This window comes from Gorilla gorilla, chromosome 15, assembly GCF_029281585.2.
Source record: "Gorilla gorilla gorilla isolate KB3781 chromosome 15, NHGRI_mGorGor1-v2.1_pri, whole genome shotgun sequence".
NCBI classification, from domain to species: domain Eukaryota; kingdom Metazoa; phylum Chordata; class Mammalia; order Primates; family Hominidae; genus Gorilla; species Gorilla gorilla.
In genome coordinates, this window is record NC_073239.2 from 111,049,253 (window position 1) to 111,337,610 (window position 288,358).

A 288,358-nucleotide genomic window follows, 5' to 3' on the forward strand; every position below is an offset into this window, starting at 1 on the left:
TGTCTCTTAATTGGGTCAATGAAGCATGGTTTATTGCTTCATTGCAACTTAATTGTTTATTGCAACTTAATTCCAGCCATAGGAATTAAGCTTCTCAAGATATTCTTTCAATACGTGATTCTTTTCCCCCACCTCCCCCTTTCTTTGATGCCTTGGGGAATCTGAAAAAAGCTGTGAAACTTCTCCCCACAAAATGTACACATTCCCCAAATAACACCCTCATTGTCAGGGCTCTCATTAGAACATCAGAAGACCCTCATTGGAATGAAAGGTACAACCCCCCGCATTAACTAGAAATCCAAGCCCTTCCAAAAGGAAAGCACTTGGGTCTGACCTGGGTCTGGGAGGATGGACGAGCCTGCATCCCAGCTGAAGCCCAGTAAATGGTCCTGCAAGGCAGGTCACCCTGGAGCACCCATTATTCTAGGTGTGAGTCCTGACCTCCTCCCTCGTCCCCCTCATGAAGATGAGGCCTCCCGGTTCCCAGAGGACCTGTTTCCATTCTGGCACTGAGCCCCTCACCCCCACCTCGGTTCTGTGGCTCTCACCCCCACCTTGGTTTTGTGGCTCTCACGTGGTTCTTTATCTCTAAACCCTCAGCTTCGACCTTTGTAGCAGGCAGAATTCTAAGAATGGTGCCCAATAACCTCCCTAGAATAATCCCCTCCTCTCTGGGTGTTGGTGGAGCTTCTGAGCATGTTGAGCTATCACTCCCGTGATTTTGTTACATTAACGGCAAAAAGGAGATTATCGGCCGGGCAAGGTGGCTCATGCCTGCAATCTCAGCACTTTGGGAGACCAGAGGGATTCCTTGAACCCAGGGGTTTGGGACCAGCCTGGGCAACATGATGAAACTTCATCTCTACAAAAAAACACAAACATTTAGCCAGGCATGGCGGTGCACACTTGTCCCAACTACTCAGGAGGCAGACGTGGGAGGATCACTTGAGCCCAGGAGGTTGAGGCTGCAGTGAGCCACAATTGTGCCACTGCACTCCAGCCTGGGCAAACAGAATGCAACCCTGTCTTAAAAAAAGAAAAGAAAAGAAAAGAAATTATCCAGGTGACTCTGATCCAATTACATGAACCCTTTGAAAGCAGAGAGTTTTCTCTGCTCACAGAGGAAAAGGAAGTCAGAGATTTGAAGCATGCAGGGGATTTGATGTCTGTCTCTGGCTTTGTGGATAGGGATGCCATGAGCCAGGGAACACAGGTGGCTATTAAGTGCTAAAAGCTGTCTCCAGCTGCCAGCCCACAAGAAAATGGGGACCTTTGTCCTACAATGGCAAATAACTGAATTCTTTCAATAATCTGAAGGAGCTTGGAAGCCAATTCTTACCAGAGCCTCCAGATGAAAGCTCAGACTGGCTGAAACCTTCCATTTCTGCCTTGTGGGGCCATAAGCAGAGAACTCAGAACTTCTGACCTGCAGAACTATAAGATAGTAGTGGGTGTCACTTAAAGCCAACTAAGTTTGTGGTAGTTTGTTACACAGTAGTAGAAAATGTATGCAGCCTGGATACCCTGTCTCCCTTCACTGGGCTGAGGCTTGTTCACCCACGAGCTGGCTGAACTGACTCTGGTAGCCCCAGGATTCCTGACACTCCTGGCCCCAGATGGCCCCTGGGAGACCAGGTTCTACTCCTGTGGGATGCCAGAAGAATCTGCCTGCCCTCAGGCCTGCAGTGTTAGGGAAGCCAGGCACATCCACAGCTAACTGGGCTGTGGCACACAGTGGCTCAGCAGGCTGAACAGGGATGCAGAGAATTCTCATTGCAGGGATCTAGAATGGCTTCCTGTCGAGGCTGGTGTCTTCACCAGAGAGGCAGAGGCTGCTAGTAGTCACCCAATGCCTGTTCTTTCCTTCTGGATGATATGAGAGAGCCCTGGCTTTGGCTAGGCACACGATCCCTAGGGAAGAACTGCATTCCCAAACCCTCTTGCAGTTAGATGCACTCATCTGGGTATGCAGTTAAAGGGATTGGATGGGCCCACCTTTGCCCCTTTGTCCTTTCCCATGGGCTCTGCTGCAGGTGAGAGAGTGAGCATCTTACATCCATAGTTGAGAACAACACCTTACAGAAGGCAGAGCAACAAGACTGCAGGAGCCTGGGTCTCCCAGAGCAGAGTCACCACCCTGGCTGATATTTCTAGATGAAAGAGAAGAAACTTCTCTTGTGTAAGCCAAGAGGGTCTCTTACTGCAAACAAACATACATTCTATTGCACACAGTAGGGAATCTTTTGATTGCAAGCAATGGAAGAATTAACCCAATAAAGAGAGTTGCTTCCATCTCTGTTCCATTTCAAAACACCATTAAAATAACAGTCAAGGATTAAAGAAAAGCATAAGCCCACAAGGACAAGAGAAGAAAAAAGGAGATGACTCCACAGAAGTCGCACCTGCTTTCTCTAAACCCACCAATTAAAGCCTGAACCCCGCAAAAGAAACCTGCTTGGGTAACGCCCTGGACCCCCATAAAGGCCCACAGCCAGAAATGACATGGACAAGTGGTTCCACTTAGCATCCCCAAGAAAGCTGGACATTAAGTTGTCAGTAAAGAGAGCAGAAAGAGTCAGCTTCGCCGTATAGGACCCTGAAGGCTCAGCCACTAGCGCAGCATGGGCTTTGGAGGTGGGCATGAAGGTAGATTGAGAGCAGGAGGGCTGGCTGGAAGTCTGCTTAAGAAGCAGGAAAACCCCAGGATTCCCCCTCCAGTAGACCACTGGAGAGTTATCTTTGGAGAGGTTGAGTCTCTGGACTAGGGGCCACCAACAGGACTAAGGGCAGGAGCTTCACACTAAAAATGAAAGTTTCCATACTAAGTGTTAAGTCTCTCAATCTTCTTTATCAATAGACACCTAGACACTAGAACACCTAGGCTATGACATTCAGGATGGAAGTGCAGTGAATTCTTGCACTTTTATGTTGCCTTGGCCTCCTTTCTGAATCTAACTTGGACTTTCTCACACCAGAAGTAGGGTTTGGTCACCCTTGACACAGTTTCCAATTCTTTGCTGCCTTCCAGTCTCTTAAGATGGTCGATCCATATATCTGCCTTATAAACTGCCTTGTGGTGACCACCTCCTTATGGGACACCTAGATACCACCTACTTGATTCACCTCTCAGTCACAGTGTGACTCCACAGAAGTCACGCCTGCGTGCTCTAAACCCACCAGTTAGAACCCCAAAGGGAAACCTGCTTGGGTAATGCCCTGGACCCTCATAAAAGCCCACATGTCCCTCGCCCCCTCTCTCTCGCTCTCACCTGCTGTTTGAGCACGTGTGTCCTGGAGGGCGCCCTGTTCCCATTGGCCCTGGATGGCACTCTGCCCTCTTCTCTCTGGGACCTGTAAGCAATAAACTGTTTCTGTTATTTCATGCATTTTGTTGAGTTGCCTCCTCTGAGTCTCATCTGACCAATACACATAAACCTGACTCCCCTCCTAGAGTGTGACTATCTTGGGAGGAATAAACTGGACACAAGTCAGACAAGAGCCACAAGAGCCTGTGCCAGTATAAACAAGTTTCCTGTGACGAGACTGCCTGGTCATAAGTTGAACATTTAGGCCTTAGGCTGTCCTCCAGGATAAAGAATAAAGAAGTTTCCTGTGCTTTTACATTGTAAACATCCAAGACCAAATTTCTAGAGCCCCATCAGCACAGGGCTAGGGTTTATAGCCACTCTCCAGAGAGAGTGAGAGAGAATGAGAGGCCAAATGAGAGGGGGAAAAAAAGCAAAAAATGTGTGTGTGGGTTTAGGGGGAGATTCTTCCCAGGCATTTTATCAGCCCAGGAAAAGAAATGCTCACATTCTGACATTCTGGGAAGAAACTGGCCGTTGAAAGCCTGGGTCGGATCACAGTACAGTCCTCGGGTTGATGAGAACAGCCCCTGTGGCCAAGCCTGACATTGGATATCTACAAAGGCTCAGATATGACGGGGAAGCAGGTGTGAGCCCCTCATGTCTCTGACCCTCTCCCTCCTATCACCCCCAGCTGCAGCCCATCCAGGAGCACTCACCCTCTGACAGCTGTGAAGCTTCAACACTGGCTTCCCCACCCACCAGGAGACTCAAGGGACCCAAGGGAGACTGGAGTGGCTGCTCTGAGTTTGTGGAAAACAGTGGGCACAGGAAGGAGTTATGAGCTGCGAGGACTGCAATGAGCCCAAGTGGGAGATGGCTGGAGTGCTGTGACTTCCAAAGCACCTGGACTGGGGGAGGGAGGAAAAGAGCTTCTATGTCCTGCCACTCTGCCCTCTGTTCTCCTGAGTCCCCATACCAACCTCTGGGTCACCTATGGGACACCCTAAATAGCCACAGGGCGGTCCTAAAAGTGCTGGAACAAGAAGATCAACAAGAAGATCAAAACAAATAACACTTATATACACACACCATGGTCAAGTCACTGCTCATGTCTCATTACATAAAATCCTCACACCATTCCAAGAAAGGTGACGCTCCTGGTCCTATTTTATAGACGTTGTTAGAAGAACTTGTAAGAAGTTGATCCAGAGAACCCCACTCCTGCTGCTATTAAAGATGGGCATCTTTCCGTGGCTGAAAATGATCAACTTTGCAGGTTATTCCCAGTAGATCTGCAGCCTGAATCTGGTTGCCTGCCCACTAACTCTCTCCAGCTGCCTCCTTGAGCAACCAGCCTGCACTCACGGAGGTAAATTTACTTTTACAATGAATCAAACAGTTTCAGATTGATGAAGAGGTCCGGGGTGGGAGTAGGGGTAGAGTAGTTCAATAATTTTAACCATTTTGGGACCAGCCTCAGCCAAACTCTCTTGAGTGTCTTTGGTAACAGGGATTTACTAGTGGAAAAGATAACTGAGAAGAAACATTTAAAATTGAAATTGAGCCAGGCTTTCCCTTGACAAATTGCAAAGACCTAGGGATCAATCACTGGTTTGAGTGATTTACCCCATTGCCCCATGCCTTGGCACATGGCACTGCCCAGGGTAGCCCAGCTGGGACCAGCCCCAAAGTTGAGCTGTATCCTCTTCTAAGATTCGGACAGGTCAGGGGCTACCTGTGGTGCTGAGCAGGTGAATCATTGCACAGAGATTGCAAAGCCACCTGTCTGAGCTTTATCCCAAGGGAAGGAGATGGATAAGACCTGAACACTGCCAGATTTCAGGAGCAATATGATAGAGTGCTGTGGCTATCTTAGGCTCAGGCCTATGGGCTCCTGAGTGGGGACAGAGAAGAGAGTGGGAAGCAGCCTTAGCTGAGACACCAAGATGAGATGTTATGGTTTGGCTGTGACCCCACCCAAATCTCATCTTGAATTGTAGCTCCCGTAATCCCCATGTGTTGTAGGAGGAACCCAGTGGGAGGTAACCAAATCATGGGGGCTGTGCTGTGCTGTTCTCATGATAGTGAATAAGTCTCACGAGATCAGATGGTTTTATAAAAGGCAGTTCCCCTGCACATGCTCTCTTGCCTGCTGCCATGTAAGATGAACCTTTGTTCCTCCTTAGCCTTCTGCCATGATTGTGAGGCCTCCCCAGCCATGTGCAACTGTGAGTCTATTAAGACCTCCTTTTTTTTTAAATAAATTACCCAGTCTTGGCTATGTCTTTATTAGCAGCGTGAGAACAGACTAATAAACAAGGATGTCAGTGCAAGTGGCTTATTTGGGAGGTGATCCCAGGAAACACCAACAGGGGAATGGGGAGGTAAGCAATAGAAGGGACAGCAGCCCAGAAAGGGTCGATTAATGAGTGACTTTGCAATGCAGGCTACTGAGGCTCAGTCCCGCTGGGCACCACTGGAGACAATGTGGAACAGGCAAGAGTTGTCCCACCTGTAGGGGGTTAATCGCCCGACTCCCATCCATCATTGGCTGAGGTCTATTCTGGATCAACGCGTGGACACTTTCAGCCTGTCTTGTGGGCCTCATGGGTGGGACCGTGGGGCAGGGGGTCAAAGGTGCTGGATGTAGGGAGCAGTAGGCAGGGACTAGAAGAGAGAGTGTAGCGGGTAGGGGCAACAGTACAGACAGGACAAATGATATTCATGCTGGGAAATGTGTATGTCTTTTCTTCTGGCTAGGCCTTTCCCTGGGGGTTGAGTCAATCCAAGCAGGAGTCAAGCTGGACTTGGGTTTTGTAGTTGCCCTATGCTATGGTTTGAATGTTTGTCCCAACTCATGCCGATATTTAATTGCCATTGTAACAGTATTAAGAAAGAGGGCCTTTAAGAGGTAAGCCACAAGGGCTCCACCCGCATGGGTGAGATCAATGCCACTATAGAAGGGTGAGTTTGGCCCTCTTTTTCTCTTTCTCATCTTCCTGCTTTCCATCATGTGATGATGCAGCAGGAAGGCCCTCAAACATACTGGTACCTTGATATTGCACATCCCAGCTTCCAGAACTGTGAGCCAATACATTTCTATTAGTTATAAATTAACCAGTCTGTGGTTTTCTCTTACAGTGGCACAGACTAAGACACTGTGGTTGCTGTGCGTGTGCCACTGGCTTCAGATCAGTGTTACCCTGTGCTTAGGGTGGAGGTTGGCTTGCAGAGGAGTTTGCTCAGTGTCTTTAAGCTTCTGCACTGTGCCTGAGCCTTGGATATGGTCTCTGCACATCTGCCCCATCCCCAGTGGTAGACATCTGTTTGCTTGTTATTTGCTAGCCTGGTTGGATGGGAGAAGTTGGATTCTCTCTGATCCTCATCCAGCCTCAGTCTAGGCAGGCCCTGTGTGTTTGGGGCTTAGGGGTGGCATTTTCTCAAGATCCCTGCCCCTCTCCTAAGGGTAGCAGGTCTCCTGGTCTGGGCTCAGGATGGTTTCTTGCTCTTCCCCAAGGGCGGAGGGTTTTACTTTTTCTTCTCCTTCTGCAATTGTCTTTGCATGAGCTTTGGAAGCTACAGGGTTGGCTGTCTTTCCCCCGCAGCTTAAGGTTTTTGTGCCCTTCTTCTAGAAGAGAAGGAAGGTGGGGGGTATTTGATGCCCTTCTTGCTCCCTTCCTCCAGTCTTGCCCCTTCCAGGGAAGCTTTCTTCAGGACCCTGCAGGGACCCAGTCCGCAGGGAAAAAGGTCTGCATGTTGGTAGGATCCATGCTGTCTCTGTGGCTTCTGAAGGTTCTATGCACTCACGTGAGTCTTAGTTGGCCTTTAGCAATCACTTAAGACTTTTAGCTGATTCCTTACTCGCTTGTGCAATGGACCGCAGGGGGCACAGTGATCCAGAGTCCTGTCTCTCCCTGGAGGCACCTGACTGTCCTGAGTTCAGGCCATCTGGTGCCCCTGCAACCTCAGCTGTCCTAGGGGTTCAAGGAAAGTAATGATTTTGTAGACTGGCCTTTTTTTTTTTTTTTTTTTTTGAGAAAGGGTCTTGCTCTGTTGCCCAAGCTGGAGTGCAGTGTGCAATCTCGGCTCATGGCAACCTCCACCTCCCTGGCTCAAGAGATCCTCCCATCTCAGCCTCCCAAGTAGCTGGGACCCAGGCATGTGCCAATGCACCCGGCTAATTTCTGTATATTTTGTATAGATGGAATTTTGCCATGTTGCCCAGGCCGGAACTCCTGGACTCAAGTGATCCACCCCCCTTGGCCGCCCAAAGTTCTGGGATTACAGGTATGAACCACTGTACCTGGCCAGCTCTTCCTTCTTGATAGGTTACCAAGTGGTCTATAAGATGCCTTGTGTGCACCCAGAAGGCTGCCTTAAGACCATCTGTTAGAGTGTGGGCGGAAATTTTAGAACTTGTATTTCTACTTATACCTCATTCTTTGAAACACCTCCAGGGAATGAGGCTTCTCTGGCAGGAAGTGAGACTTCACCCTAGCAGTGAATGGAGCATCAGGGGACACCCAAAAATGCCCGTCACCAGGGTAGGAGCTGTGAATACCCACGAAGTTCCTCCTTGGGGAACAAGCGAATCAAAATAAGTCTAACTTACAAATGTAGTCATCTCCCATCCCATGTTATTTCTCTTTTTTTAAAAAAAGATTATTTTATTTTTAAATTATTTATTATTTTTCAGTTTTCCAGAGGCTGAAGCTAAGAAATTCTCTCCTGTCCTTTAGGTCTTAGGCAAAGCGTCTCTGTTTCAGAGGCCTTCTTTGACCATCTCATCTAAGGAGGGCCTCTGTTATTCTCACATGATGACATTCATCGCACAGCCTGGCCTAATGGTGGTGGGAGCCAAGGGTTAGGAGAATGAAGGGAAAAGGTTCAGTCCCTGCCATATCTGGGTCTCCAGACGGGGAGGCTGGAGCTGTCTCATGGGTTATGGGCAGCAGCCCTCAGTGGTGACGGCTTCTGAGGGGCCAGGAACATGGCAGGAAGGAGCAAGATGCTGAGACCTCCAGACGAGACAGAAGTAGACAGATGCCCCTTCTGCTCTGTTCTCTGTGTAGTTGATGCTGCTACCTTGGAGGAGAGGAGAGGCAGCCTTCTCGGTCACCCCTTCATACCTGAGCCCTTGGGGAAAAGGGCTCAGGTTTTGTCCTGGACACTTGGCCTCTCTTTCCTGGGTTCAGCTGTGCAGGCAGTCCTTGGGAGGAAGATGGAGACCAGGGTGCTCCCCTTGTGGGGCCTGGGCTGCCGCTGTCCTCTGAGTGGCTCAGAGCCTAGGTCTCTGTCCCACAAAATACAGGGGAGTTTCAGGAGCAGCAGACATGCATGTGCCTCAGCATAAGGAATCTAAAACGTATGGGGGCAGAAGGACAGCTGGGGGTCATCCAGACCAGACTTGCCTCCCTGTAAAACCTCCACGCTTGGGAGTTCCCTCCTGCCTCTGTTGCTCTCCATGGCTGCCTAGAGGTCCCCTTCCTCTTGCTGGCTTCTCGGAGGTATTGCCTTCCACTCACACTGCCATGGAAATGCCTAGTTACATCTCCCTCTCCAGTTCTCTCACTGAGCAGCTGGGACTTCCTTCCTCCTGGGACACCTTTCCCTTTTTGCCTGCCTCCTCCTCTGTCAGACTTCCATTCGCCTTTCAAGGCCCAAGCCTTTTGCCTCCTCTTCCAGGAAGCCTCCCCAGATGTGAGAATATATCTCTGCCTCCTCTGTGCTCCCTGCTTGTGGCTGGAGTCCATCACTGCGCTGAACATAATGCTCTGTGTCACTTTTGTTTGGGTAAGTGCCCAGTTTCTCCTGACATCATAGTCTCCTGGGGGTCTGTGTGGACCCCTCCCATCCACTGTAGCACCCATCACATGAACAAAGACTGGAGTCTTATGTGACTGATATAGTTTGGATGTTTGTACCCTCCAAGTCTCATGTTAAAATGTGATTCCCCAGTGTTGGAAGTGGGGCCTGGGGCAGGTGTTTGGGTCATAGGGGTGGATCCCTCATGAATGACTCCGTGTCCTCCCCACAGTAAGGAGTGTTTTCACTCTATTCGTTCACAAGAGAGCTGGCTACTTAAAAGAGCCTGGCATCTCTCTTGCTCCCTTTCTTGCCACGTGACACACCTGCTCCTCCTTCCCCTTGTGCAACTGTAAGCTTCCTGAGGCTTTCACCAGAAGTAGATGCCGGCACCATGCTTCTTGTACAGTCTGCAGAACTGTGGGCCCAATAGACCTCTTTTCTTTATAAATGACCCAGCTTCAGGTATTCCTTTATTGCTACCCCAAACAGACTAACACAGTGAGGGTGTGGTCAGGGTTCCAGGTCTTCACGCTTGAACTCAGCCTCTCCTTCAATTTTCCAGCCACATTTTGGTGACCATTCCTGACTCAGCCTCCTCCCCTCAAAGTGCCTAGAGCCTGCATGTAACACTGGACACATTGTCTTTTCCTGCTGGCTTGCTTATCAGCCTTCTGACAAGACTTTGAGGTTGGGCAAGGGAAGGATGGTGTCCTGCTCATTCTGGGTATCTAGTGCCATTAATGAAGAACAGAGGGCTCTACAGTCAGTGGTTCCTGAAGTGCCCTGGCTACCCCTCACCCCTGCCTCTCAACAGGAGCCTGTGACAATGCCAACATTGAATAAGGGGGAAACTGAGGCCCAGAAAAGGCCCACGAATGGCCCTGGGTCACACGGCCCATCCCCGTAAGGCTGAGACCAATCAAAGCCTTCTGCCTACCGATTATCTGCGTGGCCAACCACCTCCCTTTGCCCCTCCATGACAGGGCAGTCTAGGAGAGAGGGAGAACTGGAAACCTCCAGCTCAGAACTCCAACCAGAGCTGCAAGAAGCAAGACAGGGAGATGCATCTGCATGTGACCTTTATTCCTCATGTTTCTCTGACTTGAGTGGGGGTTTTGGAGGTTCACCTTGGGGTACATTTTCTCTTGCCTCATCTTCTTTAGCCTCGGGTTCAGCTGGGAGAGAAGAAGAAGGTGAATTCCCCAAGCAGGCCCCCAACACTGACCCAACAGAGGCCAGGAGGATGTTGGATGATGTGGAGAGTCCAGCTGCCCCTGTGGAGGAGACAGAGAATGAGCACAGGGATCGGACAGTGGCCCAGAAATCCCACCCGGATCCCTCCTCCAGGTCCTGAAAATCCCAGGGCTCTGCCATGGGTAGAAGCTGCTAGAGGCAACTAAAAGACAGCTCAGGGGTGAATTCACGGAAACTGAGAGACAGAGGGAGTCATCCACAGACAGACCCTAAGAGCTACAGAGCCCCTCACTTTACACAGGAGGCCACTGAGGCCCAGAGAGGACAGGGGACCTTGCCCAGGTCACCCAGGTGTCAGAACCCAGGCATTGCTCTTGGCCTAGGTTCCTTTCCTCTTCTCCCTACCCAGCACCCCATCACCCCTCCACTCCCACCCCAAACCTCACTCAGAAGGAGCCGGAAGAGGGGACAGTGAGGGAGAGACTGAAGACCCAGGAAGCTGAGGGTGACGGAACTGCAGGGTGAGAAGAGCTTCCCTCGGGCTCAGCCTCAGGGCTGGATCTTCTCGCAGCTCTGGTGGTCCTGTCTAGGACACTTACCCACGGACTGCAGAGTAGCCACCAGGCTCCCCGCAGAAATACCACCCCCGTTGGCAATGGCTGCTGCGGACATCATCTTGGCTGCTATGGAGGACGCGGCGATTCCTGCCCCAGTGAAGCCCATGGCACTGAGCACCACGGGCACAGCCCCCACTGCCAGGGCTGTGGGGAGAGAGAAGCTGAGTGCAGAGGTGGGCTCAGGAGAAGGGACCCTTCCCCCCGCCCCCCGCTTAGGAATTCCTTGACAGTTTCCGAAGACTGTCAGCTTGAGCAATAGAGAGATGGCAGCTTAGTGGTCTTCCGGTGAAGAAAAGGTGGAGTGTGGGGCCAGGTGAAGCAAAGATGTCACAGAAGGACCAGCCATAGCCCTGGTTTGTCTCTAACTTGCTGTGTGATGCTGAGGAAGTCAATACCCTTCATTGGGTCTCAAATTTGTGTGTGTATGTGTGTGTGTATGTGTGTGTGTCCACGCATAAATGTGAAATAAGCCATGTGGAGTTTAGCTGCAAACCCTCTTTCAAACGATCTTCCTCCTATGCTTATTCGACATAAGGACTAGAAGAGAAGCTGGGTCAGGAATGGGAGTGAGCTTTTCCCTGGAGTATTTTGATGCTGCTCTCGGCCCCTGTGGCTCACTCAGGCTACTCGGGCAGCTTCGGAAGTGGAGGGTGAGAAGATGAGAGCCAGCCCAGCGCCTCATCTCTGCGTTCTCCCAGCACCCCGGGGACCAGGCTAGGTGAGGGCCTGGAGACAGGCGATCCGGGTAACTTACCTCCTCCCACTGCAGCAGCAGCTGCCCGTTCTAGAGAGAGAGTGCCAGGGGAAGGCAGAGGGAGAGGGGAAAGGGGAGAAAGAGGAGCGAGAGGGGCAGAAAGGGAGGGAGTGGGAGGGAAGAAGGCAGGGGGAGGGAAGCAAGGAGCGGAGGGAGGAAGGGAAGGGGAGGGAGGAAGGGAGGGAGAGGGAGTCAGTAGGTCAGCTGGTTGATGAAGTCAGGGAATGAAGCTATTCCCTGTCCCTTCCTGGGCTGGGGTCGGGGAAGCCTGCCCCCAGCCCAGCCCGCCAGCCCCCTGGGGAAGCAACACTCACTCATCATGGTGAGGCCGTCCGGGTCTCAACTTGGCCCAGGAAATGACAGCGTTCTTGGGGTGTTACTTCCCCCTCCATCCAGTAGGGACGCGCCCACTCTGCCCTAGAGAGACGCAGGCCCCGCCCCCCGCCCCACCCCGCTCGCCCGGGAGCCTTCGCGACTCCCCGGCTCTCCTGTCCCGGCTTGATGGATCTACCGAAGAGAAAAGCGCTGGAAAGAACCTGGAAGCCATAGCAAGTGAGCCCTGCTTCCAAATTGCTGTAGCACCGCCCCCCACTCCAACCCCGCCAATAACAGAAGAGCTGTTTGCTGCAAAAACCAAAACCAAAAACAACACAACAATAACAAAGAAACAAACAAAATGCAAGGAGAAAAATGATGTTTAATTTAATAAACGATGTTTAACTTCCAGAGAGACACTAATATAAATACATTCTGGCAGTTTGCTCCCAGCCTATGTCTCCCCTGAATATGTAAACACCCCCTCCACCACTGGCCAATTTCCCATCACACTCTGCCTTGCAAATTACTTACTTTAGTTAATCAACCATTTAGATTTCCCCAGGCTGCTTAATATCCTTCAACAAGATTTTTAAAAAGTCAAGTTTATTAAGGTGTAGGTGATTTACACAAAGTAAAAATTCACCCTTTTAGTGTACACTTCTGTGAGTCTGGGAGGCTTTGACAGCTCTGATTCAGACCATTTTTTTTACATGCCCCGCCCCCTCCTCCATCAATTCTCTCATGCGCTTTTGGAGTCACCCCCGCCCTGCTCCTGGCAACCATCCCCGCCCGTTTGCCTTTTCCAGAACTTCAATATGATATTTGTCATTAAATATTCCATCCCCGTGGAACCCCCGTGGAACCCGTGGGTTCAACGTATCAGCCCTCCCTTTTAAGGGTTTAAAGTCTAATTTTTGCTCTGATAAGTTATTTTAGCATGAAGTGCTAACATTATTGGGCACAAGTGTTTTCTGTATATTCCTGGAGGTGGAACTGCTGGGTCAGAAACTGCATTTTTTACAGCACCTGATACCTGTGTTGTTATGTTGGCATCCAAAACTATTGTCATCAGTTTACATTTTCCCAGAAGTATGTGAGAGAATCTATTTTTTTTCTACTCCTCACTAGCAATTAGCTTTGTCGTTAAGAAACAATAACACAAAAACCCTTTGTTGATTTAATAGGTGACTTATTTTAATATACTTTTCTCTTCACCACTAGTGAGACTAAACTATTTTTAAGTTTATTAGCTTCACGTACTCCTTATTTTGTGAGTTATCTTCTCATATTCTTGGATCCTTGTTCTACTGAAGTATTTTTTTCCTTATTGGTATATAGGAATTAATGATATATTAATTATCTTCATCCATTCTCATAGATGTTGCAAATTTTTATTTATACTTCATTCCTGCCTTTTTGGTTTTTTTTTAATAGAAAAGTGTTTAATATTTATGCAAACTTACCAATATTTTACTTTATTATTTTTGTCTTTAGTAAAGGCCATTTCTACTAGCTATTCAATACACTGTCACTTGTATTTTCTTTAGATTCTTCTGGGGTTTGCTATTTAAGATTTACTTTAATCCATCTGGAATTTAGATTGGTACATATAGTGTTTTATGTATCCATATATGTCTTAGCCAGTTGTTCCACTACCATTATTAAATCATCTTACATTGCACCTTCGGTTTGATATTCCATCTTTATATTCAAAACTCATTAGCTGGTATATATACCAGTATATCTGTTTGGATATTTTCTGTTCTGTTCCAAAAAGCTATCTCTTCTGGCAACAGTATCACACTGTTTCAATCTTATAAATTTATTATCTGATTTAAAATCTGACTGTGCATAGCAGTATTGTTAATCCAGGGCTACACATTTTTTGTGAAGATTAAAAATACTTTGTAATGCTCTCTACTATCCTGAAATGAAATTCATAGATAACATCCTCTATTATAGTTACACACAAGGTATTGCCCAAACAAAAGAGAAATACAAGAAAATTACTTGTAATAAAATAGTGTATATTTCAGTATGTACATGCTCAAGCACTATTACACCAAAAGGTATAATGAAAGAATGAGTTGTTTGCAACCATATAAGTTTGGATTTAAGATGATACAATATTCAATGGTAAATTCTTAATTTTTTTTTTCTTGAGATGGAGTCTTGCTCTGTCGCCCAGGCTGAAGTGCAGTGGCGCGATCTCGGCTCACTGTAACCTCCGCCTCCCAGGTTCAAGCGATTCTCCTGCCTCAGCCTCCCGAGTAGCTGGGATTACAGGTGCACATCACCATGCCCAGCTAATTTTTGTATTTTTAGTAGAGACGGAGTTTCACCATGTTGGCCAGGCTGGTTTCGGACTCCTGACCTCATCATCCGCCCTCCTCAGCCTCCCAAAGTGCTGGGATTACAGGCGTGAGCCACCGTGCCCGGCCAATGCTTACTTTTTTATATTTGATGTTTCAAAACAAGGACCTAAGAAACATATCTATATATTTGTATACATATATCTACATCTAATCACCCTGAATGAGGGAGCTGCAAATACAGGCTGAAGTACATTGCTGCCGGTGACATGATTTTCTGAAATGGTGAATAACTCTTGGTAAAGTTCAGAACAAATCAAAGTACGATTTCTCCCTGATTTACAAGATAACAAAATTCCTAAAAATTCAATCTATATTAAAACTATGCCCAAAACACGTAAAACATGTTTAAGTTCTAGGCCTAAATAATTATGAGCTTTTTGCTTGTATGAAGAGATCTTTGACATTTATACAGGGTAACTTTTAGCTGTGCAGGATTGTCTTACCTATTTCATTTGTCAGGCCCTTGTCCCCATTCAAGAGCTAAATACAAGCATCCTCTCGCCAATTGCTGACTAATAAAAGCACACCATCAAATTTCCAAAATGCCCCCTAGGGGGCAGTACCATCCTGTTAAAAACTACTGCCTTAGCCTACTGCCTTAGTATTAATAGTTAAAAACTACTGCCTGCTAAAAACTACTGCCTTTGTTAAAAACCTAGAAGTGTTTATAATTACTTATGGAGAAAATAAAACAAAATAAACAAAACCAATGGCATTAACATTTTTGGCATTAGTTTTAGGACTAATTTGTGCATATTGAGTATATAACGTGTGTATAAGAACTTGGCGTATGGGGCAGATTACTTATAATTCCAATTTTAATGATATACTTCCATAAGAGACTTAATCTTATGATTATAAAGTTGAAAGATATTCTACTTTAAAAACAATTTTGTTAACAAATATTGTTTAAGAAAACTTAACACTCAAAATTATGTTTATTTTATTAAATTTATAAAGTTCATCTATGTTCATGGGAAGTCTTTGCTTGTTAGAGACATATGTAGTGTTTAAAAAGAAAATTGACAATGTTTATATATTTATACACACACACACACACACACACACACACATGCACACACAAAAGGAAACTAGATTATGTTAATATACATGTAACCTAAAATACTTTGGAGAATTTGCTCAACTAAATTGTAAAAGTCCCCTTAGATGTATAAATAGAATATTAGGATTTTAATTAAAGCTAAGAACTTAAGGATTACTAGATTTTTAATTTATTTCAGTAAATTGAATATTAATCTAAAAACCCAAATAGCCTTTAGTGTTTATCAAAGCTGCTTTCAAGGATAACCCAAAATTTCAGTGTGTACCAGCCGCCTTTTTTTCTTTTTCTTTTTTTTTTTTTTTTGGAGGGGACAGAGTCTTACTCTGTTGCCCAGAGTGGAGTGCAGTGGCACTATCTTGGCTCACTGCAACCTCCGCCTCCCGGGTTCAAGTAATTCTCCTGCCTTAGCCTCCTGAGTAGCTGGGATTACAGGCGTGTGCCACCATGCCCAGCTAATTTTTGTATTTTTAGTAGAGACAAGGTTTTACCATGTTGGCCAGGCTGGTCTCAAACTCCTAACCTCAAGTGATCTGCCCACCTTGGCTTCCCAAAATGCTGGGATTATAGGCGTGAGCCACCGAGCCCGGCCACCAGCTGCCTTCTACCACACCCTGAGTAGTGCCAACTGGACCTTTTCTGACTTCCTGGAATATGCAAATAAAGACTGTAAGCCTCAAGCAAACGCAAAAAAAGTACTTAAACCTAAAGGAAAACATTATTAATTATCTGAGCACAATAAAATTAAGAATCTCTGTTCAACAAAAGGCACCATGACAAGAATAAAAAGTCGTGCCACATAGTGGGAGAAAATACTTGCCATACACACAACTGACAAATAATTGATATTCCGAATATATCAATGTCACCTTGATACCAAAACCGGACAAAGGCATTAAAAAAGAACTACAGAAAAATATCCCTTACAAACATACATGCAAATATCCTGAACAAAATACTAGCAAATCAAATCTATAAATATATAAAAGAGACTTATGTCATGACCTCATGAGGTTAATATAAGGTGAGTTCAACATTTGAAAATCAATTAATTTACCCCATATACAGAATAAGGGGAAAATATTGTATGTGCATATCAATACATGCTTTGATTAAAAATTCTGAGCAATTTAGGAATAAAGGGAACTTCCTCAACCTTCTAAAGTTTTCTATAGAAAAAAGCAACAAATATCATGCTTAGTGCTGCTGTATTGAATGCATTCCACTTCAGATTGGAAGCAGGCAAGGACGTCCACTTTCACCACTTTGATTTAATATCATGATAGAAGCCTTAACCAGTGTAATGAAGAAGGGAAGAAAGAAGAAAAAATAAGAAAGGTATCAAAATTGGAAAGAAAGATGTAAAACTTTATTCATGTGCAACATTGTTGTTTATGTAGAAAGTACTAAGGAATCTACAAACAACTGCTAGACCTAAGTGAATTTAACAATATTGCAAATACCAATTGCATTTATAAATATCAGCCACACAAGTTAAAACGAAACATCAATAGCATCCAACTGTTTTCAAATGACACAATAGCATCCAAACTGAAATATTTAGGAATAAATTATGAAAACACATGCAGGACATATAGATTGAAACTACAAATATTGCTGAGAGAAATTCAAGCGGACCTAAAAAAAAGATAAATTACATTCATGGATTGGGAGACTGAACTTTAAGATGTATTAAGTTGTTAATACATCACAAACTGGTCTGTAGATTCAAAGCAATCTCAATAGAAATTCCAGCAGGGTTTAATTTTTTGTGTGAAATTGACATGATGTTTCTAAAATATATATGGAAATGCAAACGACATAGAATACGCTTTTTTGTTTTTTTTAATGAAAAGATAAAGTTGGAAGATTAACACTAGAGTACTTAATTTCAAGACAGTATAAAGCTACATAATTAAGACAGTGTGATGTTGGTGTGAGGTTAGGCAGAGAGATAGATGGGACAGAATAGAAATCCCATAAGTAAACCTAAACATATATGGTCAACTGAGTTTCAACAAAGGTACTAAGGTAATTCAATAGGGATGGTAATTGTTTCAATTGATCCTGGAATTACTGAAGATCCATGTGACAGGCTAAATAATTAGCCCAAAGATATCAGGTCCTAATCCCTGGAACCTGTGAATGTTACCTGTATTAGTCTGTTCTTACCATGCTAATAAAGTCATACTCGAGACTGGGTGATTTATAAAGAAAAAGAGGTTTAATGGACTCACAGTTCCACATGGCTGGGGAGGCCTCACAATCATGGCAGAAGGTGAAGGAGGAGCAAAAGCATGTCTTATATGGTGGCAGTCAAGAGAGCATGTGAAGGGGAACTGCCTTTTATAAAATCATCAGATCTCATAAGACTTATTCACGATCACGAGAACAGCATGGGAAAACATCCCCCCATGATTCAATTACCTCCTGCTGTGTCCCTCCCATGACGTGTGGGGATCATGGGAGCTACTTTTCAAGATGAGATTTGGGTGGGGACACAGCCAAACCATATCATTACCTGCAAAGTGTCTTTGTGGATGTGATTAAGTTAAGGATCTTGAGACTGTGAGATATCCTGGATTATCTGTATGGAACCTAAATTCAATCACAAGTATCATTATAAGAAGGAAGCAGAGGAATATCTGACACATAGAAGAGAAGAAGATGATGTGATCACGTGGGCCGAGATTGTCGTGATGCAGCCACAAGCCAAGGATTGCTGGCAGCCACCAGATGCTAGAAGAGGCAGGAAACAGATTCTTCTCTAGAGCCTCCAGAGGCAGCACAACCCTGCTGACACCTTAAATGTGGTCCAGTGATACTGATTTCAGACTTCCGGTCTCCGGAACTGTGAGATAATAGATTTGTTGTTTTAAACTACCAAGTTTATGGTAATTTGTTATAGTACACACAGAAAATTATATAATCCAAATGGAAAACAATCAACCTCCAACTTTACTTCATACCATGCATATATTTGATAAAGGATTCGTAAAAAATGCCTATAGCACAATTTGAAAAAGACAAACTCACCCAATTTAAAAAGGGGCAAAAGGTTTGAGCAAATGCTTCACAAAGCAAAATACATGAGTAGACAGTAACCACACAAAAAAGACTCTCAACGTCTTTCGTCATTTGGGAAATGTAAAATGATGCCACCATGGAGCACCAGTTTGCACCCGCTAGAATGGCTAAAATTTAAAAGGCTCACTTCACCAAGTGTTGACAAGGATATGGAGCAACTATCACATATTCCTGTTGGGAGTTTAAAATGGTACTACCACTTTGGAAAACCGTTGGCTGTTCTTATAAAGTTAAAGATATTCCTATCCATTAATTCCCCTGCTTGGCATTTACACAAGAGCAATGAAAACATGTCCACACAAAGACTTGTACACAATGTTCAAAACAGCTTTGTTCATAAAAGCCCCTAACTGAAAATAACCAAAAAGTACATTAGCAAGGGAATTATACACACAATACGTGTTCATTAGAATATTTAGAAAACATAAATATGCAAAGTTAAAAAAATCAAAGCCCCTGGTTTCCTAACACTAACCCTGTTAATGTTTATGGTGCAGAGAGCTTTTAGAGTTTCTCCCCATTTTGCCTGCATTTAATGTAGTCCTTAGGCTGGCCTCTAGCCAAGTCTCCCTGTACCCCTCTGAAAATTCCACTGGGGTTCTGAGCCAACCTTCCAGCTTAAAATACAGTGACTGGGTTTGCCTGGGATGTGCCATCCTTCATGAGCTGTGGCAGGGCCTGGGCAGCAGGCCAAGAGTTCTGGGATCGTGGGTCCCTGTCCTCTCTGTCTCTGCCAGCCTTGCAGACTTCCTATAGCCTACCTAGCTGGGCCCGCGGCAGCTGAGTTGCAATCTGAGGACTGGAGTTTGAGAGAATGCGCTTCTTGCTTTGGAGTGCCCTCTCGTGGCGATATCTCAAACTGCAAGTGCAGTTGCTAGTGGGCTGGATAACGCACCCACAGCGCCTGGGTTGGCTGGGCTGGAGCTTTGTTTTCAGGACTGGAGCAGGCTTGTCCTGAACCTCAAACTGAAAGGGCTGTTCAAAATGCTAATACTTATTTACAGTTTCTACACATCAATCACTGTTGAGACCCAAAGCCGAGTTACTGAAGCTTGCATCATGAGCCTTTCCATGAGAATTGTGTGAAATACCGTAGATGCTGGGTGTAAGGTGACCCACAATATTCCATCATGCCCCATTTTCCCACTTTTGGAATCTATAAAAGATGCCGTCACTGGAAACTTAATCCCAAGGCCCAAAGCCTTATTTACGCAGATTAGAATAGCTTCTGTTCAAGTGTTTGTGATGTCGCCGTGTAAGCCCTCATCGTGATGCTTTAAAAGTCATCGTTAAGTCGTGTTACCTGCTGTCTGGCCCTGGCACAGTGAGGCTACACTCCCACAAATAATGACGAAACTCCCTCCTCCCAGTTCTGCCAGGTGATCCCAAAGTGCATCTGAAACCAGCACAGATTGAGGGAGTCTCACAGTCCTCTGTTACCAAAAAATTGAGAGCCTCCCCCGCCCCCCCCAGAAAATGAAATACTTTGCAAGTGCCCAAGTAGGAAGGGACTCTTTCCCAAGGGATATATTTCTGGGGGGATCTTCCTCTCAGTCTTCACTCAGTTAGGTCCTCCTGCAGTTTGTTTCACATGTTTATTTGTATATCTAGGTTTTCCTCTTTTTTTTTTTTGACGGAGTCTTCCACTGTCACCTGGGCTGGAATGCAGTGGGACCATCTCAGCTCACTGCAAGCTCCGCCTCTCGGGTTCAAGCAATTCTCCTGCCTTAGCCTTCCAAGCAGCTGGGATTACAGGCATGCGTCACCATGCCCGGCTAATTTTTGTATTTTTTTTTTTTTTTTTTTTTTTAAGTAGAGACGGGGTTTCACTATGTTGGCCAGGCTGGTCTCAAACTCCTAACCTCATGATCTGCCCGCCTCGGCTTCCCAAAGTGCTGGGATTACAGGCGTGAGCCACCGTGCCGGCCTATTCTCTAGGTTTTGAATGCACACATGGGAGCATTTAAAACTACTGTCAGAAAGGACTCCTTTAACTTGATTTCCTCAAGGGATTGTGTGCAGCTAGGAAAGCATGTAGGGCCAAGCTGCTTGTGTTTCTTGAAAACAATAGAAGAGATTTTTCTGGAAAGAACACCCCAAGCCCTGAGTCCAGCTTTTAGGATTAGGGCTCATGGCTCCATCACCGTGGATTTGAAACATCGATTAGCAGAGCCATTAGAGTTCAGCTGCTGGGGGAGGCCAAGGAAGGGGCTTCTGGGCCAGACCAGAGCTTTCGATTCATCTGCAAGACTGTGGGGAAAAGGCTAATTGCAAACCTGTGCTAAGAGCGGGCCACATGTTTTCACATTTAATGCTCACCACAGCCTCATAAAGTTGGTATTTTTAAACCCACAAAATGGAGCACTTACCTCCTTGCAATTATCATACCTCTCTCTGGGTAATTACTTGAATGGAGTGTTGTCGAGCATGATGCAGTCCATTTCCCAGCATTGCAGGGAAATTTTGAAACACAGGTCAAGTGCCCTCACCTTCGAGTTATATCAAGAAGCTTGCTTAATAGAAAAGCCAGCGTAATGAGAATACCGCTCCTTAAATGTGCAGACGATGCCTCTGAGACAGTCTGCAAGATCCCCTCAGCTGGTCCCTTTGCAACTTGGAGGATGGAGCTACTCCAGGGTTCCCCGATCCACTTACTGATCTCAGTCCTGGGTTTACAGGGCATACTCTGCAGCCTGGGGCAGGCTGAAGACCCTCCAGGCCTCCTGGTGCCACTTTGGATATCTGACAACCAAGCAGGGCTCTCCACTTCTCAGCTGCCTTTGGCCCACAGCTGACTTGAGGGTCCATGCCAAGAAGCTTCGGTGACTGAGGAAGGGTTGTGGTGGGGGTGAGCAGGGCTGACAGGGGGAAGCGCTGGTCTCTCCCTGATCTTCTCCATTGTCTTCTCTGACCCATTCCCTTCACACCACTGGGAAGGGGCTCCCTGCCGCTCAGCCCTTTGCCCTCTGCCCCCTCTCCTCTCCATTCCACATTCTCCTTCTCCTACTGCAGCAGGGTGACATTTCTACTGAGGGAACGGAGGCCCCAGTCACCTCTCAAGGCCACGAAGGACTTTGTGGCTGAGCTGAATTTGAACTCAGAGCTCCAGGATCCAGACCACACATTCTTCTCCCATACCACATTTCCGTTAGCATATTGCAGTACTTCTCATGCAAATCACGTGGGGTCTTGTTAAAATGCAGATTCGGATCCAATAGGTCTGAGGTGGGGCCTGAGATTCTGCATTGCCAGCAAGCTCTCAAGTAATGCTGACACTGCTGGTCCGTGGACCAAACTTTATGTAGCAAGCACATAGCATTTTCAAAAAAAAAAAAAACCCTCATATATTTTTTATTTGTTTTGATCCTTGCCACAATCCAGCAAGGCTGTCAGGTTGGGAGCTAATGCCCTGGGTGGAGGGGAGAGGAGACTGAAGTCTAGAAAGTTGCCATGACATATATGCGTTTCCCTGGGTAGCAAGCAGCATCAGGGAAATGGAGCCCCCGCTTCAGATTAGGAACCTCTTGCCTGGGGCGTCATGCTGCTCTCCTGCAAAGATGCAAAGGGCCTCCGGCCTGCCAGCGTGGCCTTCCGGTGGCTGGAAACCACCCTATGTGTTTAATGTCACCCACATACCTGCCTCTGAGAGCAGCCTTGAAATTGTGGTGACTGTCCTATTATTCTGAGGTCCCATTGTTCCTGCCCTAGTGAGGTGCCCCAGTAAAGCAAAAGACTTTGGAAAAGTTGCTTGTGTCCGTGGGTAGAAAGCACACACATCCCAGAGGGCAAAGCTCGCTGTTTTCTTGTGCAGGATCAAGTGTGCTTTGTAGGCTGTCCTTGGCAGTGAAAATGGGCCGTATAAATTTTACATTGAAATAATAGAGGCTGCTGCAATCTGCCAGAAGGTCTACAAAGTTGGAGATGATGAACTTGTCGGTGAACTGTGGGCTGTGCCAAGGGCTCCTGGAGAATTCAAGATAGCAGGGACATTGAGTCAGCAAGGACACGTGCTTTCATCTGTGTTTAAGCTTGCTGGCATTTGACAAAGGACTAACATGCTCGGGGTTTCGGGTCTTGGGTATGAAAAGAAGAATGAAATGCGGTCCGGTTAATGAGCAACAGCGTTAGCTCTGGTGAATCTGAGAATGTCCAGGGTGGAGGGGTGCAGCTGAGAGTCTGAACACCCCGCTCCTCTGCTGAACAACTAGGGAAGCAGAGGCCCATAGCCAGGAACATTTGGCCGAAGCCACTCGTTTATTATGGGCAGTGTTGGGGCCAGGGTGTGGGCTTCTGAATTGCAGTCTCAAGTTCATCACCTGGCTTCACCTCTGAGCCTTCTCCTGGACCAGCTCTTGCTGACTTTTCTTAAGCAGGTCAGAGGGTCTCTGGATTTAAAACAGATGGCGGCCAGGCGCAGTGGCTCGCGCCTGTAATCCCAGCACTTTGGGAGGCCGAGGCGGGTGGATCACGAGGTCAGGAGATTGAGACCACGGTGAAACCCCGTCTCTACTAAAAATACAAAACATTAGCCAGGCACAGTGGCGGGCGCCTGTAGTCCCAGCTACTCGGGAGGCTGAGGCAGGAGAATGGCGTGAACCCGGGAAGCGGAGCTTGCAGTGAGCTGAGATCGCGCCACTGCACTCCAGCCTGGGTGACAGAGCGAGACTCTGTCTCAAAAAAAAAAAAAAAAAAAAAAAAGGAAAGAAAAACAGATGGCAGCAGGGCAGCACACTGGAGCGCCTTGGAGAGAAAGTCTCATTCAGGGGGTGCACGTGGAAGAACATCAGAAAAAGACACATTCCTACAGGTTGTCACCCTGTGCAGGGCCGTTTCCTTGGGCCACTATTCGATTTGACCCAAGGAAAGAGCATTCCAATCTGCATTTCAATCTGCCTTGCACTATTTGTCTCCCCCTCTCAATAAATGCTTGTCAATCAAATGAGGAAGATGAGCTATGTTCACAGGTCATATTCTCGCTCCGGGTTCTCATTTTCTTTGTCGACAAAACTGATTTGATGCTTCTCTCTGCAAGTCAGGTCCTGTGCCAGGCATTGGCTATCTTTAAATTGGAATATTCATTTTCTTATTGTTGAGCTTTACATATTTTAAATATAAATCTTTTGTCAGATGCATGAGTTTCTTTTTTCTTTTTTTTATTTTTAAGATGGAGTCTCACTCTGTTGCCCAGGCTGGAGCACAATGATGTGATCTCGGCTCACTGCAACCTCTGCCTCCCGGGTTCAAGCGATTCTCCCGTCTCAGCCTCCTGAGTAGCTGCGACTACAACATGCACCACCACGCCCAGCTAATTTTTGTATTTTTAGTAGAGACGGGATTTTACCATGTTGGCCAGGCTGGTCTCGAACTCCTAATCTCAGGTGATCCACCCTCCTCAGCCTCCCAAAGTGCTGAGATTACAGGCGTGAGCCACTGCGCCCGGCCAGATGCATATAATTCAAATATTTCTTCCCAGTCTAAAGCTGCCCCCAACATCCTCGCCCAGGCTGCGGTGGCACGATAATAACTCTCTGCATCCTGAAACTCCTGGGCTCAAGCAATCCTCCTGCTTCAGTCTCCCAAGAAGCTGGGACTACAGGTGCACACCAACATATTTTTATTATTTTTTATTTGTAGAGACAAGGTCTCACTATGTTGCCCAAGTTGGTCTCAAACTCCTGGCCTCGAGCTTTCCTTTTGTGTAGGCCTCCCAAAGTGGTGGGATTACGGATGTGAGCCACTGTGCCTGGCCCTTAACATTCTCTTAACAGTGACTTTCATGAGCAAAAGTTCTTAATTTTGGTAAAATCCAATTTTTAATTTTATGGATAGTGCTTTTGGTGCCATGTCTGAGAACTCATTGCTAAATTCAAGGTCATGTAGATGTTCTCTGGCCTTTTCTTCTGTTATATAATTGTACATGATAAATTTAGATGGATTTTGTGTTTTGTGCAAGGAATGAGGTTTAGGTTCCCTCTTCTGCCTATGAATGTTTGATTGTATAGTAAGTCCTCAATACTGTTGCTAGGTCTTGGAAACCACGGCTTTAAGTGAAATGGCAAAACAACGTATAAGGAAACCAATTTTACCATAAGCTAATGGATATAAAGAAGAATTAAATTCCTATGGCATATTTCTCATCACAAAAACATCACCGAGCTTCTAAATAAAGACCAAAACACTTCTAACATTAAACATGGAAATAAATGTGAGTTATGTGTACAGTCAAGAAAGATTAATAAAAATAAGCAGAATTATTTTAATGCAGGCCAGTGGTTGGCTGGAGCCTATCCCAGCAGCTCAGGATGCTAAGCAGGGACCCACCTTGGACAGGATGCCATTCTGTCATGGGGTGCACTCACACACAGACACACACACACACACACACACACACACACACACACACACACTGGCATGGGGACATTATAGACACACCAATTCACCCAATGTGCACATCTTGGGATGTAGGAGGAAACTGGAGTACCTGGAGAAAACCCAGGCAGACGTGAGGAGAATGTGCGAACTCTACAGTGGCCCCAGCTGGAAGTCCATTTGAGGATCTGCTGCATGTACACAATTGGGTGTAAAGACAATGTTTTTTCCATTTAATTGCTTTTGCAACTTTGTAAAAAACTAATAAGCCTTATCTGTGTGGGTCTATTTCAGTATCTCCATTCTTTTCCATAGATCGATCTGTGTGTCTATCTCTTTGCTAATGCCACACTGACTTCATTACTATAGCTTTACAGTAAGTCTTAAAATTAGTGTTTGATTCCTACAACTTTATTTTTTTAAAATTTTATTAGCTCTTCTCATTCCTTTGCCCTTCCATACACACTTTATAAATAGTTTGTCTATATCTCAGAAAGAATCCTGCTAGGACTTCGATTGGTACTATATTAAATCTATGAATTTATTTAGAGAGTATTGGAGTCTTTACTCTGTTGAGTCTTCTAATCTATGAAAATGCTATGTCCCTGTACTTATTTAAATCTTCGATTTCCTTAATCAGCATTTTGTGGTTTTCAGCTTAGAGATCTGTTACTTTTTTTTTAGATTTATACCTAAGTATTTCAGTTTTTGAAGCTATTGTGACTACTATTATTTTAAGTTTTTGTTTCCATCTGTATATTGCTAGTGTATAGAAATACAATGCATTTTTATGTATTGACCTTGTATGCTATGACCTTTTAAAACTTATTTATTAGTTTGGGGAGTGTTGGTTGGTTTTTTGTTTTTTTGACTTTCTACATAGATAAAAATACTTCATATTTTTCACATGTAATATTTGCCTCATAGCTATCTCTATCAGGGGACCCTAAATAACAGTACCTTAAAAAAACATAGTAGTCTATTCTTACTTGGCTCTTCTCTGTGCCATTTTGGGGGCACATACACGTTCTATCCCCAGCGTATTGCCTCCACCTGCAGGTTTGAGTTGGCTCTGCACTTATGCCTGCATTCCACTGGGGACAGGAAGAAGAGGGTAGGCCCTGGAAATTCTGCTCACATCTAACTACAAAGGATGCGGGGAAATTGGGTCTTTATTCTGGACAGCCATTGTCTGTCTCTAGCCTCCTCCTTAAAATAGGAAGGGGCAACAACTACCAGTCTGCACCACAACAATGAAGTTAAATAAATGTCTCATTTCTTTATTTTTAAAATCAAATTAGATATGGCTTGGAGCTGCCATTGTCAAGGGTTGGGACTGGCTGTCAGTCATCACAGGACTTTCTCCAACGCACCCCACTCTGTCCAGGACAACATGGGGACCAACTGGTCTCATGCACTCTGTTGCTCAGTGTCACTAACAAGGGTGGATCCTTCATTCTCTGAGGAGCACTGTGGCTCTGAGGAGGGACTGAAGGTGCCCCTCCCTGAAGGCTCAGCCACAGGGGCATATGCTTCTTCTGTGAAGTCTGTTGCCTTCATAGTGTGGCCTCCACGGCATCTTCCCAGCTACCCCTCATCCAGGGCCCAGGGCTTTAGGGCACTACATGGCAATAGGGCTAATTTCTCACCCTTGAAGAACACTCCAAATCTTGGTAAAATTGACACTTAATAATAATCTTAAAAATACATATTTATGGCCGGGTGCAGTGGCTCACGCCTATAATCCCAGCACTTTGGGAGGCCGAGGTGGGTGGATCACGAGGTCAGAAGTTCGAGACCAGCATGACCAACATGGTGAAACCCTGTCTCTACTAAAAACACAAAAATTAGCCGGGCGTGGTGGCAGGCACCTGTAATCCCAGCTACTCAGAAGGTTGAGGCAGGAGAATCGCTTGAACCCGGGAGGCGGAGGTTGTAGTGAGCCCAGACTGTGCCACTGCACTCCAGCCTGGGCGATAGACAGAGACTCTGTCTCAAAAAAAAAAAAAAAAATATATATATATATATATATTTAAAATAGTCTTATAAAAATATATCCAGAGGAGCCTCAAGGAACCTGAACAACCTATGACATTTGACAAAAAAAGCCCGAAACATGGTTAGGTTTAATATTCAGAAAGTAGGTGTCTCAATTAGGGTCTTGGCAAGAAACAGATGGCAGAGTCAATCTGGGACATTTCAGGAGAATTTAGTGAAGGGAACATTTACACAGGCGAGGATAGGTGTGGGGGAGCCACAAAGGCAGTGAATACTTTGGGGCTGGCAACCTCGGGGAGCCTGGGGGAGTGAGGGGGTGGGGCTGGTCACATAAGGATTTGGAGAGGGAGCTGTGAGGAGGGGGCTTCAGGCCCTCAGCAGCCCACAGAGAAGGCACTGGAAAAACACAATACCCTGACAGCATGCTCCTGCCTCCTCCTGTCCCCTGTCAGTGTTCCTCCTTCCTCCTTAGCTGAAGCCAACAGGAAGTCAAAGGTCAGGGGGCCTTCTGATGCAATCCCTGGAAGTCAACCCCTGTGGACAGAGATGGCACAGAGTGGGTTGGGAGGGACCTGTGGAGGCATCCAACACAGTGGGCAAGGGAGGACAAGGATAGGGGTTAATAATGGCCAACACGTTCACGGGGCTGGCTCTGTGCCAGGAATTATTCTAAGGCCCTTTCATAGGATAACTCATCTAATTCTCTCAGGGCCACAAGCAAAGGACACATAGAGTGAGGCATTCCAGGGAACCTTTTTTTTATGAGCTAGAGTCTCACTGTCACCCAGGCTAAAGTACGGTGGTACAATCACAGCTCACTACAGCCTCAGTCTCCTGGGCTCAAGTGATCCTCTCACCTCAGTCTCCTGAGTCACTGGGACTACAGGTGCATACCACCATGCCTGGTTATTTTCTCTCTCTCTGTCTCTCACTCTCTCTCTCTATATATGTATATATAATTTATATATATCTTAAAAACATAGTGAGACCCTGTCTTTAAATATATATATTTAAATATATATATATCTAAATATATATATTTTAATATATAATAAATATATATATCTAAATATATATATTTTAATATATAATAAATATATATATTTATATATTTTATATAATAAATATATATTTTATATATTTTATATAATATATATATTTATATATTTTATATAATAAATATATGTTTACATATTTTATATAATAAATATATTTATATATTTTATATAATAAATATATTTATATATTTTATATAATAAATATATTTATATATTTTATATAATAAATATATTTATATATTTTATATAATAAATATATTTATATATTTTATATAATAAATATATTTATATATTTTATATAATAAATATATTTATATATTTTATATAATAAATATATTTATATATTTTATATAATAAATATATTTATATATTTTATATAATAAATATATTTATATATTTTATATATTTAATATATATTTATATATTTTATATATTTAATATATATTTATATATTTTATATATTTAATATATATTTATATATTTTATATATTTAATATATATTTATATATTTTATATAATAAATATATATTTTTATATTTTATATGATATATATTTTTATATTTTATATAATAAATATATATTTTTATATTTTATATAATAAATATATATATTTTTATATTTTATATAATAAATATATATATTTTTATATTTTATATAATAATATATATTTTATATAATAAATATATATTTTTTATATAATAAATATATATTTTATATAATAAATATATATATTTTATATATTTTATATAATAAATATATATATTTTATATATTTTATATAATAAATATATATATTTTATATATTTTATATAATAAATATATATATTTTATATAATAAATATATATTTTATATATTTTATATAATAAATATATATATTTTATATATTTTATATAATAAATATATATATTTTATATATTTTATATAATAAATATATATATTTTATATATTTTATATAATAAATATATATATTTTATATATTTTATATAATAAATATATATATTTTATATAATAAATATATATATTTTATATATTTTATATATAATAAATATATATTTTAATATATAATAAAATATATATATTAAATATATATATTTAAAAACATAGTGAGACCCTGTCTTTAAATATATGTTTACATATATGTATATATAATATATATAATTATATATTATATATAAATATATATAAGATTATATATAAATATATATAAGATTATATATAAATATATATAAGATTATATATAAATATATATGAGATTATATATAAATATATATGAGATTATATATAAATATATATGAGATTATATATAAATATATATGAGATTATATATAAATATATATGAGATTATATATAAATATATATGAGATTATATATAAATATATATGAGATTATATATAAATATATATGAGATTATATATAAATATATATGAGATTATATATAAATATATATGAGATTATATATAAATATATATGAGATTATATATAAATATATATGAGATTATATATATAAATATATATGAGATTATATATAAATATATATGAGATTATATATACATATATATGAGATTATATATACATATATATGAGATTATATATATAAATATATATGAGATTATATATATAATCTTTAAATATATATGTTTACATATATGTATAATTATATGTTGCCCAGGCTGGTCTTGAACTCCTGGGCTCAAGTGATCTCCCCAAGTGCTGACATTACAGGTGTGATCCACCACGCCTGGCCCAGAGAACTTCTGATTGAAAAGATGAGAAAGGGCTTCCCGAGGGGAGGTGGTTTTGAGCTGGGCCCAATGGAGGGAGTGGCTTGAAGAGTAAATACTTGAAAGGCCCAGCAAACAATATCCCTGGATTAAAATGACCATTCATCTCACGAACCAACAATGGCGAGTAGCATTTTGTGTGTGCTAGAAGGGAGCAACTGTGCGAGGTAGCTAGGAGGGGTTTGCATGTTCAGGCAGGATTGGGGTAAACAGGAAGTCAGTGCCATTCTGCAACTGCTGCAGCCAGCTGGCTGTCTGTAATTATGACCTTACGGAAGTCCGGGCCAGCAGAAGGAGGACTTACTGCTCATTAACACCAAGGATGGCCATCACTATTAAGCTCCCTGGGTGCCACTGCGTTTATGCCCATTACCTCTAATAATCACCGGAATTTTGCAAGGTAGGCATTATTGTCTCTTTTTTATAGATGAGGAAACTGAGGCCCAGAGAGATTAAGTAACTTGTCCAAGGTCACACAGCTAATAGTTGGCAAAGCTGGGACGCAATTCCAAATGCAGTGAGCTTCCTATTATACTATATTCCCCTCTACATTTAAAAAGGAGACATAAAACACAGAAAAGTGTAGAAGACCAGAATAGACCATGTGCAGAAAGATGGGTGATATGGTTTGGCTGTCTCCACCTAAATCTCATCTTGAGTTGTAATCCCCATAATCCCCGTGTGTTGAGGGAAGGACCTGGTGGGAGGTGATTGGATCATGGGGGTGGTTTCCCCCATGCTGTTCTCATGATAGCAAGTGAGTTCTCATGAGAGCTGGTGGTTTTGTTTTGTTTTTTTTAAATTATGCTTTAAGTTCTGGGATATGTGTGCAGAACGTGCAGGTTTGTTACATAGGTATACATGTGCCATGGTGGTTTGCTGCACCCATCAACCTGTCATCTACATTAGGTATTTCTCCTAATGCTATCCCTCCCCTAGCCCCCCACCCTGCAACAGGCTCTGGTGTGTGATGTTCCCCTCCCTGTGTCCATGTGTTCTCATTGTTCAACTCCCACTTATGAGTGAGAACATGTGGTGTTTGGTTTCCTGTTCCTGTATTAGTTTGCTGAGAATGATGGTTTCCAGCTTCATCCATGTCCCTGCAAAGGACGTGAACTTATCCTTTTTATGGTTGCATACTATTCCATGTTGTATATGTGCCACATTTTGTTTATCCAGTCTATCATTGATGGGCATTAGGGTCGGTTCCAAGTCTTTGCTATTGTGATTAGTGCTGCAATGAACATATGTGTGCATGTGTCTTTAGAGCAGAATGATTTATAATCCTTTGGGTATATACCCAGTAATGAGATTGCTGAGTCAAATGGTATTTCTGGTTCTAGATCCTGGAGGAATTGCCACACTGTCTTCCACAATGGTTGAACTAATTTACACTCCCACCAACAGTGTAAAAGCGTTCCTATTTCTCCACATCCTCTCCAGCATCTGTTGTTTCCTGACTTTTTAATGATTGCCATTCTATCTGGCATGGGGTGGTATCTCATTGTGGTTTTGATTTGCATTTCTCTAACCACCAGTGATGATGATCTTTTCTTCATAGGTTTTTTGGCCGCATAAATGTCTTCTTTCGAGAAGTGTCTGTTCACATCCTTTGCCCACTTTTTGATGGGGTTGTTTTTTTCTTGTAAATTTGTTTAAGTTCCTTGTAGATTCTGGATATTAGCCCTTTGTCAGATGGATAGATTGCAAAAATTTTCTCCTATTCTGTAGGTTGCCCTGTTCACTCTGATGATAGTTTCTTTTGCTGTACAGAAGCTCTTTAGTTTAATTAGATCCGATTTGTCTATTTTGGCTTTTGTGGTCATTGCTTTTGGTGTTTTAATATGAAGTCCTTGCCCATGCCTATGTCCTGAACGGTATTGCCTAGGTTTTCTTCTAGGGTTTTTATGGTTTTAGGTCTTATGTTTAAGTCTTTAATCCATCTTGAGTTAATATTTGTATAAGGTGTAAGGAAGGGATCCAGTTTCAGTTTTCTGCATATGGCTAGTCAGTTTTCCCAACACTATTTATTAAATAGGGAATCCTTTCCCCATTGTTTCTGTCAGGATTGTCAAAAATCAGATGGCTGTAGATGTGTGACATTATTTCTGAGGCCTCTGTTCTGTTCCATTGGTCTATATATCTGTTTTGGTACCAGTACCATGCTGATTTGGTTACTGTAGCCTTGTAGCATAGTTTGAATTCAGGTAGCATGATGCCTCCAGCTTTGTTCTTTTTGCTTAGGATTGTCTTGGCTATACAGGCTCTTTTTTAGTTCCATATGAAATTTAAAGTAGTTTTTTTCTAATTCTGTGAAGAAAGTCAATGGTAGCTTGATGGGGATAACATTGAATCTATAAATTACTTTGGGCAATATGACCATTTTCACAATATTGATTCTTCCTATCCATGAGCATGGAATGTTTTTCTATTTGTTTGTGTCCTCTCTTATTTCCTTGAGCAGTGGTTTTTAGTTCTCCTTGAAGAGGTCTTTCATATCCCTTGTAAGTTGTGTTCCTAGGTATTTAATTCTGTTCGTAGCAATTGTGAATGGGAGTTCACTCATGATTTGGCTCTCTGTTTGTCTATTATTGGTGTATAGGAGTACTTGTGATTTTTGCACAATGATTTTGTCTTCTGAGACTTTGCTGAAGTTGCTTATCAGCTTAAGGAGATTTTGTGCTGAGATGATGGGGTTTTCTCAACATACAATCATGTCATCTGCAAACAGAGACAATTTGACTTCCTCTCTTCCTATTTCAATACCCTTTATTTCTTTCTCTTTCCTGATTGCCCTGGCCAGAACTTCCAATACTATGTTGAATAGGTGTGGTGAGAGAGGGCATCCTTGTCTTGTGCTGGTTTTCAAAGGGAATGCTTCCAGCTTTTGCCCATTCAGCATGATATTGGCTGTGGATTTGTCATTAATAGCTATCATTCTTTTGAGATACGTTCCATCAATACCTAGTTTATTGAGAGTTTTTTTTTCTGCATCTATTGAGACAATCATGTGGTTTTGTCATTGGTTCTGTTTATGTGGTGGATTATGTTTATTGCTTTGTGTATGTTGAACCAGCCTTGCATCCCAGGGATGAAGTGGACTTGATCCTGGTAGATAAGCTTTTTGATGCGCTGCCGGATTTGGTTTGCCAGTATTTTATTGAGGATTTTCGCATTGATGTTCATCAGAGATATCGGCCTGAAATTTTCTTTTTTCGTTGTGTCTCTGCCAGGTTTTGGTATCAGGATGATGCTGGCCTCATAAAATGAGTTAGGGAGGAGTCCCTCTTTTTTATTATTTGGAATAGTTTCAGAAGGAATGGTATCAGCTCCTCTTTGTACCTCTGGTAGAATTTGGCTGTGAATCTGTCTGGTCCTGGGCTTTTTTTTGGTTGGTAGGCTATTAATTACTGCCTCAATTTCAGAACTTGTTATTGGTCTATTCAGGGATTCAACTACTTCCTGGTTTAGTCTTGGGAGGGTGTATGTGTCCAGGAATTTATCTATTTCTTCTAGATTTTCTAGTTTATTTGTGTAGAGATGTTTATAGTATTCTGTGATGGTAGTTTGTATTTCTGTGGGATCAATGGTTATATCCACTTTATCATTTTTTATTGTGTCTATTTGATTCTCTCTTTTCTTCTTTATTATTCTGGCTAGCGGTCTATTTTGTTAATCTTTTCAAAAAACCAGCTCCCAGATTCATTGATTTTTTGAAGGGCTTTTCGTGTCTCTATCTCCTTTAGTTCTGCTCTGATCTTACTTATTTTTTGTCATCTGCTAGCTTTTGGATTTGTTTGCTCTTGCTTCTCTACTTCTTCTAATTGCGATATTAGGGTTTCGATTTTAGATCTTTCCTGCTTTCTTCTGTGGGCATTTAGTGCTATAAATTTCCTTCTAAACACTGCTTTAGCTGTGTCCCAGAGATTCTGGTACATTGTGTCTTTATTCTCATTGGTTTCAAAGAACTTAGTTATTTCTGCCTTAATTTCAATATGTACCCAGTAGTCATTCAAGAGCAGGTTGTTCAGTTTCCATGTAGTTGTGAGGTTTTGAGTGCATTTCTTAATCCTGACTTCTAATGTGATTGCACTGTGGTCTGAGAGACTGTTTGTTACAATTTCCATTCTTTTGCATTTGCTGAGGAGTGTTTTACTTCCAATGATGTGGTCAATTTTAGAATAAGTGTGATGTGGTGCTGAGAAGAATGTATATTCTGTTGATTTGGGGTAGAGAGTTCTGTAGATGCCTATTAGGTCCGCTTGGCCCATAGCTGAGTTCAAGTCCTGAATATCTTTGTTAATTTTCTATCCGTTGATCTTCTAATATTGACAGTGGGGGTGTTAAAGTCTCCCACTGTTATTGTGTGGGAACCTAAGTCTCTTTGTAGGTCTCTAAGAACTTGCTTTATGAATCTGGGTGCTCCTGTTTTGGGTGCATATATATATTTAGGATAGTTAGCACTTCTTGTTGCATTGATCCCTTTACCATCATGTAATGCCCTTCTTTTCTTTTTTGATCTTTGCTGGTTTAAAGTCTGTTTTATCAGAGACTAGGATTGCAACCCCTGCTTTTTTTTTTTTTTTTGCTTTCCATTTGCTTGGTAAAGATTCCTCCATCCCTTTATTTTGAGCCTATGTGTGTCTTTGCACGTGAGATGGGTCTCCTGAATACAGCACACCAATGGGTCTTGACTCTTTATCCAATTTGCCAGTCTGTGTCTTTTAATTGGGGCATTTAGCCCATTTAAATTTAAGGTTAATATTGTTATGTGTGAATTTGATCCTGTCATTATGATGCTAGCTGGTTAATTTGCCTGTTAGTTGATGCAGTTTCTTCATAGTGTCAATGGTCTTTACAATTTGCTGTGTTTCTGCAGTGGCTGGTACTGGTTTTTCCTTTCCATATTTAGTGCTTCTTTCAGGAGCTCTTGTAAGGCAGGCCTGGTGGTGACAAAATCTCAGCATTTGCTTGTCTGTAAAGGATTTTATTTCTCCTTCACTTATGAAGGTTATTTTGGCTGGATATGAAATTGTGGGTTGAAAATTCTTTTCTTTAAGAATGTTGAATATTGGCCCCCACTCTCTTCTTGCATGTAGGGTTTCTGCCAAGAGATCCGTTGTTAGTCTGATGGGCTTCCCTTTGTCTCTGACTGCTTCCCTTTCTCTCTGACTGCCTTTAACAGTTTTTCCTTCATTTCAGCTTTGGTGAATCTGATGATTATGTGTCTTGGGGTTGCTCTTCTCAAAGAATATCTTTGTGGTGTTCTCTATATTTCCTGAATTTGAATGTTGGCCTGTCTTGCTAGGTTGAGGAAGTTCTCCTGGGTAACATTCTGAAGAGTGTTTTCCAACTTGGTTCCATTCTCCCCATCACTTTCAGGTACACCAAACAAACATAGGTTTGTTCTTTTCGCATAGTCCCATATTTCTTGGAGGTTTGTTTGTTCCCTTTCATTCTTTTTTCTCTAATCTACTGTTCACTCTTTATTTCATTAAGTTGATCTTCAATCCCTGATATCCTTTCTTCCGCTTGATTGATTCAGCTCCTTCAGGGTGGGTTCTGCTGAGCTAGACCACTTGGTTCCCTGGCTTCAGCCTCCTTTTCAGGCGAGTGAATGGTTCTGTCTCGCTGGCATTCCAGGCACCACTGTGGTATGAAAAAAAGCTCCTGCAGCTAGATCGGTGTCTGCCCAAATGGCTGCCCACTTTTGTGCTTGAAACCCAGGGCCCTAGTGGTGTGGGCACCCGAGGGAATCTCCTGGTCTGCGGGTTGCGAAGACCGTGGGAAAAGCATGGTATCTGGGCTGGAGTGCACCATTCCTAAAGGCACAGTCCCTCAGACTTCCCTTGGCTAGGGGAGGGAGTTCCCTGACTCCTTGTGCTTCCCGGGTGAAGCAATGCCCCAACCTGCTTCAGCTCACCCTCCGTGGGCTGCACCCACTGTCTAACCAGTCCCAATAAGATGAGCCAGGTACCTCAGTTGGAAATGCAGAAATCACCTGCCTTTTGCATTGATCTCACTGGGAGCTGCAGACCAGAGCTGTTCCCATTCCTTTTTTTTTTTTTTGAGACAGAGTCTCACTGTGTCACCCAGGCTGGTGTGCAGTGGCATGATCTCAGCTCACTGCAACCTGTTCCTCCCAGGTTCAAGTGATTCTCTGGCCTCAGGTTCCTGAGTAGCCAGGATTACAGGTGCCTGCCACCACACCTGGCTAACTTTTGTATTTTTAGTAGAGATAGGGCTTTGCCATGTTGGCCAGGCTGGTCTTGAACTCCTGACCTCAGGTGATCCACCCACCTTGGCCTCCCAATGTGCTGGGATTACAGGGGTGAGCTACTGTGCCTGGCCTCTGATGGTTTTATAAGGCAGTTTTCCCTGCTCTTGCTAACTCTCTCCTACTGCCATGTGAAGAAGGTCTTTGCTTTCCCTTTGCCTTCTGCCATGATTGTAAGTTTCCTGAGGCCTCCTCAGCCATGCAGAACTGTGAGTCAATTAAACCTCTTTTCTTTATAAATTACCCAGTCTCAGCAGTTCTTTATAGCAGTATGAAAACAGACTTATACAATGGGGGACCCAGGGTGGCGGAGGAGAGGAGGGGTAGGATTATCCAAGATAGTTCTAGGAGGAAAGCAGGTACACATTGTACTTTGAAGGACAAGGTTAATTCCTGTTAGTGGATAGTGAGAAAAGAGCATGGGCAGTGGGGGAATAGTTTCAGCAAACGTATGCAGGCAGGAGTGAACATAGTTTATAGCGCAAGGCAGAGGAAACTATCCTGGTTAGAGTAGGTGGGCTACTTTGGGGAGGGACTTTGCAATAAAACCTCTGGGGGCAAGACTTTGGACTGGCTTCAGTAGGACTTAGGCATCAGCTCAAGTTCTTGAGCAGGAAAGTGACATGATGAATGTGGTGACTAAGGAAGATTAAAATGCAAGGTACACTGTTCAGTGCCACGGACAGGACTTGAACAATGTACATGACACAGCTATATAGATTAGGTCTTCATAACAAGGGGCTCTCCAACACAGTCATTGTCCAAGTCTCTCCTTTGGCACTAGGTATTAAAACAAAAGGCTGTCATTCAAAATGTAGCTAACACAAAAGGTAGTTTTTTTTTTTTTTACCTTTTTTGGCTTAGTGAGTTTAACTGACACTGTATTACTTTTCTGGAAAACTACTGCCCACAATTAAAACCTATGAGCATTTGTGTGTCCACCACAAAGCTTGTGTAAGGTGCTATGCTATTTTGTCAGTGTTGATGGTGGGTCCCTCTAACAGAGCTCTGCCATCTGCTCCCTAACTTGCCTGAATCCCTCAGCAGGTGCTAGAAAGGTCTGAGGAGCCTTAGGACATGAATGTCTAGAATTGGCCTGGGTGCCGGGTTCCATGTAGACCTGTAGTAGATGAACTCCTCTTCAGAGACAAGCCGAGAGCCTGGAAGCCGGGTTTCACTTGTTTTTTTATAAAATTGGCAAATCAAACTTTGACTGGTGAGGTGGCTCACGCCAGTAATCCCAGCACTTTAAGAGGCCAAGGGGGGTGGATCACTTGAGGTCAGGAGTTGGAGACCAGCCTGGCCAACATCATGAAACCCCATCTCTACTAAAAATACAAAAATTAGCTGGGCATGGTAGTGCACACCTATAGTCCCAGCTACTCAGGGGGCTGAGACAGGAGAATTGCTTGAATTCAGGAAGTGGAGGTTGCAGTGAGCTTAGATGGCACCACTGCCCTCCAGCCTGCATGACAGAGTGAGACTCTGTCTCAAAAAAAAAAAAAGAAAAGAAAAAACCTTAAACACACGTAAGTGAACTTACCCCCAGGGCTCAATGAATAAGGGAGTGGGAGAAAGGTGAATCCAGCTGCTCAGGTGCTAAGTGGTCATCTGGAATGGCTGAATAGGTGACAGTGCAAGCCAGTGGTTCCTCCATGTCCACCCTGCGAAAGGCTCTGTACCAGGTATGGGAAGATGCAAAGCAGGCTGGGCCCAAGTCCCTGCTCTCAAGTGGGGAAGCCACAGCTACAGCTCCTCAGATGTCACCTCTTCTAGGACCCTTCTATCCCATTCAGGTGCCTCACTGGGACCCCACAGGCTCACCTGTTGATACTGAGCACGTTGCTTGCTGCACTGGATGGTCATTTGTTGACTTCTGTCTTCCTATGCTCCTTCTATTGCATCACTGCTGGGATCTATGTTTTACACAATTGACTGTCCGGTGAAATAGGGGAAGTGAATTTAAATCTAGGTGAGAGGGCGAATGAAAAATTTTGAGGTGCACTTGAAAAAAGCCAAACTCATACAAATGGAGAGTAGAAGAATGGTTACCAGGGGTCAGGGGGTTGGAGAAATAGGGAAATGTTAGTCAAAGGGTACAAACTTGTAGTTAGTTCCAAGATGAGTAAGTTCTGGAGACTTAATATACAGCACAGTGACTATAGTTCATGTATACCTGAAATTTGCTAAGGGAGTTGACATGGTTTGGCTGTGTTCCCACCCAAATCTCATATTGAATTGTTGTTCCCATAATCCCCACATGTCATGGGAGTGACCCTGTGGGAGGTAATTGAATCATCAGGGTGGTTACCTCCATGCTGTTCTCTTGATAGTGAGTGAGTTCTCGTGAGATCTGATGGTTTTATAAGGGGCTTTTCCCCACCTTCACTCTGCAGTTATCCTTGCTGCTGCCATGTGAAGAAAGATGTATTTGCTTCCTCTTTTGCCATGATTGTAAGTTTCCTGAGGCCTCCCCAGCCTGCAGGACTGTGAGTCAATTAAACCTCTCTCTTTTATAAATTATCCAGTCTTGGGTATGTCCTTACAGCAGCATGAGAATAGACTAATACAGTAAATTTGTACCAGGAGTGGGGTCCTACTGTAAAGGTACTTGAAAATGTGGGAGCGACTTTGGAACTGCATAACAGGCAGAGGTTGGAACAGTCTGGAGGGCTCAGAATAAGATAGGAAAATGTGGGAGAGTTTGGAACTTCCTAGAGACTTGTTGAATGGCTTCAACCAAAATGTTGATAGTGATATGGACAATAATGTCCAGGCTGAGGTGGTCTCAGATGGAGATGGGAAACTTGTTGGAACTCGAGTAAAGGTCACTCTTGCTATGCAAAAAGACTGGTGGCATTTTGCCCCTACCCCAGAGATTTGTGAAACTTTGAACTTGACAGAGATGATTTAGGCTATCTGGTGCAAGAAATTTCTACATGGCAAAGCATTCAAGATGAAGCAGAGCATAAAAGTTTGGAAAATTTGCAGCCTGACAATGTGGTAGAAAAGAAAAACCCATTTTCTGGGGAGAAATTCAAGCCTGCTACAGAAATTTGCAAAAGTAATGAGGAGTCCAACGTTAATCACCAAGACAATGGGGAAAATGTCTCCAGGGCATGTCAGAGACCTTCATGGAAGCCCATCTCATCACAAGTCTGGAGGCCTAGAAGGGAAAGGTGCTTTCATGGACCAGGCCCAGGGCCCCACTTCTCTGTGCAGCCTCAGGACATGGTGCCCTGCATCACAGCTGCTTCAGCTCCAGCCATGGCTAAAAGCGGCCAAGGTACAGCTCCAGCCATTGCTTCAGAGGGTGCAAGCCTTAAGCCTTGGCAGCCTTCACATGGTGTTGGTTCTGGGGGGCACAGAAGACAGGAATTAAGGTTTGGGAACCTCTGCCTAGATTTCTGAGGATGTATGGAAATGCCTGAATGTCCAGGCAGAAGTTTGCTGCAGGGACAGAGCCCTCATGGAGAACCCCTGCTAGGGCAGTGTGGAAGGGAAATGTGAGATTGGAGGCCCCACAGAGAGTCCCCACTGGGACACTGCCTAGTGGAGCTGTGAGAAGAGGGCCACTGTACTCCAGACCCCAGAATGGTAGATCCACTGACAGCTTGCACCATGTGCCTTGAAAAGCCACAGGCACTCAATGCCAACCTGTGAAAGCAGCTTGGAGCGGGTGGGTGCACCCTGCAAAGCCACAGGGGCAGAGCTGCCTAAGGCCGTGGGAGCCCACCTATTGCATCAGTGTGACCTGGAGGTGAGACATGGAGTCAAAAGAAATATTTTCAAACTTTAAGGTTTAATGACTGTCCTATTAAATTACAGACCTGGGTGGAGCCTGTGGTCCTTTTGTTTTGGCCGATTTCTCCCATTTGGAATGGCTGTATTTACCTAATGCCTTTACCCCCATTGTATCTAGGAAGTAACTAACTTGCTTTTGATTTTACAGGCTCATAGGAGGAAGGGACTTTCCTTGTCTGAGATGAGACTTTGGACTTGGACTTTTGAGTTAATGCTGGAATGAGTTAAGACTGGGGGACTGTTGGGAAGGCATGATTGTGTTTAGAAATGTGAGAACATGAGATTTGGGAGGGGCTGGGGTGGAATGACAATGGTTTGGCTGTGTCACCACCCAAATCTCAACGTGTAGTTCTCATAATCCCCATATGTTGTGTGAGGAGCTCGGTGAAAGGTAATTGAATCATGGGGCTGGTTACCTCCATGCTGTTCTCATTACAGTGCATTCTCATGAGATCTTATAAGGGGCTTTTCCCCACTCCCCTTTGCTCTGCACTTCTCCATGCTGCTACCATATAGGAATAGATCTTATAGATACCTTAATTAGCTTGATTGTGTAATCATTTCACAATGTATATATATTTATCAAAAATCACATGGTCCATACAATTTTTATTTGTCAGTTATATCTCAATAAAGCTGGAGGAAAATAATTTGGAGTTACCTTGGGACCATTTGCTTTCCTAAGAGAAGTGATTCACAAAACATTCTCCAGCAGCTCAGAAGGAAGCCACCTAGAGTGTTTCTGGACTCCAGGGTGGTTGTGGCACTCTGGGAAACTACAGCCACCAACAGGTGCATGGATGCCCAGCTGTCTGGACCAGCTGGACAGTGGGTCAGAACTACTAGGAGGAAACGCCAATCACTTCTTACCCTCTCACTCCTCAGGGAGGAGAATGCCACCATAATCCCAATGGCCTTGGTGCTCCTTGGGCTGGGAGTGGGGAGTGGCTTAGGATGACGGTGACGGCCACTGTGTAATATTGCCCCTCACTCTACTGGTCAGTGTACATTATGGCACCAAGTCTTAGGTGCTCATACTTGACCAGGTGACAACACGGTATTTGACAAGGAAAAAGACAAAAGATGATAGACTGCCACCTGGTTTAAGTGTGGTCATTGGTGGGCTTCTGTGTATTGTCACACGAAGAATCATATTTAGCTCCTTCTTCCATACTTCCATATGCTCTCAGTTCTTCCTTGCCCTCTCTGTTCTTTCACCTTATTCTAGAAGACACTCTTTAGATGGCTGGACAATAATAGACTAACTGTATGGGTGATGAAAAATGAAATCTCACATTCCATTCTCCAATGTTAAGTTCACTCTATTATGTTGGCGTAATGAGTTGACACAAGAAAGAGAGTGCTCACACACTCATACCAGGCAGTAGTGGTTACTTAGCAACAAACTGGAAACTGTGTTAAGTAGGTCTTGTTTGTGTCCAGGTTCATGTGCTATAAAGAGCTGGAGTCACTGTTGAATGTGGATGGACATTTTGTGCATGCATTGAGTTCTCCAGGTTCTATTGCAATGTAGTTGCCTAACAAAGAGTTTGAAAGGCTGTAGTATTCCTGAAACTGTTTCATGGTTCTAGAGCTAATTTTAAGAGGAACTAATCTTATCTGCTTATACTTGTCATTAATATACTCTTCGAGTTAGAACAATTTTCCTGGAGTAGCATAGAATAGCTATTCTTAAGATCTGTCTTAGTTTCTAAATTCATCAATCCCTCCTATTTTCTGTTGCTTCAGTGATCTTAGTGAACATGCTTTATTTCCATTTTACCTCCTGCAGTAGAGGCTCAGAGAGGAGAAGAACAGGTCCAAGGTCACACAGCTAGTGAGGGGCAGGACTAGGATTAAGCCTGAAATCCGCCCACTCTGTTATGTCTATGGTATTTGTAGGAGGTTTCTGGTTTGAGACTTAAACCATGAGAGTGTGTCTCCTAAAAGATGGCAGCAAGGGTGTTCTTGGGTGTCTGTGATGTATGTTATCACTCTCCCAAACTTCAGCATCAAATGATCACTGTTCTGGCAGCCTTTCTCTCTGGATCAAGATGTAGGAGGGAATAAAGCCAGACTAGTCTCCACTGTATACCCTGCCTGCTGTGTCACTGGTGTCTTATTAGTATGTGCTGAATAAATGAATGAATGAATGAATGGTTCTAATCCCATTCACCGCCAAGATTTAAGCTTGCCATGAAAACTGAAGCAGAACATATGGTTTCTGTTACCCAATACTCAGGAGATTTTTTTTCTGCAAATGACACTACTTTTGCATGTTACTAGAGAATTATAAGTTCTCATTGTTCAAATTATTGTTCTCAATAATTATTGTGGTGACACAGGGAGAGAAACAGAGCTGCCCCCTCTTATGAAACTGAGCCAGTGTGAGTCAGGAAGGAGCATCAGCGGGTATTGTGGTGAAACAGGTGGCAGCGGACTGCCAATAGTTCTGTTTGCCAAGACAAACGCTATCCTAGGGCATGACTTTAATGATCTCTGCATAGTCTTGCTGAGAAATTGTGTAGAAGCATTTGTACATTGGCTCACTCCGTTTCATCCTGAATGTGAGCCGTTCTGACATAAGCTGACTTCTGAGGCATTTTGAGTTTTTGGGGCCATGGCATCTATTTATAAGCTGGGTCTCCAAATATAAAGGAACAGAAGCCCTGCGTCGCCTCTCTCTCCAAGCCACATCCTGGGGCAGCGCCCTCCTCGTGTGCATCCTGTCTCTCCAGTTGTACCCAGATGTGAGATTAGAGAAATCTGTGCTAGTCGACCATCATTCACTCTCTAATCATCTATTCATTAAATATTTCTTCTTTTCAAAAATCTCTCTCATAATAAATAGTCATCAATTTCTTGCCAAGTGTGAGACACTAATGGGAGAAGTAAAAATGAGAAAGTCATTTTTCACAGTGAAGAAGCCCCACTCATGGGACACAGTGTCTTTGTCTCCGGGGCCAATTGTCTTGAAGATTTACTGGCAAAAGAGGGGCCTTTACCACTCAGCAATGCAAACAACTTAATATTGAATATTAGACATCACCATCCTTAAGTATTTTTTTATTTTTTGAGACAGAGTCTTGCTCTGTCACCCAGGCTAGGGTGCCGTGGCACAATCTCAGCTCACTGCAAACTCTGCCTCCTGGGTTTAAGAGATTCTCCAGCCTCAGCTTCCTGAATCGCTAGGACTACAGGCATGCATCACCATGCCTGGCTAATTTATTTTTATTTTCATTTGTGATATCCAAAAATATTTATTCATTTTTAAAAAAATTTTCCCCATAGGTTATGGGGGTACAGGTGGTGTTTGGTTACATAAGTTCTTTAGTGGTGATTTGTGAGAGTTTGGTTCACCCATCACCTGAGTGGCACTGCACCTTTTTTGTCATCTTTTATCCCTTGCACCCCTCCCACTCCTCCCCACAAGTTCCCAAAGTCCATTGTATCATTCTTATGCCTTTGAGTCCTCATAGCTTAGCTCCCACGTATCAGTGAGAACATACGATGTTTGGTTTTCCATCCCCGAGTCACTTCATTTAGAATAATAGTCTCCAATCTCATCCAGGTTGCTGCGAACGCCATTAATTCACTCCTTTTTATGGCTGTGTAGTATTCCATTGTATTTATATATACTACAGTTTCTTTACCCACTCATCAATTGATGGGGGTTGGTTCCACGATTTTGCAATTGCTGCTATAAACATGTGTGTGCAAGTATCTTTTTCATATAGTGACTTCTTTTTCTCTGGGTAGATACCCAGTAGTGGGACTGCTGGATCAAATGGTAGCTCTACTTTTAGTTCTTTAAGGAATCTCCACACTGTTTTCCATGGTGGCTGTACTAGTTTATATTCTCACCAGCAGTGTAGAAGTGTTCGCTGCTCACCGCATCCATGCCAACATCTACTGTTTTTTTATTTTGTGATTATGGCCATTCTTGCAGGAGTAAGGTGATATCACATTGTGGTTTTGATTTGCATTTCCCTGATCATTAGTGATGTTGAGCATTTTTTCGTGTTTCTTGGCCATTTGTAAATCTTCTTTTGGGAATTGTCTATTCATGTCCTTAGCCCACTTTTTGATGGAATTCTTTTTTGTATTTTTAGTAGAGATAGGGTTTCAACATGTTGGCCACGCTGGTCTTGAACTCTTGACTTCAAGTGATCTGCCTGCCTCAGCCTTCCAAAGTGCTGGGATTACAGATGTGAGCCACTGCACCCAGCCACCATCCTTAATTCTTTCCACTGTGATGCCTTCCTTGTGTTTTGGGCATCTTCTTTCCCTCACAGGGAAAGACTTTTATCTCTGCCTCCTGATGACTCAGGGAATATCTTGATGGCCAAAGATTCATTCATGCAACCTCCTTGAACAGCAAACAGTTACCTTAGGTGTGATTCCCTGCCCTTCCAGTCTTTTATAAGGGAAAGGAGTTAATGGTATTAAGATTTAATTTATTCATGGATTTAAGTTATATCACACACTTTCTCCTCCCTTCCCACTCCTGCCCTGACCCTTAGAAGTAATTTCTGAGTAACTACAACCAGTTTTGGTTTTAAGCCACATATATTTGCATTATATGCAGCTGTACTTAACAGTTTGTATGTGTAGTTTCTTGTCTTAGAACATAAGCTCATCTAGGCAAGGGTTGTACCTCATTTAGATGCCTTTTGTTCTGTCTTAGTTCCAAGCATGGTGCTAAGTGTGTAGAGCAAAGCTTTAGGAATGTTTTTGCTAGATCGAAACAGGGTTTGCATTGGGGTTGAATAAAGGGTTCATTTCCTTTATGCAACAGAGGAGAGCATGCAGGACAGGAACTAAAAACAGCCTTCAACTCTGCTTGTTGAAGAAACTGATGAATAAAGCTGGGATAAACTGCTCAGAGAAATAACAAGTGGGTGGCATGGCCAGGTTCTACCCCAACTAGGAGTAGTAAGGCCAGAGGCAACTGGGCAGCGCTATTCCCCTTCATAGTTTTGAAATTCAAATTCCAAAGCAAACAAAATATTGTACTGGCCTAAGAAACCCAGAACCCCATCCTCAGAAACCAAGGGGTGAGGGAAGTTTTCTCTTCCTTGGAATGAACAATAATATTAGCAAACCCTTTGCTATAGTTCGGCTGTTTGTCCCCTCCAAAACGCATGTTGAAATTTGGTCCACAATGTTGGAGGTGGGGCCTAATGGGAGGTATTTGTTCAGTGGGGTGGATCACTCACAAATGGCTTGGTGCCATGCATGTGGTAATGAGTTCTTACTGTATTAGTTCCTGTCAAAGCTGGTCGTTCAAAAGAGCCTGGCATCTTTCCTCTCTCTCTTGCTTCCTCTCATGTGATCTCTGCACACATGGGCTCCCCTTTGCCTTCTGCCATGAGTGGGAGCAGCCTGAGGCCCTCACCAAAAGCAGATGCATGTGCCATGCTTCTTGTACAGCCTGCAGAACTGTGAGCCAGATAGACCTCTTTCCTTTATAAATCACCCAGCCTCAGTTATTCCTTTATAGCAACACAGATGGACCAAGACATCCTTAGGATAACACTTTCTATGCTGCAAATGCTGTCCTCAACATTTGACTTGTACTGACTCATTTAATCCTCATCAACTCTACGAGAGTCAGTTATTTACTCCTTTTCACTTCTTTTAAAACTGTTTATTTGCTTGCTCTGTAAGGGTGGAAACATTTTCCAGAATAATGAAAGAAAGAAGAAGAAATTAGCTTTTTGGAGACAGGCACTGTGTTCCCAACTTGTGACCCCAGGGTTGGCTACATAATTTGTGGGGCCCAGTGCAAAATAAAAATGTGAGGTTCCTTGCTCAAAAAGCAAAAAAAAAAAAAAAAAATCATTAGAGATACTAAAATAGAAAGCATTTTCCTTTCTTCCCTGGTCTCTCTCTCTCAGCTTTTCATGTATATTTTATATATTATTTAATGCTGTAAGTAAAGAAAACTTATTAGCATGAATTTCAGCATTCATCTTTATGTTATGCAATGCCATTTTTAAATGCAAACATGAATGCATTAAACTTGTTTATGGAACCACGGAATTTTGTAGTTTGCATGTGCCTATGTACTTTATTTTTACCAGGACAGTGTTTGAAATGCTGCCAAAAACAAGCTAATCTGTTTTCCTTTCACTTCTTGATATGTGCACGTTTCATCAGCACTCTTTGCCTTCCTGCTGAGGGGAGTAGGGAGGACTGAAAGGAACAGGAGCTCTGGGGCCCTTCTCTCCCCTTTCCTTCTAAGTCATCTTCAGTGGGTGTGGTTGGCCAATGCAGGGAAGCAGCACCAGTAAGGAAGGATGTGATGGGGCATCTTGCCATGGTGTGGGTTAGAATACCATTGCCTTCTTTCTGTATTTGAAGCAAGTCTCCTAGTTTGAATAGAAATTTCGGGCTCTGGGCAGAACACAGTTACCTTGGACTCACTTTGAGCCTCTCTGAACTGCCATGCCTGTGGGTCCCCAGAACTCCATGTTCATGGAGCATCGTGAACACTCTGTGTAACTGGCAGCAAGGAAGGGTGAACACGACTTGTACCTCCTTCCTCTGCTCACAGACATGTTCTAGCGTCCCATAGGACTTCACTTGCAAAACACAAGTTCAAAGATAAAATTGTTGAGAATTTCAAGATGGCCACAACAGGAAACCAAGCTCAGGGCCCCTCTGAGCTCCGGACCCTGTACAACTGCCCAGGTCATTTACCTATGCAGCTGGCCTGGCCATAGGAAGTACTCAATAAATACTTGGTCAATGAATAAACAAATGTTACTTCTTAAGCACAGGCCTCGTTAACCAAAGCTCAATCTACTAATGGTAGACAACACATATATTAATCCCTCAGTTAATTCTGTTTAAAAAAACTCCGAGCCAAGAGTTTTAATCTTTTCCTTTTATTTATTTATTTATTTTTGAGACATAGTTTCACTCTGTTGCTCAGGCTGGAGAGCAGTGGCAGGATCTCAGCTCACTGCAACCTCCTCCTGGGTTCAAGTGATTCTAGTGCCTCAGTCTTCCCAGTAGCCGCGATTACAGGTGCACACCACCACATCCAGCTAATTTTTGTATTCTTAGTAGAGACAGGGTTTCACTATGTTGGGCAGGGTGGTCTCGAACTCCTGACCTCAAGTGATCTGCCTGCCTCAGCCTCCCAAAGTGCTGGGATAACAGGTGTGAGCCATCGAGCCTGGCCTAATCTTCTTTTCTTATATGAGATTGGTTAATCAGCTGCAATTCTGAGTAGATTTGAGTTTCATCAATTCCATTTTTTTGCTAGACAGAAGGGGATGGGAACTGATGAGGCATGAAGAATTCATGTTTGGAGGAGCAGATTCCTGCAAGGGAAATATTAATTCTTGTTGCATATGATATTTGATATATCAATAACCAGTAAGGTTCAGAAGAGCTTGCATGAATGACAATGCTGAGGAAGCAGTACTTCAAAAGTTTGAGGGTCTGGTGGGTTGTATCTGCATGCCCTGGGCTTTCCTAGGGGGATCTAGTACTAATGCCAAGGGGACTGAATGCCATTTACAGGGGCTGAAATGCAGTTCTCTCAAAAAAGGTAAGTGGGGAAGAAATCAAGTAACAGATGCCTGGAGTCCTAATTGCATTTCATCTCTCTACTAAATGAAGTGAATTGTTGATTAAGAAATTCAGATTTACACTGCATTTATTCATTCAACCAGCATTTGTCATCTGCCTACTGTATGCCAGGCACTGCTTTAGGTGCTGGGGCTTTGAAGCAAAATTCAGCCAAGTCCTTGTCCTCCAGAAGCCCTCAGTATATCCTGAGATGAGAACTGAAATGATGATTGGGTTGGGATGAGAGAGGTGTGTATCCCTGCCATCTCCTAGTGCCTTTGGTAAAATGACCACAGACATCCAGAGCATTTGAATGTTGGAGGAAGTCATTTTACTCTACAGAGGTTGATGAAGCTGCAATTGTCATGGCAACAGATTAAACGGAGCTGAAACTCTCGGGTGTGAGTGCCCCAGCTGTGAGCACTGCCTCCTCCTCCTCTGCCTAAGTTCTAGCCTGACTGATTCTCGCTTACTGCAGAAACCATTTTCCTGGATGTGGGATTTGCCTGGCAAGGGGCTGCTGGGAAGGGGAGAGGGTAGTAGAGATACTACAGGTTCACATAGAATAATAAGCAGAAAGCCTAACATTTATTGGACTCCCCTGCCCCAAGGTGCCAGGCCCTGTGCTATGCTTGTGGCCTTATCTCATCTGATCCTCACAGTAGCTGCATGGGTGGGAGTCCTTTTTCCTCCACTATACAGATGAGGAAACTGAGGCTTAGATGGGCTACAGATAGATTGTCCTGTCAGAACCCAAAGCCAGCACTTTTAATGACAGATTACAGTGGCTCTGAAACGCAGGTCCAGTGTATGTGGAAGGTGCAGGGTGGAATGGCTAAAATGCAGATTCTTAAGCCCAGCTGTGGACCTACTAATCACAATGTCTGGGGGTGAGGCCTAGGAATCAGAACACCAAGAGGTCCTGGAGGGTTCCTCGTCCAAGTGAGGACTAGAGGGCGGGAGCCACTTGTTCCAGGTTCCAGGGCTAACCAGTTAGGATTAGGATCCAGGCCTTCTATGCCAGCTCAGTGGGCTTAGAACAGGTGCTGTGGGGTTTTCTCAGGGAACCAGAACAGGATATGGTGGGTCCAACCACTGAAAGTTATCCTTCATTTATGATCACAAGGCTCTATTGAACTGGTGCTCCAATCAAGAAAAAGAAAAGAGAAAATCCCTAAATGGTGCTTATCATACTTTCCTTCCAGCATTTGTCGGCAAGGCCAACCCACTTCCCAGCCTAGTCACCAGGGCAACCATCACCCCCACCTTGACAGACAAGTGCAAATGCAGCTTCTTGCACCCACATCCAGGGCCACGGGACCCAGCCCTATAATCAGTCTCCCGCTGCCTCTGCAGGCAGCCAGCAGCGACAGTCACACACACTCCCTGCACTCCGAGCCCATCACCCCATCACGGTTCTGCAGGCATCCCCTCCCCACGCTCACACAGCGCATTCTGCTTCCCTCGCCCACTGCCTCCCAGGAGACAAATGTGCAATCTGCTCCTGGCGCGTATCATCACCTCTGGAGGGAGGAATCTGCCCTCGAGTCAAGGCACAGCCCAACACACACAGCCCACACATGAGAAAAAAACACCCCTTCCCGGGGAAGGGGAGTGGTGGCAGCGAACCCCCTCTCCCCTTCCAGAGACAGCTGAGGGGGCGGCGGAGTTTAGGAAGAGTTTGCAAAGTGACGAGCACATGAGCGGCTGGCTGAGGCAGCTGATGGGGAGGCTAGCGGCGGGGCGGGTTGGGAGTGGGGGAAGGTGGGCGGCCACGGCCTGTTGCTAATGAAGCAGCTCGGGCTGCCATGCGAGATCAGAGCCCCTTACCTGGCTGCAGACACCTGGAGTCCCACCCAGCAGGAAGTGAGGCTGGGCTCCCTCTTCAAGGTCCCTCTTAGAGCAGTTTCATGAGACCAGGCTGCCGGGGACATGGACCCTCTGTCAGGACTTCAAACAAACAAAGCCAGCTCCTTGGGTCCAGGGTGCCTACCCAAGTGCCTGCCTGCTATACTGTGCTCACCTGAGCTCCCTCCTCAACTGCTGGAGCCCACCTGTGCTTCTGACCAGCTTTACCGTGGCCTCTGTTCCAGATGCCTCAGCTGTTCCCCTCACTGACTCCTTTCCCCCTTCTCACCTGTCTTGCACACATCCTGGGCATCTCAGAGTCTCTGGGTTTCCCCTGTCTCCTAGGCTCAGAGCCATTTGCCCAGACTGCAGGGATCAGGGCTGCTGTCTTCATGACCCTCCTTCCTCAGGTGCCTGCAGCCTGAGGCCGACCCCTTCAAAGGCTCCTCCATCCACTTCCTGGCTGGAGGCAGCCCTCCTCCTGAGGGGTTGAGCCCCAGAGGCTGCTGAGCCAGGTGAGACCATTCCAGTGCAAGGGAGTTAATCCCTAAGAAGCCAACTCTGACCAACGGGAGGTGGCAGGAAGCCTGACAGGCCTCCTTCCCATGGGCAGTTCCCAGGCCTGCCTCGAGATGTCCTGTGTGGCCGGGTATCTGGCAGTGCCTATTGGTAAACTGAGGCCTGGTGGGCAGCACAGTGCCCTGTATTTGCTTCCCTTCCTGCCCCATCTCACTGCCCTCTCCCTCACCCCAGCTGCCCTGTGATTGTACCCCCCCCCCGCACCCCCCCCTCCGAACCCCAGGCAGCATTAACACCTAAGCTTCACTGCAGACTGCTTTCTAGGTAAGCCAGCTACGTTGGCACTCAGATTTAAATAAAACAGAATTCTTGCTCTGTCTTATCTAGCCTAATTCCCTTATTTGACAGAGGGAGCTGAGGCTCAGAGAAGTTAAGTGGAGGAGCTATGTCTGTTCATTACTGTAACAAATAGTTAACAAGCATCTGTTATGTGCCAGGCATGATTCTAGGCACTGGCAATGCAGTGGTGAATAAAATGGACAAAAATCCCTGCCTTTATGGAACATAGCATTCTATTAGAGGAGAAAAAGACCATAGACAAGGTGAATAAGTAAAATATTCAGAATGGTAGAGTGATCATTGCTGGTGGTGGCGATGCTGGGTGTCGTGGGCTGAATTGTGTCCCTCTCAAAATTCATATGTTGAGGCTCTAACCCTTAGTATCTCAGATTGTGACTATATATGGAGATAGGGCCTTTAAAGAGGTAATTAAGTTAAAATGGGCCCTAATCCAATAGGACTGTGTCTTCATAAGAAATTTGGACACAAAACCAGGGAGGTCTATACCCAGAGAAAAGACCATGTGAGGCCCTGGCAGGAAGGCAGCCACAGGGGTCAAGCCATCCTGCAGATGCCTTCATCTTGGACTTCCAGCTTTCAGAACTGTGAGAAAATACATTTCTGTTGTTTAAGCCACCTAGTAAGTGGTATTTTGTTTTGGCAGCCCTAGCAAACTAATACAGTGGGATTTTAATTTCATGAAAGGCATCCCAAGTTGGCCTCATCGAGAAGATGACATTTGAGTAAAACCCTAAAGGAGGTGATGGAATGAGCTATTTGAAAATCTAAGGGAAAAACATTCTAGGCAGAGGGACTAGGCTCAATGGCTCTGATCTGGATCATACCTTGAGTGTTGGAGGAATAGCAAGGGAGCCAGTATGCATGAAGGAAGCAGAATGGGTGAGGGAGAAAAGGGAGGACATGAGATCAGAGGGTGAGGGCACGTGGAAGGACATTCTCCACATGAGATGGAGAGAATTGCAGGGTTTGGGGTGGGAAGGAGGAATTTTGTCTCCAGGGGACATTTAGCAATCTCTAGAAACATTTTTTATCATCACAGTGGTGGGAAAGAGGGTGGAGTAGCAGTATGACACTAAATGGGTAGAGGATACCGTTCAATGCACAGGACAGTGTTTTCCTCCCCTCCCCAGCAATTACCGGGCCCACAGTGTCTGTGGTGTCAAGGTTAAGAAACCCTGGTTTCAAGCTCATGGTGACTAGGTCTGACTTTTGTGTTAATAGGTTCACGTTGGCTATGTTGGGGACAACTTTAGAAGAGGAAAGGCAGAAGCAGAGGCACCCTTGATCCAGGTGAGAAATAATGGTGGCTCGGACCAGGGTGGTAGATGGCCTCCTAATATTCCAGTTTATTGCTCCCCACCTCCTCCCTCTTTCTCTTCTCACTTTCTCAATAAACATGAACAGGACCCTTACTACGTGCTAACCATTGTATCAGGTGCTGGGTAGATTCCAACAAGTATGGCCCACTAGGAGCCTGGTCTAGTTCACTTAAGATCCAAGCTGAAGAGAACTGCAGAGAACAGGCACTGACTTGGGAGCAGACTATGTGACGTCCACTTGGAGCTGCAGATGGAGCTCTGGGGCAGTTGTCAGCAAATGCCATCTACTCAGACATTAATGAAAGCACAGAATGGGCACTGGGTGGCTGATATTTCCATCTAGCCAGCTCCACAAGCCAAAAACTTGGAAGTCATCTTTACTGCCTCTGCCTCCCTGAACTCCACGCACCATCCCCCCACCCACCCGTCTAATCCATCCCAGTTACCTGTAAAACTTCTCTTGAATCTGTTCACATCTCTCCACCTCTATACTAATGACTCTAGTCCAAGCTACGATCATTTTCCACCTGGTCCCTGTTGTCACTGTGTGGCCTGCAATCTTTATTAGTCAGGATATATAGCCAATGCTGCAGAAACAGAAAGCATGGCCTCTCAGTGGCTTAACACAAAGAAGGTTTATTTCTCACTTACGCAAAAGTAGGTGGGGTGATGCTCCTCCAACAGTCTAACTACCTGTATTTTTTCCATAGCAATTATCATAGTTTGTAATGATATATTTAATTGTATGCTTATTGGATTAGATTGCTTTTCATTGTTCTCACCAGGATGTATGCTACCTGATAGTAAGGCCTACACCTAGAACAATGCCTATAATATAGCAATAATCCTTGAAATCTTTTTGAATGAATGAATGAATGGATAAATGAAGTGGCTAAGCTATAACTGGAAAACATTTAATTGCCCTGATCTAAAAAATTATAAAATATTATTTCATGCATAAAAATTATATATAATACATACGGATATTTTAAGCATAACAATAAAATAAACACTCATGTTACATCAATTCAAAAGGTAACACATTACCTATGCCCTCTGTGTGTCCCTCCCTGATCACGTCTTAATCCTAGAGCTAAACAATAGATTGCATTTTGTGTGTACCATTCCTCTTCTTTTTTTGGTCATTTTAACCAAGTATAGATATTATATATTATTGTTTCAGAATATTGTGTCAATGGTGTCATATGTAGATAAACTTTGGCAATTTGCATTTGTCGTTCAACATGTTTCTGAGATTTGTCTTCACTGAATTATGTAGTTGTGGTATATTTTCAATGACAGTTTTCCATTGATTGAGTAAAATGCAATTAGTGAAAGTATTTAAATGTCCGTAAATGTTTGAGTTGTTTCCAGGCCTTTGCTATTGCAATATGTACTGCTATGAAATTTCTTGTGCATAGCTCTTCGTGCAAATGTGCAAGAGTTTCTCTAGTGTTTTACAAGTTAATGCCAAATTATTTTCCAAAGTGGGTGCACCAGTTTACACTCCACAAGCAGTATATAAGTCTGCCTCTTGACATTTGTGAAACATTTGATGTGATCAGATGTTTAAAATTTTGCCTGTTTGATGGGTGTGTAAATTTGCCTTTCCACTTTTATTAGCGAGGGTTGAGCTTAATTATTATTAAGGTTATGTTAATTATTCTTAATTAAGGATTATTGAGATTGAGCTCCTTTTCATATTGGTGATTCTTCTGTAAAATCACTGCCTGTTTATATATTTTGCCCATTTTTCTATTTAGTTGTCTTCTGATTTTTTTGAAGGTCTTGATTCTGGACAGTAATTCTTCTACGATTAATTGGTTGTCAATATGTTTTCCCAGTTTGTAGTTTGTCTTGTCATGGTCTTTGTGGTATTTTTTGATAAATACAAGTTCTTAATTTTAAAGTAGTTAGAGTTTTTTCTTTTTTCGAGATAGGGTCTGACTCTGTCACCCAGGCTGGAGTTAAAGTAGTTTGATTTATCAATCTTTTATTTTATGGCTTATGCTTTTAAGAAAATTTTCCCTATTCAGATGTCATAAAATGACTCTCATATTTTCTTCCAAAAGTTTGAAAGATTTGCCTTTCATATTTCAGCTTTTTATTCACCTAAAATTGTTTTTTTGTGTGTGATATAATTGTATTAGTTTCCTATGGCTGCTATAACTAATTACCACCAACCTAGCAGCTTAAAACAACATAAATTTATTATCTTACAGTTATGGAAGCTAGAAGTCTGAAATAGTTTTCCACTGGGCTAAAATCAAGATGTCAGCAGAGCTGCATTCCTAGGGGAGAATTTTTAAGTTTTTTTTTTTTTCCAAGTTCTATAGGGTGCTGGCTTATAGCCCCATTTCATATTGAAAGCCAGCAGTCAGCCAGGTGTGGTAGCTCATGCCTGTAATCCCAGCACTTTGGGAGGCTGAGGTTGTCTTTGAGTCAAGGAGTTCCAGATCAGCCTGGGCAACATGGTGAGATCTCGTTCCAACAACGACAACAACAAAAATTAGCTGGCACACAGCTGTAGTCCTAGTTACTCAGGAGGCTGAGGCAGGAGGATCACTTGAACCTGGAAGGTCAAGGGTGGAGTGAGATTCTATCTCAAAAAAAAAAAAAAAGTGGCTGGTTGCATCCTTGCATGGCATCACTCTGACACTGAACTTCTGCTTCTCTTTTTCATGTAGAAGGTCCCTTGTGATTACACTGAGACCACGGAGGTAAACCAGGATAATCTCCCTACTTCAATATCCTTAAATTAGTTGCATCAAAATCCTTTAGGCCATGTAAGGTAACATGCCCATATGTTCAGGGAATTAGGATGTGGACATCTTTGGGGAAACATTATTTTGCTTCCCATTATAATCAATTGATTCAGCACAACTTCTTGACTCTGTTCTGAACCTGGGTTCAGAGGGACACTGGTCTGGTGACAATGATAATAGTAACAACAAACACTTGTGCCAAGAATGTTTCTAAGCATTGTATGCATATTATCTCATTTAATTTTCACAACACTTTGTACTAAGTGCTATTATTCCTAGCTTAGCGATGAGTGAAGTGAGGAACAGAGAGGTGAAATACTTTGCTGAAGATAGGAAGCAGCAGAGTTTGACTCAACCCCAAGTACCTGAGCTTCGAAGTCCATGTGCTTAGTTAGCATCATGCTATTTTTTTTTAAATTTTATTTTTTGACAGGGTCTCATTCTGTCGCTCAGGCAAGAGTGTAGTGATGCAATCTTGACCTCCTGGGCTCCAGTGATCCTCCTGTCTCAGCCTCCCAAGTAGCTGTGACTACAGGTGTGCACCACCATACCTAGCTAATTTTGTTATTTTTTGTAGAGACGCTAGGTTGCCAGGGCTGGTCTCGAGCCCCTGGGCTCAAGCGATCCTCCCACCTCAGCCTCCCTAGTAGCTGTGACTACAGGTGTGTGCTACCACGCTCGGCTAATTTTTGTATTTTTTGTAGAGACAGGGTTTCATCATGTTGCCCAGGCTGGTCTCGAACTCCTGAGCTCAAGCAATCCACTTGCCTCAGCCTCCTAAAGTGTTGAGATTACAGGCGTGAGACACTGCGCCCGGCCTACCATGCTATTTTTAAATGAATAAACAAAGTGGATAAATCTAGTTTCCGTTAGCTGTGTGTTCATGACTAAGTCACATAAATTCTCTGAGCCTCAATTTCATTATTTGTAAAATTAGAATAGTGACGCAGCTTTTCTGCATTCCACAGGGATGATTTGAGGGCACGTTGAGACAACATGCATGAAAGCAGTTCAGATAAGGAAAACAGAGATCCAAGAGTCATTCTGCCACATGTCACTGGCAGAGCCAGGACAGGGACTCAGGTTTCCTGGCAGCCAGGCTGGGCAGGCTACTTCCACCACAGAGTGGTAATTAGAGCAGTTACAAATTCCAGTCATGAAATTGAACATTTTCCCTTCATCACCCTCCTGCCCTGGAACGGCCAACATTAAAGCTGTATCTGTATATTCAATCAATTGTTCATTAAGAACGCCCTCCAGTTTTAGAAGATACTGTTACAAAATCCAAATGTGAGATAATACTTCTTAGCTGGAACAGGGTAAAGTTGACAGGTAATATTTTGTATCATTTACAAATCAAAAGGCAGAGAATTTCAGAAATTGACAGAAAGGGGAGGCTGTAAGATATTTGCTTAAGAAAACCACCTCCTCATGTGTTTGCCTCTTTTCCATCCTCATGCTATGTTTCTGTCCTCTTCTACTTCCCTTCACTTTTCCTTAGTAAAGCAGGGATTAGAAAACCTGAATTTTAGCTGTGGGCATCATTACTGACCATTTTGCTTTGAATTTCAAAGGCAAAATTGAAGAACAAAAGAGCCAAGAGTGGGAGATTCACTCTACCAGATCTTAGGATGTGTAATTAAGCCACAGCAATAAAATCAGCACAGCACTAGCATAGGAACAGATCTAGATCAATAGAATAGCCACAAGAGCTCAGAGACAGATGTGTGTGTCTCTAGGGACTTGGCATACGATACAGATGCCATCATGCATCTGAGGGGAAAAGATGGATTGTTTGGTGGGTGCTGCTGGGAAAACTGGCTCACTAAATAGAGTTAATAATACTGTATTCCTGCCCAAACTGTATGCAATGTGAACCCCAGGTGGATTAAGACCTGTGACAGGTAAAAGTATGAAGCCAAATAGGGGAAAATGTAGGAGAATATTTTGCGACTAACAGGTGGGAGAAGATTCTTAAACAAGACCCCAAGACCACACTCCACAAGGCTAAAATTTGATGCATTAGGCTAAATGAAAATTAAGGATTTCTCCTCCATTGCAGCATAGCAAAGACCAAGCAAACAGGATGCATGAAAGATTGAGAGAAATATTTGCAGTGTTCTTCTAAAACTGACAAAAGATTAATATTTAGAACATATAAGAAACTCAACTGCTTCAATTCATTCAGAAAAAATAATAAAATCCAGCAGAAAATAGGTAAAGGATATAAATAGATAATTCACAGAAGGAAAACAATCTCGATGGTTCTTAAGTATATGGAAAAATGGTTAACACCACCAATCAAAAAAAATACAAATCGAAATTAAAATGTGATACTACTTTACTGATTTCAGATTGACATAAATTAGGACATTGGATAATACCAAATGTTAGCATATAAAATGGGAAACGGGTACCTTCCTACCTTCATGTGCCATTGGTGGGTGTGAATGGCAAAGCCATCCGGAGGCCAACATGACAGAGTGAAACCAAACACTGTGGACTTCATGACCCAGCGACTCAATTTCTTATGTTCTGTAAGGGACACGTCTAACATCCATTCCAGCATGGTCTGTGGTAGTAAAGAACTGCTGGCGACCTAACTGTCCGTTATTTGAGGAATTGATAAGTAGAATATGATAGACACACAAATCAAATATTATTATTAGTCATTATTAATGAACTCTTGTTGTATAGTGTCACATGGATAGATCTCTAAGACACTGAGAGAAAAACAAGGAACAGAATGAGTTCTCATCACAATGCCGTTCATATATGTTAAAAACAGACACAAACCATGTATCTTTTGAGGCTGTATACGGTGCATGAACTGGGACATACCTTAATAGAGGAGAGGGTGCATATGGCGGGTAGAAGAATGGGTGTGGAGAAGGAACGAGTGAAAAATAAAAACAAAAAAGAAAAGGGCCTTGCTGACTGACAAGCTGAACAGTACGAACTTGTCCCCAAGGTCCAAAAAAATCTCCCCAATCCCCCTTCCATCTCGTCCCATTCTTAACAGAACCAAGTGCAAGGGACTCAGCGTGGCTGTCCAGAGCAGGGCTTTTCTTCATCAAGGACCTAGGTCCTCTTCCTTCCACCCACCTCGCCACGCCCTCGGTGCCCGAGCCCCGAGCTCTACTTCGACGGCACTTCTCAAACACAACCAAACACACCCAGGCTTCAACCCCAGACCGGCTTGCTTTTATTATTTCTCTTGGGAAAGCCTTATCGGTCGCTAAGATTCAGTTTAAGTGACTCTTCTCTGGGAGGCCTTTTCCGAATGCTGCCCTTGACCAAAAGCCAGCCCCTCCAGGGCTGTATTCCCACAGCCCCCTCCCCCGTCAGCCGGGCACCCAGCGTCCTAACTGCTTATTTTGGGCACTCAGCGCTCCCCTCAGGGCTGGAGTTGTGCTAGGGGGGTCTCTGGGTTCGCGGCCCGCCAGCTGGGGTGGGCGGTCCTGGGAATAACTGGACAGTTAAGTCAGCAGGTGCAGCCGCAGCCCAGCCAGCTCCCTCTCCTCTGCTTCCGCTCTCATTGGCTCAGCCTCCCCGCCCCCAGCCCCCGCCCCCCAGCCCCCCTCCCCAGCGCCCGCCCCCAGCGCCCGCCCTCAGCCGGCTGCGGGAGGCAAAAGGCTCTGCGCACGCGCCGTGGGGTGGGGCACCCTTGGTTGGGGGCGGAGGGGGGTTTAGGAGGACGGCGAGGAGCGGGTGCAGAGGGGTGGCTGGGCCACCGCGTCGTTGCGCGGCAGTTGCGTCCGGCCTCTTGCGCGCGGCGCCCGGGAGGGGGCGGGGCCGAGGCGGGCAAGGTGGCGGGCCCCCGCCCCTGGCCCCGCCCCCGCAGCCCGCCCGCGAGCCTCGCCCCGCCTCCTCGCCGGCCCGCCCCGCCCCCTCGCCGGCCCGCCCCGCCCCCTCGCCGGGCCGTGCTCTTGCTCCCGCCGCCCGGCAGCCTCACGCTGGGCTCCAGCGGCCAAGAGCGGGAGAAAGTCCTGCTGGTGGGCGGCCGCGGGGCTGAGGGCGTCCGGCATCCCGGGGCCGCTCCGGCCCGGGCGGCGAGAGTGCCCGGCGGTCCATGCATCCGCCGCCGCCCGCCGCCGCGATGGATTTCAGTCAGAACAGCCTGTTCGGTTACATGGAGGACCTGCAGGAGCTCACCATCATCGAGAGGCCGGTCCGCCGGAGCCTCAAGGTGCGCCCCGGGGAGAGGACCTGCCCTCACGGCGTCCGGCCGCCTGTCCCGCGCGGTCCCGCGCTGATCTCTGCCCCACCCCACCACCCTCCCCTCCTCCGGGCTGCCGGGACCCTCTCAGTCGGGCCGGCCCCTCCTCCTCCACCCCTCTTGCCGTGTCGCTCTAAGCCAGTTCCCTCTCGGACCCTTCCTCAGAGCGGACCGGGTCCTCTCTAGTCTGGACCCCCATCCCCAAGGGACGGGTCCCTGCCCCAGCCCCGGACCGGCGCCAGCCCCGCGGCCCTTGCCCCTCCTGAGGCGTCCGAATCCCCCCGGCCCACCCCCAGGAACGGCCGAGCCCCAGCCCTCGGGGCAGCCCCAGCGTCCTCCGTCGCGGACCCCCTTCCTTCCGCCCCCCCCCCCCCCACAGGAGCTGCCCCTCGAGGCCGCAGCCCACTTCTCCCCGGTCCTCTCCTGGGCTCCCCAACCTCTGGTCCGCTGACGCCGCCCGGGTTCTGGCCCCAGGCCCACCCATGGGTCCACACATTCCCGACTCCTCCCCCCACCTCTCCCGGAGACACCACCCCGCGTCCCGTCCCCTCACCCCCAGCCCAAGTCAGATCAAGCTCGGGTCCTTCTGCCCTCGAGGCAGCCCGGCCTCCCCTCGCTTCCCAGCCAGCACTCTTTCTCAGTGTCGTCCTGGTCCCCGTCTACAAGCCCTCGCGACCCTTTGCCGCCATCCTGAGTCACCGCGCATCCTTTCCTCCCAACCCCTCCAGGACTCTAGCTGGGACCCAGCTCCCCAATCCCCTTGAGGGGGTCAAGCTTCAGCTTGCTCCCCCCACCCGTACTGGCTCTCCCACCCCGCAGAGTCATCTTCCTCCCGGCGGCTCCAACCTTTAGCGCCAGCAAACCTAGTTTACGGACCGGACCCCTTTCCCCTGGCCATTGCTTAATTAGCTGCCTTAGCTCCTCTCACTCCCACCTGCCGCAATATCTCAAATCTCTGGTTTTCTTCCAGCCCCGGAGTTTATTTCCTTCCCTCCCCCACTCCAGATCTTGTCCTTTTCATGCCTACTCGGCTGCAGTCTTCATCCATCTCCCTTTTAGCATTTCTTGGGGTGGAAAATGCTGGAGAAATAGCCTTGAAGTATTAGAGATAAAAAGTGTGTGTATTCGTTTTATAACATGCGTATGAAATGGATTTCAGCCAAGGTTCTGAAGCCACGATGTGATTTTCAAGCTGCAATCCAGGAGCTAGAAGGATAAAAACAGAAAAATACAGCCCCCTCCCCAAACTCGACCACCCAATTAGAGACCTCCGTGATTGATGTCGCCTGGTATCCTCAGCTCCTTGATTAGTTTTCATTGTTAATGCTTAATTGTGAAACTTTTTCATTCGTTTATCCTCATAGAGGGTCACTGGGAGGTTGGGGGGCAAGACTGAACCAGTGTTTGTGGTGCATAAATGTGTATTTTACCCTTGACAGACACCGGAAGAAATAGAAAGATTGACAGTCGATGAAGACCTCAGTGATATTGAAAGGGCTGTTTATCTGCTCAGGTATTTCCTAGTCTTTCTGTGAAATTGCTCTTTTTTTTTTCCCTGTGGCAGCAGAGATGAATGCTTTCTAAAATGTATGTTCGCGTTATGTTCAGATTTACTTAGCCACTTGAACAGAGTACTTTTGTGTGCATAGTACTTAACTATATTATAAATTAGATTTGGCTATGGACTTATGACTTTGAGAATTTAAATAAAATACCTAATTTATAGAATGTTGCTTGGAGGAGCAAGAGCAGATGGTTGGAGTTGAACCTCATCCTTTTTTTCTTTCCTGGCTTTGGTTTTTCTCGCGTAAGATTCAGTAAGTTTACATGAGACTTGAGTATACAGTGATTAGTTTTAAGTTCATTGTAGAGTAGGAACATTATATGGGATCTACTATACGGAAAAAAATCCACAAATATGGTAGTTCATTTTGCTGTTCAGGATATCCTGTTTGTATTACTTTTGCCGTGCAAGCTTTATGATTTTGTCTGAGGGGTTTTAGAAACTTGGTTGAGCCTACTGTCATTTCAATTTCAAACCATCTCACGGCTCTACAGAATTGCTTAAGGCAAATGGTTATTGCAAATATTTACAAGAATTTTCTGAACTATTTAAAACATTGTCTTGTAGATTGAGCATCTTAAAAACGAATACAGTGAACATTAATGATGTTTTAATTAATTGATTAAAATCCTTTAGAAACAAATTTCCTACAGCATTTTGCATATATTTAAAATTGTTCATTAGCTTACACAACATATTTTTCCCTTTTGGCAAATTAGTCACTCTTTTTTTTTCCAGAATCAGGTTTTGAAAACTGATGTAATTTACCTCCTAGGATATTTGTCATCCTTGTTTCCTTAGTTCAGCGCCAGTTTCAGGTACTGGCAAGTTTCTTGTTCTCTTTTCTTGTTTACAGATCATGTTCCAGTCCCATGTTACTCATTGAATGATCCTGTAAAAAAAAAAAAAATCCCTCTCCAGGTCTTCAATTTTCTTAATTACTTTTTTAGTCTACTAAAAGTGGCATCATGAGTTTCTGTTGTAACTTTAGTCAGAATATCAGCATATTTACCATGTAGACCATTCCCTCTGATAATTGTATCATTTAGAAATGTTTCTGCATCTAGACTTTATGTTGATGTTATTTTCCCCCCTCTTTGGGGTATCTGTGGTAGCATGCTCTAATCATTTCTACCTATTTACTTCAAAGAAAACTTCTATTTATGTATGAATTCAACGGTATGTGTTTTGGGTGTTTACTTACAGAATAATCCAACTTTTAACCCATTTTCATATTGTGTTATATTTGGAATACTTTATTCCTTAATAATTAACATGTTTATTATGGTGAACAATAGTTGTCAACATTTGCCTTTTCCCACAGTTCTTTTACTCAAAGTAGGTAGAAAATTGATGAAAGTGTGGATAAATGTGTTTTAATCTACAACAGTTAATGATTTGAAATAAACTCCTGTTTATTCCTACTGAATTCTTTTCTTTAGTATAAACACTGGCTTAGAATTAGGAAATGGAGAGTCTTGCTCTATTTACTTGTGATAGAAGACACCGTATTCTAGATATCAGTGATAAGGCTTCTTTTTTAGGAAAGCTTATTCGTTTTCTATTTTGCTTTTATTGTTTGTTAGCAAACCAGGTTGTCTGAGTTGTCTTTATTTCTCAGACTCAACATAAGTTTCGCTCAGTTCTGGAATTTACAAATCCCTTAAAGAGACAGATGGGCCCTCTCATTCTTGGACAAGAGAATTTTAAAAGAGATTCAATATCTCCTTTAGTTTCTTGTGGCTCACCTACCTTGAAGGAGGTTTGCAAGGTGACTCACAAGGGGAACACTGGTTTGGTTGTGTATGGGTTCTCCAACTGAGTTCTTCTTTTGTATCCCTACCATCTTACCACCTCCTGGGGGAATGTGGGATTTCACCTTAGTCCAGCTTTGGGAGGGATGATGCCAAGAATGCCTGAAAGGGTCTTTCTTCCCTGGGATTCAGGGGAGGGGACAGGATTGTTTCATAGAGATGTTCTGAACTTTGCCTCTGTTTAGGCCTTCTCATCTTCTCTCATGTATTGAGCCTGCTATTGTAGATGTAATTTATTCCTTTTTTTCTAGTTTGTACTTTGCTGAGTCCTTTTTTCCGTCTGTCATTGATTTTCAGGTTTATTTTTGAGCACTTTACCTTTTCCTCTGCATTGAATATTATATAAATGTATAATATATAACATGTTATATATATATTTTCTCTCTGCTTTTATGTGTCAGGTTTGTTTCTTTAGTTCTTTTATTTTGTGTATTGAAACTATTTTGGAGTATTATGTTAAATTAGAATTCAAAGTCAGATGTGTAAGCATCAGTAAGCAATGCTTTATATTAGTGGGGTTCTGATAGCATTTAGATTGAATCCAGTATCTGAAAAAAGCATTTTATATATAGAGTACTGTCCTCGAATAAAAAACAAATTATACTGTTCATTGTCTTACCCTGAAATATGACATTGTCATTTATTAATGACATTTTCACAATTAAGTTTAGAATATTACAGTCTTCAAAGATTTGACACAGATGAATTTGTGGTTTTGCACACGTACGATACTGATATACCCATCTGTGGCATTTAGCACTGAAGCAAAACAACTTTCCTAATAGTCACAGCTTGTGTCTTAGTCAAAATCATATCATATCTTTTTCCTGTTTTTTCTCTTCTTTGTGATTTTGCATATATTTTTGGAATGTACTTAAAACGTGAGTGATTTTATTGTAGAAGAATCCTAAGTATGTATACTGTGCTTTCATTAGGTAAATCTTTACTTGTATATTTCTGATTGCCTACCAGATAAAGTGTAGATAAAGGCTGGCATTCAGAATACTCCATAGGTGACTCTATCTTAGCTGTGCAATGTGATGTCCCACCAGTCCCTCACTTTTAAAAATGGCTTTATTGAGATATAATTCATAGTCCTTGTAGTTCACCCATTTAAACTGTATAGTTAAGTGAGTTTTAGTATATTCACAGAATTGTGCAACTGTCACTGCAATCAATTTTAGAACATTTTCATCACCCCCAAAAGAAACCTTGTACTATTAGCAGTTACTCCTCAATACCAACCCTCTCAGCCTTTGGGAACCACTATTCTGCTTTCTGTATCTATGGATTTGCCTATTCTGGACATTCCTAAACATGGAATCATACAGTATATGGCCTTTTGTGACTGACTTCTTTCACTTAGCTTAACGTGTTCAAGGTTCACCCATGTTGTAGCAGGTATCAGTAGTTTATTCCTTTTTATTGCAGTGTAGCATTCTACTGTATGGATATAGTGCTTTTGTTTAGCCATTCATCAGTTGATGGATATTGGGTTGTTTCCACTTAATTCTTCACTTTTTGATTCAGTCATGCTGGCCTTTTCACTGTTACTCAGTTTCATTGTGTTTATCCTTAACTTTTGCTTTTCCTCATCCTGGAGTACTCTTTCAATATATCCCTATCCAACATACACCATCTCTAGGATCCCGCTGTAATCTTACATCTTTCATAAAGTCTTCTCTAACTGCTTAAACCACATGGATCCCAGGCTTCTTTGAGCTCCGTTATCACTTAGTGGCGCTTTCTTCAATTGGCCATTAATCACTGATTTACATTCCTTAACTGTGTGTGCATGTTTTCTTCAGTACATTGTAAGGTCCTGGAGGACAAGCTTTTAGAGGACAAGGGCAAGCTTTCTTGTTGTTGTTCTTTCTTGTTCTTCGCTGTGATATAAATATGTGCCTCTTAATGAAATAAAGAGTATTTAAGATGACCATACTGCCAGATGAATTAAGGAACTTCTGATATTTTTGATTTTAGGTATTATGAGTCATATCTTGTTCCACAATTTATTATCTATGTGACAGTGGTGAAGTTAGTTATGGTTTTCGAGCCCTGCTTTTCATTTGTAAAGTGGAAATAATCATTCCCTTTTCCCAGTGTGGTTGAAGCACCTGGCACATAATAGGCATCCCATTACTGTTAATTCCCTTCTGTCTCCTTTTCCCTTTCCCTACTTCCTTGCTGCTTAGGTGCTCAAGTTACATTTAAAACTTTAAAAGAGAATAATGGTATTAATTTTGCCTTCCAATAATTTAATAAACAGACAAAGTATACCAACTGAAGTTTGTGATAGATATCCATTAATTTCATTTGCTAATAGTATTTATCAGAAATTAGAATCTTCACAAATCATAATTAAGCATTTTTAACTGAGTAATAGTAAGGTCAGCCTGTTGATTTATATTTTCTTACCAAATGACCCTAAGTAATATTTGCTATTATGCATTAAATGTATTGATTGGTTAATGTACTGAGACTAGCTTTTATGTTGCTTACTTTTAAAGTCACTTGTGACTTTAAAAATATTTTTCACTTTGTGCTGTGACTTTTAAAGCATTTTGAACTTTGCTTTCCCAGGACAGTCAGATAAAGAGCTTTGCTTTTTTTTTTTTTTTTTTTTTCTTTTTTCTTTTTTAAAGACAGGGTCTCACTCTGTCTCCCAGGCTGGAGTGCAGTGGCTATTCACAGGCACGGTCACAGTGCTCTAACTCCTGGGCTAAAATGATCCTCCCACCTCAGCTTTCTGAATAGCTGGGACTACAGAAGGCACACACCACCTCCACAGCCACTGCCCCCGATCATGAAGTGCATCTTTAATTGGAACTTTTTTTTTTTTAACTTTCTCTTCCTATTTTTTAAAGAGTAAGTGCTCCCCCTAGTGATATGAAAGAGTGAGATTTCTGCAGTCAAATCAGTGGAAATAAACAAGTGTTGTACCATGTGAGAACTCTGGCGTACTTCTTCTTGGGTTCAAGACTAGGATAGGGTAGCAATGAGGCAGTAAGGAAGAACTCCAGTGATTAAAGCTTTGCTACCCACCTAGCTTTTGGTTGTTTTTCTTTTAAAATACCTATCTTATTTGCTATCCCAAAGTGGAAAGTTGTGTGAAAAACTCCTTTGAATGCCCTCCTTTTTATGACGTGTGTCCCCACATTTACTTTCATTATTGTCTTGATTTCTGTTTTTGATGCTTGCTTCCTTTAAGTATTGTTTTAGTGAGGCATGGTTTGTGTGTGTGTGTATGTGTGTGTGAGAGAGAGAAAGAGAGAGGAAGAGAGAGAGATCACATTTGTGTTGTGCATGCATGTGTATATGTGTATATAGGTGGTCTTGAGTGACCAGTATTGCTTGCTCAGTTTTCTTTAGTGATACACAGGAGAGGACTTTTGCATTCTTCACAATTAAGATAGATAGTTGGTTAGTTAATACAAACAATTGGCTAGAATCATAAAATCATAAATGTTACATATTTTCAACATCACATTTTAATGTAAACTATAAATATATTTTCATTTGCCAATCTTTTGATGTGAAGTCATGATCTTTTCTTTGAGTACGGGTCTGCTGATTAAAGTTTGAAATTCTCCTTCTTTCATAAATCACCCCATAATGCATTTACAATATCAAGTTCAGTTTTCTTTAAAGTTGAACAAGAATTTAAATTTGCTTGTGAAGCAGTCTGAAAGCATGGCTCTAGGTTTTTATGATTTTCTACTTGTGTTTTAAAAGTTTTGTTCTTCCATACTTTAATAGCAATTTTCTTTGACAACTTATGTTTATTGAATTTAGTTTTTCTAAAACTTTTAACTTAATTTGATAGAAACAAATATATGTGTTCATATATTTAGGTAATATTTAATTAAATTATGTAATTGCAACAGCAAGTGAAATTTGAAATAAACTAGTTTGAGAATATACTTAGCTGACTCTTAATTACATCTCAACTAGTGAGAGAGGAATTCTGTGGGCTTTCCAGAGAGTAGCCTATTAGCGACGAGCTTTCAGCTTGCAGTTGCAAGGGAGTAGAGAGAGTATTGCTTAATCAGGTCTTTTAACATCTTGTCACATCTCAAACACCTTTGTTTGAGAGAGATACATACCATCTCCTTTCCAAGTGTGCTCTGTGATGATCTTGCTTCATTCTTGATATTCCTCTCCTGTCTCTCTGTTGTATTTGTTCCCATGGTCTGGTTTGTTCTTTGTTTGCCTTTATAGATTTAAAAAAGTAATGAATTTGGAATATCAGTTAAAGAAGTACTTTCATAAGCTTATATTTTATTTTTTAACGCGAACTTTGAATGTATGCAGAAATGTGCACAAATCATAATACAGCTTGTTGAATTTTCACAAGTGAACACACCCATGTACCCAGTATCCAGATTAAAGCATAGAACATTATCATGTTAGCTTAGTAGCTTCCTTTGTATTCCTGTCCCAGTGCCCTGTACTTCCTGCAAAGGGTAGCTACTCTACTGACTTCTAACACTATACATTGATTTACCTGATTTTGCACTTTATATAGTAGGAAGCACTCTGTGTACCTTTTGTGTATAGCTGCTTTTGCTCAATATTTTAAAAAAGAGATTTATCCATATTGTTGCATGGAGCAACAGGTTGTTCATTCTCATTGCTGTATACTATTCCATTATGTGAATATACCACAATTTATTCATTCCACTGCTGATGGACATTTGGCTTAGTTTTCAGTTTGGGGCTTTTATGAATAATGCTGTCATAATCATTCATGTACAAGTCTCTTGGTGAATACATGTGTGCATTTCTTTTAGGTATCATTATAGAAGCAGAATTGTTGGTCATAGCATATGCCTATGTCCAGCTTAAAAGATATTGCTAAACAGTTTTCCAGTGTGCTTTGACCAGTTTGTACTTCTGCCAGCAGTGTTTGAGTGGTCCCAGACTATATATTTTTAGGAAACAAAAGTGACAAACTTCTACTACATAATTTCTAGCATATCAATAATGAACTTCCTAGTTAATAGCCTTTAGATGTTTCGTTTCTCTGTGCGTGACTTACGCCATCTAACTTTTTTTCTTTCCCTACAAGAAGGGGAGTTCTATAAGGTTTTACTTGGCTACACTGTTGGTTAGAAGACTCTCAGTTATTAGATTGTCTCTTAGGAGATGAGGCATGTTGTGTGATTAGTTTTTCTTAGAAAAAGAGAAACAAAGTGGATATTGGAGTCTACCTACTTATGGGAGTACTATTCTCAGTCCCTGTGCTTTTAATGATTCTAAGATGTCCTCATTAAAAAAATTGCCCACGTTGTCATCCTCTGTGAAGATGATGTACAAATGACTTGCCTTTCTACATGGAAATTGCAGGCATCTTCATTTGTATTTTTTAGGACAGAGGGATCACTGTTTAATATATTAAGAGCAGTATATAATGGATTCCAGCTGTATGCCTTCCATTATTGCTAAGGCCAAATTACTGAAGTCTTTGGCAAACCTTGAATTCCCTGTTTTGGAAAAGTACTAGGTCTCTGAATATAAAGGGTTTGGAGATTGTTTCCCATCTCTGTTTCCTTGTCTTTTGTTATGAGAACAACCATGGGAGGCATCTGTGTCTTTTTTCCTACTTACCGAACACTCAGAAAGGTTTCTCTGTGACATCTGTAGAAAGCAGAATGCTCTCATGGGATCTATATGAAAAGCTTGAAAATAAAAAGTGAAATATTTTCATCAATGTAAAAGTGACCCATATAATGTCATTGAAAAGACCTCTGAAAGCGTAATAACATAATGTGATGTGAGAGAATTGAGCAAAGTTTTCATCTTGTAAGCATAGTGTTTTATTACTTTAAAAAAGCCTATACAATTCTGTAGTACAAAATAATTTCATAATATAGAATAATAAAATACATTAAAATTAATCTATAAAATAAGATAATATATAAAGCAATATAAAATAAATGAGTATACATATTTGAATAAAGAATGTCAAGTTATGTAACTATCAATGTAATCATATTATAACATATGTATATCATAAATGTATATGCATGTGTGTGTATATGTTTATTTTCATGAGCAATTAATTCATCCCAACACTCCCTCTTGAGAAGTAGCTAAGTGAGACACAGGGACACAGGAAGATTGAGTTCTATCATAAATTAAAACTAATTAGTTCCCAGTAAAAAGTGGGAGTTGTACTGCTTGGTTCCCAGTCTTGTAATGTTGAATTGTGCAGTAGTTTCTTAGTATTGACATTAAGAATTAAAGGGTTCACCATACCAAGTGGTAAAATTCATAGCTTTCTTTTTTTTTTGAGACACGGTCTTGCTGTGTTGCCCAGGCTGGAGTGCAGTGGTGCGATCATGGCTCACAATAACCTTGAACTTCTGGGCTCAAGTGTTCCTCCTGCCTCAACCTCCTGAGTAGCTGAGACTACGGGCACTAGCCACCATACCTAGCTAATTAAGTATTTTTGTAGAGTTAGGGGTCTTGCTGTATTGCCCAGTCTTGTCTCGAACTCCTGGCCTCAAGTGATCCACCTGCCTCAACCCCGCAAGGTGCTGGGATTATAGGTATGAGTCACCAGGCCTGTCTTCCTTCTTAAAATTAAGATTGCATGAAGGGAATTAAAGCACTGAATAAGGTCCAATGAACTTTGAAATCTGTACATCTTTCAGTTTGATACTTTGGGTATTATAGTGTCTTTCATTGACTATGTTGGCTATCAAATGTGGAAAGCATAGAGAAAGTGTTTAGGCTTAGTTCTTCATAGTCATCACTTGGCTTATCCTTATACTGGTATAATATTGGTATACGGTAATCATGTTAGTAATAATTACAAAATCTATTATACCCTTAGAATGTAATTTTCCCTCCAATCAGAAATGTTAATAATGGAAAAGATTTGTAATGCAACTAATAGTTGCTTTACAGTAAATCTTATGAATTTAGGTTAAAACATATATCTGAGTACTTATGTGCTAGGCATCTCCTGGGGAATGAAGGTCATTATACTAGCAGATACTTGTATTCAAGGAGATAGTTTAAGGAAGCAAATGCATTTTTCTTAAATTTCAGTAGAATAGAGGTTATCCCCAATTAACAGGTACTGGGAGTCAGTGTGCTGTATTGGAAATAGTTTAAGACAGACCCAGATTTATTCTTGGAGGCTGAGTCTTGCTCATTTACTTACTGAGAGACCTTGGGTAAGTTGCTTATCTTCTGTGAGCCCAAGTCCCCTAATCTAAAATGGGAATAAATAGGCTGGGCATAGTGGCTTTCATGCCTGTAATCCCAGCAGTTTGAGAGGTCAAGGCAGGAGGATCAGTTGAGCCCAGGAATTCGAGACTAGCCTGGGCAATATAGCGAGACGCTGTCTCTACAAAAAAATTTAAAAAATTATCCAGGAATGGTGGCTTGTGCCTGTTTTTTGGCTACCTGGGAGGCTGAGGTGGGAAGATCACTTGCGCTCAGGAGTTTGAGGCTGCAGTAAGCCACGAGTGTGCCACTGAACTCCAGCCTGGGCAACAGTGTGAGACCCTGTCTCAAAACAAACAAACAAACAAAAAAAAGAAAATAATAATATCTTCATTGCAGGATTGTTGAGAAGATTAGAGGAAATGTATGTATAGGGCACAGTGCTTGGTACAGAGTAGTGTTCAGTAAAGGATAGTTGTTGCTGCCCTTTTAAATCATCTGTTTGGGATTAGGAACATATTTTACTTTGGATATATAGGAAACATCCCATTTAGAAACTTCTTGTGTTACAAAGTTTCCTCTCTAGATCAGTTTTCTAGATTGGGCACCAAATTCCCCCATCTCCATTTTTGGAAAATAACTTTATTGAAGTATAATTTAAATAAACTAAGTTTATAGTTTGATGAGTTTTGACAAATGGGCACACCTGTATAACTAGCACAAAATATAGAACATTTTCATCACCCCTACAAAAGCCACTGGTATCTCTTTGCAGTTAACGCCATACCCTAACCCTAAGCAACCATTAATCTGCTTTTTGTCACTGTGGAATAATTTTGCCTGTTCTGGAATTTAGACATAGTTTTTTATATCTCTTGGATAAATGCCTAAGAATGTTTGTTGGGTCATATGCTGACTATATATTTCTTTCATTTTTTGAAGCTTTTTGAGGTATAATTCACATCCAATAAATCACACTTATTTAAACCATGTAATTTAATGAATTTTGACATATGTATACACAATTCAGTTATTGAACATATCCGTCACTCCCAAAAGCTACTTGTGTGCTTAGATTATCTCTCTCTCTCTCCTGTGAGCCCCTTCCATTCCAGGCAACCACTGATGTGCTTTCCGTTACTATAAATTAGTTTCCAATTTCTAGAATTTTATAGAAATGGATCATACAGTTTACTCTTTTGTCTGGCTTCTTTCAATCTAATTATTTTGTAGTTTATCTTTGATGTTGCCTATATCGTTAATTTACTGCTTTTTATTATTGATAATGATTCTGTTTAATGGGTATAACACATCTTGTTTATCCATTCATCAGTTGATGGACATTTGGGTAATTTTCAGTTTTCAGCTATTACAAACTTAGTGACTATACACATTCATTTATAAATCTTTATGTAGACATGTGCTTTCCTTCCTCTCTGGTAAACATCGAATTGCTGGACCATATAGTAAATATATGTTTATACCTTTAAGAAACTGCTAAACTGTTTCTAAGGTGATGGTACCATTTTACATTTCCACCAGCAGTATATGAGCGTTTGAGTTGCTCCTTATACTCTATAACATTTGATATGATCAGTCTTTTTAATTTTAAGTCATTCTAGTGGTGTGTAGTGTTATTTCATTGTGTTTATAATTTGTTCTATTGATTACAGGGAGTATTGAAGTCTCCAACTGTAATTGCAGGTTTGTCTAGTCCTCCTTTAAAATATATAATTTTTTACTAGTAGTTTAGTATTTTGAAACTGTGTGGTGAAATGCACATAAAATTAGGATTATTATGTTTTCTTGAATTGACCCCTTTATCATTATGTAATGTTTATTCTTTGAAATATACTTTGTTAGGCCGGGCGCGGTGGCTCACACCTGTAATCCCAGCACTTTGGGAGTCCGAGGTGGGCAGATCATAAGGCAGGAGTTTGAGACCAGCCTGGCCAACATGGTGAAACTCTGTCTCTACTAAAAATACAAAAATTACCTGGGTGTGTTGGTGGGCACCTGTAATCCCAGCTACTCGGGAGGCTGAGGCAAGAGAATTGCCCGGGAGGCGGAGGTTGCAGTGAGCCAAGATCGCACCACTGTACTCCAGCCTGGATGACAGAGCAAGACTCTGTCTCGGAAAAAAAAGAAAAAAAAATACGTTGTTTTGAAATCTACTTTAATATTCACATATTCATTCCAACTTTCTTTTGGTTAGTGTTTACAAAGTATATCTTTTTCTGTCCTTTTAATTAATTTTTTAAATTTCAGAATAATTTTAAATTTTCACAAACATTGCAAAGTTAGTATAGAAAGTTCTTATATATCTTCCACCAGTGTCCCCTAATGCTAACATGTTATTAATACATAATCATGGTACATCTTTCAAAAATTCAGAAATTAACATTGATACATCACTCTAAACTAAACTTCAGACTTTATTTGGATTTCACTAGTTTTTTCACTTTTTTTTTTTTCTGTTTCAAGATCAACTCCAGGAAACTGCATTGTATTTAGTTGTCATGTCTCCTTAGTCTTCTCTTGGCTGTGACACTTTCTTAACTTTTCCTTATTTTTCATGATCTTGATAGTTTTGAAGAATACTGGTCAGGTATTTCATAGACTGTCCCTCAAGTTGGGTTTGTGTGATGTTATTTCTCATCATTAGATTGGGGTTTTGTGCTTTTAGGAAGAGTACTATGGTGGTGAAATGCCTTTCTTATTTCATCATATCAGGGGGTTCATGCTATCACCATGGATTTATCATCAGTTATGTTAATTTAGGTCATTCAGTTAAGGAAATACCTGCCAGGTTTCTCCACTGTGGGAGTGGTGAGAGATGACTTCCAGCCTTTCCTCATCTTAGGAGAAAGGATTCTATCTCTTACCATTAACTATAATGTGGTTGTACTTTTTTTTATAGATACCATTAGGTTAAGTTTCCTCTATTCCTAATTTGCTAAGTTTTATCATGAATGGGTATTGAATCTTGTAGAATTTTTTTTCTGTATCTATTGATATGGTATATGGCTTTTCTTATTTTGTCTTTTAGTATAGTGAAGTACGTTGATTAATTTTTGAATGATGAACCAACCTCTCATTCTTGGAATAAATCCTACTTGTTCATTATGTATTAGTCTTTTTATATGTTTCTAGACTCTATTTGCTAATATTTTGTGGAGGATTTTGTCATTTATATTAATGAGAGGATTAATCTTTAGTTTTCTTATAATGTCTTATTTTGATTGTATTTTATGAAGATGACCCTACAATCAAAATGCCTTGTATTCTGTTACACTGCTTAGTTTCTTCATTATTACTACATAAATAGCATATGGACCTAGTCTTTGGACAACATATTGAAATCTTGACAGGGATATGTATATCTTGCCTAAAATATATATATGTGTGTATACACACACACACACACTTATATAGAGAAACATTTATATCTTGATATAGTACCTAAATTATTTGCTGTTGAATTACATATGTTGTAATTAATAATTATATTTTCTTAGACATTTGTGTAGTTGAAATTTGCTAAGAGAGTAGATCTTAAGTATTCTCACCACAAAAAGTCAGTATGTGAGGTGATGGACATGTTGATTAGCTTTACTGTAGTAATCATTTTATAATGTATACATATAGCAAAACATCATAATCACTTTGTAGCCTGTAAATACATAATTTATTTTTTCTCAATTTACAATTAAAAAGGGTTAAAAAATCCCATCACATTGTATATCTTGAATATGCAGCATTTTTGTCAGTTATGCCTCAATAAAACTCAAAAAATTATTTTAGAATAACTAGAGGACTGATAATTCATATATTGTTGAATGATAAGTATGTCTAAAACAATTACCATAAGAGAAATCAGGGAGAAAATTGACTTTTTTTCTCTTAGAGAAGAAAATATACATATGTAAAATTTATTTAAATGAATAGTTATTTAGGAACCCATGAGAGAGATTATAGGATCAATAGTTTTTAAAAATTTGCTCTTGCTTTGTGGAGATGACATTTTGACCCTGATAGTAACTAGCTGGTTGACCTAAGTTCCATAATCTCTGTAGATGTTGGTTTCTTCATTGTCACAATGTGAAGGAGATGTATTTTATTTCCAAGACCCCCTTTTAGTTTGAACATTTCATTGTATTCTATCTTATCCTGTCCTTATTATTAGAGAAAAGAAATAATTATTTCACGTAGCTTTTACAGATTGATTTTGGATTGACTGATGAGTTTTTAAATATTATAATTGATTTGTTTGTATTACATTTCTTCTGATTCAGTGCCCCATTTACAGTGATAATCAGTCAAATGAACAGACAGGAGCCACTGCGTATTATTTGGGACTCTCTTTCTGGGTCAGATTATATACTCTGGATTTCAGTCATCATTTCCATGGCATGATTTCCAAATGTGGCTGTAGCCTTGGCCTTTCCTTCTCAACTTTGGATCATTTCTGTTTGCTGGGCACCTCCACCAGGGTGTCTCCACCAGAATGTCTTGCTGGCTTTTCAGACTCAATGTGCTTGAAGCTGCATTCATCACTTTTTATCTAAATATGCCTCTGCTTGTTATTGAAGCCTGACCGTCTTTCTATATCATACCGGAGGGAAACCTGGGAGTAATTTTATACTCTTTTTCTCTCAGTACTCTTGACAGTCTTTATTGTCTGACACATTATGTGCTAGGCATAAAGCATTATTGGATTGTGTTGGAGAATCCAGAACCAGTGCCTGGCACCCAGCAGTTCCTGAATGATTGAACATGTCACTTTACCTATTTAGGTTAGGTAATTGGGTCTCTTCACCTTCCTGTAATACTTGTCACCGCTTCTTCCTGTAGGTGCCAGGGATTTGGCCTGCTTTTATCTTTTTTTTTTTTTGAGATAGGGTCTTGCTATATTGCCCAGCTGGTCTCAAACTCCTGGCCTCAAGCAGTCCTCCTGACTTAGCCTCTCTAGTAGCTGGGATTACAGGCAGTGTGCCACCACACCTGGTTTGTTTGTTTGTTTATTTTTAATAGCTGTCGGCTACTATTCTGTTTTCTGAGTTTGTCTTACTGGCTGGGTTGGCAGTATGTTGTCTTTTCCCCTGCTATGTCTTAACATATCTATATATTTTCAAAAAGTATTTTAGGCTGGGCATGGTGGCTCACGCCTGTAATCCCGGCACTCTGGGAGGCAGAGGTGTGTGGATCACTTGAGGTCCAGAGTTTGAGGCCAGCCTGGCCAATATAGTGAAACCCTGTCTTTACTAAAAAATTAGCCAGGTGTGGTGGCGTGTGCCTGTAGCCCCAGCTACTCAGGAGGCTGAGGCAGGAGAATTGCTTGACCCCGGGAGGCAGAGGTTGCAGTGAGCCAAGATTGTGTCATTGCACTTAAGCCTGGGCGATGCAGGGAGACTGTGTCTCAAAATAAATAAATAAATAAATAAAAAAATAGAAAGTATTTTAAAGGAATTTTTACTGCTATTTGTTAATGAGGAAATAGAAAGGCTGGTTAAAAAAATTAACAGGAGGGAGCTTACAATGTTCCCAGAACTCTTCCAAGTTTATGTAGTTATTCCTGAACTAATGTTTTGCATACCTTTCAACATTCCTGCTTTAGCTCATATATTTAGGACAGACTTTGATAATATTCCCTTTTACTCTATGCAAAATACTGTAGAGCAGTGATTTCCAACTTTTTTTTTTTTTTACTATGACCTTATCATGTAAGGAATACATTTCAAATTGTGACCCTACATATACAGACACGTTTGTGTGCATGTGTATTAATATATATAACTGAAACTAAAATTTAACAATTATTCTTCCATGTATAATACAATAAAACATATCAAAGTTAATATCAAATGTAATCTTTATATTGCACTATAATATGGAACAAATCCAAGATAAACAATACAAAAAACCAAGGATTTATTAATGCCACAGGTGTACTTGCACCTTAATAAGTTCTTTTCACTCCAGAACAATTGGGAGTCATACACATCTTGTTATACTGTTTTGAAATGTGCTGTGGGGTGTGAGGAGAAAGGGAAGGTTGAAATAATTCTAAACTGTATCCTAAGGAATCAGAGGGCTGTTTGTACCCTTGTTGGTATAAAGAGGGAGGGGAAAAATAAGCTCATCTGTTTTTTTCAGGCAAATTTTGAGCCTTTATTTATTTTTTCATTTAAGTTGACATGTAATAATTGTATGTATTTATGGGATACAGAGCATATTTCAATACATGTATGCAGTATGTAATGATCAAATCAGGGTACTTAGCATTCATCACCTTGAACATTTATCATTCCTTTGTGTTGTGAACATTCAGAATTCTCTCTTCTAGCTTTTTGAAAATATACACTAAATTGTTGTTAGTCGTATTCACCTTACAGTGGTACAGAACAGCAGAACTTATTCCTCCTATCTTGCTGTATAAATTGTTGAAGAGCCACTCAAAAGGCAATGTTCTCTATATCATTGGTGATAAAGGTTTAATCTAAAGAGGAGTTTATCTCTTCGCAAGGAACATGAAACTTTTGTATACTGTTTTGACATGGCATTGATAATAAAGGATACATAGTGGACTTTATTAGTAAAATACCTTATTGTAACATAAATATTAAATCATGAACATAACTCTTACAAAATTATCAACTTAGAAATCCTTTTAGGCTGGCATTTCAGCCAGTTCTTTTTTTTTTTTTTTATGATGGGACTATGACTGAGAAATCATAGGTTGGAATACTGGCTCTAATCTTTACTAGTCACATGACTTTGGGTGAATCCCATATTTTTTTTCTGAGCATCAGTAAGGATAGAAATATACTGCTCATATATTGTGATGATTAATGTGATTATGTATGTAAAGTGCCTTGTATAGCACATAGTAGGCCCTTAAATGTTGACTTTTCTGTTACTCTTTCTTTGGTCCTACTAAAAAATATTATTTGTTTCTCTATGGTCTTAAGCATGAAGACTATAATCAGGTTTGAATGGATTTCTACATAAACCTTTTAAGGCAATGTTTTAAAGATTTAACATTATTAAGAATTTCATTTTACAGGACTAGCATATGGAAATATGCTATATTTGAAAAATTACTGATGTTAGGGATTGGTATTCAATATCTTCTGCTTAAGCTTCTTGTGTCCCTCTATCAGTCATCTTTGCCTTACAAGAAGGTTTTGTCTTTCTTGGAAGGTTAATTCTCTAAGGTAATCATTTAGTTTATTTTGTTCTATTCATTAAAACAAACTGTTTAATAATTTAATTTGAGTAAGGAAATAATTAACTATCAACTATGTGAAGTTTAGTTTTTATTGTGAACTCAAAGCAAGGCTTTGTGGCATCTGCTTTATTGTTATAAATTCAAGCACAGTATCAGCAGCTTATGAGTTATATTTTGGATTTTAAGTGAGAGCTGCTAGGAGTAGGATCACTGGCTCTCTGTAACTACAAACATTTGATATCCTGCACATAGTTGAACAGTAGCAAAGCTGGAGTTCTTAGATATAGTACTGACTGATTATGTCACGTCATCATTTTTGGATAGCATCTGCTCATCTCCTCTCTCTTGTCTAAGTGGTTTAGGATTAAACAAATTATGAGGGTGTCCAGGCTAGGAAAAGAGGACTTTGTGCTATGTAGTCAAAATTTTTAGTGTGTGAATCTATCTTCCTTATTAGATTTTAAGTTTTTAGAGGTAGGAGCAAGGTACAAGAATAGAGGAAGATAATATTGTTAGTACCTGGATTTATTCTAACATGTGGCTTATTCTTTGTGGAGAAGGGCAAGGATTTCATAAACTAGCACAGGTAGCCTCATTTTGAGAGATCAAAGATGTTTCTGAAAATGCTTTAGGCAATATCATAAACTAAGAATTTCTGGTTCCTTTCTTGATTGCAACAAATTGGTTATCATTTTGTGTTTTTGTCTAGCATCATTGATCATTGAGGACAAACTTTATTTTTTAACCATATGTTTTTTAAAAGCATTAAGCAGCATAGTTACACAGTTTTCTCTAGCAGTGCTGCATAGCTTAGGAGCAGGAGTGGGATAGGAAAAGCTGATAGATGTGTTTGGTATTGTCTGGATGCACAGTTTGGACAGGAGTCAGTGTAGTATAGTGGTTGGTATGAGTTTTGGAGTAGTACAGGCTGCATAACTTTAGGCAAGTACCTTAATTTTTCTAAGCTCTAATTTCCCCATCTACAACATGGGATAATAATAATATCTACCTACCTTATAAAATTAGTATGATAATTAAATAAGATGAGTGCAAGTAAGGTGCTTATTTATTAGCACAATGCCTGGCTTATAGTATATTAGATGCTATTTTTATTTTGTTGTGATTAGAAGGAGGTTATTAAAGTAAGGTTATTGGCGAGAATCTAATTGAAATAATAGGGAGGTTCAGGCTGGCAAGGAGGAAAGTGAAACTAGGAAGAATGTTAGGTACTGGAGAATAAGAAGGTTAATAGGTTAGAAATGTGATGAGGGTGAAACGTAGGCTTAGCAATAGAAAAGCAGAAAAATAAGAGTTAATGGCCAATAAGTGAGATCACAGCTTGAGATTCTAGAGATGGAATATTTCCGGATAATATCCAGCCTTTGACAAAAGGAATGGGTTGCTGATATGAAGTGAAGATGAATTCATTTTAACAAATACTTATGAAGCCTTTACTGTGTGCTGCTTTGCTAGGCATTGGGGAATGTCACATTTGGGTAAAACATCCTTGGATTACAGGAAATCAGAAACCAGCTGTTGGTCACTCACCTGAATGAAAAAGTTTACCATGACAATGGCAGAAGCTGGGACAACAAGAAAGATTATAAAACTTATTGTATCTAAGAATACTTCAGTGGATTGACTTGTTTTTCATTGGCTTAAGATTTTACTATAAATGGCTCTTTAAAATAGGTGCATCTCCCAGTAGGGATAAAATAATTAGTAACATTAATTTAGAGTTTAAAAGATAGGTGTCCTAAATTCATTTATTTAACTAGTCTTGTTTTTTTCAGCTTTCCTTTTTAGCCACTAGTGTACAGATTAGATGATTAACCCAATTCTTTTTAGTTTTAGAGGAATGGTTTGTTGAGTGGGCTTGTGTTCATTTTGTTTCTGAGTAAGTATCCTAGAAAAGGAGCATGTCCCAAAGAATAGCACAATTGGGGCAAAAAGGAGCAGCTCAAGTTGTAACCATGATGATTGTTTCCTGTGCCGGCTTTTCAATAGGAAGTTGTAGATTTTAAAATCTGGGAAGCTGGGAAGCTTACTTTGAAACAAAAAGAATAATGTTGATTAAATATTTAAAAATTACATGTGTGATATAAAGCAGCAAGAAAGTGGAATCCTGTATGCCAGTTTTTTTGGGTTTCTTCTAGTCAGTGATGGTAGCATAGATCCACACATACTTGTTTTTTTTTGTTTTCTTTTGTTTGTTTTTTTCTTAAGAGATAGAGTCTGGCTGTGCTGGTCAGGCTGGACTTGAATGCCTGGGCCTGAGCTGGAGTGATCTTCCTCTCTTAGTCTCTTGACTAGCTGGGACTACAGGCGCAGTACCCCACACCGGGTAATACTTGGTTTATTTATACTGATTATGACTAAAGTCAGCAGAACAAAACAACATGTTCACAGCCCCAAGAAATTCCCAGGCATGTAAGGTAAGAACTCCCATTTTAATGCAAGCCAAGTCTAGTCAGTGACCCTTTTGTCTGATACACAACCTTTTCACAAACTCCTTATACTTTTCTCTAATGTACATTTAAGTAGACTTACATGTTATTCCATCTCTGCTATTTTTTTTCCATATTACTTTTAACATCATTATGAAGAGCCCAGTAGCCAGGACTAACAGAAGTTGTGAACATAGGCAGTCTACTGTCAGATGGACCTTCCACTTCATTTGGGCAAACTGCTACTGTGCACTTGGCTCATTTCACTCACATCTAAAAAATGTTAAGATTCTGCAGTTTCCTTTTCCTCTTTTTTTGTTTTTGACTGTCCTTCTACCATAGTGACTCTCACTGTGTGATCCCCAGTAGTATCACCTGGAAACTTCTTAGAAACTTCTTAGAAATCAAGTTCCCAGGCCTAAACAAGACCAACTGAACCAGAATCTCTGGGGGTGGGACCCAGTTTTAACAAGCCCTGTACAAGTTGATTCCGACACATGCTGAAGTTTGAGAACCACTGCTCTAGCATGTTGTAGTTACCAACCTGTATACATTTTTTCGATGTCACTGACTTAATATATTTCTGCTAAGCTCAACATATATGTTGAACTGTGGCCAGTAATTAATGTCGGTGGTTTCATGTGGCTCAACTAATATTTGCTTTGTCTAAACCAGGATTTCTTAGACATATTTTGTTGAGATATTGACATTCTTTGTTGTAGGCAGCTATCTTGTGCATTGTAGGATGTTTAGTGGCATCTCTGGCTTCTACCTACTAGATTACAGTAGTATTTCCTAAATGATGATTAAAAAAAAATGTCCCTAGACCATGAGTAGAGGGGAGGGGAAGGGGGAGATCACTCCTGGTTGAGAACCACTAGCTAACCCAGTTTCTTTTCCTTCAAACTCATAATACGCAATGTACTACCCATAATGTATCAGTTTTTCTCCCTGGGTAGGAAAAGGGCCAGATGTAAATTAATTATAGAAATTAAAGATTATGGTGATTATAATTTTTTATAATTTTACAAAATTTATATTTCTTTTTATGTTTTTTCATGTCCTATTTATAGTGAGCAATATCACCCTATAGACTAGTATTATTTGCTTTCCTTGTATCTTATTGCTGTGAAAGTCTAATGATAATTTGCTTTTCTTTTTGTTCCTAAGTAACTTGCTTATTTTGCTTGGATGCCCAAAGGGTTTTTCTTTTTCTTTAAGATTCAACAGTAAATCTCAGTATTGGTTATACTGGATTGATTTTCTCAGGTTTGTGGTATGTGCTTTTGAATCTTTTTTTTTTTTTTTTGACTTAAAAAAAATTCCTTCCCTTGCTTTGGTTTTGGTTTTCTTCTTCAGGAACTCCTATTGAAAGTTGTTAGATCTTCTTTGTCTATCTTATATATTACTTTCTCTCAAGCCTGTATTACTTTCTTTCAAAGTTTTTTTTTTTTTTTTTTTTTTTGGAGACAGAGTTTCATTCTGTCATCCAGGCTGGAGTGCAGTGGCACGATCTTGGCTCACTGCAACCTCCACCCGCCGGGTTCAAGTGATTCCCCTGCCTCAGCCTCCCAAGTGGCTGGGATTACAGGTGTTCGCCACCACACCCAGCTAATTTTTGTATTTTTAGTAGAGACTGGGTTTCACCATGTTGGTCAAGCTGGTCTTGAACTCCTGACCTCAGGTGATCTGCCTGCGTCGGCCTCCCAAAGTGCTGGGATTACAGGCATGAGCCACTGTGCCTGGCCTCAAATCTTTTTTATTTAAAAATTTTTCTTCTTTTCACCTTTTATTTCTCTTGAAGTATTATTGTGTTTATTCATCTTTTTCTTCTTTCTAGTTTAGTCTTTTTTGAAATATTTTCTTCTAATTCTTTCCTGAGTTCTATCACTTCATTTCTGAGTTTTCATAATTACGATTCATGTGTTTTTTCATATCTTACACATTAAAAATTTCTTTGCTTGTGGAGAAATAGTAGGTTATAGTTACCTGTAGTTTGAGTATGTCTTTCATGGTCTTTGGGAATATTAGTCTGCTCCTTATTCTCTCTTTAAAAATTAACTATCCGTGTAATTTAATCATGATCCTTATTTTTCATTTTTATGTGAAATTAGTTTTCATAAACCTTAGGAGGTGTGGTTCAGGATAGCTTTTCTGATTTCAGGGCTCTAGAGCTCCTTTTTTTGTTGTTTTGTATAGTGTTCGAATTAGGATACCTTACTTTGTGAGGTTTCTCGGTTCTGTTTCTCTCCTATACTTTTATGTGGACCTTCTCGTTGTTCCTCTGCTGCTCAATTTGGATTCCGTTTCCCAGAATTTTTCTTCATCTTGGGTCTTTGTTCTAGAAGTTTTGAAAGTTCATGGGGATAAGACTGCTTGGTCCTCTCAGATGTTACTATGGACTTGAATTCATCAGCTGTTGGAGGATACAAAACCATTTGCAGTTTTAGCTGCCGTTCACACGTGGCATGCATTTTTGGTTTGTGTGGGAAATCTTATCACGTAGTTATGGTGTAGATGTTATGCATGGTTTATTTTATTTATTTTGTTTAATTTTATTATTTTTGTCCTATTTGCTCTGTTTTTAATGAGGGATTCAGGAAATTTTAAAAAATGATGTGTTCACTGCTGCCATCTTCATAGGGGTACTTTCATCAGTCTTTTTGTATTTATATACTTTATTTTGCACTAGTTTATTGAGGTATTGATGTACAGTAAACTACATATATTTAAAATGGGGAATTTGATGACTTTTCACATATGTGTATTCCCATGAAACCCTCACCATGATCAAGATAATAAGCATATCCACCTCCGAAAATTTCCCCATGTCCCTTTTGTAACCCAGCTTTCATTCTCCTTTCCTCATTCCCAGGCAAAAACTGCTTTCTGCCACTATAGTTCAGTTTGTATTTTCTGTGATTTTCTGTAAGTGAAAACATACAGTAGTAGTATTTTTTTTGTGTAATTGTTCATTCAGTGTAATTGTTTTGAAGTTTATCCATGATTTTGTTCATTTCTTTTTATTGCTATATGGATATATCACTGTATGGAATATAATAATTTGATTATCCACTTGTTAGTGAACATCTGGATTGTTTTATGTATTACAAACAAAGCTGCTATAAATATTTACATTAAAGTGTTTATGTGAACATATGCTGTTATTTCCCTTGGATAAATGTCTAAGTATGGAATGTCTGGGTGGTTTGGTAGGTGTATGTGTATCCTTTAAAGAAATTGTCAAACTTTTCCAAAATGATCGTATTATTTTATATTCCATCAGTAGTATGTGAAAGGACCATTACTCCTCATCCTTGCCAACATTTGGCACGTTCAGTCCTTATAATTTTAGTTATTTTAGTGAATGTGTAGTGATATCTCATTGTGGTTGTAATGTAATTTTACCTAACGATTAAAATTTTGTTGAGCATTTTAAGATGTATTTATTTGCCATTTTTATATTTTCTTTGGTGAGGTGTTCAAATCTTTTGTCTGCTTTTTATTGGATGTTCTTACTCTTGTAGTTAAGAATTCTCTATATATTCTAGATACAAGTTGTTTGCTAAATATTTATTTCGCAAATATTTTATGCCAGTCTATGGCTTACATTTTCATTTTTGTAACAGTGCCTTTGAAAAACAAACATTTTTAATTGTGATGAAGTTTATTTGGTTGATTTTTAAATTTTTTATACTTTACCTTTTGTGTTTTCTTCAAGAAATCTTGTCAAACCCAAGGTCACTAAGATTTTCTGCTGTTTTCTTCTAGAAGTTTTACATTATTGGCTCTTAAATTCAGGCCTGTGATCCACTTTGAATTAAATTCTGTTTATTGTTTCAGGTTGAGGAGAGACTCATTGTGTTTGTATATGGCTATTTAATTGTCCCACCACCACTTGTTGAAAAGGTTATCATCTCCTCATTGAGTTGTCGTTTCACCTTTTTAAAAACTCAATTGCGCATTTATGTTTGGGTCTATTTCTGGACTTTCTGTTCTTTTCCATTGATCATATGCCAGTATTGCACGACATTGTCTGTTGTAGCTCTACTGTTGTAGCTCTGTGATAGGTTTTAAAATCAAACCTGCTAGTATTAGCCCTACAACTTTGTTTTTGTCAGATTTGTTTTAGCTATTCTATATCCTTTGCATTTCCATATAGATTTTAGAATAAGCTTGTTCATTTCTGCAGAAAGCCTACTGGGTTTTAGAAGGGGATCATATTGAATCTGTCTTCAATTTGTGAGATTGACATCTTAACAGTATTGAGTCTTTGATACTTGAATATATTTAGTTCTTCTTTATTTCTCTCAGCATGTTCTGTAATTTTTGGTCTACAAATCTTAAACATCTTTTGTCAAGTTTTCAAAATATATTTCATATTGAAACAGGAAAAGTTCCCCAGACCCCTCGCAGGGCATGCAGTGGGGGAGTGGCTTGCTTCTTTGGTGCCCCACTGCTCAAACCTCTAGGGGGAGCATGCAGACGGGCAGGTTGTGGGGCTCCGACCCCATGGCAGTGTCTAGAGGTAGATGTTTAGAGCTCCCGAAGTCCCAGTGGGCATGTGTTACAGGGTGCTCTTTCAGTTTTGCTGTCCGTAGGCGGCTTGTGTTAGTCAGCTCAATTAGACCCTTGCCTTATTGCAAGGTCAGAGGGCTCTCTGTATCTCGGGGTTTCTTGCCTTGGTGTACTGGAAGAATCGGATCACACGTGGACTTGGAGAATAAGTGCAAGGTTGTATTGAGTAGAAGTAGCTCTCAGCAGATGGGGGAGCCAGAAGAGAGACAGAGTGGAAAGGTAGTTTTCCCCTGGAGTCGGGCTGCTTAGCAGCCCGCGCTCTCCTCTGACTGCCCCAGCCAAACTCCACCTCATTCCGGGGGTTGATGGCTTGTGGACCTGCCAGCGCCTGTTATTGTGCTCTTATGCGGATGCGCCCTTCTTGACGGCCTCTTAACATCTAGCTGCGTGTGTGTTCTTCCGCTGGAGTGTTCCTTTCCACGTCCAGCCACTTGCGTCTCTGCCTGCTAGGGTCTTGGGGTTTTTATAGGCACAGGATGAGGGTGTTGGTGGGCCAGGGTGGTCTTGGGAAATGGCAGAATTTGGACGTGAAGGCAGGAGTTCCTGTCCTCACCTAGGTCCGTGGGCACAGGCCCAGGGGTGGTACCCTAGTCAGGGAACAGCCCTTCCCTTCCTGGCACTTCCCTGCACCCCCCTCCCATATCAATATTGTTATGTTAATGTAAATTAGATTACTTTTAAAATTATAATTTATATTTCTTTTCTATTATATGGAGAATATAATATATAAAAGTAGAGATACTTTTATATATTGACCTTGTATTCTGCATACTGCTAGACTCACGTATTCTAGCCATTTTGTAGATTATTTACGATATTCACCATAGACAACTATGTTGTTTGCGAATAAAGATAATTAAACTTCTAATCTGTAAGTCCTTTATTTCCTTTTCTTGCCTTATTGCACTGGCTCAGAGCTCCAACACAGTGTTGGATAGTGGTAATGGCCTAGTTTCAATAGGTTGGTACCAATTCTTCTTTGAATGTCTGATAGAATTCAGCTGTGAATCTGTCTAGTCCTGGATTTCTCTTTGTTGGCAATTTTAAAATTACAATTTCAATCTTGCTGCTTGTTATTGGTCTGTTCAGAGTTTCTATTTCTTCCTGGTTTAATCTAGGAGGGTTGTATACTTCCAAGAATGTATCCATCTTCTCTAGGTTTTCTACTTTGTGTGCATAAAGGTGTTCCCAGTAGCCTTGAATGATCTTGTGTATTTCTGTGGTATTGGTTGTGATATCTCCCGTTTCATTTCTAATTGAGCTTATTTGGATCTTCTCTCTTCTTGGTTAATCTCGCTAGTGGTCTATCAATGTTGTTTATCTTTTCAAAGAACCAGCTTTTTGTTTCACTTATCTTTTGTATTTTTTTTGTTTCCCTTTCATTTAGTCCTGTTCTGATCTTTGTTACTTCTTTTCTTCTGCTGGGTTTGGGTTTGGTTTGTTGTTTCTCTAGTTCCTTGAGGTGCGACCTTAGCTAGTCTATTTGTGCTCTTTCAGACTTTTTGATGTAGACATTTAATGCTATGAACTCTCCTCTTAGCACTGCTTTTGCTCTATCCCAGTGATTTTGGTGAGTTGTGTCACTATTATTCAGTTGAAAGAATTTTTTAATTTCCATCTTGATTTCATTGTTGACTCAATGATCATTCAGGAACACATTATTAAATTTCCATGTATTTGCATGGTTTTGAGGGTTCCTTTTGGAGTTGATTTCCAATTTTATTCCACTGTGGTCTCAGAGAGTACTTAATATAATTTTGATTTTCTTAAATTTATTGAGACTTGTTTTGTGGCCTATCATATGGTCTTTCTTGGAGAATGTTCCATGTGCTGATGAATAGAAAGTGTGTTCTTCAGTTGTTGGATAGCATGTTCTGTAGATCATCTGTTAAGTTCATTTGTTCTAGGGTATAGTTTAAGTCCATTGTTTCCTTGTTGACTTTCTGTCTTGATGACCTTTCTAGTACTGTCAGTAAGGTATTGAAGTCCCCCACTATTATTGTGCTGCTGTCTTAGGTCTAGTAGTAATTGTTTTATAAATTTGGGAGCTCCAGTGTTAGGTGTATATATATTTAGGATTGTGATATTTCACTGTTGGACAAGTCCTTTTATCATTATGTAATGCCTCTCTTTGTCTTTTTAAACTGCTGTTGCTTTAAAGTTTGTTTTGTCTGATGTAAGAATAGCTACTCCTGCTCACTTTTGGTGACCGTTTGCATGGAATATCTTTTTCTACCCCTTTACCTTAAGTTTATGTGAGTCCTTATGTGTGTTAGGTGAGTCTCTTGAAGACAGCAGCTGGTTGGTGAATTCTTATCCATTCTGTGATTCTGTACCTACTAGGTATCTACCCAGAAGAAAAGAAGTCATTATATGAAAAAGATGCTTGCACATGCATGTTTGTAGCAGTACAATTTGCAGTTGCTAAAATATGGAACCAGCCCAAATGCCCATCAGTCAATGAGTAGATAAAGAAAATGTGTGTGTGTGTATATATATAAAAAAATATATACATATATATACACACTCACCATAAAAAGGAACAAAATATTGGCATTTGCAGCAACCTTGACGGAGACTATTATTCTAAGTGAAGTAACTCAGGAATGGAAAAGCAAACATCGTATGTTCTCACTTATAAGCAGGAGCTAAGCTATGAGGACGCAAAGGCATAAGAATGATACAGTGGACTTTGGGGACCCTGGGGAAAGGGTGGGAGGGGTGTGAGGGGTAAAAGACTACACACTGGGTACAGTGTACACTGCTTGGGTGATAGGTGCACCAAAATCTCAGAAATCACTGCTGAAGAACTTATTCATATAACCAAACACCACCTGTTCCCCAAAAACCTATAGAAATAAAGAAGTGCTTAGATACGAATCTAAGAAAATGTGTGTAAGTTCTGTTTGTTAAAAATTACATAAAACTGAGTAAATTATTCAAAGATATAAATAAACAAAGATAAATACTGTGTTTATGGATTAAAATAAAAAAGTGGTAATGGTCAACATCCCTGCCTTGTTCCTGACTTGGGGGAAAGTATTCTTTCTTTCACCATTAAGTATGATGCTGGCTCTAAGTTTGTCGTAGATATTCTTTATCTGGTTGAAGAAGTTCCTTTCTATTTGTAGTTTGCTGATAGTTTTAAATCATGGGTACATACTGGATTTCTCAGATTTCCACATGCAGTGAGGTATCCATGTGTTTTTTGAAAATTCTGTTACATTGACTGATTTCAAAAATTAACCCTTTTGGCCTGGTGTGGTGGCTCACGCCTGTAATCCCAGCACTTTGGGAGGCTGAAGCAGGTGGATCATGAGGTCAAGAGATCGAGACCATCCTGGCCAACATGGTGAAACCCTGTCTCTACTAAAAAATAAAAACAAAATATTAGCCGGGCGTGGTGGCACGTGCCTGTAATCCCAGCTACTCGGGAGGCTGAGGCAGGAGAATAGCTTGAACCAGGGAGTCGGAGGTTGCAGTGAGCCGAGATTGCACCACTGCATTCCAGCCTGGTGACAGAGCCAGACTCCATCTCAAAAAAAAAAAAAAATCTTTTTATTTTGAGAAAACTATAGATTCACATACAGTTGTAAGAAATAATACAGAAATACCCATGTTCTCTTTATCCAGTTTCCCCCTATAGTAACATCTTGACAGGTTGTTGACATTGATAAAATCAGGATACATAAGATTTCCATCACCATAGGATCTCTCACATTACACTTGTGTAGTCACACCTATTTCCCTCCTGCTCCTGTATCTCTCCTTAGCCCTTGGAATTCACTAACCTGTTCTCTATTTGCATAACTTTGTCATTTCAAGAATGCTATATAAGTGGAATCATACGGTATGTAACCTTTTGGGATTGAATTTTTTTCACTTAGCATAATTTCTGGAGATTCTTCAGGTGGATACACATATAAATAGTTCTTTTTTTTTCCTTTTTATTGCTGAGTAGCATTCCACAGTGTGGTGTACTACAGTTCATTTATCCGTTTCTTCACTTAAGGACATATCATTGTTTTCATATCTTTTTTTTGTTGTTGTTTTGTTCAAATAAAGGTATTATAAACATTCATCCACAAGTTTTTATGTGAACAGAAATTTTTATTTCTTTGGGATAAATGCCCCAGAGTACAATTGCTGGCTTGTATGGTGTTGCATATTTAATATTTTAAGAAACTTCCAAAGTGTTTTCCAGAGTGGCTATACCGGCTTACATTCCTAGCAGCAATGAGTTATCCAGTTTTTTTGCTTTTGGTAGTGTTTTTAAAATTTTAGCCATTCTGATAAGTGTGTAGTGATATCTCATTGTCCTTTTACTTTGTGTTTGCCTGATGGTTAATGAATTAAGTATCTTTTAGTGGGCTTATTTGCAATCTGTATATCATCCTCAGTAAAATGTTCCCTCATGTCTTTTACCCATTTTTGAATTGGATTGTGTATTTTATTACTATTGAGTTTTGAGAGTTCTTTATATGGTCTCGACACTAGCCCTTTTTCAAACATTCATTTGCAAGTATTTTCTCCCAGTCTGTGGCTTGTCTTTTCATCCTTTTACAGGGTCTTTCACAATGCAAAAGTTTTAAATTTTGATAAAGTCTAACTTTTCTTTCTTGTGGATCATGCTTTTACTGTCAAGTTTAAGAATTCTTTGTCTAGCCCTAGATCTAGAAGCTATTTGCCCATGTTTTTCCTGACAGGTCTATTGTTATATGTTTCACACTTGATCTTAGTGAAAAGGTTGAGAAGTGATTAGTTTTATGTTTTAAGTATAAGTCTGTGATTTACTTTGAGTTAGTGTGAGGCATAGGTCGTGTCAGTTTTTTTTTATTTTTAATTTTAAACACCTGTGGATATCTAGTTGCTTCAGTGCCGTTTGATGAAAAGGCTGTCTTTTCTCTACTGGATTGTCTCTGCACTGTTGCCAAAAATCAGTTGGGCATATGTGTGGGGGTCTATTTCTGGGTTCTCTCTTCTGTTCTGTGGATCTGTGTCTCTCTCCTTCCACCAATACTGTGCAGTGTTGGTTACTATAGCTATATAATAAGTCTTAACAGTGGGTGGACACAATTCCTCCTACTTCATTCCTCTTTTTCAAAATTGTTTCAGCTATGCTCATTCCTTTGGTTTTTCATACAAATTTAGAAAAAATATAATCTATGTCTCCCGAAATCTTGTTGGTATTTTGATAGGAATTGTGTTAAAGCTGTATACCACTTTGGGGAGAATCGCCATATTTACCATGCTGAATTTCCCAGTGTGTGCCTCTCTAATTGCTTAGATATCCTTTGATTTCTTTCAGCATTGTGTATTTTCAGCCTACAACTTCTGTACATATTTTGTTAGTTTTTTGGAGTGATTATAAATTATATTGAATTTGTAATTTCAGTGTTCATGTGTTGACTTTTGTCACATGTTTTTTCTGAATTGGTATGATCACGTGATATTTTTCTTCTTTAGCCTGTTAATGTGATGGAGTACATTGATTTTTAATATTGAACCAGCGTTGCATCCCTGCAATAAACTTCATTTGATCATGGTATATAATTCTTGCTAAAATTTTGTTAAATATTTTTGCATCTATATATATGAGGTATACTGCTTTGCAGTTTTTCTTCATGAAGTGATTTAGGAAGTGCCACCTCCTCTTCTCTTTTCTGGAAGAGATTGTGTAGAATAGTGTTAATTTTTCATTAAATGGTAGTATTCTCCATTGAAACCATCTGGGCCTGGAAAATTTTTTAAGACTTTGAAAATATTAATTCAATTTCTCTAATAGTTGTAGGAGCATTCAGATGATCTCTTTCATATTGGATAAGTTGTGACTATGTTTATCAAAGAATTGGACCATTTTGTCTAAGTTTTCAAATTTATATGTATAGAAGTATTCATAGCATTCACTTATTATCCTTTTGATTTCTGCAGTCTGTAGAGATACCTACCGTTTCAATCCTGTTGTTGGTAATTCATGTCTTGTCTTGTTCTTTTGTCATTCTTGCTGAGATTAGTTGATTTTTATTGATCTTTAAAACAACTAGGTCTTTGTTTCCTTCCTTTTATTTTTTCTATTTTTATTATTAATCTCATCTCTTTGTTTCTTCTGCTTGTATTGTGATTATTTTGTTCTAGGTTCTTGAAGTGGAAAGTTAGATTATTGATTTGAGATGTTCCGTTTTTTTCTAATGGTTACCTTTCCCTCTTTGAATATGTTAGCTGTATCCCACAAATGTTGATTTTTTATTTTCATTAGTTCAGTGTATTTTTTGATTTCCCGTGAGACCTTTCTCTTTGATTCATGGGAATATATAGAAGTTTGTTGTTTAGTTTCCAAGAGTTGGGAGATTTTTCTGTTACCTTTCTTTTACTAACTTCTAGTTTGATTCCATTGTGGTTAGAGAAAATTCTGTATTATTTAAATTTTCAAAAATTTGTTGAGGTTTGTTTTGTGGTCTGTCTTGATATATATTCTTTGGGCACTTGAATGGAATGTGTATTCTGCTGTTGTTGGATAGAGTGTTCTATAAATGTCTACTAAATCTTGGTTGTTGGTATTCTTGAGTTCTTCTATATCTTTGCTGATTCCCTGTGTAGTTCTGTCAGTTGTTGAGAGATGGGTTCTGAAATCTCCAGCTGCACCTGTGTATTTGTCTGTTTTTCTTTTCAGTCTCATCAGTTTTTACATCACATATTTTGCAACTCAGTTTGTTGTATACACACTTAGGTTTGCTATTTCTTGGTGGATTCATCTCTTTTATCATTTTATAGTGTCCCTGTCTGTCTCTGGTGATTTTCTCTTCTCTGAGATTTACTTTACTTGATATTCATATAGCCACTCCTGCTTTCTTTTGATTCACATTTCTATGATACATTATTTTCCATTCTTTATTTTCAACCACTGATACTGTTATATTTGAAGTGAGTTTCTTGTAGACAGTATATAGTCGAATCATTTTTAAAATCCACTCTGCCAATTCCGGTCTTAAATTGATATATTTAGACCACTTATATTTAATGTAATTGTTGATATTTTAAGGCTAAAGTGTATCATTTTATTTTTTATTTGTTCTTTTTTTGCTTCTGTTTTCTTTTTCTTGCCTTCCTGTGAAAAGTTTTGTTTTCACCTCCATGAGGTATTAGAGATTATACCCTTTTTTATCTTAATTGCAAATTGTGAATAAAATTCACTGAACATTCAATATTTAATGTTCCTGACATCTGTTCATCTAGTTAGCCATCTATTCATTCATGTTTTCAAGAGATATTTATTGAACCTCTACCCTGGGCCAGGCATTGTCATTTTCTTTTTCTTTCAGATTATTCTCTTTCAGTTCTTTAGCAGTGTAGTAAATTTATTTCCTCTGGATGTTGTAACAAATTACCGCAAACCAGGTGGCTTAAAAATAATAGAAATTTATTCTGTCACAGTTCTAGAAAACAGAAGTCTGAAGTCAAGATGTCAGCAGGGATCTAGAGGAGAATCCATTCTTGCCTATTCCGACTTTTGGTGGTTGTCACCATTCCCTGACTTGTGGCTGTATTGCTCAAATTTCTGCATCTGTGGTCAAATGGCCATCTATTGTGTTTTATTCTCTGAGTTTTTCTTTTAAGGACACTTGCTATTGGATTTAGGGCCTACATAGTTTGGATAACCCAGGATAATCTCTTTATCTCAAGAGCCCTTTAAAAATTAAGACAATAATCGCAGGTTCTAGGATTAAGATGTAGACATATCTTTTAGGGGGCCATCATTCAGTTCACTACAAATAGTATTTTTCTGTGCAACTTTGATTTCTCTTTTTTTGATCCTCTCTCCATTTGGCATGGGTTCTCTATTTCACACCCTTTGCTATTCCTTCTGAATTTTGTCTATTAAAGGATTCTCCTAGAGAGTGATGAGAACAGTGGAATGATTATGATGTCCTGTATTTCATAGCTTACCGTATAGCAACAGAAAAAGCCTTTCTTCATGGCAGGGCAGCTTCATTTAGAATCAGAATATGATTCTTTCTAATAGAACTTACTCTAAAGCAAAAATAATATTATTTTAAAAACTATGTAAAACATGTATTAAAGTCTTATGTACGTATAACTACAAATCCATTTGAAGAGATAAGTAAAAATAATTCTAATCAATAAGTAAATATTATGGAATCAGCTATCAATATTTAAATCGGTGTCAGTTAAGAACAGGTGGAATTTCCCTCTGAGGTGATGCCATGTTTATTAGCATCTTTTTGATTTATATGTCTATATATATATAGATATATATATGTATATTTCAAGCACTTTCAGAACTTAGGCCACTTTGGTTATATTTGAAAACAGTTTTTTGCTGTTTGTGGAAATGGTTTTATTGGGAAGAATCTGAACATTTTTTTCAAGGTATTTAGGCCGCTAGAGTATTGCTGAGATTATTTTGATAACTCCTTAATGAATGTTAATTTAAAAAGGAATTATTTAAATATACCCTGCTGATCTTTAAGAGTATCGAGTGTATCTTTAAGAAGTTTCTGACATGGAGTCAAATCTAGTGTAACAAGTGATTTCACTGTACCAAGAGAAAGTTGTATGATTTTGCTGTAGTTGATTTTATTGCTGTACCTGTTGCTATGACTATTAATGTTTTACCGTAATAAAATGTTACCATTTATATATTTTTATAAAGGATGGCAAACTGGCAGGTCACAGGAAAAAATGAGGTAGAATTAAAAAATATGTATTTAATAATAGTCTCGAAACTTTTAGACTTAAGACATATAAAACAATAGACAATCTTGTTTCAGCACAAGCATAATTAATATCTTCATGTATTTGTTTTAAGATTTGCTTAATGAAATTTCAGTTTTGGTTTTAATTTTATATCTAAATGATGTATTTCTGGCTTAAAACTTAGAAGTCTGAGTGCTTAACGTTCAAAGCAGTCATTTTTCCAATTAGTCCATACTTTTTATAACTGTGCAGAGGAATTCAGCTTATAATTATAAATTTTAAATTTGTGTTTTCTTTGTAAGTGCTGGTCAAGATGTCCAAGGAACAAGTGTGATTGCAAATCTCCCATTTTTGATGCGACAGAATCCCACTGAGACGCTTCGGAGAGTGTTGCCAAAAGTCAGAGTAAGTTGGTATGAAATAAGATTGGAGTTTCCCATTTTTTCCCAGTAGCATGTTGTCGTTGTTGAAAGGATTTTGGAGCTTTGATGGCTTATCTTCTGCACCTAAAAATTGAGTGGAGGAAGTGTTATTATATACATTGTGAATTATAATGAGAATATTTAGGGAAATTAGCTGATGGAAATGGAGAAATCCAGATCTTAAGTTGTAAAATTTCTTTGGTCATTTTCTCAGTAGAGACATTTTACTAAAGGTAGTTTTTAGTAGCTCAAAAACACCTCTTAATTATTCTTAAAAAAAAGTATTTAATATTCTGTTGACTTAAATCTATATTAATAGTATTTGTATAACATTGATAATATAATTGAGCTGATATTCCTAATAATTGACCCTATGATGACTTCTGAAGAATCATCAGATAAAGATTGAATTATAGCCATCACAATTTTAGATGTGTATGTAATTTATTGCTTTATAAATTTCTTCAGAAATAGTTTTTCTGCTATGAACAAAAATGTTTGATCTATTACATTCTTTCTTCTGACTAATATTTATTGATTATTAATATAAAATTAAATAATTTCAACTATTAAATATTTAGTAATTATTTATTTGTACTTATGTGCAAAGTGCTTTTCTTTATAAGAACTTGAATGAATAAAACAGACACCAGTGTGTGTGTCCTCCAAGAGTTTACCTACTAATGGGGTCAGTGAGGTTACATACTAATGAGGATTATGTTTGCTAATAGAGGTTGGTAGATTTTGCTTTTTTTTTTTATTTGGATATAGCTCTTGTCATAATTTTTAATTTATGTGTTTAAAATACTGAAGTTATTATTGAGTCCTTGAGTTTTATTTTTAGGCATATGTAGATGGTTCTAGTGACTGTGATTTAGATCAGGGACATACCATGTTATTTTCATGAGATGCCCACCTATGCAGGCACTGTGAACATTTTGACTGATTACAATGGTGAATTAAGATGATATTTATTTTGGCATTGCATGTGATTCAAAAGTAAATCAAGCTTTTTTATATCTGTTTTTCCCAGAATCATGCCATGTTTCAAAGGAATTAGGCCCACACAGACCAGGTTTATTTTTACGTTCAATTTCAGTGATACTAACTGACCTACACTTGTCAGCATGACACCTGGAAGTGCCAGTTAAACAATAGCAGAAAGGAACAGGTATTTAGGTCCTCTTGGCTACAGAGTTAATGTAAGTAAGCAAATTAGATTTATAGCTAAAAATACTGCATGCTGCACACTTTGCATTGAGCAGGTGAAATCTGGTCCACAGAAAGCATATTAGATATCCAAAGTTTCATATGCAAGAATAAAAGATGAAAGAGAGCAGTGAACTTTAGAGGTCTCTAAATTACTTTGCAAAAATCCTTTTGTTGAGTTCACAATAAAGGAAGTTAAGTAACAGCTCCCCCAAAACCTTAATTTCATGGGAGTGTATAAGGAATATTATACACTTTTTTTTGTTTTCTTACTTTCTATTTAAAATATTCTAAAGAAAATTTTATACAAATTTTCATGACTTTTAAAGCTTATTAAAACCATATCTTCTATAACTCAGGCATACCTTACAGTTTCAAAAGATACATTTGATTCTTTGTATAAATATGCTATATATATGAGTGTATAATACAAAGAATCAAATGTATCATATTTATACAAAGAATCAAAGTGTATAAAGAATATTATACACTCATATGTATAGCGTATTTATACAAAGAATCAAATGTATCTTTTGAAACTGTAAGGTATGCCTGAGTTATAGAAGATATGGTTTTAATAAGCTTTAAAAGTAATGAAAATTAATCCATAATACAGAGTATATTAACTGAATAATGGATACAAAGGTAGTATATACTAATGAACATGTACTAAGGAAACCTTTATTTATATGTGAATGATTTCACTCATTTATTTTACTAATCAACATGCAACCATTTATTTAGGACCATCGTCTTGCTGTACTCCGTTTAAAAGAGATACCGAAAAGGTAGAAGAGTCCAAATTAGACTGTATATTAGGAAGGTCTAGTGACCATGGAAAACAATGAGAGAACAAGTATAATAGAGTATTGTGTGCTTGTGACTTGATGTAAAAATGCTGAAGAATAAGGCAAATGAGAAGGGCTTTATGGGGGTAACTCCAATAATAATGACTTTTATTGATAGTCTAATATATAATGTAGACAGCCAAACATTTAATCACTCCCATTTCAAATGATAAAGTCTGTGTTTCTGTGCATATTATTTTAAATTCATTGTATTCAGATTTTGTTATGACTTATTGGTACTCCTGGTTAGCGCCTTTGTCAATTCTACCTCACTTCTGTGAGTGTCTACTTTCCAGTGATGAAATGCTGACAACATCTCGGGTAACTGCTTTATTTACTTTTGCTTGGCCATGATTTCTCAATTTTTTAAAAGAAAGTGATCTTGAGCATTTAGTAATAATGGCATTCTCATTCATTCATAAATATTTACTGAGTCCTTTTATAAGGCAGGCACTGTTCCAAGCACTGGGAAAATAGAAGTGAACAAAAGATGGGGGACTTGCCCTCGAGGAGGAGGCTACAGTCCAGATGGAGAAACAGACATTAAACAAGTAAATCCCTCCTCACCCAAGAAAGGTATAATGGTCATTTGTGATAAGCACTCTGAGTGTACAGAACATGAGTTGATGAGATAAAGTAATATAGTAACGAGGGCACCTGCTGTGCATTGGGATGGCAAGGAATGCCTTTTTGAGGAGCAGAAAACTGAAGGGATGGAAAGAAGCAGCCATTTGAGAGTCAGGACCAAGTAGTTCAGGTGGAGAGAATGGTAATTAGCCCTAAGGTGAAAGAGCTGGGTGGGACTGAGAGAGACAGGTGTGTTTTGGACCCAGTGGATGGGGTGGGGTGTGATTGAGAAGAGGTTAGAGAAATGGTTGATGAAAGAGCATGCAAATGTTGGTTTTCATTCTTAGGACAGTGAAAAGTCGTTGAAGTCTTTAAAGCAGGCAGTGACTTAATTGTGTTTCTATTTCACAGTGATCATTTTGGTTATTGTATGGAGAATAGACTGGAGTGGGATAGTTAGGAAGCTTCAGTACTGGCCCTCATAGCTAGTATGAGGACAACTAATTAAGACAGTAGAGAGCAGTAGACATATCTGAGATACATGGGTTAAGGTAGAATGAGCAGAATTTCATAACAGATTGGGTTTGTGAAGTGAGAGATGACTTCCAGATTTCTGGCTTGACCATGCATATGGTTCTGCTGGTTTTCAGTTATAGTTGATAGTCTGTTAAATTCATAAGGAAAATAATTTGTGTACTTGATAATACTAGTCTTTTGTGAATGATTTACTTTTAGATAATTTAAAGATATGAACAATACATATTTTATGCAAGAAGTTAATCAATACCAAGATTTTTACCACATTTATAACAGTGGTGTGTGCAGCTTTTAGAGCTCACTTTTTACCTTGTCTTTACCTTTAAGAATATCAGATGAAGTAATGGAGATTTTGCTGGCCTTATGTATTATAAACTTTCACCAGTGATATTTTTGTTTTATTGCATTTGCATTTTGTTCTTATGATAATGGATTAATTGAAAAGTGATTTAAAAAATAGGTTGCTGTTTTCACTGTTTTGGAGATAAAGGAATTTAATGTTTAAAAATAAAATGTCAGAAACAGAGTTAGTGTTACAATTGAGCTAATCCATCAGATTGAGGTTGCTGTCTAGAATAACTAACAAAGAAGAAAAATAGAAAGTAAGAAAAATAGAATTAAGCCAATCCATAGTATTTCCCCAATTTATTTTCTAAATTGTGTGCTAAGTGGGCAATGAATGGTAGTGCAGTTAGGCCACTCATCTCAAGGTTAAATTTAGCTAGAAATTTAGAAAGGAAATATTTTGACCTCCAATTTAAATTTCTTAAATGTGGAGACATTTTAAAATATAGTTTTTACCATATATTCATGTTACATGATTTAATCCTAGGGTATCTATCAAATACTTTTTTTCCTGTGATTTTATTGTTTTAATTCTTTTTCCACAGTATATTAAATTGAAATCTTAGATGTTTGTTAGACTTCAATATTTGCTTTGAACTTCTCATTATCTAGAAGTGAAAGAATTTGATTGTCAAGATAAATATCCAAAATATTATACCATGGTCTTTTATAAAATTCAGAATAATAGCGATATAATTACACCACATAACGAAGGTGATTCCATTACAATCCAATGCAAAAAACACTCTCTGCTTATCGAGGTATTAAATTTATTTAGTTGTTTTTACACTTACATTTTGGCAACCATAAATTTGTCATAAAATTATATAAAAGAGAAATTGAGCAATTCCAGGCACAGATAAAAATAATGTAGCCAATATTTATTGAGGTCTTACTATGTGTCGGGCACTGTATTCTGTCAGATATTCTACACATTTTAATCTGAATACTCATAGTTCTATAATGATCACTTGACAGTGGAAGAAACAACTTAGTTAAGTAACTTGCTCAACGTCGCAAAGCTTGCAAGTGGTATAATTAGGTTTAAACAGGAAGTCTGAGCCCTGAGTCCTCACTCTTTACTACTCATTAGCTGATCATGACTGTAACAGATATAAAATGTGTAATTTAATGTCTCAAGCCTTAGTCATCTCCTGTCTGTACTACAGCAGCCTCGTCACTGAGTCTGTTGCTTCCATTTTGCCTCCTAGAGCAAACTCACCCAGAGAGATCTTTTAAAAAGCATCAATCATATCTTGTCTCCCACTTGCATGAAAATTACTTAAGTGGTGTGGTAGGTAGAATCATGCTCCTTCCCAAAAGATATTGGGCCCTAATCCCTAGAAATTGTAAATGTTACCTTATTTGGAAAAAGGGTCTTTACACATACAGTTAAGGATTTTGAGATTGGGAGATTATCCTGGATTATTGGGGTGGTGGTCTAAATGCCATCACGTGTCCTTATAAGAAGGCAGACGAGAGTTGACATATACATGTAGAAGAATGCAATGTGAAGATGGAGGTAGAGATTGGAGTGATGTGGCCACAAGCCAAGGAATGATAGCAACCACCAAAAGCTGAAAGAAGCAAAAAGCAGATTCTACCCCAGAGCCTCTAGATGGAATGTGGCCTTGCCAACACTTTGATTTTGACCAGGTGATACTGACTTTGAAATTCTGGCCTCCAGACCTGTGAGAGAAGAAATAGCTGTTGTTTTAAGCCACTCAGTTTGTGGTAATTTGTTACAGCAGCCACAGGAAACTAATGAAAGTAACTTCCCATTTCAGATATAATACAACCCCCTACCATGTCCTTAAATCACCCCCATCTACCTTTGTGACCTCATCATCTGCCAGTCTTTTCCCTTTCTTTCATGAGGGCAGAATATTTGTCAGTCTAGTTTCTCACTATACCCCCGGAACCTAGAATAGTGCCTGGCAGATAATAGGCACTCAAAAAAATTTTGTAAATGAGTGTTCATTGAACTTAACATTTAGAGACAATATAAATATCTACCTGAAAGACCAAGGGAACATTGGCCTGGTCCACTGATGGCATTCTTGGATGAGAAGTAGGAACAGAATTTGTTTGGAAATTTGACACATACATGTAGAATGGTATATAACGCTGATTTATGTTTGAGAGAGACTTTTTGGGGGTTTGGAGAGGATTCGGGAAATATATAATAAAGAAAGGATAAAAGGGACATAATCAATGTGAAATGTGATTTCCTTTTATTTCGGTGCATGCCCATAGTCTCAGCTGCTCAGGAGGCTGGGGCCCAGGAGTTTGAGGCTGCAGTGAGTAGTTACTGACTGCACTCCAGCTAGGGCGGCATAGCAAGACCTTGCCTCTAAAAAACAAAAAAACAAAAAAACAAAAAAAAGAGAAAGAAATAATAGGAAAAAATAATAATTTCTCCTAATATGATTATTTATTATAGAATTTTATGTCTCCTGTATATGGGTAGTTTTTTTTTTAACATCTTATTCTAGAGTTTTTACAGAAAGCATTCACTTTATAAATACATTTTTAAATAGAAAGCTTAACTTTACTTTTTTAAAAGTCCTATTTCAAGTAGCATAGTTAAGTGAACAAACAACACAGATTGAACATTCCTAATCCTCAAATCCAAAATCAAAATGCTCCAAAATTTGAAGCTTTTTGAGCATAAACATGATGCTACAAGTAGAAAACTCCCCATCTGACCTCATGTGATGAGGTGCAGTTAAAGTCAAAATGCAGTCAAAACTTAGTTTCATGCACAAAATTATTTAAAATATTGTATAAAATTACATTCAGCCTATGTGTATAAAATGTATATGAAACAAATGAATTTCATATTTAGACTTGGGTCCTATCCCCAAGGTATTTCATTATGAATATGCAGATATTCCAAAATCGCAAAACATTCAAAATCTGAAACACTTCTGGTTACAAGCATTTGGGATAAGGGATACTCAAGCTGTAATAATGTGTGGAACACTGTAGGCCAGGCACTATGCTTAATGCTTTAGATATATCCTTAAAAAAATCTTCCTAACAGCTCCGTGTGATGTATTTATACTCATTTTACAGTTGGGAAAATCTAGGCTTAAAAAATTCAGTGTTTATGAATATTTTATTGGGAGATTTCTAGGAAGCATGAAAGTATGTAATTTATTCTTACAGTTCACCAAGAAAAAGAAATAGTTTTGACTAAAAGAATTAAAGAGCATAAACAAATTATACAGATTGCTTTCTTCTTTGGTTTGCAGCTAAGAAAACAGGGATCTGCCTTCCTCACTGAAGATGATGTGTTCTGAGATAAGCATAATAAGCAGATCATGATGTTCCAGACCCTTACAGATCATAAAAAGCCCACAATATAGTATTCTTTAGACAGGCTAAACATTTAGGGACACTGATAGGAAGGAATGTAAATAAGAAAGTGAAATAATTCCTATAATGTAAGGTTGATAGAAGATAATCATCAGGGTCAGAATTAAGAGGTCTTGTGGTTTAGGAAGCATAAAATTATGTAACTTATTGTTTATTTCACTCAGAAAAGAAAAGTATTAATGAAAGGAATTAGAGATGAACAGATTGATACAAACTGTTCTATGGTTTACAGCTTAAAAAATAAAGGTACATTTAATGCTATGCATTTTGAGAATAATGTCTTTTATGCTTTTTCTTTTTACATATATATCTATTTGTATTTAAGGACAAAATAGATTGACATTACTAATTACTTCACAATAATAATTAAAGTTCTGTGAAACATTTACTGAGTATATAGTTTTTCTGGGTATATAGAGTTATATTAGCTGGTATTCCTTATAGACCTAAAAATATTGCCTTTCAGTAAATTCCTAGTGGACACCAGCGTTTTCACATATGCTTCCTAGTCATTCAGTCATTTGTTATTTTTACCCTATCTGCAATAAAAACGAACGGAAACCTCTGAAATTACTTTAAATGTGTGGTTAAGCTTGTAAGTGAGTAAGGAATGATACTAGGGCTCAAAAACAAAGCAATCCGTTTCACTTCCATTTAGGATATAGAAAGCTGCAAGAGAACATCACTCTCATTCTAACAACAGTAGGTTATCCACAAAATCCACACAGTCATAACTTCTTGAGCACATCAGAGTTGGTCACCAGGCAGCCAAGTGAGCTGAATTCTCAAGAGGAGTAACAAACCCCTCTGAGGATAGATGGGACACAGGAACATTGACTTGGCAGAGCATAGGAGGAAGAGGTGCCCACCACATAAAGTAGTTAGCAGTATCAGCTAAGATTTTAACACATTTTTAAAGGGTGAATGTGAGCTTGCACAGTTTATGTGTTTAGGATAACTTGTAGCTTAGACACAGAGGAGCTTTGCATCCATTTGCAAGCTCTTTTCCATACGTCTCCACTGTTTGATCTGTGAGAAAGACTGGGGGACAAGGCAGGAGATTGGAGATCTCCCTTGGTGATAAAGATGTGGTTGTGATGAGCTGTTGCTGAGGGACAGGAGCCAACTCTGCCCATTTCCTGAAAACCTTCTCCTTTATGAAGCAAAAGTCTAAGCTGCAGAGGGAGAAGCAGTGAACTTTCCTGCTTCTACAGCCCAGGTGAAGTGCCATTGCTTTGATGAGTTTGGTAGGAGCAAAACCCACTTGCTTCTGGAAGAGAGGTAGAAAACCCTCACTCCTCCAGGACCATGCAAAGATCACTTACTTCTGGGAGAAAGGTGGGAGCATAAGCCTTTTGACACTACGGGCTGGGTGTGGAAGGCAGGAGATGTTAGAACTAGGACCCTGCACTGATAAAAAGCAGAGGTCTGCCACCAGTGGGGATAGGGCAAGAAACTTGACCCTGGCAAAGGTCCCCCTCCCGCACCCCAAGATACAAAGTTATAGGACAAGAACACTGAAAAAGTTACATTCCTGAGGCCCAGGCTCAAAGACCCCCTACCTAAGATGAGGCTGCACCAAGATATCTGAGAATACTCTACATCCACCATTAGTCTAGTGTGTAGTAACAAGCAACAGTTGTCTACTACTAGAGAAGGGACAAGAGTGTGGAGAGAGACCGCCTGCTGAAAACTGAGGGTGGAGCAGGAACACTGAGGCAAACCCTTTGGCATCTGAGGCTGCACGTTAAACAAAAGGTAATAGTGGCCCACTATTGGAGGTCTGAAACCTGTTGTGCTGTGATTGCCGTAGCAACAAAAATCCTGAAACCCAGCTCAACTGCTAACTAGACTGATTATTCAACCCCCTGGACTTAACAGCCTAGCAGAGGTGGAATGTTCATTTCTGAGCATAAATACTGTTGCCCCTATCATCACTGAATATCCAGCATTCAACATTTCAAAATCAAAAATTTCTGGGCACACAAAATAGGAAAACTTACCAAAACATAAAGCAACAACAGGTCTAGTGTCAGAGATGACCCAGATATTGGAAGTATTAGGGAATTTAAAGTAACTGTGATTTATATGGTAAAAAAAATCCACTGAAAAAACAACATGCCTGGATGTATAGGGCATTTCAACAGAGAGAGGATCTATAAAATAATCAAATGAAGATGCTAGAAATAGGCCGGGTGTGGTGGCTCAGGCCTGTAATCCCAGCACTTTGGGAGGCTGAGGTGGGCGGATCACCTGAGGTCAGGAGTTTGAGACCAGTCTGACCAACATGGAGAAACCCCATCTCTAGTAAAAATACAAAATTAGCCAGGCGTGGTGGCACATCCCCGTAATCCCAGCTACTCAGGAGGCTGAGGCAGGAGAATCGCTTGAACCCGGGAGGCGGAGGTTGCGGTGAGCCGAGATTGCACCATTGCACTCTAGCATAGGCAACAAGAGCAAAACACTGTCTCAAATGAAAAAAAAATGCTAGAAATAAAAAAGATGATATCTAAGATGAAGCATTTCTTCAGTGGGCTTATCAGGAGTTTGAACATGTCTGGTGAAAGAATCAGTGAACTTGAAAATAGAAACTATCCAAACTGAAACATAGAGATAGAAATGAGTGAAAAATGAGAACATCCAATGGCTTTGAGACAGCATAAAAAGAGATCTAATATATATGCAATCGGCATCTCAGAAAGAGAAAAGAGAAATGGGAAGGAAGAATTATTTAAAGAAATACTAGCCAGGACAAAGCATAGATCTAAGAAGACCAGAGGACTCAGAGCAGGATAAATGCGTGCGAGTGCACACACGAACACATACACACATACCCTCACCCCTAGACACCGCACGCACACACACACACACGCCTCCTTACCCCTAGACACCGCACGCGCGCGCACACACACACACCCTCACCCCTAGACACCGCACGCGCGCACACACACACACCCTCACCTCTAGACACTGCGCGCGCACACACACACACACTCACCCCTAGACACCGCACGCGCACGCACACACACACACACAGCCCGTCACCCCTAGATACCTCATAAACTGCTGAAAATAAAAAGGATAATCTTGGAGGTAGCCAGAGACAAAGGTGACAATTGAACAGGCTTCTGATCAGAAACTATGTAGTCTAGAGGACAAAAGAATATCATATTAAAAGTACTGAAAGTAAAAAGCAAAAATTAAAAAGTCAACTGAAATATATACCCAGTTAAAATACCTTTCCAGGAAGAAGACAAAGTAGCTTTTTAGATAAACAGAAATTGAGAGAATTAATTATATCAAATCTATACCACAAGAAATGGTAAAGGAAAATCTTTTTTTTTTTTCTTTTTTTTTTTTTTTGAGATGGAGTTTCGCTTTTGTTGCCCAGGCTGGAGTGCAATGGCACAATCTAGGCTCACTGCAACCTCTGCCTCCCGGGTTCAAGCGATTCTCCTGCCTCAGCTTCCCAAATAGTGGGGAACAGGTCTGCTGCCATGCCCAGCTAATTTTTATGTTTTTAGTAGAGACAGGGTTTCACCATGTTGGCCAGGTTGGTCTTGAACTCCTGACCTCGGGTGATCTGCCCCCAAAAGTGCTGGGATTACAGATGTGAGCTACCGTGCCTGGCTGTAAAGGAAATTATTTAGGTAAAAGTAATGTGATACCAGATGGAAATTGATTTACATGAATAAATGAGCACTGGAAATGGTAAAAATTAGGGTAAATGTAAAGGAAATAACAATTCTACACAAATTCTTTCAGAAAATAGAGGAGGAGGTAAGAACTTCCTGATAAACTTTCAGGCCCAGCATTACCGTGATGTATATATACTCATGAGCATAGATGCAAACACCCAAAAAATGAGAAATCAAATCCAACAATATATCAGAAGGATAATAATACATTATGACTAGTCAGGGTTTATCTCAGGAATTCAAGATTGTTTCAAAATTTAAAAACTAGTCAGTATAAATCTTGTCAGAAACCTAAAAAAGGAACACCACCATCTAATCATCTCAGTAGATTTAGAAAAAGTATATGACAAAATCCAACAACTATTTCTGGAAAAAAAAATCTTAGCCAGGTGTGATGACACACACCTGTAATCCCAGCTATTAGGAGGCTGAGGCTGGAGAATCTCTTGAGCCCAATAGTTTTAGTCTAGTCTAGGCAAGATAGTGAGACCCTGTCTTAAAATAAAATAAGGCCTGGCATGGTGGCTCATGCCTGTAATCCTAGCACTTTCGGAGGCCGAGGCAGGTGGATCATGAAGTCAGGAGTTCGAGGCCAGCCTGGCCAACATGGTGAAACCCCATCCCTACTAAAAATACAAAAATTAGCCAGGCGTGGTGGCAGGCATCTGTAATCCCAGCTACTCAGGAAGCTGAGGCAGGAGAATTGCTTGAACCCGGGAGGCAGAGTTGCAGTGAGCCGAGATTGTGCCACTGCATTCCAGCTTGGGCAGCAGAGCGAGACTCCATCTCATAAATAAATAAATAAATAAATAACCTCACAACTCAGTAAACTAGAAATAGATGGGAGCTTCCTCTGTGAGAAACCTACAGGTTCAGTTAAAGGTGAAAGACTTTTTCCTAAGATCAGGAAAAGGCCAAAAGTGTCTGCTCTTAACCACTTTTGTTTAACAGTATACTGGACATTCTAGCCAGTACAGTAAGGCAACAAAAAGAAAAAGCATTCACATTGCAGAGAAAGAAGTAAAGCTGTCTTTTTTTTCTCAGATAACATTATCATATGTAGGAACCTGCAAAAGAAAAATACTGGAACTTCCAAGCAAGTATAGAAAGGTTATGGGATATAAGATCAATATACAAAAATCAACTGTGTTTCTACAAACCAGCAACCAACAATTGGAAACTGAAGTTTTTCTTAAACTATCAAAATAGCATTAAAATAAGTAATACTTAGAGATAAATCTGGTAAATCTTACATAAGATCTATAAACTGAAAACTATAGAACATTTCTGAGAGGAAATAATGAGAGAACTAAGTGAACTGAAATATAGATCATATTCGTGGATCAGAAGACTCAATATTGTTAAGATGTCAGTTTGCCCCAGATCAATGTGTATATTTAATGCAAAATAATCAAAATTCAAGTAGGTTAGGTTTTTGTAGGAAATGACAAACTAATTCTAAGATTCGTATGAGAATGTAAAGGACCTAGAATAGCCAAAACAACTTTGAAAAATAGGAACAAAATTGGAGGACTTACATTACTTGATTTCAAGACATAATATATAGCCACAACAGTTAATACTGTATGATTGGTGTAAAGACAGATAAAGTAATCAATGAGACATAGAGAAAGTTTAAGAAAACTTACACCTACCCCACAAATTGTCAGTTTGTTTTTGACACAGGGGCAAAGGCAATTCATTATAGAGAGGATAGACTTTTCAACAAATGATGCTCAAACAGTTTGAAAAATAAATCCATACCTTGCTCCATATGCAAAAGATAAAATAGATCATAGACCTAAATGTTAAAGACTGAAATTATTAAAACTTCTAGAGGAAACCATAAGAGAAAATTTTTGTGACCTTGGATTAGGTAAAAGTTTCTTACATATGACTCTAGAAGCATGATCCTTAGAAGAAAAATTTGATAAATTAGATCTGTTCTTCAGAAGACACTATTAAGTGAATGAAAAGACAAGTCAGAATGGGAGAAAATATTTGCAAATCACATAGATGACAAAGGACTGTGTTCAGAATTCATAAAGAACTTCTCAAAACACAATAATAAAACAACCCAATTTTTAGAAATATGGAAAAATTTTTAAGATGCTTCACCAAAGAACATTGGCAGATGGCCAGTAAACATAAGAAAAGATGTTCAACATCATTAGTCATTAGGACAATGCAAGTAAATCTCCAATACACTTGTTAAAATATCTGTACTAAAAATAACAAAAACAAACAAAAAAAACAGCAATTGACCATACGAAGTATTGTGGAAGACTGTAGAGCAACTCAAACTCCCTTACACTGTTGGTGGGAATATAAAATGGTACAACAACTTTAGAAAACAGGTTCTCAAAAATTTAAATATACATCTACTATATTACTCAGCTATTTAATTCCTAAGGATTAAGAGAAAATGAAGCATCTTTTCATATAAAGTCTTATACGTGAATGTTCATTGCAGCTTTACTTGTTATAGCTAAAACTGGAAACAACCCAAATATCAGTCAACTGTTGATGGATAAGTCAATTGTGGTATAACCATTCAATGATATAATACTCTTTACATATTCTGGTTATGTGTTGAAATTTCTTCTTCGACTCTGTGGCTTCTCCTGATGTTTTAGATTTTATTTTGTAAACAACATGATTGGGTTTTATTTTTTAATCCAGTCTCACACTGTATTTTAATTAGAATATTTTTCCCATTTACATTTAATGTAATTGCATAGGTCATCTTACAATTTGCTTTTTCTTTTTGCCAACTGCTCTATGTTTCTATTTCTCTTATTTATTTTATTTGAATTGATCAAGTAGTTTTATTATTTCACTTTCCCCCTCTTCTATTAGCTTGGAAGTTACAGACTCTTTTACTTTTGTTGTGTTAGTGACCTTAGACATTACAAAAAGGACATATTATCAAAATCGAATTTATTGGTATTTTTACCCTTTTCCTAGATAATAATATAATTATTATTTAATCCTCTTCTGACTTATATGTTACTGTTGTTAGCTATTTTATTTATATATTTCAGGTCTCCTAGATATTGTTTTATCTAACCAATATCTATTTAGATTTACCCACATAGCTATCATTTTTTATTACCTATAGTATTTCCATTTGGAATCTTTTTTTTTTTCTGCCTGAAGAACACCTTTTAGTATTCAGTACAAGTCTGCTGGTAACAAATTATCTTTGTTTTTGTCTGTTTGAAAATGTCTTCCGCATGCATTTTAAATAGATGTTTTTATTAGCATAGGATTTTACACTGTATATCTGTAGATTTCTAGAAATATGGAGGCATATTTATGGCTTCTTGACTCTGTGGCTTATTTTCTTTGGCCAGTTTTGGAAAATTCTCAGGTATCTTTTTACATGTGCCTCTGCCTAATCTTCTCTCTCTCCTCCTTCTAAGACTCCAATTTTATGTATATTAGATATTTTAATAGTATTTCCATGTCCTTTATCTTCTTTTCTTTCTTTTCCATCCTTTTTTCTGTTTGTGATTCATTGGTGTTTTATTCTAATACACTTTCTGTCTCACTAATTCATCTGTATCTCACCTGATTTTTATTTTGATTATTGTATTTATCTAGTCTAGAATTTCCATTTAGCTTTTTAAAATCTGCCATTTTTTATATCTTAGAGAATTCTCTGTTGAAATCCTCAATTGTATCTTTTATCCTCTTGAACCATGTATGTATCATATAGCACTAGTACCTGGAGCTCCTTTTGGTATGTTTACATTTTGTATTGTTTCTGCTTATTATCTTATCTCCTTATATATGTTGATATTATTGATTATGTGCTTGGTCTTGTATTTGACAAATTATTTGTAGAAATAGTTTGAGGCCTAGGATGATATCTTTCTCATGGAAGGAATATATTTTCTTCTGGCAGACACCTAACTGCACTAGCAATAGAGTCTTACTTAACCTGATTTCAGCTACTGGATGATTTGAAGCTGGGCTGTCCTCCCCTGCAAAGGACAGTCTGTTCAGGACTGCCCTTATTCCCTACTGCAGAGGGGCTTGCCAGGGACTCTGCAAGGCTGTCAGAGAAGTCACTTAGGCTCTCAGTCCCTCAAGACCCTCTTCTAGAATCAGCAAATACCCCCAGGCCCAAAGCAGGCCCCAAATTACATGCTCACTTTTCTGGATATTTGTTGTCTCTTAGATCTTGGAAGGGTAATTTTTTACTACCCTGTTAGTTTCCATAGGCCTGTATGCAGATGATTTTTATGTTTCATTCAGCTTTAAAAATTATCCTTGCCAAGAGGGTTGATTAGAGTTACCTAGTCTGCCTTTATTGAAAGAGGAAGTTCCCTTCCCTGTTATTATTCCTTCTTGATTTAATCTTAGAATGAGATTAACCCCAACATTTCTATTTATATACCTGCATAGGTTCTCTGTGCACATATATCCCTCTACCATACCCTGTTCACCATCTCCACATCCACACAGATCAACTGATTGTTTTCTAACAATACATTAGAAGTAATCAAGAACTTAAAATTAAATATTTTGCCAAAACCCTTGTGATATATGTCCTTAATTTATACTTCTAGTTCTTAAGCTTCCTTATTTTGTTGGTGTGACATTACATGTATGAAGAGAAATAATTAGATGAAGGGCAAGATAAGGGGAGATAGGAAAGCAAACATTCCCAGCATTGAGAAGGAAAGAGAAGCATGCAGATTGAATGTAGATTCAAAGAACTGAGAGAAAATCAGTGTGCCTAGAGCATAAAGCAAAAGGAGTTGCCGAGACAGTGAAAAAGCCCAAATTATGCAGATCCTTAGGTGCATTATGCAAGAGAATATTCAAATTATAGTTTTAAATGCTTTGAAATCTCATGCTGACTGTAAAGTCGAAAATGAATCAGAAAAGAGTGATGTAGGATGGAATGGAAGGGATGTAGTGGGTGAGGATCACTTGGAATCTGTTACCCTTACCTGAGCAAACCTTCAAAGTAGCTTGGACTACGGTGGAAGTAGCCTGGTTGGAGAGGTGGATGGATTAAAGAAATAGACAACAAAGCAAAACCAGGACTATATGAGCAATAAAAAACCAATAGTATCAACGATAACTCCTGAAATCCTGGTTTGTAAACCAGGTGGGTAACAGTGGCACACACTAAGATAGGAGACTAGAGAAAGCCCACATTAGGACAAGAGACTGGAGGAGGCCCAGGTGTTACAGGAAATACTGTGAGCTCAATTTTGGACTTGTTACCTTTGAGATACCTTTGAGACATCCGAAGTAGAGTTTGCAGAGAGTTGTATATACGGATGTGATACTCTGAACAGGTCTGCCAATAAAAAAGTAAAATTTATACAGATTACATTTAAAGTCATTGGTGTGGAGGAGATTGTCTACAGAGAAAATGAAGACCAAAAGTGGAGAACTGCTATTGGAAACATAATTTTACACCAAGAAAATAGGGAAGCTTAAGAACTAGAAGTGTAAATTAAGGACATATATCACAAGGGTTTTGGCAAAATATTTAATTTTAGGTTCTTGATTACTTCTAACGTATTGTTAGAAAACAATCAGTTGATCTGTGTGGATGTGGAGATGGTGAACAGGGTATGGTAGAGGGGTATGTGTGCACAGAGAACCTATGCAGGTATATAAATAGAAATGTTGGGGTTAATCTCATTCTAAGATTAAATCAAGAAGGAATAATAACAGGAAAGGGAACTTCCTCTTTCAATAAAGGCAGACTAGGTAACTCTAATCAACTCTCTTGGCAAGGATAATTTTTAAAGCTGAACAAAACATAAAAATCATCTGCATACAGGCCTATGGAAACTAACAGGGTAGTAAAAAATTACCCTTCCAAGATCTAAGAGACCACAAATATCCAGAAAAGTGAGCATGTAATTTGGGGCCTGCTTTGGGCCTGGGGGTATTTGCTGATTCTAGAAGAGGGTCTTGAGGGACTGAGAGCCTAAGTGACTTCTCTGACAGCCTTGCGGAGTCCCTGATAAGCCCCTCTGCAGTAGGAATAACGGCAGTCCTGAATAGACTGTCCTTTGCAGGGGAGGACAGCCCAGCTTCAAATCATCCAGTAGCTGAAATCAGGTTAAGTAAGACTCTACTGCCAGTGCAGTTAGGTGTCTGTACATTGTTAGTCCTGCTCATTGCTGGGTCTCTAGGTCTCTAGCACCTAGCAGCACAGTGCCTTGAACATAACTGAGCATTTGAGTGAGTGTATATAGTCAACAGGAATCACTGAAAGGTAGAGATCCTTATCTTTGACTTCTTTCCAGTTTCCCAGAATACATAGTATGATGCTGGGACTTGAATGAAATTAAAATGATATTATCTTCAGAATTAGATTTTCTTTGGGCTACTTTTGAGAGAGATTAGGATAGAAGGTGAAAGTATTATGACTGACTTGGGAGAAAAAAAGCCCTGTTTCCTCTTTCTTACAGATATTTGCTAGACTTTCCATGGCTGCTTTTTTTTCTAAGAGAACTGTGTATAATTTTTGGAAAAAAAATTGAATTAATTAAATATTGCTATAGTGAATCATTCAGAAGGAATGGTTCTTTATAACTCACATCCATTAACAAGATTATTTCTTTGAAAAGCACATCCTTTCTTTGCAAAGTTTTAATTGCTGCTTATTTACATTTTAAGCCTAAATTATGAAATTCCTGTGATTCTAATTTATTATGTTTAAAAATGACTTAGCAGAGTACTGCAGCTGGAAGGCTCAGTTGCAAAACCATGGTCTTTAAATTGATTTGTTTGTTTTGATGTTCTTATGATTTGCATGGCAGCATATTTTATTGTATATTTACAATAGTCATATGATACTTACTATTGGTATTTCCTTTATGGAAAGAGTTCTTAAGGATATTTTTATGTGTACCTCCTCATGAATCTTGCTAATCACTGAAATACAGACTTAGGAATGGTAAAACATATCTCCCTTTGTTATTTCTGTTTATTGTCTTCACTTCATTTTTCCCTCTCAGATTTTGATTTTCAGTGATCTCATCTAGTCCTTTACACCCTTTATTTTAGTGGTGGAATGTGCCAATCAGGGATAGGGAAAATAATGAGGTATAATCATTAAAGGTATCTTAGAACCTGGCATATTTCAATTATTCATATTTAACCTATTTGAAAGTCTTTTATAAATATCATGATTTTATAATGAAGAGGGCTATTACACTATTATGTTAATTACTAAAACCTCCCACATTTATGATCTTTAATAGCCCAGATATTTTATATGTCCCTGATCTTCAGTATTTTAATATAGAAGTCCCTATTATTTAATTTCAAAATAATCAATGCTATCTCTAAAAATACACAGATATTTTGTAATTTTAGAGTTCCTTTACCTTTTACTAGCACTATTCATGATAAATATATTTTTCAGTTTTATTCAATAAGATTCTTTTCAGAATTTGTGAAACTTAAACACTTGCTCTTTTGGAGTAAGCCAATGATTTATTTAATGCTTTTCTATTGTGTATTTTAAGGAGAAATATCTTCCTGATGGATATAATACAGGCTTGTTGGAGACAGCTATTTCCCTGTCTGCAAGGAGTGTATTATGTTGTCTTACAAAATGCTTTCTTGCACCACTCATGTTAACTAAAGAGCGAATTTAAACACAGACGTGTCTACTGCACTTTCCTTCCTTGAATGGGTACAGTTTTTAAAACTTGGAAATGTACCATTAACTCTTAATGTCTCATTTCATTTTTGAGGAATTCAAGTTGGGATGCCAGCCGTACAATAGTAATGTAAGAGGAATGGTAACTGGCTTAAGGCATGCACTTAAGCAATAGAGGAATTTACTTTTCAGTGTCTTCCAAGGTCCATGAGGATGCACACTTATTTATCCAGAGAGTATGGATCTCACATATGTTTGTCCAGAGGGTGTGACTCTGTGGAGGAGAACACTTACTGGTAAGTATCGAACTCTTATTGTATTATGTTTCAGAAAAATATGTTTAGAAAATCAGTTGATTTTTAGCGGTGATGAAATCTCTTAGTCTGTGCTGGTTTCTTAACAGTGGACAGTCCCAGATGTTGAAGTCAGCACAACAAGAGAAAAACCCAAATCCTGATAAGACTTGAGGATTTTTCGAAAATTAAATGCAAAATAGTTTGGGCAAATGTTGCTGCGGGAGTCAAGACTAAGTAATACAGTAAGAAGATATGAAGTTGGAGAGCTTCTCATGTTCTTCCTTTGTATAAAGTTTGCATACGTACAAAACCCAGGACTTTAATGACTTTAAGAGGGGGCAGAATTGCATCTCTTGGAAGTTAACAGACTCATGTGAACTGGAATGTACATTGTGGCCCTCACAATTGATTTTAATATTTATTTGCAAAGTCCTTTCTGTTTCTAAATAAAAGCTGTGCCTTCTGAAACCTGTAAGTGATGTATACTGGCCACATCAAATCTTTTAAAAGTGTTTTCCAAACCCCAAATTGTTAGTGTGGAAGAAATGTTTCTTTTGGGAACACTAAAACAAAGGGGTATGGGAGGATTGATTTCAGAGACCAGTTGCTGCTTCTGCTTTATACGTTAACATTCTTTCCCTCTTTCTCTCAGCCAAGAACTCTCATGATATGTAATTGACTTTTGGTTGAAAAAACATGTAAAATAATGTTTTTGTGTATGATACAAAAGTTTAGAATAAAACAAAAATCAGCCACTCTAATATGTGGTAGGTTTTCTGGCAATTAACCATAGCACATAGACATTTGCCACAGGAAATGCCACTGCCAGATCTCCCACACCGCCACATGAAGGCTTAGCATTGCTTTAAGTCATGCCTTAATAAATGATGAATGGAAGTGCAGAGTCCATGAGGAAGAATTCAGTGCGTAGGAGTGTTTCGGCATCTGGTAGACAATTGTTTGTTAGAGTTGCCAGTTATTAGCTTGCTGGCCTGTATCAAAGTGCTTTACTATTCTGTTTCTTCTGCTGTAGAAATCCCTATGTTATCCCCTATTGTGATGACTGACAGTGTCCCACTGTGCTGAATCAAGAAGACTGGGTATATAGGTCCAAATCATGGTTATGGAGATGTTAGGGTAGAAGACAGCAGTATGGACATGATAGAAAGAGGATTGAGAATACATTTCTATGTGATCCATTTTTGCTTTGCCTTCTATCTAATTCTGCCAATTCCTAATCTTTAGGACTCACCTCAAAATCTCTTGAAGCCACTTTTTGGGAGATGTGCAAAATGTGTGTGAAGGGAGAGAGCATCAAGAGCAGAAAGCGTAGGTGAGAGGGTAAGAGACATTTAGTCACCCGGCAGCTGCTTACTGAATGCCTGCTGTGTGCTAGGAGGTGGGGATACATGAAGCTTGTGTCCAGTTTTGAAAGATAGGCCATAAACAAATAAACATGTTGTGTATTGCATGATGGTAATGAATAAACTGGTAAAGGTGGGTAGTGAGAACTGGGATAAGGAGGTGACTTTCAGCTCGAAGTAGGGTCATCAGGGAAGGCCTCATTGACAAGGTGGTATTTGAGTAGAGGCTTGAAAGAGGTAGGGGAGCCAGCCATATGGAAATCCAGGAAAAGTGGAACTGAGAACACATACTGTAAGTCATTAAAAGGACTTTGACATTTCCTTTGAGTGAGATGGAAGCCCATTGGAGAGTTTTGAGCAGAAAAGTGACATTATCTGACTTATTTCTTAAAATAATTCCTCAGGCTACAGTATAGAGAATGGATAGTAGAGGAACAGTGATGGAATCAGGGACTGGTTAAAGGTTTTTTGAGTAATTGAGGCTGGAGAAGATGGTGACTTGGACTAGGGTGGCAACAGGAGAGGTGATTAGTGTTCAGATTCTGGATTTGTTTTGAAGGTAGACCCTTCAGGATTTATTGGTCTTTTGACTGTGGGGAGTGAGGGAATGAGAGGAGTTAAGGATGACCCCACAGTTTTTGGGCTGAGCAGCTGGAAGGGCAGAGATGACATTTACTATTTATCAGGATGAGGAAGATTACAGGAAGAGCAGGTTTTAGGGAGAGATCAGTGAAGGTGCGAGCAACTGAGATTCCAACTAGATATCCAAAGGTAATATAGACAGAAGACAGTGGATATACAATAGTAATTATTTAAATGTTCATTTTGCACAAGTTGATAAATCACAAAAGTTCTGTTTAAATGATTTAAATCTTCATGAAGATGTTGCTATAATTCACATTTTATAGATTAGGAAATAAATGCAGAAGGATTAATATTCCTAAGATCACTGATATGAAACTTTATTTTATGACTAAGTTCCAGGTTGTTCTACTGACTTTATTATATTATAAAATAGGCATATAAGGGAAATTTTCATTATTGCCATAATTGAGCAAGTAATACTTCTTGTTGCCTTTACATTACACATGCAAACACACACACTTTCTCTATCTCTCTCTCTCATAGAGAAGTACAGTAATATCTTTGAGGCTTACGTAGAAAGATAGTTTTTTTTGACCCTTTGGTGTGTTGAAAACATACTATAATATAGGCTTTAATTTTGGATATGCATTTTAAAATTCTTTAAATGGTGAATGGAGATGGCTATGAATATAATTAATTTTTAAAAGCATATTCTTAAGAAATTTTCTTTTGAAAACAGTTTACTTCATGGTAATTTGTGTTCTCTTCAGTTGTTTAAAGGGGAAATATTTTGCATACTCTTAAGTGTATTCTTTTTTATAGTAGAATGTATGATGTTTATTTTTTGAAACACAAATACAAATAATGGAAACACATGTGATTGTCTGAGCTTTGACATTGTTCTAGGTAGGATGACAAACTGTCACAATCCAAACAGGAAAACAGAAATTAAAACCTACCTAAAATTTCTACTCTGTTGCTTAAAGGTTTATGTACTGTTTATAATTTTTATTCAATAAAGCGATGGCAAGTTACTTTATCTTATAAAATCCTAAGACACTTAAATTTTATATAGTCTAATGAGTTAAATGATCAGGAGCAGATTAATATAGTTCTCTGAAATAAGTACATATCCTTAAAGGTCATATGTCTTAATTTTGTGGAATATGACTATTTAGTTTCTACAACCTTGGATTTTTAAAAATTATAATTTGTGATCTCTCATCTATGTAAATAGCAAACTCTTTCTGATTATACAGGAAGCCCTGCATGTTGCAGGAGTGGAAATGCAGTTAACGGCTGCGATGTCATTTCTGACCATTCTGCAGGACGAATCAGTGTCAATTCATGCATATACCCACTCATTCCTCCAAGTCATTCTCCTGCATCTGGAGCACAGGGACACAGGTCAGGGGCCCGGCATGCTTAATTATATACTTGTTTATTGTTTTTTTGTGTATGGCCATGATATTATATAAATACTGTTAGCCTGATGAGGATAACTGAGTAAGGCCATGCTGCCTAGGAGTTGAGCAGTGGAATGACTTAAAATAGCTATGGCTGTCTTATAAAACCCACAAAATTTAATATCCTTGAAAGCTGAAGATCCATTAATTCATCTTATGATTTATACTTTCTTGTTACTTTTTTTCCTTTTCTAGCAGTCATGTTTATAGTATTGTACAATAAAAGAGCAAACCTTGGTTTAAAGGTATCTCACCAATACTATTTTTAAAAATATAAAAATTTTCTAGATGTTGACTGAGACAAAATAATAGAGAAACTTTTTAGAATAGTAATGAAAATAATTATTTCCATTTTATCATTAAGTGCTGTTGTAACTATTAATGGCTGAGTTGAAACTGAATTTGAAGTGAGACGTTTAATTTAGTATGTTTTATCTCTGTCAACCAGGTGTCAGCAATGCATGGCTGGAAACTCTTCTGTCTGTTATAGAAGTATTGCCAAAAGAAACCCTACGGCATGAGGTAATACTTTCATGGGGGCAAATACTAATAATTAAGTCACTCTAAGGTTTTTTTTTAAAAGGTTTCTTGTCAAAAATGGTTTTTAAAAAAGAAAGTTGTTTTTTATTTTGAATGTAACATGTGCACATTGGAGGAAATTTGAGAAATATAAAATATAGAAGGAAGAAAAAAGAATTCATAGCTCTGTACTTGTCCACTTTTAAGGTCCTGATGTATTTCCTTTCAGATTTTTTTCCTATATATGGTTGCTGCTTGGCTTGCTATATCAGTGATCATACTGAATTTATATATGGTTGTTTTTCACTTAGCATTACTTTCCTATATTTTTTAAACTCATTTGATAGTAGCTGCAGAATATTTTACTTGTGAAACATTTAAGCCTGTTTTCAGGCTTATATTTTACTATTGAATAGGACATTAATGAACATTTCTGTAGAGCTCTTCCTGTTTTTCAGATAATTTAATTGTAGCTTTCAAACAGGAATTAATGGATCAGAGGGCATTAATATTCTTAAGCTTTTGACTAACAATATGTGAAGATGCTCTTTTCCTAGACTTTTATCAGCAATAGTGTTTCTGTTACATTTAATGGGCCAAAAATGGAATTACATTTTATTGGAATTTTTAAATTATTGTGCTGTTGAATATTTTCTCATATTTATATCAGTTTCTCTTTATTCCTTTGCAATTGTTTGATCCTATCCTTTAATCACTATTTATATGTGCTATTTACCTATTATGGTTGCCAATTCTTTGTTATATTTACAAATATTATTCCCAACATGTTGTTTGCCTATTAATTTTCAACATTGAACAGCATACTCTTCTCTAAAGACTTTAAATAAATTACAATGACAGAAGAAGAAAAATGGAAAGAAAAGTATCCACTAATGAAAAGATTTTGTATTCTTTGAACATTATTCCTATATACATTTCTTTCCAAATATGTCATGATTGAAAAAAAGAGTCATCAGCCAATGAAATGTCCTCTACTGACTTCATTAAGTGTCTTTGTCCTTTCTTTGTCTTCATACAGTTTATGGTCCTATCACAATGCTTAAATACTGGCTTGAAAATGGGAAGATTTTCTAGTTATAAGGATGTTTGCATACTTGATGCCAAACATCTAGATGATTATGCATATTTAAGTGCTGAATGTAATATAGACATGTGATTTTTATATTTTTTTGAAAAGCAATATGCTGTATAATGCAATTTTTACTCTAGAATACCATATTATTTAACATGTGGTTTCAAAGATTTTAGATATGTAATTTATTCTAAACTTTTCACTTCTAAATTATCAATGCATATTCAGTAATTCCAGCTACTTTGAGAGGAAACAAGCCAGTTGACTATAGAGTCATAGAATTTTAGAAATTAAAGAGATCTTAGTAGGACATATTCTCGTTTCCATTTTAAATAGATGAGAAACTGGAGACTAGAAATAGCGAGATTATGGGCTGGGCACGGTGGCTGACGCCTGTAATCCCAGCCCTGTGGGAGGCTGAGGCGGGCGGATCATGAGGTCAGGAGATTGAGACCGTCCTGGCTAACACGGTGAAACCCCGTCTCTACTAAAAATACAAAAAATTAGCTGGGCGTGGTGGCGGGCGCCTGTAGTCCCAGCTACTCGGGAGGCTGAGGCAAGAGAATGGCGTGAACCCGGGAGGTGGAGCTTGCAGTGAGCCGAGATCGCGCCACTGCACTCCAGCCTGGGCGACAGAGCGAGACTCCGTCTCAAAAAAAAAAAAAAAGAGAAATAGCGAGATTATTTGGACAAACTAAAGAACTGGGACTAGAATCAGAGTCTGATCTTCATAGTGTTTTATGGTCTGTCAGGCTGTTGTAGTATTTGAGTGTCCAGTATATACATAATGCAATATCAGACTTGGCTTATTGTACTCAAATGACAGAATTATTTAATAGGATTTATTTGAAGCTATAATGTTTTTCATCCCATTAGGATACATATAAAAATTAATCTGTATGGAATAAAAATACATTTCAAGGTATTTAGTCATTATTTGCTTTTTTCTTTTTAAAATATGTATTTCCAAATTCTACTTTTATCTGTGCATACAGAGCATTGTAAAATCACCATAAACTTTACTTCAGTTTTTTTCCTAATTGTTTTAATTGCATAATTTGTAATTATCTTTACCTTAATAACTCAGAAGACAAATAAGATAATCCAAGTTATTGAGTCATGAACCTCAAATCGTAATTCAGGTTCTTTAAAAACATTTAGAACTTTAAAATACTCTGAAGGAAATAGCTGACATGAGTGGCATGAATGTATAAAATTTTGTGAATTTTTTTCTCTAAATTTTCTCTTTAGATTTTGAATCCACTTGTTTCCAAGGCACAACTTTCCCAAACAGTCCAGTCTCGTTTAGTTAGTTGTAAAATTTTAGGAAAATTGACCAACAAATTTGATGCCCACACGTGAGTATTTGTATGTAATTTTCGGTCTACTTTATTACATTGATTTAAAATGTATAATGACTGTGTAACAATATATTTGTATTATTTCATACTGCATACAAATTTAGTTATCTTAACTATTTTAACTTCATGGAATTCTCATGACGAATTTACTTATTCAGATGCCTTTCTTTTCAATCTCATAACTTTTCAGAATTGGTAAGGTTAACTTTTCTCCTACTTCCTATCTTAATCTTCCCTATCTCATACCAAATATAGTTTTGAGGATAAAATAGCGTTATCTTATTGACTTTCAAAATTGGCAGCCGCATAAAGATAGAATTGCTGCTTTTTTACACTGTTGTTATGAATTTGTTATTTTGAATAATTTAACTTATTGTGAGGTTTTATGGAGCATGTTTATAATTCATGTGCTACTTCTTGCCTGCTTATTAAATACCAAATGAAAAGAATGGAATGTTTTGTAATTATGATACAAGAGTAAAGCTGAAGAATATTTTGGTTGATGGTTGCTAGACTCAGATATTCTACTGCTACAGCCTTTTATCTTAGCTATAGACATTTCAACTGCCAATCCAAAATTTACCATTATTTTAAAAAGACTGTGTGATATACATAATTTACAAGTAGCTAATAACATCCAAATTTAATAACATGTAAAATACCTTGTAAACTATTATTTTTTTCTATTAAAGTACATTTGTTATTATTAAGGTGAGTTAAGATTTTAATGATATTTGTTTGGGAATATTATTCTGAAACACTCATTCATTTGCATGTTTCTTTTCTCCCCACCTTCAGCATTAAGCGAGAAATACTTCCTCTGGTAAAATCACTCTGTCAAGATGTAGAATATGAAGTTCGATCTTGTATGTGTCGGCAATTAGAAAATATAGCCCAGGGCATTGGGTAGGTATACTTTGAATTCCTTATGCCATTTCCATGAAAACATGCCATTGAAAGGCTGTATTTGATCTTTAAAAATGATCATAACAAGTACCTCCTCTATGTCTGGATTAAAAGAGATAAAGAGGAATGTGCTTAGCATGGTGGTAGGCATTTGATTAATGTTAATTTCTTTTTTTCTCACCTTAGTTGCTTAGTTATCATTCCAGACACCTAGATTCAGGAAAGAAAAGATAGCCCAATATAAACCATACTTGGAATATGTTTGACTGGCTATTCTTTGACTATATTATTGGGTCATTTCAGATGGGATTGCAGTTGTCCCTCCATATCCTTGGGAACTTGGTTCCAGGACCTCTTTTGGATACCAAAATCTGAGGATGCTCAAGTCTCTGATATAAAAGAGTGTAGTATTTCCATATGACTTGCTTATATCCTTCCACATGTTTAAAATCATCTCTAGATGCTAATAGTACCTAATACAATATAAATGCTATGTAAATAGTTAGGCTGTATTGTTCAGGAAATAATGACAAGAAAAAAGTCTGTACATGTTCAGTAAAGAAGAATTTTTTTTCTGAATATTTTCTATTCATGGTTGGTTAAATCCACAGATGTGGAACCTGCAGATGTTGAGGGCCCACTACACTCTAATGGAAGCCTTTCTATAGCTCCTGTGCAACTTCAGGCTTCCAATGTTTGTTTTGTTGCTCTCCTTGTTCTTTTTTTTTTTTGAGAGGGAGTCTCACTCTGTCACCCAGGCTGGAGTGCAGTGGCGCGATCTTGGCTCACGGCAAGCTCCGCCTCCCAGGTTCATGCCATTCTCCTGCCTCAGCCTCCCAAGTAGCTGGGACTACAGGTGCCCACCACCACGCCAGGCTAATTTTTTGTATTTTTAGTAGAGACGGGGTTTCACCGTGTTAGCCAGGATGGTCTCGATCTCCTGCCCTCGTGATCCGCCTGCCTCGGCCTCCCAAAGTGCTGGGATTACAGGTGTGAGCCACCGCACCCAGCTGTTGCTCTCCTTGTTCTATGGGTGCCTGAAGCTCCAGGAGAGGCATAGCAGCCAATCTCTTCACCCATAAGAACTGATCTCATTTCAGTCTTAGAAGTGTGATATTAAAGGGAGTCTTACCTAAAAACCATCTTGGGAAATCTTTTCTTTTAAAAACAAGATTCAAAATTGGTACAAAAATCATTGGAACCTCTCATTTTTAGCAGAAGTTGCACTGATTTCATCTGGTTCTTTGTTGCACAAGCTAGGACAATCAGATTGTGGTCATTTGTACGTTTGTTAATTTTTTAAAAATCTGGGCCAATATTTAAGGCTCTGAAAAGGCTTTTGAATGTCACACAGGGTATGGTAGAATGTCACACAGGGTATGGTGGAATGTCACACAGGGTATGGTAGTGTACTCTGTCCTGTGTCCACTGTTGCTAAATAGTATTTAAGTGTTGTGTTGGAAGTTTAACACAATTAATGAAAGAGTTATCTGTTATGATTATTTTCATTTTTAATGCCCAGAGATAATTAAGTTGAATTTGCATCACTGTCACGTTTTTGAAAAAAAGAGAACTCTGTTTAAAGATTGAATGGAAATAACTTTTACTATAGAGATGAAATTATTTTTCTTAAACTATTTTCTTTCATTGTTAATAAATTCAAGGATTTCAGTAGGTATACAAATATATTCTGAGCAAAATTTATATGAAATAAATTTTTATGAACTTTGGATATGTTCTGTCACATGTTACTCTTCTACCTCCTCTGTCTATATCCTATATTTGCCGAATGTTTGTGAAGTACTGGTAATGTTAACATCTCTATCTGTATGATCTAGATCAATCTCTTAGAAAAACATGTTTTTTTGTGGCTCTTCAATTGCTTAAGTCCTTGTCATTGTGGTATGCTGCCTAATATGGTAGCCCCTAGTCACATGTGGCTATTTTAGTTTGAAATAAGGAAAATTAAAGAAAATTAGAGCTTTAGTTCCTCATTCATAATAAACTTATTTTAAAAAATGCTCAATAGTACCCTACTGAAGAGTACAAATGATAAACATTTCCATCATTGGAGAAAGTTCTACTTGACAGCATTATCTTAGAGTCTTTGAGATTTGCCCTGAAATTTTTAAAAGTTTTCTACAACTCTTAATAACTTTCTTGGACTCTATCAACATCTTATGTCAATTATAATTGATGCTATTTTCCATCTTGTACCCAAGAAAGCTAACCACATCACAAGGCTCTCCTTGATCAGAGTGTTTGTCATTACAGTGACACCTTATCATGAGGAATAAGCAAAAACAAAATGTTGAATACAAACTATTTGTGATTGTATTATAAATATTGTATACTCCCTAAAAGTATTTATATTATGTTTCATTCTGCTAGATAGGACACCTAGTATATCATCATCTATATAGAAATTAGTTACCGTAATTTCATGTATTAGGTGAATGGGAAATAATTTATACCCTGAAATCTAGATAGAAATATATTATTTAGGTTTCTGCAGTTACTACTGATAAGTTTTTCTAATTAGTCCAGATTTTTGCTGAAGTTGCTTAAAATGGAAAACTATATTATAATTTATAAAGTTTAATATAAACTTAGTTATTAAGATTTCTGTAGGTAACAATATTATGCTGGAGGAAGTGGGATTGATTGATCATTATGAAATTACTATTAATGTTTCTTATATGTATGGTGTGCTTTCCCAATAAGACTGAAAGCTTCTGGAGAGCAGGAACAGTATCATTATGAGTTTTCATATTTTCTGCAGCAACTAGCCCAGTCACTGGTTTTTAGTAAGTTCTTGCTACACATTTATTGATTTGATTTATTTTCTTCTATTGCTTATTGTGCAGGACAGAACTTACAAAAAGTGTGGTGCTCCCTGAATTAATAGAACTTTCTAGGGATGAAGGCAGCAGTGTACGACTTGCAGCTTTTGAAACTTTGGTTAATCTGCTTGATATATTTGATACAGGTAAATCATGTGGCTACATCTTTGCTTCTGAAAACAGTGTTTTTCTACATGTTTTATGTCACTAATAAGGAATAAAAGTAGATTTAGAATTTCCTATGTTAAGCCTCCCTTCCTCTCCCTCTTTTTATGATTCATTCTGTTTTGGTGTCTTCTTGGCTTTCACTTTTACCCTCATGGTGTTGTAGTCCATTTTGTGTTGCTGTAACAGAATACCTGAGACCAGGTAATTTATAAAGGAATTTATTTTGGCCCACATTTCTAGAGTCTGGGAAGTTCAAGATCAGGCAGCCCCATCTGACCTGTTTCTGATGAGGGCCTCATGCCGCCTCGTAATCTGGCAGAGAAGTGGAAGGTGAAGCAGGCCTGCAAAAGGGAGAGGGAACAAAAGAAGCTGACTTTGTAACAACCTGCTCTCCAGAGAACTAACCCAGTCCCACGAGAGCTAACCCAGTCACTTGTGAAGGAGATCTCAATACCACAGGAACTTCACCAGTCAACCCACGAGGGCGGAGCCAGTGGGTGGACCCATGCGGCCCCACCTCTTAAAGATTTCACCTTCCAGTATTGCTGCCCTGGGGCCAAGCCTCGACAGGCATTTTGATGGAGACAAACCATATTAAAACCAGTACCCTATGGCATACAGTGTTGCTACATATTCCAACTCTCTTTTCTCCCATCAAAACTTAACTGACTTGTGTGTGTATAGGGCTAAGAATTTGACTTTAACTTTTTCACCTAATTGACATTAAAACAGATCCTGAGACATTGTCTACATGAGTTTCCTCTCCTTAATAATATTTTAATGCTAGAGATCTCATGGCCATTGGGGGAGAAATTTGGGATGGGGTATTTGAGTGGGAGAGGGTAAAGAGATATTCCTTAGTGTTATGTAAATCATGTCACAAAGACAGTTAACTGCTCTACTGAATGTATGGCTAGACTCTTGACTAATGCTGGATATTAGTTATCAGTAAACATTAACTATTTTGATAAAGAGAAATTTGGAGGAGTAAATGTCAAGTACTTAGGTACAGAATTCAATCGTATAATTATAGTATTACATTTACTTGGATTACCAACATTTTATCTGAACTCTAGGAAGCCTCTTAAAGATTATTGCAATATGGACAATAATTGTGTTTGGAAATTCCAGAACAGTCATTTAGACAATATGACAAACCAGAGGAGTAAAAACTGCAGTACATGATAAGTGAATGAATAAATCTTTTTTCCTCTAATAATGGGGCATCCCCAGGCTCCAAACTAGAACCTTGCCATCATCTTTGATCTTTTCACTTTTACTGCCCACACCCATTTATCACAGAGCTGGGCCTAACCTGTGTTTGTGGCTTTATTTCCTGCCATTCTTTCCCACTCCTCTTGTGTCTGATGCTCCAGTCCCACTTCCTTAGCATACCAGATTCTTTCACACCTCTAGTCTTCTCTCATACTTTTTCTTTCTCTATTGTTTCCTTCCCTCTATTTTTCTCCTAGCCAATTCCTTCTGCTTTTTTTTTTTATTATTATAGTTTAAGTTCTAGGGTACATGGGCACAACGTGCAGGTTTGTTACATATGTATACATGTGCCATGTTGGTGTGCTGCACCCATTAACTCGTCATTTACATTAGGTATATCTCCTAATGCTATCCCTCCCCTCTCCCCCAACCCCACGACAGGCCCCGGTGTGTGATGTTCCCCTCCCTTTGTCCAAGTGTTCTCATTGTTCAATTCCCACCTATGAGTGAGAACATGCGGTGTTTGGTTTTTTGTCCTTGCAGTAGTTTGCTGAGAATGATCCTTCTGCTTCTTTAGTTCCCAGTTTAAATACAGTTTCCTCCCTGACATCTTTCTAAATCCTTTACACCAGGGGTTGGCAAACTATGGCCCTTAGACCAAATCTGGCCCGCTGCCTGTTTCTGTGAATAAAGTTTATGGGACAGAGCCACACTTATTTGTTCACATATTGTCTGTGGCTGTTTTTGTGATGCAAGAACAGAGCTGAGTAGTTGAGACAGAGCCTGCAAAGCCTAGAATATTTACAAAAAATGTTTATAGATCCCTGCTTTATACCAGCTATTAAGACAGTGATCACATTGTCTTATATTTTTTGTGTTTGGCTTTTTTGCTGGTTTACATTTCTCAAAATCAGAGACCATTTATTATTCATATTTCTACTTCTACTTAGTTATCAGGCTGTTCTGTAAGAAATACAGTGTGTTGAATGAATGTCATTTAACAAAAATAGTAGATATGGCACCGAAATGTAATGATAATAGTAATAATAATACTCATAAGCCTGTTACAGCATTTTATTTAGTATTTCTAGACAATAAAGAAGTGATTCATTTCTGAAATTTAAGAAAACTGTGAGAAATTTGGAGAGCATTTAGAATTGAGACTTAAAAATCACCAGTATGTCAGATACTTGTGACCTAAGCAGATGTACTCAAATAATTGATTAATTTTTTAAAGAAGAGCCATCTAAGAAGTAAAAGTGATGAAATTCAATACATAGAACATATTATAAGCTAATGTAATTTTAGTAAAAAATGAAATGATAAAATGGGCTTAAGCTGTAGCATGGTATGAGATGTGTGTAAAAGAGAATAAGAAAAGTTTCCTTTGCTTACTATTTATCTATTTATGTTAATAGTGTTAGAATTCTTTTAGTTATTCAGACTCAAATCCTCAATCATCTTAGCTTTTTAATTCATAATCACTCTTTATATTCTGTTCCCAATGGCCTGCAGTATGAAGTCCAAACCCCTTAACCTGACATTAAAGTTTTTGATCATTTCAAGCCTCCTCTTACCCCTTTTCCACCACCCACCTCCATCATTGTTGCTTTCAGGTATTTTCTATTACTATGAGGCTAACATAGTAATTTTTCTTTCTGGAATTTGTGTGTGTATTAGTTTCCACATGTGTAATGTGGATGACTGAATTTAAAGTATGTATTATTTTGTTTTGTTTTCCAGATGACAGAAGTCAAACTATACTTCCCTTAGTGAAATCATTTTGTGAAAAATCTTTCAAAGCAGATGAATCAATTCTTATTTCTTTATCTTTCCATTTAGGAAAACTATGTCATGGACTATATGGTATGATATATCCTAAGAATTTTGAGACTGTAGATAATTTTTCCCTTGTTTTTCTACCTCAGTCATTAAACTTTGGCTCTTCAGTTAATTGTAAAGCCTAACTCTTAAGTATATAAAAATCTTGTGAGATCTTAGAATTGTGATAGCATCATTTAGAGCACATTTAGGAATGACTTTTTCACCAATAGAACCTATTTGAAAGAACAGTGACAGAATAAAGTAAGCATAGCTCTTTAAATCTCTGAATATTTTATACTTATGTATTATTTGGTATGTGATAATAGAAGCTCAGGCTTATTAACTATTTGTATGTAGTAAGTATACACTTATTAACCATTTATTGAATAATTTATTATATCGTTAGAGAAGTTCAGCTTGGGATGTGGAATAATGCCATAACTCTTGGCATTTTGAACACATAGTTCTTAGCTTTCTGTATCAATGTGAGATAGACTGTTTAATAGTGAACTCGTAACAATATATTATGAGTTTCTAGCTCCTTGAGATAGTTAATGAAGTGGAACCATTCCATTGATTAAAAATATTTTGAATTTGTTTGCTGTCTTTCAGATTCGATTTTTAAGTTCCTTCCCTGCAGAGACACATACACACATGCATGTGTCTTTTCTGTCAGCAATTTTAGAACATTTACTATAATAGCAGATGTATAAATAGCCACAATGTTACTATTAGTGACTTTTTAGTGGCCTACAATATGATACGTGCTGCAGCAATTAATGCAGATATAGTTCCTGCGTTATGTAAGTTATACTTTTGAAATGAAAATATTACTGGTATTAACATGAGGTAAAATAATGTGATCTGTTAGATTCCTAACAGATACTCTTTTCATGTTCCTTTTATTTATAAACTATCTGTAACCATTTATTTAAGTATTTGGCTCCAATTATATTTTTATTGTACTTTGATTTTCCCTTTTTAAATTTTGTTTTCAATTGAAATGTTGAGCATAGGTTTTTATATTTGTTTTAGGAATTTTCACTCCAGATCAGCACTTGAGATTTTTGGAATTTTATAAGAAACTTTGTACATTGGGTTTGCAACAAGAAAATGGACACAATGAAAACCAGATTCCACCCCAAATCCTAGAGCAGGAGAAGAAATATATTTCAGTACGGAAGAACTGTGCTTATAACTTTCCGGTAATAAATATGTATTTATATTTACTGAGGATTTTTATTATAACTTTAAAATATGTGCATAGATGGCATTCAAAATATTGCCATATTTGACACTTGCTGCTTAGCATTATATCTAGCATACATAGTATGTGCAGAGTAAATATTTGTGAAATTTATATCTCTATGTATAAATCAGAATAATAGACACATATATGGATCTTCCAAATATGATTTTTAGTTAAATTACAATTCAGAGAATATGATTTCAATTTAAGTGAAACGATTATAATATTAGGTATTGATGCATGTTTTTCTTTCCTTCCCACTCATCTCCTCCCTTCCACCTCCACCAGGCCATGATTGTTTTTGTTGATCCTAAAAACTTCCACATGGAACTCTATTCTACATTCTTCTGCCTTTGCCATGACCCTGAAGTACCAGTCAGATACACTATTGCTATTTGCTTTTATGAAGTAAGTCTGAAGACTTGATATCACTTTACGTTTGTTGTTAATTCTACCTATGTATACTAGATGATTTTGGGCTTATAGATTATAAGATAAAGACTGGATATCTCTGTCATGTTCTAGTCTTAAATCTTGTTTAAAAATTTCCATAATTTTCTTCTTTTTTAGTATGTTTACTGAATCATTTCCATAAATACATTATATTTGTGTATTCTTTTATTAACCTATTCATTCAGCATATCTATACCAAGTGTTTAAACCAGACATTGTGGTAGATATGGGTGATGCAGATTTTAAAGTAAAATCAGTTTTTATATGCTTTATAATATTTACAGTTAACTTTGCACCTAAACTTAAGCACTTGAGAACCAATAGAAAATTGAGACACATTAATTATTTTTACTACAAATGGATGGTGTTTCGTGACCATGGCTTTTAGATTCTGCTATTATGACTATAAAGTAAGAGCAAAAGTAAATTGAAACTTTTATGATGAATTTAACTTTTTAACCCTTGAAGTTGAAATTTGGGGCATGTTTCTTGAATGACAGCAAGAAGTGCACGTATGCCGTGGTTGCAATAAATACGGATAAGCTATAACTTTCAACTTCAAAACTGACACATAAAAGCCTCTGGATAAGTGGTACAAGTTCTTATTCTCAGTGAGAATATTTCACCCCTTCCTTGCACTGTGTTCCTATGTCAGAGCACTTTGATGATCTGCATGTGTGCAGGATATCCATCCATAGCATCATTATTAATGTTGCTTAGATTTTTTTTTGGCTATTGGGTGATAGTTTTGCTTTTTTAAAAGAACACTTTTTCTGGTATGAAAATATATATGCATTATACAAAATCCTGGACATCTTCTCTTTAAATTAATTTCAGTGCTGCACAATTATATCATCTTTGTAAAACACACCTTTAGAACTCTGCTTTTGGAGGAGCGGGGATAGGACAGAAAGCACTGGCCAGCTGAGCAGAATATTCACCTCCAAGATGCATTAAATGGTCATTTAGGCTTGGTTACCATGTCCACATGTACTTGTTAGATCAGTGGTCTCCAGAGAGGGTTGTACAAGTTTGGAGTCTGAGAATGCAGTATTTATGCAATTTTAGACTTTCTATTTTTTTCTCATCAGTTTAATATTTAATTTTATTTATGTTTTATAGTAGACATAACATAGCACCATATAATTAAACATGTGGAAATGTACATGTGTATACAAATACGTTTCATTGGTGGAAGTGAGTTTGATAATCATTGATCTGTATTTGCTGGGTGGCTAGTTTCCATATTCTACCACAATCATACCATGTAGGTAGGGTAAGAATGATGTGCCTCTCCATAAAATGAGGGGCTAGTGTAAGTTTTTTTTTTTTTTTAAAGTAATGAAAATCCACTGGTGGATTTAAATTTTTCTAACAGTGTTAATGCTAGAGTCCGATAATTGCTTTTGTATTCTTTGTTCTCATTTTTCAGAATAATAACACTTTGGAAATATTTTCGACAAGTCAAAAACAACCCTGTTAGAGCAAAGAATTTTAAAACACTTTCTTTATCCAGGGACCATTTTTTTTTTCAAATAAAACTTTATTCAAGCCCAGTGTGTTTTAGAAAGAATAAGGTGAAGTAGAAACTGGTAAATTCACCATTGTGGGCTCCGAGTTTATAAGGAGGAGACAAAAAAACTACTGTCTGCAAGGGGAACTGTATTATTCTGGACTCTCCCAACTCCTCTCATGCTGGTTAAAGTCTTTGATGGGGAAAAGTAAAGTTGGTTTGCTTTCTTAGGAGTTATAACTACCCCGACATCACTGTAGGCCTTCAGTAGAAGTTACCCTTTGGGAAGTTCTGAACTGGTATGAACACTTGTATGCCTAGGATATCCTTTAAGACCCTGTTGGCTCCTCTAAGACTTTAAAATGTGAACTAGAGGCCCCTGTGGGCTTGTTATTGCTGTTGATGTGAAAGTAATGACTCTGGTAAATCCCATTCTTTTGTATTTCCTCACCCCATGTGTGTCTGCACATTCCAGCATGTCATGAGGCAGACTAGAAAGCTGGTTATTTGTGCCACTAATTTTTATAGAATCTAATTTTATATTTGTGTTATAACATGGCTTTATTTTAGAAGAAATATATAACAAGGATGTATTTTTAAAAATTATTATTGTAACCTGTATCTGTCTAGTACTCTCAAATCTGAGAGACTTTATTGCTATATTTTAGGTATCTAAGCTTCTGAATTCTGGAGTATATTTAATACATAAAGAACTAATAACATTATTACAAGATGAATCACTGGAGGTAATATTTTCTTCCTCTTTGATTTTTAATTCTTTTATGTTTGGTCCAAATATACCAATGCCTTTTCTCCCCTTCTTCTTGGAATTGTGTCAACTCTTTCAGCTGACTAGCCCCAGAAGCTTCAAATTGTTGTACCACTATATCATAAACAGGATATTGGGAAGATAGTTTAAAAAATTAGGTTTTAAAATATATTCAGTTTTAAAACTTAGTATATGTATATTTGTTTATTAAGAATAATTTAGGAAGTGCCAAAAAACAGACAAAAGAATGCCTTTAATTTCAATTACTGTTACTATTTGTTTTCTTTTTCTTTTTTATATGAATATTCTTTTCTGTATAAAGGTTTTTATTTTACTCAATTGTAATCATATATCACATTTTATAACTTTTTTCTCTTGCCATTGTGTAGTATTTTACCACTTAATATGTACTTATGAAGACTTTGAAATACTTTATTTTGATGCTATATTTAGATATTCCTTTCACCTAAATGACTGTTAGTTTGCCAAAGCGCAGCTCATGAATATTTTGATATCACTGAGAATATATCCAATTTAAACAACGTGTCAAAAGTTTGGAGGCAGTTTTTGAACATGTTAGTTTTGTAGAAGTAGCTGTCTCAGATTTAGACTATTTGAACAATGTCAAGAGGCAGGTACACTAATCTCTTTTCGAAGGTTGGCCAAGGCAGTTGATCATGTTTCTAAGACTTTTCAGGAAGAAGATGGCAGAGTAAGAAAATACAAATCCTCAAAATGTTGTTTGGGAAAAAAAAACCACTGCTACTATATAGAAATTGACATGTAGAATTAATCTAGAAAAAACATAGTAATCACTATAACAGTAATCAATATCTCTGTTAAAAGGTACTAGATGCTCTTATAGATCATCTTCCAGAAATCTTGGAACTTATGTCTACTGGTGGAGAAAGCAGTGTTCAAGAAAATAAGGTAAACTTCATCTTTCACAAACATTCTGAGCTGTGTAAATATTATCCTACTCTACAGGGTGTTTTGAGGCATCAATGAAAGAATGTTTGGAAAACATGTAAAATAGTGCATGCCACATAGCAGGTGGTCGGTAAAAGCCTATTAGAGTTTGAACAGCTTGAATTTCCTCTATCTTTCTTACATTAATAATTTTAAATTACCATGATTGTTGTCTATTGTCTTTGGAGTTTATGTTCATATTTTCATTTTTCATTAGCATTAATGATTATTCCAAGAATAGCAAATACAACAAAAGGGTAGAAATTTATTCTTTATTATTATTTTTTAAGCCTCTGTGTAACCTAAGAAAAGGGTAGGATTTAGGAGGTCAAAGCTTGTTGACAGTAATAATATGTAATACATTTTACTGTAGTTGGAAGAGTTGCTATGATAATCTGACAGGAAGAAGAATGAGTTGTAGTTTTTATTTCAAAATTTGGTTCCCAGGAATCATACTTTTTACTTAATGTTTTCTTTTAAAAGTGTTTGATTTAACCAGATAATTATCTCCTTGTGACAACTAAGATGTCTCCTAAACTCTGAAATGAGAAGGAGTATTCTCTTCCCCAATGTGTTATAAGACTGAGTAATTTTACCGAGTGCTGCAATTTATTTAAATTGATTTTTTGATGCGTTTTATTTTTCAGTTATCTTCTCTGCCTGACTTGATTCCAGCACTCACAGCTGCTGAACAGCGAGCTGCAGCCTCTTTAAAATGGAGAACTCATGAGAAGCTACTTCAGAAATATGCCTGCCTGCCACATGTCATATCAAGCGATCAGATTTATTACCGTTTCTTACAAAGAATGTTCACAATCATGATGACAAATGTGAGCTCAGTACCTTTCATCTTATTCTTTTGAACTCATGGTTGGTTCTGGAATTACCAAAACTCTTCATATTTGCAAAATAGTAGAACAAACTCAGTTCATTCCATTCTACCTAGGAGGATGTCAGCTTCGTAGGTCCAGAGGAGGGGATTCAGGTTTCCCTTTGCTTCCCCACTAGGTCTCCCTCTGAGAATCTTCTCTCTAGCTGGAGAGAGGAATGACTAGGTGGCACTTTCACCTACCCTTTGTTTATATACTGCCAAGAACAGAGTAGACTCACTTCAAACTTGAAATAGTTCTTCTTAAGAGGAAGGTTGACAGGACTCAGTGACCTTGACTGCAAAGGACCTTCTGTTCTGATGTGCACCTCTGATGCATCCACAACCTTAATGTTTGACCCCAGCTATGCTGTTTTGCCAAGGCACCCCTTAAGCTTCCTACTATAAGTTTGGTTACTTTTAGAGTGTGGCAATGGAACAGAGAAAGCTTATACAAATACATGGATGCCCTACTATTGATAACCTTATAATTAGTGTTAAAAGAAAAAGACTCCTCCCTCAAAACAAGGTGGCACTCAAGCCTCCCCACAAAGTTAATTGTCTACTTTTTTCACAGAAATTTCCAAGGGGATTATTTAACTCGTAATTCACTGTACATTTAACATGACATCCTATTGCAATTTTTTGAAATATAGAAACATTCCATGGCTCTGTGATCTGGGCACAGAAGGCTTGGGACAAGCCCAACTGGTCAGGCCTGCCTCTGGGGCAGATGCTGAGTTGGGGTAGTGCAAGCTGGGTGAGCCCCACACTCATCTGCTGGGCTGAAAACCCTGGGCTGCATGTGCCTACCTGGTTGTATACCAGTTGTACCACTGCCCTGCCCAGGGATCTCCCATCTTTGACCCACTGCACTGCCAGACTACCAGCAGACATACCTTGCAAGCTCCTCTGAGCTGGAATCAATCCTACTGAAACTATTCAAAAAAATTGAGGAGGAAGTGTTCCTGTTTAACTCATTCTACAAAGCCACCATCACCCTGATACCAAAATCTGGCAACGACACAACAAGAAAAGAAAACTGCAAGTCAGTATTCCCGACAAACATCGACATAAAAATCCTCAAGAAAATACTAGCAAACCAAATCCAGTAGCACATCAAAAAGTTAATTCACCACAATCAAGTGGGCTTCATTCCTGCAATGTGAGGTTAGTTCAACATAAGTGAATCAATAAATGTTATTTGCCACATAAACAGGATTAAAAGCAAAAATTATATGATCATCTCAATAGATGCAGAAAAGGCTTTTGATAAAGTCCAGTGTCTCTTTGTGTTAAAAACCCTCAGCAAACTAGGCATTGAAGGAACATACCTCAAAATAATAATAGCTGTCTATGACAAACCCACTGCCAACATCATACTGATTGGGCAAAAGCTGGAAGCCATCCCCTTGAGAATTGGAACAAGACAAGGATGCCCACTCATACCACTCCTATTAAACATAGTACTGGAAGTCCTAGGCAGAGCAATCAGGCAAAAGAAAGAAATTAAAGGCATCCAAATAGGAAAAGAGGAAGTCTAATGATCTCTCTTTGCTGATGATATGATTCTATACCTAGAAAACCCTGAGGATCTTGTCAAAAGGCTCCTAGACCTGATAAACCACTGCAGTAAAGTTTCAGGTTGCAAAACCAGTGTACAAAAATCAGTAGCATTTCTGTACACCAATAATGTTCAAGCTGAGAGCCAAATCAAGAATGCAATCCCAATTTTAATAGCCACAAAAAAATATCCAGTAACACATCTAACCAAGGAGGCGAAAGAGCTCTGCAAGGGGAACTATAAAACACTGCTGAAAGAAATCATAGATGACATAAACAAATGGAAAAACATTCTTTACTCATGGATTAGAAGAATTAATATTGTTAAAATGACCATATTGCCCAAAGCAATCTACAGATTCAACACATTCCTATCAAACTACCAATGTCATTTTTCACAGAATTAAAAAAATTATTTTAAAATTACTCTTGAATAGCCAGTGCAATCTTCAGCTGCTATTTCAGCCCTCTGTTTACCCAGTTTCCTATCAGCCTTTTACCTGTTAGTTGTAGAATCCATTGATGATCCTTGCTTGAATTGGTGATTTCATTATAACTTGCAAAATAATTTTAAAATTCCATCATTTATGCATTTTTAATGGTGGCATTCTGTGAAGAAGTGCATTCCTTTGTCCACTTTGGTTATTTGATTACCTTGAGCTACGTTTACTAATGTAAAGACAGGATGAATTCTTAATTTTTTCCCTTGAATTATCAATTTTCAGAGCTAGGAGGTGGCGTAGTAGCTATTTTTAATGGTGACAAGTGCACTTTGTTTTTAATGTTGACTCTCTTTTAGATAAAATAATGTTATTGCAGTTATTATTTTTTGTGCACAAATTGTTACAACTTCTTTAAGCTGGCTTTTACGTGCTTTTGACTTGATTACATTTATCTTTGACTTCTGGCCCAAAAGAATACCTTATGCCATAAACTATAATATATATTTTATATGAGGTACAAAATATACATATTTTCATATGACTATTATATAGGTATTTGAAATTCTATCAGTATATATAAAATGAAAGAAAAGAATAATATGCTTTTATTTAGTTCACCATTTATGAAAAATTCATTTTCCTTAAGTCTAGTCATGTTTCTGCTAATATATATTTTTTAAATTTTCTTTTCTAAATCATAGGAAATACCCTCTTTTTACATTGAACAGATTAAAAACCCCACTCAAATTGTACCCGATAGAATGTGAATAGCTCATATAAAATATGAGAGGAGGTAGCAGGCAACACTGTCTCAGCAATGTAAAGTTTCATTCTATTTGAATTTCAAGGATCCCCACTATAATATTTGGGATCGTTAGTAATTCAACATTATATTTGTATGTAAATCAAGATAATGAACATGAATTTATACTGGACACAATATGTCTGGTTGAGAGATTTTTCTCTAATATATGGTTTGAACCCAAACCCAGGAAAGATAAATGGCCATATTTATTTAGAATTAAGGTTCTGCCTAGTGGTGTGACAGAAATTGAAAGGACAAAGGGACTTGAAATACTGGTAAGAATGATTGACATGGTGTCCTTTGGATTCTAAATGTCATCTGTATCATGAAGAGCTAGAATTAAGCCAGAAGGATTGAAGAGTATACCTGATCACAGGATCTCTAAATTAATATTTCAGTAGTGGCATATTTTTGGTGATGTACCTGACACATGGCATGTTATAGCAAATGTTTGTCAGATGAATGAATGACAAAGTCCAGGGAACAGCTAAAAGAATAGGTGGCAGGGGTGTATTTGATCATGTAAGATGAGATGGCAAGGAAATGAGAGTCAAATCTGGAGGATTGGGACATGACTATGCCAAATTAACTTTGTAATATAATTATTGGTTGATTTGCCTGAGTGATTAACATTAAATTATGAAGATACTTCCAGAAGGATGTAAGTTCAATGAGTTGAGAGGCAGTGAACACTTTAGTTTTATCAATAACTTAAAATTGATTTGGTGGGGCCAAATTATCTAGACTAGAATTAGCCTAGTGTAACTGTCTGTCTTACTTATTTCTTCAAGAATGTTTTACCTGTCCAAAAGGCGGCTTCACGAACTCTATGCATTTTTCTGCGTTATAATCGTAAACAAGAACAGAGACATGAGGTCATTCAAAAATTAATTGAACGTAAGTAATCATTGTCTACTATTTTGAAAAACTAAAGTAAACAAACTAGTTGGCTTTAGTTATGTCTGACTTATGTATCATTTTTCTGTGAATAATTAGGTTACTATTGGGTTTTATAAGTTGATTTTTATTTTTTAGAAATCCTTATGGCAAGATTAGATCTGTGATGAATGAAAGTAATAATTACTCTGTTTTCTTTTGTAAATGTCTACACTTTAGAAATTAAAATATATTTACTTATATTGAAAGCCCAGTTTCTACCCTGATGAAATAGCATTTGGAACTAAAATATAAATAGAATATCCATGCATCTAATCATTTATTTTATGATCCTATTTCAATATTCACATAATTAACAGAATCTGGGATTTTTCTTTGAATAGAGTTGATAGTATATTTGAGTATTAATTTGATGAGACTAGTTGGTTTATAATGTCTTAAGAAACTAAGTCAGTTTACAAATGCAAATTTATTTTAATTTGGTAAGAGCTAAAATCAAGGCAAAAACATTTGGTTTATAGTATTGATTCTAGAAATAGTTGCACACACCTATGTATACTTAGTGAGTTTGTTAATTATTGTATATTTGCTTTGCCCATAATGTCTTAATATTTTTACTAAACTATATTATCCAGCATAGGCAGGTAATGGGATTTTCTAGTTATTGGAGTTTACTAGTTTAAGTGTGTATCACTACTTTTCAAAAAATTAGAGTACTTTTATAAAATTCCATTTAAGAAAAAATATGCTCAGTATACTTTAATCTTTTTATAGTCTTATTTTAATTCGGTTTTCATTTTTCAGTGGCAAGAGCTCATGTTTAGAATGTTTTATTTTGAAAGAAGATTCAGTTTGGTTTTATTTTTGAACATTTATGTAAAAAGTAGAAAATTAACCTTTTTAATATTGACCTGAATTATTGTCAGTAATGCTGTTTATATATGACTGTATCTACTTTAGGCATTTTTAAGGAAACAAAGGGAAGAAAACAGTTAATTTGATTATTAAAACACTTAGAAGTTATACAGAGCTGTGTTTGAATTCTAGCTCTGCACCTGCCAGCTGTGTGACTTTAAACTCACTAAATCTTAGTATCCTTATCTTTTAGGAGGAAGAAGTATGTGCATCCTTTGGGCTGCTTTTCAGGGCTAAATGAGATAATATGTGTAAAGTACTTAGCACATTGTGGGCGATAAAAAGTAGTAAATACAGTCATTCCATAGTTAGTAAATGCTTATGAAATTGAATGAAATGTTTGACAAAACTGTTTTATGGTTTTTGAGGTGTCATTTTGGGGATTTACAAACCTGAGGTATATAATAATGATATTTTTCCTCTTATGTCTTGTATTTGCTAGCCAAATTGTGGGTATGAAGAAACTTCTTATGCATTTTGTGTGTCTAACTTTGTCACTTTAATTTCATGTAGGAAAAATTAACTTAAGATAATTTTTGTTGTTGTTTCCAGAATTGGGCCAAGGAAAAAGTTACTGGAATAGACTTCGATTTTTGGATACCTGTGAATTTATTATAGAGATATTTTCGAAATCATTTTTCTGTAAATATTTCTTTCTACCTGCTATTGAACTAACACATGATCCAGTAGCAAATGTGAGGTATGTTATCAATGAAGGAAAATATTTGAAATTGTATTTATTTTTATCTACTGTAGTGGACATATGCAAAATCTTTTCCTTAGCCAATCAAAAACTTAAGTCAAGAATTTACACGTGCTTTGAAATTCTTAGTATTCATAATTGATGGGCGTCAGTAAGACTTGGAAGCATACTCCTTCAACACTGTCTCAGATCTTTTGTCTTTACTGGGTTGAGAGCAGTTAGTCAAAGCCAGATTGGTAAGCTTCTTTGGCCATTTGGATATACACATTGAAATGATTAGAAGGTTGAGTAGATGTTATTAATTTATCTACCATTAAAACTAAAGAAAAGACGGTCAGTAGCCTTATCACTTCAAAGTTGTTTGGTGAGCATCTGTTAGTTTTTAGAGGCCCATTTATTCAAAGAAGTAGAACTGCTTCAAAGTCTTCATCTTGTCTTCTATGTTTTGCCTTATATTATTGAAATCCAGTAAAATGTTAATTGCATTTGATTAACTGTTAAGTTGGAAGGAACAGACCTGAAAATGGCTTGCCTGGAAATGGAAAAAAATAATAAATATATTTTGTCCTTATTCTCTCCAAAAGAGCACATCACTTCCTTTTTTTTTACTGTGGTAAAATATGTATAATATAAAATTTACTATTTTAACCATTTATAAGTGTATAGTTCAGTGGCATTAAAGTACATGCACATTATTAAGAGCTATTTTTGTACATTTGATAATAGAATGAAAAGAATGTTAAACCCTCAGCCATTAGATTTCTGTGTTCTAAGTCCTGTGTCTCTATTTTGAACTTGAACTCAGATCTGCAGGAAAGAGAGACATCAGAGTCAGTTGGCCAAAGGCATTCCTGAACAAACTCGAGAACTTCCTGCTGAATTTTCATACATTGGGGCACTTAGTCTTATGCATCTGAAAGATGCGTATGTACCACTTTTATAAACAACTGATATGAATTTTAGGCAATATGTAAAACATCAAAACTTTTTAATAGGAAGAGTTGGTGAGATAATAAGCTAACTGAGATTAATAGTCTTGGTGTTGAGATATATATGAAGATGAATTGTCAAAAGATACTGAAAAGTTCAACCTAAGACTTTTATGAGCATTTTTTAATGGGAACAAATCTAGAAGTTTTTCTTTTGTATTTTAAATGTGAGAAAATACAGAAAGCACAACTGCATTGACTTTAGTTTTTGTTGCATATTTCTTGTGCTTTATAAATGAGAGGTGGGGTATTGCTGACATTTAAAGTGAATTGAAAAGAACCTTTTGGGCTGGGCGTCATGGCTCATGCCTGTAAATCCCAGCACTTTGGGAGGCCGAGGCAGACAGGATCACTTGAGGCCAGGAGTTTGAGACCAGCCTGGCCAACATGGTGAAACCCCATCTCTACTAAAAATACAAAAATGAGCCAGTCGTGGTGGCACATGCCTGCAGTCCCAGCTACTTGGGAGGCTGAGGCAGGAGAATCGTATGAACCTGGGAGGTGGAGGTTGCAGTGAGCCGAGATCACACCACTGCACTCCAGCCTAGGTGACAGAGCAAGACTTCGTCTCAAAAAAAGGAACCTTTGGTAATTCTTTAGATTTTAGCTCTTCCTAAACAACTAATGGGTCCAGCTTTATGAACATTTTGTGAATTAAAATTGTGATTCTATAAAAGCAACTTTCAATGTGATGTATTGTCACTTATCAGGCAGTTGACAAAAATAATTTGAAAGGAAACGAAATCATCTCTACTTTGATCAGTGTAACTAAGAGCATAACATCGACTCTATGAGAAAGAAATCTGCCAATTCAAAAAACCAAATGAAGAGTAATTAAATATTACTCTATTAATTTCAGAGATCTGCAGGGCAGCAGATTATTGTATAACTGTGTGTCTTGGTTCCTACTCTCTTGCCTGGCCAGCTGCCAGCCAAGATATGTGTCCAGCAACACTGTATGCTAACTGGCTTTGGGTATAAAAGCCCTTGCTCAGTGCTTTAGGGATGTGCAGATAGAATGAAAGCCATCACAGGCAAGGGTGGTAGGATCATGTTGGTTAGGAGGACAGTTTCCGGAGCCACACTCCCTGAGCTGAAATTTCAGCTCTATATTAAATGTGTATCTTCAGCCAAGTTATAAAACTTCTGTGTGCATTGATTTCCTTAGTACCTAATTTATAAAGTATTCTGAGGTACAAATAACTGAGATAATATACATAAATTATCTGAAAGGTGTGGGTCCCTAATCTCAAGAATTTGATCATCTCATGGGCCCAGGAGTCTCATAGAGATGAATCACTGCGATGGCTTGGGTAGCTTCTGCTGAATATCTGTTTTCTAGACGTGCCTTGGGTTATAAAGAATGGAGTGTGCATAGATTGTTAAGTGTTTTTGTTTTTCCTTAAGTTAATGTTTAAAATTTAAATTCACCAAGTTTAGACAATGTCAAGCTGGAAAAAGACTCTTGGTATTCAGAGAAGCCTTTTCCACAGCTGCCAGAAATGAAATAATTTCTTTGGGGGGATTGATACTCCTTAGTTAGAGAAAGCATTACTAGGTTTAGCTGTATCCGTGGTGAGCTGTGAATGAGATTGAGACCATTGTTGCTATTTACAGTGCTGGAAATTCTACAGGAGGAGCTTCTTTACCCTTTTTGGTTAAATAAAAAGCAAATTTTGTTGTATATGAAGAATCCTCAAGTAAAAATTCAGCTGAGAAAGTGTTCTGGAAACTCTAAAAATGGGATTCAGGTGTCTCAAGGTTGCAATAAAAATAAAAAATAATAATTTGGAGAGCATTCAGATGAATAAATGAATATAGCAGCTATAAAATAGATACCCACCTAGCATCCCTCTCTAAAACAGCCATGGAAAAAGAGTAGACTTTTAGCTTAGCAAAGGAGAGTATTTCCTCTGAAATGCCTCCTCCTGGAAAGGCTTTTTTTTAGGCTCTGGGATTTACTCTTAACTTCCTGGCATTCTTCACCCTCCTTGTTTCTTCCTTTCCAACCCAGTCTAGACTGTGGTAGTGCCTTAGACCACCTTAGACTAGGTCCTTTTATCCTTTTCTTCTCTAACTGTACACATTACTTTGGTGATCTCTCCCATTTCATGGTTTAAATATCATCTCCTTGCTGAAGATTCCTCACTCTATCTCCAGCATTGACATCTACACTGGACAGCCAACTTATTGAGCCTGTTGCCCACTTGCATTGCCATTGCATATCTGATAGAAATCTCAGACTTAATCTGTCCAGAATTAAATCTTCATCTTTCTTATCTGCTTTTGCTCCTTCTATAGTCTTCTCCATCTCAGGAAATAACCATCACATCTGCTTAGATGAAAACCTTAAATAAATTCTTCTCTCTGTCATTCTACCTCCAATCCCTCAGCACATCCTGCTGCTCGTAAAAGATATTCAGAATCCGGGCTGGGCGCGGTGGCTCCTGCCTGTAATCCCAGCACTTTGGGAGGCCAAGGCAGGCGGATCACGAGTTCAGGAGATCGAGACCATCCTGTATAACATGGTGAAACCCTGTCTCTACTAAAAATACAAAAAGAAATTAGCCAGGCATGGTGGCGGGCACCTGTAGTCCCAGCTACTCGGGAGGCTGAGGCAGGAGAATGGCGTGAACCTGGGAGGCGGAGCTTGCAGTGAGCCGAGATCACACCACTGCATTCCAGCCTGGGCAACAGAGCGAGACTCTGTCTCAAAAAAAAAATGGTATTCAGAATCCAACTACTTCTCACCACCTTTTACTGCTACCACTCTGGTTCAATGTACCTTCATCTCTTGCCTGAATTATTGTAAGAGCTTTTCCTATTGTTTCTCTTTTTGTGTTCTTGACTAGCTGCAGTCTAATTTCAACACAGTAGACAGATGATGCTTGTAAAACATTGTCAGATCATTTCACCCCTCTGCTGAAAACCTACCAATGGCTTCTTGTCATACTCAAAATAAAAGACAATTTCCTTACAGTAGCCCTCAAAGCCTCTTATTTACCACTCTGAGCTCTCCTGCTAGTCTCACCTTCACTCTGTTTAGGCATAGTGGCCAATTTGCTCATTTGGACCAACAGTAGAGACAAGCTCTCCATATTTGCTGTGATGCTCTTTTCCAGATATTCACATAGCTCATTCCCTAATTTTCTTTAGGTCTTTGCTTAAATATCATCTTTTCAGTGGAACCTTCAATGACAACCCTCTCTGGCCACCTGCTTTAAAACTGATTAATCCCCTGCCCCTGGTACTCCCTTGCCTTTATTCCTCACTTTATTTTTCTCCATAGCATTTAACACTATCTGACAGATTTTACTTGTTTCTTTTCTCTTCTCTGCTCCCATACTAGAATGTAAGTTCCAGGAGAGCAGAGAATTTTGTTGGTTTTATTTACTGTTGTATCTCAGCATCCAGAATGATGAATGTTTGGCACATAATAGACACTCCATGAATATATCTTGCATGAATAAATGAACTCTCAGGCTATCTAAAACTTGATTTTTCTTTGTTTCATGTTTCTGTTATTCTTAGTTATTAAATTCACTCAAGAGTAAATACTATTTTATTGTAGAATGAAACTTTGCTACCTGTTGCCCAAAGTGAAATCTACTCTGAAGATTCCTGCTGATAAGCATCTACTTCAGCAGTTAGAAATGTGTGTGAGGAAACTCCTGTGTCAAGAAAAAGATAAAGATGTTCTGGCTATTGTAAAAAGAGTAAGTATCACTCTTGCTGCAATGTTGCATTTTTTGCATTAAGGCAGTAAGAATCTTAGCTTCACTATTTCAGCTTGACAGGATAGCAATATATTAAAATATTTTTATCCTTGCTAAAATTGTAAGAATTAGTAAATGATTTGGTTGATATGTGCTACAACTGGATATGAAAGTTTCGAAGGGCACCTAGACATTAAACCTGTATTACTAGTAATATAAGCCCATGTTGAGAGAGTTTGACACATGTTAGGTGCTCAATAAACACTGTTCAATTAATAATGAATGTTTTATTCATCAGACTTTCTTTATAAGTGATTATAATCCAGTGAAACTTTGTTGGTAAAATTGGGAAAGTCACATTTTATAGAAACTTATCCCTGGAAGGGCCCTTTGAGTTAATTCAGGGGTCTGTTTGACTTTATAGAAGTTATATGCCTAGAAGTATTGTGTCTACTTGAGATCATATTAGTAAGTAGCAGAATCAGGAGGACTAGAATAGAGACTTCTTACCTGCTCCTGAGTGCATTTCTTTGTAAATAATGTAACATTGTATCCTATGAGTTTTTTGTTTGTTTTAGCATGAGATCTTAGTATATGGATTCTTTGGAGATGTTGGAAAAACTAAACAGTAAAAATTTGGGTTAGTGAGCCACATCTTAGAATAATTTTTACTCTTCAAAAATTGTTTATGCTGAATATATAACTAATATTTTTATAAGTTGAAGTGAAATTATTTACTTTTATGAATCTGAATATAAACTTCAGGACACATTGTTTTTGAGCATTTATTTATAGTAAGGGAAATTTCCTTATTAGTGTCATAAATAAATTAGCATACATGGTGAGAAAAGAGAGAATTCTTATTTTTTTCTCTTTTTTTCTAGAAATCATTGCCAGATGTCACATGAAGAATCTTTTAATTAAGTGATTTGATGACTTAGTATGAATTAGTATAGTTTTAGTTTTAATGAAATGTGAATTCTTCTTTCATTAACTGGTATAACCAGAAATACGTAGAGTTGGACATGCATTTAAATCTACACACATACACACACACACACACACATACACACACACACACACACTTGTTTCTACCAGACAGTTCCTTCCTTACTATTTAATATTTAAGTATAGAAGTTTAGGCAATGGAGTTTACTAGTCAAAAAAATAAACATGAGATGGTTAATTACTTTTCCAGAATAATTTATTAATTCAAGAGACAATATAAGCTAATGCTATACAGGTGTAACAGTGATGTAATAACATTAATGGATTATTAGTCTATAGTGGATTATTCTGGAGTACAGCTCTTATTTTCAGTATGCTGCATATAGTGAAGCCAGTCTGTCCCATGGAAATTCTGTAGTATAATGAGACATTAGTATGGAAAACTCCCAGGAAGCTACACAAAACTTTTGGATAAAAATTGAATAGTTTCATCAGTTTTATAATATGAGAAGTAACTTTATTTAAAAATAATGGCATGCATTATGAATTTTTCATATATTTCAGCAGAGAAAGCTTCCACTAAATTTTATGTTTGTCATGGATAGCTTTGGGCATATGCATATCCAAATGTACTTTATTTTGGCCATTAGGGTTACTCTTGTAGAATAAGTTTTAGAAGTACTGCCCTCTATCAGAGACAGAACCCTGGGTTAGATTGACCATTGTTTTGATTGGAATAATTTGTTTCAAACTAGTGTATTCCAAAAGACAAATAGTAAATTGAGAGAATATTTTCAGAGCAGATATAAAATTTCTACAGAAGGGAACTAAGGATTATTAGGCCCCATGATGGCTTGTCTCATTCATATATAGCTAAAAGACTTTTTAAAACTTCAAAAGCTACATTATGTTTCTGAAAATTCAGAAAAGATTGGCACTGGGAGTTACTAGAAATTAGTTAGATTATATGCATTTGGTATTTGAAATATGCCTGTAGACTTGGTCTTCTTAAGGTTAAAAACTTTCAAAAGTTAAAATTGACCCTGGCATGATTGTATAAAGATTGATTGTAAGTACAATGTAGAATTGGGCAGAACTTTAGTTTTCTGACTTAGTCTTCCCCCTAGTGCAGAAGTCTTCTATTTGAACCTCCATTTGCAAAATAAGTTGCTGAGAAATGATTGGTTGTTTTAATTTAATTACTTTAGAATAATTTTAAAAACTTTCCTTATAGACTGTATTAGAGTTGGACAGAATGGAAATGTCTATGGATGCTGTAAGTATACTCTCTTTACCTTATTGTGTTGGTCCATTTTCATGCTGCTGAAAAAGATATACCCAAGACTGGGCAATTTACAAAAGAAAGAGGTTTAATTGAACTCACAGTTCCACGTGGCTGGGGAGGCCTCACAATCGTGACAGAAGACAAGGAGGGGCAAGTCACATCTTACATGGATGGCAGCAGGCAAAGAGAGAGCTTGTGCAGGGAAACTCCCCCTTACAATACCATCAGATCTCAGGAGACTCATTCACTATCATGAGAAGAGAATAGGAAAGACCCACCCCCATAATTCAGTCATCTCCCACCCGGTCCCTCCCACAACATGTGGGAATTAGGGGAGCTACAAGATGAAATTTGGATGGGGACACAGAGTCAAACTATATCATTTATATTGAAAGGAATATTTTAAACTTGGCAGAAACTCATCACTAATGTTTCACAATTTCATTTTAAACTTTAAACAGTTTCAGAAAAAGTTTTATGAGAAAGATTTGTTGGATCAAGAGAAAGAAAGAGAAGAACTACTTCTTTTGGAAATGGTATGTTGTTTTCACATGCACACACATATACTCTTTTCTGATTAATAACTGTTTTTTTATTAAACTTAATCATTTCTTTCCATTTCACCATTTCACATTACTCTTTTTTCTTCTTAAATGATAGTCCAGTTTTTTGAAATCTGTTCTTTTATGAACTAGATAGAAAACTATATTTGAGAGTCTTTTAAAAAAACTACTTTACTGAAGTATAATTGACAACTGCATATATTTAAAGTGTACTATTTAATGAATTTTGACATATCGATGAAACCATCACCACAATGAAAATATGAAACATTTCTATTCCTTTAAAGATTTCTGCCCCTTTGTAATCCATGTCTTCTACTCTAGTCCCCAACAACCAATGATATAGTTTCTGTCACTGTAGATTAGCTTGCATTTCCATAATTTATATAAATGGAATCATATATTAGGTATTAATACTATTTTTGGTCCTGCATCTTTCTACCAACATAATTACTTTGAGATTCATCCATATTGTAGTATGCATCAAGAAGCCGTTCTTTTTTATTTCTGAGTAGTAGTCTATATTTCGGATATATCACAATTTGCTTATCCATTCACCTCTTTATGGACATTTGGCTTACTTCTAATTTGGGGATATTACAAATATAGTTGCTTTGAACATTAGTGAAGAAGTCCTTGGGTAGACCTGTTTTCATTTCTCTTGGGTAAATACCTAGGAATAGAATGGCTGGTTTGTATGGTATGCTTAACTTAAAAATAAAATAAAACTAAATTTAAAAAAAATGGCCGGGCATGGTAGCTCATGCCTGTAATCCTAGCACTTTTGGGAGGCCGAGGCAGACGGATCACGAGGTCAGGAGATCAAGACCATCCAGGCTAACATGGTGAAACCCCATCTCTACTAAAAAATACAAAAAATTAGCCGGGCATGGTGGCAGGTTCCTGTAGTCCCAGCTACTCAGGAGGCTGAGGCAAGAGAATGGCGTGAACCCGGGAGGCAGAGCTTGCAGTGAGCCGTGGTTGTGCCACTGCACACCAGCCTGGGTGACAGAGTGAGACTCCGTCCCCCCAAAAAACAAAACAAAACAAAAAAACCTGCTTTCAAGTGGTTGTACCATTTTACATCTACATTGTCTATGCTGGAAAGCTTTAGTTACCAGCCATACTATTGGGTATGTAATGGTATCTCATTTTTTTTTAAATCTCTTTTTCTATTCCTGATGCCTAAAGATGTCAAGCATCTTGTCTTTGCTTACTGGCCATCTTTATCTCTTATTTGATAAAGTTTGTTTTCAGAATTTTAAGTGGGTTGTTTATTATTGTTGAGAGGTAAGAGCTTTTAATCCATTCTGCATACAATTTCTTTCACAGATATACATATTATGAATATTTTCTTGGAGTCTGAGGCTTATCTGTTCATTTATTAATGGTGTCTTTTGAACAACAGAAATATTTGATTTTGATGAAGCCCAGTTTATCAATTCTTTCTTTGATAATTCTTTTTTGTTCCAAGAATCCTTTGTCTATCCCAAGATCATAGATTTTTTCCTCTATTTTCTTTTAAAAATTTTCATTTTAGGTTTTACATTTAGGTTTATGATTCATTTCAAGTACATTTTTATATAATATATGTTTATTTTTTTCCATAGGGAATATTCATTTATTCCAGCACCATTTGTTAAAAAGCCTTCTTTTCCCCATTGAATTGTCTTAGTGTCCTTAAGAAATATTAGTTGTACACATATGTGTTTATTTCTTGACTTCCTATTATTCCGTTCCACTTATTTATAAGTTTATCTTTTAAGCAATACCAAACTGTCTTGATCACTGTAACTTTATAGTGTTTTTGAAATTTGGTAGGATACGTTTTCCATCTTTGTTCCCTCTTAAAATTGCTTTGGCCAGTCTAGGGCCTTTGCATTTTGATATGAAGTCTGGAATTTATTTCTACGTATTTTATGTTTTTGGCATTATTATAAATGGAAGTATACATTTTTTTATTTCACTTTCCAGTTTTTTGTTGCTGGAGTATAAGAATACTGTTGATTTTTATATATTAACCTTGTATCTTATAAACTTTCTAAATTTGTTTATTCTAGAAATTGTTTTTTAGATTTTCTAAAACTAAAATTTTATATGTAAGTGATCATATCTTCTTTAAATACAGCAATATTACTTCTTTCTATTCAATATTTATGCCTTTTGTTTCTTTCTTTTGTCTTACTGCAAGATCCAGAACCTCCAGTAAAATTAAGGTGGTACAAATAGGCATCCTTGTCTTTTTACTGATCTTAGGGTGAAACAGTTCAGTCTTTCATCATCGGGTATGATGGTAGAAATAGGTTTTATGTAGATTCCCTTTATCAGATTGAGGAAGTTACCTCTTACTCCTAGTTTGCTAGGAGTTTTTATGAATGGTTGTTGCATTTTGTTATATCTGGAAATGATATTTGATTTTTCTCCTTCATTCTGCTAATATACTGAATTACACTGATTTTTCAAATGGTAAACCAATGTTGTCTTTTGGAGATAAACCCTATTTGGCAATGGTTTATTATCCTTTTTCTCCATTGGATCCTTGGCTAATGTTTTTGTTAAGGGATTTTGCATCTGTATTCATAGATTCAGAGTGAAATTGGCCTATAATTCCCCTTTTTGTCATTTTTGGGATTAGATTTGGCATTAATGTTATTCTGGCCTCATAAAACAAGATGGATGGTATTCCCACCTTCTCTATTTTCTGACCAAGTTTGTATAAATTGGTTTTATTTTTGCCTTAAGTGTTTTATAGAATTCGCTAGTGAAGTTATCTAAGCCTGGAGTTTTCATTTTGGAAAGTATTTTGATAATTGATTCTATTTCCTTAGTAGACATTAGATAATGTAGATCTTCCGTTTCTTCTGTTGTCAATTTTGGTAAGTTGCTTCTCTTCCACCCCAGTTTACATGTTATTTAAACTGACAAATCTGTTGGCATGAAGTTATTTATAATATTCTATTATCCTTTTAATTATGGCATTAATCTATGATGATAACCATTTTATTCTTGTGTTAGGGATTTCATCGCTCCTTTTTTTGGAAATTTTTTTTGCTTGTTTCTCTAGGGATTTTAATATCCATACCTAACCTTTTACAGTCTACATATTGTTATTATTATATCATGTCACTTAACAATAATACAAATCTCTTTACCCCCTCCACACCCATTCTTCATGTTACAGTTGTCATATGAATTATATCTGCATTGAAGACCCCACCAGACAGTGTTGTAATTTTGCTTTAAGTTGTCATATGTATCTTGAAGAATACACTCTTAGTGTAAACTTTTACATTTACTCAGATCTTTACCATTTCCAGTGCTCTTCATTCATTGCTTAAGATCTAAATTTCCCTCTGGTATTTTTTTCCTTAAGATAGAAGAATTTTCTTTAGCAAATCTTGAAGCGCAGGTCTTCTGGTGACAACTTCTCTTATTTTTTCTTTATCTAAAATGTCTTATTTTTACCTTCATTCCTGAAGGATATTTTCACTGGGTATAGAAGTCTGGGTTGACAGCCTTTTCCTTACTGCATTTTAATAATGTGTTTCTGTCTGTCTGTCTTCTGGCCACCATAACATCTGATAAAATAGCTACTCTCATTTGAATTGTTGATGCTTCTTTATGAAGCATTGTTTTTCTCTGGACACTTTAAATATTTTTTTCCTTTAGCTTTTGTTTTTAGCAGCTTACTTTTGATGCATCTAGGCATTATTTACTTGAAATTTATCCAGTTTGGATTTGGTAATCTTACTGAATCTGTAAATGTATATCATTCCCCAAATTTGGGAAGATTTGGTCATTGTTTATTTAAATATATATTCTCTTCCAATTTTTCTCTCTCTTATTTCTGGGTCACCAGTTGCACATATATTAGATCTTTTATTATTGTCCATAGGCCAAGAGGCTTTGTTCTTTCTCAATTTTTAAAAAAACTCTGTGCTACTCAGTGTGAATAATTTCTCTTGATGTATCTTCAGTGTTACCAACCCTTCCCTGTCATCTCCATTCAGCTGCTGAGCCTATCCAATTAATTTTTTTAGTTCCAATATTATATTTTTCAGTTCTAAAATTTCCATTTGGTTCTTTTAGTGTTTTCTATTTCTATGCCAAGAATTTGTGTGACTAAAGTGGAAATTTTATTATTTCAACAGCCTTTCAAAGCAAGATTAGAATTCAGGATTGCCAGTGGGAGAAACTGTAGGAAGACTCTAAAAAATTTTAGGACCAAATGACCTAGCCCAAGACAAAAACAGACAATAGAAAGAGAACCGCAGATAATCCTGATACTGGAATTAGTAGACAAGGACTTCAAGATAACTGTGATTAATATGATCAAGATAATAGAGGCAAACATGTAGAAAATGGATAACTCTGTTAATCCAACCCAGTGAAAATTTTCAGTTTTATGCTTTATTTCTGTTTTAGAATTTCCATTTGATTTTTTTATGTAGTCCACTTCTACGTGGAAATTCTTTATCTTATTTTCTCCGTATTTTTCCTTAGTTTACATGTGCATTTGAAAAGAATATTTATTTTCCACTTGTTGACTCTAGTATTCTAGCATGTCAGTTATACCAAGTTTGTTCAGAACTTGCTGTGTTTGTTGATTTTCTTGCCAATTTGTTCTGTTAGCATAAGGGCCTCCTGTGTTTTGGTAACGTTTTGTTTCATGATATTGGAGCTGGTTATACAAGTGCGTCTATTTTGGGAAAATTCATTGAGCTATGAGTTTGTATACCTATAATTTGTGTACTTTCTTTATACATATTTATATATGTATATTTGAGATGGAGTCTCACTCTGTCACCCAGGCTGGAGTGCAGTGGCATGGTCCTGGCTCACTGCAACCTCCACCTCCTGGGTTGAAGTGATTCTCCTGCCTCAGCCTCCTGAGTAGCTGGGATTACAGGCGTGCATCACCATGCCTGGCTAATTTTTTTTATGTTTTTAGTAGAGATGGGGTTTCATCATGTTGGCCTGGCTGGTCTCAAACTCCTGATCTCAGATGACTCACCCATCTTGGCCTCCCAAAGTGCTGGGATTACTGGTGTGAGCCGCTGTGCCCAGCCTCTCTATGTATATTATACTTAAATAAAGCATTTAAAAATATCCAAGACCATTTTCTTTTCTCTCAATCTTTTTAAAGAAAGATATTATTTAGCCATTTACCAATCTGAAATTGAAATGACCAAAGTAATGGATATTTTGCTAATGCGATTTAGGAAATACCGTCTAGAAAATGAAGGGTAATTATTACAATGATACCAAACTCATTGTTTTAGCTTGACAAACCCTCAAGGGCATAATTCTGTAGATATGAAAAGAGCACAAATCTGAAAGAACCCTGAATTCTTTAGACACTAACATTGGAAAAAAATACTTCTTTTAGGCATTTTTATGAACTTTACTTGAATCTCTAATGCTTAATTTCTCAGAACAATTTTCTAGACCTACTTCAGTTGTACCTTTAATGCAAGATACTGTCTTAATAACAGGAACAATTAGAGAAAGAAAAGCAACAGAATGATGGAAGGCCCATGAGTGATAAAATGTTTGAAAAGAAACGTAAGTAGTTTTTCTATGTCTTCAACACTTAATTACATAATTAATGTTGCATCCTGGTATTCTGAAAGACCATGCTGAATTTTTTATTTGATATGGAAAATTGCTTTACTTTCTTTCATTTTTGAAAAGTCGTTTTTGAAAATTGGCCACTTAATGTGGTACAGATGTTAAGAGTACATGAATGAAAGGCAGGAACCAGAGTGGACGTTCAGATCCTTCAAAAGAAAAGCTTCAAGTCTGATAACAGCTGTAAGATTGTGAAATTGATCACTGAATAACAAAGATTGAAATATGTAAATATTACCAAGTAAGAATATTTGGAAAAGAAAGCTGCTTAGCTAGGGATAGTGATTCATATTGTCTGAGTTGTCTTGTGTATTTATGGAGATTAATAAGGACTTAGAGGAAATTATACAACTTAAAGCAGAATTTATTTTAGGTAGAGACACTAAGACACCAACGCAAAGTCTGCCCAAGAACATCCCCATTTCTGTTCCTGGACCCTCTTCTGTCACCCCATCGACAAGTAAGAAATAACTTCTTTTTATATCTTTTTGTAATTTTTCTTCCTTGTATACAAATTGCTGGCAAAGTCACTCTATTAGATGAGATACAGTAGGATAATATATCTCATTCTAAAGCACTTTTCACCTTCTATCATTAGGTGTTTTGGTAGTTTTTAATTGGTAGTAAGGGTAAGAGATACTTCAGTGAGCTCAAATTAAGGAAAAAAGGCTAAAGCCATCTGTGTTTTACTGAAAATGATGGTAGTTGGGGAGGGAATGGGGGTTGGAGCAGCTGAGGATGAACTGAATACATTTTCCTTTTTTCTGCTTATTGCTCTAGGTAAAGAAATCAAGAAATCCAAATTGATTCGAAGCCAGTCTTTTAATAATCAAGCTTTTCATGCAAAATATGGCAACTTAGAGAAATGTGCTAGGTATGATCTGTAAGCCCTTCAATTTTTAACATAATTTTTATCTTTATTCACATCTTCATATATATGAGTTTACATTTTATAAAAATCAGAATTAATTTTGAGGTTTTTTTATAGGCCAATATTTTGTGAGTTTTCTTCTGTAGGGATTGTTATATTTAAAAATAAGAGACCTCCAACAATTTTCACAAAAATAGGTATTCTGGCATTCTAGGAAGAATACTGACATGATACTATTTAATAATATCATAGAATCCATATATTATTTCATGAGGGAGATAGTAGTATATCACATATGCCACTTAACTTTTAATACTTATGAGTATGTTCCATTATCTAAATGTATATAGACATCCCTTTGCTACTAATATTGTTTCTGTCTATAAAGAAGCCATTGGCATGTTCATATGATAAAGTGATCACAGCAGAGTTAGCCTGACAATAGATGAATGTCTGGTTTCCCCTTTAGCCCAGGAGACAAAATTACAAGCAGTTAAGATTAGGATAGAATCAATATAAATTAAATTACCATGATTTTTTATATGTGCTATACAAACTGCTGTATGTCAATTGACAAGCAAAATAATTTTAAGAAAACAAATATCTTTAAAACTATTCCTTTGTCTATCAAGATAAATTATATGTTTCAGGAAAAAGTATTTTTCTTTTATTAAAGATAGCTTCTTACAGAATTTCAGCTGTGTTTTTGGGCATTATCAGTAGATCCATCAAGAGTACCTGGCCAATAGAGTGATCTCAAGATAGAAAAAAGAGATTATAACTAAAGATAAGTTTTATTTCCAAGAAAATTTTACCCATCTTAGCTGCCTTGCTTGAACCTCAAAAGAAAAACTGTAATTCTGATGAAGCAAAAGTTTAAGGAAATGCTTTCAAGTTATAGACGAAGTGTTGTGAGGCATGAATATAAAAAAATGAGAAATAAAAGCAACAAACGTTTCATAAGTAGAGGAAAGCATTAAAAAGAAGATTAAAACAGCACAAGTGTTAGATGACTGAGATTGTAAGAAGTGTGTTTTTGTATTTTAAACTAAATCATGTTGTTTTCTAGTAAAAGTTCTACAACAGGATATACAACTTCTGTCTCAGGGTTAGGAAAGACTTCTGTGCTTTCACTAACTGGTAAGTAGCAATCTAAGTTCTTCAAAAAGTTGCTAAATTTAACAAAATATTATTTTCCTTAAATGACCTATTTCTTTAGTACTAGATATAGTGTTTTCTTAAATCTATATCTTTATCAGATCCCTAAGAAATTAAACTTTTGTCTAGCAATTGAGAAAATATTTGACTAAACTATTTTGTCTTCACTGTGTCAAGACTCAAGAGTTTAGTACTTTTAAAATAGAAAAAGAACAAAAGTGATAGGGTATGTTTTGCCATACTGGGAAGGTTTACTGAGGCACAGACAAAAAGGTTTTGCAATAATTTTTAAGGAAGTTAAAAACAACAGGACTTCACTGTAAATCTAGATGAACAGCTAGACATTTACAATATTATGTGTTTGGAAGTTTGTGGCAGGGGTCAGCACATTTCCCTGAAGGGCCAGAAGGTAAATATACAGGCTTTGTTGGCCAAATTGAACTCTGCTGTTACTGAGTAAAAGCAGCTATAGACAGTACATAATGAATAGATATGGCGGTGTTCCAATAAAACTTTATCTACAAAAACAGGCAGTGGATTGACCCACAGACTGTAATTTGCTGGCCTCTGGTTTATATAATAGAGCATAGAATTATACTATAAATAATGTAGACTATATTGTTAAAATTACTAGTGGCTAAATGTGTGTTTTTAACTTTATGCTTTGGAGATACTGGTTGAAAATTTTACTATTGATCTATGGTAATTTTTTTAGGTGTAAATAGTAGTGAATCTGCTCAAAGATCTGAAATTTTTAAGAGATTAGTTACATTTTCTTTTTAGGTTACATTTTGAGTATTCTGTCTTCTTTTTCTTTTTCTTTTTAATTCTTAGGAGGAATGTATATACTCATTGGCTCTTCTGTAAACTGGTTCATTTGCTGGAAGAGAAAATCTTTCTAGCATTAAAGCATCGACATTCACGTACAGTATATAAAGTGATTTTCTGCAAGGTAGATGGTGATTATCACAAGAAATAATTTGATAACAGAAAGCTGATTAACTAAAATTTTCCCCATATCTTGGACTATAAATAATAAAACCATTGATTACTTTCAGCTCAGTAAAGCTGTGAATTCTTTAGGAGGTACTAAGGAACATTCAGAGTTTAAGAACTTTATTTAAAATATAGAGTGCCTTTAAAAATTTTAGTGTACAAAACCGGTTTGAATTAGCTTCGAGCTAATGGTGCAGATGATTATAGATGTTCATAAGGGGTTCTTCAGACTTGGATGGATCTCACCTGTCCTCTTGGTACTTCTTCACTTAGCTGTAATGAGCATGTTTATTCATGATTTTGTAACATTTTTTGTCAAGAAATTTCTTTGTCTAAATCATTAAGAATATTGATTCAGAAGTGGTTTTTAAAAGTTTTAATTAAGTGCATTAATTTATTTAGTTTTAACTTTGCTAGTTTTTAAGTGACCTTAAGAACCAAGAGAGTAGATATGGTCCGCAGATTCTAAAACTTACATCCAAAGTCTTAAGTTATGTATTTTATGAGGTGTATTTGTCTGTTCTCATGCTGTTAATAAAGACATACCCAAGACTGGGTAATTTATAAAGGAAGAGGTTTAATTGACTCACAGTTCCACACGGCTGGGGAGGCCTCACAATCATGGCAGAAGGCAAAGGGAAAGCAAGACGTGTCTTACATGGCAGCAAGCAAGAGGGTGTATGTAGGGGAACTGCCCTTTTATAAAACCACCAGATCTCGTGAGACTTATTCACTATCACGAGAACAGCATGGGAAAAATTCACCCCCATGATTCAGTTACCTCCCACCGGGTCCCTCCCACAACACATGGGGGTTGTTACAGTTCAAGGTGAGATTTGGGTAGCGACACAGAGCCAAACTATATCATGAGAGTAAATATTTTATTAAAATATTTGAAAAATATTCTATTTTAATGTCTCAATATTATTTTTAGTTGAGGGAGAACTGTAGGTTGAATGAAATATCTCCTAGAGTTCTTGGTTAGAAAAAGGTGCTTATTATTGTTATTCATTACTTAAAATAGAAACTGAAAATATTTACTATGTAATACATCTATAAAGAGAAAATGGAAGCAGAACATCTTTTAACAAATGTGTCAGATGTTTGCATAGAGAAGAGATCTTATTTGTCAGACTCAAAACAGGCTTCAAGATGATTATGTCATTTGAGATGAACCTTAAGGTATGCTAGGATTTTGACAGGCAGAGATGTGTATAGAATAACATTCCATTCACAGTACCAGTCATAAACAAAAGATGATTGTTGGTGTTTTCAGGGAGCAGCAGCTGACTAGTTTGGCTGGAGTGTGGAGTGAGTATAATGGAGTAGTGTTAGATAAAACTGTAAGGAGGCTGGGCGCTGTGGCTCACGCCTACAATCCCAGCACCTTGGGAGGCCGAGGTGGGCAGATCATGAGGTCAGGAGATCCAGATAATCCTGGCTAACACAGTGAAACACTGTCTCTACTAAAAATACAAAAAAAAAATTAGTCGGGCATGGTGTCAGGCGCCTGTAGTCCCAGCTACTCAGGAGGCTGAGGCAGGAGAATGGTGTCAACCCGGGAGGCAGAGCTTGCAGTGAGCCGGGCGAGAGAGCGAGACTCCATCTCCAGAAAACAAAAACAAAAACAAAAACAAACAAACAAACAAACAAACAAACAAACAAAACTGTAAGGAAAGGTCAGAGTCAGAGCTTGGAATGCCAGATTGGATACTTTTTACTTAACACGAATCCACTGTTCATTGTGTGGGGACTTATGCCTGTCTTCAGTTATACTACTTAAAACTGTTCAGGAAAGTCTGAGAAACTGTCACAGCCAAGGAGAGCCTAAGGAGAACTAACAAGTAAATGTGATATAGTATCCTGGATGGGATCCTGAGACAGAAAAAGTTGCTATTAGATAAAATAATAACTACTATGGATTTTAGTTAATAATGTATCAGTATTGGTTCATTAAATATAATAAATATAGCATACTTATGTAAGCTGTTAATAGAGGAAATTGGATGAGGGGGATATATGAGAATTATTTGTTCTGTCATCTCAATTTTTCTGTAAATCAAAACTGTTCTGAAAAAGACAGTTTATTTAAAAAAATAACATTTACAGTATCTTCAAAAACACTAAGTGCTCAGGGACAAATTTAACAAAATATGCTAGAGATACATAAAAACTTTAAAATATTGCTGAAAGAAGCTAAAGACCTAAATAAATGGAGAGATATAACATGTTTATGGATTGAAAAACTTAATATTGTTCCAATGTCAGTTTTTTTCTAAATTGATCCAGAGATTCAGTGAAATCCTAATTAAAATTCTAGTAGTCTTTTTGCAGAAATTTATAAGCTGATTCTAAAAATCTGTATTGAAATGCAAAAGGACCCCAGTGTAGCCAAAATAGTTTTGAAAAAGAAAAAGCTGGAGAACTTAAATATAAGTTTGATTTCAACAATTACTATAAAATTCTGGTAATCAAGACATTGTGTTCTATGTTGTCATATATAGTCAGTAGATTTTAACAAAGGCTTCAAAGATAAATCAATGGTGATAGAATAATATTTTTAAAAATGGTGCTGGATGGACCAATTCCTGGAAAGACACAATTCATCCAGGCGCAGTGGCTCATGCCTGTAATCCCAGCAATTTGGGAGGCAGAGACGGGTGGATCACCTGAGGTCAGGAGTTCAAGACCTGCCTGACCAACATGGCAAAACCCTGTCAACTAAAAATACAAAAATCAGCTGGGTGTGGTGGCATGCACCTATAGTCCCAGCTACTCGGGAGGCTGAGACAGGAGAATCGCTTGAACCTGGGAGGAGGAGGTTGCAGTGAGCCAAGATCATGCCAGTGCACTTCAGCCTGGGAGACAGAGTGAGACTCCATCTCAAAAAACAAAAAACAACAACAACAACAACAACAACAACAACAACAACAACAAAAGACTCAATTCAAAACTCATAGAAGAAGAAATAGACAATCTGAATAGGCTCATATCTATTAAAGAAATTGAATTGGTAATTAATAATCTTCCAAAACAGAAAGCATCTAGCCCAGATGGGTTCACTGATAAATTCTACCAAATATTTGAGGAATAAATTATACCAATTATCTACAATCTCTTTCACAAGATAGAAACAACGGGAATACACCCTAACTCATTCTGTGAGGCCAGCATTACCCAACTACCAAAGTCATTCCAAGAAAAGAATAATACATACCAACATCTCTCAAGATCACAAATGTGAAAATTATCAAAAAATTAGCAAATCAAATCCAACAATATATAAAAAGAATTATACACCAAAACTGAGTAGGATTTATACCAGTTATAGAAGACTAATTCACCATTTGAAGAACACTTAATGTAATACATCACACTAACAGGCCAAGGAAGAAAAATCACATGATCATGGTAATACATGAGGAAAAGACATTTGACAAAACCCAACACCTATTCATGATAAAAACCATCAGTAAGCTAGGAATAGAGAACTTCCTCAACTTGATAGGGAACATCTACAAAAAACCTACAGATAACATCACAGTAGTGAGGAACTAGAAGCATTCCCTCTAAGATCAGGAACAAGACAATGATGTATTCCTCTCACCTTTCCTTTTTACCATCATACTGGAAGTTCTAGAAAAGGAAAGAAAAGATATACTGATTTTGAAAGGAAGAACTCAAATTGTCTTTGATCACAGATAACATGATCATCTATGTAGAAAATCCACAAGAATTGGCAAAAACACTCCTGGAACTAAGAAGTGATTATGGCAAGGTTGCAGAATATAAGGTTAATATATGAAGGTCAGTGTAAGGTTAATGTGCAAAGTTGAGTATGTCCTATATTCCAGCAGTGAACAAGTAGGAATTTAAAATTAAAAGCAAAATACCATTTACTATCAGCACTCAGAAAAATGAAATACTCAGGCATAATTCTAACAAAATATGTACAAGATCTATATAAGGAAAACTACAAAATTCTGATAGGAGAAATCAAAGAACTAATAAAGAAGGAGATGTCTCATGTTCATTGCTAGAAATACTCAATATTGTCAAGACGTCAGTTCTTCCCAACTTGATCTATAAACTAAATGCAGTCTCAGTCAAAATCCCAACAAGTTATTTGGTAGATATCAACAAACTGTTCCAAAGTTTACCTAGAGAAGAAAAGTCCCAGAATAGCCAACATAATAATGAAGAAGAACAAAGCTAGAAGATTGACACCACCTGACTTCAGGACTTAGTATAAAGCTACAGCGATCAAGACAGTGTGGTATTGGCAAAAGAATAGTCAAACAGATTGAAGGAACAGAATAGGAAGCCCAGAAATAGACCCACGTAAGTGTAGTCACATGATCATGAACAAAGGAGCAAAGCCAATACAATGGAGAAAAGATAGTCTTTTCAAACAAATGCAGCTGGAACAATAGGACACCCACATGAAAAAAAAATTAGATCTTTTACACCCTTCACAAAAATGTATTCAAAAATGAATCGCTGTTCTAAATGTAAAATGCAAAACTATAAAATTCCTTGAAGTTAACATAGGAGAAAATCTAGATGACCCTGCTTACGGTAATGACATTTTAGATACCATGTCAAAGGTGCAATCTATGAAATAAAGAATAAGCTGAAATTCATTAAAATTAAAACTACTATTTGAAAAATACTGTCAAGAGAATGAGAAGGCAAGCCACTGACTGGGAGAAAATGTTTGCAAAACACATAATCTGATAAAGGACTTTTATCCAAAATATACAAAAAACTTGTAAAACTTAACAGTAGGAAAACTAACAACCTGATTAAAAAATGGGCAAAAACTTGAACAAATACCTCACTGAAGAAGATATATAGATGGAAAACAAGCATATGCAGAGATGTTCCTCATATGTCATCAGGTTTATGCAAATTAAAACAATGAAGCCCCATGACACACCTATTAGAATGGTCTAAATCCAAAACGCTGACAGCAAATGCTGGTGAGGATGTGAAGCAACGGGAACTCTCATTCATTGCTGGTGGGAATACAAAACGGTACAGCCACTATGGAACATCAGTTTGGTAGTTTCTTACAAAACCAGACATTCTTACCATATGATCTAGCAGTTGTGCTCCTTGGTATTTATCCACAGGAGTTGAAAACTTACATCCACACAAAAATCTGAGCATGAATGTTTATATCAGCTTTATTCATAATTGCCAAAATTTGGAAACAAACAAGTTGTTCTTCAGTAGGTAGATGAATAAACAAACTGTGATACATCCAGACAGTGGAATATTATGCAGTGCTAAAATGAAATGAGCTATCAGTCCATGAAAAGACATGAAGAAACCTTAAATACATACTACTAAGTGAAAGAAGCAAATTGAAACATTGCAACTATATGACATTCTGGAAAAGATGAAACTATGGAGACAGTAAAATGATAAGTAGTTGTCAGGGGTTCGGGGGAAGGAGAAATGAATAGATGGAGCACAGATAATTTTTAGGGCAGTGAAAACACTCTGTATGATACCAAAACGATGGAAACATGTCATTTATATATTGTCCAAATCCATAGCATGTACGCCATTAAGAGTGAATCCTAATGTGAACTGTGGACTTTGGGTGATAATGACATGTCAATGTGGGTTCATCAATGCAACAAATGTACCACTGCTGGGAGACATTGAAGTTGGGAGGCTGTATATGAATGGGAAGATATGGGAGATCTCTGTACCTTCCACTCAATTGTGCTGTAAACTTAAAACTGTTCTAAAAAATAGAGTCTACTTAAAAAGTAGTGCTGGAACCATTGGATATCCATATTAAAGAAACAAAAACAAAAACAAACCCTGAACCTTAATTATTTGTTAAATTTATATAAATTTAAGGCATACAAGTTCAGTTTTATTACATGGATATATTACATAGTGGTTAAGTCTGGGCATTTAGTGTAACCTAATAGTGTACATTTTACCATTAAGTAATTTCTCATCCATCATCTCCTCTGACACTCCCACCCTTCCTAGTCTCCAGTGACAAGTATTCTACATTCTATGACCACATGTACACATTATTTAGCTCCCACTTATAAGTGAAAACAGGCAGTATCTGACTTTCCATTCCTGTGAATCTCAAGTCTTATCACTGTACACAAAATTATACTATACTCAAAATGTATTATAAACCTAAGCATAAAAGTGTCTATATTTTCTAAAGAAAATACAGAAGAAAGTCTTTGTGATTTTGGATTACACAAAGGTTTATCTTGACCATAAGACAAAAATATCAACAAACTGGACTTAATCAAAATTAAAGCATCTGGGCTTTGAAATAGAGCATTAAAAAAAAAAGGCAAGGCATAGATTTGGAGGAAATATTCATAGCATATGTACCAGACAAAGAATTTGTATCCAGAATATATACAAAGATGTCTTTATAAAAATTAGGCAACCAATTTTAAAATGGGAAAAAGGTTTGAACATGAACTTCACAAAAGATACACAAGTAAGTGCATGAAAAGATGCTTAACGTCCTAATCATTAGGGAAATGGAAATTTAAAAGCAATAAAAAAAGCACCCAAGGAGATATCACTTCACACTTGCTAGAATGTCTAAAACTAGAAAGACTCACAATATCAAGTGTGTGTGAGGATGTGGAGTAACTCTCCAGAATACTCACATGTTCCTGGCAGAAATGTCAGGAAAGAAAAGAAATTCTGGACATCAATTTGGCAGTTTCTTTTGAAGTTAAATATATATTTAGTGTATGACCCAGCAGTTCCACTCTTTGGCATTTACTGAGAAGAAACTAAAACATATGTCCACACACAGACTTGTACGTGAGTGTTCATAGCAGCTTTATTTGTAATATATAAAAACTAGAAAAAAATAGAAATGTCTATCAACAGATATTATGGGTAAACAAATTTTGACAGATTCACACAATACCGGTCAGAAATAGAAAGGAAGGAAGTATTGATACATAAAACATGAATGATTTTCAAAATTATGCTGAATGAAAGAAGCCAGACAAAAAAGAGTATATACTGTATGTTTTCATTTATATAAAATTCTAGACAATACAAACTAATTTATAGTTGACAGGAGTGGTTTGCAGAGGGAGGAGGAGGATTGTGATGGGGTATGAGGGACTGTTTCATAGTGATAGACATGTTCACATCTTGATTGTGGTGATGACTTCATGGGGGTGTACATATGTCAAAACCTTAACTTTTTGCAGTTTGTTGTATGTAAATTATACCCTCATAAAATTGATTTAAAAGGTGAAAAAGTTAGCTATCATTAACCTTTTCTTCTCTTTGGTTACCCTCTTTGTTAGTATATTTGATATGTCTGACTTTATATGTATTGCTTTCAGATGATTCATTCCGGACTCGTAATGCCAGCAGCGTTCCATCTTCCTTTTCTCCTAATACTCCCTTACCGAGTACTTCCCGTGGGACAGGTAACTCAGTTGACCCCAAGAGCAGTGGAAGTAAAGATACACAACCACGGAAGGCTACCTTGTAAGTAATCAAGTGATGTCAGACTGAGTGTATTATCCTACTCTTTTGCTCAACACACTTTCCTTCCCACTTAAGTACTTTCCAAAGAATAGAAAATGTCTGTGATGAGAAAATGTTATAAATTAAAGGGTATTATTGTCACATGTGACTCTGTTATGTTAGTTTATATAGAATAACTTATATATGGCAAAGGCATTATAACCTTAGGGAATCAACAGGAAACATTTAAATGGCTCCCACTAATGTCTGAAATCTATTTTTTTTCTATGAAATGTTTACATTTAGGGAATTTATCTCTAAGAAGGCATCCCTTTAAACACCTAGCTTAAGGATATGGTATTTAATCACCCAGTGTGCAGAAAGATTGGTACAGCTGATGTCACTTAAGAAATAAGTGGCAGCATGGAACCCAGAATTGTGAGTCCAATCAACTGAAGAGATTTACAGACTGTATTGTGTCTTGAAGCTGAGGTTATAAAGGGCCTCCTTTCTCCTTTTCCCCCATGATTCCTTTCAATGTGCTGTTTGTATCTTGTTTGATTTGTTGAAGTCTTTCTTTTACCTTAAATATTTAAGAGAGGGGTACCATAAAAATCACCATGATAAGAGACTATATCAGGTTATAAATGATTCAGCCAGGATACCCAAACCATAGTTACAAGTTAGCCATTTCATATAGGACACCTGAACCTTCTGGTTGGAACAGACTTTTAACAAGATTTAGATTTTCTTTTAAATGTATTTTAGTGAATGCATGGACATTTTTGAATAAAGTTTCTTAAATGCATTCTTTTGCAAAAACTGTGCTGGAGTCCCTTTTAGGATCTGATTTAGGCTGTTTTGCATTGCTATAAAGAAATACCTGGGCCTGGGTAATTTATGAAGCAAAGTAATTATGGCTCATAGTTCTGCAGACTTTACAGGAAGCATAGTGGCATCTGCTTCTGGGGAAGCTTCAGGAAGCTTATTATCCTGGTAGATGGTGAAGCAGGAGCAGGCACATCACATGGTAAAAACAGGAGCAGGAGAGAGAAAGTGGGGTTGGGGGAGGTGCCACACACTTTTAAATGATCAGATCTTGCGAGAACTCACTATCACAAAGAAAACACCAAGCCGTGAGGGATCAGCCCCCATGATCCAAACACCTCCCACCGGGCCTCATCTCCAGCATTGCAGATTACAATTCAACATGAGATTTGGGCAGGGACAAACATCCAAACTATATGTATTCCAAATTGTAATTGGTCGTTGGGTAAATGCCCAACTTCATTCAAAATTTAGAAATAAGTTTAGAAATAAATGTATTGACTAGAGCTCAAGGAAAGAGGACCAATGTACTATTACAAAAATGTAATAGTAATAGAAAAAAATGAACATTGATATTACAGGTTAGTGTCAATGCAGAGTATATTTTTATTTACAGAGAATGCTCTTTAGCTATACAATTATTGCTCGCATGATTATACGATGGAAGTTCCACTTAAAAGTCATGAAAGTGCCAGGTGCAGTGGCTCACGCCTGTAATCCCAGCAATTTGGGAGGCCGAGGCAGGTGGATCATCTGAGGTCAAGAGTTTGAGACCAGCCTGGCCAACATGGTGAAACCCTGTCTCTACTAAAAAATTACAAAAATTAGCTAGCTGTGGTGGCGTGCGCCTGTAATCCCAGCTACTCAAGAGGCTGAGGCAGGAGAATCGCTTCAACCCGGGAGGCGGAGGTTGCAGTGAGCTGAGATTGCGCCACTGCACTCCAGCCTGGGCAACAAGAGTGAAACTCCGTCTCAAAAAAAAAGTCATGAAAACAGAGGCAGGACGTGGTAATGGTGTATAGAGAGCTTTGTGTGCCTCGTTCCCAGCAGCAGCTAAGTGGTTGTGCAAAGTTCAACTCAGCGCACTGGCCCTCGCTGTGCGTGTCTGTCACATGACAGGGCTGTCTCATGGTTCCTCCTCCTCTAAGGTGCCTTCTAGCTCTGGCATCCTGAAATCCTCTTTATTACCCTAAACCCTCTTCCTCTGAAAAGATTGCCCTGAAATTCTTCTGTTGAAGAGCATATTTAGTAACATCAAAAGTAATCTCTTGTCCACTTGCTATATTTTTCTAAATGCCATAGGCATTTTTTACAGTAAAGACCATTGAAACCCAGTATATTTATGCTGGTTCTCCTTTCTTTCAGATTACTCTCTTTATCTGTTGTTTCACTGTTGAGCATGCTTTTCCTTTTCATAGACTGAATTTTTTCTTGTTCAACATACATAATATGTAGTTATTTATATAATTTATATATATGTATAGTTGATTAAAAAGTGAATCTAGAAACAAACATTTTGATAACAAATCACATCAGGTTTATTTAGTCTTTTCTGATTCTAAAGGAGGAACGTTGATATCCACAGTTGCTTTTTTAACTTGTGACTGGGTATACAAGTTTGTAACTATATTTCCATCTGATGTGGCACTTATATGGATCTCTCTTGAGTGCACACTGCCACATGGCTGGATGGGTGATGATATCCACATTGGTCTTTCTTCTGTGAAATAGTATCCACAATTCAAAATAGGCCATATCCAAGTGAAAATATGTTCTTTTCATTTAAAATAAGCCTGTGAGGTGATTTTGGAAAGTATAATTTATCTTAATTTTTGCTTCTCAAATTCTATGCAATACATTCCCCAGCTTTTCAGTGTCATTGAGATGACACATTTGGTATTTAGGAATATTAGTGTCTTAAAGGAAGCATAGGTATGTTATTATATCTTGTCTTTTAAGGCAGTTCATATATTTATGCCTATGTAACTTCCATTATGGTTATGTAAAATTAAAAATGTAGGAAAAATATGAATTAAATTGAATGCTATGTTATATATACACAGAATTTTTGGTAATTAAAGATCATTCCAAGTAATCTTTAATGTGTAATTCATTTTTTCCCTTAATCAGACTTCTCATGTATTAGAATTATTCAAAGTAGAGTATCTATATATTTTTAATTTACTTTGTACACATTATATGAATAACATTTTTCATATTTTTTTCTTTTTCTCCCTTTCTCACTCCCTCCTTCCCCACCCTCCCTCTCTTCCTTCATTTCTTTCTTCCCAAAGAAAATCCAGAAAATCCAATCCTTAAATCAACTGCTTGATGAAGGAGGCAAAACAAAGGCAGCAGGAGATAATGTGATTGGTACACAAAAGCTAAAGCAGTGGCTGGGGCTTTGTTTTTAAATTTTGGGTTTTTTTTTGTTGTTGTTAATGAGCAGAAAGAGAGACATAATGACAGCTGATTTTAAACTTTTCATATTTCAAATTAGATTCCCTAGGAGGTATAATATATATTTCTTGAGTAATAATGTGGTTACAGAATTCCAATGTTATAGTGAAGTGTAATGAAAAACATCTCTAGGAATGTGCTTTAACCACTGCTGCAAAAGAGACAAGTCTGCATTTATTTGTGCAGGAAACCAGCTATTTAATTGTTCTAGAGTTTTAGCATTTAAAAATCGTATGAAAGTCTACGTCAGCTGAATTGTCCTAGCTTGATAAGCACTTGGAGGGGGACTTGGAAGGTAAGAAAGATACTGCATTTTCTCATGACTCTCCAAGCCCACTTGAAAAGTCACACTGAAAGGATGCAAACAGCCGTCTGCGATTTTGGCAGCCCTCTGGATTGTGGTGACAATATGCTGTACCCGGACATTCCCAAATTTAAATTTGGCAATGAAAATTCCACAAAGATTTCTGGTAACTTTGAGCTATAAATACCTTAAAAATAATAGATTGATGATTTTCTTTATTTCCTAGAGAATTTATTTTATAAATACTTTGTTTACATTTTAGATTGTACTTGTCTTTATTTAATTTAAAATGATGAATCTAGTCTGAATCAGCTGTTATTCCAAGCTATCATGCTTAAGCTATGTCAACAGCATTTATTTGTACTAATGCTAATATTTCCATCAAAATTTGCCTGTGGAATATATACACTTCTTAATTTTAAACTGTCAGTTCTTGAGATATACCGTGTGAAGCTATTGTCAGCTTCTCTATTTCAAAATGCAATCAGCATATAACTATATTGATATTAGAAGATATTTGTTTTTTAAAATATATCGATGTATGATAAAGATGATCTAATTTGTGAATGCATATGTGTGTGTGGTTACTTTTTATAATGTGAAATAATGAATAATGAATTTACTCAAAATAAAACATAGGTTAATGAGATACCTGTGTTTGTAAAAAAAGTCTTAAATACTTTCCTGCAGTTTTTATTCTATAATTAAAGAGTAAGATAGTTCATTTTTAGGTAGTGAATAAAAGAAATATACCAGCGTCAACTATAAGAGCATAGTTACTCAGTGAGAGACCTTTTCATGCCATTTGTTTTCCTTCTTCCTTCCATATGGCTTCTTTGTGGCTATTTTTAGTGATTCTTAATAATATCCTTTGCCAAAGGACAATCAGGTAAATGGAATTGTTACTGCTCATTTCGTCAGTAGTTAAAATTCAATAGGTATGAGAAATTTGACAGTACTGGTTAATCAGTATACTCACTGTGGATTTCATTTAACTGTTTTCATTATGTCTCCTACTAGCACCAATAATGTGGAACTGAATATATTAAGATCTGGAGAATGTGGTACAGAACGAGACATCAAAATTGCATCAGTTTTTTTGGTGCTTTGATTCATAACATTCTATTAATTTAATAAAATGGAGAATTTCAATTTATTTGTTATAATAAATTTAGCAGAATTATAAGGTTTCACTTTCCCATGATGCAAATGGGAAAAGGGGAAACTGATTTGACAGAGAGAAACAACTACTGCTTATAAAGTTCAGGAATGTAGAGCAGTCAATTGCAGTCTTAGTCCTAGTTAGTACTAAGTTATCAAAACTGTTCATCAAAATTACTTTTGGAAGTTTTTTAACAGAACATGACATTTCCTAAAATCTTTGAAATATTTATTAAAATTATACTCTCAAGGACAGATATATAGAAACAGGATAAACAGCAAATTACTGACAGTTATGAATAACTACATGTATCTCCATTTATATCAAAAACAAGATGGATACTTTTGTGAAAGTTCTCAGTTTAACAACTTATCAAATTAATCCTTTAAGCTAGTTGTATGGCAAAGAAAAATCTCCCTCCATCTGTAGTTGTAGGGAAAAGGGACATCTTCATCATCATTTTGTTAGTTACTAAAACTTGCATTTTTAAGAACAAGTCCAGGAATTTCACTAGTTAGCCTTACAAGCTAACTGTAGAGCTCACTTTTACTGCAGAAATGGAGATAGGTCTATAAAGGATTTTACTTAATAGAGGTTAAATAAGGAGCACATAAAATTTTTCTTTATAACCTCATACACATTTAAAAAATCATTTCTATTATTTGACTTCCTGAGCTTGAATATCTTAGTCTGGAGATGAGTCAGTTTTGCCATACAATTAGTGGATATATGAGAAATCTTTGAATTGAAATGAAACAGGCTCTTCAGCTGGAGTGGAAGTTTTACAATGAAGATAGAATGAATTAGATTAAGTCAGTAACCTGTTCTCAGTTGTTACAGCATATATATGTGAGAATGTGTGGTTGAGTGTGTCTGTGTAGGAACAATTTTTAAGACTCGACACTTGGCCGGGCGTGGTGGCTCATGCCTGTAATCCCAGCACTTTGGGAGGCCGAGGCGGGCAGATCACAAGGTCAGGAGATCAAGACCATCCTGACTAACACAGTGAAACCCCATCTCTACTTAAAATACAAAAAATTAGCCAGGCGTGGTGGCAGGCGCCTGTAGTCCCAGCTACTCGGGAGGCTGAGGCAGGAGAATGGCATGAACTCGGGAGGTGGAGGTTGCAGTGAGCTGAGATCGCACCACTGCACTCCAGCCTGGCTGACAGAGCAAGACTCCATCTCAAAACAAAAACAAAAACAAAAACAAAAACTCGACACATATATAGTGAAGACTTGTACAATGTTAAGATTTCCCCCTCTCGGTTGGAAACCCTGAATTTGTGTGTATGTATTTGTGTAAGGTAAGTTACATTTTTTATTGGTCTGCGTTTTTCTGTCATGCCTGTGTACTTGGGAAATCTGAAACTGAGTGTCTTAGGAACGTCTTAAAGCAAATATGGGGGAACATTAAAAAGTATATTTAAAATATAGAATAGGTCCATTTTCTACCTTAAAGAGTAGTATATTAAATACAATTATTATGCTGTTGTTGCTTTGCAGTGTATGTGGTGGGAAGAAGGCAGGAGTTTTTTATCTGCATGTTATATGAATCCTTCAATAATAATGTACCTTTTTATTACTGGGTTTGGCCATATTGATTTCAGTGAGTATTGTGCTCTCACAGACTTATTTTTCCAGATTTCATCTCTTAAAAGTGGGAAATTTGACTGGATGCTACTTTATTCCTCTTTCTACTATTTTTCCACAAACAAATCTGACTAATTGAACACAAACAAGGTGACTTAAGAATGTCAGTTAGAGTTAGTCCTCTGTCTTTGGCCCTCTAGGGCCTAGAATTGCCTGTCCCTTCATAAGTGTCAATTAGTACTCTTGGAATGAATACAGGAATGAATTTTATTTTATTAATATGCAGTCTAAATACTGACTTTTCATCAGTCCAGGTTATGGAATGATGAAAAGTCAGTATTTAGACTGCATATTAATATTATTACCTATTCACATTACTCTGAATTATATTAAACAACTAATCAATAAATGAATTTTAGGTTTTTTTAAACATTAGATAGCAGACAGACAGAAATCCAATTAGGCATTTAGTTAACATAGTTCACACTGTAAATCAGCTCTATTCAGGATTCTCTGAATATAGTCTTTTCTGTTTCTGTGACAGAAAATGACTGCCTAAGGAAGATTAGGGATATTTACGATTTTCCTTTTCACCCTGGGACAAAGTTCGTGCTTATATTCTGTTTAACCCCCGTGGGTAGCTGTAGTGCATGCTGTTTACCTGGTCCCCATCAGATGTTTTAGATGGAAGGAAGAGTAAAAAGGGCTTGGGGACTAGACTCAGGAAAGGTAGGCTTCTGACTCTGCCATTGCCACACTGGAAGACCTTGGACAAGTATTTTGTTCCCACTGGTATATAAGGTATGACTTATCCACTAGATGCAGAAGACACAGTGCCCAAGGCTGACAGTACTGTAAGGGCCCATGAAGGTGTTTTGCTTATTGCCATATGCTAGACATATAACTTTGAAGCTAGATATGCAACTTTGAAAGACGAATATATTCATCTTTCTACCAATGCAGCCATAGAACATATATATCTTCATGAAGGAAGGAGGAGTCTACAAGGTTAAACGTGCCTAGGGCCCATGAAAGTAAGCATATGGACCTGTTTCTGGGTCCCTCTTTCTTTCCTTTGTAAAATGAAGGTATTGAACTAGATGATCTGTGATTCAGCCAATGCCTCTGCCAAGCGATTTGATGCACCATGGAAGCAGATGCTGTGATCAGGACTGGTTAGAGCTATTTTCTTCTGATGTCAGTCAGCAAGAAATGACTCCGTAATAGATTAAAATAAAACACTTATTTTGCACCAGAGAGAAGGAAAGAGAGAGAAACACATGACTCAAGGAGAATGTGTACGTGTGTTCCTCCCAAAGGCTTTATCTTGACATAGTGTTCTCATCTACAACTTTTTAAAAATCCAAATATGTGAGCAACAGAGAAAAGATATTCTACCCAGCTAGTCTTTAGCCAAGTAACTAAGGTTCTTAGAAACAAGCTTAAAATACCAGACAGATTGCACAAACATCTTAAAAAATATGTATCAATTTAATGCTTTTGTAGTAGTCCTCCCTTATCCATGGTTTTGCTTTCTGCAGTCTCAGTTAACCATGGTCAACCATGGTCCAAAAACATTAAATGAAAAATTCCAGAAATAAACAATCTAAAAGTTTTAAGCAGCATGCCATTCTGAGTAGTGGGATGGAATCTTGCATCGTCCTGCTCTGTCCCACCCAGGATGTGAATTCTCCCCTTGCCCAATGTCTCCACACTGTCTATGCTCCTCGCCCATGAGTCACTTAGTAGCCTTCTCTATAATCAGTGTGACTGTTATGGTATTGCAGTGCTTGCGTTCAAGTAACTCATTTTACTTAATGTTGTTATTATTATTGTTAATCTCTTACTGTGCCTAATTTATAAATTAAACTTTATCATAGGTATGTATGTGTAGGAAAAAATATATATAAGGTTCAGCACTGTCCACCGTTTCAGGCATCTGCTGGGGGTCTTTGAATGTATCCCCCTCAGATAAGTGGGGACTACTGTATTTATTTGAGAACACCCTAAACTAGTTAAGAACAAAAGGAACACTCTCCCCTGCCATCCACTGCTGGTATCCTGTGTGTGTTTGATACCTCAGATTCAGCATCTACTACAGCACGAAGTGCTTATGCATGTCCTGAATTATAGGAGAGTCGGATTCACCACCCTGCCCAGAAACAGAAGCATTCCAGAGGTTTCTTCATAGATCATGAAATGAAATGGCCGGTCCACTTTGATGACAGGAGGCATGGAATAAGCAGTAATTTCTGACAAGATTCCTGCCACTGCCTCAGTGCCCCTTTCATCAACTTCAATCACTGTTCTTTGTAAAACCTGGAAAAGGAAATAACCATTTGTGTGGCAGTGCAAAGGAGGAATTAAATGAGCCCCTTGAAATTCTTCACAGTGGTCCTACCCATGGGGTCATGCTCCTGGGATTTAGTGGAGCAGGCCCATCTATGTTAAGAGGAGTGGTCTGGGGTTGCACCAGGGACTGCCACAGGAGTCTCAAACAATACCAGGAGACCTCAGGAACCCAATGTGAAGTATTGTGGAATATGTGAAACACATTCCAGGTGTGGACTCAGGATGCACTCATGCATCAAATCTTTATTGAGCATGTAATTTATGCTACTAATTCTTGAGCTGAGCTGGTGCTCCTAAAAGGTTTTCAAGCTGCCTGGATCCCTTGAGTCCTCTGACTTTCCTTTTGGCAGGCAAGGTGGAGGCAGAGAATGGCTAGTCTTCTGTAGCAGCTTCCCAGCACCTGGTACTACTCAGGCATTTTCTGGGCCAAGCCCAGGGGTCCCTGGAGCCTTCCTGAATTCTGGCTGCCTATATTGTGGCTGCTTGCTATGTTTGGGAGGCCCTTTTTTACAGAAACAAGATGTGATATGAGTGACGTACCTATATAATTACTGTGTTATAAGAGATAATGAAAACATAACATGTAATTACACTGATTTTCACTCCAGGAAATTCCCTGATTTCCTAGAGGAAAATTAACTCCCCAGAGCAAAAAGAGAGAGAATATTTAATCATTTACAGTTTAAATTTCATGATGACCCTTCATAAAGCAGCAGCGCATTTCAGTTTTTCATGTGTTCATAGCAGAAACACTTTCAGGTGCTGGTCTGAAGGATTGTTTTATTTAATTGTCTTACCTCTCGAGGTTGTAAGACCTGATTCCAGGCCACGGTTACCCTACTGTGTCCTACTTAAGTGGATGCCATTTTTAGTCTCTCTTGGAATTGAAAATTGCAATTGTATAAGAAAATATTAAACCACACAGCTAAGGAAGAATGTAGAGAGATGTAGCTGCCATTTGGAAATGTGTGGGAGCATTTTTATAGTGATGACTGGAGTTTCCTACTGGCATTAGTGAACATGGGCCAGCAATGCTAACCAGTTCCCTGCAACATGCACAACTGCTCTGGACAACAAGCAGTTCCCCTCAAAACCAAGAACCCTTCCACTGAGAAACACTGAGTAACTGAAGGGATTCTATGTGGATGGTGACAAAACTTGTTCTTAGTAGTTTTAGAGATAGAACTAGGAGCAGAAAGTATGAATCAGAAGTTACAGGACTCTCTCTCTCTCTCTCCATATATATATGTATGTCTCTCTCCATATATATATATGTGTGTGTGTATATATACACACACACACACACACATATACACATATACATATATACATATATATACACACACATATATATATATACATATAACAATTTTAGCTATTTGTGGATTGGGCAGCTCTTCAAAGAAATGGTGAGTTTGATGTCACTGGAAGCATGAAGAGGAAGAGACAGAAGTTGGAGGGCTATTTCGTAGGGCTATGGAGGGGATTTCCACAAGGAGGGAGAAGTTGGGCTAGATGATGTCTAGGGGTTTGTTTCATTGTAAAGGTGGTGTAATTTCATGAACTATTCAAGTTGTATTCAACATAAATGATGATGCCTCTGTAAACCAGTTCTATTTCAGGGTCAAATTTCTCCCTGAGCACTTTAAGCAGAGGGGGAGAGGTCTGCTTAAAATAAATTAGTTGAAAAGTTATTTTAATGAAGTTGCTTGAAATTCTTAAAACATCCAACCTGGGTGCTATTTCAAGTATTTGGGACTTAAATCTAATTTTCCACTACAAGTAGGTATTTTATCAAAGTTAAATGGTTTGTAAAAACATTTGTTTTGGTGACATTTCATGCTGAGGTTGGGCTCTGATGAAAGATCCTGACTTACCCTGGATACTTGGAGATTTCTTCCAGTAGCTGAGAGTTCACTAAGGTCAGCAAAGGGTGAGAAGATTCTTCTGATTCCCATCTGCCTAAGCAGCTCATGCATCTCATACTTCTGATCTAGCTTGAACTTCGGAAAGAAAACTTCCATGTTTCTGTGGTACAAGAACAGATGATGGTGAAATGTAGACAAAGCCCTAGTCTATGGACACCAAAAAGGTCACAATTTTTGTTCTTTAAGATTATTTCCATTAATGAGTCTTTCAGTTGACTATGTAGTTCATGCCATTCTTTTACAGTGGTCTACTCAGGGAAAATATTTCTAGCTTATCAAATAGTACTTCAGCTTCAGTGAATGAGTTTTATTCCTCAGCCAGTGACTCACGTTTTCTTTAGCAAAGTACTTATGTGTTCGTTTCCCTATATTTTAAAAACAACCTGAGTTAACAGCTGCTTTTAGCAGTCCTGCAGCCTCCTGGATGATGGCTGTTTTCAGCTCCTGGATTCTGCAGACCCGAGGAGTCTGGGAATGGATGGGGAGGGGAGCAAAGAAAACTTTCAACCCCTACCCATCTTTAGCCAGAGAAGCTCTGATACCATCTATTTTGTATACTGGAGTCCTCCTTTGAAAATATGTTGCTTGAAAAGATGAGTTCTGTGGCTCAAAATAAAATTTTTTTATTTATTTAAAAATAATTGAGGACATGACATGTCGAAGATTAATTTAAAAAGTTATTCATTCAGCAAACATTTCTTGAGGGCTTATGATGTTTGGGGTTCATTGTTAGGTGCTAAAGATATGAAGAAAAATGAAAGAAGAATAATGAAGATAAAACTAACCCTGGGGACCTTTAGCTGCACTTGTCTGCCAAAATCTGAGTCACAGGATTCAGAAGCCATAGCCATGGAATTCGTATTGCAGCCATTTTCCTTGTACTCCAATAGGTGGATTAATTTATTGGGAAGACATTTTAGTGCCCACTCTGTGCTTTCTTTTCCTCTCCTCTGTATTTACAGACCCCAACCCTGTCATGTGTCTAGATTCTAGTTCTATGTTGATGACCGAATTTATATCTCCGGCCTGGACCTCACCCTAGACTCCAGATCCACCTGTCGTCTTGACATCTCAACTTGGATGTCTAATAGATATTTCTGTTCCAAGTGTTTAAGACTGAACTTCTGCACTTACCCCAGACCTGTTCCTCCCCCTTTCAGTAAATGGCAAATCCGTCTTTCCAGTTGCTAAGGCCAAAAACATTGTGATCACCTTTGACACCTCTCTCACCCACATCCAATCGATTAGCAGATCCTGCACTTCCTAATAGATCCAGAATCCAGCCACTTCTCACCACTTCCACTACCACCACCGCAGTCCAGGTAGCAGCATCTCTACCTGGATTGCTAGTAACCTTCTAACCACTCTCCCTTGCTTCCATCCTTACCCTCTAGTGTCTTTTCTCAACACAGGAGCTTATGTGATCCTTTAAAAACAGAAGTCAAATCAGGTTGCTCCTCTACTCAGAACCATCCAGTGGCTTCCTGCCTCTCTCAGGAAAGCCCAAGTCTTTTCTGGGGACTGGGCCCCTGTTTCCTCTCTGATCTTATCTCCAATTGCTGAAGCCACACTTGCCTCCTTGATGTTCTTCAAACCCACCAGGTACACTCCCATCCCAGAACTTGTACACTTCTGCCTGTAACATAACACTTCTCTCCCCGAATATATCCACATGGTTTATCCTTCATCTTCAGATGTTTGCTTACTGTTACCTTCTTGGAGAGGCCTTGTCTAACCTCCATCTGCATCCTGATGATGCTTCTTGTCCCCTTCCCTGCATTATTACCTATTTTTAATTTACTCTTTGTCTTCCTTCAATAGAATGTAAGCTGCATGAGGGCAGACTAATTTTGCCTGTTTTGTTTGCTGATGGATCCCTGGCATCATATATTTATCACAGTCGCAGAACGTAAAATACTGATGGACTCAATGAATGAATCAGCCAGGCACTCTGTGACAGATGCTGGGGATAGAGTGGAAAAAAAGACAAATGCTGCCCTGCCCTCAGGAAGCTTATAGCTCACTGGAGGAGACATTAAATCACGGTGCATTCAATGAAATTGTGCTGAGTGTTTGCCAGTACAGAAAGGTAGAGTTTGTATAGGGTGTGGGCAAGAGTTGTACCTGGTTTTCATGTTTCTGAGCCATGTCTCCACCAAGTCTGTGGTCAGGTAGTCTTCAAGGGCGAGGTGGTCACCCATTTTCTCCACGAGGACCACCAGCATGGTGGCATTTCCTTGATAGGGCAGTTTGAGGACATGACAATGAAAATTCTTGTCAAAGGTGGAGGCAAACTTGCCTGCACCGTACATCATGGGCACCTTAATGGTCTTGTACTTGTCCAGGTGGAAAGTGTCGACTTCGGTGAAGACAGGGTCAAATGGGGTCAGCCATTTCCCTGAACAAGTAAGAGAAGAACTCATTGCAGAAATTCCCTCTTTGAAAAGCATTGTTCTTGCTCAAATAATAGAGAGGGAGCCTTCTATCTCACTTCTCTCACTTCTCGTCTTCTCGTTCCAACTAGGAAAGGCGTTCCCTAATTGGGTTGGCTTTTCCACAGCTCAGGCAGGCAAAATAAATTTCCCCAAAATTTTCCCCGTCCTCTAGCCCAGCTAGCAAAATGCAGCTCCACTCGCAGGCCCTATTGGGAATCGCACACGAAAGCAGGGAAATGTTTCCTAACAATCCCTGGCTCCCCTCATTGTCCTGGACCTGAATGGAATTCACAGTCGTTCCCTCATAGTTGGCTCCAGCTTAGAGAAAAGCCTTTGCCTGGCACCTCTGACTGCCACTTTGTCTCATTCACACCAGGCACAAGCACGTGCAGAGTCCAAGGTGGCAGGAGTGACACTTCTCACCCACCCACTGTTTAGTGTGGTTCTCAGAGAAGGCCCCACAATGCAGAGGCTACTAGCAGGCAGGTACATTACTCTCTACATAAATGTCTGCCCTGGGGGTGTGGCCTGGCTGGTTGTAAAGTGGCTTCCCCCGCCGGAGCTTTGTAAGTCTGGTGCCAGCTCTGCGAAAGTGGCATCCAACCCACGTCCAGTGCCCCATTAGGGAGGCAGGGCTGGACAGAACCTAGGATCAGGGGGTCAGGAGGCCCTTGTTTGGGTTTTGCCTCTGCCACTTATTGTGTGACCTTGATCAAGCTAACGTCTCTGAGCTGGTTTCATCTTTAGAAAGGAGACAACTCCTGCTCTACCTGCTGATTGGCAGTTTGGAAGAACAAGTAAACAGTAGATACTCAGTGTCTGCTATGTGCCAAGCCCATCTGGGCACTTTACATTCATTGTCTCATTTAGCCTCTAACACTGTAGTAGGTGAAGTGTCCCTATTTTCTATAATAAGAATCTAAGGGCAGAGAGTTGGTCAAAAAGTAAAAATGAAGGAGCAATGATGCAATCCTAAATCCCCCAGATAATCCCCCAGCCCCCCTTTTTTTGGAAAGACCCTATGCTTCTAAGTGTCAGAGGGGAGCTGTGTAGAGTGCTCTGAAAATTATAAGGACTACAAGCACATAGGATACCAGGGAAGGGCCTCAAATGACAGTGTCTGGCACTGTTCAATATGTGTATCAATCTGTTTTTGAAACGTGAAAACACATTCATAGAAAATCATGTAGCGTTAACCATATGCTGGCCTAACGAAAGGAAAGGGAGAGACAATTGTAGGGCCCTGTGGCCTTGGGAGAGCAGAACATTATCAAAGTACCTTTGAACAAGATGTAATCCACAAGAATTAATTTGGTTTCAGGATCAATCTCATCAAACAGTTTGGGAATTTTCCCCCCAGTCTCTTTGTTAATGTAATGATTCATGAGCCTTTTGGCCTGTGAGGCATTGCGAAAATTCATAGGCACGCACTCTGTATCAAAATACCTCTTGGATAAATTGAAGAAAGTCTCCTTGACATCAAAATCCTTGTGGATGAAGGCAAAACTCCCCTGTGTGAGGCCCAGTTCCAGGTTGTGGGAGAGGCTGTCTCTGAGTCCCTTAAAGAGGGAAGGCAGGAGCCCGGGCTTGGTGGGCTTCAGGGCCTGCAAGTGGAGCCCTCTCTTGATCTGGGTTTCGGTCGGCCCTGTGGCCCCCAACATCAAGCCTGTCATGGCCAAGGACATGCCAAATGGAGAGAAGACCATGTTGCCATCATGCCTCATGGAGATCTTTCGCAGCAGGCTGAATCCGAAGTTTGAAGTCTCCTTGGCAAGCTGCTGCCTGCTGGCCATCAGCCAGGCTTTCTCTTCCTCACTGGCCTTCTCCTCGCTGGCCTCCTGCTCATCTTCCTCTTCCTCCCTGGGAGCCTGCACTACCCTGCTGGTCTGGTTCTGAGGGGCCGGGGTCTCTGGCGACTGAGGACTGGGGGCCAAGCCAGGTACCAGCCACACCTGTGCCAGGAGGACAGAGAGCAGGAGACTTGGCACCACCTTCATGTGATCGGCTGTGGAGGCCAAGGAGTGCCTCCCTTCAGCTGCAAGACTTCCTGTGGAGAGGAGAGGATAGAGATGGTTTTAATGCCTCCTAAAATGTCTTTGGGGATAGTAAAAGCTTCTTCAGGGACCCTGCCTCCTTCCTGTGGCTCAAGTAGGTTAGCCCTGCCCCAGGGAGACCTAGAGCAAGTGTGGGTGACATTTGCTCACCCAAAGAGGGGACATTATTTCACAGAGCAAAACCTCCTCCAGTTCCCATTCCTTGCCAGGCCAGCAGGCAGCTCTCAGTCCTGACCCCTTTTTCATTCATCCCGTCTCCTCCCTGAGGGCCAGGGCAAGAGAGTCCACTCTGGGAGCAGGAGGCAGCACAGAAGGTGGGGGTCTGAGCAGGTGGAATCAGGGGTCCTCACACACCTTTCCTTGATCTGCTTCATTCACTGCCCTGACCATCTGGTCGTCAGGCTGCCCATCCAGATGGGTGGCCGGCCTTGCCCTGTGCCCTATTTGGGTGGGGATTGGAGTGCCTGCATGCCCGTTAGGCAAGGAAGGGGGGAAGTATTGGAGCTTTCCTGGATTTTTGATCAAAATTCTCTTTGCACTGCACCTCTGCTATGCAGTTCCTTGGAGGTCTTCCTTCCTTCCTTCCTATAGCTGCAGCTCCCAGGTAGCAGGAGGCCCTGCAATTCATACAACCCACTTCTGGGCTCCCTCCACTGTGGCTTCATAGAGCCCTCACAGCCACCTGGGCTGCATGCTGGTTCTCACTGTCCTAGGCTGCACAGCGTGGGAGCTACACTTTTTCACCGTTAGCTATCCCCTTCTCTGTCGCCTTTTAGGCTCCCTCCACATCCTTGGACACAGAGCCTGGCTCCTGAACACTTCCATGTTTTCCATCCAAATACATGGCTTGGGACTGGGCTGGGCCACCTGACTGTGTCCAAACTCAGTTCTGGTGTTCAGCCACACTGCAGGCCTGATCCCAGAGGCTGGCTGGGCAGAACCCCTGGGACACCTGCCCTCCCTCATCCTCTCTCTGGGCCCACTGCCCTGGGAGGGTCTGGGTGGGGTAGGCCACCCAGCCCAGTGAGTGCAGGGTGGATGCTGCCGGCCTCACAATAGTTCCCATCAGCAGAGACCCTTATTCTTGACCAAGGTCACCTGCAGCAAAATGTGTTGACAGGCGGTGCTGCCAGGCCTCTTCTCCCTGATGCAGGGGCTGAGTCCTTATCTATGCCTGGGACAAAACCGCCTCCAGCGCCAGGGCCCAGCATGTTGCCCCTTGCTCGGGCTGAATGGCACCCCGGAATTCAGGGCCTCACTCTGCAGTCTGAACGGCACTACCCTCTACCCTGTAGAAGCAGTGAAATACTTCCACTGTGTTTCCCAAAGGACACTGTTGAGGAAGCTCTTTTTGACTCTAAATGGCAAGCCCGCATTCAACAGGTCACCCAAGTATTGTAAACGTTGGGTAAATAGCTCTTTCAGTGTAAACGCAGCCCAGTTTCACGCTTTTATTGTTATGGACTGAATGTGTCACCCCAGAATTCATAAGTTGAAGCCCGAACCACCATTGTGATGGCAATAGAGTTGGGGCGCTTGGGAGGTGATTAGGTTTAGATGAGGTCGTGAGGACAAGGCCCCTGTGACAGCACTAGTGCTGTCATAAGAAGAAGAGAGCAGACTCCCCCTCCGCACCTCCTCTCCATGGGAGGACACGGTGCGAAGGTGGCCATCTGCAAGCCAAGAAGACAGCCCTACCAGAATCCGGCCACGCTGGCACCCTGACTCAGACTTTCAGCCTCCAAAACTGTGAAAAATCAATGGCTGTTGGAGCCACCCAGCCTGTGGTGTTTTGTTAGAGGAGCCTGAGCTAAAACGATTACGTGGCATCATTTAGTGCTACTTTCTACATTAAGACCACACAGAATACTCCTGAATTCAAGGTTACTTCTCCCTGTACAATGGTCAGGAAATTAGCCCAGCACGCCAACCAGATGTCACCACCTCCCAATGCTGAGTCTTACCTTCCTGTTTTTGGAGCTTGTCCTGCAGTCTGCAGTGGTAGCCCAGTAATTCCTGGGCACTCCTGGACATATATCGCCTAAGGTCTTTGTAAAGTCTTTGCTCATCTACCCAACCCTTTGGAGTCTAGGCCAGGAGTTCAGGGGGCACTCCTGGACTAGGACACCATCCAGCATGGTGAGGACACACCTTCCTAGACAGAACCCGGGCAGTAAGGAATCACCAGCTCACCTGCCACTTCTCAGCCCTGGGAGAGCACACATCCTCGCCTCCCCTCAGCCCTGGGAAGGGGGGCCCTGCTTACTCCGGCTGTGAGTTGTGGTGGGTGAAATATCAAGCCTTTCAAGCCTCTTTCCCTTGGCCTCTTTCCTGCAGAGGAGCCCCTTGTGTCTATAATTCGCCTCTTACCCCACTCCAGCTCCCAATCTGTATATACAGTCCCTGTGGAGTGTAGGATGGAGGTCTTTGCACTGCTCAGCCACACAGCCCTCACATGGGAGCCCGCCCAGGGATGATACCATCCTTCCCGGTCCCTCCCTGATTAGACTCATTGAAGCTCTCCTGTAACCCACTGCCTCTTACCAGTGTGTGGCCTTGGGTCCTGGAAAAGTCCTTCATTCAGAGCAGAAACCAAAGCTTCAGCTTTGCAGCCCAGAACCTTCAGCAAATATTTGCTATTCCAAAGTATGATCCCCTGTGGGACGGTTACTGATTAACATCCTGCTTGTGATGGTGGAGTTTCTGGAAAACCAAAGACCAAGTGGGAGGCTTCCCATACTCCGCAGCTCCTCCTATAACCCGGAATATGACCCAAATCCCATCACAAGAGCTTCTGCCTTGCAACTCAAGGCTTCGCCCCAGTAAGATTCAGCTCTGTCAGGGTAGGGTGTGGGGGATTTCTCTTGAGCTGTTCTAGGTGCTGAACACCTCGAGAAAGAAGGCACTGGGGGATCCCATGGATGCTTCCTGAGTCCCCAGCCTGGTACTGGACACTATGAGGATGTGGGTTGGGGGGCACAGCAGAAATGTTCAGGACCTGTTCTCTCAGCCCCCAAGGAACTGGTCAGCCCAGTGGGGGAGGCAGACAGGTAAATCACTACTTAGAGTACATAGCTCCTTTCAAGGTAAATTTCCTGCTTCGCAATGTTGCTGGACTTGAGACTGAATCCTCGGGTACTCAGAGTTGAGGCTGGTGGAGACCGTTTACAGCAAAACTTTTCAGACTTCTCAGACTCTCTTTTTTAATATATATAAGTAAATATTTTGTTATGTGCCCCTTACTACTACCATTGAAGTGAAATGTATAGCTAATATAATCTACCCACAAAATTAAAAAAATAATAATAATGCTGTAATGATAATATGGAGGCATAATAAAAGAGAATAATGTGTCCCTGAATATGGCAGTGCTGTGGCCTAAGGGCCTGGGCAGGTGCAGTGAGGCTGTCCAATGTGGAGCCCGCGGGAGGTCGCTTGTGTGCTGCTCACTGCTGGCCAGTGAACAAGACAACCAATGTTACTACTAGGGATAGAGTTTTTGAAATGGTAAATAATGCTTGATAAAGTTTCAAACAAAATAAAATATAGATCTTTCCCTGATTTACACGGTCATTGTCTTCACAGAAAATGCAGTGTGTAGTAAAACCTTGGATAAATATTGTATTTTTATATGAAATAAAGCAGCCCCAGGACTGACAGTCTAGGCTCAGATAATCCCACGTGAACTTGAGGTGGACATGTGAGTCCTGGGGAACCCGGCGGCCTCTTCATCATGGGAGACTGCCCTGCGTGTTCTGGTATGTCTGGCATTGCTAACCCTCAATCCTTAAATGCTAGTAGTACTCCCCACAAACGTTTGTGAAAGGCAGACGTGTCCCAACAAGTTTCCAGAGTGTTCCTTTTGGGCAGTACCTGCTCTGTTAATAGGCAGTTCTTTAAGAGGTGAAAGTGAGGGTGTAGAGGGGCCAGGCTGGACTCACACCACGCACAGGAGTCAGCCTTTGCCTGCCCATCCAGGTCGAGCTCTGCAGCTGCGGGCTTGTGGATTCCCATAAAGCAGGGGCTGTTTCCTCCAGGCCTGGGAAGGTGTCTGCTTTGCTAAATGTCTCAGCGGAGCCAGCGAGTGTGCAGGTCTTAGGGCACAGGGTTTCTTTCTTTCTTTTTTTGAGACAGAGTCTCTGTCTGTCACCCAGGCTGGAGTGCAATGGTGTGATCTCAGCTCACTGTAACCTCCACCTCCCAGGTTCAAACGATTCTCCTGCCTCAGCCTCCCGAGCAGCTGGGATTACAGGTGCCTGCCACCACGCTAATTTTTCTATTTTTAGTAGAGACGGGGTTTCACCATATTGGCCAGGCTTGTCTCAAACTCCTGACCTCGTGGTCCTCCTGCCTTGGCCTCCCAAAGTACTGGAATTAAAGGTGTGAGCCACCATGCCTGGCCAGGGCACAGGGTTTCAGAAATGGATCCTTATAAAGGAAGGTAGCAGAGTATACTGGGAAGATTGTGAAGGCTTCAGCCAGGCCATCGCCTCCTGCCCTGGTGTGAATCTGAGGTCCTCTGCTCCCAATTCCTAGCTGCTGGGATGTAAGTTAACCTCACCGAGCCAGCCTTTCTTCCTCTGTCAAATGGCCAGAACTCAGACTCTGTCCTATGAATATCTCTGCAGCACCAAGGAACCAGGAAGGGGGTAGATGATGTTGCTCCTAAGGCTGTGAGCCCTGGACCCCAGGGTGTGGCTCAGAAGTCCCTCTCCTTCACGGAGGACATTATTCCTGTACAGCTCCCAACAAGGGAGCTGCCCACTCTTTGACCTTTAGCCCTCCAGTTAGATGGGAAAGTGAGAAAATTCAATGCATAGCACTGTAGCCTGAGCTCTTTTACCAGCAGCATGACCCTGAACAAGCTACCTAACCTCTCTTAGCCTCAGTTTACTAATCTGTAAAATGGGGCGCCCCAGGCTGAGCTGTTAGGACTTCTGAGAGGATGAACTGAGGTGGTGCTTGTGGAGTTGAGTATCTCGCCCGGTAGGAAGGAAGTGCTACAGGAATGGCATTTGTTGCATAATTTTAGAGCCAGATTGAACCTCAGAAGTAAGTAACCTTGTCCCCAGGCTTTGATTTTATAAAGGAAGATATTAAGGCCCCACCATGAAGGCCTTTCCTGCTAGAGTTAAAGCAGAATAGACCAGGCTGTCTGACTTCCAGTTGTTATGAACTTTAGCTTCTCACACTCCTTGGCCAAAAACGATTGGGAAAGCTCTGACGGGAAGGCCTCTGGTGATCCAGATAAACTCAGAGGCAATGCAGAACCCTTCCTGGAACTCCCCTCAGGCAGAAGGCACAACTTCTGAAAGCCACTCTTCAGGGCGACATTGAGGGGCTTCTAAAGCAAATTTGTCCAGAGACCTACAGGGTTAAATGTCTGAAAAACAAGTGTTAGGGCAGTCCTATGAGACCAAAAGCAGACTCCAGGAAACAGTGAGAGAACTGCAAGAGTTTACTTTGGGTGGATCAGATGAAGGGGGTGTTTGGGTAGGTGGGTAGTAAAAGAAACCAGACTATGTTACCCCCTGATATGGTCTGTCTGTGTCCCCACCCAAATCTTATCTTGAATTGTAGCTTCCATAATTCCCACGTGTTGTGGGGGGTACCCAGAGGGAGATCATTGAATCATAGAGGTGGTTTCCCCCATACTGTTCTTGTGGTAGTGAGTAAGTCTCACGAGATCTGATGGTTTTATAAGGGGATTTTTAAGGGGAAATTCCTTTCGCTTGGCTCTCATCCTCCCTCTTGCCTGCTGCCATGTAAGACCTGCCTTGATTGTGAGGCCTCTCCAACCACATGGAACGGTGAGTCCATTAAACCTCTTTTTCTTTATAAATTACCCAGTCTTGGGTATGTCTTTATTAGCAGTGTGAAAATAAACTAACATACCCCTAAATATGCCTTTCTGATATAAAAATTATTTTTGAACTGAAGGTAATTAAGAAACAGCAAATGGAGAAATAGTTTTCTCTATCTTTCCCCCTTTCTTCCTTAAGACAGATAAAAATTCCTCTTTACTGGAAATGACTCTAGACTCTTATCAACCCAGAGATGGCATCAGAGGAATATGCAAACAAGCCTTATTCCTTTAGTTTCCTCCCATATGTTTACCTTCTGTGATTTCCTGCCCTTGGAAGCATAAAACCACTTCCCTTGTCCCGACCCATGATTTTCCCACTAATTTATTGCTCTTTATTAAAGGTAAGTGGAGTTCTAAGGCACCATTTTGAGTTACTTTTCATGCAGGTTTCTCCTGTGTGAAGTGCATGGCCCATGTTGTAAGCTGATTTTTCTCTTGTCTGTCTTTTGTTACAGGATTCTATCCCAACAAAGAACTAAGATGGGAAGAAGTCAAGTTTAGCCTCCCCCTACAGTAGTACAGAGGTAGGAAAAAAGGGCTTTCCAAGTCCTTGCAACATACACACACACATGCACATGCACACACAGGTGCAAATTTCTCGCTGATTTCCAGGCATCCCTCCTGCGTTGAACTTTAAAGACATCTTTCCATTGTGTTATGGCTTATGTGATTTCTTCTTTTTAAACTTCTAATTTAGAAATAACTTTAAACTTAAAAAAATTTGCAAAAATCATGGTCTCCACATCTACCCTTCACCCAGCTTCCACAAATATGAACATATCATATGACTATAGTACATAACCACAGTGTATTAGTCCATTTTCATGCCGCTGATAAAGACATACCCGAGACTGGGAAGAGAAAGAGGTTTAGATGCACTTACAGCTCCACATGGCTGGGGAGGCCTCAGAATCATGGTGGGAGGCAAAGGGCACTGCTTACATGGTGGCGGCAAGAGAAAATGAGGAAGACGCAAAAGCAGAAACCCCCAATAAAGGCATCAGATCTTGTGAGACTTATTCACTATCACAAGAACAATATGGCGGAACCACCCCCATGATTCAAATTATCTCCCACTGGGTCCCTTCCCACAACATGTGGGAATTATGGGAGTACAATTCAAGATGAGATTTGGGTGGAGATACAGAGCCAAACCATATCATTCCGCCTCTGGCCCTGCCAAATCTCATGTCCTCACATTTCAAAACCAATCATGCCTTCTCAACAGTCCCCCAAAGTCTTAACTCATTTCATTATTAACCCAAAAGTCTACAATCCAAAGTCTCACCTGAGACAAGGCAAGTCCCTTCTGCCTATGAGCCTGTAAAATCAAAAGCAAGCTAGTTACTGCCTAGATACAGTGGGGGTACAGGTATTGGGTAAATACGGCTGTTCCAAATGGGAGAAATTGGCCTAAACGAAGTGGTTACAGGGCCCATGCAAGTCTGAAATCCAGCAGGTCAGTCAAATTTTAAAGCTCCAAAATGATCTCCTTTGACTCCAGGTCACGTTGATGCAAAAGGTAGCTTCCTTTGGTCTTGGGCAGCTCTGCCTCTGTGGCTTTGCCGGGTACAGCCTCCCTCCTGGCTGCTTTCACGGGCTGGTGTTGAGTGTCTGTGGCTTTTCCGGATAAATAGTGCAAGCTGTCGGTGGATCTACCATTCAGGGGTCTGGAGGATGGTGGCCCTCTTCTCACAGCTCCACTAGGCAGTGCCCCCATAGAGATTCTGTGTGGGGGCTCCAACCCACATTTTCCTTCTGCATTGCCCTAGCAGAGGTTCTCCATGAGCAACCCGCCCCTGTAGCAAACTTCTGCCTGGGCATCCAGTCGTTTCCGTACATGTTCTGAAATTGAGGCGGAGGTTCCCAAACCCTAATTCTTGACTTCTGTGCACTCGCAGGCTCTACCACGTGGAAGCTGCCAAGGCTTGGGGCTTGCACCCTCTGAAGCCATGGCCTGACTCGACGTTGGCTTCTTTCAGCCATGGCTGGAATGGCTAGGACACAGGGCACCACGTCCCTAGGCTGCACACAGTATGGGGACCATGAGCCCAGCCTACAAAACCATTTTCTCCTAGACCTCTGGGCCTATGATGGGAGGGGCTGCCGTGCAGACCTCTGACATGCCCTGGAGACATTTTCCCCATTGTCTTGGGGATTAACATTCTGCTCCTCATTACTTACGCAAATTTCTGCAGCCAGCTTAAATTTCTCCTCGGAAAATGGGTTTTTCTTTTCTATCACATTGTCAGGCTGCAAATTTTCCAAACTTTTATGCTCTGGTTCCCTTATAAAACTGAATGCCTTTGACAGCACCCAAGTCATATCTTGAGTGCTTTGCTGCTTAGAAATTTCTTCTGCCAGGTACCCTAAATCATCTCTCTCAAGTTCAAAGTTCCAGAAATCTCTAGGGCAGGGGAAAAGTGCCACCAATCTCTTTGCTAAAACATAACAAGAGTCACCTTTGCTCCAGTTCCCAACAAGTTCCTCATCTGGATATGAGACCACCTCAGCCTGGACCTTATTGTCCATATCGCTATCAAGCTTTTGGTCAAAGCCATTCAACACGTCTCTAGGAAGTTCCAAACTTTCCCACATTTTCCTATCTTCTCCTGAGCCCTCCAAACTGTTCCAACCTTTGCCTGTTACCCAGTTCCAAAGTCGCTTCCACATTTTTGGGTATCTTTTAGGCAGTGCCCCACTCTACTGGCACCAATTTACTGCATTAGTCTGTTTTCATGCTGCTGAGAAAGACAAACCTGAGACTGGGAAGAAAAAGTGGTTTAATTGGACTTACAGTTCCACATGACTGGGGAGGCCTCAGAATCATGGCGGGAGAAGAAAGACACTTCTTACATAGTGGTGGCAAGAGAAAATGAGGAAAATGCAAAAGCGGAAACCCCTGATAAATCCATCAGATCTCATGAGACTTATTCACTATCATGGGAACAGTATGGAGGAAACTGCCCCTGTGATTCAAATTATCTCTCACCAGGTTCCTCCCACAACATGTGGGAATTATGGGAGTACAATTTAAGATGAGATTTGGGTGGGGACACAGAACCAAACCATATCACATAGTATAATGGTCAAAACCAGGAAATTGCAGTGATTCTGTATATTGTCATTATTCAAGCTTTTTTTCAGTTGTCCTACCAATATCCTTTTTTCTTGTACAGGGTCCAATCCAGGAACCCATGTTGCACTGGGTTGTCACATTTCTTCATTCTCCTTGAGTATGGCACAGCTTCTCAGGTTTTGTCTTTCTTGACCTATGACCTTTTGAAGAATACTGGCTAGATATTTTGTAGAATGTCTTTCAATTTGGAATTTTCTGATATTTTACATGTCAACTTTAGGTTGTACGCATTGGGCACAAATATGGCAGAGGTAATATGCCTTTCTTTGTGTATCATTTCAGTTGGCTGGCATAATTTCTGATGAGAAATCAATCCTTATTTTGATCTTTGTGCCCTGTATGTAATATATCCTTTTTTCTAGCTGCTTTTAAGATTTTCTCTTTATCTTTAGTTTTAAGGAATTTGATTATTAAAATTGATTTTTAATTATTGATTATTAGAAGAGCACCTTGGCTGGTGTTCTTTCTCCTGCTTTGGGCTTGTTGAATTTCTTGGAACTGTGAATTTATAGTTTTCATCATGTTTAGAAAATAATTTAACCATTATTTCTTAAAATATTTTCCTGTCCCCTAAACTGGCCCCTTCCTGGGGCTCCAATTTCATGTGGTGATGTAATGGTGAGGGCTTAGGTCATGTGTAGTTTTATGTGCACTACTGCTGATTTTATAGCTTGTTGGGGTGATGTGTAAGAAATATTCATGCAGCCACCATTATCCTACAGTCAACCAGAATTTTATGACTTATAGAATAAATTAGCTATTTAAGGATATGAATGGCAAGATTTTTGGCACTTTGTTATTTGCCTTTTAAATTTGATTATACTTTTAAAAATGTTTGTGTGGTTGAATGTATCTATCTTTTCTTTAGTCATTTCTGGATTTATAGCATTCTTAGATAAGTCTTTCTCATTATGAGATTATTTTTAAAACATTCATTATATACTTTTTATTTTAGGATTTCAATTTTTTATATAAATCTTTGATCTATCAGGAATTGATCCTGGTGTAAGGATGACAGTGATTCTAATTTACACTGTCTTTCAGCTGGCTACCCGATTGTCCCCAAACATTTTAAATAAATGTTTTAACACAGTTTGTTTGCCCCATTTATTTGAGATGCCTTTTTTTTTTTTTTAAGAGAAGTCTCATTCTGGTGCCCAGGCTGGAGTACAGTGGCGTGATCTCAGCTCATTTCAAGCTCTGCTCCTGGGTTCAAGCAATTTTCATGCGTCAGCCTGCTGAGTAGCTGGGGCTACAGGCGCGTGCCATCATGCGTGGCTAATTTTTTGTATTTTTAGTAGAGACGGGGTTTCACCATGTTGGCTAGGTTGGTCTCAAACTCCGGACCTCAACTGATCCACCTGCCTTGGCCTCCCAAAGTGCTGGGATTACAGGTGTGAACCACTGTGCCTGGCCTGAAATGCCACTTTTCGTTTAAAAATGAAAATTTTAAAACTGTATTGGTTAGCTTATAAAAGTGAATGATGTAAAAAGCATACTAAAAAAACAAAAACAGAAACAAAAACAAAAAAATGAGTAAGACACATCTACAACCATCTGATCTTTGACAAACCTGACAAAAACAAGAAATGGGGAAAGGATTCCCTATTTAATAAATGGTGCTGGGAAAACTGGCTAGCCATATGTAGAAAGCTGAAACTGGATCCCTTCCTTACACCTTATACAAAAATTAATTCAAGATGGATTAAAGACTTAAATGTTAGAACTAAAACCATAAAAACCCTAGAAGAAAACCGAGGCAATACCATTCAGGACATAGGCATGGGCAAGGACTTCATGTCTAAAACACCAAAAGCAATGGCAACAAAAGCCAAAATTGACAAATGGGATCTAATTAAACTAAAGAGCTTCTGCACAGCAAAAGAAACTACCATCAGAGTGAACAGGCAACCTACAGAATGGGGGAAAATTTTTGCAATCTACTCATCTGACAAAGGGCTAATATCCAGAATCTACAAAGAACTCAAACAAATTTACAAGAAAAAAACAAACAACCCCATCAAAAAGTGGGCGAAGGATATGAACGGACACTTCTCAAAAGAAGACATTTATGCAGCCAACAGACACATGAAAAAATGCTCATCATCACTGGCCATCAGAGAAATGCAAATCAAAACCACAATGAGATACCATCTCACACCAGTTAGAATGGCAATCATTAAAAAGTCAGGAAACAACAGGTGCTGGAGAAGATGTGGAGAAATAGGAACACTTGTACACTGTTGGTGGGACTGTAAACTAGTTCAACCATTGTGGAAGACAGTGTGGCGATTCCTCAAGGATCTAGAACTAGCAATACCATTTGACCCAGCCATCCCATTACTGGGTATATACCCAAAGGACTGTAAATCATGCTGCTATAAAGGCACATGCACACTATGTTTATTGCGGCACTATTCACAATAGCAAAGACTTGGAACCAACCCAAATGTCCATCAATGATAGACTGGATTAAGAAAATGTGGCACATATATACCATGGAATACTATGCAGCCATAAAAAAGGATGAGTTCGTGTCCTTTGTAGGGACATGGATGAAGCTGGAAACCATCATTCTCAGCAAACTATCACAAGAACAAAAAAACAAACACCGCATGTTCTCACTCATAGGTGGGAATTGAACAATGAGAACACTTGGACACAGGAAGAGGAACATCACACACTGGGGCCTGTTGTGGGGTGGGGGGAGGGAAAGCATTAGGAGATATACCTAATGTAAATGACGAGTTAATGGGTGCAGCACACCAACATGGCACATGTATACATATGTAACAAACCTGCATGTTGTGCACATGTACCCTAGAACTTGAAGTATAATAAAAAAAAAGAAAAAGCTAAAAAAAAAAGAAAAAATGAATAAGACGAATTCAATCATTCACCAAACAGAAACAGTGTTCCTGGTGCTGTAGGGGGTAGTATCATATTAGCGCAGTGTTAGGGCAACTGCCATAAGATGGCCCAACCCCAGCCTCTACCTGGGGTTTTGCTTCAGTGCATGTTGCTTTTGCAATAAGAAAGGAAAACCAATGAATGTTGGAACTGATTCTGGGTTACTCTCTTTTCACACTGCCATAAAGATACTACCTAAGACCAAGTAATTTATAAACAAAGGAGGTTTAATTGACTAATGGTTCCACATGGCTGGGGAGGCCTCAGGAAACTTACAATCATGGTGGAAGGGGAAGCAGACACATTTTACTGGCAGCAGATGAGAGGGACAGTGTGTACAGGAGGAAATGTCAAACAATTATAAAACCATCAGATCTCATGAGAACTCACTATCATGAGAACAGCATGGGGGAAACTACCCCCATGATCCAATCACCTTCCTCCCTGGACACATGGGGATTACAGGCTTCTCCCTCCACATATGAGGATTACAATTTGAGATGAAATTTGGGTGGGGACACAGAGCCAAACCATATCACACACATCTGCTAAGTCTCCTCCTATCTTTCTGGAGTAAGACTCCACTGTTCACCCACAACAGGCTTCCAGCGTCAGCTGCTCTGGTGGGGGCCCAGAAATGTCCAACCCCCGCCCCGCCCCCCCCCCCGCCCCGCCCCCCCCCCCCCCCCCCCCGCCCCAGGAAACTTTAAACACTAGAAACCTTAAAAGACCTTCAGTATCTTAGCTCTCATGGACCTGGCTGGGATTCTGTCTCTTTCCCACATACCTTCCTGCACCGCCCTGACCCCTAAGACCCATGACAAATTAAAGATGCCACATTTGTCTGCAGTTGTCAGGGCTGTTAAATCAAGTTTAGCCTAATGCGGCCTCCTTACATATTTTAAATTTGGCCTAAAGATTTCTCAGTACATCATGAACTGTAGCAAGTGGAGGGATGAACAGACCATAGCCTACACTTGTGCCAGTCACCGAGTTTTGGCTGATCAAAAGTAGCCAAATAAGACAAACATCAACCTATAACCAATCCGGCTGTTTCTGTTCCTCTCTTCTGTTTTCTGTACATCACTTTCGTTTTTCTGTCTGTAAATCTTCTTCCACCACGTGGCTGCACTGGAGTCTCACAGCTGAGGAGGCTGTCCGATTTGCGAATCATTCATTCCTCATTTATACTTTAGATTTAGTTCAGCTGAAGTTTGTCTTTTATTAGGGAAGAGGGGAGGGTTTGTTGGCCAGAGGAGTTGCTCCTCCTGTGGCAGTACCAGGTGTTATGACCTGCATGTTTGTGTCTCCCCAGATTGATACATTCAAACCAAATCCCAAAGTTGATGGTGTTAGAGTTGGAGCTTCTGGGAGGTGATTAGGTCATGGGTAAAACTCTCATGAATGCGATTAGGACCCTTATAAAAGAGGCCCCAGAGAGCTTTCTCTGCTCTTTCTGCCTTGTGAGGACACAGCCAGAAGATGCCACCCCTGAACCAGGAAGCGACCTTCCCCAAAACCCAACAAGGCTGGCTTCTGATCTCAGACTTCCAGCCTCCAGAACTGTGAAAAAATGCATTTCTGTTGTTCATGAGCCTGTGGTGCTTTGTTATGGCAGCCCACATGGATGAAGATGCCAGGCCTGGGGATTTGCAAACACCACTTTAACACAGTAACCTCCAGAACCCCCCTGCCCTTCTCTTTAACCACACCGGTCATCAGAGTCGCAATGACATTTATTAAAAGATGCCTAAAGGTAGACACAACTCTGGTTGGAGGGAGAAGAACTTGGAGGAGATTGGGGGAAACCTCCCGCTCTCCAAAACATTTCTGTGGGATCCCTGGTTCCCAAAGTCAGACAGTGCTGAGGCTCTGGGTGGGTGGTCTCTTACACTGGGTTCATAACCCTCGCCAGGAAAAGGCTGCTCCAGGTGAAGTGGTCGAAGATCATGATGATGAAGGGCTGGTTGAAACGCAAGATGATAGGCTTGGATGTCAGGTTTAGGGTGACCCCAGTGGAGCCAGCTGTGTCCACACCCTCCTCATTGAGTTGCAGCACAGCTTTATGGACCACCTGTTAGGTACAGAATGAAGATGGGTAGTGAGACCTGCTGTGCGTTCTCGCTTTCCTGACTCATTGCTGGGACCCTTCACGTCCTTGGTTTTAGGAAGGTAAATCCAGGGTCAGAGAAGGTCACTTGCTGGATTCTTATCCAAGTGGCAGCCCCAGGATTACACAGCCCAAGTCTGTCCACCTCCAGAACCTGGGCCGCACCTACACTTCCTATACAAAGGGCAGATTGGGCCCATCACATGGAGATTAGAAGTCTCATGGCTTGAACTGGGCTTCACTGTCCATGTTGGGCGCTTCTTACCATCCTGGGGTAGCGGAGGGAGATCTTGCTCCCTTTCCAGTCTGCTGGGTAAATGCTAGGGTTCAAGTTATGCAAAGTGCCTATGTCTGTTCTGTTTGGGAAAGCTGAGGCAGAATCTAAAAATGTAAATCTTTGACTGTTGATATGTCCTTGTTGTGATCAAAATTAGGAGGAGTTCTGAAGTCAGCAAAACGTCTGCCTAGCTTGTATCAAAAGACTCTGGTAACTCATAACCTGGCTAAATAAGTAACAGGTGATATTGGTGAGCTCACAACACCCTAAGGGGTGGGAACTTCCAGCGACTCTTTCCAGCAAGCACACTCAGGCTCTGGTGGCTCTGTGAGTGGCACCCATGGCTAGGAAGAAGCTGAGCTGGGATTGGAACCCCTGCAGTGTGTCTTGAGCAGATGAGGTTTTGAGTCAACAGGCCTGAGATCAAACATCAAACTGTTATTTACTAGCTCTGTGACTGTGGGGAAGCTGCATACCCTCCCTGAGCAGGAGATTCCTCATCTGAGAAATTGGGATAATACCTGCCTTCTGAGAAGGCAGCTGTGTTGACTCAATCCACTCACACAGCACGCATTTTACTGAGCACATGTTACGTGCCAGGTACCACGGAGGCCACAAAGTCCTGTGTCTTGAGGTCAGGGGCCACACATCTGAGTAACGGGGGCATACACAGGGCCTACACAGTTTGGGATATATAGTAGGTGTTCAGTAAAAATTTTCTGAATGCATGAATAACAGAACATAAAGCTGAAGGATTTATGTAATTGAATGGATGTAATTGGGTAGAAGGCTCAATATGATCCCAATTAGACATTTACCACTTTTCCTGTTTCTTTTTGCCAGGGGCCACTCACAGCTCTGCCATGACAACTTGGTTTTCACAGTTCCCCTCTGTGTGGTCTGGTGGGATGGGTAGGTGCCTGGCCTGTGGCCCTCCTGTGTCGATAGCTTCCTGTGTGATCTTGGGGATGTCATGTTTTCTTGCTGAGCCTCCATTTACCTCATGGTGAGACAAGGGGCTTTGACTCAACCTGGGGTTCTCAGCCAGGGACCTAGAGGCTCATTCATGAATGAACTCAGTGCCACTTCCTAGTATTATATTTATATTGTGAATTTTGCAGGGGGAAGAAAAGGTGGGTTCCCATGACATTTACCTTTGATGACTTCAGCTGGGTGTCCTGGGTGATGCGTGAGAAATTTGCCTGGTTGGTGAACAAGTCTGCAATGCCCATTTCCTCCAGCACATCTCCGAGGTCATAGACTCCAGAGATGGTGACCTTTGGAATGTACAGGTCCACCTGGCTGCTCGGGGTAAGCAGACAGAGTTAGACATTCCAGGGCTGGGCCTGGCAGAGGGGAGAGCAGCACCTCTTCTCCTGGCCAGATTCTTATTTCCTCGTGCGCTCCCTCCAGCTCCTGCCCTCCAGCCTGACTTGCTCTTTGTAGGTAGGAGAAGGGACAGAGCAGGAGGCAGGATCTGTCTCTGCCTCCATGACACAGGCAGCTTTCCCACGGGGCCTCTGAATTGCACATTCTTTTCTTCTCTGCAATTCCTTCGAGCTGATTCCACTTGGGATGCAGCTGGACCATGGAGCATTTAAGACAATAGTCCATAATGAAGCCTTTTAGTCCCAGGAGAACTCCTGCTAGAAGCAGAGGACTGGAGGGAGCAGTGGTCCCTGGCTCCAGCTGTGCCACTAATGCTGTGTGGCCTTTGCCAAGTCCAGCCCCTCTCTGTGCTAATGTCCTCACCTGCACACAAAGGTGGTTGAACACAGGCTCTCCCAGGGCAGGTGGGTGCTAAATCTCTGTGATTCTGCAAGAATCTGATTCAGCTGGCAGTTTCTACCAGCTGAAGCAGGTGGGGTTTCTAGAAAGGTAAGTGGGGTCACACTAGGGGCAGCACGGGCATCTACGCTTTTTAACATGTCAAGGCCTTATTGTTATTTTTAAATTCTTCTTGTGCCTTCTCCCCAGAGGGAGAGCAGATGTCTAAAACACTGAAACTGAGGGGTGTCAGTGAACTCGCACCGGCTCTCTCGGCAGATGGGAGGGAAGGCACGAGACCCTCTCCTCACTGAGCAAAAGCAGCCCTGAGTGAGGCCCGGAGACTGGCAACCATCCTGTGTGAAGTGGAAGCCGTCCTTTTCTAAAGGAGAGGGAGAAGAACCAGAGGCGAGTCGGTGTGTACCTTCTCCAGGTGCGGAAATAGTAACAGAAAGAAAGGAAGGGAGACCAATTTATCCCAAACACCTGGTCTATGTTCTTTACTTTTTTTTTCTCCTCTCTCTGTCTCTCTCACACATGCATGTGCACACACACACATACGCACCTATGAAGTCGGAATCAACATCTTTAATTTCCAGGTTGAGAGACCAACACTTAAGAGAGGTTGAGGAATTCCCCCAAAGTCACACAACTGGGAGGCAACAGAACTGAAAAGGCCAGGACTAGTTTTGCCATCTGCCGCCTGCTGCGTTGTTGACAGCTCTCTGAGAGCAAGGTGATGGGGCTTTAAGGTATGTATTATTGATTAATGTTGCTCACATTGAAGTATTTTCATGAAAAGATTATTTTTGGTGTAAAGAAAGATAGATAGTCCTTCCCATCATTTTCAGTGGAGTATGAGCTGGAATGCATTGTTTGCATCTTGGTGCGTTATCACTCCCTTGTGGTATTACACCTAAATTACAGGTTTTCTTTGGTGGGTAGAAAGGAGGAAGAGATGGCAAATGGATCCCTAGCATCGCCCAGACACAGGTTCACACCCATGCATATATATGTGTACACACTCAAGCGTAGTTATGGATGGTTTAAGAACTGTGTCCTCCACATAGCTATAGGGGATTGCTCAGAAACACAGGGCTGACTACGTGACTTCCCTACAGGAGAGAAGTCAAATTCCCAGACACTTCCATGTGCATTCACAGAACTGGATGAACTTCTCTAGAAGCATCCAGCATCAAATAGATCTCTGAAGGTATCATTCAAAATGAAAACAATCTGAAACCATAAACCACAAAACCTACATATTAATAAAGTAGAGGAGCTTCCTCCTAGATTATCTACTGCAAAATTTTTAGACCACAACATTTGTCCAAGCCAAATTTGTCTTCATTACTGCTGGCCCTGCATTGTTGGCACTCTGGGCATGGTCCCCTGACTTCATGTCGGGTCTGGAGGCCACTTCCCCCTGGCTGAACTTCCATTCACACTCAAAGCAGTTTCAAGGGAAAACAACCTGCTCTGCAGCCCTTCCCCATTCCCGGGCAGAGTCAGGCATTCCCACCTCCCAACCAGTGGCATGTTACATATCTCTGTCTGTCTCTCTCAGAACTCACATTGTCGTACCACTAATTCCAACAGAATCTGTTTTCTGCTCTAGAGTGCATGTCTTTAAGGGCTCTGTTTTGTCCTATTCACCACTCCATCCCCTGTGCTTAGCTAGGGCATGGTACATAGCAAGTGCTTCCGTTTATGTGCATTGAATGAATGAGCGAATGAAATGCACATTGAATGAATGAATGAGTGAGTGAGTGAATGAAATGCTGCCTGATCCACCAGCCTTCCTGAGCTACTCCAGATCTACATTCCCACTCTCTCCTCAGCATCCCCCCTGCTTCTGAGTCTGCATCAGCCCCCCTGCCACCAGGTTTCATGCTGGTTGGCATTTTCTGACCCTTCTGCACAGATGGAACTTGAATCTCCCTGAGAGTGAGGACCATGTTCTAAGAACACCTCCTTCCTCCTTTAAGGTGAGGAGCAGGGCTGCGCACTTGCATGACAATAATTTCAATTACTGTCTAGCTCAGGGGTGCTTAGGGGGAAAATCTCATTTGTTTGTGCATCTGTCCATCTATCCAACCATCCACCCATCCATCCACTCACTCATGCATCCATTTACTTATTCATTCGTCCATTCATTTACTCATTCTCCATTCACTCACTCACCATTCTATGCACTCACTCACCATTCTATGCACTCACTCACTTATTCATCCATTAATTCACTCACTCATTCATTCTTCCATCCATTCACTCACACATCCATTCATTCAGGCATTCATTCATTCATTGCTGACTCACATCCTCAGCTGACCTTGCCTGAGTGTCAACCCTGCACCAGCCCCTTGCTTGGGCCTGAGGTCAGAGATAGAGGGAATCCATTGGCCGCTTCTCCTCCTGGCTACTGCCTCTTCAGGATATGCAGCCCTTGCTTTCTTTCTACTTACTCGCTTATTACCTACTTTAGCCTTGCTTTCTTAGTTGTTTACTGATGATTGATTGATTGAAGAGTTAGATGCCCTGAGTAACTTAAGAACCATTCATAGATTTTGCATTGGCTCCATGATGTATACAGAGGTCATTTTCATTATATTTCTATATAATCTTTAGCAGGGCATGGTTTCAGGTAAGCAAGATAACAAAACGGATAAGTGTGTAACTGGGTGGTTGGTGAACTTACTTTAAGAAAATGCTGCAAAAATATGACAATGCAGAGAGTATGTATGAACCTCACAGGGAAAGGGAACCTCACTCTGTGAAATGCCCCAAAGTATTTCAGTGTTGATGGACAGATCAATAAATAAGCGTGAGCTCTAGATTAGGGAAACTTACAGCCTTTGGGGGCCCAGCAGACAGGAAAACTGTGCCCTGGAGGGTGAGTCCAGGGAAGGAAGGATGCCCCAGCATACTCCCTTTCCACGTGCCCCACTTTCTGGGGACACGTGCATTGCAGAAATCAACATGATGGCTGGAGGACTTACCTGCTGGTCAGGCCTGCGGACCACCTGTTAATCGTGTCCCGGCTCAGCGCAGCGATGACTGTGTTCATCTTCCCCTTGTCCGGAAGGATGAAGAAGACAGTCCCATTGCCCACATAGTTCATCTGCACCAGCTGGCAGGGGAGCTCCAAGTCATGAAGGTAACTGATGGTGCTCGACTGCAACATCATGGGCACCTTCACCACAGTTGTCTCGTCCACATAGAAGTTCTCCTCCCTGGTGCTTGCCAGGTCAAAGGGCTGTGTCCATGTGCCTAGGAAGAGGAGGAGACAGGTCTGTAGGGCAGAGAGGAAAACACAGTTCCAGGTGACCTCACGGGCCTACTCTCCAAGTGACACAGTGGTCTTCTGCATGCTTGGAATGTCCCCATTCAAGCCTCAAGGGTTTTTAGGTAAGATATAAAAATTCCCAGAAATTTAAAGCCTGTTTCATCCTCTACTTCTTGGAATGGGTTGAGGATGAGCTCTGTTTCTGAGACTGGCTTCTAAACAAGGAAGTGGGGAGAGACCAAGAGGATGCTGGTCCTTGGATTTGGGGGTAGGTCAGACTGTGCCTTGGCTCCCCATGCCTAGGGTGGGTCCCAGTTCTGAGGGCTCTGGAAGTGGTGCTAGACCTCAAGTCTCAAACTCAGAGTCCCTGGTGGGAAGCGAGGGGGCCATCTCCACCCCTGCCAGCCTGGCCGGCCCAGCTGAGGCTCCTGACCCTGCTGAATGGTCCTTCCTTCTAGGCCACGTTGTCCTAATGAAGAGTCAGGGTGAGAAGACTCCTTCAGGGTCACAGACTCCCACCCCCAGCAGGCCCTCAAGTCCCATCTACCATGTTCCAGGGTGCCACCATCCAGCTTGTTTTTTTGCCTTGAGATGGAGAGCTCACTACCTTCACAAATGGGACTTGGCGGTACTGGTCAGCTCTGATGGGAAGAAAATTGCTCATCAGACTGAGCCAAAGCCTGCCTGATTGTCCGCCACCAGCGGGACCTCTTCTGTCCTTCTGAACTTATTCCAGACAACTGAGTCCACCTGCAGGAAACTTACCTGGGCTGAGTGTCACAGGGTCTCTCTGCTCTAGGTGACGTCTCCCCAGTCTTAAAGTGATGACTGAGGCCCTTGAGTCCAGCAGATCCCAGGTGTCCTGGCTGCCATTGACCACAAGCCCTGAAGCCCTTGCCAGGCCACCATTTCCCAGCCCAGGCTCCCTAAAGGTGGCCAGAACATCACTCCAGGTAGCCCTTTCTCCATCCTACTGTCTGTGGGATCTATGGATTGCTCAGCCAAAATTCTTGGTTCTAAGCCAGCCACAAACCTTTTGTAATAGCTACTTATGGAGACAACAGGGAGAGGCCGATGGATGTAGAGAAATCAGCCATGGCTGCGGAGTCTAGAGACACCAGAGCTATGCTGGTCCCTTCTGAATGACCTCACTAACCTTGATGTCTGCAGACACTGGCCAATGGTAGTAAACTCACCATCCGTCTGTCTCACGGCAAATGAGATTATTTGAGGGTTCTCAAATCATCCTCCAAAGGAGGTCTAAAATCCTCAGAACCAGAGGGCAGTTGTATTTTGTGGTAACTTACAGCAAAAAAAAAAAGTGGGTAAAATATTTTTCATTGTTAGGTTTTTTTTGTCCTTAACATTTTGCTGCTTGCTTTTTATGGAGTATTTCTTTTCTAGAAGTAAGCATAATGTATATAGTTTGAAGCAAAACAAAATACAAAATAGGGTTCAGCCTCTACTTTAAGGGATCTATTCTCAAAAAGTTCTAGGAGAATTGGTGGTAGAGAAAGAATTTATTGGGGACGACCTGAGAGAGCAAGGATGGCTCCTCTGGAAAATCTTTTAACAATATTTTTAATGTTATTTAAAAAAAACTGTCAAGAAAGTCCGATAAATAACACATCAGGTGCGGGGTGAGGTGGCTCACACCTGTAATCGAAGCACTTTGGGAGGCCGAGGCGGGTGGATCATGAGGTCAGGAGATCGAGACCGTCCTGGCTAACATGGTGAAACCCCGTCTGTACTAAAAATACAAAAAAATAAAAAAAATTAGCCGGGTGTCATGGCGGGTGCCTGTAGTCCCAGCTACTCAGGAGGCTGAGGCAGGAGAATGGCATGAACCCGGGAGGCGGAGCTTGCAGTGAGCCAAGATTCTGCCACTGCACTCCAGCCTGGGCGTCTGAGCAAGACTCCGTCTCAAAAAAAAAATAAATAAATAAATAAATAAATAACACATCAGGGCCATTTTACATATTCTACATTTAGTGATAATACCTACACTAATCTTGATTTCTGTTTATTATCCTGGCTTGCTAGAAATATTTCAGAGTATTTTGCCAAAAGTTTTAACCAAACACTCGCGGATTCGTTTTGTTGTACTATAGAAAATCTGTGTACAATGAGGCATTTCACCTCCATCAATGTCTGGTCCTGCATTCAGGTGTTCCAAGTTTCTCTGATTTTGTAACCTAGAGCTGTGATCTCCTATCCACTTAGCCCCACTGTGGTCCTGAGGACACTTAAACCTCGTACAGAATGACACCAGGCCAGCACCCGTTCCACCAGCACCCATTCCACCACACGTGCTCAGGCATCTCTCAGGCTCAGGAGGGCCCTCCGTGCACCTGGGTTTACTGTGCCTTTTCCCCAGGTTGTGTTGCCTGAACCTCTGTGCAACCACTGCTGAGCTTGTTCCATGCACCAAGCATTACACAAGGGCACTGGAATCTCCCAAAGAGACAAAGATACCCTGCACAAGAGTGCACAGTCTCGTGGGGGAGATGGTCTGTGGAATTTGTGGGAGCACACAGAAGAGTTTCTGGGCAAATGTTCCCAGCTTCCCTGGCCCTCCCATAGTCAGGTGTTAGGAAGGCTGCCTTTGCCTGGTCAGCCTCTCAGCCTCACCATCCTGCGAAGAGGGCGGCCTCTCCTGGGAGTTCCCAGCCTTGTGCTGGAGAGCAGGAAAGACCCAGAGGCAGGTAGAGAAGAAGGACTCGTAGAGATGCTAAAGCAGTCCAGGCAGTAAGGAGGTGCGGGATGGGAGGGGAGGTGGGCACAGTCTGATGGGAGGTCCTGAGAGAGAGCTGGGGAGGAGGGGAAGGGGGCATGAGGGGTCCCGGCTGGGGATCACATCTCCACTGATCTGATGATCTTGTCGAGAGACACATGTTCAGTAGAGATACTGGCTTAGTTTGCTTATTTTGGCTGTTTTACCTGCATTCCTTTGAATATGATTGCTTAACTGAAACTCAACCACTTGGGTGCTAAACAACATGTTATGGCAAGACGATTGCCCAAACAAGGCATGGGCAAACTGTTGAGCATGCATATGAGGGCAAAGGCTTTCCTGGGTGAATCTGGGGAGGCTTCACAGAGGAGGTGACTTTTGAGCTAAGATTTGAAGTGAGGGAAGATGTTTTAGGCAGTCAGATAAGTTGCAAGAGGGCTCATGAGACAGAAGAGGCCTGGGCTTTGTGGCAGGCAGAATAACAGCCCTCCAAAATGTCCACATTCTAATCCCCAGAACTCGAGAATATGTTAGCTTTCACGTCCAGGGGGAATTAAAGTTGTAGAGGGAATCATAATTGCTAATCGGCTGGCCCTGAGATGGGCAGCCTATTCTGGATCACCCAGGTGGGCCGTTATCCAGTGTAATCCTGAGGGTTCTTGTAAGTCAAAGAGGAAGGCAGGAAAGTCAGAATCAGAGAGATGTGATGAGGGAAGCAGAGGTGGGAATTTGCAATTACTGGCTTTGAAAATAAGAGAGGCCCACAGGCCATGTGGCTTCTAGAAGCTGGAAAAAGCCTGGAAGTGCATTCCCCCCTAGAGCTTCCAGGTTTTTATGAACAGGAAGATTGAAAAACTGAAGCAGGACCTGGTCAGAGCAGTGTGTGCAGGATGGCTTTGGGGGCATCTGGGAGTTCCCGAGGGGCTGGGTGGGGTTCTGTCTAGTTCTAGGCCATTTTTCCAGTCCCTGGCCCAGTGCTTGACAGTCAGCATTTGTGGAGCATGAAGCAGCCAGACTGTTCATGGTTACAGGTGCAGGCCTCAAACCAACCTGCCAGAATGTAGGCACATTGCTCAACCCTTCTGGGTGTCATTTTGATCTTTTGTAAAATAATATAATTCCACCTACCCAGCAGGATTGTGGTGAAGATGGAGATTCCCAGATGTGTATGTGCTTTACAGAATCAAAGACTTTGCCCAAGAGTGTGCCCTGGATTTTAGCGGCTGTTATTCCTGGCCATAGTGGATGGGCCTTCAGACGGGGATGGGTGGGAATACCTTTGAAGAAGATATAGTTGACCAGGACGAGGATGGCTGGGCTATCCAGCCCTGACAACAAGTCGACAATTTTCCCCTGTGTCTTACTCTTGACATAGCTGTTGATCTGTCTGCTGGCTGTTGCCCAGTCCTGGAAATTCGTAGCCAAGACCTCTGACTCATAGTAGTGCTTGATGTCTGCTGAGAATGACTCCAGCAACTCCAGGCTGCCATCAAGAAACAAGGCATTGCCCATGGTCATTTCTAAGCTGGTGTCTGACTTTGCAAACAGTTGGTGCAGGTGCTGGAAACCCTGGTGGATCTCAGTCTCAGACCTCTCAGTGAGGTTGAAACCCAGGCCCTGGAGAAGCTGGGCCCGTGTGTGGCCACAGGTGCCCAGGGACAGCATAGCTAAGGCCATGGAGATGCTCACAGGGGAGATGAAAATGTTCTTTTTGGGACTCAAGGCCACTAGGTGCTTATACAGGCTGAAGGCAAAGTCAACGTTGGCTGAAGCCAGGCCCCGGTGATGGTTACTCATGTTCACGTAAGCAGCATTAGGATCCATGGCCTGGACGGTCCAGAGGCCGCTGGTGGACAGCCAGAGAAGACAGGTGTACAGGAGGAGTGGCATTGTCCAGTATAGCCAGGCCCTGCCAAATCAGAAAAGCTTGTTAGATGCTGTGGCAGTCTCTGAGTCAATGGGGCATAGTGCAAGAGGAGGCAGGCAAAAGACCCCATTCAAGCCCCAGTTCCTTCCTCCACACTGGCTGTGTGACCTGGAGCACATCACAGAGGGCGCTGGACTTCAGTTTCCTCATCTGGAGATATGAATAACACCCGTTATGATTTATCCAGTGCCTAACAGGTACCCAACACTGATCTAGGTAGTCTGGCTATATTCAGTCATCTAACCATTACCAAAACACTCCTAAAGTAAGTATTATTAACATGATTTTAGGCAGGCAGAAATAGGTGCTCAGAAAGGTTAAAACCCACCCAAAGGATATGTTCAAAATGCTGGAAGAAAAGCAAAACACAATTAAAGCATTCGCAGAAAAACAAAAGCTGAGTAAGCTTTTTTCCACAATACCTACCCTGCAAGAAATGAGAGGCATTTTATTTCAGATTGAAATGAAAGGACACTGGACAGTAACTTTAAGCCGAATGAAGAAATAAAAGACCTCTGGTAAAGGTAGATGCGTGGGCAATTATAAGTTATGTTTTTGGGCACATGATGTGTAGATATGATTTGTTACATCAGTAACTGGAAACAGGTAGGAACAGAGCTATAAGGAAGCAGAGCTTTTGTATGCTATTGAAGTAAAGCTGGTTATATCAAATATACTATGGACTAAATGTATTATGAGCATACATATTACATTTTGGTTTAATTTATTTTCTCTATTGTTTTTCTATTCTTGATTTTATTTAACTCTGCTCTAATCTTTATTATTTCCTTCCTTCTGCTATTTTTCAGTTTAGTTTGCTCTTTTTCTAGTCCCTAAATTATAAACAAAGACTAAAAATTATTTTTACACATTAGCCTTCTAAAATATGATCCCAATATATGCTGTCTACAAGAGACTCATTTTAGATCCAAAAATGTAAATAGACTGACTGAAAGTGAAAGGATGGAAAAGTTACCCCATGCAAATAGTAATCAAAAGAGAGCAGGGGTGGCTACACTAATATTAGACAAAATAGATTTTGAATTAAAAAAGTTCCAAAAGACAGGGCAATGACATATTAATAAAGTTTTCAGTACAGCAAGAAGATATAACATTTTTGGTTCTTCATTTCCTATATTACTGTCCTTTTTTGTATTTAGTTTTTGTACTGAAATGCTATTTTGTATTGAAACACTTTAATAATTCTATTCTCATCCCTTTGTGGTTATTATGGGGATTACATTAGCATCCTAAAGTTAACACCTGAATTTGAATATATGCCATTGTTTATTTGAGATCTTCTTGTTTTTAATGTGTTTACAGCTTTACATTTCTATCATCACACTGCTTTCACTCATTCCATAAGTTTTGGTATGTTGTGTTTCCATTTTCGTTTGTCTTTAAGTATTTTCTAATTCCCCTGGTGGTATCTTTTTTGATCCTCTGGTTGATAAAGAGTGTGTTGTTTTTTCCACAATTTGTAAAATTTCCAGTTTTCCTTCTGTTATTGATTTCTAACTTGATCTCATTGTGATTGAAGAAGATACTTAGTATGATATCTGTCTTTTAAAATCTATTGACTCTTGATCTGTGGCCTAACGTAGGGTCTATCTTGGAGAATGTCCCATCTGCACTTGAGAAGAATGTGTATTCTGTTGTTGTAGGGTGTTCTGTATAGGTCTGATACATCTAGCTTTTAGTGTGATATTCAAGTTCTCTATTTTCTTACTTATTTTATGTCTGGTTGTTCTATCCATTATTGAGAATGAGGTATTGAAGTGTCTAAATTGCTGTAGAACGATTTCACCCTTCAATTATGTCCATTTTTGCTCAATTTATTTTGTCCCAGACACACTCAAAAATAATGTTTTACCAGCTGCTAAGGTTTGAATGTTTGTGTCCCCACAAATTCATGTGTGGAAACCTATTCATGGGGGCTCTACCCTCATAAAAGGAATTAGTGCCTACATAAAAGAGGCCTGTGGCAGTATTTCTGGAAGAAATTGGCATATGAATCAGTGGATTGAGTAAAGACAGCCACCTTTACCAATATGGGTGGGCATTTTTAATCTATTAAAGGCTGAATGGAACAAAGAGGTAGGAGAAGGGCACATTCTCTCTTCTGTCCCTGAGCTGGACATCTGTGTTTGCCGGCCCTGAACACTGGGCCTCCTGCTTCTTGGACCTTTAAACTCTGGGACTTAAACCATCAGCTTTATTAGGCCCTTTTCCTATTGTGGAGCTGCACCATTGGCTCCTCCTGTTGTCAGGCCTTCAGACTCAGACTGAATTACATGGCTGGCTTTCCTGGGTCTCCAGCTTGCAGATGGCAGATTGTGGGACTTCTCAGCTTCTGTAATTACGTAAGGCAATTCCCATAATGCCTCCTCTTATATATATTTCTATATATCCTATAGATTCTGTTTCTCTGGAGAACCCTGACTAATATAATGGATTAAATTAATTTTGAGAGCCTATTAATAGGATTATATGCCATACCCAATTTGGATTTATTTCTGTAATGCAAGGATGTTTCAACATACAAAAATTGATAAGTGTAATACATCATATTAACAAAATAAAAGAAAAAATCACATGATCATCTTAATTGGTGCAGAAAAAAGTATTTGACATAATTCAACACACCCTCGCATGATAAAAACACACAGCAGATTGAGACAGTCAAGTGTAAAGAGGTGCCTGGAGAACATTCAATTGGCCTGCACACTGGGAGAATGGGTGGAGCTGTGGGAAGTTTGTGCCCTTTGCAGCGGGGAGGAGCTTGGCCTCTCTCTCATGATCCGATGTGGTAATCTGGGGATTCAGTTAGTCAGATGAGGGCCTGTTAACAGGACTCTCTCTTGCTTTGCTGAGTTGTTTTCCTTTTCACCCAATAAATTCCATTTTATTCACACCTCAAAGTGTCTGTGAGCCTAATCTTTCATGGCCATGTGACAAGGACCCCGTGTTTAGCTGGACTAAGTAGAAAGTCCTACAACAAAATTAGTAATAGAAGAAAACTACCTCAACATAATCAAGACTACGTATTTATAAAACCTTTTATACTCAATAGTGAAAGACTGAAAGCTTTTCCCCGAAGATCAGGAACAAAACAAGGATGCTTGTTCTCACTACTTTTACCTAATATAGCACTGGAATTTCTAGCCAGAGCAATTGGGCAAGGAAAGAAAAGGTATCCATATTTGAAAAGAAGAAGTAAAATTGTCTGTGTTCACAGATGACATGATCTTATATGTTCAAAACCCTAAAAATTCTACAGAACTCATAAACACATTTAGCAAAGTTGCAAGATATAAAATCAAAACACTAACATCAATTGCATTTCCCACCACTAACAAAGAAAACAATTTGAAAAGGAAATTGAGAAAACAATTCCATTTACAATAGTATGATAAAGAATAAAATAGGGATTAATCAGGGAGGTAAGAGACATACACTGAAAAGTACAAAACAGTGCTGAAGGCAATTAAAGAGGACATAAATAAATGGAAAGACATCCTGCATTCATGGATTGGAAGAAATTGCTAAGATGATAATACTATCCAATACAGTCTATAGATTCAATGCAATTCCTATCAAAATTCCAGTTCTGTATTTCACAGAAATAGAAAAATTTATACTAAAATTTATATAAAAATCTCAAGGGACCTGGATAGCCAAAACAATACTGAAAAAGAACAAAGTTGAAAGTCTTGCACTTTCTGATTTCAAAATTTACTACAAAACTATAATAATCAAAACAGTGTGGTACTGGCATAAAGACATACATAGAGACCAATGGAATAGAATACAGAACCCAGAAATAAGCCTTTCATATGTAGTAAAATGATTTTGACAAGGATGCCAGACCATTCAATGGGGAAAAGACAGCCTTTTCAACAAGTGGTGCTGAAAAATTGGATATTTACATGCAAAATAATGAAACTGGACCTTTAACACCATATACAAAAATTAATTCAAAATAGATCAATGACCTAAAGATGAGTTAAAATTATAAACATCTTAGAAAAAAACATGGGGGAAAAACTTCATGATGTTGGCTTTGGCAATGATTTCTTGAATATCACACCAAAGCCATGGGCAACAAAATAAAAAATAAACAAATTGGACTTCATCAAAATTGAAAACTTTGTTCATCAAAGGATACTATCAATAAAGTAAAAATGCAACTCACAGAATGGGAAAACATTTGCAAATTTCATATCTGATAAGGAATTGATATCCAGGATATATAAAGAACTCCTAAAACCCAAGAACAACAACAAAACAAATAAACCCAGTTAGAAATGGGCAAAGGACTTAGGTGGACATCTTTTCAGAGACAACATATAAACGGCCAGTAAGCACATGAAAAGATGCTCAGCATCACTAATCATTAGGAATATCAAAACCGCAATGAGATACCACTTCGTATCCATAGGGATGGCTACTAACAGACAAACAAAACAGAAAACAATAAGTTGGCACACCAGGCATGATGGCCCGTGCCTGTAATCCCAGCTACTCTGAAATCTGAGGCAGGAGGAATGCTTGAGGCCAGGAGTTTGAGACCAGCCTAGGCAACATAGCAAGATTTCCTTTAAAAAAAATTTTTTTTTAATTTAAATGTTAGCATTGCATGTGGGGAAATTGGAACCCTTATGCATTGCTGGTAGGAATATAAAGTGCTACAATGTGTGGAAAACAATATGACAGTTCTTTAAAAATTAAACAAATTGTCATTTGACCCAACAATTTTGCTTCGAGTATATACACCAAAGAACTGCAAGCAGCTAGTCAAGGAACTTGAAAAGATAATTGTAGACCAAAGTCACAGCAGCATTATTCACCATAGCCAAAAGATGAAAACAACCCAAATGTCTATCAATGGATGAATGAATAAACAAAGTCTGGTATAAACATACAATGGAATACTATTCAACTTTAAAAAGGAATGAAATTCTGACATTTCCTACAACATGGATGAACCTGGAAGACATTATGTTATGTGAAATGAGCCAGACACAAGGACAAATAGAGTCTAATTCTACACCTAGAGTAGCCGAATACATAGGGACAGAAGTAAAATCGTGGTTACCAGGGGCTGGGGCAACGGGAGATGGGGGAGTTATTGTTGAGTGGGTATAGAGTTTCAGTCTGGGATGATGAAAAAGTTCCGGACATGGAAGGTGGTGATGGTGGCACAACAATGTGAATGTACTTTTATGAACTGTACGCTTGTAGTTAAAATGTTAGGTATTATATTTTCCCAGAATACAAATTTAAGGAAAAAATTAAATATAAATAAGTTAAAAAGAGTTCCATAAGAGAAATTTAAAAAAATCCACCCAAGGTCGGAATCAGTAAGTGGACACTGTCTGCCTGCAAGGTTAGTGGTTCCAGGCCCTGTGCTGTGTGGAGCTACCTGTATCACAATAAATACAGGATGCTTACAGGAGAAGCAGGTCTTACTGCACCACCCACTGCTGAACCAGCCATTCTGGGTGAGGGGCTGGGAACCCTCATTTAAACCAGTGCTCCAGGAGGCTGTGGTGTGTTAAATTAAATTAAAGATGGGCTAAAGCTGCCTCCTCATGTAGCAAACTGTAACCTAGCTTAATATGTAAACAAACTGCACCTAACTTGAGAGTATATGTTTGTAACAAGTAACCAAGTCTCAGCCAATCATAGCAGCTGAACTTTCAGTCAATCACAGCCTGCCAACTGCTCAGACATGTTCAAACAAGGCAAACACAGAGCTGTAACCTATCAGCCTATGTGTGTATGTCACTTCCTTCTTCTGCGTGTAAATACTGCCTACATTGCTGGGTGGCACTCTCTGAACCTTTGCTGGTTTAGGGTGCTGTGTGATTCATGAATTGTTTCTTTGCTCAAATAAACTCTGCTACGTTTAATTTGTCTAAAGTTTTCTTTTAACAGGTGCGCTCCGAGCGTGGGAACCACTGTTCTGCTCTGGAATTCCCTAGAGGCCCCTTCCCTGGTGTGTTCCAAAAGCAGAATCTCAAGAAAGACAGGTGGGAACTCCCCCCCAAAACCCTTAGTTCTCCTGAGTCTCCCAAAACCCTCCTTGCGTGTCTCCCTTATCTCACCAGGGTGGAAAACAACCCCTGTTGGCTGCTCTAGCCCCTAGTTCTCTGCTTTAGATAATAGAGGCAGGTGTGACCTGCTCCCCACTCCCCGCACCCAAATGATGGGCTTTATTGAATTCTCCATCGGGTTTCTGACTTGGATTTCTGGGTCCTCGGGACAATTCTTTTCTTTTCCTGGGTTTCGTGGCAGATCAAGCTGGATTGGGGCCCTAGCACTGCCATGTATGAATTAGGTGATGTGGGACAGGCTACTTAAACTCTGCCTCAGTTTCCACAGTATAAAATAGAGCTGATAATAACACCTCTAGCCTTACCCATTTTTCTGGTGTTTGTCTATTCTCCAGTGCCTCTGCACAGCCTCCTCATCTCTCCCAGGGCTCAGCAGTAGCCCCTACCTCGTCTCCCTGCCTCCTGTTCAACTCCCTCCAGCCCTTTTACCCATCTGCAGCTGCATCTTTTTAAATTCTCAAAAATTCAAGCTGATCAGTTCTGCTTTGAAGTTTTCAGGGACTCCCCATTGCCCACCACAAGGCTGATTCTCACTAACGTAGCCCAGGGGGTCTTTGTGACCCAGTCCCTGGTGACAGTTCTGCCTCCAGCCTCAAATCTGGCCCTTTGGGGTCTCAGCCACAGCAACACTGGGTGCCAGGGGTTCTTCCAGCACATATCAGCCTTTTCTCCCACTGTGGGGCAGGGCAGGGCATGTCACATCACTACAGGGCAGGTTACAGCAAGACAGGTCACTGCAGTTCCCCAGGGCAGGTCATTTTGATTTTTCCATGTTTGCTGAGCCCAGCTCTGGACTGGGAGCAGGGAACAAAGATGGATCTGCCTCAGTCCTGCCTAAGTGGCTCCAGTCTGTAGGTCCCTCATCTCCCTGCCTCATCTGGCTCACTCCATCTTGTCCTTTGAGACTCAGGTCCCAGGTCACCGCCTCCAGGAAGCCTTGTATCTGTGCTTCTCTATGGCCTTGCCCCATGACAGGCAGTGAAATATTTGCTTAGCTTTGGTCACTGCCATACCTATCTGGGATCTCCTCTCAGGCACAGGCCCTGTGCGGTATGATGCCAATGGTAGGATGGGCTCCCCTGCCAGCTCTGGGGAGATTGCATGTCTCACCTTCTCCTGTGTTAATTCTCTAAGATGAGGGTGAAAACTCCACCCACCCCACAATGTTGTTGTGAATACCAGACGTGGCTGTTATCAGTGCTTGGCTTATGTGACCTCACTTAATGGGTCATCCTGGGGCCCATTTTACAGATGAGAAAACTGAGATCCAGGGAGACAGAGTAACTCCCCCTGAGCTGGAATTCTAAGCCTAGATGTCTGACATCGGAGCTTGTGCCATGTCATTCTGCCTGTCTCTACAGAGAGCAAAATGATGAGTAAAACAGCTCTTAAGAGTACCCAGCCATGGCCAGGTGTGGTGGCTCATGCCTGTAATCCCAGCACTTTTGGAAGCTGAGGTGGGCAGATCATCTGAGGTCAGGAGTTCGAGACTAGCCTTGCTAACATGGCGAAACCCATTTCTACTAAAAATACAAAAACATTAGCTGGGCGTGATGGCGTGTGCCTGTAATTCCAGCTACTCGGGAGGCTGAGGCTGGAGAATAGCTTGAACCCAGGAGGCAGAGGTTGCAGTGAGCCGAGATCACACCATTGCACTCCAGCTTGGGCAACAAGAGTGAAATTCCATCTTAAAAAACAAACAAACAAACAAACAAAAAAGTACCCAGCCATATAAAAATGCAGAGTATCAATATTACCATGCATTTCATGTCAAGTATGCCCTCTTTGTTCCTCATCTCTGACGAGACTCACTTAGTAAATATTCACTGTGTTCTCTGTTTTCACAAATGCCCTATGAGCCAGGCACAGTTCTTGACCTTCTGTAGTGAAACCTCATGACATGTGGTACAGTGCAGACAGTTCTGTTCTCCGTGCATTATCTCTGCCCCAGGTCACTGAGTGAGGAGCCGTGGTGGAGACAGGTCTGCGTGACTCAGAAGAATACCCCTGCACTGGGCCAGCTGAGCCCTCCCCGGCCCCCACCCGCGGCCAGCATCCTTCATCAGTGGTGCCGACTGGAGCAGATGCATTGTAGCTTGCAGGCTGCGACTCTGTGGCTGTTGTGGCTGTTGTGGCCGTCTGGCTGGGCTTAGGAGCATCAATCACGGCAGTGGACGAGAATGGTTCTTAGCTACAGCCCTCTGTGTCAGCCCCCTGCGTGGCAGGAACCCAGGGGACATCAGAACCCCTGTGGATGACTCACAGACTCTGGGGTCTGGAAAATCCTAACAAGATTGCCTCATAACACTGCTGGCTGCCCTAATGTTCAATGTGCCGTTTAAAAAAAACAAAACATCTCAACAAACCAAACAAGCAAGCGAGCTGCAGCCATGGCTTTGCTCTGGAGGCCGGGCAGGGGGAGGGACAGAGGGTTCTCAGGTGTTACTCACAGTCTGCGGTGGGCTCAGGCTGTTTCTGCTGGCTTGGTCCTGCTGTCCTGGACCCTAGCATGTGTACAGTAAGCCTGCGGTGGATGCTGCCTGTTAAATTTTGTTTGCCAGCTTCCTGGGTGGTTAATGGTTAGAGGGGCCAGTGGCCTTCACCGCTTGGTAGTCCTCTCCCCCGAGTCATTAACCAATGGGAGGCTTTGTCAGGAGAGCTGAGTAAACACAGTAATGGTGCAAATTAACTTTGCTCTGCGTTCAATTCTATGAAGTTTTTTTTAATACCAAAATGTGGCTGGAGTTGCATCAATGTGGTTGCCCTGTGTCAGTTGGCAGAGATGTCTTAGGTGCCCTTAATTAGCACCAAGGTGCAGATACTTGTAAAAAGAAAAATAGGTGTTAGCTCCAATTGGGGATGACTTGGGCAAGGTCCTGCCTTCCAGGGGTCTTAGTCTGGTGGGAGAGACAGACATGGAATAATATCTGCCAAGTGCTTCCTCTGGATTGTCTCACGAAATCTTCACAATGACTCTGTGAAGTGGGTACCATTATCACTCCTCTTTAGATAGGAAACTGAGCTGCATGGAAGTTAAGTTAAACGCCCTTGAGATTCAAATCCAAGACCATTCAATTCTAAAGTCTAGCACCTTCCCCTTTCCCCACATTTTATTTTTCGTCAGTTTTCTTTGGATTACAGGTGACAGACATCAAATTTGAACTGCTTTAAAGCAAAAAGGAATGAACGAGAGGTCCAAGGGTGGAAAGGACTTCAGGCATGGATCTACGGAGTTCTAAATCAGGCATCAGATCTCTCCTTCTCTCTCTCTGTCTTTTTTTTTTTTGTTCTTTCCTAGCTCTGCTTTCTTCTACTTTATTCTGTCTGCATTGGGGACAAATGTGGCCACAGTAGCTCTGGGTTATTTAGTTCTAACTGGTTAGTTGATATCAGAAGGAGAGAACTCAATGTTCATAACAGTTCCCCCCAAAAGTCTATGGCGTGGTTGCCCCCCTTTGGACGGATTGATCACAGTGTGGAGAAGGATGAGGCATTGTGAATGCCTCGCTAGGGTTCTTTGCTCTCTGTTGGGTTGACAGCATCATTCCTTCCATCCAGAGATGAGGGAATCTCTTCCCAGGGGAAAAGAGGAGAGTAGAGCCTACAAATGGGTCTGCAGTTTTGGAGACACCTTAGTTTTGTAGATATTTATTGGTCTTTTCAAGTTTCCTATCCTATAAGGCAAGTTTGAACTTTATATCTAGGAATTTATCTATTTCATCTAGATTTTCAAATTAAATACTACAGAGTTATTCATTAGGCTTCTCCATTATTATTTTTACATTATTATTTTATATCAGTAATTCTTTTTTCTTTTTTTGTTCTGTATTTTATTTATGTCTTTTCTCCCTTTGATAAGTCCTGTTACAGAGATCTATATAGCTAATTAATCTTTCCAAAGATCCACCTTTTAGTTTTGTTACTGGTTTTTAAAAAAATTGATATTTCATTGATTTCTGTTTATATCTTTATTTTTTTAGTCACCCCTTTAAATTCTCTGGGTTTCGGTCTGTTGTGCTTTTTTCTATTTTCTTGAGATAAATGCTTAGCTTTCTTACATTTTAATATTTCCGGTCTCCACATAAATGTATTTAAGGTTAAAAGTTTTCATCTAAATACTGATTGAGCTATGTCCCACACATTTTTGATAATTACTATTTTCATTGTAATTTTTTTCTAAGTATTTTAGAATTTCTTTTCTGGTTTCCTTTAAAACCCAAGTGTAGTTTAGTAATATGTCACTGAGTTTATTTAGAATTTTAGGCTATTCTTTTGTTATTCACTTCCAATTTTATTTCACTATGGTCAAAGAATATTGTCTATTATGATATTGAACATTTGGAATGTTTCGAGGTTTGTAATAACCATACATGGTCTTTTTTTTTTTTTTTTTTTTTGAGACGGAGTCTTCCTCTGTCATCCAGGCTGGAGTACAGTGGCGTGATCTCGGCTCACTGCAACCTCCGTCTCCTGGGTTCAAGGGGTTCTCCTGCCTCAGCCTCCCGAGTAGTTGGGACTGCAGGCGTGAGCCACCATGCCCAGCTAATATTTTTTATTTTTAGTAGAGACAGGGCTTCACCGTGTTAGCCAGGATGGTCTCAATCTCCTGACCTCATGATCTGCCTGCCTTGGCCTCCCAAAGTGCTGGGATTACAGGCGTGAGCCACTGTGCCCAGCTCATATATGGCCTATTTTAATAAACATTTCATGTTTTCTTTAAAAAATAATGGATATTATCTGTTTGATATGTATATATACACATTCATATATGTATATATGTAATAACTTGAGCTTATTTTATTTAAATCTTCATATTTATGTTGATTATTTATTTAAGCTTTCAGTTTCTCAGTGGGGAATGTTAAAATCACCAATAGCAATTGTTCACTTATTTCTCTCAGTTGTTGCTTGATTTACTTCAAGACTGTATATTAAAGCATATATACTTTTGATAATTATATCCTCTTGCTGTATTTGTTTTTCTTGTATCTTTTTTTCGTATAGCATACTTTTGTCCTAAATTTAATTTTATCCACTGTTATGATTGCTGTCCTTTCTTTTGGTTCACTCTTACCTGATATTTTTCATCCTTTTATTTCCAAAGTCTCTGTGCCTTCTTTTTTTTTTTTTTGAGATGGAGTCTCGCTCTGTCACCCAGGCTGGAGTGCAGTGGCGCGTGCTCAGCTCACTGCAGGCTCCACCTCCTGGGTTCACACCATTCTCCTGCCTCAGCCCCCCGAGTAGCTGGGACTACAGGTGCCCACCACCACGCCTGGCTAATTTTTTGTATTTTTAGTAGAGATGGGGTTTCACCTTGTCAGCCAGCATGGTCTCAATCTCCTGACCTCATGATCCACCTGCCTCAGCCTCCTAAAGTGCTGGGATTACAGGCGTGAGCCACCGCGCCCGGCCTGTGCCTTCTTTTTTTAAGAGTGTCTCATGTACAAAACATTTTTTTAGATTTAGTTTTTTATCCCCAAAGGAGGGTCTTTGTCTGTTAATTGGCAAAATTAACCTTTTTACATTTATTTTAATTGTCTTAGGATTGACATATTATCTTATTTTATATTTCCCATTTGCGATATCTTATTTTTGTTTTTTTTTTTGTGAATTTTACTGACTTACATTGAAAAGATTGAGTTTTATTCCATTGAGTTAAAATATATTCATTATATTTTTGATCTTATGATGGTTTCTCTTTACTAAAAACACTAAAACCAAGTTTAGTTTAGTTTGATAAACTAATACTTTACTAAAAACACTAAACCCAAGTTCCTAGCCATCATCAAATAGAGACAAGCCATCCCCACTGTATCTTTTCTGAATTCCTGTCCCAAGAACCCAAGAGCATAAAAAATGATTGTCTCAAGCTGGTAAATTTTTGGATAATTTATGAGGCAGCCATAGTACCTAGAACACATTTTGGCACCTGGAAGTGGAAAGCTGCATATGAAAGCCAAAAATGTGGCAATGACTTTGGGATCAAATCGGAGTTGGAAAGTCCTTATAAAGATTGTGAGTGGAAACGTGATGACCCACGAGGAGGCTGTTGATGAGGGCTTAAAGAAAGTGAGAAACAGGCTATAGCTAGAGGAAAGAGAATCCTTGACATGTAGTGGTAGAAAGTTTAGCAACATTGTCACCTGTGATAACATGAAAATTGAATATATAGCAAATGAAGTGGTGGTATAGCTGGTGATATTTCTCTGAAGCTAAGAAGGTTTCTGAAGTTATTGTCTGACTTCTCGATACTTTTAGTAAAATGTGAGAGGATATAGATAAGCTTAACATTTTTGTTAAATATAAAAGAGCCAGCGCTTATTGGGTTAGAAATAATATAGTTTCTCCTTCTTAGTCTTTCCAGGATTACCCAATTAAGAAAGAATTTCAAAACAAACATATATCTAGAGTGTAACTGTAAAAGCCTTTATAAATACCTCAGAAAGTTCTAAGGTGTTGCCTTAGCAGACCATTGGATCAGATATAAGGCCCTCTAACGCTAAGGATTTTACGGTCAATGTTCCATACCAGGTTTATAGACAGCCAAAGATATAGAAAAGCTTATCTTGAAAAGATTGGTGGTTGTGGCCTTTATTATAGTGGAGTGGATTATAAATTAATTCATATAAAATTCACAATTAAGAAATTAGCTTTGTCTGAAAGGGGCAAGACAGTGCAAAATGATGAAAGGCCTTTGAACTTTCAACCTTCTACAGGCAGGAAACAGGATACAGAGGCTCAGCCTCAAACATGAGGTATTTTTATGGAAAAGGAAGCATGACCCAGGCAGAATCAAGATCTCAAAAGACACAGCAAGGGGCCATGGTGAATTATCCCCAGGAGCAGATTGAGAGTGCCAATTGTTTTAAATTATGTGTGTCTCACAATTTTATGTTGTGTGTGGAGAAGTGGGAGGAGAGAACTTGTCTCTTCCCTTCGCATCTTCTTCTCTCAATCTTCTCTCTTCTCTCTTCAATCTTCAATCTTCTCTCAATCTTCTTCAGATTGAGAGAAACTACACACTTCAGGAAGGACGTTTAAGGACGCTCCTCTGTACTGTGACTGATTTAAGTGAGGGTATCTGGATTTCAAGGGGGTGTTGCAGTTGGATGAGACTTTGGGAGTCATAGGGGAGGTGGGTGTATTTTTCATGTGTGACGGAAAATGAATTGTTGAGCCCATAGGGTAGACTGCAGTGTTTTTTCTCCGACATGGCTGCCGTCCTTCCTTCTTTCCCTCTGTGAGTATGCTGCACCATCATCAAGAGATAGAGTCTATTTCTCCCTTCTTGTGAATCTTGGCTTGTTTTACTGGCTTTCTTGACTAATAGAATGTAGAAGTGATGTTCTGGAATTTTCAAGGCTAGTTCATAAGTAATCTCGCAGCTTCTGTCTTGGGCTCTTGGAGCCCTGAGTCACCTTGTACGATGTACAAGCACTCTGCTAGAGAGACTATGTGGAAAAACCCTGAGACAGTATGTGAAGAGATAAAGAACCAGCTAAGTCCTGCCTCCTAGCTATCCCCACCATTGTGCCACACATGAGTGCAGCTGTCTTGGATCAGTCCAGCCCAGCCCAGCCACCTAGTGAATACTTCTGGGTGATCCCAGTTGATGCTGTGTGGAGCAGAAAAAATCACTCAGGCATGCCCTGCCTGAATTCCTAACCTGAAAACTGTGAGTAATAATGGAATTGTTGTTCTTTTCTTTGCTTTTCTTTGTGGAGATGGCATCTCACTATGTTGCCCAGGCAGGTCTTGAACTACTGGCCTCAAGTGATCCTCACGTGTTGGCCTCCCAAAGTGCTGAGATTTATAGGTGTGCGCCACCTTGCCCAGCCAAGATTGTTCTTTTAATCCATTAAATTTTGGAAGAGTTATTACATAGCAGCAGATAATTAAAAAGAAATTGCTGGGTCATATATTTAGCTTTAGTAGAGACTGTCAGGCAATTTTCCAAAGTAATTGAACCAATTTGTATTTCCAAACAATGGTGTATGAGAGGCACAATTGCTCCACATCCTTGCAAATCGTTGGTGTTGTCCATCTTTTTCATTTTATCCATTCTGGTGAGTGTGTAATGGTTTCACATAATAGTTTTATACCTCATTTCTCTGATGACTAATGAAACTGATTACCTTTTAAGTTTTTTACCATTTGGATATCATCTGTTGAGAAGTAACTGTTTAAGTTAGATTGAAGAGAAGTGCCTGTTTCTGTCATATTGTCTTTTTCTTGTCAATTGGTAAGTTCAACAGTCATTTGCCAGATCAATAAATTGCAATATAAGTTTGTGACTTATCTTTTCACTCTCTTAACGGAATCTTTTGATAAACATGGTTCATTATTTTAATGAGGTCCAAATCATCTGTTTATTCTTTTACAGTTAATGCTGCTTATGTTCTGTTTGATAAATCTTTGCTGACCCAAATGTTATGAAACTTTCTCTTATGTTTTCTTTGAAAAGCTTTATTGCTTTATTTTTCACTTTTAGGTTTGTTATACATCTGGATTTGATTTTTGTGTATGGTGTGAGGTAGAGGTCAAATTTATCTTATTTCATATATATGACACCATTTAGTGATGGTGAGGATTGTGTTGCTTAAAAATGTCATGTAATAAAAGACAAAATGTGTTACCTCTCAGAGGATACTAAAGAGACATGAGACCAGTAATGGTGTGATTTCAGAAAAGGAGGTGGTCACTCTTGGACAGCATTGGCAAGAAGCTCCTCCCAGGAAATGGGTCATCTGAAAGTTCTCGATGACTTACTAAATGCAGAGCTTGGATCCTTAATCAGAGAAAACATGTGCTATGTATTAAGGACCTTATTGGGACAATTGAAGTTGGAATATAGATGGTATGTTAGATAAAGGTATCAGTGCTAAATTTCCTCAAGTTGATAGGTTTACTGAAAAGTAATATCTCAAAATCTTAGAAAATATACACTGAAGTATTTAGGGGTACAGAGGTATGATGTATACAATTTATTCTCAAAATATTCTGAAAAAAATTATACATGCACATACATGCATACATACATATGCGTGTGTGAATGTCTCGGGGAGAGATTATGTGTGTGTTTTTTGTATTATTTTTATTCTTGCAGCTTTTCTGTAGGTTAGGAATTACTTCCAAATACACAGTTGGAAAAAGAGAAAAAGCTAGGCTCTGGCTCATGCTCCACCACTGTCAGCAGGTGGCCTTGTGACCTTCCCCTCTGGGGCATGCTCTCACCTCTGGTGGAGCTACAGATATTCCGTGCTTCATGGGGTTGTTGTGAGGATTGGGTGATACTTGAGCCTAGCACAGTTGCAAGCACATGTTAAGGCATGAGAATCACTGCTAAGATTGTTATTTTATCTCTTCAGTGACTGGTGCCCACCAAGTACTGGATTCTGTTTGGGAAACACCAGCCAAGACCTTTTCTTTCATCGTCAACCTCTTAGCCCTTTAATAAAGAAGAATCATTTTTTAAAATAAAATAACACTTCTTATAAGCAACTTTGAGCTGTTTCTCACATGTTCCCTGAACCACTGGTCTGTGCCCACCAGGCCCTGGCTAGTGACTTCAGGTGAGTGAGACCTGCTTCCTGCTGACCAGGAGGCTGGGTTGTTCTCTTAAAGGCAGGGCTGCACCTGCCCCAGACATCCTTGCCTGGTTCCCAGGTCAAATGCTGCTGCATCTGGGTCTCATTTGAGAATGACTTGCTGTTCTCTCAGGGGTCACCCCCAATGCTGGAGGGAGCATCTTGCTGAAGCCCTCCATGAAGGGCCACCCCTCTGAAATCACACCATCTGTGAATGGTCACCCCTCTGAAATCACACCATCCATGAATGGCTACCTCTCAAAAATTACAGCTGTGCTGCTCTGGGTTCAACTTGCCCAATTCTGCTGAGCACAGAAGCTGAGCCAGGAGGGTTGCTCAGGGCATCTGAACTTCCCCAGCCCTCTCTAGGATCGTGTCTGTAGGAGGGAAGGGCCCAGGCCTTGCTTGGCAAGGGACAGGCCATGTGAAGCCAGAGACTACGGTGACCACAACCTCTAGAATGAGTCTTGGCTGGACTTTCCAAGCCCCACCTGGCTGTTTATCTGAGGAATCATGAGCTGTATTGGCAAACAGGGATGCCACCCAGTACTAGTGGCCAGTGTGGGGGTGGCAGTGTAGGCTGTGGGTGCTCCAAGGGCCTCTGAGTCCTCTCCCAAATCATGGACTTCTGAGCTGGACCTGGCTGTCACTGGACCTGGAGCCTGGCTTTTGGTTGTGGTGGCCCAAGGGAACTGCCTGGATCCCTCTCCTGCCAATCTGCACTTCAGGGGCCACCTGTCCTACCCACAGCCTTTGAGCGATTCGTGGACCAAGCAGGACCCCAAACCCCTCTTGGCCTCATCCTGTCAGACAGGCAGGAACATAGCCTAGATGTGCCATTCATTTGGCCTTAGTTCCTTTGGGCTACATCTTCACTGATGAGTTGCCTACATTGTCTGGATCCCCATTCTGCTCCTCTTCTCCTCCCCACCTGCCAGCCCCTGCCCTACTCTGGTCTCCCCGCAGCATGTAAGCACTGAGCCCAGTGCCCGGAGCCTGGTGCAGGGAGTAGCTGGCATTTTATTGAACCCTCACTGGGTGCCAGCTCTCGGAGTGTGGCGTAGACTGATCTACTCGATCCTCAAAGGAACCCTGTGGGTTACGATTGGGATCACCCAGGGTAGCTTAGCCAGCAACAACATGGGCTGTGGGTTAAAATCCAGATATCTAAGCATAGGCTCTGGTTCAAATCCAGGTGTCTCAGTTAACTGTGACACGGCTCAGCTGCATCATCTGAGGGGTGCAAATTCTGGTGCCCAGGTCTCTTCAGGCTGTTGTGCAGATTTGGTGGGGTCATATGTAGCAAGAGCTCAGAGCTTCGCCTGCCATATAGTAGGTGCTATATGCGTGCTAGAGATTATTGCTGTTTCCACGTGGCAGGTTGGGAAACTGCGGCAGAAAGCGGTAGAAGACTGGCCTAAGTCACACTGCCAAGTACAGGAGTCAGAATCTGAACCCAGGCATCCTAGCTAAAGTCCGTGCTCTTACCATGGAGTTCTTCTGCCTCTGTCTTTGTTCAGCCCTTCCCTGCCTGGTCCCACATCTGGCCAGTGGTTACGGCATTCCAGGGTTGATCCTGAGGGATTCTTTAGGGCAGACGCTGGGGCCCAGGGGCTAGATCAGGGTGTTGAGTTGGGGTGTGGAGTGGTGATGTGAATGCTCCTTGTTGGTCCAGGTGTGGCCCACGAGTTCAGTAGCCTTAAAAAGCCCCTGAAACGTGGGGTAGGGCGGGCAAGCTCTGCAGACACCATCTCCCTCAGGAGAAGCTGGGCCAAGTCCCTGTTCTGCCTGCCTGCCACTCTCTCACCAACTTGCTCTGTGACCTTGGACAAGTTGCTTGACTTCTCTGAGGCTCAGCTTCTTTTTTTAAAAAAATTATTTTTAATTGACAAATTATAATTGTGTATTTTGGTGGGGTGCTATGTGATGTTATGGTGCATGTATACAGTGTGGAATGAATAAATCAAGTGAATTAACATATCCTTCACTTCACATGCTTATTTTTTGTGGAGAGAACATTTGAAATTTGCTCTTTTAGCAATTTTGAAATATACAGTACATTATTAACTATAGTCACCTTATTGTGCAGTAGATCTGAAAAACTTATTCCTCCTGTCTAACTGATACTTTGTACCCTTTGACAAACACCTCCCCATCTCCTCCACTTGCCTGCCTCTTATAATTATCATTCTACTCTCTTTTTCCATGAGTTCAATTGTTATAGAGTCCACATGTAAGTGAGATCCTGAAGTATTTGTCTTTCTGACTGAGTCTGGCTTATTTCACTTAGCATAATGTTCATCCATGTTGTCCCAAATAATAGAATTTTCTTTCTTTTAAAGGCTGAATATTATTCCATTGTGTTTGTGTGTATGTGTATAGAAATGCTACTGATTTTTGTATGTTGATTTAATATTCTGCAGTTTTACCAAATTTGTTTATTACTTCTTATAGTTTTTTGGTGGAGTCTAGGCTTTTTTACATGTAAGATCATGCCATCAGCAAACAGAGAGAACACACACACACACACCAGATTTTCTTTATTCATTTGTTAATGGATGATTAGATTGATTCTGTATCTTGGCTATTGTGAGCAATGCTGCAATGAACATGAAAGGGAAGGTATCTCTTTGATATATTGATTTTATTTCCTTTGGATAGATACCCAGAAGTGGGATCGCTGGATCATATGGTTGTTCTGTTTTTATTTTTTTGAGGAAACTCCACACTGTTTTCTATAGTGGCTGTACTAATTTACAATCCTACCAACAGTGTACAAAGATTTCCTTTTCCCACATCCTCACCAATGCTTATCTTTTGGCTTTTTGATGATAGCCATTTTGATAGGTGGGAGGTGATACCTTATTGTGATTTTAATTAGCATTTCACTAATCATTAGTAATGTTGAACATTTATTCACGTATCTGTTGGCCATTTTTATGTCTTGTGAGAAATGCCTATTCAGATCCTTTGTCCATTTTTAAAAATCAAAGTTTTTTTTTTTGCTATTAAGTTACTTATATAATGTGGATATTAACCCCTTATCAGATGCATGGCTTCTAAATATTTTCTTCCAATCTGTAGTCTGTCTCTTCGCTCTGTTAATTGTTTCCTTTGCTGTACAGAAGATTTTTAATTTGATGCAATCTCATTAGTCTATTTTTGCTTTTGTAGCTTGCGCTTTCAGGGTCAAATCCAAAAATTTGTTGCCCAGACCAATGTCATGTAGTTTTCACTTAATTTTTTTTCTAGTAGTTTTGCAGTCTCAGGTCTTATATTTAAGTCTTGAATCTATTTTGAATTTTTTTTTGTATGGTGTGAAATAAAGGTCCAATTTCATTCTTCTGCACGTGGATATTCAGTTTCCCCAGCACTATTTGTTGAAGAAACTGTTCTTTGCCTGGTGTGTGCTCTTGATACTTTTGTTGAAATCAATTGACCATAATCACATGGGTTAGTTACTGGCCTCTATTCTTTTCCATTGGTTTATGAGTCTGTTTCTATTAGCCAGTACTGCTGTTTTGATTACTATAGCTTTGTAATATATTTTCAATCAAGAGGATAATACCTCCAGCTTTGTTCTTTTTGCTCAATTGCCTTGGCTATTCAAGATCTTTTGTGGTTCCATATGAATTTTAGGGTTGTTTTTTCTATTTCTGTGAAAAATGCTGGAATTTTGATAGGGATTGCATTGACTCTGTAGATTGCTTTGAGTAGTGTGGCCATTTTAACAATATTATTTCTTTCAATCCATGAACACAGGTTACCTTTCCATTTATTTGTCCCCTCTTCAATTTCTTTCATTAATGTTTTATAGTTTTCAACGTACAGGTCTTTCACCTCCTTGGTTAAATGTATTCCTGAGCATTTTATTTTTTTGTAACTATTGTCAATGCCATTGTTTTCTTGATTTCTTTTTTTGATAATTTGTTGTTAGTGTATAAAAATGCTACTGATTTTTGTATGTTGATTTTATATTCTGCAGTTTTCTCAAATTTGTTCATTAGTTCTAATAGCTTTTTGGTGGACTCCAGGCTTTTCTATATGTAAGAGCATGCTGTCAGCAAACAGAGACGATTTAGCTTCTTCCTTTTTCTATATGAGACTCAGCTTCTTGTCTTCGTAGCTTCCCTGAGGAGGAAGGTTAGATTGAAAAACTAAAGAGAAAACCTATGCAGACCTTCATAGTCGGTCACATCTGCTTTCTATACTACTATAATGAATTACTAATTATGTGACTTTGTCCAATTTCATATGCTCCCCCAACCCCAATTTTCTGATACATTAAATGAAGCAAAGAATATTACCCATCTAAGAGTGTCACGGTGATGAGTGTAAACAGTTGATGTAGTGTTTTCAGTACACACAGTGGTCAGTAATTTTCCTTTTTCCTTGTGCTCTTGCCAGCTCCGGTTGTCAATGTCATGCTGACCTCATTAAACAGGTTGAGGCGTGTTATTCTAAGACCTGGAAAAATGTGTAAGCTTAACGTCAGTTTTTCCTTAGATGTTTGGTAGAATTTGCCAGAGAAACCATCTGTGCTTAGAATTTTCTTTGAGAGATATTTTTATTTATGGATTTAATTTCTTTCATAGTTAGAGAACTATTCAGATTTTCTATTTCTTTAATTTTTTTTGAAATTTGCCCATTTAATCTAATTTCTAAAGCTTACTTATACAAAGTTTTCATACTATCTTCTAATTACCTCTTTAGCATGTTTCAGATCTACAGTAAATGGTCCATTTTTCATTCCTGGCCTAGCTTATTTGTGCTTCATTTTTTTTTAAATCAATCGTTAAAATTATGGCATATTCAAAGAACCGACTTTTGGAGTTCTTGATTTGTCTGATTTTATGTTTGCTTTCTATTTCATTAATTTTTGTTCTGCTTATTTCCTTTTTTATACGTTGTTTTGTTTCATTTGTGCTTCTTTTTCTAATTTCTTGAGATGATTACCTCGTGGATATTTTTTCCTTTATAGGAAAATATATGCCTTAGAAGCAGTAAAATTTCCTCCTAAACATAGTGCTAGATGTGTCTCCAAAGATTTTTAACAGCTTTATTGTGATATAATTTATATACCATAAAACTCACTCATTGTCAGTGTCTAATCCAATGATTTTTACTTAACTCATAGACTTGTGCCATTTTCACCAGAATCCAGGTTTAGAACCTATCTGTCACCACAAAGATCTGCAGGAACCCTTTTGCTGTCAATTGACCCTCTCAAATGTGTAGAGCCAGAAAGTGGACCAGCTATAACCCTAGGCCACCACTGATCCACTTTCTGGCTCTACACATTTGCCTCTTCTGGATAATTTACATAAGTGGACTCATAGGTAGCCTTATGGATCTAGCTTTTTTCACTTAGCACGACATTTTCAAGATGCAACCACATTCTACACGTGGCCCTTGAACAACATGGGGGTTAGGGGAACCAATCCTCCATGCAGTTGAAGATTCACAAATAACTTTTGACTCCCCAAAACTTAACTACTAATAGCCTACAGTTGACCGGAAGCCTTACTTATAACATAAATAGTCAATTAATATGCGTTTTGTTGTTATAGCATTATATAGCATATGCTTACAATAAGGTAAGCTAGAGAAAAGAACATGTTATTTAAAAAATCATAAGGAAGAGAAAATGTATTTTCTGTTTATTAAGTGGAAATAGATAATCATAAATGTTTTCACCCTCCTTGTGTTCATGTTGAGTACGCTGAGGAGGAGGAGGAAGAGGAGGGGTTGGTCTTACCATCTCAGGGTTGGCAGAGGAGGGAGAAAGTCAAACGTGCTCTATTCAAGGGTTAACTATAGTAAGATCATTAGCTCATTCCTTTTTATTGCTGAATAGTATTCCATTGTGTAAAATTTTATTAATCAATTTACCAGTTGATAAATATTTAGATTGTTTCCAGTTTGAGGCTATTATTCATATGTGAATTGATATTATTCATATAGTATTGTATTCATATATTTATTTATCCATTTAGGAATTCATTTTGTTCATATAGACTTGTGTTCATGTGCAAGTCTCTTTTTGTATAGACTTATGTTTTCATTTCTCTTTGTAGAATTGTTGAGTGATATGTTCACATATGACATTTTATGGAAGTGCCAAATTATTTTACAAAGTGACAGCACCATTTTATAATCTCACCAGCAATGTGTGAGAGTTCTAAGTTCTCCATCTTAATAAACACTTGATATTTTCTGTTTTTTTGTTTTAGACATACTAGTGGTTGTGTGGTTGTAGCTCATTATAGTTTTAATTTGCATTTTCCTACTGACCAAATAGAGTGCCTTTTCATGTGTTTATTAGCCATTCATATGTCTTCTTTGGTGAATGTCTATTCAAGTCATTTGTCATTTTTAAATTGGGTTAAGTCATTTGTTTTATTATTGAGTTATAAGAGTTCTTTATATATTTTGGATACAAGTTCTTTATCAGTGATATGATTTGCTAACATTTTTTTTCCTATCTGTAGCTTGCCTTAAATTTTTTTTATTTTAGAAGTTTTAGATTGACAGAAAAATTGCAAAGATATTATAGAGATGTCCTATATACCCCATACCCAGTTTTCCATATTATTGACAACTTATATTTACATGATATGTTTATTGTAATTAATAAACCAATATCGATACATTATCATTATCTAAAGTCTATCCTTTATTAATATTTCAATGTGAGTCTTTCTTACCAAATGTCCTTTTTTATTCTGGGATCACATCCAGGATACCAGGGGACACTTAGTCATCATGTTTCCTTAGGCTTCTCTTGGCTGTGACAGTTTCTTTCCGTGGTTTTGATGACCTCGCCAGTTTTGAGGCCTACTGGTCAAATATTTTGTAAACTGCCCTCTAGTGAAACTTGTCTGATGTTTTTCATGACTATATTGGGGTTATGGGTTTTTCAGAGGAAGACCACAGATATAAAGTGCCATTTTCATCACATCACATCGAGAGTACATACTATCAACATGACTTATCACTGTTGATGTTGACCTTGATCACCTGTTTGTCGTGTTTATCCAATTTCTTCACCATAAACTTACTCTTTTATACACTGCCCTTCTTGGAAGGAGTCACTATGTGTAGCCCACACTTAAGGTGAAAGGAATTAAGCTCTACTTCCTTGAGGCTATTTACATAGTATATTTGAAATTATTCTGCATTGCAGATTTATCTCTTCTTTCCAATTTATTAATTTATTCAATAATTTATTTATAATAGTATGGACTCATAAATATTTATTTTATACTCTTGAGTTGTAGCCTATTATATATGCACACTATTATAATCTATAATACTACTTCACTTATTTTTTGTTCAAATTGACCCAACTTGGATCATTGGGAGCTCTTTCAGTTGACTCCTGTGTTCCACTGACATACTCCCAGCACTGTGATGGTTTTTAAAACACTTCCTTATTTCCTAGCAATACAAGATGCTCCAGCATCATTTTGTATATTTCTTGCCCCAGTCCTAGACTCAGTCATTTCTTCAAGGAGGCCTGGTTACTTCTACTGAAGAATGGTGTTAGAAACCAAGATCCTGTTGCTCTGTGTGCTCACTGCTGCTGAAGTATCATTGCTTCTAGACCCTCTCAGCTGACAGAGTGTATTATTCCATTCTCACATGGCTATGAATAAATACCCGAGTCTGGGTAATTTATAAAGAAAAGAGATTTAATTGACTCACAGTTCCTCATGGCTGGGGAGGCCTCAGGAAACTTACAATCATGTTGGAAAGCACCTCTTCACAGGGAGGCAGGAGAGAGAATAAGTGCCAGCAGGAGAAATGCCAAAGACTAATAAAACCATCAGATCTCGTGAGACTCACTCACTATCATGAGAACAGCATGGGGGAAATTGCCCTGATGATCCAATTACCTCCACCTTGACATGCGGGGATTACAATTTAAGATGAGATTTTAGGTGGGGACACAGCCAAACCATATCACAGAGCAAGGGAATATATGTATATACACAAAACAGTGCCTATACACATATCTTAGCATTTATACATGTAACCATCTATCTCTAGATTAAATAGCAAATCACGAGTTTATACTAATATCTCCAACTCTAAGTCATAGACCATCTCAGTTTCCTCTTACTTATCTGTCACCTCCCGCCCCAACCTGGCTCCCACCACCCACCTTCCATTTGCTTCATTTGGCTAATTGTTTAATTCCTGTATACATGCATATTGGTATCAGAATTGTTAACTTGTACCCCTGTGGGAAACAACTTTTCTAACTAGAGCACCGTGCTTACATGCAATTTATTTTTCCTTTACTCTTTCTCCAGTCATTTCTAAAGTTACTCACGTCAGCAACCCCTATCCTGTCAGTGAAGTTGTTTCACGTATTTCTAATACAATTAGGTTGTTTGGTCATATTCCACTTTTTATCCTGAGATCCTCCAACTCTTTAATGAGTATTCTTTAATTTGCAGGTTCATATTTTGTGTTGTAAAGTTCTATGGGCTTTGACAAATGTGTAGTGTCATGTGTGTGCCATTATAGCACTGTAGAAAATAGTTTCATCACCCTAAAAAATAGCCTGTGTTTCAACTATTTTACCCTTCACTCCTTCCCCTGAACTCCTGGCAACTACTGGTCTTTTTACTGTTGCTATAGTTTTGCCTTTTCCAGAATATCTTATAATTGAAGTCATATAATGTGTAGCCTGACTTCTTTCAGTGTGCAGACTGACTTACTTCACTTAGAAATATGCACTTAAGGTCTCTCCATGTCTCTTTAAGATTTGACAGCTCATTTATTTTTGGCAGCTCATTTATTTTTATTACTTTATCTCTTTATCTTTATCATGAAATTTTATTGTTTGCATATACCAAACTTTATCTATTAATCTATTGAAGGACATCTTGGTTGCTCACAGTTTTTTATTTATTTATTTATTTATTTATTTATTTTGAGACAGAGTCTCACTCTGTTGCCCAGGCTGGAGTGCAGTAGTGCAGTCTTGGCTCTCTCCAATCTCCACCTCCCAGGTTCTAGCAATTCTCCTGCCTCAGCCTCCCTAGTAGCTGGGATTACAGGCATGTGCCACCATGCCTGGCTAATTATTATTTTTTGTATTTTTAGTAGAGAAGGGGTGTCACCATGTTGACCAGGCTCGTCTCGAACTCCTGACCTCAAGTGATCCGCCCACCTCGGCCTCCCAAAGTGCTGTGATTACAGATGTGAGCCAACTGTGCCTGGCTTGCTCACAGTTTTTAACGATTATGAACTATAAACCCTTGGGTACAGGTTCTTGTGTGGAGAAAGCTTTCTAATTGGTTGGGTAAATATCTGAGATAATGATTGCTGCATCTTGTGATAAGACTGTGTTTCAGTTTGTAAGAAACTTGTGGCTGGTCTTTTACTTTTCTTAGTAGCATCTTTTGAAGTATAAACATTTGCTTTAGTAAAGGCCAATTTACCATCTTTTTTCTTTTATTGATCATGCTTTTGGTGTCATATATAGGAATGCCTTACCTAACCTGAGGTCATAAAATGTTTCTCCTATGGTTTATTGTAGAAGTTTTATTGTTTTAGCTTTTACATCTAAGTCTGGTTCATTTTAAGTTAATTTTTGTGTACAGTATAAGAAAGTGGGGCATATGTTCTTTCTTTTTGTTGCATATAGATATCCAATTGTCCTAGGCCAATGCATTGAAAAGACCATGCCATTGCATTTTCTTGGGATCTTTTTTGAAAAATTATTGAGCATTATTAATATATGAATTTCTTCCTTATAATTATATACGCTACATTTAATCATCCTCTAGTTCTTTAGATAGCATTATTGGGTCAGTATATTCCCATATTTTCTGTCTCTCCTTTCACCTCTACATTTAGGGAGTTAGTTTAGGCCACCGTCGCAATAGTTGAGGAGAAACTTAATGGTAGCTTGGACAAGAGGGTAGCAGTGGACATGGTGAGAAGTAGTTGGATTTTAGATATATTTTAGAGGTAGGGCTGATGGTATTTGCTGACAGTATTTGCTGACAGATGCAATGTGTGGTGTAAGAAAAAAATGACAGGTCAAGGATGACTCCAAAGGTATGAAGCCAAGCAATTGGAAGGATGACATTACTGTTAACTATTAACTAAAATGAGAAGACTGAAAGTGGAGCCAGTTTGGCTGTAGGGATCAGGAGCTCAGTTGTAAATATGTTATGTTTGAGATGGCTATCAGATGGCCAGTATGCAGTTGGATGTACGAATCTGGAGTTCAGAGGTGACATTTGTGCTAGAGATACAAATTTAGGAGCATCAGGTTTTAGATGGCTTTTAAGATCCATGAGACCAGATGAGATCACCTAGGGACTGAGTGTAGATGGAAAAGAAAAATGGCTCAAGGATTGAGTCCTGGGACATTCAAAAGTTAAACAGTTGGGGAGGTGAGGCAGAGCCAGGATAGGACGCTGAGAAGCAGCAGCCAGCTGGGCACAGGAGAGCACAAGATGACCAGGAGAGTGTGTGTGTCCTGGAAGCCAAGCGATGAGAATATTTCTAGAGCCAGAGTGATAAATTCTGTCCACGGACGCTAAACAATCAGGAAAAATGCAGACTAACAACTGTTGGAGGGATTAGCAATTGATCATGGGTGACTAGCCAAGAGTAGTTGGGTGCAATGGTGGTGGGATTGGTGGGGATGGAGAGGGAGCCTGAGTGGAGCATGTTTGAGAGAAGGAAAGGAGATGATTTTGTGGGATGACCACCTTGTCCTGGTTTGTCTGGGAACTTTCCTGGTTTTAGCATGAAAGTTTGCATCCTGTGACTTCTGGTTTGAAAACTGAAAGATCCCATGTCCTGGAACCCTTTCATTTCCAGGCAAACTGGAGTGGCTAGTCACCTCAATTTGAAGACAGGGGAATAAATATGTTTTTCAAGAAATGGTGTGTTAACTGGAGGAGCAAATGATATCTATCTATCATCTACCTACCTACCTACTATCTATCTATCTATTTGAATATGGAGGCAAAAACGCGTGTTTGCATCCTGATAGAAAAAGCCCAGTAGATAGGGAAGATTTATGAGTTAGGAGTAGAGGGAAGGGTAGCTGGTGCAATGTCTTCATTATTGTGTTTTATTTGAGTGAGATAAAATACAATGGCAGCATCAGTGGATGGGTGGCCCTAGCGAGGAGCATGGCCAGTCATCCATTGTGGCAGGAGGGATGGCAGAGGCATGGCTAGAGCGGCAGGTGAGTGGGCAGATGATTGCCTACATTTTGCCAGTGAAAAAGGAAGTGATGTCATCAGCTCAGAGTAATTTGGGGATGAGGGTGTGGGAGGTGAAGGTATGAGAATGAAGGCATAAAGTATTTATTTAGGGCAGTGGGAATACGGAAGGGTTCAGGGAGTAGAGAATGCTTGCTCTCCAGGATCGAAGCTCTCTTGAGGTTAGTGATCATGGATTTAAAATGGGGCTAGCCTGCATAGTGTGGTTTTCTCTGGCTACATTCAACAGCTCGAGTGTTGGCACGGAACAGGAAGAGAGTTGGAGGACTTGTCAAGCAGTGCTCATAAAGCAAGAGGAGGACAAAGGAGCAGAGGCTGTGACTGATTATGACATTGAAGCTGGGCAAGAAGGAAGTGAGGACCCAAGAGAAGAGAGAGAAATGAAAACCAGTAGAATCAATGGATTTGCATCCCAGTGGGACTAGAGGATTGTTGGAGTTGGGTGCCAAAAGGAATGAGCTAGAAAGAAAGGAGGTGGTGGTTGGTCTGAGAGTAGAATACTTGAGATGGTGGGGGTTAACTGTAACAACAGTGTCTATGGAATGACTGTAAGAGCAGTCCAAGTTTCAGTGGGTTCCTGTCAACTTGCAGCTGTTTTCTGGCACCAGCTCAAAGTGAGGCTACACCCTTCTCCCTCTTGCACATGAGTCAGACTCTGTCACTACTGGGCTGCTTGCCCACTGAGCTTAAAACCGTCTGGCACACCTCCCAGCAAGAACATGGATTCTATTTAAAGAACAGGAAAATATGTCACACTGATGAACATTTGCCCACACACCCAGGGTGGCTGCATGATGGTAGCATGTTGTATACACCTGTGTGATGAGTTCTTGTAGGGTGGACACATCACCTCCATCTCTATGTCCTTTCAGCCCTAGAACTGTGCCTGGCACACAGTTGCTACTCAATGGATGCTTACTCAAATGACTTATATAGGATTGACTGCTAAATGGAGACTGTTATGAAGATGTCAATCTCTGCTCTGCAGTCTCCTCTCATGCAGGCGATTCCCTCATGGAGAGAATTTTACAGGTGGAGTTCAGGGAGCCTGTGTTCTTGCTTCCCTGAATCCTTTGCAGGAACACAGCTGAGGCATGTAAATGGCCTTCAAATGCAGCATAATACCAAGTAGCTCTCTTTTCAAAGAGACTCAGAGACAATCCCTGCATGCTTTCCTTCTCAGACACTTGTGGAGGAGACCTGAAACCCCAATCGACCCACCGGATACCAGTGGGCAGCAATGACAGGATGGTCCTGCCCCCTCCATGTCACAAACGTTTCCAGGACACTCTCCACAGAGTCCCCAAGTCCTGCCAGGGGGACAGCCAGTCTATCATCACCAGAACACCCACCCCTGCCACACACACACACAGTTCATTTGCTGCTTTATGAAGCCGATCTTTCAAAGGAGAACAACAGTTCTGCTACAATCCAGGTGGTAAGGGTCTGAGAAAACTGGAAGCCAGGGAAAAGTCCAGAAGCCAGCAGAGGATAGGAAGCTGGTGAAAGTCCATGAGAGTGACTTAGGTCTAAGATCCTCATTGCATTAAGGCAGTGAATGAGTTTGGCTGGTGATCTGTGTAACCGTGGACCTTGGTTTGCGGATCTGTGAAATGGGAAAATCACTCGCAGGTGCTTTGTGCAAAGACCAGAGGATGGAGCCATAAGTTGCGAGCTGTGTCGCTGAGCTCCAGCCATGGTTTTCCTTTTTCTTCAGGAGCCCCGAGCATTGCCCAGCACCGGGAGGGTTAGGGGTGGGGACAAGGAGGCATGAGCTTTTGTCACCTAATGGTGACTTTGCTTTGGGATTCATTACTTTCCCCATGAAGGGGAGGTTGCGGCTGCCTTCCTCAAAAATTAGTAGCAGGAAGGGCCTGTTGAAATGGAGGGTGGGGAGAAAGTGGTGGGGGAGGGACTGGAGGTCGGTGACATCTTCCTCTTCTACTCCTTCCTCTTCCTCGGTCAGTTCCACCCTGTGCTCTGCCTTTGAGGGACCACGGTTCACAGTGTTGATCCCAGCAGAAGTTGTCCCTTCCTCCAGGAGGTGCCATACTGAACCTCAGTCTGAGCTTGGCCCAGGAGGTCCAGATTCGAGTCCTGGTTCTGTCCTGACTACAGGCATGACCTAGTGCATCCTGTTCCCTGGTGGAGTCTCAGTTTCTTTGTCTGCTCCTTCCCTCCGCACGAGGAGTGGGGGTGCTTGCCTTAGCACCCAGCTTGGGAAACCCTTCCCCCATGTCACAGGCCCAGCTTGCTCCTCAGATCAGCTGTCCTCAGGACACCAGTGGGTGTTGTAATTTGACATTTCCACCTTTGGCTTCCCCCAGCAGTGGAGCGGCTTTACAGTAACTCCACTGGTGCACGGTGAACGTGTGAGAAAATGTATGCACTTTTAGAAATGACCGGACACTGGTAGGTTTTAACTTTTACCTTGAAGGCCTTCATGGGTGTGGTTTGCAGAGAAATTCTCAAGGCCTGCATGGTAACTGAATATAGCTGAGATGCCCGTTTTGGGCAAGAGCTGGTCCAATTGAATATACCCAGGTAGGGAGAATTTTGGAAAATATGGCCTCCTCCTTCTGTTCAGGGGAGTGAGAGGAGAAAACAGAGCTGAAATAATGTCATCTAATAAACTGCCCCAGTTAGCAATCTCACTGCAGAATAACAGAATAAAATTAATGTCAGCTGTGTTTCCCGAGTGTGCCTGCAATACACGGGACTGTGCCAGGTTCTTTACAAGAAAATTTTGATTCATCCTCACTGTAATCCCAGGGACTGAGTGCCCCAAATACCCACTTTACAAATGAGAAAATGGAGGGTTGAAGAGGTTGAGAGATTTGCCCAGTGGTTAGGAACATGGTTTGTAAAAAGCTCAGAGTGAACCCAATGCTGAAGCCCCTTCTCCAGCTGCATTGCTGCTTCTCCGACTGGACGTGGCCTGCTCCTGAGTGCAGTAGAATAGGAGCATCTCTCTGTCCGTCTGCTTACCTTTGTTCCAACACATAGCCTCGCCCTGTTTTCTTCCCTCTCTAAGCCCAGCCTCAAGGGCCTCAAAGGTCCCGGGGGAGGATTGAGAGCTCCCTCTTCTTGTGTTTACCTTTTCATGTCTTACATCAATGGCACATGATGGGTGCATGCTCTCTTAGAAGTGGAATCTAAAAAGTCAAACTGTTAGAAGCAGGAGCAGGAAGGGGGTGGCCAGGGGCTGGGGAGAGGGAAGATGGGAGAAGTTGATCAAGGGGAAAAAGTTCAGATGAACACATTCCGGATTTCTACTGTGCACCACGTGCCTAGAGGTATGTATACAGCACTGTGTGCTTGAAATGTATTAAGAGGCTAGATCTTAAGTATTCTCACCATACAAACAAAAATGGTACTCGTGTGAGGTGATGGATCTGTGAATTAGTTTGATTGTGGGAATCATGTTCAATGTATACATACATTGAAACACCACGTTGGACACCTTAAACATACACAGCTTTTATTTGTGAATTCTACTTCGAGAAAGCTGGAAACAGATAAAAATGAAAAGCAGAAATTAGAAAACAAAGACAAACCATCTGTGGGCACAATTTCTGCATGGCAGCCTGATTGTGACTTGTGTCCACAGCCTGGGGGACGACTCACCGTTGAGAATTTATCTTCCCAGCTTTAGTTTCCCAACTGCCTTGGCCACAAGAAAGCGTGCCTTCTTCCCTCTTCCCACCATGACTCACCTAGTAGCTTCCTGGTGGTAGGAGGCTGGAGCCTCCTAGCAGCTCCAGCATGGATAAACCAAGCAAAGTGGGGTGTGGAGGGGAAAGCTGGAGACTGTCAGCCCTCTCCATGGGAAGGGTGCTTGAGGAGTGTGAGAAAGTCCCATCAGGATGAACTCAACCCTCGGATCAAGGCAGCCCATTGCATGTCCGTCAGGCCTTCAGTGGGGAATGAAAACTCAGGACTGAGCAAAGTGCACAGTCCCCACCTTCTAGAATCCCACAGTCCACACACAGTCTAGAATAGGAGTGACTCTGCCCCCCAGGGAACATCTGGCAATGACTGGGGACATTTTTGGTCATCACTACTGTGGGTGTGTGTGTGTGCTGCTGGCATCCAATAGGGAGAACATCCAGGGATGCTGCTAAACATCCTACAATGCACAGGAAAGCCCCCGAACCACACAGGACTGTCCAGCCCATGATGTGAGGAGGCTGAGAAACCCTGAGCTGGAAGAAAGGGCTGGGCCTAGGGACAGAATGATGGGTGTAGAGAAGGCACTCAGGGCACAGCACGTGGGTCACCACTTGATGATTTGTAATGACAGGGGATCTGGAAGATCTATCAGGAAGCAATCGGATTTAGGTCAGAGCTCCCCAGTCCTTAATATGCTCATGAATCTCCTGGGGTCTTGTGAAAATGAAGATTCTGGTTCAGTAGGTGTGCGGTGGGGTCTGAGAACCTCTGATTCCTACAACTCCCGATGAAGCCAGTGATGTTGGTCACAGACTACACATTGAGTAGCAAAGACCTCAAATACTTGAGAAAAGCAAGGAACTTGATCACAGAGTGTGGCCAAGAGGAGAGATGTGCAGATGGCTGGAAAGTGGCTTTTGTGTAAAGCCTCCTTGAGAAGTGATCAGTAAAGCAGCCCGGTCCCGGCTCCCTCTGAGTTAATCACCAGTCATGTTGACTGCATCAGTATATGAGCTGGAAAGACAGCTCCTTGGCCACTACCCAACTACAGTCCATGGAACCGTAGTTTGTCGAAAGGTCTTATGTTAAAATGCCTGCCGTGTTCACGTGCTGTTTGGGAAATGCTGAGTAAAGCTAAGTTAGACATTGTTCCATTCTGTACAACTTCTCAGTGCTTTGAAGTGCTAAGGTGAATTGCAGATCTCTCAGAGGAAGATGCAATGTGACAACATGGTGGTCATGGTGATGATGATGAGAATGATTTTATTGTGCCAGCACAATTGTTTCCATCTCTTGGAGGAGTCAATGGCTGAATCCTGTTTGATAATTAGTGCGTGACCTAGTCCCACCCCCTCATGTCATGGTCCAGAAGACCAGAGGGATTTCACCCTCCAGCTGCAGAGACTGCAGAGGTGGATGTCGAAAGGGTTCCACTGCATGCAGGGGGCAGGGGTAGCTGAGGTTTTACCTTACTGGGAAGGGCTGAGTCCATGTATCAAAATTCTCCTTCATCAGTGCCCCTTCTATCTCTCTGACTTTCCCCATGTCAGAAGGAATGAGTACTGCAGTGCCATTGCAGCTGGAGGGCAGCTGGAGGGCGTAACCGTGCAGGTGATAGAAACACAGGAGCAGGAACCTACCCAGCCGCTGCATTGTGGGCACCAGGATCATGAGACTCTTGCTCATCGAGAAGGGCCTGGTCTCAGTGAGCTTTGGGTCAAGCAGGGGAGCAGTGCTCTTTACCTTTATTTATTTATTTATTTGAGATGGAGTCTTGCTCTGTCGTCCAGGCTGGAGTGCAGTGGCATGACCTCGGCTTGCTGCAACCTCTGCCTCCTGGGTTGAGGCGATTCTCCTGCCTCAGCCTCCCGAGTAGCTGGGATTACAGGCACACGCCACCACGCCCGGCTAATTTTTTTTTTTTTTTGTATTTTTAGTACAGGCGGGGTTTCACCATGCTGGCCAGGCTGGTTTTGAACTCCTGACCTCAAGTGATCTGCCTGCCTCGGCCTCTCAAAGTGCTAGGATTACAGGTGTGAGCCACCACGTCCGGCCGCTATTTGCCATTATTTGGGTGGGAGAAACTTATCTAGAGAGAGGGGGCTGGAGAAGGGTTAGGCAGATGCTCCATGAGAGATGGAGAGAGGACCCCGGGGTTCTTCGAGGTATTCCTGGTCTAACCCTGAGGCTTAAGGCTCCCTGCTATCCGTTAGGGCTGGCAGGCCATCCTTCCACTGTCCTCTGCTGTGGTCATCATTCTTCCCATCTCTGAAACCCCTGTGCACAGCACGCCAGGATTTGGCAAAAACCTTCATTCAAAGCAAGTCATCAAGGACAACCTGAAGGTGGGAATGGGGGTGGGGTGTCACAAATCCCCTATTTCTTAAAAATGTCCAAAATCTGAATTCACCTTCTGGCTCAGTGGGGAATTTCATTCAGCCAGTAATACAAGTTATAGTGTAGTGAGTGCCTCTGTGCTCAGGGCTTAGCTCTTTAAGGAGTTGAGAAAAGAGAAATAGTGTGTGTGCTCATGGTACACAGTAGGTGCTCAGCAAAAGCTGGCTATTACTGATACTAGCGGCGATGCCTTTTCTGCAGGCTGTTCTCTGTTTGCCAGTTCCTGCCCACCCCTGCGCCCCACCAGATCCTTTCTCTGCCCTGTTTTGTGCCCTGAGAGGCTGACCCCTTTGGACTGAGCTGCTGGGCTTTCCTGCCAGCTGGCTTCCTCTTGGGTTTGGTAGTGGGAGCCCTGGGCAGGAGAAGAGAGAGGCTAGGGTGTTCCTTCCCATTCCCTCCCTGCTTCTGCTCCACATCTCTGGGAGTAGCTGAATCCCCTGGTCACTGCAGATCACCCCCTCCAAGCACCCCTCTTCTCCATGGCTCCAGCTCCCACCCTTTCCTCCCCTGGCTCCTTCAGCTTTGAGCAGGTAACAGCTCCCTGCTTTTGCTAACCTCTGGGAGCCTCACCTTTGCATTTTTTTCCCTTAACTCTTTCCACACCACTCCACATAGTCTCTTCATTAAAGCCTTCTCCTTTGAACCCTTGAAGGGACTCTGAGTAACACTCTATTTAATACTCATGACCAACCCCTACAAAATACTGAGTCCTAGGGAGGTAAAGTGGCTTACTTGAGGTCAACAGCTTGCCAATGGCTAAGCCAGGATTCCAGGCCAGTTCTGCTGACTCTAAAGATGGGTTCTTTATTTGATCCTTCACTGGCTGCCTATTTCAGAATAAGGTGACCGGCAGCAAGATCCCTCTGTATGTGAGCCCTGCCTGAGGGCTGAGCCTCTGAGCTCTTCTCTCCTCTTATTGCTGACAGCCATGCAGAGAGCTGTTTCCTCAGGTGCAAACTGGGAGCCATGGGGACGCCCTGTGAAGCAAGGGGACAGGTAATTTTTACTTACAGGTTATGTACTAGGAGTCTGGTGCATCCACAGCGCACTCAAGTCTCACCCTGGGCTGAGGAGTTGAGGGTAGCACACGTCATTTGCCGATTCTGGTGGTGGACATAGAGTTACGTGAAAAGGTCAGCTTGTACCTTTCTTGGGCAAATGTTCCAGCCCTCAGCTCACTGCACTTATGTCTTTTGGATGCTACGGTGTGCGGTGCTCATGGTGCCTGGGGAACCTGGAGGAACAGAACCTGCCGGGCTGGCCTAGCTTGGAAGGTGGTCACATCTCATTGACAGAGAAGCTGAGAAGGGAAGGATGAAGGCCACCTTCTGCAGGGGAAGTGATTTCCTTATTCCCTCCCTCCCTCCCTTCCTCCCTTTTTCCTTCCTTCCTTTCCCCTGTGCATCCATCCATGCACCCATCCACTTCGGAAGCACTTGCTGTATGTCTTACCATGGGTAGGCACTGAGAGGGATTTAGGGAAGAGTAAACCTTATCACTGCCCTCAAGTGGCATGTCTCACTTGATGCCCTGTGTATTAGTCAGGGTTCTTCAGAAGGATAGAACTAGGAGGATAGACATATATATGAAAGGGGGTTTATTAAGGAGAATTGGCTCACATGATCACAATCCCACAGTAAGCTGTCTGCAAGCTGAGGAGCAGGGAAGCCAATCCAAGTCCCAAAACTTCAAAAGTAGGGAAGCTGACAGTGCAGCCTTCAGTCTGTGGCCAAGAGCCCCTGGCAAACCACTGGCTTAAGTCCGAGAGTTTAAAAGCTGAAGAACTTGGTGTCTGATGTTCAAGGGCAGGAAGCATCCAGCATGGGAGAAAGCTGAAGGCCAGAAGACTTAGCAAGTAAAGTCCTTCTATGCTCTTCTTCCTGCTTTATTCTAGCCGTGCTGGCAGCTGATTAGATGGTGTCCATCAGATTGAGGATGGATTGAGGATGTGTCTGCCTCTCCCAGTCCACTGACTCAGACGTTAATCTCCTTTGTCAACATCCTCACAGACACATCCAGGAACAATGCTTTGCATCCTTCAATCCAATCAAGTTACACTCAGTATTAACCATCACACCCTGGATGCATATTGTCTCCACGTTCAAATCCCACTGCCTCTGGGATGGGAGGTGTAGGTGTAGAAAAAACTCTGAACTTGGGAAACACTGAATTGACTGAAAGAACTCTGAGCTGACAAAGTTTATGCTGAACTAACAGAACTCAACTAGAACTGAACAAGATCAAGTCTCCTCCACCAGGCAGGGTTGAAGTCTGAGGACTCAGTGGTGGTTCCTGTAAGCATGTGGCCTTGAGCTGGGTCCTGAAGGATGGGCAGGATTTCAGCAGCCAGAAAATAGGGGAGAGAAAACACTGGCTAAACAACCTCTGAGCAGTGACCCAAATGGACTCAGAGCCTCTTGTGGTCATGCTGTGTTCCTCCAGTTTGTTCATCTGCCTTTGCTCCTTTTTGTACTTCTCCGGGCATGAACAGTATCTTATTTCTGTATGCAAAAACCCAAGAATGTGGCTCAAAGACTGACAGATGAATATAGAAATAGTGCTAATAATGATAATAATGCCTGCAAGGATAGCAGCCATTCTTTTTATTTGTTAAATGTCTTCTAAGTGGGAGAATATCTGCTATGTGCTAAAATGACCCTATGAGGAGGCATTAGTCCTATTTTCCAGATGATCCCAAGAAAGGCTGAGGCGGTTGTTCAAAAGCAAACAGCTTACAGAGGCCGAGGCAGGCTTGGCATGTTGAGCTACATGACACCCAGTTCTGCATTCTTTCTATTCTAAGATGACTTCTTGGGAATAAACATATTCTTAGGTTGCTGCTAAGGTAAGAAGAGAACCAGAGGGTGGCTTGAAGGCTTGGTTAGGCTCTTGAGTATTGAAAAGAAAGAAATTCATATAGCACTGGTTTGAAGCTGTTATCTATAACACACACACACACACACACACACACACACACACACACACCCCACACCCATGAACAAACACCTGTTTTTTTCTTGGTTTAATAATTTGATCTAGAGATTTTTTTGACACACTTTCTTGGGATAAAATGGCCATTGTTTTTATCTGATACATCAATTTCAAGCATTTGGTAGGGCGTGCATGGGAGACTGGGTTAAGAAGTGTTTGAGACGCCATCTCTTTGTGAGATTATGCCTTAATCTGTTAACTATGTAACCATGACTATCTCGGGTATGGAGAGAGGAAGTGGTAAAATAGATATTTTAGTATGAATTAATCATGCTCTGGAATATCTAGGAGTTTAGAAAAGTGAAGGTGGGGGAAGTGGGGTAGGGGAGGAGAGAGAGAGGTGTAGGTTACTAGCAGCCAGGTTACCTAAATTAATGAAGTTGATAAAATCTAGGACTCTGGTCCTGGGGAGGATGTTGGATATCCGGTCTTATCTGGTCTGGGAGAAGAAGGTATGGAACAGTAGAACAATTCATGATGTAGGACCCCAGACAATGAAAGGTCCTAAATACTACATAAAAGTCTTGGAAGATGCAAAATAAAGGCATTTCTGGTCAAGAAAGGGATCAGACTCAGAAAACCTAGGAGCCAGAAGACATTTTAAATATCACCTAGGACAGGGCAGTAGTAAATTGTTTCCATCTAAGCTGCCATCTTGGGTTTCTTGTTGTGGTTCCTGGAGTATTATCTTGAGAAGGATTCTGAAGCTGTGTCTGAACAAAGATGGAAATAAGGTTGTTAGCGATGTTGTCATGGGTGTGACAGCAGAAAGGGTAGTGTATTAGTTTTTTTTTCATGCTGCAAATAAAGGCATACCCGAGACTGGGTAATTTATAAAGAAAGAGGTTTAATGGACTCGTAGTTCCACATGGCTGGGGAGGCCTCACAATCATGGAGAAAGGTGAAGGAGGAGCAAAGGCATGTCTTACATGGTGGCAGGCAAGAGAGCATGTGCAGGGGAACTGCCCTTTATAAAACCATCAGATCTCATGAGACTTATTCACAATCAGGAGAATGGCATAGGAAATACTTGCCCTCATGATTCAATTACCTCCCGCTGGGTCCCTCCCATGACATGTAGGGATTATGGGAGCTACAATTCAAGATGGGATTTGAGTGGGGACACAGCTTGGCTGAATTTCAGCCTCTGCTTCCTCATCTATAAATAAGGGCCCTTGACTAGGCTCACAATGCCAAGCACATGGCCTGTGGGCCGCCCTGATATGGCTGTGATTATCCACGTCTCTGTGAATGAGAAAGTGACATTCAAGGGACTTACTGGAGATGATGGAGTTTGTGAGTAGTCGGTGCCAGGAATGGAACCCAAGCTCCTACTATACTTTTGTCATGTCAAATTGCTTGGGCTCTTGTAGGTTTTCAAACAACCTTGTCTGGTGTCTTTATTTGTGGAACAGCATTGGGTGTCAAAATTCAACTGTGGTAAAAGTTCTATGCTTAGAGCCCCATCATTTGACATTAGCTGGCCTTTAGATTTCGGTGGGCGATGACTTCTCTTCAGTGTCAATCACTTCTTCCTAATGCAAACAGTAGCACATAATCAGTTCCCAGCTCATCACACCCTACAAGAAGAACTTCCTCTACTAAAATGCTGCCCAAAGTCCTCCTGACATTTGTACTCATCCTGAGAGTTCAAGAAGGTGATCAGGCCACTGCTACACCTCAGGACACCTCCCTTTGTACAGATTAGAAAAAAAAATCTATATCAGTTTGCTAGGACTTCCATAACTGAGTACCACAAACTGGATGGCTGAAACAACTGAAATATATTGTCTCACAGTTCTAGAAGGTAGAAGTCCAAAATCAAACTGTTGGCAAGCTTGGTTCCTTCTGAGAGCTGTGAGGGAATGATCTGTTCCAGGCCTCTCTCCTGGGCTTACAGATGGCCATCTTCATGTTCATACAATGTTCTCTCTGTATCTTCACATCGTGTTCCCTCTATGTGCATGTCTTTACATTCAGGTTCCTCCTTATAAGGACACTAGATGCGTTAGGGCCCTAATAATCTCGTTTAACTTGATTACCTCTGTAAAGTCCCAATCTCCAAAATATGCTCACAATCTGAGATATTGGGGATTAGAACTTCAACATAAGAATTTTTGGGGAAATATAATTCAACCCATTACAGCATCTCTCTGCCCATGCATAACTTGACAAGTAATAGTATGCCATTCAACGTTTTATTATGAAAATTTTCAAATATAGCAAAGTTGAAAGATTTTTACACTGGACACCTTAAACCTATTACTAGATTCTACCACTGACATTTTACTATGCATGTTTTATCACATATTCTCTGGGGTAATGACATCTTTGTGCAAAGAAAAAAAAAACCTCTTCAACCAGATGGATGCCACCATACAGCAGATACATCACTTGGCAAGTAGCACCTGGGTTGGGATTCAGGCCTCATGCTCCCTCTGCTAGGCACCCATGTGCAGTGCACAATCTGTACTACTGTCCACATTGACCCAAAAGACAATCCTCTGAAGAAGCAGAGCAACAGAGTATCTACAAAGCCCTTGCTTCTTTTTACAAAGAAGTTTATGATTCAACGCTGTTCACTGAGGCTGGGTGCGGTGACTCATGCCTGTAATCCCAGCACTTTGGGACGCCGAGGCGGATGGATCGCCTGAGGTCAGGAGTTCAAGACCAGCCTGGCCAACATGGCGAAACCCCGTCTCTACTAAAAATACAAAAAATTACCTGGGTGTGGGGGCGGGCACCTGTAATCCCAGCTACTTGGGAGGCTAAGGCAGGGAGAATCACTTGAACCTGGGAGGCAGAGGTTGCGGTGAGCTGAGATCGCACCATTACACTCCAGCCTGGGCAACAGAGTGAGACTCTGTCTCAAAAAAACAAAAAAACAAAGAAACAACTTCATCTCAAAACAAAAACAAAAAGTGTTCACTGAACTTACATGGAACTCACACATAGCATGATGTGTAGCCAGCCCAGGACTGGCATGTGGTGGCACAGAGTATAGGATAAATAAGTGAATGAATGATTCATGCAGCATGAGATGGTTGAATGAATGAATAATTGATGGACTGAATCTACTTCTTCATAAGCCTAGTTTATGTGAACAATGACTAGCAATCAAAAAAGTGTCCAGACACTAACCACAGGGAATGCCCACTAGGAAGATATATACTCTTCTTAGAAGCAGCTTTGATGGCACAATTACTGAAATGATTCAGATGACAATTATTCTGAAACCCTTGTGCTGACAATTCATGTTGCTCTTGTTAGATTTCTGCTCCCATTCAGTCCCCCACCAGATTCTGGGAGGAACTTTCCCAGCATGTAATGACAGAGGTTAAAGGTGTATATGTATGTGACTCTCAGTGGGATCACCATCCAAGGCCAAGGGAGAAGCCTTGAAGATCCAGCCAACAAAATGAGCAAAATCATGTTTATCAGGTCAGTGACTCTTGGGGTTGCTGGTGCTTCCCCAGGCTGGAGATTGAGTTAATATTAACAGGCCCAAGGCGATGTGGGCTTGTGCAATCATAGGCCCGGCCACCTCCCCCGCAGTGGACAGTCCTGTACATTCACCCCACCTCCTGCACCCCAGTTATAATGCTCAGGAAGGAGAGAGGTGGGCTGGGACTCTGAACAGCAGCATATGTTTTCTCTCTGAACCAAGAATGTCGAACCCCAGGGGGCCTCATCAGCATCCTTTTGTGGATGCCACCGAGTCATGGGGGCATCTGAAGGCACCACGTCACTGTCTCTGGGCGCAAGGGCATGTTGTTGCAGAGAGGGCAACAGATGTGCATGACAGGAAAGTAAGCTCTGGGATCTCCTTACAACTGATCTTGTCTCCCAACAGATTCCCTTCGCCGCTGCCAGAGTGAGCCACCGAAATGCAAATCTGCCCTTGCCACTACCCCATTTCAGAGCCTCTTCACCCCAGCAGCATTTTGCAGCGTGTGTCCCATGGAACAGTAGAGATGATTTGTGAATAAATAGGCTCCATGGTCTAATAAGTTTGGGAAACCGCATCCTCTTTCTCCCACGTGCAGAAATATTTTCATATCCTAAATTGTAATATTTTAAAGGATCTGGGAAGTCCTGCAGTAAAGATTTATCCAGTTCTTCAAACCCATTTGACCAAGAAAACTTTACTCCCCTAACGCAAACTAACCCCAGAGAGAAATGTCTCGGGGAACTGTCTTCCTTTAGGACAGCTCCCTGCCTTCTCTGTCTAGGACGGAACCTCCCTGAGCTCCCACTCGCCCACCCACCCTCCCCTGTCTCCCAGTACCCACTTCTATTAAGTTGGTGCAAAAGTAATTGTGATTTTTGCCATGACTAATATTTGATTCTTAAATTAATATTTGGTACTTTTTAAAAACAGAAAACTATAAAGAAGAAAATAAAATGGTCCATGATTCCACTACCCAGAAAGACTCCACTTATTATTAAAAATAAATAATATGTGTCTTTATGAGATTCTGTCCAAAAAAATCATTTTGTGCCTCTACTGGATATCCTCTTTAGGGTCTAAGTACTCCTAAGATTACTTAGAGAAAAAGTCAAAGTCTTTATAGGTGCACAACTGAAGAGCCCCCGTCCACAGCAGGCACTGCTGTCATTTCCCCGGCCTCTTCTTTAGCTTCTCTCTCTCTCATAATTTCCACTGCTCAAATCACATGGTCTCCCTGCTTCCCTTGATCATACCAGACACATTCCTACCCCAGGGCCTTTGCACTTCCTGTTTCCTTAGCCTGGCTGATCTTTTTCCTAGATACTCATATGGCTTGCTTTCTCACCCGCCTTGGGTCTCCAATGCCACCTTCTCATTGAGGTCTTCCTTGGCCATTCTATCTGAGTGTGCCCCACACCCAAGCACCCCCATTCCTCTCCCTGCATTATTTTTTCACTGTAAGACTCATCAACTTCCTCTATTCTATGCACAATATTGACTTACCTGGTTTATTTTTTGCATCCCTCGCTGAGCTCCTATGGGCAGGTATTTTGTCTGTTTGTTCATACCTGCACAGCCAGTGCTTGGCACATACTACACGCTCAGTAAATAATTCTTGAATGAATGTGTGTTCATGGAAGAAATCAGGCTGTGTACACTGTTCTGTGTTTTGCTTCTTACCATAGTTTTTGCTTTTAGAGATCTCTCCCTATGAGCCTCTACAGAGCTAGCCTCATGATTTTTAAAGACTGCACCTCTAGTATAGAGGCGCATCTGAATTTATATCATCAATTTCCTATTGATAGATTTTTTTTTTTTGCTCAGCAAACAATCCTGCAATTAAAAGAAGAATTTTTTTACATTTGTTTTGTTTATTAATATTGTCATGGGGTAATTCCCATTAATAGACTTTCTGAGTCAAGTAGTAGGGTTTTGTGTTCTTTTAACTTTAATGTATGTTACCAGCTTGTCTTCAGAAATAGCACAAATTTACATGCCCTCATATGACAAATGACAATGTCTGTTTCTTTACATGCTCATAGCTCTGCATATTACCAACCTCGTACATTTTTGCTAATCAGATAGCTGGAAAATGCCACTCTGTTAAGTTGATTTGCATTTAAAAAATTGAGAATGGGGTTTAGAATTCTTGCATATTTCCATTGTTAATTTGTATTTTTTTATAGACTACCTATTTAAATCCTTTGTCCATTTTTCTTCTGGATTGCTTACTGTTTCCCTATGGATTTAAAAGAGTTCTTTAAAACTAAAATGTTTATCTTAGCCATATCTGTTATACGATTTTTTAGTTTATCCTTTAGCTTTTTTATGGTATTTTAAAAATATGCAGTTGAGTATCTATTTTTCTAAAAATTGATGTGAAAATACCATTAAAACCATAAGGATTCTGAGTAATAGTAATATGTTAGAGATTTGACTGGTTTATTATGAAAATATTGGCTGCACAATTATTATTATGTTATTTAAAGATAATTTGTATTTAATTTTTTAAAATTGTAGTAAAGTACACTTAGTATAAAATTTATCATTCTGACTATTTTTAAGTATGTAGTTTAATTGTGTTAAGTACATTCATTGTTGTGCAATCAATCCCCAGAACTATTTTCATCTTGCAAAACTCAAAATCCATGCCCATTGAACAATTACTCATTCTCCCCTGCACCCAGTACTTGGCAGTCACCATTCTACTTTCTGTCTCTATGAATTTGACTATTCTAGGTACCTCATGTAAGTTGAATCATATAGTATTTGCCTTTTTTTGACTGACTTATTTCACATAGCATAATGTCCTTAAGGTTCATCTGTCTTGTAGCATATGTCAGAATTTCCTTCCTTTTCGATGCTGAATGCTATTCCATTGTATGTATATACTATATTTTGTTTATTCATTCACCTGTTGATGAATTTGGGTTGTTCTACTTTTTACCCATTGTGAATAGTGTTTCTGTGAACCTGGGTGTACAAATACTTCATCAAGATCCTGCTTTCACAGTTTGGAGATTTCTCAAAGAACTTAAAACATAACTACCATTCAACCTAGTAATACCATTACTGAGTATATACACAAAGGAAAATAAATTGTTCTACCAAAAAGACACATGCACATGTATGTTCATTGCAACACTATTCACAATAGCACAGACATGGACTCAATCTATGTGCCCGTCAATGGTGGATTGGATAAAGAAAATATGTTACATATATACCATGGAAGATTGTCCTTCTGCCATAATTTTAAGTTTCCTGAGGCCTCCCCAGAAGCTGAGTAGATGCCAGCATCATGCTTCTTGTACAGCCTGTGGAACCATGAGCTGATTAAACTTATTTTCTTTCTTGTGTGGAAACACAGCTGATTTTTGTGTGTTGATTTTGTATCCTGCAACTTTGCTGAATTTGTTTGCAGTTTAACAGTTTGTGTGGTGAATCTTTAGCATTTTCTACATATAAGATTATGTTGTCAGTGAACAGAGATAAGTTTATTTCTTCCTTTCCGATGCGGATACCATTTTATTCTTTTTCTTGTCCAAGGGCCCTGGTTCGAAACTCCAGTTCTAAATAGAAATGGTTAAAGCAATCATCCTTAGTGAGCATTATTATATTAGGATTGTACTTCTGCAGAAATTTGACAACTAACAGGTATAAAGTGCAAAAAGGAGAATACAAAATAAAATAAATAGTAACATGGCAACCCCAGTTTGCATAATGGTCTTGAGCTATGAACATAGGCTTAAAGGCAACTAATTGAATAAATGAAATGACCATGGGAAATTAGGTGAGACTTGTTGTCACCATGTGAACTGTTTTTCTTCATTTTCTGTATATGGGTCTTAACTTCCCAGAAGAGTTTACTCAGGTACGGCATATAGTATTAGCAATAGCACAGACATTTCCTCATTTAGCCAGTAGATACTAAAGGATCTACATCATCCAATTTTGTCTACATCATCCAATTTTCAGTGAACAGCTGTTCCTAGTATTCTCTTATAATCATTTTTTTTTTTGAGAGAGAGTCTGTCTCTGTCGCCCAGGCTGGGGTGCAGTGGCATGATCTCAGCTCACTGCAACCTCTGCCTCCCGGGTTCAAGCAGTTCCCTACCTCAGCCTCCCAAGTAGCTAGGATTACAGGTATGCTAATTTTTGTATTTTTAGTAGAGATGGGGTTTCACTATCTTGGCCAGGCTTGTCTTGAACTCCTGACCTCGTGATCCACCCACCTCAGCCTCCCAAAGTGCTGGGATTACAGGTGTGAGCCACCATGCCCAGGCTATAATTCTTTTTATTCCTGCAAAAAAGTCTTGTAACATCCACTTTTTCATTTCTGAGTTTAGTTATTTCGGTCTTCATTTTTCTCTTAGTCAATCTAACGAAAGAATTGTCAATGTTGTTGCTCTTTTCAAAGGACCAACTCTTCATTTTGTTGATTTTCTCTGTTATTTTTCTATCGTTGATGTTCTCCCTTATTTTTGTATTATCTGTTTTGTAGATTTTGCTCTAATCTTTAGTTTCCTTCTTTCTGCTAGCTTTAGGTTTAGTCTGTTCTCTTTTCTCTCTAGTTCCTAAAGGTGTAGTTAGGTGCTGGTTTGAGATCATTATTTTTTAACATAAATATTTTCAGCTACAAATTTCTCTCTTAGCACTGCATTTTTGCACACGAAATTTTGGTATGTTGTGTTTTCATTTTCATTTGTCTCAAGATAGTTTCTAATTTTCCTTGTGATATCGTTAACAATTGATTAAGAGTATGTTGTTTAATTTCCTTATATCTGTGGATTTTCCAGTGTTACTTATGTTATTAATTCCTAGTTTCATTTCATTTTAATCAGAAAAAGATACTTTGTATGATTTAAATCTTTTAAAACATGCAAAGACTTGTTTTGTGGCCTAATATATGGTGTATCCTGCAGAATGTTCCATGTGCACTTCAGAAAAATGTGTCTTCTGCTGTTTTGGGGTAGAGTGTTCTGTATGTTTATTAGGTCCAGCTGGTCTGTAGTGTTGTTCAAGTTTTCTGTTTTCTTATGATCTTCTGTCTGGTTGTTCTATTGGTAATTGAAAGCAGGAAATTCTCCTACTATTATTGTGTTGCTGTCTATTTCTTCCTTCTATTGGGTCAATGTTTCTTCATATACTTCAGAGTGCTGATGTTGGGTGAATGTATATTTATAATTGTTATATTTTCTGAGTGAATTGAATGGCATTTTTGGCATACAGTTTGCATTTTTAAAGGTAAATATATCAGTCCTTGCTTTGTGACTTTTGGGTTTTCTACCTTCTTTAGAAAGGACATATCCACTTAAAAAATTAAGAAAATAAATTACTTCATACTTTCTTCCAGAACATTGATGTTTCTGATGTTTTAATATTTGATATACCCAGAGGTCTCAACACTATTATTTACCTTGGACTTTATCCTTTAACCCCCAAGCTCATTGTGGTCCACAAGAATACAGATCCCATAGCTTTCTCCCTACTGTGTGGCCTCCCCAATTTACCCTTTTGTTACCCATGTCCTCTTTATTTATCTCTCCTAACTCTAAACACTCAATTAAGTGTTCTGATCCACCTCCAGAGACGTCTCTCTTTTGTTATTGCTGGCTCTCTCTATCCCTTAAATTTCCTCCTAGGAAATAACTACCTTTTATATCAGATGAGCTGCAGAATTAGAGATACAGGCTGGGGAAACAGTGAGGGCCCCAGTAGGTAAAGGATGGGGCCATGAACCCAGATAAGAGAGAGGAAGAAGTTGATGGAAAAGATCGCCAGGTCACCTGAGGAGTTAATGAATACATATCTCCTTTTCAGGCCAGGAGTTCTAAACAAGAGATCAAAGGTAGAGTCCCCTTGGGACGGAAGGGTGGTGTCCAGAGAGCAGTGGGGATAAGACACAGTGTCCTCTGGAATCTGGGTAACAAGCTCTGAGGGGCCAGAGCTAAAAGGACACTCTTTCCTCCTCTTTGACCCTTAGGGTGGGGGGCATCCCCAAGGCTGAGTCCTTCCTGCCTCTACAGGTGGAGACACAGGTGAACACCAGGAGACCACAAGGGAGTCCCACCCTGGGGAGGGCAGGAGAAGGGGAAAATCATACCCGACTGAGCCCCGCCCCCCAGCTCTTACCCTCTGTAGGGGCCCACCCTGTGCTGGGCACTTTGTGAGAGATGCAATTCCATCCCCCAACTCACTCTGCCCCGCAGGATCACCAAGGTTCAGACGCCTGGGTTCAGATCCTGGCTCTGGCCAAGAGGAGCTAAAACTCTGCGTGCCTCAGTTTCCTCCTGTGTGAAGTGCAGATAAGAATTCAGGCAGGGAGGCTCACGGCGCTCTCCCCTAGCGTCAGCTCCAGAGGAGGCTGAGGGAGAACTCCTCACCCAGCACAACCTGTGGGTTGTGCAGAGAGGCTCGCTGCGCTGCCTTGCACACAGGCCACCCCCACGCACTCTCAGGGCTTCTCGTGCTCATGGGCCAGTCTAGGGGGCTGTGGGGATGCTCAGTGCCTGTGTCCAGGAACCCCCTATCCCGGAAATCAGCCTGGGGCACCTCCAGCTCCTGCCATGCTGTTTGTCTCCAGTGAGCCCGATCTCACCTGAGGGTCTCGCTGTTCTTCCCTGAATGGGCTCAGTCCAGCAGAACCAGCCTGTGCTGTGCAGTCATGTGGGGATGTGGGTGGAAGGAAGCCCCGTGGCCATCCAAGATCCAGGTTCCTCTCTCCTTGACACACCCTCAGAGAGGTGACGAGAAGAGCCAAGGAATTCATACACACTAGGGGCCTGGAACCGTGGCTGACCCTTGGTAGATGCCCAGTAATTGCCAGCTGCCTGAAGTCACCAGGCTTGTGTCTACCAAGACCCTGGCCCAAGAATCTCTCATCAGGAGCTGAAATTTATGTTGCTTGGGCTTCCTAGTCCATTTGTGTGGGTACTTAGGGTGGTGACACCAGCTGCCAAGTGCCATCCAAGGGCTCCAGGGTGTGACTGGGAAGGACTCATTCTCTCCACTCCAGTGAGGGGTCCTTGTTTCAGAATAAAGAGAATTAAGACCCCTTCATTCTCACTACATCTGCTTCTGTTTCATGTAACACATGCAGTCACAGACAAACACCAACTCAGAGACACACAATCACAGAAACACACACACACAGACACATAGCCACAGACACATCCTCAGTCTAGATAGAAACACCTAGACACACAGACACATATAGACTCAGACAAACAGAGAAACATCACACACACAGCCTCACCCACAACCACATGCAAACACACAGAAACACCTAGGTACCCTAACACACATAGACTCAGACACACAGACTCTCAGACTCACATTGACTCAGGGACACACAAACACAGAAGCACACACATACACAGACACACACAGACATATCCACAGCCATATGCAGACACAAAGACAGAACTACCTAGACACACAGACATATCCACAGCCATATGCAGACACAAAGACAGAACTACCTAGACACACAGACATATCCACAGCCATATGCAGACACAAAGACAGAACTACCTAGACACACAGGCACACAGACACACATGCACAGACACACACGCACACACACACACAGATACACATGGTCACACACAAACACACACACAGAGACACATGCACACGGACACACACAGACATACCCACACAGAGACACACACACACAGACATACCCACGCAGCCACATACACACACAGACACACAGATGCACACACAGAGACACACACATATACAGAAACACACAAACACACACACACAGGGACACACACACACATAGACACAAACAGACATACCCACACAGAGACACACACACACAGAGAGACACACCCACGCAGCCACACACACTCACAGACACACACAAACACACGTGGTGGAGTCCCTCTCACTCTGGGCCACACAGACGCCACCAAAGGCTGCACATCTGACTTCCCCAACCTCCGGGTTGGGGCCTGGCAGCGAGGGAAGGTGTGGCAGTGTCCCCGCCGTCGCCTCTGACAAGCTGCTTTGCACTCACAGGTAGGGGCATTCTCTCCTCATGCTGCCACTGAGAACAGGAGGCTCAGCAAAGTGGCTTTTCTGGGTCACACAGTGCCACAGCCTTCTAGCACTCAGGCTCTGGCCTGGCTCTCTCTGGGTGACCCACACTTGGCGGCCGCTCCTGGTAGCCCCTTGCTCTTCCATAAGCTCCCAGGTCCAGGCCCTTAAACTGAGGATTCAGCCCCCTCCATCCTGGCCTAGCACGTGCCTGCCCAGTCAGGTGCTCCGTGAACACAGTTCAGGAGGCCTGGAGACAGCACTGTGACCTGGAGTCCACACACAGCCTCAGTGCACAAAGGGAGACTCAGAAACAACAGGGGAGGGGTTTGCAGTCACACGCAGGCAGGGGGCAGTTCAGCCTTTCTTTAATGTCATCCAGGGAGGGGGCCAGGGGTGGAGGGGAGGGGCTGAGGAGTGACAGGCAGTTATTTTTGGGTGGGATTCACCACTTTTCCAATGAAGAGCGGAAAGTTGGTGATGTCATCCTTGATGATGACCAGGAAGGGCCGGTTGAACATGACTGTCTGATACTTAGACCAGGCCTTCTCCTCCAGATGGGGGGCTCTGGTGGCTTCAGTCCCTTTCTCATCAACGGTGAGCACAGCCACATGCACAGCCTGAAGGGGAGAGAAGCAGAGATACGTTCCAAGGCTGAGCCATGCCCCAGCCCAGGCCTGGAGCGAGGCCCATGTGGACAGCCTCATCCTAGGAGGTGAGGAACTCACTCCAGCCTTTCTCCACTCGGGTGGCACTGACCCTGCACGTCCTCTCCCTCCCTGTCACACAGGCCTTGCTCCCCCTCAAGGCTTTGGCTGATGGGGCTGGCTCCTCTCCATCTGCCTTCCCTACAAGAGCCTCTCCCCTGCTCAGGGTGCACCCACAATTCAGAAAATGGAGGGGCATCCCCGCTGCACGTCTGCCTCCAGGGCTCTCTCCTTTCTTGTACATAGCTTGAAGCTCCTTGGGGACATGGACTCTGACAGTGGCCTTCGTCGTGCCCAGGCCCCAAGAGAACGCAGCCATTCACAGAACTGCCAAAGTTGTCCTTTGGCCACCTTTAGTTTTCCTAAATTAGCGTCATCTTTAGCTCAAATCACTCATTGATTCGGGCTTGGTGATGCACCAGAAACTCAAAACCTCACAGATGAAAGGGGCCAGAAAGTCTTCTGAAATGAGCCTAAGCTTTCTTGTATCAATACGGATAAATTAAGGCCCCAAACTGGAAGGTCCTGGGCAGAGGGTCAATGACACAACAGCAGGCGAGGCCCTGAAAGTGCCAGCTGCACAGGAGGTGCCTCCCCAGCTCCGCCGTCTGACCGTGGCCCATCTCGGTGAATCTCAGGCATCCTCAGGAGCTCGGCCTGGGTCTTCATTTGTGTCTCTTAGCCCCTTCTTCAGCCTCAGGACAGAACTGCAACCTCCACACAATCTGCCAGCCGACACCAGGGGACAACACGGTCTTCTGGGTGACCTCACCTTGGAGAGCTTCGGGGGTGCTTCCTGACTGACTCCAGAGAGGTCGGCCTCGTTGCTGAAGATCTTGGTGATGCCCAGATTCCTAAGGACTCTCTTGAGTTCGTAGGTTCCAGAAATGGACAGTTTGGGAAAATGTAGATTGATAGACCTGCCATGCAGGAAAGAGAATCAAGGCATGGAGCAGCATTTCTCCTTTTCTTCTGGAACCCACCACAGTGCCCGTGCTTTCTCTTCTGATTGCGTCTCCCACTTAGTGCCATGTCCTCACCCATATCAAGATCAGAAGTCAGAGGGAGAGGATCAGAAAAAATAACTATTGGGTACTACGCTTAGTACCTGGGTGACAAAATAATCTATACAACAAACCCCCAGGGTTTACCTATATAACAAACCTGCACATGGACCCTGAACCTAAAAGAAAAGTTAAAAAAAAATAAATCAATCAGAAGTTGACCTTGGTTTGTTCTCCTTTGAGCTCCTCTATACCCGGAATCAAAGAACGTTAGTATCAGACTAACCATCTTGTTAAGGCAGCTTGAAATGCCACCTCCTTTGAGAAGCCCTTCAGGCAGATTCAAGGTGTCCTGGAAGCGTGTCTCATCCTGCCGTGTAGTGTTGGGTCACCTGGCCCCCAGCCTGGAACATCCCCAGGGCCCTACACCCAGGGGAACGTGGGGCAGCAGTGCCCAGTGACACCCGTTCAGGGGATGAGAGAAGAGTGATCACACCAGGCCGAATGCTCCCCTCTGGTTTTCCGTGGGAAGACAGAGCCGCCCCAAGCAGGGTCTGGTGTGAGCGGGCAGCCTGGCTCTGGGCTCTCTGATCAGTTATTCTCTCAGCCTCCTTGTTCTTTCTCAACCCCTGGAGCAGGTACCTCAGGAGGCGTTTGCATGGGACAGAGAAATTCCAGCCTCGATTCCTATTATGAACCTGAGACTTTCGTATTTTCATCTTGGTTTTACGGTGTAAAAATAAAAATAAACTAGATCAGCAGGGCATGGGCATAATCACGAACGCACACACATACACTAATATGTGGCTTATGCTCAAGTATCATTTACTACAAGGCACCCAATCTAACAGCACCGATAAAGTGACAGAGAAACTCAAGCCTTCTGCGAACATGGCCTGGCTGTTCCAATTCCGAACCTTGCTTTTCTGGGCCTTGCCACACAGGCTCTTCCCCCGTCCCCTGAAGGACATTCTACCCTTGAACTCCACACTCCACTGTTGCCTTTGCCAGGAAGCCCATCTGCTCCTTCTTGGTTCTGCCAGAACGTGTGGTGGTGCTGCTGTCCCTGCCCTGGGCACTGGATATTGGGAAGGGACAGTGTCCACACTGGAGTGGGAAGTCCCCAGGGACGAGACCTTTACCTCCTCACCCCTGCGTACTGTCCTCCTCATGGAGCATGGATGGTCCTGCCTGAACTCAGTGGTGGCCTCTGCAGTAGCTGTGACCCAGGGATGTGAGGTCCACCCTCCCCAGCCCTCTGGCCAGTCCTGATGGGCCTCAGTCCTGACATGGCTCAAAGGTCTGGGCAGCTTCTGACTCAGCCCCTGAACTGGAAATCACCTTATGTCAAAGGCTCTCTGGATATTTTCAAGGTGGCTGTAGGTCAATTTTTCTTCCAACTGCCACATCTTCTTTGGATCAGGCAGGATGAAGAAGGCAGTGGCGTTCCCCACATAGTGCTGTGCCAGCACCCAGCTGGATAACTCCCTGTCCCGGTGGATGTCAAATCTACCCAGGTGGTTTATCATAGGCACTGTGATGATGGTCTTATCATCCACATGGAAGCCCTCTACCATAATGCGCTCAGCCTTGAATTTATCTTTCCACTTGCCTGGAAGAAAAGGAAGGTGGGCATCAGCCAGGTGTGGGATAAAAGTGTGGAAGTGTGTGAATGAAAGGAGCCCTGAGCCCCTTTGGTGAGACACTTCCCTCTGCTTCAGCTTTATCATCTGTAAAATGGGATTCAAATGGAACTATCCAGCTGCTGGAGAGCTTTTGTGAGAATCACCTGAAGATAAAGAAGAATCCAAAGTTTCTATATACTTGAACTAATTGGCAAAATCCTGGTGCCACAGAAGAAGCATTTATATTTGGCTCTGTTTATTCGATAGTGGCTTGGGGATGGTTAATGAAAGTTAATGAGTAAAATCGGAACTCCTTATGCCTTGCCACCTTTGGCTGGAGGCTTCCGATCTCATGCAGAGGGCTGGTTCTGTCGAGATACGAGGACAGCATTGTGCTTACTTCTCCTGAGGCCTTTCCCTGGATCAGCAGGGGAAATGCAGATGCCTAGGCAGACTCCCCTCTGCCGTACCAAGAAAGCTTCACCATCGAGGCATGCCAAGTGGGCAGGTGCCTCAGGGACCCTTGAGCTCAGCTTTCTCATTGGACAGAAGGAGGAGACGGGGGCTGGAGAGGGGCCTGGGCCTGCCCTAAGGCCACAGCAGAGCCAGGACCTCAGCTGTGCTGACTGCAGCCTGGCTGCTGTCCACTGCCCTCCTTTGCCTCAAGAGCAAGGGAGCCTCAGAGTGGAGGAAGCAGCCCCTGGCCTTGCCTCCACCTCCCCTCCCCTATGCTGTTTTCCTGGGACAATAGGAGCTGGCTTAGAATGCCCTGGGGCCCCCAGCACCCTGGCATTTTAACCCCTCAGGGGCAGGAAGGCAGCCTGAGATACAGAAGAGTCCATCACCTGCTGTATGCCACACACCATCCCCATGGTCTCTGTCACTTGTTTAATCCTTAAAACAACCTGACAGCAAGGATGCTATTTTGTCCATGCTAAGATGGGAAATTAGCACCTCAGAGAGGTAGAATGCATTGTCCTTTATCAAAAGCTAGTAAGTGGTAGAGGCAGGATTTGAACCCCAATATTTTAGACGGCAAAGCTGACACTGCTTCTGGGACACTAGGGTCGTCTAAAGTATGTTCCATGAAACTATTCCTTTATGCATGTGCCACAAAATATTTTTCCGGCTTTAGCATGTGGGAAGCATTTCATATTCTGCCCCCTCCCTATTACGGATTTCCAATGAGTATTAGGACAATAAAGGCTCTGACAAGGTCTGTAGAGAAGATGGTGGTTTGGCTGTCTTAAACTCATCATTCTTCAATCTTGTTTGATCATGGAAAGTATTTTATTCTTTGTGTTTGGAAAATTGCAGAATCCATGTTAAATGCCCTGCCATATCTCATAGTACATTGTCTAGGAAAGCTTAAGAACTAGTAATTTGAGAATATGTTTGGATTATTTCAGTGGAACGGGCTTGGGCAGGTAGTGCTACCTTACCGTGAAAGGAAATGTAATCCACCAGGGCAAGACTTGTGTCTTTTTTCAGATGTTTGACCAAATCCACTACTTTTCTTCCAGTTCTTTTCTCCACATAATTGTTGATCTGCTCCTTGGCCTCCTCGGTGTCCCTGACGTTGATGGAAGAGGCTTCTGAGTGGTACAGCTTCTTGATATCCTCCAAAAACGTGTCCACTAGCTTCACACTCTTGTTAACAAACAGGCTACTGCCGGTGGTCAGCTGGAGCCAGGTGTCTGGCCTGCTGAGGGCTTGGAGAACTTGCTGGAAGCATTCGTGGATCTTGGCCTCAGGCGTCTCACTGAGGTTGACATTCAGGCCTTCCAGGATCTCTGTGCGAGTGTCAGCCTTGGTCCCCAGGGAGAGCATTGCAAAGGCCATAGCCACGCTTGTTGGGGCGACTAAGACATTGCTGGTTTGTGATAGATCAGCCAGCTCTTTGTACAAATCAAAGGCGAGGTCGGTGACGTTATAGGAGATCTTCTGGCAAGCAAGGTCCTCCCAGTCCCCTTGATCATGGTGGGATGTATGTGTCTTTTGGGCAGCATCTTCCTGGGGATCCTCAGCCGGGGAGCTGGGGACCAGGCAGCACAGGCCTGCCAGCAGGAGGACGCCCCATGAGACAGAGAATGGCATTGTCCTGCAAGACAGAGGCAGAGGGCCAGGCCCCAAGTCAGGGCACATGATGACTCCCAGTGACCAGGGACTGACATTGTGTGAATGCAACCATGAATTATTAAACATCCACCATGTGCCCAGCCCATTGCAAACACTTTCCTACACTATCATCATTGAAAGAATAAGAAAGATAGCAAGCACGAATGAGGTACTTAGCGTATGCCAAGAACTGTTCTAAACACACGTGTGTTAACTCATTGCTTTCTTGTAACAATCCTGTGAGGTGGTAATGCTACTATCTTCCTTTTACACATGAGGAAACCAAAGCCCAGAGAGGTGAGACTCATGCTCAAGGTCAGCAAACAGGAAAAGCCAGCATCCCTCAGCCTGCCCGGCTGGGTCTTGAGTCCTTGCTCTCTGCAGCTCCACTTACCTCTGTAATGACCTTGAGGTGCAAATGCCACAGCCCCATTTTGTCTTATTTTATATTTTTGGAGACAGAGTCTGGCTCTACTGCCCAGGGTGGAATGCAGTGGCGTGATCTCGGCTCACTGCGACCTCCGCCTCCCGGGTTCAAGCGTTTCTCCTGCCTCAGTCTCCCGAGTAGCGGGGATTATAGGCGTGCACACCACGCCAGGCTAATTTTTTTGTATTTTAGTGGAGACAGGGTTTCGTCATGTTGCCCTGGCTGGTCTTGAACTCCTGACCTCAAGGGATCCTCCCTACTTGGCCTCCCAAAATGCTGTGATTAGAGGCATGAGCCACAGCGTCTGGCCCCCATTTTAGAAAAGAGGAAACTGGGGCACGGGAAGCATAAGGGACTTGCCCAGGGTTACTAAGGAAGTGGGTTAAGTCAGGATCAGCAATGACTTCCACACACCACAACAGTCCTTGGAGATCTCCACTGACCTCCCTTATTTAATGGACAGAGAAGCTCTGTCCCCAGAGGGACGGGATACTGTACCGTGACACACAGCCAGAGCTCAGAGGCGCTGTGTAAACCCAGCCTACCTGAATTCTGCCTAGGCTCTCCCCAGATTCCACACACTTCATGCATCTCCCTCTCCTCCCAACTGTGATAGCCTTCACTTTATAGGACCCTGGAGCCTGGTTTGATTATTGTCTGAGCCCTGTGACATTCCTGGCCTGGGGAATGCTGCTGATTAAAGCACATGACAGCCCTGTTTCTAGGGGCAATTGCAGACATTGCCTTTCATCTAAAGATATGTCTTGTAATTTCCATTTTCATAGGATGGGAAAGGTGAACTCAGAGTGGTTCAGTAACTTGTTCAAGGCCACATAGCTGGTCAGGCAGAACCGGGAGCTGACAAGCCACCAGCTGCTGGCCAAGTGCTTTGCATAGAGCTGTAGTACTGCCTCCTCAGAGGCTGGGGCCTTGGATGCTGCTCTTGGCCAGGCCCGGAGGACGTCAGGGCTCCTGATCCTGGCTGTTTGGACATCTTGGGCTGGGCAGTGCTATGCTGTGGGGGACTCTGTGGTGCATCCTAGGATGTTTGACAACATTCTCAAGAAAACCACAGTCATGTAGTGACCCTCAACTCACAGGGATGATGATAAACCATCCCCTGGCCTTGCTGATTGCCCCTGTGGAGCACCCCTGGGGTGGGGGCTCAGATCACCCTGGCTGTCTTCAAGGTCTCCTCTTGCCTAATTGGACAGAAGCTTCTCTCCTTCAGACTGGACTTAAGTCAAGTGAGGCCCATCTGAATCTGCCTGGGCCCAGGCCGTGTGGGATGTCCATTCCTCTGGGATGGGGGCCCTGTTTAGGGTCCCCAGGATTGCATTGTGTCTGCTGTCCCAGGTCTCAGGAACCTATAGCCAATCTCCTCACTGACATGATGGAGCTCTCACAAACATAAGGTTCCTCCCTGACCCAGGGCTTAACGCCAGCCCCCAAGGAGACTCAGGGGCTGTGCCCACAGAGGAGCCTGTGCCCCAGCCCCTGGAGCCTGTCCTGGACTTGCCCTGCTATGAGTCGGAGGTCCCTGCCACACACGTGGGCTGAGGCGCCTGCTGTCAGCTCAGGGGAGACTCAGGTATTGCTGGTTCCAGCCCTGGGCCTAACAGCAATAAGGGACCCGAGGAGGTTGAGCTCTCCAGAAAAACATGAGTGTGTGGGAGAGGAAGTGGTGACAACAGGCCTGGCTTCTCTTCCAGGCTCTGTCGCTCACCAACGGTGCGATCTCAGAAAAGTATTTCCACCTCTCCATCTTCCTTTTGAAATGGGAATATGGGGAGAATGAAGTGAAATCAATGTAAATGTGAAGCTGGACAACGGGAAGGGGCCTCAGAAGCAGCGCTTTGCGGGGAGGAGAGGGCTGGGTTTCGAACCCGCAAAGCCTTCAGGACCTGTGAGGGCCCAGCAGGTAGAGGAGCGGACCATGAACCAGGTAGGAGAGAGGGAAGAGGGGACTGAAAAGGTCGTCAGGCCATCAGAGAAGTTAATGAATTCACCTCACCCTTTCAAGCCAGGAGTTCTAACCAAGAGATCAAGGGCAGAGGCCCCTGGGGGCAGGAAGGTGGGGACCGGAGAGCAGTGAGGAGATGACACAGTGTCCTCTGGAATCTGGGTAACAAGCTCTGAAGGGCCAGAGCTAAAAGGGCACCCCTCCTCCTCTGAGACTCTTAGGGAGTGGCCATGGGGTCCAACAGGGTCTTGGACTCTGGCTCAGGCTGGAGGTTTGAATGAGCAGGGTAAGAAAAAGAGAGCCTGGCTGGGCGCATTGGCTCATGCCTGTGATCCCAGCATTTTGGGAGGCTGGGGTGGGTGGATCAGCTGAGGTCAGGAGTTCAAGACCAGCCTGACCAACATGGTGAAACCCGGTCTCTATTAAATACAAAAAAAAATTAGCCGGGCATGGTAGCGCATGCCTGTAATGCCAGCTACCTGGGAGGCTGAGGCAGGAGAATCGCTTGAGCCCGGGAGGTAGAGGTTACAGTGAGCCAAGATTGCACCATTGCACTCCAGCCTGGGCAACAGAGGAAAACTCCGTCTGAAAGAAAAAAAAAAAAAGAAAAAAGAAAAAAAGAGCCTGAGGCGGAGGGGCCTGTTGGAGAGCAAGGGGGCATCCCTAAGGCTGAATCCTTCCTGCCTCCGCAGGTGGAGACACAGGTGAATACCAGGACACCAGAGGGGAGTCCCACCCTGGGGAAGGCAGGAGAAGGGGAAAATCACACCCGACTGAGCCCCGCCCCCCAGCTCTTACCCTCCGTAGGGGCCCACCCTGTGCTGGGCACTTTGTGAGAAATGGAATTCCATCCCCCAACTCACTCTGCCCCGCAGGATCACCAAGGTTCAGACGCCTGGGTTCAGATCCTGGCTCTGGCCAAGAGGAGCTAAAACTCTGCGTGCCTCAGTTTCCTCCTGTGTGAAGTGCAGATAAGAATTCAGGCAGGGAGGCTCACGGCGCTCTCCCCTAGCGTCAGCTCCAGAGGAGGCTGAGGGAGAACTCCTCACCCAGCACAACCTGTGGGTTGTGCAGAGAGGCTCGCTGCGCTGCCTTGCACACAGGCCACCCCCACGCACTCTCAGGGCTTCTCGTGCTCATGGGCCAGTCTAGGGGGCTGTGGGGATGCTCAGTGCCTGTGTCCAGGAACCCCCTATCCCGGAAATCAGCCTGGGGCACCTCCAGCTCCTGCCATGCTGTTTGTCTCCAGTGAGCCCGATCTCACCTGAGGGTCTCGCTGTTCTTCCCTGAATGGGCTCAGTCCAGCAGAACCAGCCTGTGCTGTGCAGTCATGTGGGGATGTGGGTGGAAGGAAGCCCCGTGGCCATCCAAGATCCAGGTTCCTCTCTCCTTGACACACCCTCAGAGAGGTGACGAGAAGAGCCAAGGAATTCATACACACTAGGGGCCTGGAACCGTGGCTGACCCTTGGTAGATGCCCAGTAATTGCCAGCTGCCTGAAGTCACCAGGCTTGTGTCTACCAAGACCCTGGCCCAAGAATCTCTCATCAGGAGCTGAAATTTATGTTGCTTGGGCTTCCTAGTCCATTTGTGTGGGTACTTAGGGTGGTGACACCAGCTGCCAAGTGCCATCCAAGGGCTCCAGGGTGTGACTGGGAAGGACTCATTCTCTCCACTCCAGTGAGGGGTCCTTGTTTCAGAATAAAGAGAATTAAGACCCCTTCATTCTCACTACATCTGCTTCTGTTTCATGTAACACATGCAGTCACAGACAAACACCAACTCAGAGACACACAATCACAGAAACACACACACACAGACACATAGCCACAGACACATCCTCAGTCTAGATAGAAACACCTAGACACACAGACACATATAGACTCAGACAAACAGAGAAACATCACACACACAGCCTCACCCACAACCACATGCAAACACACAGAAACACCTAGGTACCCTAACACACATAGACTCAGACACACAGACTCTCAGACTCACATTGACTCAGGGACACACAAACACAGAAGCACACACATACACAGACACACACAGACATATCCACAGCCATATGCAGACACAAAGACAGAACTACCTAGACACACAGACATATCCACAGCCATATGCAGACACAAAGACAGAACTACCTAGACACACAGACATATCCACAGCCATATGCAGACACAAAGACAGAACTACCTAGACACACAGGCACACAGACACACATGCACAGACACACACGCACACACACACACAGATACACATGGTCACACACAAACACACACACAGAGACACATGCACACGGACACACACAGACATACCCACACAGAGACACACACACACAGACATACCCACGCAGCCACATACACACACAGACACACAGATGCACACACAGAGACACACACATATACAGAAACACACAAACACACACACACAGGGACACACACACACATAGACACAAACAGACATACCCACACAGAGACACACACACACAGAGAGACACACCCACGCAGCCACACACACTCACAGACACACACAAACACACGTGGTGGAGTCCCTCTCACTCTGGGCCACACAGACGCCACCAAAGGCTGCACATCTGACTTCCCCAACCTCCGGGTTGGGGCCTGGCAGCGAGGGAAGGTGTGGCAGTGTCCCCGCCGTCGCCTCTGACAAGCTGCTTTGCACTCACAGGTAGGGGCATTCTCTCCTCATGCTGCCACTGAGAACAGGAGGCTCAGCAAAGTGGCTTTTCTGGGTCACACAGTGCCACAGCCTTCTAGCACTCAGGCTCTGGCCTGGCTCTCTCTGGGTGACCCACACTTGGCGGCCGCTCCTGGTAGCCCCTTGCTCTTCCATAAGCTCCCAGGTCCAGGCCCTTAAACTGAGGATTCAGCCCCCTCCATCCTGGCCTAGCACGTGCCTGCCCAGTCAGGTGCTCCGTGAACACAGTTCAGGAGGCCTGGAGACAGCACTGTGACCTGGAGTCCACACACAGCCTCAGTGCACAAAGGGAGACTCAGAAACAACAGGGGAGGGGTTTGCAGTCACACGCAGGCAGGGGGCAGTTCAGCCTTTCTTTAATGTCATCCAGGGAGGGGGCCAGGGGTGGAGGGGAGGGGCTGAGGAGTGACAGGCAGTTATTTTTGGGTGGGATTCACCACTTTTCCAATGAAGAGCGGAAAGTTGGTGATGTCATCCTTGATGATGACCAGGAAGGGCCGGTTGAACATGACTGTCTGATACTTAGACCAGGCCTTCTCCTCCAGATGGGGGGCTCTGGTGGCTTCAGTCCCTTTCTCATCAACGGTGAGCACAGCCACATGCACAGCCTGAAGGGGAGAGAAGCAGAGATACGTTCCAAGGCTGAGCCATGCCCCAGCCCAGGCCTGGAGCGAGGCCCATGTGGACAGCCTCATCCTAGGAGGTGAGGAACTCACTCCAGCCTTTCTCCACTCGGGTGGCACTGACCCTGCACGTCCTCTCCCTCCCTGTCACACAGGCCTTGCTCCCCCTCAAGGCTTTGGCTGATGGGGCTGGCTCCTCTCCATCTGCCTTCCCTACAAGAGCCTCTCCCCTGCTCAGGGTGCACCCACAATTCAGAAAATGGAGGGGCATCCCCGCTGCACGTCTGCCTCCAGGGCTCTCTCCTTTCTTGTACATAGCTTGAAGCTCCTTGGGGACATGGACTCTGACAGTGGCCTTCGTCGTGCCCAGGCCCCAAGAGAACGCAGCCATTCACAGAACTGCCAAAGTTGTCCTTTGGCCACCTTTAGTTTTCCTAAATTAGCGTCATCTTTAGCTCAAATCACTCATTGATTCGGGCTTGGTGATGCACCAGAAACTCAAAACCTCACAGATGAAAGGGGCCAGAAAGTCTTCTGAAATGAGCCTAAGCTTTCTTGTATCAATACGGATAAATTAAGGCCCCAAACTGGAAGGTCCTGGGCAGAGGGTCAATGACACAACAGCAGGCGAGGCCCTGAAAGTGCCAGCTGCACAGGAGGTGCCTCCCCAGCTCCGCCGTCTGACCATGGCCCATCTCGGTGAATCTCAGGCATCCTCAGGAGCTCGGCCTGGGTCTTCATTTGTGTCTCTTAGCCCCTTCTTCAGCCTCAGGACAGAACTGCAACCTCCACACAATCTGCCAGCCGACACCAGGGGACAACACGGTCTTCTGGGTGACCTCACCTTGGAGAGCTTCGGGGGTGCTTCCTGACTGACTCCAGAGAGGTCGGCCTCGTTGCTGAAGATCTTGGTGATGCCCAGATTCCTAAGGACTCTCTTGAGTTCGTAGGTTCCAGAAATGGACAGTTTGGGAAAATGTAGATTGATAGACCTGCCATGCAGGAAAGAGAATCAAGGCATGGAGCAGCATTTCTCCTTTTCTTCTGGAACCCACCACAGTGCCCGTGCTTTCTCTTCTGATTGCGTCTCCCACTTAGTGCCATGTCCTCACCCATATCAAGATCAGAAGTCAGAGGGAGAGGATCAGAAAAAATAACTATTGGGTACTACGCTTAGTACCTGGGTGACAAAATAATCTATACAACAAACCCCCAGGGTTTACCTATATAACAAACCTGCACATGGACCCTGAACCTAAAAGAAAAGTTAAAAAAAAATAAATCAATCAGAAGTTGACCTTGGTTTGTTCTCCTTTGAGCTCCTCTATACCCGGAATCAAAGAACGTTAGTATCAGACTAACCATCTTGTTAAGGCAGCTTGAAATGCCACCTCCTTTGAGAAGCCCTTCAGGCAGATTCAAGGTGTCCTGGAAGCGTGTCTCATCCTGCCGTGTAGTGTTGGGTCACCTGGCCCCCAGCCTGGAACATCCCCAGGGCCCTACACCCAGGGGAACGTGGGGCAGCAGTGCCCAGTGACACCCGTTCAGGGGATGAGAGAAGAGTGATCACACCAGGCCGAATGCTCCCCTCTGGTTTTCCGTGGGAAGACAGAGCCGCCCCAAGCAGGGTCTGGTGTGAGCGGGCAGCCTGGCTCTGGGCTCTCTGATCAGTTATTCTCTCAGCCTCCTTGTTCTTTCTCAACCCCTGGAGCAGGTACCTCAGGAGGCGTTTGCATGGGACAGAGAAATTCCAGCCTCGATTCCTATTATGAACCTGAGACTTTCGTATTTTCATCTTGGTTTTACGGTGTAAAAATAAAAATAAACTAGATCAGCAGGGCATGGGCATAATCACGAACGCACACACATACACTAATATGTGGCTTATGCTCAAGTATCATTTACTACAAGGCACCCAATCTAACAGCACCGATAAAGTGACAGAGAAACTCAAGCCTTCTGCGAACATGGCCTGGCTGTTCCAATTCCGAACCTTGCTTTTCTGGGCCTTGCCACACAGGCTCTTCCCCCGTCCCCTGAAGGACATTCTACCCTTGAACTCCACACTCCACTGTTGCCTTTGCCAGGAAGCCCATCTGCTCCTTCTTGGTTCTGCCAGAACGTGTGGTGGTGCTGCTGTCCCTGCCCTGGGCACTGGATATTGGGAAGGGACAGTGTCCACACTGGAGTGGGAAGTCCCCAGGGACGAGACCTTTACCTCCTCACCCCTGCGTACTGTCCTCCTCATGGAGCATGGATGGTCCTGCCTGAACTCAGTGGTGGCCTCTGCAGTAGCTGTGACCCAGGGATGTGAGGTCCACCCTCCCCAGCCCTCTGGCCAGTCCTGATGGGCCTCAGTCCTGACATGGCTCAAAGGTCTGGGCAGCTTCTGACTCAGCCCCTGAACTGGAAATCACCTTATGTCAAAGGCTCTCTGGATATTTTCAAGGTGGCTGTAGGTCAATTTTTCTTCCAACTGCCACATCTTCTTTGGATCAGGCAGGATGAAGAAGGCAGTGGCGTTCCCCACATAGTGCTGTGCCAGCACCCAGCTGGATAACTCCCTGTCCCGGTGGATGTCAAATCTACCCAGGTGGTTTATCATAGGCACTGTGATGATGGTCTTATCATCCACATGGAAGCCCTCTACCATAATGCGCTCAGCCTTGAATTTATCTTTCCACTTGCCTGGAAGAAAAGGAAGGTGGGCATCAGCCAGGTGTGGGATAAAAGTGTGGAAGTGTGTGAATGAAAGGAGCCCTGAGCCCCTTTGGTGAGACACTTCCCTCTGCTTCAGCTTTATCATCTGTAAAATGGGATTCAAATGGAACTATCCAGCTGCTGGAGAGCTTTTGTGAGAATCACCTGAAGATAAAGAAGAATCCAAAGTTTCTATATACTTGAACTAATTGGCAAAATCCTGGTGCCACAGAAGAAGCATTTATATTTGGCTCTGTTTATTCGATAGTGGCTTGGGGATGGTTAATGAAAGTTAATGAGTAAAATCGGAACTCCTTATGCCTTGCCACCTTTGGCTGGAGGCTTCCGATCTCATGCAGAGGGCTGGTTCTGTCGAGATACGAGGACAGCATTGTGCTTACTTCTCCTGAGGCCTTTCCCTGGATCAGCAGGGGAAATGCAGATGCCTAGGCAGACTCCCCTCTGCCGTACCAAGAAAGCTTCACCATCGAGGCATGCCAAGTGGGCAGGTGCCTCAGGGACCCTTGAGCTCAGCTTTCTCATTGGACAGAAGGAGGAGACGGGGGCTGGAGAGGGGCCTGGGCCTGCCCTAAGGCCACAGCAGAGCCAGGACCTCAGCTGTGCTGACTGCAGCCTGGCTGCTGTCCACTGCCCTCCTTTGCCTCAAGAGCAAGGGAGCCTCAGAGTGGAGGAAGCAGCCCCTGGCCTTGCCTCCACCTCCCCTCCCCTATGCTGTTTTCCTGGGACAATAGGAGCTGGCTTAGAATGCCCTGGGGCCCCCAGCACCCTGGCATTTTAACCCCTCAGGGGCAGGAAGGCAGCCTGAGATACAGAAGAGTCCATCACCTGCTGTATGCCACACACCATCCCCATGGTCTCTGTCACTTGTTTAATCCTTAAAACAACCTGACAGCAAGGATGCTATTTTGTCCATGCTAAGATGGGAAATTAGCACCTCAGAGAGGTAGAATGCATTGTCCTTTATCAAAAGCTAGTAAGTGGTAGAGGCAGGATTTGAACCCCAATATTTTAGACGGCAAAGCTGACACTGCTTCTGGGACACTAGGGTCGTCTAAAGTATGTTCCATGAAACTATTCCTTTATGCATGTGCCACAAAATATTTTTCCGGCTTTAGCATGTGGGAAGCATTTCATATTCTGCCCCCTCCCTATTACGGATTTCCAATGAGTATTAGGACAATAAAGGCTCTGACAAGGTCTGTAGAGAAGATGGTGGTTTGGCTGTCTTAAACTCATCATTCTTCAATCTTGTTTGATCATGGAAAGTATTTTATTCTTTGTGTTTGGAAAATTGCAGAATCCATGTTAAATGCCCTGCCATATCTCATAGTACATTGTCTAGGAAAGCTTAAGAACTAGTAATTTGAGAATATGTTTGGATTATTTCAGTGGAACGGGCTTGGGCAGGTAGTGCTACCTTACCGTGAAAGGAAATGTAATCCACCAGGGCAAGACTTGTGTCTTTTTTCAGATGTTTGACCAAATCCACTACTTTTCTTCCAGTTCTTTTCTCCACATAATTGTTGATCTGCTCCTTGGCCTCCTCGGTGTCCCTGACGTTGATGGAAGAGGCTTCTGAGTGGTACAGCTTCTTGATATCCTCCAAAAACGTGTCCACTAGCTTCACACTCTTGTTAACAAACAGGCTACTGCCGGTGGTCAGCTGGAGCCAGGTGTCTGGCCTGCTGAGGGCTTGGAGAACTTGCTGGAAGCATTCGTGGATCTTGGCCTCAGGCGTCTCACTGAGGTTGACATTCAGGCCTTCCAGGATCTCTGTGCGAGTGTCAGCCTTGGTCCCCAGGGAGAGCATTGCAAAGGCCATAGCCACGCTTGTTGGGGCGACTAAGACATTGCTGGTTTGTGATAGATCAGCCAGCTCTTTGTACAAATCAAAGGCGAGGTCGGTGACGTTATAGGAGATCTTCTGGCAAGCAAGGTCCTCCCAGTCCCCTTGATCATGGTGGGATGTATGTGTCTTTTGGGCAGCATCTTCCTGGGGATCCTCAGCCGGGGAGCTGGGGACCAGGCAGCACAGGCCTGCCAGCAGGAGGACGCCCCATGAGACAGAGAATGGCATTGTCCTGCAAGACAGAGGCAGAGGGCCAGGCCCCAAGTCAGGGCACATGATGACTCCCAGTGACCAGGGACTGACATTGTGTGAATGCAACCATGAATTATTAAACATCCACCATGTGCCCAGCCCATTGCAAACACTTTCCTACACTATCATCATTGAAAGAATAAGAAAGATAGCAAGCACGAATGAGGTACTTAGCGTATGCCAAGAACTGTTCTAAACACACGTGTGTTAACTCATTGCTTTCTTGTAACAATCCTGTGAGGTGGTAATGCTACTATCTTCCTTTTACACATGAGGAAACCAAAGCCCAGAGAGGTGAGACTCATGCTCAAGGTCAGCAAACAGGAAAAGCCAGCATCCCTCAGCCTGCCCGGCTGGGTCTTGAGTCCTTGCTCTCTGCAGCTCCACTTACCTCTGTAATGACCTTGAGGTGCAAATGCCACAGCCCCATTTTGTCTTATTTTATATTTTTGGAGACAGAGTCTGGCTCTACTGCCCAGGGTGGAATGCAGTGGCGTGATCTCGGCTCACTGCGACCTCCGCCTCCCGGGTTCAAGCGTTTCTCCTGCCTCAGTCTCCCGAGTAGCGGGGATTATAGGCGTGCACACCACGCCAGGCTAATTTTTTTGTATTTTAGTGGAGACAGGGTTTCGTCATGTTGCCCTGGCTGGTCTTGAACTCCTGACCTCAAGGGATCCTCCCTACTTGGCCTCCCAAAATGCTGTGATTAGAGGCATGAGCCACAGCGTCTGGCCCCCATTTTAGAAAAGAGGAAACTGGGGCACGGGAAGCATAAGGGACTTGCCCAGGGTTACTAAGGAAGTGGGTTAAGTCAGGATCAGCAATGACTTCCACACACCACAACAGTCCTTGGAGATCTCCACTGACCTCCCTTATTTAATGGACAGAGAAGCTCTGTCCCCAGAGGGACGGGATACTGTACCGTGACACACAGCCAGAGCTCAGAGGCGCTGTGTAAACCCAGCCTACCTGAATTCTGCCTAGGCTCTCCCCAGATTCCACACACTTCATGCATCTCCCTCTCCTCCCAACTGTGATAGCCTTCACTTTATAGGACCCTGGAGCCTGGTTTGATTATTGTCTGAGCCCTGTGACATTCCTGGCCTGGGGAATGCTGCTGATTAAAGCACATGACAGCCCTGTTTCTAGGGGCAATTGCAGACATTGCCTTTCATCTAAAGATATGTCTTGTAATTTCCATTTTCATAGGATGGGAAAGGTGAACTCAGAGTGGTTCAGTAACTTGTTCAAGGCCACATAGCTGGTCAGGCAGAACCGGGAGCTGACAAGCCACCAGCTGCTGGCCAAGTGCTTTGCATAGAGCTGTAGTACTGCCTCCTCAGAGGCTGGGGCCTTGGATGCTGCTCTTGGCCAGGCCCGGAGGACGTCAGGGCTCCTGATCCTGGCTGTTTGGACATCTTGGGCTGGGCAGTGCTATGCTGTGGGGGACTCTGTGGTGCATCCTAGGATGTTTGACAACATTCTCAAGAAAACCACAGTCATGTAGTGACCCTCAACTCACAGGGATGATGATAAACCATCCCCTGGCCTTGCTGATTGCCCCTGTGGAGCACCCCTGGGGTGGGGGCTCAGATCACCCTGGCTGTCTTCAAGGTCTCCTCTTGCCTAATTGGACAGAAGCTTCTCTCCTTCAGACTGGACTTAAGTCAAGTGAGGCCCATCTGAATCTGCCTGGGCCCAGGCCGTGTGGGATGTCCATTCCTCTGGGATGGGGGCCCTGTTTAGGGTCCCCAGGATTGCATTGTGTCTGCTGTCCCAGGTCTCAGGAACCTATAGCCAATCTCCTCACTGACATGATGGAGCTCTCACAAACATAAGGTTCCTCCCTGACCCAGGGCTTAACGCCAGCCCCCAAGGAGACTCAGGGGCTGTGCCCACAGAGGAGCCTGTGCCCCAGCCCCTGGAGCCTGTCCTGGACTTGCCCTGCTATGAGTCGGAGGTCCCTGCCACACACGTGGGCTGAGGCGCCTGCTGTCAGCTCAGGGGAGACTCAGGTATTGCTGGTTCCAGCCCTGGGCCTAACAGCAATAAGGGACCCGAGGAGGTTGAGCTCTCCAGAAAAACATGAGTGTGTGGGAGAGGAAGTGGTGACAACAGGCCTGGCTTCTCTTCCAGGCTCTGTCGCTCACCAACGGTGCGATCTCAGAAAAGTATTTCCACCTCTCCATCTTCCTTTTGAAATGGGAATATGGGGAGAATGAAGTGAAATCAATGTAAATGTGAAGCTGGACAACGGGAAGGGGCCTCAGAAGCAGCGCTTTGCGGGGAGGAGAGGGCTGGGTTTCGAACCCGCAAAGCCTTCAGGACCTGTGAGGGCCCAGCAGGTAGAGGAGCGGACCATGAACCAGGTAGGAGAGAGGGAAGAGGGGACTGAAAAGGTCGTCAGGCCATCAGAGAAGTTAATGAATTCACCTCACCCTTTCAAGCCAGGAGTTCTAACCAAGAGATCAAGGGCAGAGGCCCCTGGGGGCAGGAAGGTGGGGACCGGAGAGCAGTGAGGAGATGACACAGTGTCCTCTGGAATCTGGGTAACAAGCTCTGAAGGGCCAGAGCTAAAAGGGCACCCCTCCTCCTCTGAGACTCTTAGGGAGTGGCCATGGGGTCCAACAGGGTCTTGGACTCTGGCTCAGGCTGGAGGTTTGAATGAGCAGGGTAAGAAAAAGAGAGCCTGGCTGGGCGCATTGGCTCATGCCTGTGATCCCAGCATTTTGGGAGGCTGGGGTGGGTGGATCAGCTGAGGTCAGGAGTTCAAGACCAGCCTGACCAACATGGTGAAACCCGGTCTCTATTAAATACAAAAAAAAATTAGCCGGGCATGGTAGCGCATGCCTGTAATGCCAGCTACCTGGGAGGCTGAGGCAGGAGAATCGCTTGAGCCCGGGAGGTAGAGGTTACAGTGAGCCAAGATTGCACCATTGCACTCCAGCCTGGGCAACAGAGGAAAACTCCGTCTGAAAGAAAAAAAAAAAAAGAAAAAAGAAAAAAAGAGCCTGAGGCGGAGGGGCCTGTTGGAGAGCAAGGGGGCATCCCTAAGGCTGAATCCTTCCTGCCTCCGCAGGTGGAGACACAGGTGAATACCAGGACACCAGAGGGGAGTCCCACCCTGGGGAAGGCAGGAGAAGGGGAAAATCACACCCGACTGAGCCCCGCCCCCCAGCTCTTACCCTCCGTAGGGGCCCACCCTGTGCTGGGCACTTTGTGAGAAATGGAATTCCATCCCCCAACTCACTCTGCCCCGCAGGATCACCAAGGTTCAGACGCCTGGGTTCAGATCCTGGCTCTGGCCAAGAGGAGCTAAAACTCTGCGTGCCTCAGTTTCCTCCTGTGTGAAGTGCAGATAAGAATTCAGGCAGGGAGGCTCACGGCGCTCTCCCCCAGCGTCAGCTCCAGAGGAGGCTGAGGGAGAACTCCTCACCCAGCACAGCCTGTGGGTTGTGCAGAGAGGCTCACTGCGCTGCCTTGCACACAGGCCACCCCCACGCACTCTCAGGGCTTCTCGTGCTCATGGGCCAGTCTAGGGGGCTGTGGGGATGCTCAGTGCCTGTGTCCAGGAACCCCCTATCCCGGAAATCAGCCTGGGGCACCTCCAGCTCCTGCCATGCTGTTTGTCTCCAGTGAGCCCGATCTCACTCGAGGGTCTCGCTGTTCTTCCCTGAATGGGCTCAGCCCAGCAGAACCAGCCTGTGCTGTGCAGTCATGTGGGGATGTGGGTGGAAGGGAGCCCCGTGGCGATCCAAGATCCAGGTTCCTCTCTCCTTGACACACCCTCAGAGAGGTGACGAGAGGAGCCAAGGAATTCATACACACTAGGGGCCTGGAACCGTGGCTGACCCTTGGTAGATGCCCAGTAATTGCCAGCTGCCTGAAGCCACCAGGCTTGTGTCTACCAAGACCCTGGCCCAAGAATCTCTCACCAGAAGCTGGAATCCTTGTTGCTCTGCCTCCATAGCCCATTTGTGTGGGTACTTAGGGTGGTGACACCAGCTGCCAAGTGCCACCCGAGGGCTCCAGGGTGTGACTGGGAAGGACTCGTTCTCTCCACTCTAGTGAGGGGTCCTTGTTTGAGGATAAAGGGAGTTAGACCCTCTCATTCTTACTACATCTGCTTCTGTTTCATGGAACACACACAGTTACAGACACACACCGACTCAGAGACATACAATCACAGAAACACACAGACACACCCTCAGTTTAGATAGAAACACCTAGAGACAGAGACACATGTGCACTCAGGCACACACACTCACAGACACACACACAAACAAGGAAAGACATTACAGTTACGTGCCAACACACAGAGACACACACACACACACACACAAAGACACATTGACATATAGCATCACACAGAGACACGGATACTCAGATGCACACACACAATCACACACACACACACACACACACACACACACACACACACACACACACACACACGGTGCAGCCCCTCTCTTCCTGGGCCACACAGACACCACAAAAGGCCATACACCTGACTCCCTGCAACTCGGGGCCCAGGCCCGTCAGGGGGGAACCTGTTGCCGTGACCCCGGCGGTCACCTGCAGACAACCTGTCCTGCAGGCCGAGGGTGGTGATTCTCTGTTAGTGAGAATGGGAGGCTCAGGATGGTGACTTGTCCATGTCACTCAGTGTCACAGCGTTCTGCCTGCACTCAGGCCGGGGTGGGCCCTCCTGAGGTGACTGACGCCAGGCTACATCTAGCAGCCGTATGAGCTCCCCAAATCACTGATTTCTCTGACCCTCTGTTGACCACCTGTAAGCGAACCTGATAATACCTGCCCTACCTCCCCTCATGGGGATATAGCTTCTAGGACAGTACTTTGTGAGTTATAAGAAACTGCAAAAATTCTTAGCCACCTTGATGGAGAAGATAATGAGAACGAGACCCCGCCCCTTGGGAGGGCTCCCAATAAGCCCAGGTCAGCCATATTCACTTCAATATAAGGCAGTTTGTTTTATTCCTTTCCTTGGGCTAAGAGAGAAATTGTAGCTGCCCCCCGAGGGAGGGAAGGAATAGAATGAAATGTTGGTGGTGGGAGTGGTCGGGAGAAGGTGCCTGCTGTACAGAGAGAGAGACTCCAGGCTCAGTGAGGGGCCTGCCCTCCTGCTGTCCCTCCTCAGGAGGCCAAGGCCTGCCTCTGTCTGGAACAGGGGACATGGGACCCAGACACCATTGCAGGGTAGGTTTACAAGGGCCACCTATATCCCGTTCCTGAGGCTACACACAGTTCACCTCTGAAGTCGTTTTTGCTGCAGAATCTGCCTGATAGTCGGGGTTTTGCGCTCATCTCCATTTCGCTCTCACCTGGAGGGGCTCCCTGTTGGAGGGGCTGTGAGTCTGCACCCCCCAGGGGGGCACAGCCACCTCCAGATCTGGCCCTGGCTCTGCTGTGCCACTCCCTGAGAGAACGACCCCACCATTTCTCTCCATCCCCTGGCGGGGGAGTTTCACCTTGGCTCTGAGCCTTGGTGCTGCTGGCCCTCCACCTTCAACCCTCTTCCTTCTCCTTCTGTACCTTGGCCCTTCCCGACATCCCAGGTGCGGTCTTTGGGTTGGGCTTCCACAGCTCTCCTTGCTGGCGCTTCCTTCACACTCCTTTCATTCCTTCCCTCTTCCAGCCCCATCATCCCCTCACTGGTAAAGTAGGGCATTCTACAGGCTCAACAGCGCCCCCCAGAGATATGTTACCAACTATGGAAGAAATGTCCTTGCAGATGTCATTAAGGGTCTTGGTAGGAGAAGACAATCCAGGTGGTCCCTAAATGCTATCGCAAGTATCCTCCTGAGGGGGAGGGGGAGGGAGACCTGACACAGATGGAGAAAGAGGGGGCAATGTGACAACAGAGGCCATGACTGGAGGGGCAGCAAGTCAAGGAATGCCAGCAGCCACCAGAAATTGGAAGAGGAAGAAGCGGCACATCCCCTAGAGCCTCCAAGGACACTCGGCTTTCCTGACACCCTGACCTTGTCCCAGTGATACTGTTCTGGACTTCTGGCCTCCAGAACTGTAAGAGAATGCATTCTATTGGAAACCACGCAGCTCATGGTAATCAGCTAAATCAGCTACAGCAGCCATAGGGGACTCACACGGGGTCCTCACCTCTGCTGCTTCTGCCGCAGTCTCCAGGCGTCGGTCTCAATGTGAGACGTGATTTTTAAGAGCAGCCTGGGCCCTTTCCCTGTGCCTCCTCTGCCCCAGATCAGGAGTGGGCACAGGGCACACAGGTGAAAGACTGACGTGGGGCCGGCCTGAAGCCCTCAGAGCTCTATGGAATGTCAGGACTCCAGGGACCTCAATGCTCACATTCTCTGGTGAGGAAACTGGTGCTCAGGGAGAGGAGAAGATGTCCGCAGTGTTAGGTGGCACATTAGTGGTAGACCTGGGAAAATATCCCAGGCTGATTCCTAGCTCAGGGTCATTGGTAACAAACTTGTGAATATCTGTAATTTATTCCTCTGTTAGTTCCCTGACAGAGCACGGGGCACTGGGGGAAGGTAGCCACACCACTCACATTAACTAATATTTTTGGAATCCACAGTATTCATTAATGTTTGGTGGTCATTTAAGTAGCAGCACTTTTTTAGGGTGATGCTTTGCACATTATTCATGAAAGTAACCTAGGAGTTTTATTTTACCTGTCTTGCAGGTGAGGGCACCAAGGCACAGAGAGCTGTAACAGCCCACTCAGGATTGTATGCTAAGGAGAAGGTGGAGTTGGGATTCCTGTGTTCTTTCCACTTTGCTAAGAAGCCCTTAGCAATTTCATCCTAATATTTTAATGCTGAAAGACACTTACTTGATCAATCTCAGAACATATTTTGAGGGTATTAACTGCCAATTAAAAGGAAAAAAAAGTTTTTTACTTAAGACACCCTGCTGACTTTGTTTGCTCCCCGTGCCCTCTGTCAAGGAAGCCCAGCAGAGTTTAAACACAATTCTATTAGCTCTGATTGTTCATTCCTTTTTGTTGGTGTTGTTCCTAAATCATCCCAAACAGTGAGCACTTCAATTCTGGAAAATCAGCTTTGACTTCTGAGAGCAAATGCCCCTGGAAGCTGTTGGCCAACACTGCGTGGGGTAGAGGCCGTCCCCTTGCTGGCTTGAGCCCCTATGAGTCTCTCCTGCGTGACTCAGCGCTCACATTCCTACCATTCCTTGCTCACCACCGGATCTGGGCATATTTCTGCATGGCCTGTGCTGAGCATCTTGTAACTAGAACTTTCTAATGGGGTTTCCTTGTGGGAGTTCCTTTAGCCTTCCCGGTGTTTTTCAGATCTTAGTCACCCTTCCAGGCTTGCGTAGTAAGTGAAGACTTCTTTGATGCATTTCACGAATTCTGGTTGTATCAGTCAGGATGGGCAAGGATTGTGCTGCAGCAACCAAGAAGCTCACAGCTCAGTGCTTCAACCCTTTAGAAAGGGTTGATTCCTCTCCCACTCTACTTGTCCCATGTGGGATGAACAGAGGGGATCTACCCACCCCGGGGACACAGCAACCAGACTGAAGGAGGTTTCAGCTCCTCACTTCCCCGCTCCAGACCATCTGACTCTAGTTCCTTTCATCATTCCTGATGTCACGATTTCAATAGTAAGCGTGATACCAATGATAGTGATCAGAAAACTCCTACTGCCATTGAAGCGTCTGCTGTCAGCATCTTCCAAGCTTGGATAACCAGCCCTTCTGCCCTGCCCAAGTGCCACCCATTTGAGGAAAAGGACAAATGAATAAGACATGTTTTTGTTTGTTTGTTTCTGATAGAGCTGATACTGGAGGGTGAGGCTTATGCCTGTTGGGATTTGGGCTTCTAAAAACTGACCTGTCATGCTGGTCAGCTTCACCATCTCCAGCAATGTGAGGTTTAGGTCAGGCTCCACAACTAGGCCAGAGGAAGATTTCTGGGCTACATGGGACAACGACAAGGAACTTTAGAGAAATAAGCCATTGCATTGAAACCTCAAATTTGATTTACATTTTGCAGATGAGGAAACTACGGCACAGAGAAGTTGAGGAACTTCCCTGAGAGCACACAGCCTGCCCTCTCCCATATGATACAATAGTGACACTCCTGCTTTTCTGAGTTGCTGCCTGGGTCCCTGCTGGGGAGGGAGTTTGCCTCAGTGAGAGTGCCTTTCTCTGACTTCTCTACTCAGGGTCATTCCATTTGTCCTTTTAGAACTGACCCAGGTTCCTGCAGAAGCTGTCCCTGGTTCTGAGTCCTGTGGTGTGCCTTGTTTACTTCACTGCCTGTGAATTATCCAACCAAGAACAACACAAAGGCCTCAGCCTTTCAAGGAGCCCTTGGGGTGTTTGAGGTCATCTGTGGGTGTAGGCTGACTTTCTCATGCCTCTGGAAAGGTCCTGGGTTACACCCTGACCCTCTCCACCCAGATCCATGGATGTACGCCTCATTTATTCACTGTTCCCCACTGCCATAGACCAGCATTCTCCCAGGGATGGACCTGGGTTTCATTCTCTCTATCCCCCATACACAGCTCATGTTTGCTTGTTTGTTGTTTGGATAAATGCTTCCTGCTCGGATTTATGGAGAGGATCAAGTTGCTCCTGGGAAGGAGATCAATGTGAAATCTGTATTTCCTATTTCTGGTGTGAGAGCCTGGAAGCTCCCTGACTATTGTCCTCTTAACAAATGGGGCTCACAGGGTGCCCCCTGTCCGGCAGAGCTTGCACTTCAAACTAAGGCTTCCTTTATTTAGGCTTAAAATCTAAAACTCGTGTGTTCTCTCCCCTGCAAACTCCTAGGCGAGGTAGGTCATGACTCTAAGGTTCCTGGCTGAGCTGGAAGCTGTTTTCTGCGTTTCCCTCTCATCTGTTTCAGAGCAGGATGAGGTTCCTGCCTGCAGAGGAAAAGTGACTTGGAACACCCAGGGTGCCCCGCAGCTTGGCCTTCAGCTGATGTTAGGGCACAGCAGGTTGATGCAGTGTGGTCCTGGAGGATGGAGTTGTTTATCGTGATCGCATATGGACTGAGGAAGTATGTGCTGTTGGGGACAGCCAGGCCTAACAGTGGAGAAGACCTGCCTTCCAGGCCCACACTGGACAGAGCATTTGACCTGCTGGGCCTGAGTTTCCCCATGTGTACTTTGGGGATAATGAGTCCTAGGCTGTGTCCTGCAGAACCTGTCTGGAGGATCACATTGGACAGTGAATACATTTTTTTAAAACTCTGGAAGATACAGTGAAGCTGAGGTCTTATGGTTGTCCCATCACGGACTTGTGACATATATTTGTCTTCCTCATAATGAGGTTGTCATGACACTCTGCCCATCCTTGACTGATCCCTGTTGATTCCCAGGGGAGCCCAGGAATTCCCTCTGGGAGGTTATGCTAGTTTGAATGGGGTCTCTCCCATCCTGACTGTCAACTGGTGTGTGACAGACAATTCTTCAAAGTAAAACGATGGTGTCTAAGGTGACTGCCCTCAGCGCTGCAACCTCCTTCCCTGCCTTGGGCTCTCCAGAAAGCCAACTTGACTTTGACTGTGCCCCTGTTCTCCTACCAAATGCCAGTTAAATAAGAGGAGCCCTGTGGGTCGCCCAAGGCTGCGGGCTGTGTCAACATCTGGTGGATGAGCTTCTGCTCACCACCTTCAGCTCAATGCCTGCTCCACACTGGGCACAGGGTGTTTTTCTCATGAAGTGTGCTAGGCGTGAGCTGTGGGCCACCAGCAACCCTTCTGGTTTAAGGAGGAATTACCTCTGCAGAAGTTTAGCGTGACCCTCGAAGGGGAGAGTGTGGTGAGGTGGTATGGTTCAGAGGAACAAGTAGCCCATCAAGCCAGCTTTGCCACTTATGAGCTGTGTGACATTGTGGGAGACCAGTAGCCTCTCTGAGCCTCAGTTTCCTCAGATTTGGAGTTTAAGAGCACAGCAGATATACTCACACATCACAGTGCTGCTACAGTGATTAAATGAGAAACAGCCAGGGGAGGTACTTCATAGGGATGTCTGATTCACAGAAAGCTCATAAATGCAAGAAATGTAGTTCTATTTATTCTCTGTTCTAATGGGTATAAACGTTTTATTATCTGACTTGAACATCATACCAACTCAAAGGCAGGTCTTACTAGCAATGACTGGGGCTCAGAGAGGTTTGGCGACTTCACGAAGGTCACACAGCTGGCAGGGGGAAGAGTCAGAACTTGGATCCAGGTCTTCAGACTCTCAGGTCTGGTGTCATCCTAGGGGGCTTGGTGATGGCCATATCTTTAATGTATTTTTGGAGAGTGAAAGGCTGTCAGTGAGTAAGCTTAAGAGAACAGGAGACTTGTGTGGGAAACAGTCTGTATCCATCGATTAGACTGAATCATGTAGAATAGCTAATTTCACCATTTTGAACTATCGAAATCACTATTTGGTATGACTCAACCTCATCCTTTAAGTACACATTCATGACAGTGAGTGGTTAGGATTCCTAGATTAGTTTGGGATGGGGCAGTGCCTTCCACAGGACAAGGCCATTCCTGGTAGAGACAGAGGGAGCAGGCTGTCCTTCAGCTGGGGGCCCAGGGGACTTCCTGGCTGCTGTGTCCTTTAGCAGGGCCTTGGAGGATGGAAGGACCCTCCTGGCCCTTACCACAAGGGCTATTCAGGAACAGCCTCCTGCCGTGGCACTGGAGCTGCGGCTGCCCTCTGAAGACTGCAGGGACAGCAACAGGCACAAAGAAGTCAGGCTGCATGTGGCCCCAGTCGGGACTCAGGGGAGGAAAGGGAGGGGTTGCGGGGGTCAATGGGTGATGTGCTTCCTCTCCCATAGCTGAGGAGTCGTTGCAATGGCCTTCCTGAGCCATCAGCAGGCCTATGGCCATGTGACTAGGGAGGAGAAGGGATATAGGGTAATGGTCTTCTGGGGCCTGCTGGGCCTGGTCAAGTCTGAGGAGGAGATAGAGAAAACAAAGCAGAGACCCTCCTCTTCATCTGGGGAGAAGAGACCTGATTCTAAACGGAGATATGTGAGGCTTTCTGGGGCAGCGATGGAAGGACAAGGACAGAATAGGTGTCCTTGTTGCCCCATGGAGAATGGGTTTCAGGAAGAATCTGCCTCAGTCATTTTCCAGAAGTGCCTGAGAGGTGCAGGGCCCAAGCCTGGTTAGGTGACAGCGGGACAAGAAGAGGACATTGTCCTCTCTCTTGTGTTGCGGCAGATGCCACAAAACAGGGCCACGGCACGATCAGGCAGTTCTGGGGCCCCCAGTAGGGCAGCCTTGGGGTGGGCACAGCCAGCCCTGGCAGGATGAGCAACTCTGGGTGGGGGGGAGTGGGGGATGAGCAGGGGGACATGAAGATGCTTGGTGGAGCCTGGGGTCATGGCTGGTATCTGGTTCCTCCCGTGTGATTCCTTCTTGGGGACTCCAAGACAGGACAAGGAAGACTGGAGCTCTCCAGAAACAGATGGGCCCAGGTCCGTAAGCTGAGGATTCAGTCCACCCTGGATTCAAGCCCAGCATGTGCCTACCTAGCCAGATGCTCCATGAACACAGTTCAGGGGGCCCGAAGACAGCACTGTTACCTGGAGCCCACATACAGCCTCAGCAGGCAAAGGGAGACTCAGAGAAAACATGGGAGGGATTTACAGTCACATGCAGGCAGGGACCAGCTCAACCCTTCTTTAATGTCATCCAGGGAGGGGGCCAGGGATGGAGGGGAGGGGCTGAGGAGTGAGAGGCAGTTATTTTTGGGTGGGATTCACCACTTTTCCCATGAAGAGGGGAGACTTGGTATTTTGTTCAATCATTAAGAAGACAAAGGGTTTGTTGAACTTGACCTCGGGGGGAACAGACATGGGTATGGCCTCTAAAAACATGGCCCCAGCAGCTTCAGTCCCTTTCTCGTCGATGGTCAGCACAGCCTTATGCACGGCCTGGAGGGGAGAGAAGCAGAGACACGTTGTAAGGCTGAGCCCAGGCCTTGAGCAAGGCTCACGTGGACACCTCCCAGGAAGCGCTCAACTCCCCCTGGATGGCCCTGGCCCTGCACATCCTCTCCCTCCCTGTCACACAGGACTTGCTCCTCTTCAAGGCTTCAGCTGATGGGGCTGGCTCCCCTCTGTCCATCTTCCTGACAAGCGCCTCTCCCCCTGCTCAGGTGCACCCACAACTCAGAACAGGGAAGAGCATCGTCACTCCACGTCTGCCTCCAGGGCTGTCTCCTTTCTAGTACACGGCTTGAAGCTCCTTGAGGACATGGACCCTGGCAGTGACCTTCACAGTGCCCAGACCCCAAGATAATGCAGCCATTCACGGAACTGCAGTTGTTCATTGGTCGCCTTTAGTTTTCCAAAATAAGTGTCATCTTTAGCTGAAATCACTCATTAATTCAGACACCAAATCTCACAGATCAAAGGAGTCAGAAAGTCCTTTGAAACAACTTAGCCCAAACCTTTCTGTGTCAATATGGATAAATCAAGGCCCAATGTCTAGAAGGTCCTGGGCAAAGTTGAAATTCAGGGTCAGTGACACAACCTCAAGGGAGGCCCCGAAAGTGCCAGCTGCACAGCAGGCCCCTGCCTGGCTTTGCTGTTTGACCACGTCCCGTGTCAGTGAATCACGGGCATCCTCAGGAGCTCAGCCTGGGTCTTCATTTGTTTCCCTCGGCCCCTTCCTCAGCCTCAGGACAGAGCTGCAGCCCCCACACATTCTTCCCTACAGACACCAGGGTGCAACAAGGTCGTCAGGGTGATCTCACCTTGGAGAGCTTCAGGGGTGCCTCCTCTGTGACCCCGGAGAGGTCAGCCCCATTGCTGAAGACCTTAGTGATGCCCAGTTGACCCAGGACGCTCTTCAGATCATAGGTTCCAGTAATGGACAGTTTGGGTAAATGTAAGCTGGCAGACCTGCCGTGCAGAAAAGAAATTCAAGGCGTGGCACAGCATTCCTCTTGTTCTTCTGGGACCCACCACAGTGCAAGTGTTTTCTTTTCTGATTATTTCTGCCACTTACTCCTGTGTCCTCCACCCACACTAAGATGGGAACTCGGCTTTGGTTTGTTCTACTTTTAGCTCTTCTACATTGAGTCAAAGAATGTTAACATCGAATGAATCACGAAAGCTTGAAATGCCACCTCCTCTGATATTCTAGGTGTCCTGGAAGCCTGTCTCATCTTGCCCTGTAGTGTTGGGTCACCTGGCCCCCAGCCTGGAACATCCCCAGGGCCCTACACCCAGAGAAACACGGGGCTGGTGGCAGTGCCCAGTGACAACCGTTTAGTGGATAAGAGAAGAGTGACCACACCAGGCTGAGTGCTCCTCTCTGGTTTTCCATGGGGAGACAATGCCGCCCCGAGCAGGGTCTGGTGTGAGCAGGCAGCTTGGCTCTGGGCTCTCTGATCCGTTACCCTCTCAGCCTCTTTGTTCTTTCTCAACCCCTGGAGCAGAGACCTCAGGAGGTGCTGGCATGGGACAGAGAAATTCCAGCCTCGATTCCTATTATGAACCCGACACCTTTTGTATTTTCATCTTGGTTTTACAGTGTACAAAATGAACTAGATCAGCAGGGCATGGGCATAATCATGAATGCACACACATACACTAATGTGTGGCTCATGTTCAAGTATCACTTACTACAGGACACCCAATCTAACAGCACCAATAAAGTGACAGAGAAACTCAAGCCTTCTGCGAACATGGCCTGGCTGTTCCAATTCCGAACCTTGCTTTTCTGGGCCTTGCCACACAGGCTCTTCCCCCAGCCCCCCAGGGACATTCTACCCTTGAACTCCACACTCCACTGCTGCCTTTGCCAGGAAGCCCATCTGTTCCTTCTTGGTTCTGCCAGAAGGTGTGGTGGTGCTGCTGTCCCTGCCCTGGGCACTGGATATTGGGAAGGGACAGTGTCCACACTGGAGTGGGAAGTCCCCAGGGACGAGACCTTTACCTCCTCACCCCTGCATACTGTCCTCCTCATGGAGCATGGATGGCGCTGCCTGAACTCAGTGGTGGCCTCATTCTGGAAGCCAAGTTTATACAGAGTAGCAGTGACCCAGGGATGTGGGGTTCACCCTCCTCAGCCCTCTGGCCAGTCCTGATGGGCCTCAGTCCCAACATGGCTAAGAGGTGTGGGCAGCTTCTTGGTCACCCTCAGGTTGGGGAATCACCTTCTGTCTTCATTTTCCAGGAACTTGGTGATGACATCGTGGGTGAGTTCATTTTCCAGGTGCTGTAGTTTCCCCTCGTCAGGCAGGAAGAAGATGGCGGTGGCATTGCCCAGGTATTTCATCAGCAGCACCCAGCTGGACAGCTTCTTACAGTGCTGGATGTTAAACATGCCTAAACGCTTCATCATGGGCACCTTCACGGTGGTCGCCTGGTCCACGTGGAAGTCCTCTTCTTCGGTGTCCTTGACTTCAAAGGGTCTCTCCCATTTGCCTGGAGAGAGGGGAAGGTGGGCATCACCAGGGGTGAGTGAAGGTTTGGAAGAGTGTAGCAGAATAAAGGAAGCATGAGTCCCCTCCCTGAGAAGCCCTGAGCCCCCGTGACGACACACATCCCTCGAGGCTCAGCTTCATCATCTGTAAAAGGTGCTGAAACCGACCATCCAAGCTGCTGAAAAAGATTGTGTGGGGATAATTCAAAACTAGAGGAAGATGCAGAATTTCTACATCGTGGCGCTGTCAGGCTAAGAGATGCCATCGTGGCTGTGCATTTTTATTGGAATCATATGTTTATTTGAGGGTGCCTTGGATATTACAAATAAAATGTTGGAGCATCAGGCATATTTGGTACCTTCTGTCTAAGGCTCCCTGCCCCTTGTTAATTGGCAGCTCAGTTATTCATCCAGGGCAAACATTCTGCTTACTATTCCTGAGAGCTTTCCTCATCCTCTAGATTGGCAGGGGAAATGCAGATGCCTGAACAGCCTCCCCTCTGCCATACCAACAGAGCTTCACCATCGAGGCATGCAGAGTGGACAGGGGCCTCAGGGACCCCTGATCCCAGCTTTCTCATTGGACAGAAGGAGGAGACTGGGGCTGGAGAGGGACCTGGGCCTGCCCTAAGGCCACAGCAGAGCCAGGACTTTAGCTGTGCTGACTGCAGCCTGGCTGCTCTCCACTGCCCTCCTTTGCCTCAAGAGCAAGGGAGCCTCAGAGTGGAGGAAGCAGCCCCTGGCCTTGCCTCCCACCTCCCCTCCCCTATGCTGTTTTCCTGGGACAGTGGGAGCTGGCTTAGAATGCCCTGGGGCCCCCAGCACCCTGGCATTTTAACCCCTCAGGGGCAGGAAGACAGCCTGAGATACAGAAGAGTCCATCACGTGCTGTATGCCACACACCATCCCCACAGTCTTTGTCATTTGTTTAATCCTAAAAAAACCTGACAGCAAGGATGGTATTTTGTCCATGCTAAGATGGGAAATTAGCACCTCAAAGAGGTAGAATGCATTGTTTTTGTCAAAAGCTAATTGTGTTAGAGGCGGGATTTGAACCCAGGTCTTTCAGACTGCAAAACTGATACTGATTCCGGGACACTAGAGTCGTCTAAAGTCTGTTCCATGAAACTATCCCTTTATGCAGTGTATTACAATTTGTTCTATAGTTCTAAGCATTATATATTCTACATATACAGTATACACAAGGACATTAAAGGCTCTGAAAAGTTCTGCAGAGCTGTCAGTAGTTTTGACAGTTTAATCTATTATTTCCTCAAATTACTCAATGATGGAAAACATTTTAGTGTTTGTGTGTAGAAAACTGAAGAACCCACACTGAAAAGCATTGCTATGGCCCATAATGCATTGCCAAGGAGAGTTCAAGAACTGATGGTTTGAGAATATTTTTGCTTGTTTCTATGGGAACGGCTCAGGCTGGTTGAGCAACCTTACCTTTAAAGAAGATGTAATTCACCAGAGCAAAAACTGTGTCTCTGTCAAGCTCCTTGACCAAATCCACAATTTTCCCTTGAGTTCCCTTCTCCACGTAATCGTTGATCTGTTTCTTGGCCTCTTCGGTGTCCCCGAAGTTGACAGTGAAGGCTTCTGAGTGGTACAACTTTTTAACATCCTCCAAAAACTTATCCACTAGCTTCAGGCCCTCGCTGAGGAACAGGCCACTGCCGGTGGTCAGCTGGAGCTGGCTGTCTGGCTGGTTGAGGGTACGGAGGAGTTCCTGGAAGCCTTCATGGATCTGAGCCTCCGGAATCTCCGTGAGGTTGAAATTCAGGCCCTCCAGGATTTCACTGTGAGTGTCAGCCTTGGTCCCCAGGGAGAGCATTGCAAAGGCTGTAGCGATGCTCACTGGGGAGAAGAAGACATTGGTGCTGTTGGACTGGTGTGCCAGCTGGCGGTATAGGCTGAAGGCGAACTCAGCCAGGTTGGGGGCGATCTTGTTGAAGGTTGGGTGATCCTGATCATGGTGGGATGTATCTGTCTTCTGGGCAGCATCTCCCTGGGGATCCTCAGCCAGGGAGACAGGGACCAGGCAGCATAGGCCTGCCAGCAGGAGGATGCCCCGCGAGACAGAAGATGGCATTGTCCTGCAAGACAGAGATGGGGGGGCCAGGCCCCAAGTCAAGGCACATGATGACTCCCAGTGATCAGGGACTGACACCACGTGGAAGTGCCTAGGGATTATTAAACCAGCCTGTGCCAAGTACTTGCCGACATCAGTAACACTGAAAGAATCAGAAGAATAGCAAAATGTACGTAGTGCTTACCATATGCCAAGCACTGTTCTCCGTGCTCATATGTGTTAATTCATTGCTTTCTTGTAACAATCCCGTGAGGTGCTAATGCTACTATCCTTCTTTTACAGATGAAGAAACCAAAGCCAGAGAGATTAGGTCAGCTATTCAGTGTCACTGAGGAAGTAGCAGAACCAGAATCCTACATCTAGGTCCTGCACCCAGGCTCTGGACAGCAACACTTACGTCTGCAATGACCCTAAGATGCAAATGGTACAGCCATTGTTTTACAAAAGAAGAAAATGAGGCACAAGAAGAGGAATGGGCCTGCCCACGATTATCCAGGAATCGGGCCAGATCAGAATCAAGACTCATGTCAAGCTGGAAGCCCTTGGAGGGCTTCTATCTAATCCCACTATTTAGTGGCCAGGGAAACTGCTGCACAGAAGGGAAATGCATCTTGCACAATGGCAACAGCTAGAGCATGGTGGGGCTGTGATTAAACCCCCTGGGAGCTGTTCCCACCCAACACTCACAAGGATCCTCAGCCCTTAGGTTTTTTTTTCCCAAGAGAGGGGGCTGTCCCCACAATGCTCTGTGATCCCAGACACAAGAATAGGCTGATGCCCCTACAGTCAGCTTACCTGCCATCTGGGTCACCAATGGTGTCCCAGTTCTGGGCTCTTGCTGTCAGGGGCTTTAGAGACTCTCATCTCTCCTTGAAAGCAGGGGTTTGCACTGCTTTAAAGGAGATGGGGGAGGTGGGAAGTGAAAAAACACCTCTTTTAGCTTCAGATAGACCTGGGAGCTAATCTGACTCTGTCACTTTCCAGGTGTATGAGCCAGGACAAGTCATTCATCTCCCTGGTCCTCATTTTGCCTCATACATAAAGTGATGTTTATGCATGAGAATTCAGTGAAATAAGTCTAGACACCAAACCTTACATCAAAAGGATCTGAGAGGGCAACTCTTTTGAGGGAGGGGTTGGCAGGTGTTGCAAATTCAAAGCCTTCAGGTGATAGGCCAGTGAGGAATACATGTTTCATACCCGGGGCTGAGACAATAGGGAGTGGTGGGGCCTGTGGCTGAACCAGCGAGAGCAGGCTCTGCCGAGCAATGGTCAAGGTCAATGTCATCCACAGCAACACAGAACCTGCCCTGCCCCACAGTGCTCCTTCTACTCCAGATATGCCCAGGCTTCGGACCACCAGCCTGCAGCCCCCTAGGTAGAACCTGCCGTCTTCACAGATGTGAAAACTGAGGTCCTAGCTGAGGAGAATATGCCCGGCAGCCACATTGTTAACTACTAGTCACGAAACTAAAACCATCATCTTAACAAAATACAAAGAAAAAGGTGTCCTTGAATTTGGGAAATGAAAAACTGGAGAAAAAAAGCTGGAAATAACAAATATTGAGATTCTTCAACCCCCTTGGACTTTTAAAAGTTTCTTTCCAATAAAGCAACAAATGAAGTGCAAAGCTGGTTTCTCTCCACCACCTTTCTCCTGGCCCTCGTGCCTCTAAGTAATCCAAATGGAACAGACCACACATTACATAATACATGTTTGTATGTTTCTTCAGCTAGCTAGTGTTGTTAGAACTGAAGACGGTGCTAAAATTAGTGCTGTATATTTCCATCTCCCTTAGATTTCTCTTTCACTTCCCAGCTGAACTTTGTGCAGTCCTTCATGGCTTATGGAAATTCCCCCATCATTACAGGGCTCAGTGGTCAGGAAGGAGTTGGGCCTCTGCAGGGTGGGGACACTAAATATGCTGAGTGGCCTCAGGGCCAGAGGTTGTGGCTTCTAGCCCTGGCAGGGCCATCACTATCCACTTGGCCTTTAGCAAGAATCCTCTGGTCCTGGGGCCTCACTCTCCCCAGTTGTGCAAAGTGGGGCTGGGAGAAGACTTCACTGAGGTCCTCTGTACGCTAACATAGGTTTTTGGTTTTTTTTTTTGAGACAGAGTCTTGCTTTATCCGCCAGGGTGGAGTGCAGTGGCGTGATCTCGGCTCACTGAAACCTCCACCTCCCGGGTTCAAGAAATTCTTCTGTCTCAGCTTCCCAAATAGCTGGGATTACAGGCATGTGCCACCACGCCTAATTTTTGTATTTTTAGTAGAGCCGAGGTTTCACCATGTTGGCCAGGCATGTCTTGAACTCCTGATCTCTTGATCCGCCTGCCTTGGCCTCCCAAAGTGCTGGGGTTACAGGCGAGAGCCCCTGCACCCAGCCAGGATTCTTGGTTAGAATGGCATCTGGGTTCAATGCAGCAAAACAGATGGAGAATTCCCATGGCTGGGCATGGGAGAGGTGCCCTCCTAGACAGGGGGCTACTGGGCTCAAAGGAGGTGGCGAGGCTGGTGCAGGGAGGGTGGCGAGGGGGTGACAGCTGGGAGGAGCACATTCCCCCACACCCATCCATCTTTCCTGGTGTCACATCACCTACTCTGGTTTCCTCCTTTCACAGTGAAGAGTTTGAAGCCCAGAGAGGGTCAGGGCCTTGTTGAGGCTATACAGCAAGTCAGTGACAAAGCTGGAACAAGTCTTGGCTTTCCCAGCACTCAGATCATGAACTGAGACAGCTGTGTCCTCAGATCTCAGATGATGAATGTCAGAATTGGGCTGTGACATTGGTCTCAAGCATCATGTTGGGTTCATTATGCCTCCCAAGCTGTTCCTTATAACATCAGGACTCCAAAACCTGCTCTCTCCTGGCCCTTCTATCAGAGGCAGCACCCTGCACCCCTAAAAGCTAGTGCCTGGGAGGGCGACTGGAGAGGAGAAAGTAGATGGCCAAGTACCCCATGGTGTATGGACACTGAGGCCAAGCTTTAAACCAAAAGAATGAAGACTTCATGGTGACATTTCTGGGATCGGGGCAGGTGGGAGCACTCTTTGCAGGGCCAGGGTGAGGGAAGCGAGCCACTCCCTGCCTAATCTCACACCATTTCTACCAGGGAGCATAAAATGAGGGACCAAGAGCAACCCGGCAGGGTGCAGGGAAGAGAATCTCGCCTATGGTCAAACAACCTGTTGAACTGGGCAATAAATAAACCCAAGTGTGACCAGGCCATTTCACTTACTGGCAGGGGGCCTGGGGTAAATGACTTCACTTCTTTGAGCACTGGCTTCATAGCTGTACAATGGAGAAAAGAATCCTTTGGACAGAGATGAGGAATAACTGACGTAATGCATGAGTGGGCACCAGGTGTGGAAGCCCTCCCTGTACCTGCACACAGGTTGAGCTCCTGCCCGAGAGATGGTAGATTTCTTCCCGGAGAGCTGCTGCACTCCCCAGGACCATTTCAGCAGGAAGGGGCTCCTGCTCAGCAGTGAACAGCATCTGAGTTTGGCAAATTTTCCATTAAATTATCCAACTATTTGTTTACTGCCTGCCAGCTGCCTAACCCTATGCTAAGCAAACATCAGCCTCAGCGTCACCATCATTGCCACACTTACTAACACCTGGTGTTTTACAGGCACCGTATCATCTAATCTGTCCTCAAAGCTTACCCTATAAGGTGCAAATTATTAGCCCTATTTTATAGATAGAAAAATTGAGCCCCAAAGAGCATTAAATAACTCACTAAAAATCACAGAGCTTCTTGCTTACAAAACTGAGATGTAATCCTAAATCTTTTGTCTGGGATTAAACAGATTTGACTCCAAAACCTGACATTGAATCATCTCTGTGTACAAAGCTGAAGCCAGAAGTCTTGAATCAGAAAACTTCAGAGGCAGCCTGGCTAAATGAAGAGGGGAGCATCAGTTTGTGGCTAAAATTAAAGGCTCTGAGGCCAGATTGCTCCACGTCAACTTGCTATTAGCTGTGTGACCTTGGACAAGTTACTTAACCTCTCTGAACCTCAGTTTCCTGGAGATGAGACAGGTGGACTTTGTCATAGAGCTATTGTGAAATTAAATATGCATAAAATGCCAAGAGGTGCCTGCTGCACAGCAAGTTCTCGAGAACACCAGTTCTTGCTGCTATTGCTGCAGGTCTTTTAGAGGCGTTCTATAGGAAACTGGCCACCTTGGCCTTGGTCATCTTTTTGACCTGTCTCCAAAACTCAGTGCAGGAAAAATTAAATCCTTCCAACACTCCAGAGATCAAGGTTGGGTGGGGTGAGGGGAGGGGACAGAAGTCAAAGGTTATCATGTTTTGCCCAAGAGAACAGACAGGTTGAGCAACTGTCTGAAGTCACCGAGCATCAGAGAGGCCTCAAGTCCAGCCCAGGTTTCCTGTTCCCCATCCAGCACCTGAGACCCAAGAGAGACAGTGACACTAGGGCCAGGCTCAAGAGTGCGGGGCCTGGAGCCAGGTGCCTGAGCCCGAATTATGGATGGTGTGTGATCTGGGGCCAGTTATTAACCTCTCTGTCCCCATCTTCCTCATCTGTAAAATGGGAATCACCCTAGTAACTGCCTTGGAGGGTTATGAGGCTTAATCATGCACTGAGCTTAGCCGTGGCCTGGTGCAGAGCGATTATTCAGGAATGCCACCTTGAGCCCTGGGTGACAGTGCCCCTCACAGCTTCCTGTCCTCCACTGGGACAGGAGGTCCCAGAGGTCCACGGTGCATGGGGAGGCCCATTTTGATGTAAGGCTGAGGCCTGGCACAGGTCTGTTCCTGGTCATATCTGGAGGGGATGGAGAATGTGACCCGGCATTCCTCCCCACCCCTCTCTGGACCTTAACCTCCTCATCTATAGAAGGGGAGAAAGATGCATGCCCAAGCAGTAGGAGAGGTGGTGAGGCTTATAGGAGACAACAGACAGGAGCCCCCGACAGACAGAGGAGCTGTGCAAACAGAAAGAAATGGCTGCGCTTTGTTGCTGTTGCTGTATCTTGGCTGGTGTCCCCCCTCCTGGGGTGCCAGGACTGCAGACCTAGACACCCTCATCCACTTCTGCTTACAAGAGCCAGTGTATTCACCAGGAGGTACCGAGGGGGGACCGGGCAGGACTGGGAAGCAGGACACAACCCTCATGGCTGCTGTTATTATGAAAATAGGAGCTCAGCTGCAGCCTCTCCATCTGCCCTGCACCTCAGCAGGCGGATACCCACTCCACAGCCCCCCTCCTGCCCCAGACCTCCTGCCCGCCTGGGCCGTGGGGGGCTCAGAGGCCTCTCCAGAACCTCTCGCGGTGAAAGGCATACTTACGATTCACTGTCCCAGGTCAGTGGTGGTGCCTGAGGCTGAGGAGACAGAGCCCTGTCCTCGTCCGTATTTAAGCAGTGGATGCAGAGGGGCAACGGGGGAGGCTGCTGGTGAATATTAACCAAGGTCACCCCAGTTATCGGAGGAGCAAACAGGGGCTAAGTCCACTGGCTGGGCTCTGAGTCGCCCGCCCACGCTGCCCGGACGCTTTGCCTGGGCAGTGTACAGCTTCCACTGCACTTACCGAAAGGAGTCATTGTACCTGGCTCAGAAACCACAGCGTCCTGTGTCCAAGGTGGAGGGGGTGGCGTGAGTCAGACAGTCTCTGGGAGAGTACCACTTAGCTGGCCCTCTGCTCTCACTGCAGAATCCTTAGTGGCTGTTCCACTGGTAGCAAGATCTACCATTGACTGAGTCACCCCAAAATGCCTGATGCTGAAGACTTACTGCCGCCCTGGGAGATCAGAGTGGGTTAGAGCCCATTTGACAGATGAGGAAACTGAGGCTCAGAGCAGAGAGACCGCTCATCCAAAGTTACCCAGTCAGCCTTAGCCACAAACACCCTCTTGATGGTCCCGATGGAAAAATGGAGCATGACTGAGGCAGACACAACCGTCAGGCTGGCATGGGGGGCCATGAGACAGGGTAGAGGTGGGGAAGCACATCTGTAAAGAAGAGCTGTGCTGCCTCAGGCAGGCCGCTTCACCTCTCTGAACCGGGAATTGTTTCACCTGCATCCCAAAGAGCTGGAAGTTTCATTCCCAAGCATGCTTGTGAAGTGCCTCAGGTGAAGTTCCTGGCACACAGTAGGCTCTTTATGTGGGTCTGCACAGCCCTCTGCTTAGCCTGCCCCCCAGGCTGCTCAGAGCAGGAGGAGGTTCAATTTCGACCAGCCTCAGGCCTGTTTCTGTTTTTGCTCCTGGAAAACCAGTGTGATCCATATACAGCTTGGATTTTCTTTGGATACATGGCCCCCACTCTGGGGTTGTTGGAGGCCTTTGGAGACTGCTGGGGGTGGAGGGGAGGGGAGGTACAGGGTTGAGGCTAGTGGGGCCCCACTTGATTGCAATCCCTTTAAAAGCCTAAATCAGATTGCATCACCCTCTGTGCAACCCGCAAACCTACTTGGGGGCTGGCGTACGTGCCGTAGATACTTGCAGAGTGAATGGATGAGTGCATTTTTGCCCCTTCTGTCATTCACCAGTCCCACTTATGCCTCCACCTTGGGGCTCTACCAGGCAAGTGACCCACAGGATCCTCCAGCACACATATTCAGACAGGGAACCCACTTACTGGCTGTGAGGCCTCAGGTGAGTTGTTTAACCGCTCCGAACCTCAATTTCCCTATCTGTAAAATGGGGACAGTGACGGTATGTACCTTGTTGAGCTGCTGTGAGGATTAAAATGCAACAGTTCAAGGAAAGCTCAGAGCCGGGTACTGGGTGTGCCCAGAAAGCCCCTTCTGATGCTGCCCTCCCTCCCCCATGTCAGGGGTCTCCCTGGTGTCACTGGGGTGGGGGGGCCACACTTGAAGAGCTTTCCTCCAGGCAGTCTCTCATTCAGTTACCCTGTGAAGGGAGTAGGTATCACCCTTCTTTCAGGCAGCGGGAAACTGAGCTCAGACTCCCTTCCCCTTCTCTCTGAGCTCCCTTCCCTGCCAGCTCCATCCCCTGGCTTCAAGGCCCCTGTCCTTCCCCTGAGCTGGCTGAATGGATATTCTGCTACTCTACATCCACTCACAGCTCCAGCGCTGGGCTGTGGTTGAGGTCGCCTGCCCTCGGTAGCTCCTGGGCATTTCTTCCCCTCTCTGGGCCTTCGTTTTCCCATCTGCACAATGACCCCCACTCTAAGCCCTGCTGTCCCTCCCACCTGTGGAACTGAGTGAGCAGCAGTAGCAATGTCCCACCTTTCCTGCTCTCCTCAAGCTCTCCTCAAGCTCTGTCTCTTCCGGCAGGCACAGGAGAGTGGTCTGAAGGCTGGCAGGAGGTTGCCGCCCCTCCTACCTGGAATTCCTGGCAGCAGCAGCGGCTAGGCCTTCCTCGGAGGCCCGACCCCCTCCTCCTTCTTGGTTCAGCTCAGGACTCTGAGGGTTGCTGCGTGGAGGCAGTGCATGCCCTGGGCACAGTGCCCAGTTCCTGCCCACCCAGGAAGTAGACTTCGGGCGGAGGCAATAGGTTGGGGAGGGGCGGGGAGCTTGGACAGGAAGGGGCCTTGCTCATTGCCCAGCAGACACAAGACTGGGCCCTCATAAACTCAGACAGCCCTGCATGTCACCTGTTGTACCTGCCCTTTCAGCTCTGTGACCCGTGACAAGTCACCCTCTCCCTTTGAGTTGCTGCAAGAGATACAGTCACACTGCCCAGAGGATTACTAGAAATGACAGGCCTCGCCCTCCTGGCACAGACCTGGCACCAATAACTGGCAGGTTTCTGGGGCCAGCTGCAGAGGGAAGAGGACTGAGCCACCTATGAAATGCCCAGTGGGCAGCCCCACAGCTGGGCAGGTCTGTGTGCACTGGGGAGGTGTGTGTCATAGGACCTGGCTGGGTGCAGAAGGGATTGCAGTGGGGAGCTGGGGCTTTTGGAGGAGGAATGAAGAAAGCATGGGTGGGAGCAGGTGAGGCAAGTAAGGGGCTCAGAATTTGGGGTCCTGCTCTTTTGGCAGGGCTCTAGGCTCAGCCCCTGCCCTGCTCTGGACATCCATCCTGGGAGGAAGGGCTGGGATAATCTGGAAAAACGCACCAGGACAAAATCCCGGGGGGTGTGGTGGGAGGGGCGGGAGTACTCAGTGGCCATTCACAAGGATACTGTGCCCCCAGGAACCCCAGGACATGAGGGGGAAAGTCTTGTCCACGTGGTTACTTCCACAATTGTCTATTGCAGCATCTGGGCTGATACCCCCAGAGGAAATGCATCATGGGAAGATCCTGTGAGCTGGTCATGAATAAGGGGCATCTGGGGGAGGCCCTGCCCCACCACAGGGCCCTGCCTGGAGATGGGAGCCTCGTGGTATGGGCTGGATAGGGATGTGAGAGTTGAGATTTGGGGTCTGCAGCAAGGAATCGGGTAAGGGGGTGAGGTGTGCCAGTGGCCCTGGGCCAAGTAAATCAAGACTGAGTGGCTGGTCAGGAGAACAACAGTGGACTTCATGGGAGCTGAACTCATTGGCAAAGTGCCCCGGAGAGTGCTGGCCACCCCACAAACACACACACCCCATGCACACCCTCACTATGCACCCTCCTTCCCAGGCACCAGCTTCCTTCTTTGAGAGGCAGTGCAGGTCACTGGTTAAGGTGTGGGTTCGGGATCTAACATCTGGGGCCAAGCCTTAGCTCCATCGCTCTTTTTGTGAGCTCTTAGACAAGCCACTTAACCTCTCTGCACCTCGGTTTCCTCATCTGTGAGATAGGAAGAGTCTAAGAAGAGTCACTTCCACCAGGACTGTGAAGATCGAATGAGATAATAACATTTAAGCACTTCGGGCAGCCTCTGGCATGTGATGGGCCCCAAGTCAATGCTAACCACCAAAGGCCATGACCTTTGGGGATGTGTCCTGGCTCTGAAAAACCTTATAGATGGGTCTCAGGAGTCTAAGTGGGGGAACAACTGCTGCGTTTGGCCCCAGGCTTGGGGAGCAGCCCCTGTTGTTGAGGGACACCTCCTCAGATTCAAACTTCCATTTTTTCCAGAAAAAGGCTGTCAATCCCCTCTTTAGGGGCCGTGCTCATTTTGGCTTTCTGAAGGTGAAGGGCCAGGTGCCTTTAGCGTCTTTCTGAGCATCTGTGACATGCAGAGGATGTGGGGTGACTGCAGCTAGGCGGACTTGGATCTGGGGGAGGGCCTCAGTTCTCTGAGCCTTGGTTTCCTCATCTATAAAATAGGGATAAAAGTTTCTTTCCCACACAGTTGTTCTGAGGCTTAGATGAGGCGATGCTGGTGGGGTGTTTAACACAGAGCTCTGTTAGCATAATGGACACTTGTGTCAGTCTTCTTATAACTCATTTAATGAATGAATGAAGTTTGCACTATTTGTTCACCTCCTCCAGTCACCTTTCAAATTAGCCAACTTGCAAAACCCCAGCAGACACGCTTTCCTTCTGTGTGTAATCTCCTGAGCCACTTCCTGTGTGTTGGGGAGGGGAGGGGGGATTTCTGCATTTTCTGGAAATATTTGGCCTACTCACAGCTTCTTTTTTTTTTTTTTTTTTTTTTTTTTTTTGAGGCAGAGTCTCACTCAGTCACCCAGGCTGGAGTACAGTGGCGCAATCTTGGCTTACTGCAAACTCCACCTCTCGAATTCTGGAATTACGAGCGATTCTCGTGCCTCAGCCTCCAGAGTAGCTGGCATTACAGGCATGTGCTACCAATTCCAGTTAATTTTTGTATTTTTAGTAGTGACAGGGTTTCACCATGTTGGCCAGGCTGGTCTCAAACTCCTGGCCTCAAGTTATCTGCCCGCCTCGGCCTCCCAAAGTGCTGGAATTACAGGTGTGAGCCACTGTGCCCGGCCTTTACTCTTTATCCTTACTCAGACAGAGAAAAATAAGGCAAAGCTATACATCGTAAGGGGCAACATAGTTAAGAGAAGGAATAAAAATGCATCTATAGCTTCATCCCCTTCTTGTTAAAATTAATAAAACTCATGTTTTATTACAACTAACGTTTTCTGAACTTTATTTTAACTTTACTCTTTTGAGGTTATGGGCCATGATGGTCATTACAGATTGGAAGCTTTTAAGAGACTCAATGTGTCCTATTGAACTATAACTATGATTTGATTTTAGATGGTCAACTTGTCGCATTTTGGTCAATAGGA

At 41.8% G+C, this 288,358-nt stretch overlaps 7 protein-coding genes across 17 annotated transcripts; 1 reads left to right on the forward strand and 6 right to left on the reverse strand.

The window, feature by feature from the left end:
• Nucleotides 1–10,178: 10,178 nt before the first annotated feature.
• IFI27L2 (interferon alpha inducible protein 27 like 2) lies at nt 10,179–12,235 on the reverse strand. The gene is made up of 4 exons (XM_004055621.4): nt 11,996–12,235; nt 11,682–11,711; nt 10,910–11,071; nt 10,179–10,390 (listed from the first exon to the last, which is right to left on the reverse strand). The coding sequence occupies exons 1-4, from the start codon at nt 12,000–12,002 to the stop codon at nt 10,197–10,199; spliced, it is 393 nt and encodes a 130-aa protein (XP_004055669.1). The 5' UTR covers nt 12,003–12,235; the 3' UTR covers nt 10,179–10,196.
• A 45,868-nt stretch (nt 12,236–58,103) lies between these two features.
• Nucleotides 58,104–163,206, forward strand: PPP4R4 (protein phosphatase 4 regulatory subunit 4). Of its 8 annotated transcripts, none has more exons than XM_031001973.3 (25): nt 58,104–58,392; nt 59,862–59,935; nt 92,253–92,355; nt 114,110–114,257; nt 114,765–114,838; nt 117,180–117,286; nt 118,088–118,195; nt 121,063–121,184; nt 124,165–124,287; nt 125,281–125,450; nt 125,783–125,902; nt 128,129–128,206; nt 129,076–129,159; nt 129,846–130,028; nt 133,669–133,774; nt 135,242–135,389; nt 139,953–140,097; nt 142,280–142,321; nt 142,792–142,866; nt 148,389–148,458; nt 148,898–148,984; nt 149,305–149,398; nt 150,465–150,535; nt 158,917–159,064; nt 162,166–163,206. In XM_031001973.3, the coding sequence occupies exons 1-25, from the start codon at nt 58,276–58,278 to the stop codon at nt 162,188–162,190; spliced, it is 2,622 nt and encodes an 873-aa protein (XP_030857833.1). In that variant the 5' UTR covers nt 58,104–58,275; the 3' UTR covers nt 162,191–163,206. The 8 variants fall into 8 exon arrangements, with proteins under 8 accessions (XP_030857833.1, XP_030857835.1, XP_055217349.2 ...); XM_055361371.2 differs by lacking the exon at nt 58,104–58,392 and adding an exon at nt 59,694–59,711; XM_055361372.2 differs by lacking the exons at nt 58,104–58,392; nt 59,862–59,935; nt 92,253–92,355 and adding an exon at nt 110,809–110,901.
• Nucleotides 163,207–166,859: 3,653 nt separating this feature from the next.
• On the reverse strand, nt 166,860–176,782 carry SERPINA10 (serpin family A member 10). The gene is made up of 5 exons (XM_004055625.5): nt 176,703–176,782; nt 173,384–174,151; nt 171,794–172,067; nt 169,619–169,769; nt 166,860–167,708 (listed from the first exon to the last, which is right to left on the reverse strand). The coding sequence occupies exons 2-5, from the start codon at nt 174,099–174,101 to the stop codon at nt 167,517–167,519; spliced, it is 1,335 nt and encodes a 444-aa protein (XP_004055673.1). The 5' UTR covers nt 174,102–174,151; nt 176,703–176,782; the 3' UTR covers nt 166,860–167,516.
• An 11,009-nt stretch (nt 176,783–187,791) lies between these two features.
• SERPINA6 (serpin family A member 6) lies at nt 187,792–206,825 on the reverse strand. Its single transcript, XM_004055627.5, has 5 exons — nt 206,744–206,825; nt 197,525–198,156; nt 193,227–193,497; nt 189,615–189,762; nt 187,792–188,147 (listed from the first exon to the last, which is right to left on the reverse strand). The coding sequence occupies exons 2-5, from the start codon at nt 198,135–198,137 to the stop codon at nt 187,962–187,964; spliced, it is 1,218 nt and encodes a 405-aa protein (XP_004055675.5). The 5' UTR covers nt 198,138–198,156; nt 206,744–206,825; the 3' UTR covers nt 187,792–187,961.
• Nucleotides 206,826–246,073: 39,248 nt separating this feature from the next.
• LOC134757191 (alpha-1-antitrypsin-related protein) lies at nt 246,074–251,138 on the reverse strand. The gene is made up of 4 exons (XM_063698349.1): nt 250,480–251,138; nt 248,754–249,024; nt 247,181–247,328; nt 246,074–246,321 (listed from the first exon to the last, which is right to left on the reverse strand). Exons 1-4 carry the CDS (start codon nt 251,132–251,134, stop codon nt 246,130–246,132), a joined length of 1,266 nt encoding a protein of 421 aa, XP_063554419.1. The 5' UTR covers nt 251,135–251,138; the 3' UTR covers nt 246,074–246,129.
• Nucleotides 251,139–256,609: 5,471 nt separating this feature from the next.
• LOC101154167 (alpha-1-antitrypsin-related protein) lies at nt 256,610–267,406 on the reverse strand. The gene is made up of 5 exons (XM_019009743.3): nt 267,268–267,406; nt 261,036–261,694; nt 259,310–259,580; nt 257,737–257,884; nt 256,610–256,877 (listed from the first exon to the last, which is right to left on the reverse strand). The coding sequence occupies exons 2-5, from the start codon at nt 261,688–261,690 to the stop codon at nt 256,686–256,688; spliced, it is 1,266 nt and encodes a 421-aa protein (XP_018865288.2). The 5' UTR covers nt 261,691–261,694; nt 267,268–267,406; the 3' UTR covers nt 256,610–256,685.
• A 5,956-nt stretch (nt 267,407–273,362) lies between these two features.
• Nucleotides 273,363–285,665, reverse strand: LOC101147918 (alpha-1-antitrypsin). Of its 4 annotated transcripts, XM_019009746.4 has the most exons (7): nt 285,450–285,629; nt 283,806–283,997; nt 283,547–283,650; nt 277,583–278,232; nt 275,862–276,132; nt 274,455–274,602; nt 273,363–273,630 (listed from the first exon to the last, which is right to left on the reverse strand). In XM_019009746.4, the coding sequence occupies exons 4-7, from the start codon at nt 278,226–278,228 to the stop codon at nt 273,439–273,441; spliced, it is 1,257 nt and encodes a 418-aa protein (XP_018865291.3). In that variant the 5' UTR covers nt 278,229–278,232; nt 283,547–283,650; nt 283,806–283,997; nt 285,450–285,629; the 3' UTR covers nt 273,363–273,438. The 4 variants fall into 4 exon arrangements, with proteins under 4 accessions (XP_018865291.3, XP_004055679.3, XP_018865293.3 ...); XM_004055631.4 differs by lacking the exons at nt 283,547–283,650; nt 283,806–283,997 and having other exon boundaries at nt 285,450–285,665; XM_019009748.3 differs by lacking the exons at nt 283,547–283,650; nt 283,806–283,997 and having other exon boundaries at nt 285,547–285,664.
• Between the last annotated feature and the right edge of the window lie 2,693 nt (nt 285,666–288,358).

Excerpts from the sequence above, each read along its gene's own strand:
- IFI27L2 (XM_004055621.4), bottom strand. Across the intron at positions 11,072-11,681 it reads TGCTGCTGCAGTGGGAGGAG|CCCTGGCAGTGGGGGCTGTG; the intron begins GTAAGTTACCCG and ends CTCTCCCCACAG. Across the intron at positions 10,391-10,909 it reads GGCTACTCTGCAGTCCGTGG|GGGCAGCTGGACTCTCCACA; the intron begins GTAAGTGTCCTA and ends TCTCCTCCACAG.
- PPP4R4 (XM_031001973.3), top strand. The coding sequence starts at position 58,276 with ATGCATCCGCCGCCGCCCGCCGCCGCGATGGATTTCAGTCAGAACAGC. Across the intron at positions 133,775-135,241 it reads CATTCAAAAATTAATTGAAC|AATTGGGCCAAGGAAAAAGT; the intron begins GTAAGTAATCAT and ends TGTTGTTTCCAG. Across the intron at positions 148,985-149,304 it reads TTCTGTCACCCCATCGACAA|GTAAAGAAATCAAGAAATCC; the intron begins GTAAGAAATAAC and ends TTATTGCTCTAG.
- SERPINA10 (XM_004055625.5), bottom strand. The coding sequence starts at position 174,101 with ATGAAGGTGGTGCCAAGTCTCCTGCTCTCTGTCCTCCTGGCACAGGTG. Across the intron at positions 169,770-171,793 it reads CTCAGAAACATGAAAACCAG|AAACATGGAAGTTTTCTTTC; the intron begins GTACAACTCTTG and ends CTTGTACCACAG. Across the intron at positions 167,709-169,618 it reads GAAATCTCCAAGTATCCAGG|GTTTTACAAAGAACAGTGAT; the intron begins GTAAGTCAGGAT and ends TTCCTTTTCCAG.
- SERPINA6 (XM_004055627.5), bottom strand. The coding sequence starts at position 198,137 with ATGCCACTCCTCCTGTACACCTGTCTTCTCTGGCTGTCCACCAGCGGC. Across the intron at positions 193,498-197,524 it reads CAACTATATCTTCTTCAAAG|GCACATGGACACAGCCCTTT; the intron begins GTATTCCCACCC and ends TCCTCTTCCTAG. Across the intron at positions 189,763-193,226 it reads TCCGCAGGCCTGACCAGCAG|CCAGGTGGACCTGTACATTC; the intron begins GTAAGTCCTCCA and ends TACCCCGAGCAG.
- LOC134757191 (XM_063698349.1), bottom strand. The coding sequence starts at position 251,134 with ATGCCATTCTCTGTCTCATGGGGCGTCCTCCTGCTGGCAGGCCTGTGC. Across the intron at positions 247,329-248,753 it reads CAGAGAGCCTTTGACATAAG|GTCTATCAATCTACATTTTC; the intron begins GTGATTTCCAGT and ends CCTGCATGGCAG. Across the intron at positions 246,322-247,180 it reads CACCCCCGAAGCTCTCCAAG|GCTGTGCATGTGGCTGTGCT; the intron begins GTGAGGTCACCC and ends TCTCCCCTTCAG.
- LOC101154167 (XM_019009743.3), bottom strand. The coding sequence starts at position 261,690 with ATGCCATTCTCTGTCTCATGGGGCGTCCTCCTGCTGGCAGGCCTGTGC. Across the intron at positions 257,885-259,309 it reads CAGAGAGCCTTTGACATAAG|GTCTATCAATCTACATTTTC; the intron begins GTGATTTCCAGT and ends CCTGCATGGCAG. Across the intron at positions 256,878-257,736 it reads CACCCCCGAAGCTCTCCAAG|GCTGTGCATGTGGCTGTGCT; the intron begins GTGAGGTCACCC and ends TCTCCCCTTCAG.
- LOC101147918 (XM_004055631.4), bottom strand. The coding sequence starts at position 278,228 with ATGCCATCTTCTGTCTCGCGGGGCATCCTCCTGCTGGCAGGCCTATGC. Across the intron at positions 276,133-277,582 it reads GAATTACATCTTCTTTAAAG|GCAAATGGGAGAGACCCTTT; the intron begins GTAAGGTTGCTC and ends CCCTCTCTCCAG. Across the intron at positions 273,631-274,454 it reads CACCCCTGAAGCTCTCCAAG|GCCGTGCATAAGGCTGTGCT; the intron begins GTGAGATCACCC and ends TCTCCCCTCCAG.